Below are 288,358 nucleotides of genomic sequence, written 5' to 3' on the forward strand. Positions count from 1 at the left end.
GGATTATCTCACATAAAGGTGGCAAGAGGAAGCAGTTCTGTGGGAGGAGGGGAGAGGGCAGGTGAGGGGGGAATGAGTGAATCTTGCTCTCATCAAATTTGGCCTGAGGAGGGAATACCATACATACTCAATTGGGTATCTTACCCCACAGGAAAGAAGAGGGAAGAAGATAAAAAAAGGGGGGGATGATGGAAGGGAGGGCAGAAGGGGGTGGAGGTAATCAAAAACAAACACTTTGGAAAGGGGACAGGGTCAAGGGAGAAAATTCAATAAAGGGGGATGGGTTGGGAAGGAGCAAAATATAGTTAGTCTTTCACAACATGAGTATTGTGGAAGGGTTATACATAATGATACATATGTGGCCTATGTTGAATTGCTTGACTTCTCAGGGAGGGTGGGTGGGAAGGGAAGAGGGAAGAGAATTTGGAACTCAAAGTTTTAAAAACAGATGTTCAAAAACAAAAAAAAAGTTTTTGCATGCAACTAGAAAATAAGATACACAGGTAATGGGAAGTAGAAATTTATCTTGCGCTACAAGAAAGGAAGGGAAAAGGGGATGGGAGGAGAGTGGGGTGACAGAAGAGAGGGCTGAATGGGAAACAGGGCAACCAGAATATACGTCATCTTGGATTGGGAAGGAGGGTAGAAATGGGGAGAAAATTTGTAATTCAAACTCTTGTGAAAATCAATGCTGAAAACTAAATATGTTAAATAAATAAATTTAATTAAAAAAAACAAGTACATGGACCCTAGGTTAAGAACTTCTGCCCTTAGCATCTCCCTCCTACTGCCTAGGCAACATTCCCTCTAAGTCTTTTAGCTATGAGTAGATAAGCATGTTATATGAGCCTCAACATCTTTTCTAGCTTCAAAATTCCAAGATCTATGAATTATGAGCAGTTGGTCATGCTACATGGGCAACATCCAATATCATACTATAAATGGTTAGCATAAATGAAGAGAACTTATTGTTTCCATTACCTTATAACAAACACTCCCCCATACCCAGTTTAGCATCTGAGATTGCTAATTGGATTAGTTAATGCCAGCAGGAGCAAGGGATTATGGAGTTGCCAGTTTTTCCCAAGTCCTAAATCATGACTTTGTTTAAATTACTCCTATTCTTGTGTATGAATGTTGGAGGCCCTTGGCTGCATCCATATTTGGTTTTTGGTTTTTTTTCTACTTAATAGTAGTTTATTTTTCCAATTACATGTAAAGATAGTTTTCAACATTCACTTTTATAAGATTCTGAGTTCTAAATTTTTTTTCTCCCTTCCTCCCCTCACCCTTATACCCAAGACAACATACAACCTGATACAGGCTATACATTTACAATCCTGTTAGACATATTTCCATATTAGTCATATTGTGAAGGAAGAATCAGAACAAAAGGGAAAAACAATGAGAAAAAAAGAGAAGACAGTATGCTTCAATCTGCATTCAGACTCCATAGTTCTTTCTCTGGATGTGGATAGCATTTTCCATTATGAATCTTTTGGAATTGTATTTTGGATAATTGTATTGCTAAGGAGAGCTAAGTCTATCAAAGTTTTTCATCACACAGTGTTGCTATTACTGTGTAGAGTGTTCTCTTGGTTTTGCTTAATTCCCTCAGCATCAGTTCATGTAAGTGTTTGCAGGTTTTTCTGAAATCTGCCTGCTCATCATTTCTTATAGAACAACAGTATTCCATTACATTCATATGCCACAACTTGTTCAGCCATTCCTCAATTAATGGGCAAGCCCTCAATTTCCAATTCTTTGCCACCACAAAAAGAGCTGCTACAAATACTTTGTACATGGGGGTCTTTTTCCCTTTTTTATGTGCACCTTTATTTGATAAATTAGTCTGGATACTTATCCAGCAATGTCTACATGTTGTCAAGGCCTGCAAAATTTGTGGTGAACATTCTAGTACTTGCCTAAATTACCCACTGGTTGCTAGTTGCCTAATAGTAGGAGAAGTTGGATTTTTTTGGTGTACAACACCATCTCCTCACCATGCTGCCTATTACACCACAGCCATCATTGTCATCTCTCTCCCACTGCAACTTTTGGCTCTGTCTCTGGGTCTCCTGGCTCTGATAGGTGAACTTTCACCTTATCTTGCCCAGAACCATGACTCCATGTCTTCTCTGGCCATCTCCATACCATGCCTCCTCATGTTTATGTCCCTTTTTCAATTTCCTTTTATGTACTGTTTTCCCTCAGTAGGATGTAAACTCCTTGAGGGTGGGGAATATCTTGCTTGCTTGTATTTGCATCTCCAGAATATAGCACAGTGTTTGGTATATATTAAATGCTTACAAAATGCTCTATCTAATCTATTAATCTACCAGTGGTTCATGAGAAATATCGCCTGTAAATCCAGTGGTGAAACGTTATCAGGTACTTAATCTAAGTGTACAGTTGACATAGCACCAATTCCTACTTTTTTCTCTATGGGTTGGAGCTGACATGTCCACTCTAACATGTACTCATTGTGGCAGGTTGGGATGGCTCCCCAAAGGGCTAACCAAGGCATTTCAAATCTGGTGGGACTGAAAACTGATAGTGATTTTTCCCTTCCTCAAACTCGCCAAGTCTCAAACTTGTTTTTTAAACTTTGTTTACTATTCTGTTTAATTTGTACTTGAATGCTGATTTAGATCATTTAATCAATCATAGTTTTTTCCCAATCTACATGCTTCTTTGTTATGTAGGAGAAGCCAGAGAGAAAAGGATGGCAGTGAGATATGCACAGAAAAGGACAAGGGACATAGAATATGGGCTCTCTGAGTTGTCATGAATTTTTTGGTCATTGCTACGTACTCCTGAGATATATGAGTGAGTGAGAATCTTATGGATTGTTATATATTATAAACCTTCCAGCCAGGTGGCATAGTAGATAGAGCTCTAGGTCTGGAGTCAGGAAGACCTGAATTCAAATTCAGCCTTACCAGCTGTGTGACTCTGGTTGAGTCACTTAATGCTGTTTGCCTCAGTTTTCACATCTATAAAGTGAACTGGAGAAGGAAATGGCAAACCACTCTAGTGTCTTTGCCAAGAAAACCCCAAATGGGGTTCTGAAGAGTTGAACACAACTGAAACAACTGAACAGCAAAAATAAACCTTCCAAATCCAGGTGGAGAAAATAAGGATCTAGTTATCTACCCCCACCAAAACTAAAGTTAAAAATGCCTGTTGGCTGTTGTAATTTGGCTCCTTTTCCCTGTTCTCCATGGATTCATGGAGGAATCCTCACTAGGGGTGGAGATGAGAGTGGGAACTAGGGACTAGGTCATACCTGATTAGAGAAGGAGGGGACTGGTTTAGAAGACTGGTGATACCCAATCGCAAGACCAGAGGCCAAAAGGGAGGGAGGAGAATCCCTACTCTCCTGTGGTAGTTTTGCAGATGAATTTTTCCCTCTTAGACAACCGACCTGATACTTAAATTTAAAAACTTGCTAAGGATCACATGATTCATAAACTATTTATAAAAACATTAATTTAACTACTAGTACTCTCAGTATGACGTCCTCATCCAATCCTAACAGCTCCTGGGAACAGGGTTCTAACCACACCCTCAAATCAGACAGTTTCCTTTGAATCTTGTACCTTTGTACTTTGTATCTCTCTCTTATACACATATTCTAGCATATATTATGGTTTTAAGTATAGTATATTTATGTATGTCATGCCGCACCCCCTTTTCTAAAGTGTAAGATGCATGAATGTAAGGGCTTTGTCTTAATTTTTGTTATTGTATTATCCCTAGTGCCTAACACTGTTCTGCACATAGTAGATGTGGTTAAAATTGTAACTGAATAAAAGAATGAATGAATGACATCACAACCAAACCAACTCACCCATCTTTTCCCTGGAGAATAGAGAAGAGGAAGAGCAAGGGTCGAGCCTCTCCAACCCTGCTTCTCTAGATACCCTGAAATTACTAAAATAAGCTTACTTTCAGAACTAGGTTTGGGTGAAATATGATTTTAGGGAAACATGAAAGACTATCTGTTTTCCCATATATGTTCCCCATCTATTCAATGATATCTGAAATTCCTTTAAAAAGAGACATTTTATTCCAGTTATGAAAATTTCAATACTGAATATTGATTCAATATTTCAATATTGAAGTTGATGCGTCCTCATTGATGTTCTTATTCCCTAGTTCCTACTCTCATCTGCACCCCTACTGGAGGATTTTGCCATGAATTTATGGAGGGGAAAAAAGAGCCAAATGATCACAACTCTCTATTCTCCTACCAACCATCCAAGAGGGATTTTTAGACTTTGTTTTGCTAAGAGAAAATAACCAGATCATTATTTTCTTTACCTCATGTTGGAAGGTTTATAATATATAACAATCCATAAGATTCTGTCATATACTTCAGGACCATATAGTTCAATCACATAGTTCAAGACCAACTGACAACAAATATTTTCATTCCAGTTATGAATATTTCAATATTCAGATGGTTCTGTGTGTTCTCGCTGATATAGTCCTTCCTTTCAATGATGCAGACCACAATCCATCCATTCTGAGCTCTCGTGTGTTTTTGTCCATCCCCCTTCCCTGTGTGGGGGCATCCAATATGCTGGGGGCCATCATCATCCAGATCTTTTGACATTCCATGTTGTAGCCAAACACCAGATACCAATGGCGCACAAGTGCTTTGGCAATTTTCCCTTCTATCTACTACTTGATTGGTTCATCTTTTTTTCCCCTCAGTCATACATTTCTCTAATATCGTCCTTTCTTTATACCACTTCTCAATTCATAGGATCATAGATTTAGAGCTGGAAAGTACCAATGAAACTCCTTCATTTTACAGATGAGGAAACTGTAGTAGCTGAGTGTGACTGAGGCTGAAGTGACTTGCCTGAGTCACAACTGAGCCCAAATATTCCTGACTCCAAGTCCAGCACAATGCCACCTAGCTACTTCTACAAATTGGTCATCTCTCATGTCCTATGTCACTATGTGCCTCTCCTTTGTCCTTTGGGTGAAACTCAAATTCAGTTTTCAGAAACTCGTACTCCATGACCCACAGCCACACATCACTAAAAGAGTAATACAAAATATGAAGTTCCCAATACTACGAGAATTCCCACAAGAATGTGGATAAACTTCAGTCAAAATATGAATGTGAGATATGGGTGTGTGTAATTCTAATATAGAAGCAGTAGTCAAGTATATACCAAGAACTCAAGGCAGAGCTAATCTAACCTCCAGTATAAGACAAATTGGAACAGATGACCAATTGAGTAAAACTCTTAGAATTAGGAGATTAACGTTATAAATCGTTACTTTTTTTAGGAATTGCTCTAACTGTATTGGCACTTTTTTAGACCATAATCTATTATAAAATCATAGAATTTTAGAGGTGACTTTGAAAGGCAGTCATTTAGCCTCTGTTTAATACTTCCAGTGATGATAAACTTACTTCCTAACAACTTACTTCTGTTGTGTTTAGAGGTGATTGAACTGTCATCTATCATCGAAATTGTCCAACTTCATAGTGGATAATTACTACAGTATTTTCTTTCATTTTATTTTCCATACAGAAGAGATTAAAATTCAGGACTTCTTCAAAAAGAGTAATAATCAAGTATTTGAGTTATGCAGAAATTTAGACACTGGGGAAACCAGCTCTAATTACAAAGAAATTACTAATTGCCTATTTGCAGATGGTGCTTTACCATGTTCTGTAGCTGGGTTCTTGGCTTTTTTCATCATAGACCCTTTTGGCAATTTAGTGAAGCCTAATACTGGTGTAGTCTGACTCCTACATTCATAATTGAAGGAAATGCTACATTTCAATTAAAGGTTAGTAAAAATAAAGACTTTTTTTTCTATCCAGTTTCACAGATCATCAGAAATTTATCTATGGGCTCCTGATTAGCCTGGTTAAGAACCCTTCTTCTCTAACAAGAGACAAAGAATCCCTATCACCCAAATGGTTGCCAAATCTAATTTTGCAAAATCCCGGGAGTATCAAGAATTTTTTTTACACAAACTTGCTTTTAATTAACTTCAAATTTTTGGAAGCCTTCAGTCTTTATGTCTGCTGAGCTCTACATCTTTATCACTTCATGTGCAAAAATATAATTGGGTAGTGATGATGGAGAAGTAAAGTATCAATTTTAAAACTGAAAATAACAGAACAAGAATCTTTATTGAGAGGGGAAGGACAGAGGAAGAGAAAATTGGAGTAAAAAAAAACCTATGAATATCTTTAAAAATTTTTTTAATTTTATTTTAAACTTAAATACTAAAACTTAAATACATAATAAGAAAAGGAAACATATTATAGACTTAAATACTAGAACTTAAATACAAAATAAAAAAAAGAAAAAAGCATTGTCATATGCACAGCAGAATGTAAAAGAGGATTCAAAATATACAGCAATAAATTTCCATTTCAAGAGAGCCTATAAAATAAATGCTACACATTGTGTTCAGAGCTGTCCATCTTTTTTTTTTTTTGCTTCCTTGTAAATTTTCTTTTATTCTCTACTGCACACTTTTTACTTTGTTGTTCCTGCCCCCCCGCCCCAGAAGGCTACAATTAAGTGTGGACACACACACACACACTGTGTGTACTTATACACACATACATATGTACATACATAAACCTACACATATATACACACCTATACACAAAAACATATGTACACATACATACCCATACATATACTAAGATATCTATAATCATACTCATATAGACATATACATTCATATGCATCTATGTAAGACTGTACTATACTTGTTTGTCTTCTGTTTCTCTTAGGGTGGCCAAGTCTTTTGATATTTTTCTAAGTCCACCAACTCATCATTTCCTACACCACAGCCATATTCCAACCTTATACTTTCTAGTTATTTTAAATAGTCTAAAATCATATTAACATGGCTGATATATAGTGTATTTTTTCTCTTTCTCATCTATTTTAACTTTAACTTTGAGATCATGGTTACTACCTCTGCTTTTTTCCCCTAATAAATTCTACTCCTGATCTTTATTTTAGTTTGTATCTCTTATTTCCTATCCCTCCAAACTCTTCTATTTTACTTCTACCCACCACCATGCCCTCCTATTACTTAACTTATCCCTGACTCCAAAGGTCCCCACTTTATCCTCTCCCCCTCATCCTTTCCCCTTACCTTCTTGTTTCTGAATTTAGAAGCCTTTTGTAGCCTTCCAAATAGATATAGATATAGTTATTCCATCTTTGTCCCATTCCCATTAATCTAGACATCCTTCTATATCCCCCCCTTATCCTATTCCCTCATCCTCTTACTTCTTTATAAATTTAGAAGACTTTTATTCCCTTCTAAATCTATATATTGTTCTCTCTCTTTAACCTAGATCCAATACGAGGAGGGTTCTCTCTAGAAATCCCTCCATTGTTCTCTCTCCCCTCCCTATCCCTTTAGCCTCTTATTTCTTTCTGAATTTAGAAGACTTTTATACTCTTCTAGATATATATGTATTGTTCCTTCTTTAAACCATTCCTGATGAGAATAGGGTTCCAGAACTACCAGCTCTCCTCCCCCATTTAATTCCTCTGTGTCAGTTCTTCCTCTTTTATCTCATGTGTATAATTACTCTTTCTACCTTTTTCAAAATGGTTCTACTTCATCACATCATACTTAAGTCAACCCCAATCTTTCTTTTGAATTATGCAATTACTAATAGCAGTCTTAGATATATGTTTTACATCTCCTCATATAAAAAGTAAACAGTCCTTATTGAGTCCCTTGTAGTTAGTCTTTAATGTTTACCTTATATTTCTCTTGGATTTTGTATGTCATTTTTTTATATTAAGTCCAGCGGGTTTTTTTGCAACAAAATCCTGAAAGCCTGGCAATTCATTGAATGTCCATTTTTTTATTCAGGTTATGCTTAACTTTCCTGGGTGTGATATTTTCAGTCACGATCCCAGTTCTTTTGCTCTTCAAAATGTTGTATTCCAAGACCTTCAGTCTTTTAGTGTCATAGCTGCTAGGTCTTGTGAGATTCTAATTGTGGCTCTGCCATATTTGAATTGTTTTTTTTTTTTTCTTGTTGCTTGTAAACATTTTCTCCTTAAGCTGGAGGTTTCAGAATTTGACTATGATATTCCTGTATGGTTTTTTTGTAGGATCTCTTTCAGGTGGTGATTAGTGGATTTTTTCTGTTTCTACTTTCTTTCTTTTCTAATGCTTCAGGACAATTTTCTTTAATTATTTTTTGTATTATTGTATCAAGATTCTTTTTTTTTGATCATAGCTTTCAGGTAGTCTGCTTATTCTTATGTTTTCTCTTCTTGATCTGTTCTCCAGATAAGTGGTTTTTCTTATATTTCATATTCTCTTCTACTTTTCATTCTTTACATTTTGTTTTATTATTTCTTCATCTCTTAGAACTCCACTGACTTCCCTTGCCCAGTTCTAATTTTCAAGGAGTCATTTTCTTCCTTAAGATTCTGGATCTCCTTTTCCAGTTGGTTGACTTTCTTTTCATAATCTTCTCATTTTTCTTGGATTGTTGTTTTTTAAAATTTTTCCTCAATCTCTCTCATTTGATTTTTAAAGTCTTTTTAAAAGTTCTTCTGCAAATTCTTTTTAGGCAGGTGACCATTTGATGTTCTTTTTTGGGTAGGAGAGGCTTTTTTTTTTGCTTCAGTGTCCCCCTCTGAAGACCAACCCTGGTCTTTTCTATTCCCATAGTAACTTTCAATAGTTGGATTCTTTCTTCTTTGCCTAATAATTTTTTAAAAATTTGTAGCAGCTTATTATTGTAGTCACCTCTATCCCTGAGGTATGGGGGATGGTGCCTCTAGCCTCAGATCTTCCTTCAGTTCTCCCCGCTGGCCTGGAACCAAAATCAAGAACTCCACTCTTGTAAGTGCTGTAAGTGCCTACAGCCAGTGGCATCTTGCCCCACTGCTTCTGCACTCCCTGGACTTATGCTAGTTCCTTCTTGTTCAGGACCACATCTTAGCAGCACAGCTAAGCCTGGTATCCCTTGTCAGCAGAGGTTCCCTAAACCTTCCCTGGCTCACACACCAACTCCAACTCCCCTCACTGTCCAGGAGGTGACATTTCTTGTGGCTGGGGCTGAGGCTACCTCCCAACCCAGCTAGCCCCAGGGCTTGCTGCTTGCTGTTTCAGCAGAACTAACCTGAAGGTGTTTACTCTTCACAGGAACCAAACCTTAGTCCTGGGATTCTTCTTCAGATCTTCTCTAGCTATCCCAGGAGGACCACTGTTCTGCCCCAACTCTTGTTTATTTTTACCACTCTATATTTGCCCTGAGGCACTATTGTGTCTTGTCTGTGGGGGAAATCTGGAGAGCTTGGAATTTTCTGACCTACTCCACCATGTTCCCAGAATCCTCTCCCTAAATATTTTGATAATTTTGAGTGACCAGAAGAATTTTAATGCTATAGACTGAAGCATAAAATAAAAAAGAGAATGTTATATATTTAATGCCATAGCAATCTAACTACCATGGGGTTATTTTATAGATTTAGATAAAATAATTGCAAAATTCATTTGGAGGAACATAAAATCAAGAATCTCAATGGAAATAATGAAAAAAAAGTAGGAATGAAAGGAGTCAGAAAGTACTAGAACTCAAATTATATTATAAAGCTATAATCATCAAACCAAGTTAGAAAACAGAAAAATTGATCAGCAGTACAGATTAGATAAACAATAATAATAGTTATTAGCTAACATTTACATAGTACAGAGCAGTATAGTAAATATTTCATAATTATCTCATTTGATTTTCACAACCACCCTGGAAGGTAAGTGCTATTATTATACACATTTTACAAATGAGGAACTGAGGCAGAGGTTAAGCAACTTGCCCAGAGTCACACAGCTAGTAAATGTCTGAGGCCAGAGTTGAATGCAGGTCTTCCTAACTCCAGGTCCAGCGCTCTATCCACCATATCGCCTACCTGCCCATGAGAAGTCATAGAAGCAATCAAATGCAGTAGCATAACGCTCAATAAACCAAGTATTGGGATAAAAGATTCCCTATCTGATGAAAAACTGCTGAAGAAACCTGAAAGCAGAGTGGAAGAAATCAGGGTTAGCCCCAAATGTTATGCTATTTATCACAATAAACTCCAAATGGACATATAACCTAAATCTAAAAGTTCATATAAAAATTAAAGGACAAAAGAAGGAGATAGCCATAAGCTTTCCCAATTATGGCCAGACAGAGATTCTTACTTAAACCAGGGACAAAAATGATCATAAGAGAAAATGGACACTTTGGTGACATAAAATTGAAAAGCTTTTGCATAAACAAAATGAATAGTTAGTAGGGAAAGAGTTAATTTGAGAAAAAAATCTTTTCATAGACAATTTCTCTAATAAAGTCTAATATCCAAGATACATAAAGAATTATTACAAATACAAAAAAATAAAATTCATCCCCCAACGTTTAAGTGGTCAAAAGATATGAGCAAGTCTGAAGTGCAAAGATGTAAACTATCTGAAACCATATTACCAATGCTCCAACTCACCAATTATAAGAGAAATGCAAATGGAAATAATCCTGAGGTTCTGCCTTATTCCCACCATATTGGTAACGGTGACAATAAAGTATGCTGACAGCTGTTGGAGATTGTGAGGGAAAGGGCCCAGTAAAATACTGTTGGTAGAGGTGTGAAGTGGCTCAACCATTCTGAAAATGATTTGGAACTGTGCTCAAAAAGACAGACAGACAGATAGATACTCTCTCTCTCTCTCTCTCTCTCTCTCTCTCTCTCTCTCTCTCAACCCTATAAAGAGGAAGGAAACAAGCATTTATAAAGTGCCTCCTATGTGTCAGAAATTGTGCTAAGCATTCTACAAATATTATTTCATTTGATCCTCACAACGGCCCTGGGAGGTAAGTGCTTTTATTATCCCCACTTTAGAGTTGAAGAAACTGGGATTAAGTAACTTGCCCAGGGTCACACAGCTAGTGTCTGAAGTCAAATTTGTCTTCCTGACTCCAAGCCAGAACTCTATCTACTGCACCACCTAGCTGCCTATGATACTGCTATTAGATATGTATGACAAGGAGGTCAAGGGCAGGTAAAAGGACTAATATACGTAGGAATATTTGTGGCAGCATGGGCAGTAATGTTGTACCCAACCACTGGAAACCAAATAGGTGCCCAACATTTGGGAAATGACTCAACACATTGTGGTATATGAATGTAATGAAATTTTTGTGCCATAAGAAATTATTAATATGATGGATTCAAAGAAAAACTTTTGAACCGATACAGAGTAAAGTGAGTATTACTTTTTAAATTTAATACTTTACTTTTCCCTAATTACATGTAAAAACAATTTTAACATTCTTTTTAAAAATGTTGAGTTCCAAATTCTCTCTCCCCTTCCCCCCCCCCATTGAGAAAGCAAGCAATTTGATACAGGTTATGCATGTGTAGTCATGTAAAACACATTTCTATGTAAGTGATGCTGTGAAAGAAAACAGAAAAAAAACCAAGAAAAATAAAGAAAAAGTATCTTCAATCTGCATTCAAGTTCCGCCAGTTCTTTGGAGATAGATGGTGCTTTTCATCATATATCCTTCAGAATTGTCTTAGATCATTATATTGCTCAGAATAGCTATATCATACAATATTGCCATTACTGTGTACAATGTTCTCCCAGTTTTCCTCATTTCACTTTGTATCAGTTCATCTCATCTTCCCAGATTTTTCTGAGGCATCGTGCCCATCTTAAAATGAGCATTACTAGAACAATTTACATGATGACTGTAATGTGAGGGAAACCAATTTATAAGGACCCCACAATTCAGACCAATCATAACTTTAAAAGACTGATAATGAAATGTACCTTCCAATTTTTGGTAAAAGGGTAATTGGACAAGAGGTACAAAATCAGAAATGTGTTTTCTCAGATACAGCCAATGTGCTGATATGTTTTGTTCAACACATTTCTTGCAAGGGAGAGCTCCGACTGGGGATGGGGGAAGTCTACACGTACTCATAGAAAATAACAAATCTGAAACAGTGATGGTAAATTTTGCTGTGATTTGTGTGTGTTCAAAATACTATACGGGTTAGTTAAAGCCCATGTGAGGTTTTTTTTCAAAGTCCAGAAACATGAGCAAAAAAATTATATGGTTTTCCTGCACAGATTACATCAGAGGCTTTTCATAAAACACGATGAAAAGTACCTCCCCTTCATACTTTGTGAATCATTTTATGAAAAAGTTAACAGGAATTTTTAAATGAATACTATCATAAGGCATGCAGATAAAACCAGTTTTCCTATACGAAGAAGATTAAAGACAAAAAGATGACATTATAGAATGCTAGAATTGGGACATCACTGAACACTAGTTCAGCAGTTAAAGATGAAGGCCTCAGGGAGGTTGAATTATATAAAGTTACAGGGCTACTTAGAGAGTTAGAAGGATGAAACCCAAGACTCCTTAGTGCATGCCATATTACATTAACAAAAAATGAATTCCTAGTGCACATTTTATTATATTAAAAAAATTCTAAACTTAAATGCCCAAGAAAACTTCCATATACACAGCAAAACATAAAAAGAAGATTCTATGTGAAATTCCACATTTTTGTATCATATCATTTGCTTTTAATACATGTGTAATATTTATATGTACTCTATGTGTGTGTATATACATATGTAGATATATATAGATATATACACATATCGCTTTCAAAACTGTCCTGTTTGAAACTAGGAAAAATATTTTACAGCAATTTCTCTGATAAAGGCCTCATTTCTTAAGTATATAGAGAACTGAATCATATTTATAAGAATACAAGTCATTTCCCAATTAATAAGTCATCTAAGGATATAAACAGGCAGTTTTTAGAAGAAATGAAAGCTACCAGGAGTCCTATGAAAAAATGCTATAAATCACTATTGATTAGAGAAACGCAAGTTAAAACAACTCTGAAGTACCACCTTCCATCCATCAGATTGGCTAATATGACAGAAAAAGAAAATGATAAATGGTGGGGGGGATGTGGAAAAAATACAACACTGATGTACTCTTGATGGAGTTATGAATTAATCCAACCATTTTGAAGAGTAATCTGGAATTATCCCCAAAGTGCTATAAAACTGTGTATACCCTCTGACACAGCAATACCATTGCTAGGTCGGTATTCCAAAGAAATCAAAGAAAAAAGGAAATGGACTTATATTTACAAAAATATTTATAGCAGCTTCCAAAATTTCCAAAGAATTGGAAATTGAGGGGATATCCATCAACTGGGGAATGGCTGAATAAGTTGTATATGATTGTGATGGAGTACTGTAGGAAATGATGAGCAGGATTCTTTCAGAAAAACCTGGGAAGGCTTACATGAACTGATGCAAGGAAAAATGAACAGAACCAGAACACTGTGCACAATAATAACAATATTGTACGATGATCAACTGCGAATGACTTAGCTATTCTCAGCAATACAATAATCCAAGACAATTCCAAAGGACTTATGATGAAAAAATGCTACCCACCTCCAGAGAAAAAATTGATGGGGTCTGAAGGCAGATAGCAGCATACTTTTTAAAACTTTATTATTTTTGGTTTGTTTTTATGTTTGGGGGTTGTTTTTGGTTTTTTGGTCTATATTTTCTTTTGCAACATGACATGATGCACAGGTATAATCTATATCAAATTGCTTGCCTTTGTGGGGAGGGGAGGGAAGGAAGGAGAGAATTTGGCACTCAAAATTTTAAAAAATGAATATTAAAAATGTATGTTTCCATGTAAATGAGAAAAATAAAATAAAAAAAACTGTTCTGCTTATCTATGCTTCCATTTGAACTTATAATGGGCCTTTTTTTTTTTTGCATCTCTATTGATAACCGCCAATTAAAAACCAAGAAAAAAAACACCCTTGCAGCAAATAGTCAAGCAAAACAAATTCAATGACTGTGTCCAAAAATACATCCTTTCTGTACCTTGTGTCCATCTTCTCTTTATTGAGAGACAGGCAACATGTCTCAACATAGCTTTTTTGGAAACAAGGTTGTTCATTGCTTTCATCAACGTTCTTGAGTCTTTCTAATTTGCACCTACTGCTCTGCCTGGTTTCAACTCCACAGAATGAGGTGCCTCTGTGGCAGGTACTCCCTGGCCTCCCTCTAACCCCACTCCACTTTCCTACCTCCTTTTATATTTTGTCTCTACGCACACAGTTTTAAGATCATTGAGGTTAGGAACCGTCTTTCTTTGATTATTTGTATCCCCGTTGTTTAGCACACAGTAGGTGCTTAACAAATGTTTATTGCATTGGATTGTTTCTATAATTTGTTCTTTTACCCACTCATTTTAGAATTAGGTTAGTTTCCAGTTGATTTTTAATCTACACTTCAAAGGCCCTTTATTGAATGTAATTTTTATTGCATTATGGTCCAAAAAAGGTGCATTTGATATTTATTTTTCTGTATTTTTTGTGACTTTTTATGCCCTAAAACACGGCCAGTTGTTGTAAAGGTACTATACACAGCTGAGAATTGGTATCTCCTTTCTATTTTCATTCAATATTTTCCAAAGGTCTATCTACAGGGATGGGTAACCTACAGCCCTGAGGCCACAACTGGCCCTCTAGGTCCTTGGGCGCAGCCTTTTGACTGAGTCCAAGTTTTACAGAATAAATCCTTTTATTAAGGAGATTTGTTGGTGAAGTTTGGATTCAGTCAAAGGGCCACACTTGAGGACCTAGAGGGTCACATGTGCCACAGGTTCCCCACCCTGAACATATCTAACATTTCTAAAGTTCTGTTCATTTCCTTAAATTCTTTCTTGTTTATTTTATTTTTTTTTATTTATTCGTGTTTATTACATTCCAAGATCTCTGTTTTGTGTTCCTGACTCTAGTTTTTTGGTCGTTGAATGTTTCTTTCCGGATGCTTGCAGTATTTTTTCTTTGATATGGAATCTCTGGATTTTGGTTGTGGCATTCCCATGACTTTGTCTTTTGAAGTTTCTCTCAGGATATGATCCACAGATTCTTCCTGTCTTTAATTTGACCTCTGATTCTAACAGATAAGGGCAACTTTCATTTTTATTTAATGAAATATAATTTAGTCTTTTAAAAATTATGGTTTTCCTGCTGGAAAAATTGGAAAATAGTATGGCAGCAACTGGGCATAGACCAATATCTTACACCGTCTACAAAAATAAAGTCAAAATGGGTTCATAATTTTGGAATAAAGGCTGATACTATATGCAATTTGGGAGAACAAGAAACAGTTTACTTGTCAGATTTGTGGAAAAGAGAAGAATTCATGATCCAGCAAGAGATAGAGAGCATTACAAAATGCAAAATGGATAATTTTGACTATGTTAAATTGAAAAGGTTTTGTATAAACAAAGCCAATGCAACAAAGATTAGGAGGGAAGCAGAAAACTGGGAAAAAATCTTTACAACCAGTGTCTCTGATAAAGGCCTCATATCTAAAGTATACAGGGAACTGAACCAAATTTATAGGAATATAAGTCATTCCCCAACTGAGAAATGGTCAAAGGATATGAACAGGTAGTTTTCAGAAGAAGAAATTATATCTACAATCTTATGAAAAAAATGCTCTAATCACTATTGATTAGAGAAATGCAAATCAAAACAACTCTTAGGTACCACATCTCTCCTGTCAGATTGGCTAAAATGACAAAACAGGAAAATGATAAATGCTGGAGAGGATGTGGGACAATTGGAACATTGCTACATTGTTGGTGGAGTTGTGAACTGATCCAGCCATTCTGGAGAGCAATTTGGAACTATGGCCAAAGGGCTATAAAAATGTGCCTACCCTTTGACCCAGCAATACCACTTCTAGGGCTATATCCCAAAGAGATCATACAAGTGGGAAATGGACCCATATGTACAAAAAATATTTACAGCAGCTCTCTTTGTGGTAGCAAAGCATTGGAAATCAAGGGGATTCCCATCAACTGGGGAATGGCTAAACAAATTGTCATATATGAATGTAATGGAATACTATTGTGCTATAAGAAATGAGAAACAGATGGACTTCATTACAACCTGGAAAGTCTTATATGAATTGATGCTGAGTGAGGGAGCAGAGCCAGGAGAACATTACACACGATTATAGACACATGGTCTTTGTAAGGACTAACTTTGATAGACTTGACTCCTCTCATCAATACAAGGTTCAAAGACAGCTCTAAAAGACTCATGATGGAAAAAGCTATGCACATCCAGAGAAAAAATTATGGAGTCTGAATGCAGATTGAGGCAAACTATTTGCTCTTTTTTTTCCCTTCTTTTTTGGTTTCATTTCTCCTCTTTCATTCCACTGGTTGTGATTCTTCTTTACAACTGGATTATTATGTAAATAAGTTCAATGTGAAGGTAAATGTAGAACCTACATTAGATTACATGCCGTCTTGGGGAGAAGAGGGGAGGAGAGGGAGGGAGAGAAAATTTGGAACCTCAAAACCTGTGGAACTGAATGTTATAAACTAAAAATAAAAAAATAAATTTTTCAAAAGAGAGAAAAAAGAAATCAGAAAAAAATTTATGGTTTTTGGGGAGTCCAATGACTCTTAAATGATTTCTCATCGACCTATTTTTCAGGTCAGTCGTTTTTGATATCAGATGCCTTACGTTTGGACAGCTAGGTGGGGAAATAGATAGAATGCCAGGTCTGAAGTCAGGAAGACTCATCTTCCTGAGTTCAAATCTGGCCTCAGATGCTTACTAGCTGCATGACTCTGGGCAAGCCACTCAACGCTGTTTGCCTCAGTTTCATTTTCTGTAAAATGAGCTAGAGACAGAAATGGCAAACCAGTCTAGGATCAGTATGAGTTCTTCAAGAAAAAGTCATGCCAGGCTAAGCTCATTTCCTTTTCCTCATAGGCTTATTATGGTATTACTATATCCATTAGAGAAATGTCATAAATGGCAAGTATTTTACTTATCCCATATGTTTGACTGATAGCTGTCATTGCTGCTGAGGTAATGTCGTCATAGAGTTGTTTCAGTCTCTCTGTGATGTATTTTGGTGTTTTCTTGGCAGATATATTGGAGTAGTTTGCTATTTCCTTCTCCAGCTCATTTTACAGATAAGGAAACTGAGGTAAAAAGGATTAAATGACTTGCTCATGGTCACACAGCTAGTGTCTGAGGCCACATTTGAACTCAGGTCTTCCTGACTCCAGGGCTAGTGCTCTATCTACTGGGCCACCTAGTATCCAAGTATGGCAGGTAAATGTAATTGGGTTTAGCAAAATCAAGTTTGCTTAGATTGCTGGATAGTAGTTCATGTGAAAAAGTTCCATAACCTAAATATAAAGGGCTTTATCATTTAAAAAAAGAAGAAGAGAAAAGAAGTTTCTTTCCCAACTATGGTTAAGGGAAAAATTATTTTAAGTAAATTTTTATTGATATATTTTGTTTTTACATTGCTTAAATCTCCCCCATGTCATTCCTTTTCCCCCTCTCAGACAGCAATCTAAGAGAAGTGTTCTTAACCAAAAAAACAAGTCATATAGATAATCATAACAGATAAAATAGATAATTTCAGCTACCGAAATATAAAAAGCTTTCACACAGATTCAAAGCATCTAGATGAGAAATTGTTATGAAAAATTCCTTGCAACAAACATCTCTGTTAAAAGTCTGATATTCAAGATATAGGGAATTAATAGGCACATATAAGACCAAAAGTCACTTTTTAACAGATAAGTGGTCAAAGAATATAAAGTTTTTTCAAAAAAAAAAAAGAAATGAAATCTATTAATAACATATGAAAGAATGTTCCAAACCAGAGGTGTCAAACTCCCAGCCCATAAGTTGCTGCCTTCAAAATTCCCAAGTGCTGTCTGAACCATATTAAAAAGTAATTGGGAAATATTTAACAAAATAAATAAAATACAACACAATGTAATGTTAACTTGAGGTTTTCTAAGGCAATATGCTGCCAGCAGGGATCCATTTCTATTTGAATTTATTGCCACTGCTCTAAACCACCAAGATAAGAAAAGCAAATTAAAACAATTCTCATGTTTCCCCTCACACCAGCAAATTGGTAAAGATGATAAAAAAACAGAAATAGTCAATACTGGAGGAGCTATGGGATGAAAGGCAAACTAATTAATTATTGGTGGAAAATCATTTGGGATTATGGGAGAAAAAAAATCACTGAAATATTCTTATCTTTTGATCCATCAAGTAATACCCTTTAACCTAAGGAAGTCAAAGACAAAAGGAAAGGTTCCATATATACCAAACTATTCGTCCTCATACTTTTTGTGAAAAAAAAAAAAAATTGAAACAAAAACCAGCTCTCCCATTGATTGGGTAATAGGGAAATAAATGTGATATAGGAATGCCATGATATATGCCCTTGCACTGTAAGAAGCAATGAATTTGCTTCATAGGAATTTACAGGAACATGAAAGACTTGCATGAACCAATGCAGTGCACAATTCCAAGTGCCTTAGAACATTGTGTAGCTTTCTTAATTTTATATGTATATATAATTTTATATATATATATAATATATATATACATATATTATATATATGTATAAAAATGAGAAATTTTACCTCAATAAAAGTTGTGAAAATCCCCACTGAGTTTCAAAAAAAAAAAAAAGTGGAACCAGGAGAACCATATATCCTGTGACCACACTAATCTAAACAACAAAGTTAAAAGGCAGCTGAACTCAGATTAAATGCAAAGACCAAGTTTACTTTGTTTACAGAGAACAGATAATAAAATTTATCTCATCCCTTAGTGTGGGGGTGGGGTGGAGGAATAAGAGAAGTTGGGGTTACAGATGTGGAATGTTGCCTATGTCATTTTTGCTTTCCTTTTGTTTTAAGGAAAAGTTTAGTGGGAGGTGGAAAGAAGAAAAGTCGCCTTTTTAAAAAAAAAAACATTTTACCAAGATGGGACAAGTAAAACAAGAATGACCATTTAGTTTTAGAACATTTCAAACTCAACATGGGTCAGTAGATAAAAACCCTAATACTATCTTAGGCTGCATTAATGCTGGCATTGTTTCCAGAACAGGAAAGTATTCTGGCATGCATGTACAAACTTTGTATGTGTAGTAGATAGTGTTGGCCTTGGAGTTAGGAAGACTTGAATTAGAATTTAGTTTTAGACACTAGCTGTGTGACCCTGGGCAAGTCACACAACCTCCCTCAGCTACAGTAAAATGAAGATAATATCACTTACTTCACAGGATTTTTGTGAGGATAAAATGAGACTGTATTTGTCAAGCACTTTGCAAATCTTAAAAGTGCTGTACAAATGTTTGCTATTATAATTCTAATAATAATAATTTTTTAAACAATTATTATTATTCTGTTTTTGTGAGACTACATCATGAGTATTATGATTCCACATTTTAGGAAAGACATTGATGAAATGTGAATAATGAACTATCCACAAAAAGGCAATCAGGATGGCTACCATGTCATGAGGAAACTGGTGGAGATCAGCGGGTGGGGTAGGCAAAACAGCTGTCAAGTATTTGAGGAACAGGATTTAGACTTGTTGAAGCTTGGCTCCAAAAGGTTTAACTAGGGATAAGGGATAGAAGTTGCGGGAGGGGTCAGGGAGCAAATTTTGCCTTGATATAAAGAAAGACTTCCTAATGATTAGAGCTGCCCTAAGTGCAATAGCTGCCTTGTCTTCAAATGAAGGTTTGACTGACAATTTGTTAGGGATCTTTTGGTCGGGATTTCTGTCTAGGTGCAAGATGGATTAGATCGTCTCCCAGGCCCCTTCTAATTTGAAATTCTGTGTTTAAAAACTTCCTAACATATTTGCATGTGAAAAGGTGCAATGTTTTCATTTTATTCCATAGGAAACATTTTAACCCAATAAATGAACTGTTTTGGCGAGCTGTCCTATGGCCTATTCTACAAATTTAGCCCCATGAAAGCTCTTCTATTGTCAACTACTGCCCTATCCTACTTATTGGCCTCTTCCTCATCCCCCTGGTCACCTGCATCACCCGCTCAACTGCACCATTCCTCTCCTAGGAAGTTCTCTTCACTCTGAACCTCAGCTTCCTTGTCTTCAAAATCAGGGAAATCTACTCGATGCTCTCTAGCCCAACTGCTTTGGCTCTCCCCTCATGACTGTCTTCTCAGAGCTGTTATGTGGCTTTCCAGGCCAATTTTCTGCTGCAGTACAGCTTCCCCTCCCTCTTCCCAACCTGCTCTCGGAAGACAATATTTATGCTCCATATGCACAGAAACATTATGACTGTCAAGTGGAAAGAAAATAGTTAAGTGATAATAACTGAAATTATATATAGCGTGTTAAGGTTTACAAAGCACTTTATGACAACGATCTCATTTGATCAGCTCTTCCAGCCTAACAATTACCCTGACTCTCAGTTGTGGTTTGGCTTCCTATACTGATTCTGTGGTCTGCAATCCCTCTTCCAGCATACTCCAGGCACTTGGAAAACATTTTGAATTTTTCTTCAACAGAAAACCATAGTATCTGGAGAAAACTTACACAGCATATTTTTGGGGGGCGGGGCAGGTTTAGGGATAGTTGGTGTTAAAGAGAATCTAGTAACTAAAAAGCAACTCTTTTTTCAAGAAATTCTCAAATTTGGATCATTCCCTGAATTAAACTATTCTTATTAAGAATAAAAATTGAATCTAGTTAAAAGAACTTCTTTGTTATCCTTAACTCTAGCCCTAGATAGATTAAAATATTAAAAATAGACAGAAATACAAAATAACTCAATAAATGGGGCAGCAGCCTTGAAACTAAAGTAACAAATGAATTATGTTAAATGGATCTGTGTGTAAGGTTTATCTCTGGACTTTTTAAAAACAAATCTCTATCTGCACTTAGCACATTCCCTTCAGTTAGTTTTGTACACTGTATTGCTCTTGCACAAAAGAATAATAAAGGTTTAAAAAATTATCTTGAAAAATGTGTACGACTAACAAACCAGATAAAATACAAGGCTGCCAATCTAGAGAATGGAAAACATGAAATGTCCATTTAAGGAAGGTACTTAATGCTCTGAAATGATTTTAAATTAAAAAAAAATTTAGGACCAACTTGTCAGGGTAAGAAATCAAATGGTAATTAAGTTAGGGCTTCATATTTTTCCGACAAATGAGAAATAGCAGGGGAATGGCATTGTGCTAGTTACCAGAAAAACAAACAAAATAAAGATCCATCCTAATTCTGATCAAAAACACCCCTACTCAGAAAGGGTATTTTGAAATACATTAAAAACAGCTGTATTGTTTCCCAAGTGATTCAGAGCCATTCAAAAAGAGGCGGCTTGTGCAAGTGCTGGAATGAACATTTTTGTCTACGGATACAATTAAACTTCAATTAACAAGAGGGAAGATATGGGGGTAGATTTTTAATTAAACAAACTCAATAACAGCACAGTGGACTCAAACACAAGCACAACTGTAACCAGAAATCAAAAAACAGTCATACATAACACAGTGATTGTAGAGTCCTTTTTTTCTCCCCTCTTAGGCATATATACCACAGACCCCTTGTTGTTATTGTTCAGTCATTTCAGTCGCGTCCCACTGTTTTTGAACTGCATTTGGGGTTTTCTTGGCAAAGATACTGGAGTGGTTTGCCATTTCCTTCTCCAGCTCATTTTACAGATGAGGAAACGAAAGCAAATAGGGTTAAGTGATTTGCCCAAGGTCACACAGCTAGTAAGTGTCTGAGGCCACATTTGAACTCAAGAAGACGAGTTTTCCTGACTCCAGGCCAGGCACTCTATTCACTGTGCCACCTGGTTGCCCACATGTGAAATTCATTGTGTGAAATTAACTAGAACCACTTAACATAGATTGAACATTTCAGACCAAGGTGTGAATGTTCTTTCCTGCACTCGACTGGAGCATCAATGCCAAACAAACAAGGCACTTCAGTATCATTCCAGCTTGGCAAAACTTCAACATGAAAAAGAAAAATACCTTAGTTTTCTATGTGTAATGACAGCGTAAGCCCTCACTGTGGTTGACTGGGTGACTGAGAGCTCAATAAAGAAAAGGAAAGGCCCAGGTGTGCATGATGAGGGCATGGTGGGGGTAGAGTGGGCAGGATGGGTCCTTACTACAACATTTCTCTTGGAGGCCTGAAATTTAAACTTATACTACCACTTAACAACTATTTGGATGTCAAAACACAAACATACCTAAGAGCTGAATTTCATTCACAACTTGGAAAAAATTATATTGTCCTATTTCTAACCTGTTCTATTTTACTAGTTGAACAATGACCATGATTTTAATTGGCATTCTTTAGCTAAAATAAGCGGAATTTATTAGGTGGAGAACCCTTGGCTTCAGGCTTTTAAGTGTCTCTTTTGCTCTGTTGGAAGCCACGTACAAGAGTTTCTATTTAGACAGTTTTCTCAATTGCTTCATATCCTATACCTTCAGATCTATGGCAGTGTATCACACTGGTGATGAAGACTGAGGGCTAAAAAGAGGTTCTAGAATGTAGAATTTGCCATTCTACTCACTTCCATAGGAATTAAGACACTCTACACCTACATTTATTATTAATCTATTTAACCTATTTCTTCCGTATAATTTTATTTCAGTAGTAAGCCAACATATCCAGCCAACCTATCCCCTTAATGTGTTCATTCTACTTGTCTGGTGTGTGGTAGATGACTGTTATCTCATACATTTATCAGGTAAGTACTTCCTTGGGTACCTGTAGAATTCTCTGCACCTGTAGTACATCTGTCAGTAACATTTACTGAATGTCTAGTGCTAAGACACAAATCTTGGGGGATGTTGCAAGACCGTACTTTTTCAACTGGTCTTTCATTTGTCTTGAATGAAAGATATAGAGAATTCCTAGAGTGTTTTTTTAAAAGGAAGATATTCTCCTCTTCTCTTTCCTATTCTTTTATACTAAAATGGTACACCTGTCAAAACAACTAGGTATCATGATAGGAGGTAGAACATATGATAAGAGGTAGAGTATACAAGTATATAAGTAACTATTAGAAGGCATGTCATCAAACTCTTGCCTTCTCCAATCTGCCAAACAATTTCCCCCCAAGAATAACAATTTCAATTATGTAAGAAAAATAAAAGGTAGAAGTGATATGAGAAAATATTAATTCAAAAATATAAAGCTAAGCTCTCTGTGTAAAGTGAGCAGTATGTTGGTACAATACAGTTACAAATATACTGTGCCTTAAGAAAATCTAATAGATCATACACAAATTAGATTATAAAACAGATTAGGTAAAATTCATATTACAAAAGATTTCTTTGTTTATAAAATGATTTGCCATAAGATTTCTATAAATATTCAGTTCCCTCTGCATATTTAAAATGTAAAATAGTATGTATGATACACATTTTATGCCTAGAATTAAAATTCTTCAAAGTAGGGACCATTTAATGTAAATGTTTTATGTAAAAACTACAACACAATGGATAATTTAATATTAAATAATGAAAATTAGAACTACTGGCTACTGCTGTCTAAGACAGTGGTCCTCTCTGCCAGTCAGCCCTGAAGGACACACTGCTCACGGTTAGTCTGTTCTGACAAGGCAGTGTAGAAATGGTCTTCCAAAAAAACCTTCACTTCTATATCACATGTCCTGGAGTCAATGTGGTTCAAATAACAAATGTCTGTATTAAGTTCACTTTAGTAAAGGAATATTAATATGAAAAAGAAGATAATGGTAAAAATGTAGAAAAAATTAGGTGTGAACACCAAACCCTGTGATAGTTTTAGGATGACATCTCTCAGTGAAACAAATGAATTCTCATCGTCAGAGGGCCAAAGCATTTTCTTGCAACTTGACATTCATTTTTAGCTTCTTTTAGAAACAGTGACCCATGCTTCTTCCTTTGATGATGTTACCAGCTCATATTTGGTTTCAATAACTTGTCCTTCCACAGGATGCAAGTACAGTTTTCTCACCAGCACACTTAAAAGTACGGTGGCTACCATATATGCAAACCTAGTCAGAAACAAGGGCAAATAATTACATAAAAAGGTGATGTAAAGAAAAAAGAGATGATAATTTTTCTCTATAATGACTATAATGAATGACAAAATTAAAACCAAAGAAACAGGCACCTCTCCTCTTCCTAATTCGTCTTACCTCAACTCAGGGCACTCTTGTGTGCCTGAGAATCCAAGCAAGGAAAGATTTTTCATAGCAGATTCATCATCAAACCTGGCTGGATCAAACCTTGAAAGGAGAAAAACAGAACTGAGGAGAAATTATCATACATATTGTCAGGAAGACATAATACCACTCCTCACATTTTTAAAAAAAATTATCCTTCATTTTTTATTACTTTCATTTTTCAGATATCTCTTTCCCCTTCATCTCCCCAGAAAGTGACTCGTAACAAAAAATAAAAAAGGAAGAAAAAAATGATTCAGAAAAACTAACCAAAACATCAACCAAGACTGACAGCATATGCTATGTTCTACAGCCATAGTCCCGAACCTCTGTGAAAAAGAAAAGGAGGTACATTTTTTCAACTCTTCTTCAAGGACAAGCTTGGTCATTATAATATCACGTTCATTTTCCCTTTTTAATTCTTTCTATTTACACTGTTGCAAGGATTTGTGTGTACTTTTTTCCTGATTATGTTTACTTTGCATCCGTTCACATGCTTTCTATACTTCTCTGAATTCTCCATATTCGTTGTTTCTTATGGCATAGTAATATTCCCTTATATTCATATGTCATAGTTTGTTTAGCCATTCACTAAGGACAGGCATTTACTCTGTTTCCCATTCATTCCTACTACAAAAAGGGCTTATCACTGATCATGCTTTGCCAAACCACAAGCCTAGATTACTTCTCCCATCAGCCTCTTTCATTCCTATTCATGTGTTGCTGAATAAGAACTAGTGGAAATCAAGAGTAGTGTTTCTTAACCTTTCTTGTATCATCAAACTGGTGAAGCCCATGGACTCCTCAGAACATTTTTTAAAATAACTGAAGGAAATGCTATATTTCAGCTAGAGATTAGCAAAAATAAAGAACTATTTTTTTTTAATCCAAGTTCACAGACCCATCTGAAATCTATCCATGGACCTCAAGTTAATAACTGCTTTGACTTGAATCACAGAAAGTGGGTTCAAAGCCCAGTTCTACTGGTTACTACTTAAATGAGCTTGGGAAAGATATGTAGCCTCTCTGAGACTCAGTTTCCCCATCTGTAAAAAATAAAGAGGTTGTACTAGATAACCTTTTGCCGTCCTTTCTAGTTCTACATCCATGACCCTATGAACATCGTGCTATGGAAGCCAAAAAAGCTATTGTAATTTCAGGCTGCATTTATTTAAGACAGGAATGGGGTCTAGGCTCTAGTGTGCTCTGCCCCGTTCAGATCACACCTGGAATACTGTGTTCAATTTTACACACTACATTTAAGAAATATTGATAACCTTTAATGTCTAGAAGAGAATAACCATGGTAAAGAGCTTTCAGATAGTATTACATGCAGATCAGCTGAAAAAATGGGAATGCTTGCCCTGGAGAAGGCATTAGGTGAGAGACATCAAAGTTGTTTTCAAGTATGTGAAGGGCTGCTAGGTAAAAGAAGAAGACTGGTTTTGCATGGCACCAGAGGGCAGAACCAGGAGCAAGGGGTGGAAGTTGAAAAGAGGCAAATTTGTTCTTCATATAAAGGGAGAATTTACTAAGGGTTGAAAGCAATTCAGAAGTGGAATGAAATTCCTTGGAGAATGGTGGATTCCACCTAAATAGGGTTTTTTAAACAGTGGTTGAATGCCTTTTTACTGGGATTGTTGTAGAAGGGATTTTTGTTCAGGAATAGGTTGGACCATGTGGTCTCTGAGGTTCCTTCAAATTCTGAGATTCTATCATATTTGTATTCTGTGATGTACATGTTATCATATTTCTTGGCTGAGAGAGGTTTTAAGAAAATATAATGCATGCGGTTTCTTAATGAATACCCATTTTAAAACTATATTTACATCAGACAAATAACAAATAGCAAAATCCCAAGAAATTTAAAACTTAAATATCAGTTACATGAAACCAAATAACAATCAGCAAGTGAGGCATTTTATTTTGCATGACATTGGTTTCTTTAAGTTGTGGTCTCCTCTTCACCCATCTATGCTTTTTAAGTTATACTTATAAGTTATTTTCATTCCACATGTACTATAAAATACATAGGGAAAAATGGAAATGAAAGTAATTTAGGAGAAGCGGGAGAAAATAGGCTAAACAGATTTTTAAAAAAAATTCTCCACCCTGCCATCAAAGAATTCAAGCTTTCTATTTCTTTGGAAAATAGATTTTTTTCAGTCCCTTAAGATTTTTTTTTTCCTACAAGTAAGAAGAACGTTAAGAACGTCCAATTTTATTTTTAAAAAATCACTGGATTGTTCTGCCTTTTTGTAAAGTGATATATATGTATTACACTACAAAATAGTTTTGTATTTTGCACTACAAAAGATTAAACTTAAGATTAAATTAACTTTAGTCAGTTTTTCTTTTGAAACAACCTTGAAAAAGGAGAACACAGATGTCTGCCTGAGGGCATCTAAGTATTTTCAGATTGTATTATAATGAACCTGCTTTTTCGAGTTCAAAATTGGAATTACCCCAAATTTTCGTTATTATTTAAAAATAAACATGTAGGGACAAAAGACCCAGGAGGATTAAAGCTTTTTTTTTTTTTCAGGTACGGGGGAACGTTTCCTTCATTCAATTTTGTCTGCAAAGAATCTAATTTTTAGCTTCACTTTGAAGGCTGATATTTCAGTTCATTCACCTTCAAGTTACCTTAACGTTATTCTATATATAATGTTTGATAATTTTATCTAAGATTTTTTGCTCTTACAGTAAGCCAACAGCCAATAAGCATTATTGAATACTTACTTTGTGCCAGGAATGGTGTTAACTGACACTAATATACATAGAAAGAAATTAAATGACTCATCTGGAAGTAAACTCATTTCAAATGAAGGTAGAGAGCATCAAGTTCTTAAGCAGGATTATGTCTTAGTTTAATTCTCACCAACTCTATTTCAGAGAAATATCCTTGTGGGTATAATGGTGATTGTTATAATATGTGAAACTAAGACATTTATTAAGGACCCTCTGTGCTTAGGCACTGTGCTAAGCATCAGGAATACAAAATAGGCAAAAGACAGTCCTGGTCCTTGAGGAGCTCACAATTTAATGGAAACAACACACAATAGACTACGTACAAACTACTACTGAATTATGGATGCAGTAAAATATGGTTCTTTTTCTCTTTCCTTATCTTTACAGATCACTTTAGCATAAAAATTATGATTCCGGAGAGGACTGTGCCAATGGCAAATGAACTACATCAATCATTTGTTCAGCAATAGCACAGCATAGGCATTTCACTCATGTTTTCCCTGGATCTGTCTCTATTTATCTACAATCTAGAATAGGGACACATTGTCAAGGTTTTAGTGTTCGTTAAATACTGGTGAACATTTAATGGGCATGAAGATATTTGTGAAAACATTCTATTCTGTGCTAGGAAGAAAAGAATTATCATCAGCATTAGCTACACTACACCAATATTACAACAAAATGGACCTTAATGATGTGGGTGCTCTTAGGATCATCCGTGCTCGTAGGACCTCTGATAACACTGCATGGAGACCAATGGAGCACAGGTGTTATCTGTTGTTAGTTTTCCTTTACTCCTGCTATTTGAACGGTCTGTCATTTTTTTCCAATCATAACATTTTTCTGACTGTATCCCCTACCAGCTTTTTCTGTGTAATTCTTCAGTTGTAATATACATGGGCATGCTTATGCCCACAATGGGCCTTTTTTGTGGTTTTATTTTTGGGGTAAATTTCCATTTCAGTTCTTCAGAGACCAAGGTATTCCTCAATTTAGAGTTAAGACACATCTGGAAGAATTATTTTTGGTTCAGACCTGTGATGTCATCTGTGTGGGAAACCCCCACCACTGACACAAGTCAGCTGACTACCATGATAAAAAGATGGGCCTTTATTTCATGGAGATACTCGGGGTCATTACAAAAGCCTGACAGTTTCACAAGGGCAACCCACCTCCCTGCTTAGTATTTAGTTCTGGGCCCAGTTCACTGCTGGTGTACAGCATCTGTCCAAGGTAGTGTTGGACCAATTTGTATAAGCTAGCCATCCAATTGCATATCATAAACTAAACAAAAGGCATTCTTTACCCGTTTGTTTTTTCTCGTATAAAAAGATAGGCCAAACAGTTTTGAATGGTTATGGTTCTCATTTTGGAGAGTATGCAGTCCTTTGGAGCTTGATACAACCCTACGTCATCATCCACAGACAGGTGCATCTAAGGGGGTCCTTTTTCAATTTGAACTCTTCACTGGATCTCTTTCCTCCATAACACTGGAGGCAAGTATAGACAGTTCTCACTTTCCAAAAGTTTACAATATGCCTGGACTCTGCTAGGCAGTGCCTGGGGAAGTGGCAGCAGCAGCAGCACTAGTGCAGCCGTGAGCCAGGGGTCCTCTGCTCCTGACACTAAAGCTGCTCAAGCTGATTTTTTCTTAATTTAGCCCATGATCATGTTAGATTTTTTTGGTTGCCATATCATACTGCTGACTCATATAGAGCTTGCAGTTCATTAAAAACCCCAGATTTATTTCAGAGAACAGCTATACGACCACACCTCCTCCATCTTGTACTTGTGAATTTGCTTTGTTTTTAACACTACTGAATTTAATCTTCTTGGATTCATCCCTAAGTTCTCCTGTACAGATATTTTCATTCTTCTATTCGATATATTGCTATCTGGCCCCCATCCACAGCTTTGTGTCATCTGCAAACTTTATAAGCAAGCCATCAATACCTTTTATACAAGTCATTGATCAAACTGTTGAAAAGCACAAGGCCAAGTGCAAATCCCTAAGGCATCCAGAGTTGTATCCACCAAGTCTCAAGGTCTATGAGGTCAAATCTGTCGTCTTGTATTAGAATCTCTACTTCCTACTACTTTTTGCATAAATCTTGGGTTTATGCATCTGAAGCCATGGGTTTTATTAGTGTGCCTCTTTTCTTGGATTCTGCCTTCTGTATGCATAGGTCATTTTTTCCATCCCAAGTTCTTTAAAAAATAAAAATTTAGGCCCTTTTGATTACATTTGCAAGACACCAATTATATACGTTCTTATTAGCCTCTGGTAGGTATACTCTGGCCAGAAAAATAAAATTCTTATATGTCATGCTACAAAAATCCAAAACCCATTCTCAGATGCCATCTTTTTAGCTACCTTCTAAATCAGTTTTCCTCTTCTGTTTTCCTTATCTCCACGGTGCTGCAATGCAGAAAGCACAACCTGTTGAAAGACTCCCTAAGTTTTCTCTTCTATAGGCTAAATACCACCCCCACCCCCACCCCCCCAGTTCTTTCAACCATATTCATACAGTTTTCCTTTCCTCTGGTTTTAAGTTGTTTATAACCTTTTCTCACAGAAGACAAAAGTAGAATCTGGACTTGGAAATTTTTTCTTCAAATTTTAGCCCACTTCTCCCCAAAGTCAAACTGCAGCAGACTTCACATATCCAAACCTCTCCAAATAATCTTCTCAATTATCTTATTCAAGTCATCCTCTTCTTTCCTCTCACTCCTTCTTGCATAGAAGCCTGAATCAGAAAAATGTACACTCATGGTCGTCTCGTCTGGGTCAAACAGGTCCAGTTCCTTCAACTGATCCTCATGTGACATGATTTGCTGTCCTAGCTGTCTTCCTCTGAACACTTTCCAGTTAATTCAGTTAAGATCAATGATCTTCCTAACCCGTGGTGCCCAGAATTACACACAATTTCTTCAGATGTGGTTTGACCAGGGAAGAGGACAGTGGAACTGGCATCTCATTCCTGGAACTTATGCCCCTTGGTACAACCCAAGATTCCATTTGTTTTGGGGACAGCCAATCCACAGTACTGAAGAGTTTTTAGTTCACTCTAACCCCTAGATCTTTCTGAAATAACTTACCTTCTCCATTCTATAACTTGCGAAGCTGATTTTTAAAAATCCAAATGCAAAATTTTACAGCTCTCTTTTAAATTTCACCTTCTTAGATTAAGCCCAGCGTTATAACCTCTTACTGACTGTTATCTAGCATGTTAGCTGTGTCACTCATCTCTCTCTGAGGAGGATGAGCATGCCATCTATGCCTTTATTTAGGACTGATAAAAATGTCAGCACAGGACCAAGGCATGGGTCCTGCTGGCACTCCACTTGAAACCTCTTCTCAAGCTGACATGGAACTATCAACACTTACTCTTTTGAGTCTGGCCATTCGATGGATTCTGAATTCATCCAATTATACTAGCCTCTCATTTATATCTATCTTTTCCACAAAATTATCATGTCATATCAAATATTTTGCTAAAATTTAGGCAACCTACGTCTGTAGCAATTCCCCCATCTATTAATTTAGTAACTCAATTTAGCTATCAAAACAAAATAATGAAGTTGGTCTTCTGACCTGTCCTTTTTTTCTCCCACTTCTGAAAATTCTGAACTTAATAAATACCAAATAAAACAAACATTTCCATGAACATAGTAGAAGAGAGGATTATACATGAAACTCTGAATCTCTATTGTATACAGCTTGCTTTTTAAAAAAAATACGTAATAAATTCAACGTGTAACCTCAAAGCTATCCCGCTCATTTGTGATTCTTTCTGGCTTTCTTCTGTTCTTTTTTGTGAATTAAAAAAGAGAGCTTCAGTCACTATTTTCTTTCTTTCTTTTTCTGGGCAACCCTATCTCTAGCCCCCTCTCCTTTATACCTTGGCTTCTTCAAATTAAAAAAAAAAAAGGAAAATGAAAAACTTGTAACATATATGCAGTCAACATATCCAAAAATATAGGTCTTCTTGCATCCATTATCTCTGTTAAACACCTGGCCTATTTTTTGATGAATCTAAACAGGCCCTTTGTGATCACTTCCTTTTCAACATAGTCATGAACTACCCCTTTAATAACAGGGATAACAACTGGAACATGTTGAGTTTTGTCAGGAATTGAAGTCAAGTTCGTCGGTTGACATTTTGCATATACCATTCTCTCATATTTTTTGAAAGTTTGGACATTGACCTTTCATAGTGTTACTTCTAGCATGGGGATTCTCTGTTAAGCCATTTTTCATCTCTTCTTCAGTGTCATTACTATTTACTTTAGGACCGTGATATCAGAGTCGAAATGTGTTGACTCGATTGTCCTTAATGGTAAAAACAAGTTTGTTATAAAAGTCTCTACAAACAGTTTTGTCTGCTTACTGTCCTTCCAGTTCTATCCTTAAATTCCCTTGGCAGGACTTTGCTTAGTTGAGTGAATGTCTCATCACAGTTTCTTTACATTGTTCTGCCAATCATTGCTGCTTGCTGTTTACTGTTTACTGCTCCTAATTTTTTACAAATAAATTTGTATTCCAAACTGGTGTCTCTACTTGAGAAAAGTATTTGCTGTATAAGATAGTTTCTAGGCTTTTTTGGTCTAATTTGTGATGTTTAAACTTCCTTAGTTTAAACTTTCCTTAGGAAACTTTTATAATTAATGTCAATTTTTCTGACTGCCCACTTTTCAGCATCAACAACTTATTTAAATGGGTTGGATTAGAGATATTTTAATTGCATGTCATTTTCCCCCAGCATTTTTATTCTTTCTTCTAATTCTGTATTAATTTAGATCTTTAACAAGCTGGGGGTCTGAACATACATAGCTGATTTGGGAATGACTCACAGCAGGAATGATTCATTTCCTGTCTGTTAAAATATAATCAATATGATTCTTCAGGATATATGTCCAGCACCTCCTGAATCTTTTCTCAAAGAAAGTATTTACAATAATACAGGGTTAGGTTTTTGTAGTTTGCAAGCCTTTGCCCACTTCCATTCCTTACTCCTAAACAATGTTTTCCAATATATTTTCACCATCCTCTCCTTATCTTTGCAGTAAAATCACCAAGTATCAAAGCATATACTGATTTAATTTGGAAGACCTTATCAAAATCTTCTCTACCTTCTTATCCTTATGCAACCAATGCTGGTGGAGGATAAGCTGTGATTATTTTCGTGGTGGTCTTTTTTGCAAAAATTAACATAATCATGCAATATGATATAGTCAAATGGCCTATGAAATGTTTCTTATTGCCACTGAACACATAATGAGACCACTACCACCAAATTCTTTATTTACCTCTTCAAAGAGAGTCTAGTTTGCAAATCAGCCTTTCGTTTAACTCTCTTTTATCTTCTACTATAATATACAGTATGATATTATAGTGTGGTATTATAGTATACTTTAATATATTCATTTTAGTCTCATTCACCAACGTGAAGGACATGACACGTTCATTTCATCAACTTCATTCAACAAAATGACAGTTAAGTGCCGACTACATATAAGTATATGTATATCTGCATATGTATATGTTGGCATACTTTATGTATCTGCAAATTTTAATTAATATGCTGACAAAGAGTCAAATATTTTAGTTTTATAAGAAGAAAACTCAAAGCTTGAGGATTCATGACAATGGAAGACTGGCTCCCCTAACAAAATTTAGTTCCACTTTACTGATGTCATTTTATTTTTGTGGCATTAATAAGAAACATCAGGTTTGGCCTACCTTCAGCATCAGTAGTTAAAGAACTTTCTTTGCCCTTAATACAGTGGACACTGGCATTTTGTCTTTAAGCAGAAGAAAAGGCCTTTTAAAAGTTTGTGGATGGCTGTGAGATTGTAATGTTCTGCTAGACAGGAATTCTACAACTATTTGAACTTGTCACTTACAAAATGAGTCTTTATAAAGCACTGAAGAGAGACTGTGATTTAGTGGAAAGAACCCTGGATTGGGAGTTAGGAATTATGGGTTCCAGTTTCAATTTAATCTACTAACTAGCTGTGTAAACTTGTGCAAACCAGTCAACACTTCTGGATCTCAGATTCTAGATCTGTAAAATGAGTTGTGTTAGATCACAAGGTTTTTTCTGGTTCTAGAAATGTGTTGATTCATTATAACTGGTATTATTTGTTAGAAACTTAAAGTATCATTATAGACAATAAATAGAGTAACACATTTTATATTTTCAAAACTCCTAGTTCAACTTTGAAAAGCTTACACAGTAATATATTCTAGAGGAAGCAACTGAAATAAAAAAAAACTTTATTCATCAGGATATTTTTATTATAAACTGTATATATAAAATATTTGATATGATAAGTATCCAAATACCTTAAAAAGTATGCCATTTTTATATACAGTTAAAAGATGCTTGACTGAAATTCACTGAAAGGATGGTTACTTTATAGACTTAAGTCAATAATTTTTCTACAGATAAGCACTTCCCAAATTAACAGAATTTGGAAGATCTGTTCCTAGCTCATCTACTGTTGTTTACTACTGATAACCAACAACCATCAGTACCTTGACAGACTTAACAAACACCTACTTGGAAGAAATACATTTTGTTGGGGGCTGTTAGCATTTCCAATAGTTATTTTTTTAGTCTGGCAAACAAAACAAACAAAAAAGTCCATACTATTTTGTATTAATACATATTTTTGAACATTCCTCAATTTATTAATTTAATACTATATTTGATGTTCATCAGTAAATTCTATCAACCAAACAACAAACATTTATTAAGTAACTACTGTGTGCAAAATGTACCATTAGGGAAGATAAAAAGTTTAGATAAGATATGATATCTGCCATCATGTGATTTTAAAAGGTTTTGTTTATTTTCTAAGAGGAAGTTGATTATATCCACAAGCATCAATTTTTCTGAGAACTTACCTCTAATGTTATATGAATGTAGTTTTTGAAGTAAAATTTGTCTTAAAGCAAACTTTGCAGGAACATATCTGTTCCCTTAAAAGATACCTTTAGTTTCATACCAAATACAACAATATTCTAATTTTTAAAACTTGAAGGGATAGAAAGTTTATTTAATATAGCCATGCATACACGTATAGTATAACTACATCTATATGTTGATATGTTAACATATAGTGTATATTTAGACATCTCTCTCTCTCTCTCCCCCTGCCTCCCTCCCTCCCTCTCCTTTCTGTAGAGATGGGCTCTCTATTACTTTAACAAGGCTGTTGACACTGGCATCCTTCCCTTGCTCCGCAAATAGGCCCTCATTTGTGGCCTTATAAATTCTTAGGACCTCTGCAAGAAACCCAGTCTCAATGCAGTAAATCCTAATTCCAATTCTTTCAAGCATATTTTTAAAATGTCTATATGGATGGAAAGTGAAGCTTAGATTAAGTCAGGTGTATGGATAAACCCTGAGAAGTAAAAGGTGTTTATTTCCCAGTGAAATAGAGATTCTTGCGGGTAAGGGGCAAAGGCAAAGAAAAAACCAGAGGGGTAGAAGAGGAAACAAAGAAAGAAGTGAAAATAATGAGTTTCTTTTTTTCTTTCCTATATCCCATATTCCATTTTACTTTTCTCCTAGGAACTTAGAAAATAAAAATGCATATCATATGCTCCTCATCAGTGCATGAATAGGATAATCAGCCAGCAAAGAAATATGTTAAATATCTCATACTTGTACGGTGATGGCCAGGCACAACGATCCTGAAGAACCACACCAAGAGCATAAAGAACGAGTGTCTGGAAAGAAAAAGTCAATACAGGTGATCAAAGTTTAGCAAGAGCCACAGCTAAAGTCTCATAAATTTAACCCATTTTAGATACTTTTAAAATCCTTGTAGAGAAAAGAAGCTAGATTTCTTCTTACCTCTCTAGGAATGATATGTTGGTCAACTTTTCCCTCTAGGTCCTGAAGTCTGGCAGCAATTGGTGTTAATTTAGCTGTTCGAACTGTCTCACAAAGCACTTGCCGGCAATATCTGTTTAAATAAAAAGGATCGGCAAATATCTACTTTGAAACAGGTAAATTAGTATCAAAATATACTTAAAGAAACTCTAATTCACTAACCTCTGATGACCTTCTATGTTTGGAAACAGTTTTATCACCTGCTACATATGTTTCTCTGTAACTGAGAGGGAATAAACTACGTCTTTTAACACATCATAATTTGTGATTAATAATGTAAAATTAACGTAAAGTCACTTAACCCTGTTTGCCTCAGTTTCCTCATCTATAAAATGAGCTGGAGAAGGAAATGGCAAAGCGCTCCAGTATCTTTACCAAGAAAACCCCAAATGGGGTCACAAAGAGTTAGACGTGACCGAAGCGACTGAACAACAACAATGTAAAATTTAAGTTAGACATAGGAAGGGAAAATCTGCTCAATCCAAGAATGAATTCCCTGTCTTCCTCTAACTGTTTTTTAAATTTAAAAACAAAAATAAGCTTTATTGATGCTTTTTAATTTTACATTTTAGTAATTTTGGAATATAGCACCTCCCCATCCCCACGAATTAAACTTTCCCTTGTAACAAAGAAAAACTGCTAGGCAAAATCAACAAATAGTGTGCCTGACAATTCATACAGTTCACCTCTTAGTTCCATATCTATCTGCTAAAATCTTCCTTCCCCTTTATAATCATGTTTTTACCCTAACTTCCCATACACAGGCCAAAACAAACTATTTACTAGCTCAAGAACAAAATGTACTTAAAATTTTTATAGCCCTTCTCTAGGAGATGCCCAGGAGTAACCTGCTAGGCCTGTGGCTCCCAGGTCCTACTAATCTACGATTCATGATGCTTTTCCATAACTGTGACTTTCTAAAATTACAGTTAGGTCTGCCCATCCCAGTCCCATGGACATTTGTCCTGCCAATCAGCCACTAAAGTAGCAGGATCTCTATTTGTTACCTGTGGCAACCGGATAGCTGCTTATTTGTGTAATTCACTTCAACATTTTCCAGAGCAATGTATCACAGGTTATAAAATAGATTTAAATGATCCATTTAAGACAGAAAAAATAACCTCTACAGTAGTAGTTAATACTAACATAAAATATACCAATATGTGCATAATTAATCATCAGGCAATGAAATAAACCAAAATTTATTTTCCAATTATTTCTTCTACTTTTTCTGCATTTTTACCTGAGCTGATCAATTTTCTCTTGAGTAACTGGACCTTTCCCAAGAACTTGGTCTAGCTCTTTGTGCAATTTCTTCTGGACATCTTCTGATGTGGTAAGAAAATAGACTGCCCACATGCATACTAGGAAAGAAACAGTGGTAATGATACAATGGAAGAAGCAACTTCTTTTGGGGAAAGAGGGGGAAAAACAGGAAAAGGATCTACTTGCTTGCTTTATTTTTTTAACTGATAAAGAAGATGCAGAAAAGCCAGGCCAAAATAAAATCATGAGCTTTGACTATAACAGTTTAATAAGATATGCTGAAAAGTTGATTGAATGGAGAACATGATTATGAACAGAATGTTGCCAAAATGAGATTCTACAATCTGGAATCTTTCTTGAAATTGGCAAATTAAACTAAATCTGCTAATTAAAAAACTGTCCTGGGTAAAATAGTGATAATAATAAACGTCGTCAAATATGCAGGCTGGGGGAGGATTATCAGAGTCAATGGTTATTTCTGGTTCATCATGTGGAACATGAGCCCTGTTAAGACTACAGATTGAACTCATAGGAAGCTGATTTGTAAAGCTTAATTTTTAACAGGAGATAAAATTAGCACAAAATCTGTGATTGATTGTGCAATGAAAGAACTCTCATTTGTTTTTACTGGATATGTGAATTTATAAAATTATCGCTGGCATATAATGGAAACATCCTTGGGGGGGCAAAATGATTCATCTATTTGGAATGGGGAAATGGGTTGATTCAGAAATTGGCCTAGCACAGGTTTGACATAAAACTGGAAGTAGTTGGCATTCATCTTGCCAAACTTTACAAATAGTAGTTAATGTTTTCTGGAACCACCTTTAAATGGAGCTTGGTGTAAGTTCCCACCCAGAAAGAATGCCTGCTTTGAGGTGGAAAAGAAAGAGAGCTTAATTTTATTCATTAGAGGGAACAATCACATCCTACAATCTCTGCACAGGAATAGTGCAGTTCAAAGAAATGTGACCACCTGGTAGCAAAGCATACCTCTTCTTGGGCAAGGTCTAAACTGACACTGACCCATTTTTTTATTGAGCTCCCCTTTTTCTTTTGCCCTGGGGTCTTCATCTGGTAAAAATGTTTCCCAGTTTCTAGTGCTACATTCTAATTTCCTTTTGGCTGACTTGTGGGCTTTTATGCTAATTTAATTTAAATATAATGATAACTTCCTATACTGTCTCCTGGTTCACTTTCACCTAATTTCAATCAATCAACAAACATTTATTAAGTGCCCACTATGGTCCAGGCTCTGTGCCAGGTGTTGGGAATACTACAATAAGATTCTTAGTGGTTCTCAGATATGACTTGGTGCCTGTAGCTGTTACTGCCTGAAATAATTTCAACAGCATGGCAATTCTGGTTAAAAATTCATTATCCCTGATTCTTTTTTTTCTTTACCTGAAGCCAAAGATCACAAATATGAATATCAGTCATGTACTATATATTATTTACTATTTTTACCAAATGTGCCTCTTTACTGAAACTTTTCTTGAATAAATGACAGAATTTTGATTTTTATAATTTATATATCACACAGATTATACAACATGCTGAATTCAATATTCAGTAAAGATCTCTACATGTGGTAGACACTCAAAAAATATTCTGAATGGCCAAATAACATAAGGTCAAAAGCAAAGGGTGCCTTTCATAAGGAGAACAAGTAATCTTAAAATATTAGATCTTTTGTACAATTCTAGTCAACCAGTCGGTGTATGATTTACAAATGTTAACAATTATGACCTTCTAAATGGAATACAGTCCAACTTATTAAAAAAGCCTATTCAAAAATAACAGACCCAGCTACAGATATTATTTTGCAAAATTTGTTTCCCCATCTTGACTTTCTTCTTCAGTACTTGGATAAATTTCTCAGAGTCAAAACCCTTCTTTTTTAACTTAAGGGCAATATTCACAGGACTTAATGTGGTCATATTCTTCAGATGTAAGGAAAATCCCCTTTGAATAGCAAGAGATTGAATGCAATCCATCATTCTATAGTTACAAATATGATTTTAGGGGCATTTTCCTTACCTTCTTGGATATTCAGTATATGAACATTTATGGCATATGAATGAACAGTAGCCCTAAAAATGAAGAGGGAAAACTGAAACAAATCACATATTTTGGAGTGAAAGTATGTCTTAAAGTCCTTCAAGAAAGGTTCTATTTCAATTCATGATTTCTGTGTCCTACATCCTCTCTTTGGTAAACCTTAATAATAGCAGGCTGGGATAAGAGTCAAAGAGAAAAGTATCAGCAGCAAATTGAAAGGCTTGCTGCTCCAGTTGGAGAGGTGTCAAAAAGCTCATTTTAAAAAGCATGAACTAGAATTCACAATCTGTGAAGCTGGGTCAAGACATTTATAACATTTTGCAGTTGCAGAGGAATGCCTAATTTGGCTGTGGATGTAAAGGTACCTGTGTGCATCAATTTCTTTAAAAAAAAAAAAAGTAAAAAATAAAGAAGGATGAAGGAGGGCTGTACAAAAATTAAGGAGACTGTCACTGAATAGCTGACTAGCTTTTGGATAACTTTATCCATCCTTATTTGATTATCTAACCAAAAGAAAACTCTTTACTTACAGTTAGCAGTTATAACACATCCTGCTAGAGAAAATATCATGCTGTCTTCTAGGATCTAGAAAATATAACAGTTCAGAGAAGTGGAATTAAGACGTTTAAGGCTGACCCACATTAGGCCACGCTACATTAAATTAAACTGGAATGGCACAAAATAGGGATAAGAAAAGGAAAAATCATCATGCTTCTTCATTCCTTATTCTGGCTTCACTTACCTTAAATACTCAATTTTAACCCCAATCACTTTAATGATTTGCTATCCATTGTCCTATGCTATCCAATGCTCCTATGACATTCAGAAATTCTCAAACCACTAATCTGCAAGACTGGGTAACCTCTCACCATCTGATTGCCTTTCTCTTGGACTGCTGAGAACTGCTAAAGAAAATCATAAAACTGCACTGATATTACCAACGATAAATTTGCTAGATAATCTCAGATGGGCACTCATTGCTGTTTGACAAACTTTCTTATTGCCTGCCTATTTCATTTCCCATAATGACTGTTCCCACTCACTTCCAACTCCTATACTTACAGCAGATGACTTTCATTGAGATTAGAAGCTATCCTAAGGAAAATTCCCTGCTTCTTCTACTTCTCAGAAATTCTGAGTATCTTCATAGAAAGTAAGATCTAGAAGGGACTTTAAGAGGTCGTCTACTAGACCAGGAGTCATGGACCCCTTTGGCAGTCGGATGATGCCCACGGACCCCTTTTCAGAATAACTTTTAAAAATATATAGAATAAAGCTACCAAGAATTACAAAAGAAACTAATTATACTGAAATACAGTTATCAAAGTATCCAAAAAAGCAAGTTCATGGACCTCAGGTGAAGAACCCCTGATATAGGCCAACCCATGCCTAAACAAGAATCTTCCCCACAAAAATCACTAACAGAGTCATTCGGCCTCTGCTGGAAGGATCTTAGTGACATCCTGATGTAGCCTTTTGAAAAGATCAAATCATAAGTTCTTCCTTACATCAAGTCCAAATTTGCCTCTGCAGCTTTTTGCCATTTTATGTCTCTGTAGGGCCAAGCAGAACCAAGCTCTTCCACATGACAGCCTTCCTAGTATCTGAACACAGCCATCACGGTCCCCTCCAAGCCTTCTCTACTCCAAACATTCTCAGCTCCTTCAAGTTCATTGAACTGATCCTCTCCCACTTGTCTAGTTACTTCCTAAAATGTGGTGCCTCTCATGCAACACAGAACTCTAGATGAGCCCTAATGCCATCAGAATATAGAGTGAAATAATGACTTCCTTTGTTCTGGACATGAGGCTTCTCAATACAAGGTAGGATATCACTAGAATTTTGAGTGGTCATGTCGTGCCATATGCATCTTTCAGACTGAGTTTGAAATTCGCTGAAACCCCTATGTTTCTTCACAAAAATTGCCACCTATGACTCCTCTATCACATTTTCTGAAACTGGTATATTTTGAACCCAAGTATAAAACATTCATATTATTAGACTCAGTCCATAATTCTAGCCTTCTGAGATATTTTTGGATTCTTTCTTTTGAATCACCTACCTTCAACTACACTAATGATGAAGTCAATCAATTCACAAATATTTATTAAGCACTTGCTCTTTATTAAGAACCATCCTGGGCCCAGGAAATACAAAGACAAATTCAAAAAGTACCTGCCCTCAAACAGCTTCCATTTTAATGGAGGAAACAACATGTACATATATAGGAATATCCAAAACACATATAAAGCAGGTATAAAGTGGAAGGGAGGGAAAGGTGCAAGCAGCTGGCTGTAGGGGAAGGAGGACCAGGAAAAGCCTCATGTGGGAGGGTAGTATTTGTGTTAAGAACCAAAAGAATCCAGGGATTTCAAGAGGCTGAGGTAAAGAAATCAATCCAGAAATGAAAGATGAAATGTTGTACGTGAGGAGTGACAAAAATGCCGAGAGTATGTAGGACTGAATACAGAGCCCTGGAAGTTGTCTGAACTGAACCTATGAGTGGTGATGTCACCAAGCGAGAGAATAAATGAATGGATGATTAAAACGGCATTTATTAAGCGCCTACTACGTGCAAAGAGCTGCAGAGACAAAAAAAAAAAAGCAATAAAGTTGCTACTTTCAAGAAGCTCACATTCTAATGGGAGCAATGTTGAGAGCATATAGAGAAAAGAGAAGAGGTTCTAGGACTAAGTCCAGGGTATACCTACACCTATGAGACATGACAAGGATCATCACTGTGAAAGCAAAAGGGCACTGCACCAAACTGGGGAAAATCTGGTACTTTTGCTGCTTCAATGATTGCTGTGGACAAAGAATTCATCATTTATTGGCCCACGCCTCGTCACACTTTGGATACCAACAACAGTAGACCAGTGGTCATGTACTCAGAACCTTTGCAGTCCAGAAGAACACGGTGACATTATACTTTGCTACACGGCCTTTGAGAACCAAGGGTTAACCCCTGAGCAGTGCTGAAATTTTGGAATAGGATCTCATGGACGGACTGAGTTTATGTTTTTAATAAAATAAATACAGTTATAATGAAGCAAAAAAAAAAAAAAACACCTTGCCTAAATACTGTGTTGCCTTACTTGAAGCAGTAAGTACCTAGTTTATCATAGGTGTGACGCTGGGGCAGGTCACTTAACCCTGACTGCCTCAAGGTTAAAAAAAAAAAAAGTATATTATGAGCTGTACTGATACAGTCTTGCTGGCCTTAGAGTAATTTGGTTCTTTTCCTTATGTATAAAGTCTTTATACTTTTCTGACATGTCCACTCAGTCTGAGAAATGGCCCACAGGATGTAAATCATATTTGTGTTCCCTTATAGAAATAGCATCTGGAATAATCTGTCAATTCTCTGCTATGAAAGCAAATAGTGCAGAAACTAGGGCAGTACAGTCATTCACAGGGATCAGCAAGTGAAAAGACAGGTCGTCAGACTGAGCTGTGCACCTACAGTTCAGAACCAATGACTTTCCTTTTTCTCCGAGGACAGGCCCATTTCAGAGTCCTCAGACTCTCACAACATTGTCTCATGGCAAGAACTGAATCGTTTCAATTCTGTCCTGGATCATGAAAATGTAACAACAAAAGCTTGTGTGTCAGTTACAGGATAGAAAAGCACAGCTACATATGGCTATTTAGTTGCTGATAATCTGGTAAATACATAATAACTTCAATTATTAGTTCCTTTAATAAATACTTACTAAACACCTGAGCTAGGGACTGGGAGATAAATATAAATGAAATACGGTCTCTGCCTTCAAAGAGTTTGTAGTATAATGGGGAGATTAAGCTACACACACATAAGTATATAATAAAGAGAAATAGAATTACCTGCTTGTCATTCAGGTTCCCTTGTAACAAGGAGTCTATGAAGACATGTTGATTGAAGCTTCTTCCTCTTCGTTCCTTTATGACTTTTTTGAAAACTGATTCTATTTCCATTAATGCTTAAGAAGAGATACAAAGAAGTGATTTTCAATTAAATTTAATTCAACAAAGGTTTTAGGGATAAAATCTATTTATTTGCTGCTTGATTGATAAATTGTGTTTTGATACAAAAGATATTTCCCAACCATCACCCACAAAGTAAATTCCCCTGAAACATTTATGCAACACTGGTGAAACATGACACTTTCCACTTTCATAGTTTGCTAGTTGTTGACAGAAAAGAACAATGCATGATACAATTTTAATAATGCTGCAGCAACACTGTTTCCATGTATGACCTAACTTTTATTGCCTTTTAGTCATGTATCTATTCACTTACTGAAGTGATGTACAGTGCTCTTTTGACTTTACCTTCTTCATTCTGCATCAATTTAAGTTTTCCCATGTTTTTCTGAATTCTTCATATCCCTCTTGATGTAATGATATTCTATTACTTTCATATACCACAGAATATTCTACTACCCCCAACAGTTCAGCAACACGTTTTGTTTCTGACTTTCTGCAATAATAAACAGTGCTACTTTTGCTTTGATCATAAATTGCTATATCATCAATGTTATGGGAAGCAACCCTAGGTTCTTTAAGTTCATGATGCCACACCATAAGCTTGGGAAGGTTCTACCATGTTGAAAAACCTTCATGTCTAGCCCTAGCAACACAATGAGTCAGTTTTTTTAATTCCCTAAATTAGTTTATTTATTTAGTTTTCAGCATTGATTTTCACAAGAGTTTGAATTACAAATTTTCTCCCCATTTCTACCCTCCCCCCTACTCCAAGATGGCGTATATTCTGGTGGCCCTGTTTCCCAGTCAGTGCTCCCTTCTGTCACCCCACTCCCCTTCCATCCCTTTTCCCCTTCCTTTCTTGTAGGGCAAGATAAATTTCTACGCCCCATTGCCTGTGTATCTTATTTTTTAGTTGCATGCCAAAAACTTTTTTTTTTGAACATCTGATTTTAAAACTTTGAGTTCCAAATTCTCTCCCCTCTTCCCTTCCCACCCACCCTCCCCCTAACAAGTCAAGCAATTCAACATAGGCCACATGCGTATCATTATGTAAAACCCTTCCACAATACTCATGTTGTGAAAGACTAACTATATTTTGCTCCTTCCTAGCCTATCCCCCTTTATCCAATTTTCTCCCTTGACCCTGTCCCTTTTCGAAAGTGTTTGTTTTTGATTACCTCCTCCCCCATCTGCCTTCTCTTCTATCATCCCCCCTTTTTTAAATCTTCTTCCTCCTTCTTTCCTGTGGGGTAAGATACCCAATTGAGTGTGTATGGTATTCCCTCCTCAGGTCAAACCTGAAGAAAGCAAGATTCTCTCATTCCCCCTCACCTGCCTTCTCTTCCCTTCCTACAGAACTGCTTTTTCTTGCCACTTTTATGCGAGATAATTTACCCCATTCTATCTCTCCCTTTCTCCCTCTCTCAATATATTCCTCTCTCATCCCTTAATTTGATTTTATTTCTTTTAGATATCATCCCTTCATCTTCTACTCACCCTGTGCCCTCGCCGTCTCTCTCTCTCTCTATACACACACACACACACACACACATATACATACACATATATACATATATATATATATATGCATATTCCTTTCAGCTACCCTAATACTGAGGTCTCATGAATCATACATATCATCTTTCCATGTAGGAATGTAAACAAAACAGTTCAACTTCAGTTAAGTCCCTTGCAATTTCTTTTTCTTGATTACTTTTTCATGCTTCTCTTGATTCTTGTGTTTGAAAGTCAAATTTTCTACTCAGCCCTGGTCTTTTCACTGAGAAAGCTTGAAAGTCCTCTATTTTATTGAAAGTCCATATTTTGCCTTGGAGCATGATATTCAGTTTTGCTGGGTAGGTGATTCTTGGTTTTAATCCTAGCTCCACTGACCTCCAGAATATCATATTCTAAGCCCTTAGATTGCTTAATGTAGAAGCTGCTAGATCTTGGATTATTATGATTGTGTTTCCACAATAGTCAAATTGTTTCTTTCTGGCTGCTTGCAGTACTTTCTCCTTGATCTGGGAGCTCTGGAATTTGACGACAATATTCCTAGGAGATTTATTTTGGGGGTCTTTTTGAGGAGATGATCTGTGGATTCTTTCCATTTCTATTCTACCCTCTGGCTCTAGAGTATCAGGGCAGTTCTCCTTGATAATTTCTTGAAAGATGATATCTAGGCTCTTTTTTTGATCATGGCTTTCGGGTAGTCCAATAATTTTAAAATTATCTCTCCTGGATCTATTTTCCAGGTCAGTGGTTTTTCCAATGAGATATTTCACATTGTCTTCCATTTTTTCATTCCTTTGGTTCTGTTTTATAATATCTTGATTTCTCATAAAGTCACTAGCTTCCACTTGCTCCAATCTCATTTTTAAGGTAGTATTTTCTTCAGTGGTCTTTTGGACCTCCTTTTCCATTTAGCTAACTCTGCCTTTCAAGGCATTCTTCTCCTCGTTGGCTTTTTGGAGCTCTTTTATTTGAGTTAGTCTATTTTTAAGGTGTTTATTTTCTTCAGTATATTTTTCAGTATTTTTTGAGGTCTCCTTTAGCAAGTCATTGACTTGTTTTTCATGGTTTTCTCGCATCCTTCTCATTTCTCTTCCCAATTTTTCCTCTACTTCTCTAACTTGCTTTTCCAAATCCTTTTTGAGTTCTTCCATGGTCTGAGACGAGTTTATGTTTTTCTTGGAGGCTTTTGTTGTAGGCTCTTTGACTTTGTTAACTTCTTCTGGCTGTATGGTTTGGTCTTCTTTGTCAGCAAAGAAAGATTCCAAAGTCTGAGACTGAATCTGGTTGCGTTTTCGCTGCCTGGCCACATTCCCAGCCAACTTACTTGACCCTTGAGTTTTTCAGTGGGATATGACTGCTTGTAGAGTAAAGAGTACTTTGTTCCAAGCTTGAGGGGATGTGTTGTTGTTTTCAGAGCTATTACAGCCAGCTCTGCCACACCAGCACTCCTCCTTCCCCAAGAACCCCCAACCCAGACTGGACTCAGATCTTCAGCACTCCTGCTCTGATCCGCCACTTAATTCCTCCTACCAGGTGGGCCTGGGGCCAAAAGCAACTGCAGCTGTAGTTCTGTAGCTGTCCCACCTCCGCTGCCCCCCGGTCCATGGCTGAACTCTATCACCCTGTCCCCAGCAGCTTTTCCCACTAACCTTCTCTATTCTCTTTGGTGTTTGTGGGATGAGAAGTCTGTGGCTCACTGATTCAGGGCACTAGGGCCCGCTCTGCCCGGCTCTTGGTCTGGTTGGTCCGCATGGCTCACACTGGGCTCTGCTCTGCTCTGTTCCCAGCTCCGTACGCGATAGACCTCACCCAGCAACCATCCAGGCTGTCCTAGGCTGCAGCCCTGCTTCCCTCTGCTATTTTGTGGGTTCTGCGGTTCTAGAATTGGTTCAGAGCCATTTTTTATAGGTTTTTGGAGGGCCTTGGCGGGGAGCTCACGCTAGTCCCTGCTTTCCAACCGCCATCTTGGCTCCGCCCCTAATGAGTCTGTTTTTTGAGGACAAATTTAGTTAACTACAAAGAGGCACATGGTTTGGAAAATTGGGACCAACACTCAAAGTGAGAATTAGACCTATTTCTGTAAGGGAGTCATTGTTTTGAACACATCTTCTACCATTTTGGACTAGGCCTATGCAGGTATAAGTGTAAATACTGAAGAGCACATGAACAAAATCAGTGTGAAGAGAATAAGGAAAGCTGTCAGCTGGGGAGTGGGGGGAAAGAAAATCTTTTCATCAAATAACTTAGATACATTTCTGACATTCGATTAACCAAAAAACATAACACCAAAAGCAATTCCCTAATGGATAAGTGGTTAAAGGACAGGAACAAACAACTCCCAAAAGAATTACAAATTATTTACAAGTATGTAAAAGATTTTTCCAAATCACTAATAAGAAAAATGTGTATCAAAAAAACCCTTCATGTTTCATCTCATACGCAGCGAAATGACAAGGATATCAAAAGACAGAAATAGGGAAAAGTAGAAAGAGAAGCACACTCATATACCTGTGGACTGTTCCAATCATTCTGTAAATCGTTTTGGAGAAATGATTAAAAAAGAGTGACTGATATATCACTCTCTCTGTCCCAGATCTCAATGGTAGCCATATGCCCTATGGAGGTAAAAGACAGAGAGAAAGGTCCCACATACTCCAAAATACTTATAGCAACTGCTTTTGTGGTACCAAAGAATTGGAAATAAAGTAGATACCCACTGATTAGGGAATAACTTAAGTTTGGTACATGAATTAATGAAATATTACTGTGCCATAAGAAAAGATAAACAGAAAAAGTTCAGAAAGGCATGAGAGGACATAAGAACTGATGCAAAGAGAAGCAGAATCTAGAAAATAATACAATGACTTTAACAATATAAACAAACAAAAACCAAATTATATATTATGTATTTATAATGACCAACCTTTCCCAAGGGAAGAGATGACAAAATGCACCTCCTTCCCTTCTTTACAGAGGTGGAGGGGACTGATTTGGAATACTGCATATCTTGTCAGACACAGCTAACAAGTCTGTTGGTTTTGCTGAACTGTGTTATCCTCTTTTCTTTTTAACCTCTGTTACAGGGATGGATTTGGGGTAAGAGAGAGGGATATACTTGGAAGTGAAAGTGATTTAAAAACAAAAGTTTATCAATAAAAATTAGAAAAGAAATTTTTAAATACCCTTTTGATAAAATATTAAAGGGCAGTAACCAACAAGAACCAGATAGCTAAATTTGTTATGTCTAAATTCAGATCAAATTGGGATCACAAATAAGAGCTGGAAGGGATCCTAAGGGTCATCTTGCATTTTTTCCCCCATACCTATAAGTTCCTTTATAAATTTTAAAACTAACTGTTTTTTCCAATTAATAGAATTTTTTCTTTCCCTGCTACCTCCACTCTAATTGAAAAAAAAAAAGAAAAGCAAATATATATAAGTCAGCAAAATAAATTCCTTAATTGGCCATGTCAAAATATTGTGTCTCTTTTTGTATGTTGAATCTTAGGGGTCATCTTATTCAACGCCCCTCATTTTATAGTTGATCTTACAGATGAGGAAACTGAGATGTATAGTAGTTATGTGACTTACCCAAGAAAACAGAGACAGAACCAATTATTCAAGGGGAATTTGTCATTCCAGCCCTTGTCCCACCCACATATCAGTTATGTCTAGCATACAGATACCAATAGATATAAAATAATTACACATTTGATTTGTGAATCATAAAACAGACACTTCTCATGGAAAGAACACACAGGTCAGTGATGCATATGAAAGAGAAAAACTACCAATTTTTTTTTGACCTCTCAATGTGTAATTAAAGGAGGGAGTGCTCTGGCAATGTGAAGGTTCTTCTACATCTAAAGTAACATTATTTTGTGTAAAGGCTCTAATTTAATACTGTGCCTAATGTCACAGATGGAGTATAAACTACAATTGGTATTTGTTCAGTGTAATTTCATCTGGTCACTGGAAATGCATCTGAGAATCAAAGAAACAAACCTACCTTCTTCATACTGCTTTTTCCGGGTTGTACTTTTGTCAAGTGACCCATCCAGGAAACCCTTCCCAATCTCAGACCACACCTGACAAAGAGAAAACTAAGTTATAAACAAAGTCGGCTTAAGGCAAAACAGGATCAAGTTGCTTGTGAAAAAACTTGCAAATATATTTTAAATCTCAGTTAAGCTGCTCTTCAAATAGAATAAAATGAACTCTCAAATATTTATGATATTGGGGATGAGCTATGAAGGAAATCTATACATAATCACGAATTCTCTTTTCTATACATAATTTCAACTACTTTCAACATAAAGCCTTTTCCTCATAGATACTATCTTTTGAAGCCAAAGATCCAGCAAAAGCGGGAGCAGGAGTGGGGGGAAGAAGCAGCAGTGACAATAAAAGATTCGGATCATCACTAAAAACACTCACTACACTGTCAATGTATAAAACACCTGGGAGTATATGAAGCTGAGGCGTGGGATGGGCTGTGCTGAATGTAGTCAGTACACAGTAACTGGACTGCTAAGCCAGTGATTGAAGAAGACAAAGCGTGTCTTCTCAATGACAGAAAGTAAATAAGAAAAAGCACAACTAAAATTCAAAGCAAGTAACAGTTCACTTAATGATGAGACAGAATAAAAAAACAGTGAATGAACACTCCATGTATTCAAAGGAAACAGATTTCAATTAATTTCCTAGTTTCCAATTGGTTTAGTACCTGTCCTAATCACATGTATGTCTTTCAATTCAATAAATATTTATTAGGCATCTACTGTGTGCCAAGCACGGTACTACATCCTGGGGATATCAAGAGAAAAACAAAACAGTCCCTGCCTTCAAGGGTCTTTCTACTGGAAGAATACCAACTGTATCGAAGCAAGCATATACAAAGAATCACAATGTAATTTCAAGAGGGAGAGAGTGCTGGAGAAGGGCAAACAGGAAAGGCCTCTTGGAGGAGGTAGCACCAAAGATGTACTTCAAAGGAGATTAGAGATTTCATAACAAGTAGACAACAAATAAGGGGACTCCAGACTTGCAAAGGCAGGACGGCATAAGATGGAATGTCACAAAGGGGGAGAGCTAAAAGGCCAGTCATACTAGAATGCACAGTGAGTGAAGGCGAGCAACATGTGTCAAGGCCAGACTTTAAATGCCAGGCTGGGGATTAGGTATTTTGTCCTAAAGGCAACAGGAAACCACTGAAGACTTTCCGAGTATGGGATGACATAATCAGATCCTTGTTTTAAGACTAAGCATTTCTTAACATGACAAAACAGGAAAATTATAAATACTGGAGAAGTGGGAAAATTGGAACACTAATTCATTGTTGGTGGAGTTGTGAAATGAGCCAACCATTCTAGAGAGCAATTTGGAACTATGCCCAAAGGAGTATAAAACCATGCATACCCTTTGACCAAGCAATACCACTACTAGGTCTGCATCCCAAAGAGATAAAAAATAAAAAGGAAAAAGATCTATGTATACAAAAATATTTATAGAAGCTCTTTTAGGCAAAGAATAAGAAATTGAGGGAAAGCCCATCAATTGGGGAATGGCTGAACATGCTGTTATATATGATTGTGATGGAATATTATTGTGTTTTAAGAAATGATGAGCAGGATGCTCTCAGAAAAACATGGAAAGACTTACATGAACTAATGCAAAGTGAAATAAGCAGAACCAGGAGAAGACTGTATACAGTAACAGCAATATTGTATGAATAACGTAGCTATTCTCAACAACACAACGATCCAAGACAACTCTGAAGGACTTATGACGAAAGGTGCTGTCCATTTCCAGAGTGAGAACTGGTAGAGCCTGAATGTAGATCAAAGATACTTTTTCTTTGTTTTATTTTTCAAGGGCTTTTTTTTGTCTGTGTGTTTTCTTTCACAGCCTAACTTACATGGAAATGTGTTCTACACATGTATAACCTATGTAAAATTGCTTGCCTTCTCAACAAGGGGGGTAGTGGGGAGGGAGGGAGAGAATTTGGAACTCAAAATCTGAAAAAAAAAAGAATGTTAAAATTGTTTTTACATGTAATTGGGAACAAATAAAATATTAAATAAGCATTTCTTGGGGAATAGGACTGGGGAAAGGGCAGCTAGGTGGCACAGTGGATAGAGTGCTGGGCCTGGAGTCAGGAGGACTCATCTTTGTGAATTCAAATCTGGCCTCAGACACTTATTAGCTGTGTGACACTGGGCATGTCTCTTAACCCTCTTTGACTCAGTTTCATCATCTGTAAAATGAGTTGATGAAGGAAATGGCAAACTACTCTAGTATCTTTGACAAGAAAACCCCAAAAAGGGTCATGGACAGTTAAGACATGACTGAAAATGACTAAAAACAACAACAAAGAGTGGGGAGGGGCAAAGGTAGGGGAGTTCTGAAGACAACCGTAGTTTCCCTCCTCACCCTAGTCAAAAGCTACAGAGAAAAGAATTTCAATTCTCCTGCTTACAGTCTAGTAGGGAAGTCACAGGCTCTTAAGGAAGACCAGCCTTTATACTGGTTCCCAAATGCCTCTAGAATAAAAAACAAATTCATCTGTTTGGCATTTTAAAATGTCACAAACCAGGTTCCAGTCTTTTTCAGGCTACTTGCATGCTACTATCTTTCACACTCTCATGTTGCAACCAAAGTGGCCTATGCACTGCTCCCTTTCCCTTCTCTCTTCATAAGCTGTGCTAATGCCTAGATGGTTCTCCCTCCTCCCCTCTTAGAATCCCTATTTTGGAGGCCTATTCTGATCTCCTCAGTTGTGTGGGGAAATGCTTTATTATATTTGGAAAACTTACTGATTAGTAAGCTGTTTGAATCCAATTACCTGTGACTAGAGATTGTTTGTACCCAGAATATCTTCCTGACCTCAACAACTATCTAGGAATGCAGGAGAAAGCTACAAGGAATTTTGGTCCCCACGTTCTGGACCCACTCAGAGTATTTATGTTTTGTGTCATCACACCCACGTCTTGCTTTGGGTCCACCCAAATTTCACTGAATGGTTACATTTACTGATATCCATCTCATCAACCTCGTTTACAAGCTGACCTTTCCAACTGTGTGTACCCATGATCAGTGTAATGAATATCCAGTTGGCTCTCCTCTGCCAAATGACCAAATAAATTTATTTTTAAAGCTTTTTTAGGTTTTGGGGTCTGCTCTCATGACCCACAATTGCTAATGCTCTTTTTGAAATGAAATTAATTTGAGTTTCCTTTGTACATATTTCATATTTACTACTTTGGGTTCTCGATATATCTCTCCCCACAGAAAGGAAGTTCCTCGAAGGCAGGGTATGTTTTGTTCCTTTCTATCCCTATGTCTATCAGTGCTTAGTTCGTAGCAGGCATTTAAAAAATAACCTGGATGACTAGAAGGATGGCCCAGTTCAAGAGAAATGGACAATTCTGAAGGAGGAAATCTGCGATGAAAGACAAGTTCTATTTCAGATTAGATGAGTTTGAGTTGTCAACAGTACATCCAGGCATTGTGGGTTTAGAGTTTAGGAGAGTGATAGGACGAGCTATGTAGATTTGAGAACTTACCACACAGAGATGATAAATTAACCAATGGGATCTAATGAGATCACCAAAGGAAAGAGTACAAGGAGAAAAGAGAAGACTTAGGAAGACAAGACCTTCAAAAATGCACATATTTAGTAGGTGGGAAGAAGATGTTCCAGCAGAGAGTGAAAAGGAACCGGTAGAAAGATATGAGGGACACAAGAAAGAGTTGTGTCCAGAAGCCAAGGGAAGAAGGGGAGATGGCTGACAGGGTCAAAAACTACAGATGTCAAAAGAAGTCTGAGAAAAGACCTAAACTGTATTTGACCTGGACGCTATCTATTTAGACTAAATTCAGAACATCCAAGGTAATTCACTTTGTTCAGAAACAAAGTTAGGTACCTGCTAAGTTTTAAAAGTTACCCTCAATTTTGCATTTTAAAATATGAATGTAAAGAAGATTGGGGAGGGGGGTGGTTTGAATTGTTCTTTTCTGCACAAAAGGACAAAGCAATTTGGTTCGTTTCTCCCCACCTTCCCTGCCCCCCATTTCCCTTTAATGAACACAGTGATTTTCTGTACAACAGAACTTGAGAACATTCCTCTGTCTACACTGAGGTAAAATAAGAAACATTTCCTATCTACACAGACATAAAACAAGGCTGCATTTTACCGTATACTTACTGTGCTATGATTCTTCCGAAAGCGAACAACCTCTTGATCATCTTCAAAACTACTACCCAAAGCCATTTGTGTAACAGCCTTCATGGCATAGCCAAGCATGTGTTGGCAAAGAGGCACATGCTGAGATTCTGGGTATGAGAGCCACTTTCCTAATAATTCTTCTGAAAGCTGAAAACAGAAGAGAAAAACTATTAGGATCATCTCCTCCTGAAAATTTTTAAAATAAATTTTATTGGTACCTCTTGGTAATATTATCTTCTCTCCCCATCCCCGTTTGAATTAAATAAAAGTAACAATAACTGGTGATGCATTAGTTTGACAAGGTAGGCGAAATGACTCCAAAACCCTCCCCACTCTGCTGAAAGCTCTCTGGGCCATTACAGATTTTCAGTTACTTGGAGCTGGACTGCTTTCAGTGAGTGAACTTTTCATTAACATTATTATAGTTATGGGCCAACCATTCTTCTGGTTCTGCTTATCTGGCTCTGCAGTAGTTTATATCAACTTTCCATGTTTCTCTAAATTCCTCCTAGCTGCCATCTGCTACTATACAACGCTGTTCATGTAGCACCTTCTATGTAGGGAGCATCCTGTTTTATACTTGAAGACTGAGCTCCCTAAGGTTCAGCTCCCAGGGCCTCAAGGTACTCTGAGTCAGCATTCCTAAAATTACAGCTCCTGGGCTCTCAGGGTATTTACCTTTCACAGTCAGCCAGCAGAAACAATCAGCTCAAAGCAAAGGTATTTACTGAAATTGTAGTAATAAATCATTCTTCCTCTAAGTGTAGAGTACCCTCTACTACAAATACACCATATCAGTGGGAAGAGGGATTATATAGAGAAGACACCAGCACAAAGCGAACAGAGGCAGCTCGGTCCTTATACTTCTGACAGTGCAGGACCCCAGTGCTGCCTTTTCTTTCCTTGGAGTGTCTTTGAGCTGTGTCTCTGCAGGGCTCCCTGGAACTGTTCTCTGCAGCTCAACCATCAATGGCCTCTCCTGACTCACAAAGCTCCTCAAACTTCACGCCTTCATTGTCTTTCCTGGGCTTTCTGAATCTGAAGGGTGGCTGGGTGCAGTGTCTCCTACCAGGTGAGTAAAGACACCATGGCTGATGGGGTTGGGGGAGGAATTCCCTTCCCCCTGCCAGAGAAATGAAGAACGATTCCCTTTCCATGGCTGGATTCTTCTTCTGTACCTCACTTTCCTGTTGACAGTCACTTCCCAAAGCTGTCTCCTGTCTCAATTCATTTCCCAGAGAAGTGTGTTTTGGCTTATTTTAAGGGATTTGACCAATCCTTTCCTCTCTCTAATTTTGGCAAGCTTGAAGAACTTCTACATACTACATAAAGGGGTAACAGCATGTGGATGCTTCTTTTTACTTTGTTTAAGACCTTAATACCTTGCTGTCTCTATTATCTACTCAAAATCTGGACTGGGGGAAAAAAATTGTTCAAAAGTCCTAATCAAATCCCTGTCCACTACATTCAATTATTTGTATTTCATAATTTGTGATTCCAAATGGGCCTCCATCCAGTTTCCAGGTCTTTGTTACTACAAAAGTGCTACTATAAACTTTTTGATATATGATTATTGATTGATTGGGACCATTTTTCCATTTTTTCACTTCCTTGTGGTAGTCATGGGTAACTGTAACTGAAGTAGAATTTAGGGAACGCCCTGTGTTTTCCTAGTGGTTCAACAGAGTTACATGGTACAAATTTCATCCCCAGGCCCAACTTTGAAGATGCAGGCTCCATTTGGAAAAAAGGTCAGGCTTTTTCAGCTCTGTGGATCTTTGGGGTCCTGCTTTGCTGATGCTAAAAATATGGTATGCTTCATGGGTCACATCAAATGTGACCTTTCTGCCCCAGGAAAAAAATAGGCAGTGCACATGACTGTAAATCAATAGGCCCTGGAAAGAATGAAAAGAGAGCATATGGAAAGAACACATATAAGCACATACTGGTGATAGAAATAGTACTAAAGTCAGTAATACACTATTATTTTATGCAGCAAAGCTGAGTAGATGGGCAGAGCAGTTGGGGTATGGGTCAACTGCTAAAAATCAATGTAAGTAATGTAAATATAAAATCCAAAGCCAAGGGAAACCTAATGAAGTTAAAAAACTCAGAGCTATCAGGGTTCTTCAATGTCATCTAGTTCCACACCCCCGGGGAACTGAATCCAGAGAGTTAAACACATCTATCAAGTGAGAGAGCCAGGATTTCAACCCAAGTGTTCTGCCTCCAAATACAATGTTTTTTCTGAAGTTGTCAAGGTCAATTAGCTAAACTGAAAGTATCAAAAAGCACCCCAAATATATAAATGCTTGATGTACAGAAATTTTTAAGGGAATCAGCATACATACTTAATGAGGCAATTAACAGCTTTTACCATTTTCTTGTTTTATTCCTTGAGCAAACACCTAGCTCACAAAAATAAAGCATCCCTACACATCTTCAATATTAACCATTTATCACACTCACCCATGACAAATTCCCACAGTTACTAATTTTCTTTATATTTTTCATTTAGAATAGAGAAAAGGCCCTTGATCCTAGCTTGTGTACTTGAGTGTTAGATTTAAAAATTTTTTTTTCATAAATACAAAGATTAAGATAAGCAATGAAAGGGAATGATAATAATTAGAACAAAAAGTCATTTATACGGGTTAGAAATGCAGTTACTTTAAAATTTCAACTACTTGAGAGACAGCTATTTGTGGAGTTATGCAATTTATATCTACGTAAAACCTAAGCCCAAGTTATATGTCACCTTACCTTGACCATGATAGCAAAATTACTCTGTAGAGACTGGTTCACGCCATTTTCATAGAGTTTTTTCCTCATGTGATTCTCAACTGCATCCCCACCGAGACCAGACTGATACCTTAATAAAGGCTTTAGCATAGTTTCAAAAGGATGTGCTGAAACAGACAAACATAATACTTTTAAATAAGTAATCGAGACACTCACTTACAGTTCTGCACAGACCAAAAACTTAAAAGATAAAATACTGCAGGTTATAACATGACCATTTTTTCCGTCAGCTCTCTCAATTTTCTTTCCCAAGACTGAAGAGCTCAAAATGGAATGGAAATTGGCAAGGTTATTGGAACGTTGACTAGAAATCCATTTATGAAGGCTGTGTCAAATGTACTAAGTTTTCTTCATAAGTGATCGAGAAGTCACTGTAGCACAACAATAACAAAAAACAAAAATGCTTTACAAATTTTAAAAGGAATTGAACAATCTGAATGCAAATGCTCAATGGTTAAAAGGATTTGCCTCAATTCAAAAATGAATTAAGAATTTATCTTTTTTTTACTTCCAAATTTACCTACACTTAAAATTACAATTACGGATCTCACCCAACTAAAACCTAATCCAAAGTAAGAAGTTTGCTTTGTGTCTCCAAGTACACTGCTTTTGGTGGGTAGATGATCTTTACCCTCATTAATGTCAGTAATTATTACGTTGAAATAACCACTATAGGATCATTATAATATCATTCACTTTATATAAATTTGTTTCACCAAATTTTTAAATTAAGGATCAATAACATAGGACACTAATTTGTTCATACAACTAGATAACTTGATCTTAAGGAATTTTCAGATTGCAGTAGCAAAGTGCAGCTTTTCTCTATTAGACATTATAAATTCCCAGATAAAAATAGAAGGGCAGACAGAAGTTCTGAGAATTACAGATGTTAAATGAAACAGTTCCCAGACACAAGAAAAATTCCCATGATTTGAAAAAGGAAGGGGAAAGGAAAGGAAAGGAGAATGCAAAAGCAGATATCTGGGAATGCTGCAAAGTTATAAAAATGATGCAAAAAACATGGCCAGAAGTATCTCATACAGCATGCCACAGATTTGACAATTATCTTAACTCTTTCCTTTCCAAAAGTTTTCGATTCAACATATTGAAGAATTTTCCCCCAAAGGGAAAAGTTCTGATTTTATAAAAGAAATATAAATTCACTTCTTAGATAACTTTCCTAGGATACATCTATTCACATACTAAACTAGTATAATAAATACAAAGTATATTTGCAAAGTACCTAAAATAACGTTAATTTTTATAATACAACTATGAGTATGATTAATACTGTTGATTCTCATTTTCAGAAATGACCAAACTAATGTACAAAGTCATGCATCTTTGATTTTTAGTTTAGTGTACCAAACTCTCTCTTTTATGTAAAAATACACTCATTACTTAACTATGGGTTAAAAGTAAATAAGAAATAATAAAAAAGAAAATTAAACTTACATGTCCTATTGGGATTGATATGTTGCCTTAGTGCATCAATACTGCCCAAACTAACCACAAGGCGCCTGCCAAACCAGAAAGACACTACTGGTCCATATCTCTCATGGAGATTAACTAGAAATTCATGTAAACTTCCACTGTTTACAATATCTGGAAGATTTCCATCTCTGGTGGAAAAGCAAAATTTGGAAGAGAAAAACAGTTGATTTAACTTATTAGTCTTGGAAGAATTGCAAAAGTAATATAACCACTATTGTGCTATAAGAAATGATGAGTAGGCAGATTTCAGGAAAACTTGAAAAGACTTACATGAACTGATGCTGAATGGAGAGAGCAGAACCAGAACTCTGCACACAGTAACAGCAACATTGTACTATAATCAATCATGACTGACTTAGCTCTTCTCAGCAATACAATGATCCAAGACAATTCCAAAAGACTCATGACGGAAAATACTATCCACATACAGAGAAAGAACTATGGAGTCTGAAGGCATATCAAAGCACATTTCTCTTCACTTTTTTTGTGGTTTTTCCCTTTCATTCTGCTTCTTTTTTTCACAACACGACTAACATGGAAATATGTTTAACATGATTATACATTTATAACCTATATCAGATTGCTTGTTGTCTTGGGGAGGGAGGAAAGGAAAGAAGGACAAAGAAAAAGTTGGAACTCAAAATCTTATAAAAAATGAATGCTGAAAACTATCTTTACATGTAATTGGAAAAAAAATAAAATACTATTTACTTAAAATATTTTTTAATTAAAAAGTAATATAACCAATTCTGCACCTTCTATGCTCTCAAAAAATAAGAAAGGTCTAGACAATTCAACATCAATTGGCTTCAGGATATGATTTTGTATCCTGGGGCAGCTGGTTCCTCTACTATATTCTAATCTCTACCTGAAAGTAAAGGTGTAGGTTTTAGATTACTGGGCCTCAAACAATGGTTGTGAAATTGAAAATTGATTTGTAATTCTATTTTGCAAAGACTTAAAGATAGATTAATATTCCCCCTTGCTGTTCCTTACCCTTGCCAGGTCACTTAGGTCACAATTCTATTGGGTTTGTACTTCCACCCTTATCTTTTGACTTGTACCTCCCATCTTGTAACTTCACTCCTCTACCCACATTCAAGAGAGACTTGCTTAACCTAAAGGTCAACCTGATTCAATCAAAGCTGATGTAGCCACTCCCAAATTCCACAAATCAGATGTCTGTTTATGATTAAGGGGCTTTAGAAGGGGAGGTCCAAATGATGTAATGTCAAGCTGATCCAAAGAAGTTACACCTATATCACTTAAGGTTTTGCTCTGTCATCCTATATAGCCTTATAAAACACCTGGTAGCCCTCACTCTCACTCAGGATCTTTGACTATCGAGGAGTCACTGGCCCCATTTATTGATTACTGTTAGCCTAGTTAATAAACTGGTCCTGCTCTGATCTTAGCTACTTCAGTCTACCTTCATTTCCATCCAGACACGGTCTTTGTGCTTCAGATCATCAGAGACAACCAAACAGCTCTATTTAACATAATACCATCCCACCAAAGACTCCAGCCCCACAAAAGAGACACAGATCACAACAGGATCCTAGTGTACTAAGAACAGAATAGCATGTTAACCCTATTCTGAACCAGTTTCTGGCCTTAGAAAGGGCACATTAGTGATATCTGGAGGAGAGCAAAGGGTGAAACAACTGTAACTACAAGAGCAATCTCCTTGGGTGACATGGTCCTATGAAACACCCTAAGCCACATCAACACGTCAGGTAGAACAAATGGTAGGGTGGGAAAGAAGAACACTGGCCTGGACGTCAGTGGATCTGGGTCTAGTCTTAATTCTCACTTGATCTTTTGTTTCTTCACCTATAAAATGAGAAGGCCGATCCATGAAATTTGTGTAAAGGTGCTCTCCAGTCCTAAGATTCCGGGATTGTCACAGGAAGCAATTGATTCCACCTGCTAGTTCCTATGAAAGCTGCTTTCAGGAGGATGGGTGGGCAGGGCACCACTAGGCTTTCCTGATAGGCCATTTTGTGCCTGGGATGGCCTCTCCTCTGGGAGTACCACACACTCCCATGGTGGCTAGGAGCCAAGCAGAGTGCTACATATGTACTAAACAGCCCCATTTCTGCACGTGCTTATGTCCAAGGTACTGACATTTTAAATCTGTAATTAAATTGAAGCGGTTCTGATATTCTGGGAATTTCAACAGTTAAAACCAGATAACAAAGTTACCCCACAACTCTTAAGCTTCCCTATTCTATTCCAATATTTATTTATTGTGTATTCCATGCTGGGAAAGAAAAATGAAGAACATTAGCCTGAGCAGTTCTTTTTACTTCTTTTCCTTCTCATGTTTTCCCCTTTCTGCATAATCATTACCCTGAGTAAGAGGAAGAAGGATAGCATGAAGTACTATCCTTTGGGTATCAGACGGACCTCTTCAGGTCTTTCTAGGATGTATTTTGCTAACTGATAAAGGAGTAAAGAGAAAGACTGACAAAGGAATGGTGGCACCTACAGACCTAACAAGAATATGAAAGAAGATGATAGGCTTTGGAGCAATGTACTTCTCTTCCAGGTAATGACTACAAGTTGACTACATCTGATGCCAAAGGAAGAAGTACTTACTTTTCTTCGGTTGGAGCAATCCCAGGAATACCTGAAGCTTGTCTAGAAGCCTAAAAAAAAAAGTATTTGCTTAAGTACAACAAACTACTCTGCTTACATTGTATAATAATTGCTAGCACTTGATGATCAGCAAGCATTTTAATAAATGCTAAATAGCACTATGCTAAGCTCTGGGAATGCAAAGACAGGCAAAAATGGCCCCTGCCCTCAAGAAGGCCACATGCCAAAAGGGGAGACAACATGCAAATAACTATGTACATCTAAGATGGTTACAGAGTGGACAGCAATTAATATCAGAGTAACCATGCAAGGCCTTCTGCAGAAGGTAGATGTTGGGCTGAGAACTGAAGAAAACCAAGGAAGCAGGGAGGTGAAGATTAGGAAGGAGAGAAGTCTAGGCGTGAAGGACAGCCAGTGATAAGGCACAGAGCTGGAAAATGATGCCAGGTGCAAGAAGATCAGTGTTGCAGGATCAGAGGGTAAATGGAGGGGAATAAAGCATAAGAAGACCAGAAAGGAAAGGTTGTGATGGACTTTAAATCCAAAAAAAAAAAAATTTGTATTTGTTACTGAATGTAATAGGGAACCAGTAAGTTGGAGGAGTGGGTGTGACATGGTGAAGCCTATTCTTTAGGAAAATCACTGACAATTGAGTGAAGGATGGACTGGAGTCAAGTCAAATCAATAAGCATTTATTAAGCACCGACTATTTGCCAGGATGTCGTTGTTTGTCCTTTATTCTCAAAGAGGACCATGACATGAGGGAGGTGATGGCATGACATGCAAGTGAGTTGGATTTAAGTGAGGGAGGGCTGTGCAAAGTCACCAGCCTCACTTTCTCCTAGATCAGAATAACTGGAGATGACCCATTCTCCAAGTACTGTGCTAAGGGGCAGAGTAGAAAGAGACCTGAAGCACAGAGACCAACCTGGAAGTTACTGCAATAGTCCAGACATAGGGTAATGAGAGCCTGAAACAGGCTGGTGGCTGTTTGAGTGGAGAGGAGAGGCAAATTGGAGAGATGTCAAAAAAAAAAATAGAAATGACAAGACATAACAGACTGGAGAGGTGGAGTGAGTTCAAGAAAGGGTCTGAAGATGACACTGATTTTACTAACCTGCGTGATTTCCCTCAACAGGAATAGGGAAGTTCAGAAGGAGAGGATTGGGAGAGGAAGATGAGTTCTGTTTTGGTCATACAAATTTTGAGAGGTCTACAGGGAATTCAGGTGAAAATGTCAAAAGGTAGTTGGTGATGGGAACCTGGAGCTCAGGAGAGAGCTGGATATATCAAACTCTATTGATTAGGGATGGAACTGATGACATCACCAAGTGAGACAGTACAGGACAAGAGAAGAGGGCTCAGGACAGAAATCACAGTGGTCTCCTCTGATTGATGCAACATCTCAGATCTTTTACTAAGCTTAAAAATATAGCATATATACTGAATATACTGAATAGAAGATAGGATTTTTATTTCCCAAATTTGTTTTTTTCTTGTGTAGAAGAAAAAAGTTCATCTTGATGTCACTTGCTACTTTGACACAACATAATTAAACTAAAATTTAACTTTTAAGGGAAAGCTATTTTGGGTTGTCAGAAAGTAACTGATGTGTCAAAAAAAAAAGAAAGAGATAAAAAATCCAAGTGTCTTTTTTAAAAGTATACAATTCCTTTGACTTACATGATCCACAATCAGTCTCCCTCACTTTAGCAACAAAGAAAAGATTTAAATTTCTCTCTTTGCCCAAATTAAAAAATGTTTTCATCATTTGCTTGGCTTAAAAAAAAAAGTTCAAGTGTCTGATCTTTTTATTTCTCATATGGTTATTTTGATGTATATAATAAGATACCCATTTCTTGTCCACATGTTCACACAGTACTGACCACAGCAGCTTAACAGTCAGAATTCTTCAGTACAAGGATACTAATGAATGTAAGCTCCTTGAGGGTGGAGGCTCTTTTTCCTTTTACCTTTGTATCCCCAGTGCTTAGCACAGTACTTGTAAATTGTAAGAGCTAGAAAAATAATTACTGAATTGAAATGAATGAACAAATAATTCTAAAATAAACTGAATACATCATACTCTGGTTTAACATAATTCAGCAAATGTTAACTCCAAAGAGTAGATAGGTAAAAGCACTGCCACGTGGAAATTGATCAAATCAGTAACATACAATTTGATTTTATTGTGGAAGAAGAAAATTATTAAAAATGGAAAAAGCAAAACAAACAACCCTCCTTTCTTGCTACCTTCAACAAAAGGGATTTCCAAACATGTTATATTTAAGCATATCTTTGCTTCTCCTCCTAGGGCACTGATGCTTTCAAAAAAATTTCACTAGAACAAAAGGTCATTACAATTTAAAGACTATTTTGCAATAGGAACAAACCTTGACCAGGCCTCCTGTATTTGTAGATTTTGGGTGGTAAAAGTAAAGCTGCATATTCTTGTACCATTCATTTAGCTTGCTCTGAAATGAAAGTATGCCCCCCCCCCCACCTTTTACCTTCAAACAGCACAATTACTTGAAATGACTTATGAAACAATAATGCATTTTGAGCTTCTTAGATGGCACTTACTAACAAACATTTATTGAACATCTACACTACATGCAAGACCCAGTGTTGTGGATACACGACATACAGTTTTTGTTTTAAAAGGGCTTACCTAGGGAGTCAGGGCAATTGGGTTGCACAGTGTGACAGAGTACTAGGAAAACCTATTTTCCTGAATTCAAATCTGGTCTCAGACACTTACTAGCTGTTTGACTCTGGGCAAATCATTTAGCCTTCTTTGCCTCAGTTTCCTCATCTGTAAAATGAGCTGGAGGAGGAATGGCAAAACACTCCAGTATCTTTGCCAAGAAAACCCCAAATGGGGTCATGAAGGGCCTGACACAACTGAAAACAACTTAACTACAAAAGCTGGGGAGTCAGGATACCTACACCAAACATATAATAATACAATGTAGCATATGCTAAACTCAACATGAGTGCATTAATCTTGGCACGGAGACCTCTTTCATGCACCTTCCCAACTGCAGTAACTTACAATGACAGTGTTCTCTGTACTCTCTACTCCAATCCAGACACTCATTTTCTTTCCTCTGAACTATTGCCAATAGCCTTGAAAAGGTGTGCTGAAATGGATCCAGTCTCTTCCCCTTTCCAAATCATCCCCCAGAGAGAGTTGTCAAGTTGATATTCCGAAGGCAGCGGTTACAACCATTTCACTTCCCTGGGAGTCCTACTCAGGTTTATTTTTCCAAGTTGATCAAACTTTATACTCCTCTCCATGCTCCGTCATTATGGCTAAACTGACTGGTTGTCTCCACATTCCCTCTAGCTGGCCTTTGGGCTTTTGCACCGGCTGCCTCCACTGGATAGAAAGTTTGTAACGCTCCCCCTCCTCACCTCCGCCTCTGGCTATCAAGGCTCAACTCACGTGTCAAAAGGAGGACTTTCTGGATTTCCCCAATTATTGGCACCCTCTTCCCCCCCATCACTGTCCTTTGCTTTTCTCTGTATCTCCAGCACTTAGGATGCCTGGTACAAAGCAGGGGCTTAGTAGATATTAACTGATGGCAATGGCAAACTATTGCATTATCTTTGAAAAAAAAACACCCAAATGGGGTCAGGAAGAGCCGGACACAACCGAAACGGCTGAACAACCATCTATTACAATGAGATTGGTGGGAATGGGTGAGTGGAAAAAACTAATTAGTCTGGAAGTCAGGAAAGACCTGCGTTCATACCCACGGTTCTCCCTCACAGCGTGACGCGGGGGGTAGTGGCGCAAGTTGCTGGAGGAAATTGAAGTTCAGTTTCCTCATCTGTAAAATGGGGGATAACGATCCCCTCATAGGAGCTGCTATAATAATCATTAGCAGTATTATGACACCTTTCTCCTAAGGATCCAAAGGAATTTTCCAGCATTTTTTTTTCACTGCTCCTCTGAGACGGGATGAGAGCTACCCTTACCTGCCGAGGGGTAGGGAAAGGGGTGGGTTTGGGGCCACCTGCAGAGCTGAAGTGACTTTTCCCAAGGTGGGAGAAGCACACCTGGGGACAGGTGTATATGGCCCCACGTGCTCCCCTTCCACTTCCGCTAAGGGGCGTGGGGTGGGGAAGAGGGGGAAAGAGGCTACGCGCCTGCGTCTGTCAGAGGTAACTTACAATCAGCTGGGGGGGGTCCACCTCGCCTCTCCCGGGGCGGGGGGGGGGGGAAGGGAAGAGGGAGGGGCACGTGAGCCCCGCCGTATCCGCCCCTCCCCCCAGGCCCAGCGAGACTGGGAAACGAGCAACATGGCTGCCCTGCCCCGAGCATCCCGCTCCCCTTCCCTCCCTCCTCCAGCTGCCGCGCTGGCAGAGCGGGGCGTGGGCGAGGCCCCGGGGGCACGGCCGGTTACCGGGTAGAGGTAGAGTACGGCTCCAACCAGGACCAGCAGGAAGGTGACAGCGAAGATAGCGAAGTCCAGCATGGCTCAATGCCCCCCAGTCCCGGGACCCCAGCCCGTGATCGATAGTCCTTCTCGGCCGGCGGCTCTGCGCCCTGACCAGTCCGGTCCCGCGCCGGAGGGGTGGGGGTGGGGGGGCGGGGCTTCGAGGGGAGTCTGCCAGGGGGCGGGGCCGCTGCTCTGGGGCGGCGGGCGCGAGGGGAGGGCGAGCAGTCGATAGCCGAGCGGGCGAGCACCATGGCCTCACCCTTCCCGCGGCGCCTGCTCCTGGTGTCCAACTCGCGGCTGCACGGGGAGGGCTACCTGGCGCACTGCGAGGAGCAAGTGCGCAGCTTCTTCGGGGGGTGAGGCTCGGGGGGCGTCGGGGAGGGCTACAGGAGTCTCCGCCCCACCGCGGGGAGGGTCGGGCGAATGAGGGAGACGGGAGGGAGTTCGCGGGGGGCGGGAGAGATTGTGTTGAGAACACAGTCCTATCTCCCCCGGGGAGCGCGCGGCGGGCGACCCTCGACATGGGTGGTCTGTCCCTGCGCCTCTGCGGAGCCCCACGGACAACCCAGGGGGTTCTCGGCCTAGCCTAGAAGCTCCCCCCAGCCCGTCCCTAGAGGGGTCCCCAACCTGCCCCGGTATGGGTCCCCCAAGCGCTTTCCGGGAAGGACCCCCCCTGTTCTGGAAGGGTGTGAGTGAGTTGTCGCTATAAAATAGCCTCCTGACACGGCATAGAGTAGTTGCGCTCTTTTCTGATCCTTGCACTTTTTGCTACGTGACTGTTGCACGAGCGTAAATGTCCTTGTATTTTAGATGCCCGCTGATAGTGTGAATTCCTGATAAAGAGTATTTATATCTTCTTCCAGAAGTTGTACCTTCGTCTCCAATAGTTAAGGATTGGTCCCTGTCTCAGACCTGTTAAAATAGAAGAATCTTTGAATTTGGTTTGGAGATATTAGGGCCAGGTAAATAAATTATGAAGACAGTATTGGAAGTCTTCTTAGTTCTCTTTACTTTTCTCCTCTACTTCCCCTTTCCTCTTGAACACATACTGCCTTCTGTCTCTCCTCCTCCAACCCCCCCCATCCGTCCCCCCCCTCCCAAAATCCTGTACTTAATCTGAAACTCCTTTACACTGGAGTATAAATTACTAGTGTCAGGTTAAGGTATTACCTCTTCTTGGTAAATATGGATTTTTAATTAAAACAGGGGAACCCCCAAGTAGAATTTCAGACAATAATTCGAATATAGGAGAGAGATTATTTAGGAATGCAGGGAGGGTGTTACTAGATTCCTTGCTATCCAGGAACTTAAGGGGGTTGGGGGGTGCAACTTGGACATATAAAATCTTGTTAAAGTACGAGCAAGGTAGATAGATGCAAGGGAATCTTAGAGGGGAGAGTACTAATACCAGTGGGGAGGAGAAAGGAAAGGTCTCTTGCAGAATGTTGATGCTTGGACTGAGTCTTGAAGGAAACCAGGGTTTCCTGGAAGTGGAGGTGAGGAAGATGAGCATTTCAAGCATAGGTTAAACCCAGTGCAAAGGCAGAAAGATAGGAGATGGAGCATTGTGTAAGGAATAGCAAGTAAGGCATGTACTTTGAGTACATTGAGAAGAGTAAAGTGTAATACCAAAAAGATAGGGAGGGGCCATGTTCTGAAGAGTTTTGCTCAACAAACAGGAATTTCTATTGTTTCCAGAGGTACTAAGGAACCACTGGGGTTTATTGAATGGGGATGAGGGGAGGGGGAGGGATTGTCATAAATCTATGCTTTAGGAAAATCATTTTGGCAGCAATGGGGGGGGGATGAATTGGAGAAGAGAGAGATTTGGAGGCTGTGGCTTCATATTAGAAATGAAGACCTACAGTTGTGTTGTGACTGAGTGAAGAGGAGAGGTATAAGAGAAGTGTGCAGAGAGAGATGACAGGATTTAACGGCTGATTATAGTGTGGTTGCGTGGTGTGTTGCAGGGGTTGTCTCAAAGAATTCAGACTCAGACAACTTCCAGTCCAAGTGAAGGCATTTATTGAGGGTGATGTTCTCCAGCGGGCTGAAGTTCCAAGAGGAACCAGCAACTTCAGTAAGACAAGACAGGCAATTTTATAGTGTAATAGGGGTGATTGCACAACAGATATCATGAATATTAAAAAGGCTGGAGTAGTTTGTCAAGGGATAAATAGGGGAGGAACTTACAATGCGTGCAGGGTTGCATATATGATAACGGTACTATAAGTCTCTCTTTCTCATGAGTTCACCTAAAGGACAGCTTTTGCTATTACTGCACAGTTGCCTACTTAGGGAAAGTCCCTTCTATTGTTTTGGGGGTCCACATACTGCTCAGGCAGCCTGGTGGTACTGCTTTCTGATCGGCTGGCTATCGTAGTCCTGTCTGAGATGAGATGGATGTGGTTGTGGTTGAGTGCATGGAAACACCTGCTGTTTCTGTGGGAAATACGAGGAATGGGTCTGGGGGCAGTGGCTAGCTAGAGGCAGAGGCTAGCATTCCACCCGATGGACATACCTGCTGTCCTAGCAGGGCAGGATTTCATGGACACACCTGCTGTTCTAGTGAGGCAGTGAGGCATATATGAGGAAGTCAGGATATGGGGGGTGGGGATGAGGCCTGTGATTGAGTCTGGGGGCAGTGTTGTGGTTAAAGCCAGATTGTGTGGTTCAATCAGGACATGTGTGCTGTTCAGTGAGGCCCATAAGGAAGTTAGAATACTGGGGCTGGGGGCAGCTTTATTAGGATTCCATCAATTAGATATATGAGACGAGTGAGAGTGAGAAGCTGAGGATGACAACAGGGTTGCAATGTATACCAGGGTGATTGCAAAAGAGGGTAGTTACCTTGACATGTATGTTCTGAAGAGGGAGTGGGTTTGTGGGAAAAGCTGAGTTCTGTTTTAAACATGTTGAGAGTCATATGTCTATGGACATCCAGTTTGAAATGGAACATTAGGCAGTTAGTGATTTGGGACTGGAGCTCAGAGAGAGCCTAGGGCAGTAGATAGATCAAGATGATAATTCAACTGGTGAGAACTTGTGAGATCATCCAGTCAATAAATAAGAATAAAGAGAAAATAGAAGGTGGCTCAGGACTGACCTGAGGGGTACAACAACAAGTCCAGTGGGGGGGCGGGGGGGGGGGGGGCGGAGCGGAGCACAGAATACTGGACATGAAGATACAGCAAAGAAGTCCAAGAAAGAGCAGTCACAAAAGCCCAGAGAAAACAGAACATGCTATGGAGAAAGGATACCAGCAGCGTCAAGTGTATCAGTAGGCAGTCATGTCATGAGACTTATGTGAAAGCCAGGTTTATTACGAGAGAAATGAACATGCATGTGGAACCCCAAAGAGTTCACAGTCCTTAACTGAAGTTTGCCCATTTATGACAATATAACAAAAGAAGAAAACATATTTCCGCCTAAAGGGGCATGGCATGGGAGGGGAAAGGTGCAGTAAAGGTGGGAAAAGGACAAAACCCCTCCTGAAGGGGAGGAGCTAGGCAAGCAAAAGCCACATTCTTTTTCCTTTGGGAACTACCAGACTATGAAGATAGAAGGGTCCACTTATCTGCAAAGGACCCCAGCTGCACAAGCCAGCCTGCCACAGACTGGCTGCTACCTGTCCTGAATTCAAAGGACACACAAAGAGTCCAGCTCGGGATGCAAACAACAAATTATGTCAGCTTGGGGGATGGGGGGAGCTCATCCTTGACACATTCAGGGCCTACTGCACACTCTGGGTCCAGTGTTTCTGGAAAATATGGCAACTCAAAAAGACAAGTACAGGGGACCTCTTCAAAAAGACAAGTACAGGGACCTCTTAATAGCCCTTAATAAGTGCAAAGGTTGAGGATTGAGAAAAGACCTTTAGATATGGCAGGTAAGAGATTATTGGTAATTTTGTAGAGAGCAGTTTCAGTTGAGTGATCAGGTTTGAAGGTACATTGCAAAGCACTTTAACATAGAATATTTCGTATTACCCACAGAGCAACCGTGGGAGGTAGCTGGGGCAAGGTCACTATCACATCTCCCTAGATGGGTTGGGAAGAAGAAATCCTAAAATCAGTCTTTATAAAAAAGAAACAATAGTTCAGCCCAAAATTTTGATACATTCTTGTATTTAAGAATTATTTACATGTGATGACTATTTCATGTTGGTTTCAAGGTCAAGCTTGGAAGTAGAGGCTGGTTTTTAATTTGGTAAAGTAAATTCCCTGTAAAACAGACCCAAGATATATACCCTTAGGACAGAACCATAAATCAAATCCATTCACAGCAAGAACTAAGAAATATCATTGACTACTAAAGTCCTGTGAAACTTTCTTTTTTTTCCCCCAGAAAAGTGAAACGAGTTCTTTTTATACCATATGCCCTTCGTGATCGAGATGCCTATGCCAAAACTGCAAGAGAAAAATTTGAAAGCTTAGGTAAAAATCTACTTTCATTGTAGACTTACCAGAATGTTAGTAACTACTAAATTTTAGTAATTAACCTATCAGTTAATATACCCACTATGTATCATGCATCTAAAAGTGCAAAGCACTTTTAGAGTCCAAGTAGTTTGCAGAATTTTTTAAGAATTGAACTGGTCTAGTAACAGCTTTTTAGTTCCTTGTTTTTTTCCCTCTTCCGAAATAATAGGTGGAGGCTTTCCTAGGAAATTATTTTGGCCTCAGATCTCTGAATGGCTAGAAATAATACTGCCTTCAAGAGGCAACATGTATAGTGACTAGAGGTCACCTGGGAATCAGAAAGGGCTGAGTTCAGGGAGCCTGATGCTGACACATACTGGCTGATGTACAGGTACATCATTCAGAGCCCTTGGTAATTTTCTAAGACTATATAAGTTAAAGCTGAGTCATGAAGCATTAGGAAGATTTTGGAGTTCTCCCAGTAGTTGAAATTACAGGTCTAGTTAAAAAGGAAAAAACAACCCAAAAGAAGATAAAAACAGTTTTCAGGCACTTTGATATACATCATCTCATTGTTAATAAGTCATTTTATAGATGAACACACTAAGGCCTTATAGAGTTAACTTACCCACAGATGCCAAAAGGCCTGGTGCTGAGATCTAATACTTTAGCTATATCAGAAAGCTACCCCTCTGCTAGAGGGTAAGCTAAGAGCTTTCCTCTGCCAATTTCTAATGATTAAAAATGTTGCCTCTTTTTTAAAGCAGAAGTCATATCATATGTGAATAAATCAAATTCTGTTTTGAATTTAAGGATATGCGTTAGACAGCATTCATGAATCTTCTGACCCTGTGGAAGCTGTAAGAAAATCTGAAGCCATATTTGTAGGTAAGTCTGGTGAAATCATTTTAAATCTATACTTTCAAAGGCTTAAGCTTTCTTTTTAAATTTTATTTTCGAAAGTTCTAAATTATAATAGATATTTACTTAAGAAGACAGTTAGGTATCTAAGACAGGAGAACTAGAGCCATTGCTAAGGTATGACTAAAAAGACCATTGTATGTAATTTCAGGTTATACTTAGCCAGCAGCTTCTAGCCGGAAAGGTATTAGCTAGGCTGTTTTATTCTCCTGTAGGAGTAAAATGTAAAATTACTTGCTTATTAGAGAAATTTTATACCTTTAATTTAGAACTTGGAATATGATATTCCAAAAGTCAAAGGATATAGGCTTATAACTAAGAATAACTTATTCAGCAAAGCTGAGTATAATCCTTCAGGAGAAAAATGGATTTTTAATGAAATCGAGTACTTACATTCTCATATGGAGTGGTGATATGGATGGCCCCTTCTAAATGTGATTAGGGGAGCCTCGAGGGAGTCTAATTAGACAACTTCTGGGAGTGGTTCTGTTATGCCCTGCTGACCTTAAAAGAAGAATGGAAAGGGACAGAAAGAGAATTATACAGGGGCAGGAGAGGAAGGTTAGGGAAAATTGTCTCATGTGATCTGGGGTGCATAAGGAGAAGGCTGCACAAATAAAGGAGGAAAAGGGTGAGGGAAATGGCAGACACATGAACCTCACTTTTTAACTGAAACCAACATGAAAGTCATCACATGTAAATAATTCTTAAACACTTTTAACTGAGTGTTAAGTACAAGAGTATAAATCTTCCTTTATTTGTACAGTTTACTGATAGCAAGTTACCCGAAGACTCCATTAACTATCATGTTCAGCATTTCCTGAAGTTTAGACAGCTGTTCCTCTCTCCAAATTCTGTTTGAGTTCAACTGTATACTTTCCATAGAATCTCTCTGCTTTCTTGTTGAATTTGGCATTTCTTTCGTTAATGTAGTCAATATCAGAGTCATCATCATAAGGACGTCTCCGACTGTATTTTTCTCGTTTCTCAATTTGTTTTTCTAGATCTATAACCATCCTATCACTTTCCTGTGTAGAAGGTACATGTGTTCCATGAAGAAGACTATTGGATGTTGGGTAGAATTCTTCTCCATGTTTTTCTCTGAGTTTTTCGTACGTTTCTATATCAGGTTTGGTCTGCTTGGTCAACTGATGATACTGGCGTGATTGAGCAGCTGCAAAGTCTGAAAAGCCCAGATCTGGGTTCTTCCTCTTCTTCTTTCTCTCCCACCTTTCTGCATCTTAAGCACTGATCTCTAATAGCTTCACTCGTTCATAGTCTTCCCCTCTTGCGGCACATTCCTTCTTCTTTTCTTCGACTTGAAGTTTCCACTTCAAACGAGCCTTCTTAGCCTCCCAGTTTGCTGGCAGCTTGAACCTTTTATCTTCCTCCACCACCTCCTGATGATTTAGCTTTCGGGTCTCATTCCTTTTCACATGCAACTCCTGGAACTTCCTCAGTCTCTCCTCTCGCTTCTGGGCAGCCAGGGCCTTGGCCGCAGTCAGGGGCCACTCCTCTTCCTCCTCCTCTTCCTCGTCTTCCAGGGTCTCTGTGCAGGCCTCAGCCTCCACTCCAGACGCCATTGCCACAAATCTCTGTGAACCTCACTTTTATCTGAACTGATCAAAGGAGGGGAGAATACACATACACAGAGCTAGGTAAAAAATACATCTCATTCCACAGGAAAATAGGAGGGAAAGGGGAGAAGGGGGAATTAGAGAGTAGATTAAGAGAGGGATTAGTCCCAAGTAAAACAAACTCTAAGGATATACAAAAATATTTCAACTCTCTAGAAGTATAGGTAAAGAATTGGAAAGGGGGAGGGAGAGGTGTGTAAACATTAATCGGAGATTATCTGAACAAGTTGTATGTAAAACGTGATGGAATACTGTTGTACTATAAGAAATGATGAAGGGTTGGTTTCAGATAAACCTGGGAGGAGTTGAATGAACCAATGCAGAGTAGAATGAGCATACCAGGAGAACAATTTATACAAAGACAACTTTGAAAGACTTAGGAACTCTTAGGAACTGACCAACCACAACTCCAGAGAACTAATGATAAAATGTGCTACCCATTTCCCGATATAGAGATGAAAGACTCTGAGTGTAAAATGAGGCTTCTTAAAAAAAACATAGCCAATATGGAAATTTGTTTTGCTTGATTGTACACGTTTGTAGTAGGGGTTTTGTTTTTCTTTTTCAGTTAGAAGGGAGGGAAATGAGAATGTGGGGTAGAATAAATTTTTGCAGATTGAAAGAAAAAGAATTTTTTAAAAATGCATTCTGCCTTCTAGCAAAGAAGTGATGGACTTGGAGTACAGATTTTCTAGACGGGTATGTGGGAGGGAGAAAAGGCACATTTTTGTTGATTAAAAAATTTGTTTTTTAAAAAAGGAAGTTTAGTATAAGGGACCTTACAGTATAAGAAAGCATAAGGGGTCATCTTGTGCCACAGAAGAAGCACAAGGAATCACCTGACCTACAGCATAGAGCTGGCCCACATCCTGAGAAGAACCTTTTAAATAAACTATAATTCATGTTGAGTTAGAAAGATATATCCTAATCAAAGTCTAGAGATAATAGGAATGGTAAGCTATCTATGATAGATAGCAAGGATCACTGGGAATCTTGCCAGATTTTACCTGGGTGATTGTTTGATTAAATAGTTCTAGAGAATTTATTTTACTGTTCAGCATTTTAAAGTCAGATATTTTAGTAGGATTAAAAAAAATTTTCAGTTAAATGGAAAATTCATAGTGATAGTTTGGTTCTCTGGTGAAGCATCAGTCAATCTATCAGTAAGTATTAAGTGCTTACTATGTGCCAGGCAACCATACAAAGTACCAGGGATACAAGAGCAAAGAATGAACCAATACCTATTGCAGTGAGCTTACATTCTGAAGGGAGAGTCGACAAGAACACACAAAAGCATGTACAGCATAAATATAAAGCTAAATACAAGGTGATTAGAAGGGAAGGCTTCATGTATCAAATAGTGTTGGGGGGTGTTAAGAGGTTGAGACAAGGAAGTAGTGCACTTGAGGCATGGAGTGCAGCCAACACAAAAGCTCAGAGATGCAATATCATGTTTGAAGACCTGTGGGAAAGCCAGAATTGTCTATAATGTGACCTTTTGTGTTGAGGTCATCAGGAAACTCCATTTGGAGTGTCGTGTGCTGGTGTGAGAAGTTGGTCTCCATTGAATTTCTTCCAGGGGACTTTCTAGTTTTCTCACCAGTAGGGGGCAGCTATGTGATGCAGTGTGTAGAGCACTGGGCTTGGAGTCGGGGAGATCTCAGTTCAGCTATGACCTTACTAGCTGTGTGACCCTGGTAGGTCACTTAACTCCTGTTTACCTCAGTTCCTCATCTGTAAAATGGGGGCACATCGGAGAAGGAAATGGCAAACCGGTACAGTATCTTTGCCAAGAAAACCCCGCAGACTTCATGATAAATAGCTGAAGTTTTCGAATATCAAACACTGTGGTTATGAGACTCAGTAGCTTTTGGGTCTTGGGTCTGTTCCCATGTTCAGGTTAGCTCTTTGTTAACCATCGTTGTGCTTCAGTTGAGTCCGAGTCTTCGTGACCCCATTTGGGGTTTTTTTCGCAAAGATACTGGAGCAGTTTGCAAGTTACTTCTCTAGCTTATTTGATATATGGGGAAACTGAGGCAAACAGGGCTAAGTGACTTGCCCAGGGTCACCCAGCTAGTAAATGTCTTCCTGATTCCAAGCCCAGTGCTCAGTGCATGATGGCGCCACCTCCCTTCCCATTATTAACAATTGTCTGGTGGTTTTGATGGTTACTGCTCTGTTGTATACTTTGAGATCTGTACTACTAGGTCCCATTTATTCCTACTTTTTTCTCCCATTATTTCCCTTGAGTTTCTTGCCCTCTTGCTCTTCCAGATGAATTTTGTTCCTTTTTCTAGATCTATCAAATAGCCCTGTAGTAGTTTGGTATGGCACTCAATAAATTTGTTTATTGATTTGCCCAACTATGAGCAAGTAATATCCCTCCAATTATTTGTGTCTCTCTTTCTATAAAATGTTTTGTTTTCATATTGCTTAGTAAGTGATTAGTTTTTTATACGTTCTGTAGTTATTTCGGATGAAATTTTTTTTCTCGCTGGGTAGTTGTGAGGATTGATTGATCAAATGAAATAATATTTATAAAGCTCTTAGGACAATGCCTGGCACATGTAGGCACTTAATAAATGCTTAGTCCTTTCTCTTCTTCCTTCCTTGACTTGGTGTCTAGTGTTTCTAGGACTGGATATGAAAAAAAGAGTGGTGTCATTGGTTAGCCTCCTTTTACCTTGCTCTCAGAAACCTCATCTGAATCAGCTCTGGTAGCTCTGTCAGCCCTACCTCTTTCTCCTCAGGCCTAACTCCAGCTTTTTCTTGGCTTTCCTTCAGATTGGGCAAGGTTTGTGTGAAGTAGGCATTCAGATGTTTATTGCTGGTAACCACTTTGGTTTTCTCCACCACCCTTCAGAGTGTACCTCCTAAGGGCTAGAGGAGGATGGGAGGACACAGACCGACTCCACCCCCAAACTAATAACTAAGCTCTGTGCGTATGTTCCTAGTCTTTGTCATCTGTGTTTTTGGACCATTCTTGTTTGCTCGCAACTTCTACTTTGAGGGCTCATTGAGAGTATCACAATTTCAGTATTTTCATTTAGGCAAAGTAAAATGTACTTTGGTTCTTCCCCTACAGGTGGTGGTAATACCTTCAGACTTCTAAAGATATTATATGATTTAAATCTGCTTCCTGAGATCAGGAAAAGAGTCCTACATGTAAGTTGGCCTAAATTGATTTGCTGAGGTTACAATTAAGTGATTCTATGGATTGCGTGCTATTTATTTTCCTGCATCTTGCTTTTCCTTTAAAAATAAATTAGCTGCCACATTTTTAATCTCTTCCTATGGGCAGAATCAAATATCACCAGCCAAATCTATGGGAATGTATTCTAGCACTAATGTTTGACGTGGCATTATTTCTTATGTGCTTATGGAGGTAAGGCTGATCTAAGAGATGATAGAAGCTAATAATTTGAATACCCTTTTAGAAAGGCCCTCCAGAACTAACTGATATTGAGTACAACTTGTCAGTGAATTTCTTCAGAGGTGCTTTCAGAATTAAAGGAAATAAAGTGTTAGATGAATTGAAAAATAGTGTTGATAAAGTGTCCTGTTTGTTATATTTGAGATGGGAATTGACACAAATGAGAGTGTGAAGTATTCCAGGCACAGGATTGCACTACCTTGATTTCTACATTCTATAAAACAGAATATAATTCTCTCGGGGCAAGAAGGGCTGAAGAGAAAAGAATATGATTAGCTCAGGGATATTTGTAGTGTTATCAAAGACCTCCAAGACTCTGAAAAAGACTTTGCATGAATATAATAATCACTTCCACTGAGTTGAGGTCTATTATTAAGTTTGCTAAGGGTTAAATAGTTTCTGGTGTCTTAATAAGAATATCCAGAAAATAATGGAAAGGAGCAAGACAGCCAACTTTCCACTATCTCTTTTTCTCTCTCTCCCTTCATAGATAAAAGCTCCTGCCTTGCATTGTAGCCCAAGAGCTATATACTTTTGCAATTAAAAAAGAAAAAGGGAACTTCTTTTCTAGCTTTCTTGGGGCCCTTTAAGACCTCTTTTTCCTCTCCTGGAAGCCAGTATTTCAAATTTTGTGATAACCTAACCTAAATTTTTGCTGTATTTCCAGTCACACCTTGTTGAAACTAGGGAGAGCTGATGTTTATTCTTTCCTACCTTTCTGGATTGTTGTGGATAACTATGTGTCTGGTGTGCTTTTTTAAAATTCTAAGACAGATATCCCTTTTTAATTTGTGCCAACACACATAGCTGTGGCAAATGTGATAGATACAAGGTTCAGCTAGCTTTGTATTTGTTGCCTGAGGGTAATTGTAAACCCAGAGACCAGGCCCAAGAGACCTTCGCCCTTCTAGAGGCCCCAAAAGTCACAACTTTACCCTCTGGTTCTTGGTGGAGCCCAGACTGCCCACCAGGAGGTAGTATTTTCATGTTCACTCCATATCGCCTAAAAGCAAGCGTTCCACAAATGGGATATGCCATCATTTCAAATTTAGATGTAATTTTTACCGCACAGGCTCTGTGAAGTTGACTCAGAAGTGCAGCAGGCTATGACATCTCATGTGTCATGTTGCAAATGGTGTCATCAGACCCTGGTGGCAGAAGAGACAAGAATGCATAATGGGTATTTACCTTTCTGATGTCCAGTTCAGATCATTTGATGCAATGAAGTGCCTTACACGTTTGAAAAAAGGCGCTCTGGAAAGCAGTGACCAATGCCACCTCATAGTTACATGTGCCATGCCAGTGTTCAGGGCTGTCAGCTCCTCTCTCCCAAAGGGAGTCTTTCTTCCTTATTCCCAACTATTGTAGCATTGTTTTTGGCCGGGGATTTAGACGGATTTCTGCTTCCTCAGAAATATGTTTTTCTCTTTAGAATTGTAGATACTGTTAGAGACTAAACCTCTTGAGTACTAAACTTCTTGAGGAGTATGCACACTAAAGTCTGTGTTGATACTGGTTTGTTCTTGATGGTAGTTTTTGGCCCCTCATTCATGTCTCGATATATGACTTGTTTTCTTATATCAGAGTTATGTATATCTCTCAGGCAGGTATTCCATACATGGGATCTAGTGCTGGAACAAACGTAGCCACCATCAGCATCAATACAACCAATGATATGCCGATTGTATTCCCACCTTCGCTAGAGGCTTTGGGATTTGTTCCTTTTAATATCAATCCCCACTACCTGGATCCAGACGTTAACAGCACACATATGGGTGTAAGTATTTCATTACAGATTCTTATATTGACTAAAGCAACCATAATGTAGACCTTCACATACACAATTCACACTTGCTGATATTGCTGGAAGTGTAAGTGAAAAGAGATGGTATTTGAAATGTGGAGTTGGAAGGCTGTTCCACAGAAGCATTGTATGGAAAATGCTTTTGTGTTCTCCAGCTTCCAGTCTCTTCCCCCTGCCCCTTTAAGGATAAGCCAGCTTTTGAGGGAAATTTAAAGAAAAGTAGAATAACTGTCCTCAAAGAATTTCCAAGTGCTTTTGAGGAATTTGCAGTATTCTGGGCAGCTTGCACTGTTGTACATTTGTGTACAAGTTCTCAATAAAAACAGTTTCTTGGATATAGCTATAAGTTAAAGGTAACAAAGCATCATCAGAAATTGGGTGTTTATTCCTTGCCTTTAGGAATACTGTGCAAACAAACAAAAGTGGGTAATTGTCACAGAGATCATCAGTGACTGTCTCCTGAAGAGCAAAGTTCGTCAACTCTCAAACCTTAGTTAGCAGTCAGTAAATAACATATAGGTCAGGACTTCAGTAAAACACACTCACTAATCTCACAGAGTGAGATACACAGGTATGGAGGTTGGCACACCTCACAGTGGCATCTATTTCTCTCCTAGATTCTTTCCATAGATGGCAGACCAATAAGCATTTCCATCTGACAGAGAATTGGCATTTGGTGGAAACTGCTGACCTCTTGGGACATAACGCTTTTCCTTAAGATGTTTTCATTTGGTCGAGTTTAAGCAGAAAAACCTCCCTCAGTGCATCCTGAGAATATACATTAGCACAGGCAGTGGTCCATAAGAGGAATGTAGACAAGTGTCTAACACAAAGGGCCTTGTGTGATAGTAGATCTCATTTATTTATCTGACACTATCAGGCCTATCAAAACCAAAGTATTTACAAAGGAGAAAACAGACTCTGGTTCAATGACTTGCCCAAGGCTACATTGCAGATGCCTTCTATAGTAAGGAATCTCGGCCCCATGTTCCTTTCCGTTACCTCTACTTCTCCACAGGTGCTTTACTAATACACTTTAGTTTTCATTTATTTGATAGCAAGGCTTAAACTATTTGGCAAATGAAGAAAGCTCTGTAGCAAGGCACAAGGGACTTATTTTTCTTTGCATGTGATATTTTAGCCATTAAATTGTATGGGTGGGTTGACTTAGGCTAAAGCATATTATGAAACAAGCTTCATCTGAAGATGATAATGAGAAGAGAAGGGCTATGTTGAGGCTTTCACACAACCTTTCTCAGGTTCCAGGCATCCTTCAGTAAGTGGTATGACAGTCTCTCACCAGTGACCCCTGAGGCCTTTTGTTCCACTAAGCCAAAAGTTCTGCTGAGGAAACTCATAGGCCTCTGGGGGCAGGAAAAGTTAGGAGTGGAAGCACTCATTTGATCCACCAGTGATGACTTTGTCTTAGTTTTAAAAAATGTTTTCCTTTTATAGGAGACACGTGAAGAACGGATTCTTCAGTATCACGAGGAGCCAGACACCCCTCCAGTGCTGGTATTGTCCACATTTAACATCTATGGCTAATCACAACGGCTCTGCCGGAGCTTGTGTTGGTCTCTCCTGGCTTTTCTGCTTTTTCCCTTCCACTCTTTTCATTCTTGTACCACTGTACTTTTTCTCTGCCACTTGAAATTACACTCCAACAAGAAAATCAGTTTCCTGTACAAGTGATGAGATACAGAAAGGGAAACAGCAAGAAAACAGTGAGCAGAAGCTTCAGTAACAACCACATTCAGAAAAACCAGGAGTGACTACTGCATATGAAGGTACTTGAGAAATTAAACAGCCAGAATAAGTAGTGATAATACTGGCTTACTTAGATCATCCTCAGAACTTAATCTCAGATCATTCCTCATATAAAAGTTCCCTTTAAAAGAAAAAAAGGCTTACTTTCTATATCAGTCTTTTGAATCTCTTCCTTTTCTGTCTCTCTCTGTACCATATTGCATTACTTGTACTCGATAGCCAGATAAAATATCTTAGGTTAATATATATGTTAGTTCATATTTGCAGTTATTTTTTCACCTAAGAGGGCACACTGTAAAAAGTTAACTGTATCCCTAAAATATGTCCACTGAACAAAATTATAGCTTCTTTTCTGCCCTTCTGAAAGCCTATCCCTTTGATTCCTCATTGTAGCATAGAGGTGATCCTGGGCTGTCAGAAAAGGAGGCATTGACAGTATTGCAAAGAGCTCAGTAAGGATGAGGTTTGAAAAAAGGCAATTAAATTTAACAATTGAGGTGATCAGTAACTTTTGAGAAAGCAGTTTGAGTCCAAATAGGATCAGAAGCCAGATTATAAGGGACTGAGGAGTAGAAGTAAGGAAATGGAAGCAGCTAGCATAGCAAGCACTCTAGTAATTTAGACGTGAAAATGAGCTGACATATAAAATAACTTGGTGGAATGAATGGCAGAATCAAGTCAGTTTTTTAAAAAATTTATTTGTTTTTGAAGTTCATTTTTAAAAATCTTGTATTCCAAATTCTCTCCCTCAAGTCCCGTTGAGAAGGCAGGTAACTTGAAATCATGTGAAGTCATGCAAAACATATTTCCATCTCAATCATGATCAAGTGAGTTTTTTAAGGATAGAGGAGACCTATGTTTGTCAGCATTGAACAAGGACCAGTGGCTAAGGAGAGACTGAAGATCAAAAAAGAGGGAATGTTGGAAGCTCCCAGGGGACGGGATCAAGAACACAAGTGTTGAGTGGTTGGCCTTGACAAAGAGAAGGCCCTCTTCTAAAGTAGAGACAAAAACAAAGGAGAAGAAGAGAGCTCATGATAGATGGCCTCTGTTTTTTTCAGTAAAGTAAGAAATGAAAATTGCTATGCAGTAATGAGGGTCTATGAAATTAGATAAATTTGTAGTGAACCAAATCTGCTTGTTTTATGACTTTCTCTATGAACATTGCACAGTATGCGAGCAGGTATAGAAAAAGGGAAGATCGTAGGTATGATCCAGGGTTTGGCAAGATGTGACTGATGATAAGACTTACAAAGTTAGGATCAACTGGGATAGCAGATCCTTTTCAAGTTACAGCTACATATATGGATAAATAGTCTTTCAAGCAGACATGCAGGAATTCTCTGAATTAAGGTCATTCTTTCCTTAGGATTGTCCCTTTGTTGATCTTTCATGGTTGCAGTTATAGAGATGCAGCATTGTGTTCTAGAATTCGCTGCTATGTTAGAATTTAATGAAAAATTCACAGAACAAGGGCCATAATGATTACAAAGTAATTATCCACACAAATAGCCATAATTCAAAAACAAAATGCAACTTTGCTTTTACTTACTGTGAAGAACCATTCTTTCTATTGAGAACTTGGAGGTAAAGCTAAGACAGTAAGTTATAGCCACCATAGCTATATTCCCAACTGATATCCTTGGTGACAATGAAGTAGGTCCCAGAGCAGGGGCAGGGAACTTGCAGCCTCCAGGCCACATGTGACCTTCTAGGTCCTTGGATGCGGCCTTTTGTTCTGTGAGGTTTGGATTCAGTCAAAGGGCTGCCCTTGAGGACCTAGAGGGTCACATGCAGCCTTGAGGCTGCAGATTCCCCATCCCTGTTCTAGAGAGTCAACAGGTATGTCTTATCCAAGAAAAGCCACAACTTGGGTGGGGAAACTTTGGATCTATAGGGCTTCCTTGTTTCTGCCAAGAACCTTCCTTTAGCAGAACATCTCACAAGCTTGTAGCCATTAACTAACTAACTAACTAACTCTCTCTCTCTCTCTCCCTCTCCCTCCCTCCCTCTCCCTCCCTCTCCCTCTCCCTCTCCCTCTCCCTCTCCCTCCTTCTCCCTCTCCCTCTCCTCTCCCTCTCATTGTCAGGAGTATGGGGTTCCCATGGCTGGGTACATGATAATTTGGTGACATATCCTATCATCCCCGTAATAAAAATTATTAATCTTTTTGTATACAATAGCCACATTTTATTTCCCAACTTGAGACCATTGTCAGATTTACCATGCTAAAAATTTTTAATGAAGGGTTTACGTGAAGGATCGATGCTACTGGTGGAAGGAAACAAAGCCACACTTTTAGGAAGAAATAAAGCACGGCTTTTTCTGAGGTACAGTTAAAATTTAATTTTAAAAAATGCTTATTTTTAAGTACAAGGAGCAATTTTACATAGCTTCATTCAATAACTAGTCCAGGGATCAGCACCCTGTCACAGTGTCATAGTGGCACATGGCTCTAGGGATGGCAAAGCCCACTCATGAGATGCTGGCACTTTTTCAAATTTACTGCCCCATACTGCCTTTTCCATGGTACCTGGCAACTGACACCATTAGTCTAGGAAAAGCTACAACCAGCCAGCTTGATTCTGACGGAAATAATTGGATTGCTGGAAGAAATTGAAACCTTTTTTTCTGCAGGAGAAAGGGATGGGTGGGTACCAGAGGCCACATGGAGTAAAATCTAAAGTGATTGTGTGTCTGTCTGCTCTTTGAGATGTGGCTGTTGGCACCTCTGTGTCATCCCCTCCCCTTTTTTGCTGTAGACAGTTGGCCCCAAGGAAGGAACCCCAAAGGACTGGTCTTTGCTGTAGACCTTCTTCCTTGATGGGGTAGGCAAGTGTTCACTAAAGTCCTGAAAGCAGCTGGCTCGTTTGGCAGCATTTAGTTTTTTATATGTTTGTGTGTGTGTGTGCATGTATACACATACACACATACACTTAAAGGTATATGGTATATGTTAAAGTTAGATAATTAGTGAAGGCAAATTAATGTATCATTAGACCTTATCTATCAGTCGCTAGTTAGGGATGGAGCTGTCAGTAATCAGGTAGTAATTATTCATAACAAGAACCTACCTCTGTACATATTAAACTTTAAGGAGGTACGCAAAAACAGCTTAGGGAAGGGATTTTAATAAATCATTAGTAACGAATAGTTTTTACTTGAAAGCTTTTATTTTCTTGTCACTTGAAAATTAAATCTAAAAAGCAGAAACTTCAGTCCAAGGTTCTCTCCAATTGTGATATATAAATTAGTTTATTAGGATAAAAATAACCATAATGGGCTAGTTATTTCTACTATTTCAATTTTAGTTAATAAATTATTATTTATATTGCAGTAAGTTTCATTTAATTGAAAGTGTCTTTGGACTTGCTTGTACTCCTAGGGCATGGTTTTTCTTAGCTTCAATCCTAAGAACAAGGCCCAACCATTAATTTCTCAAATTTGGATTTTTATTAACATGGGTACTAATTTACTGCTCTTCATTGATTTAGATCCTAAGTCTTGCCAGATAAAGCAGTAAAACCATGGCAGTCCTAGGCTCCATAGAGCTTGTCTTCAGAGATATGTTACTGTTTTTCTTTTTGGAATCCAGGGGTCAAACACCAACAGAACATGAGCCCGGAGCTGACTTCAGTTTTCTCCTTACTGGTTCTTAGAAGCTGCCAGCTTTGCCAGAAAAGACACTCAGTGGTGTCAGTGGTGAAACAATCAAAAGAAGGAAACATAAAACATTAAACCAAATACTAATCACATGAAGCTTGTTTAACCTTAATTTAACCAAGATTGCTATTCCCCCTGCCAGTGTTCCCACGTGCTATTTGGCAATTGCAGTTTTGCAGCTATGACCACTTGGCTTTAAAGAATGCAACTTTTTAAAAATAAATTATATAATAAACTTTGTCTACATTTTTCAGTTGCTAAAAAGTGATTTAAAACCAAAGTTAACATACCTGTGGGCATTTGGGAAAAAGTATCACTTATGTTTTGTTCACTAGTAGGATGAGGGCACAAGAAACTTTGCCTAAACTTTGATCTCAAATGTACCAATAATTTTTCCATGGCAGATGTGCACTCAAACACCAGGAAAAGAACATCCAGTTATTTATTTGATCCAAACTCATTTTTATATTTCTATATATACATGTGTATGAATATGATATATACAAAGCTAATTTTATCATTTCACATATAAAATAAGTACATTCTTAGAAATTGATTACAAATTTTCAAGAGACTAAAAAAGTGCAAAAAGTTTTAGACCATCTTCAATCATGCTGTACAGAAATAAATCAAATATCAGCTCATATACAAACATTTAAAATAATTAAAATGCACTTAACAAAAAAAATACACCATGTACAACTTTAAAAGCACAAGGAAAGAATATATTGCACCTAATACCAACTTCATGACAATTGAAAGAATAATCAAAATTAAAAGATACTCATCTCGGTTAAGACTTGGTTGATTTTAAAGGCTTTTTTGTTATGTTTTTGGCATAGGAAAAAAATCCATTGTCACACCTGCACAATGAAAAATGTTCTAAGGCTTACTGGCCTATTTTCTAGTGTCAAGAAACTAAGCAAATTTTGAGGCACATTTTAAAATCACTTTATATGACTTTTAAATTCTTAAGTTGCCATTTTTAGCATATTAAGCAACAGCAGTTTCCAAGATCCTGGACAAAAAGTCACTGCTTTTCCCCTACATGGAGTTCTGTAATGAAGCTCAAACAACATGTGTGTGTATATATACATGCATGCAAGGTATCATGGCCTAGAAGATTAGAACCACTCTCTGAAAGTGTAATGGAAATTTCACAAAAACCCAAGAAATGAGATGAACCACCTTTGGGCTTTTCCCACCTCATTCCCACAGCAGACACTGACAGGAGGGTTGAAAGGAGTCAGAAAGATGAAAGGTGGTCACATCCTAATTACATTTTTGCTCATCTTTTATTGCCCCAAATCTGTGAAAGGAGATACCTTAGCAGGGAAAGGGAGAAGAGCAGATCTTCCTGCCTCTGGTTGGAGCTGCCCAGGAAATGCTGGTGAGAGGACTCAAGAATTGTTATTCTATCAAATAGTGAAGTGAAAAAAAATATGGAACAAGGAGAATTCAGGCAATAAAGCTTCTTAATGAGCCACGATTTTGGAGTTGAACTGTTGAGAAAGTGTATTACAGTCTTCAATCCCTATATAGGAAGGGACTAAGAAAAATCGATTTCCAGTTCTTATGAGACCTACTTAATTTCTAAGCATCTTAACCAAGGAAACACTTTTATTGCAAACTGACCTTTGGGAAGAACCTGATGATCATCACAACAAATTAGAAGATAAAAGTTCAAATACTGCCGTGTGGAAAATTGTAAGTTGTAAATGAAATCATTTCTAAGACAATGTCTTTGTGTGTGTGTGAGTAAAAATTTTTTGAGAAGTAGCCAGGTCACAGTGGATAAAAAGCTAATGTCAAAGTCAGAAGATCTGGATTAGGATCCCACCTCTAACACTTAACAGTTAACCTCTCCGGAATTCCTCAAACGAGACTCTCCATCTATCAGTTCTTTGCATTTCCATAATTGTTTGTACATAATTGTTTTCTCTCCCATTAGGTTTTGAGCACCTTTGCAGCAGGGGCTGTTTTTGCCTTTCGTTGTACCTTGGCCCTTAGCAGAGTGCTTGCTACATGCTAGTCATTGCTCAAATTTTTGTTGATTTGACTCTAAGATTATACATTGCAGAGAAGGTGCCAACATGCCCTGGTAGTATCTTCAGCTGAGTTCTTCAGACCAGTGAAATAACAGGTCCAATTCGTAACTCCATTTTTTTTAAGCTCAAATAAAATAAAAATGGTGTATGAGAACAAAAGGGGTACACTAGAATATTATTTTCTTTTCAAATGCATCAGAATTATATTTTCTATTTTCTAATAAAAAAAACACTACTTGAAACTAACAACTTTCAAGGTGGTTAACTGAATATGAAGTGGGAGGCCCTGCTACTTACTAACAATAATACCTTGTACATTAGTTTTCTTAGTCATAAAATGAGAGGTCTGAATTAGATTCCATTCAATTCAACAAGCATTTAATAAGTTCCTACACTCTGCTGGATACTGGAAGTACAAAGACTATAAGATCTAGGTGATCTCCAAGGCCAATACCAGTTTAAATATATATTTAAAAAACACGATTGTGAATTCTGTATGAAAATGTAAAATGAGAATTTATAAGGAAACATCTTTAAAAATCACAAAGCAAATGTTCAATAATGGGCTGGAAGCTTATTTTTTTTTCTTCTGAATTTGAGATTAGTTTTTGTTTTCAAAGACAAAAGATACATTGTATTCTATCTACTCATTTCTTTTTCATTGAACTTTCTCGTTTCCCCAAAATAATTTTCTAGGTTATTTAATATATCTTGGACAGTTAAGAATTCTAAGTACTCCAGTGCATAAGACAGCACATGCACACACACGTATACACAGAAAATGGCAAGAAAGTTCAGCTTAGGGCATGAGTAAGTTTTATTTCTGACCCAACTTAACCACTCAGAGTACCTGTTCATTTTTAAGTGAAGATTTTTTTGTACCTGTTTTAATTTTTTTATCTTGTTTCTATTGCTACACATTTGGTTTTGGTTCATTCACTTTCATCTTCCAATATTCTCTTCCTTCCTTCAAACCCTATTGAGGATGCCGTCCCTCTAGACAATCAACAGGCATTGCTTAAGCACCTTGTAAGAGCCAGGCACTGTTCTGGATGCTAGAAGTACAAATACCAAAAAGAAATATTCCCTAATCTCTTGGGAGTCATATTTCTTGTAACAAAATAATAAAGTGGGGGGGTGGGAGGAAACAATTCAGTAAAACTAACCATGAGTTTGTTTTTTCACTAAAGAAGCACTACATGAAATACCATTCCACTAATAGATGGCAGGTAGAACTAGTGAAATATTAAGTGTGTCCTTTAATTTTAAAAGTGAAATGAGGTTATAAGTGGAACTGTTATTTTCTGCTTTAGGTCTAAAGAGCTTACTACACATTAACATGTTCTTCAGGATGCCGTCATTTCCTATAATAAACGGACTATGCTGTGGTCATCAAAAGTATAATGAAACTGGGCTTGATCAATTTTTAGTTAAAAAGCAAGAAAAATCACCTGTGGTTTGAGTACAAACTGGTGAGGCATGTAGATGCCTTTATTTGAAATCTAGAAAATTATACTTTATGATGTTTTCTAAAATAAATGCAAAATCTTAACCATACCATTGATCTCGGAGTACAAGTAATTGCCAATAATACTTCACCTTCATTAATTTTTTGCTATTTGAAGTGTTATCTTCAAGCAGGAAAGACAAAAGATTTTAAATGGATTAATAAAGGTTCATAGTACATGAGTTGATAGTAGACAAAAGGAGATTTGCCTCTTTAGCTTACAAAGCAAATTTTAAAAAGATAAAACCTGCTCCAAGAAAATTTTACTCAAATTTTTACTAAGATTAACATAGTGTTTTCATTAGAAAAAATACATTTCAGGAGAAAAAAATTCTTCTTATAAAATATATAGACATCTTGGCACATGGTTTTAATTGGAAACAACCTCAGACTTAATATAAGCCCACCACACATCAGCTTATAGATGAAAAACTAGTGGGAGGGGATAAATGACTTGTCTAAAGTAACCCAGCCTGCACTTCTGACGCCTATATTCAGATTAACATATGGAAATGATATGTATTCTACACAATTGTGAAAAACAGTCCTGGACGTAGGTTCAATTTCAAAGAAAAGAAGGTAGTGACCAAGTAAGAATTTTGACTAAAAACTGGCCGGGGCAGCAGGGTCGTGAGGAATTTGGGAAGATTGAGTATGAAAATGCATCAACTCCCCTAGTAAGTGAGGGGAAAGTTAATGAAATATTATTTAACTAATAAAATTTTTGGTAGACTAACAAGCTGAAATCTACAAGGCTTTTGAAATAACGGGATAAGGTGGTTCAAAACAAAATATGTGAGTAGGAACTAGATATGGGATACTGCCTCAGTAATTAAAGAAAGGTCTCTATAATGAAATTTTTACAGTTACTCCTTCCTTTGATTAAAGCTAGTCTTAAGGAAGAATGGTTCTCTATCAAACTTAATGGCAAACTTCTTCCTTTGTGTAACATCTATGGTGAATTTTACAAAAGGGAAGGTTGGGGACAGATGATAGAAGAGGAGTAAAATGAGGGACTTTGAAGGATAATTTCAGCTGCTTTGGGTGGTATAAAGCAAACACTAAGTCTAGCTGATGAAGTTAAACAGGATAAAGATATAGGAATGAGAGATTCAATTTCTGTATCAATTATCAATAAATTATGTATCAATCATCTTCCTATCAATAAGCCCAAGAGACCTTAATCAATTCTTCCAATATTTTAGTGCATCTACTTGGAACTTATCATTGTATTGTTGGCATATATAGAAAGTTGAACTTATGAAGTTCATCTGAAAGGTTTTCAACAATAGCTTGTGGGGCAAAGGCAATACAAAATATAACATGACAAAGACAGTCTCTAATCATGAAACAAAAAGCTATGTTATTATAGTCTATTCTGTTCCTATTGGGACAAAATAGAAAATATGAAGTCAGAGCCCCAGTCAATCCTGGACTCTCAAATCTAACTATAAACATTTAATTTCTCAATCACTTTCAAAGATAATTTCTAAATAGAAAAAAAGCATTGTCTCACTAATATTCCGTGCTAAAGAAAGCTGGCATTGTCACAGAAAATGTACTTATGTGATCTCAAGGATAACATTTTATAACTTATAGTTCATTTCAGGCCATAAGTGACTTCATAAGATAGTTAAAAGTTATCTAGGATATATATGACATGAAGATTTAAAAAACATTTATAAATTGGACCCAGATTGCTATTAGAAGAAAAGATAGCAATATGAGCTTCACATGAAAATGAATGGTTTACACTCATTTTCTTTTCAGTTTTAAATGTGCTTCATATTTCACATGGTCTCTATTTCTCACTAAAACAGAATTTTGTTTTTTATCTATTTACCCACCTATCAGATACTCTTAATTCTCTTCCTATTCCAACTTTTCTTCTTGTGTCTGCCCTCCTTCCCTATTTTAGATAAAGAAATGACAGTAAAATAATCGGTTGAAGGGTTGAAAGTACTAAAACAAAAACCTTTTAGAAGGTTTCTATCCAGAAATAAGCCCAATAGCAAAATGTAATCACAGCTTTTGCATCATCCTGTATAAATAATTTCCCATCGCCAAAGGCCCAGAGAGCTGAAGATGTCCATGGCTGCAAAGGTGTTAAGTGTCAGAGGTGGAATTTGAACCTGGGTCATCCTTTCTATTCACCAATTCAGGCTGTTTCCATCAGAATTTATGACTCTAAAAGTCATATTTTAGGTTTTAGAGCCAGAAAAGATCTGGATTCTTGGTTTTACATGAAGAAATGGAAGCACAGTGAGGTGATCTGACTCATCCAATCACACAGCTCATAATGAGATGGGCTCCCTTTTTAGAATACAGAAGAGCTTTTACATAAAGTCCAAAATGTTTCTATTACTTCTCTTGGATTTTATCCATTATTTTTCTTTGTGTTTTACGTTGGTTAGCAGGTGTATGTATTACTTTGTTTCTATATTTACTAATGCATCAAGGGCAGAAAATTTACAATTCTGTTTTTCTGGATTATTCTAGAATTTCAAAATAGTTTGTAAAAAGAGATCTTATCTTAAACTTTTCTTTGTATCTTAGTGCATTTTGTACTTTTTAAAAATTCTGGTAGAAACAGGATTACAGAAAACTAGCATCCTATTGTTATGATTATCTAGTAATATAATTGGCCTTAGCTATTTAGTTCCTATTAAGACCAAACCCTGTAGCATTTGTACCATTAAAATATATATGCTCTCTAAACAATACAGACCCTGAGAAAGTTCACTGTTTCTCCATTTAGAAAATGAGCACAGTATGACAATTTTTAAAGTAAATCAAAACACATCAGTAAATTCCAATGATAGACTCAAATGGCATTTTGTGTAGGTGCTAGCTTCCAATTAAAATATCCGGTACTCAATTTTGCATATTTTTTAAATAACTAAAAAGTGACCCCATCTGAATCTCTCTGTACAAATCCTAAGAAAAATCTCAAACAAGAGTTCTAATTTCACTTGGGTTAAATAAACTCATAGTTTTTTTCAGTCCATTTAGAAACATAATCACATTGATCTCACTTGATAAAATCTCAAAAACAGAAAAACTAAAATACATATGCAGATATCCATACCTTTATCTGTCACCTGATTATTAATTCTAACAATAAAAATTCTATTAAAATTGAATGAAATTAACTAATAAAAGCAATAAAACAAAACAGTGATTATTGATTTCTGTTCTGAGACCTCTACATAATCTTTTGCCTGTCACATAATTTTACACTCACAGTTGTTCTATTGTACAGATGTGGAACATCATCCTTGTACATATTATACACATCCTTGGGACATCAATTTATTTCCATTGTAATACCCTTCTTAAGCATGTTTTACCTTATTTTGCTAGTGCATTTAATTTTTCAATTTTGAACTGAGATAAGTTATAGAAATACACCCTTCTTTTATAACATTCCTTAATATCAAATCCATCCTATTACATCTTATCATTTAAAAATTTCCACATAGAATCCTTTAAAATTTCTGACCAACCAATAAAGTTATAAAGAGGTCAATACTAGATGCTATCTGGATTAGTCAAGTTACTTGAGGATGAAAAGATTTAATCAAAAGAAAAATAAACTGTGATATAAAAACAGAAGGCATCAATGAAACTTTAAAAATAAATAAACACAATCACACATATAGACCTAATTAAATCAAGTAGGAAAAACTATGCCTTGTAGAATATCATGGAAAATCATTGTTTCAAAGAGTTATGAGTTCATTATATTAAGAGCGTGAAGATGGTCTTATAAGAACATTGTGCTTAACAGTCTCTTTTACTTTTAAAACTAAACCAATCTTTTCCTGTTAATCCTTTACAATAAATGCTTAGACTTTAAGCATTTAACAAGAATAAGCAAGAATTAAGTCCATCAACCTAAACCAACTAGTTTTGGAAGTACATGTATTCTTAAAAGAACTGTATCTCAACGACTGCTTTTTAAATGGTATACATTTTTCCAACTAACACATGAATTACACATCAAAGCAAGGTAAAAAGAGAACACAATTTCAACTTGGGACATCATTGCTGGCTTCTAGTAAATTCAGAAAAACAATTGGCTTAGTACATAAAAGTTCAGAAATAGTAAAACCTACACAACATAAAATCATGCAGATAAAGAACTGTGATGCTCCAAATGCATTCCAGAGACTCTTGGCTGTCAAAACTGGATACAGTATTTTAGTTTACTAAATTTTATTTAAATTATTCAACTACTAATAAATCAAAAGGATAAAAATGTACCTCTTGTCTCTCTCCTTTCTCCCAGTCTTCACTATTTTAAGATAAATATATATCTGAGGAACTTCTCAGAGATCTATGTGCTGAGTTTTATTGAAAGAGGGTTATGTAGCAATTTCTATACTTCTTTTTTGGTTTATTATACATCCTTGTACTTTAACTACAAATGACTTTGGAACATCCAGCAGCAGTGCAACAAAAACAGACTTGAAGAATTCTCAAATTCAGTAGGAACTCCAGAAAAGAAATCAATTCAGTTGCTTAAAGAGAAGAAGGGCCTAAAAAGTTCATGTAAAAGGCCATCTTTCTCCAAATATTCTATAATAAGCTTTTTTAAACTTAAATACCTTATCTTGTACTGTTTAGATTGATAAATACAACCAAAATAAATAAGTCTCATCTTCTTTGACTTTTAGTATTCTCAGAAGTATAATCTGGACTATACAATGGCTTACAGACTATAAACAATGGATTACAGAATGAGCACTAAGTCTAATCCCTTGTATTTTTCTCAACTTTGGTGCTGAATAAGAAAGAGCACTAATACCATTTAATTCATTGGAACTAGGTAAATGATGAAGGCTCTGTACCTTTGTAAATATAGTATACATTCAATAAATTTTATAATTTACCAATGATTTTCAGAATTAAAAACATTGAGTCGTTATAAAACTGAGAGTAAAGTGACAAAAATAAATCAAGTTTTGGTGATCAATGGTAGCAGCTGTAAGCAGTAATCATTTAGAATGTTGAGTGTTATATTCTGTCTCGCCAGCTGAAATCTGGCTGAGCCGTTTGCTGGATCCCCACAATTTTCGGGACAGCTGACCTGCACGCATCTGTTAAAAATAATTCAGAAACAGTGTGAAAAGCTATTTTAAAAAGTATAAATGAAATTGACATGTCAGGTGATAATTGTGGAAAATTTGGAAACAACAAATACTTCTGTTTTTAGTAGAGTTAACTCTCATAACTTTTGGTTGATATATCAATAAAGGTATGAATGACTATATTCACTATCTCTTTTTCACAAACTGTTAAAAGGTACCACACTAAGAAAACAAATTGAATAGTCTTGCTATGTAAAAATTATTAAATTTGACACTTTCTGGACAACTCTGTCAAGAAATCATGCATGAATCAATAATGAATTTCTTATCATCACACTTACTTTGGTGCCCACTCCTCTCTGCCCCCACATCTAAATTTTCCACATTTTGTGATTTTTTTTCCCTTTTGCTTATCTTTTATCTGGAATAGTATTTAAAATCATTCACAGTAGAAAGATGATAAAACACTGGTTTTGTCTAAAAAAAATCAACAGCATTTACATATGAGAATTTTTCCTAAGTAAAATTTCTAGGAAAATACAATTTAACAATAGGAAAAAAATTTAGAAATAAAAAAGTTGTGAATACGCTTTAGGAGTGTTTCGACTGAACAAAAGAAGGAGAATAAGACAGAAAATTTTAAATTATATCTATTTCCAGTGGCCAGCAGGAATTATTTTCAAAATATAATACTTATATAACCTATGATGATTAGTCTATTAGACAAGTTATTGATTTGCTTTGTTTTATATTTGTGGAATGAGATGTATTTTTTCTTTAAACGATTTCATAAGACTTAGCCAACTTAATGTGTCTTCTTGAGTTGCTGTACTAGACCTAGGACATGCTGGAGGCCCTATACAAGTCAAGGATGAACCCCTTCCTCCCTCCCCGAGCTAACATAATTTGTTATTTCCATGCTGAGCTGGGCTCCCTGTGTGTCCTTGAGGGTCGAACCAGCTACAAGACAGGCACCAGTCAGTCTGCACCAGACTGAGAAACTCTGCAGCTGGGACCCTTGTAGATAAGCAGACCATCATATCTTCATAGTCTAGCAGTTCCCAAGGGAAAAGAATGCTCCTCTTGCCATCCTATTTACTCATGTTCCCCCTCCCTTTCTTTTGTCTTTCTCTTCTCTTTAGGAGGAGATTAATTCCTTCTCCATCCCTGCCACTTCCTTCCTCCTCCCATGCCACTCCCATTTGGGAGGGGATTGCCCTCCACTCCTCCCCACCCTTGCTGCAACTCATAAATATGTAAGCTTCTGTCTGGAATGAGAACCCTTTGGTACTTGGCATAGGAGCTCCACATACATGGTCATTTCTCTTGTAATAAATTCAGTTGCAACACATGTCTCATGCACTTGTGAAATTTTTTATTTTTTTGGTTAACAATACTCATGTGAAGGTCTATGCCACTGGTATGTGGTTAGACTTAGGTAATATAAATATGTCTTAATATAAATATCCATTTAAGAAAAAAAATTTATACTACTATCATCACAGAATGTGCTACATTTAAAATAGTGCAATAATATTTCAAGATTCAGTCAGAATATTGGAAAGAGGGAGTTGACAAACACTAGGCAGCTACTTTGTTCTAATAGTAATGTCCTCTAGTAAAAAGAAATCCTTTTATTCAACACAGATTATGTTGTAAATTGAGTAAACCTCTAGACAGAGAAAGAGCTTAACATTTAACCATCAAACATGGACATTTTCAGAGGCCTAAATTAAAAATGTAATATAGGAGGGCTTTAAATGTGATTCAAGGGGATTTCTAGTTAAGATGGTGATGCAAACGATCACAGCTCCCCAACCCACACTCCAAATACATTAAGAAAGGTACTAAAAAGAGCAAAGATCAAGAATATCAAAGAGAAAAAGTACTAAGCATTTCCATTCAGACTAGGACTGGACAAGAAGATAGCCAGAAAACCTGTGGGAAAGAAGGTTTGTGTCAGGAAGGGGGAATGACTCCAAAATCTGCCAACATTCTGAGGTGGGAGAGTACCAGGGACAAAGGACTGGAAACCAGCACAACCTTGTTGGTTTCAAAGACTGCTGGAAGTTCTGAGCAGGTTCATGTCAGGAGGATGTGTATCTAGCACAGTCTCAAAGGACTGAGCAAGGAAGCACTCGGAGATGGAAGCTGGTGTGAACTCCAGTGATCAGAGAATGAAGCCAGAGGGATGTTATATTGACCCTGGCCTGTCAGAGTCCCCATCAGCCTCCACAGGTCATTATGCAGAAAGATGAGGCAAGGAGATGTATACCTAGGAACATTTACTATTAGAGCAAGAGAAGAAGACAGCTCTGTAACTGAACACAACCTTCAATATCCAACTGGGGCTAATTTGGGCAATATCAAAAGACAGAACCAACTCCTAGTTAGGGATTGTGCAGACAGAGGAGTCAGGAAAAAGCTGAGGCCAAGGTCTGCATCATGCCCCCAGAGGGCTGGGATTATGGCAGAGAGTGAGGCCTGGTCCCAGATATCCCACAAAACTACAAGAGCATCTGGGCTCCAGAGGAGAGGACCAAACAGAGTCTTCCCACCTCATCTAAGACTGTGGTGGGAATTTCAGACTGGCTCTAGCACAAAGTCCCAATGTAGAAATAGAGACTAAAGAGATGAGTAAAAAGAAGAAACTACTGAACTCAGTGAAGAATACTCTGGTTTAAAAGAATCCCAAGAGGTTAACCCAGAAGAAGAAAGCATCTACACAACAGTCTTTAACAGTCTCAGAGGGAGCTAAGAAAGATAAACAAGAATGTAGAAAAGAAGTGGAGAAGGAAGAGGAACTTTTTTTTTTTACTTACACAGAGTTTGGTGTAGAAAAACAAACAACAAGGAAAAAATCGAGGACATGTATAGGAGAAGCATGGTGGTTAGGAAGGAGGGAACATAAGCAAAACAAATGTGAACTCTGGAAGGTAGATTGTAGAGGAATTAAAAGGAAATAAAGAAATGTAAGAACCAGTAGTTAGGATGAGCTAGGTAAAGAAAAGAAGGGCAGGGGCAGCTAGGTGGTACAGTGGGTAGAGCACCAGCCCTGCAGTCAGGAGGACCTAAGTTCCAACCTGGCCTCTGACCCTTGACACACTAGGTGTGTGACCTTGGACAAGTCACTTAACCCCAATTGCCCTGCCTTCCCCATCCCCCCAAAAGAAGGGCAGAGAAGTGGGAGCAGATAATTTAAGTTACAGATTACTAGTACTGATCACACCCTTTCTCCTTCACAACCTTCTTCTTTGTAAAGATGAGCAGGAAAAAAAGAGAAGGAAAATAGGATCTAAAAGGGAGAAATAGTTTTCAACTATAACCATGAACATGACTGGGATGCCCCCATTCCTGGCTCCCTTCCTGCCCTTCTCTCTGGATTTTTCCACCTCTGCTCTAGTGGTGTTTTCACTGTGAAAATGCCTCTACTCCTGAGAGTCATCCTCTGATTGGTGAGTTCTAGCTTGTAACCCTACTTCATGAAGAGCCCAAGCCATCCATGGTTATTTCTCTACTCCTGACTCTCCAGATTTTTCTATATCACCCTTCTCTTCTGAAGCCTCTCAAGACCCTGGGGTACACCATTCCTCACTTTCCAGGACCTCTTACATACTGTTTTCCTTCATTAAAAAAGAAACCTCTTGAAGATAAGGACTGTATTTTTTTGCTTGTATTTGTATTTACCATGCTTGGTACTGTGCCTGGCACAGAGTAAGCACTTAATAAATTGTCTGGCTACAATGGATTAAAAAAGAATCGAACAATGTATTGTTTACAAGTGAACACTTGAGTTACAAAGAGTTAAAATGAAAGGTTAAAGTTTATTATGCCTTAGGCAAATTCAAAACAATAATGGCACACACACTCACTCCTCTCAAGCACGCGCGCGAGTATTCAATTGTGCATGGCACCTTCAGAGCATTAAAATGTCATAAAAAACCCAGAAAAGCAGAAACATTAAACACATCTGACTAAAACACAATAAAATTTTAATCAATAAAGGGCATGTGAAGAGCCAATCATTAAAAAAAAAACAATTTGGAACTACGCCACCAAAATCACTAAATAGGCCATTCTTGGACCCAGCAACCTTAAAGAAAGAGGGAAAGGATGTATATGTAGGAAAATATTCATTGAAGACATTTTGTTGTAGCAAAGAACTGGAAACACATTGGGTGGCCATCACCTGGAAAATGGCTAAAGAATTATGATAAATGAATATAATGAAATATCATCTTACCCTAAGAAATTATTAAAGGAGAGGGTTCAGAGAATCTTGGGAAGACTCATAGGAACTAATGCAGAAGGAGGTGAGCAGAAGCAGAAGAATAATTTATATAATAACTACAACATTGCAAGGGACTGCAACTTTGAAAGACTTAGAAACTCTGAGCAACACAATGACTGATCACATTTCTAAAATACTGACAGTGAATCATAACTCCCACTCTCTTGGCAGAGAGAGAACCAGAGATATAGAATAAGATGGACTTTTTCAGTCATGGCCAATACGTGTTTATCTCTTTGCTGGGCTATGTCTATCTGTTATAGGAGATGGCTTTTTGGGAAATGAGGGAGGTGGATTGATGGAGTAGAGTCGGAAAACAGTGATAGTTACGCCAAAAGGAAAAGTGCCAATGAAACATTGTTTAAAATACACAGAAGAAAAAATTCAGAAGGGGAAACAAGACAAGCAGCACGGTTCTGGTGTTACCGAGTTAAATTTATTATAAACTCAAATGAAACCAAGCTGTACATAATAGAGATTGATGGTTTCAGATGTAACCCTCTTTTTTCTTCTTTACATATGGAAATGTTTGTATTTGTTAAGTTTATACTTAAAAGGAAATTTAAAAATAAAATGAAAAATACAAGGATTCCCGATGCTCAATGTTAAAGATATCAGAAATTAGAGTTACTTAGTTCTAAGGATTCCTGTTGCCAAACCAAATTAGAGAGATGAAATATTCTAAATACAGTATACGGTATATACAGTAGTGAATAAATTAACCTAATAAAACTAAAAATTTATTTCCAGCCCTCTACCCCTCAAAACTGATTCCAATTTTCAGCCTTCCACCCCTAGAAACTGAGGCCAATTTATGCTATAAATGTTCAAATTATATAGTAAATCTAAAAGCACTCTACAAAATTAAAAGCACTATGTAAAATGTGAAATATTACCATACATATTACGGCACCTGAATCATCCCTTTCCATTTAATGCAGCTAGGTAGCATAGTAGATAGAGGGCTGGACTTGGAGACTGGAAAACTTGCATTCGAATCCAGTTTCAAATACTTACTATGTGACCCTGAGCAAGTCACGTAACCCCTTTCTGCCTCAGTTTCCTTAACTGTAAAATGGGGATAATAACAGCACTTACTTCACTTATTTCACTCACTTGTTGTGAGGATCAAATGACATAATATCTCTACAGTGCCTGCTTATTTCCTTGCCTGGCATACCGATCAATGTGACTGCAAATGCTGAGCTCAAAAAGTCAGGGAGTGTGGGTGACTTTCAGCTCTGGCTCCTGTGGTAGAACACATCCACCTATACCTGTACTTAGCAAACGGAGACAGGGAGTACTGCTGCTGACCATTTGCAAGGGAAGAAAGTTAGGGTTGGGGAAGGAGTTGTCAATGAAAAACAAAACCTGAACTTTTTTTTAAGTCAAGCATATATCCTGTAATATTGTGCCCCAAAATATAGAGTAGCACTGACCTATTATATTATACAAAGTAGATATGAATCCTATTTTTATAGAATTAGATCACATTTTTATCTAGATATCATATTTATATTTAGAATTCATCTAGAATATTTTAACTTACAAAATAGCTTGCTTTCATAATAGTAGGAGATCTACAGAAATAAGTAACTATAATTTCTTATGTCTCTTATATCAGATACCCCTGAATCATATTTATGGATCTCCTATATTACATATGAAATTACTGAGTGAAATTTCTAGGTGCTATAAATTAATAAACTCTTTTTGACCGTGAGACTTCTACTCAACATATAACAAAATCTACATTGTGCTTAGATAGATCTTGAATAAATGGGCATATTTTAACTACATATTTTAAGTCAGCAGCATAATGTCCAAATGAAGTTCTACCTTTCCAAATAACCTCTGGAATCTCTAGACTCTTGCTGATGCTGTACAATTTAAGTATAGTACATTTTGTGAAGATGGCAGCATAAAATAGTTTCTTAAACAGATGTGCAGAATTACTAAAAGATACACATATACCAGCGGCATATACCTTGTGGGCAGTGCAAAATACACACACATAAATCATATGGTCAAGCATTAAAAAGCTAGGAAAACAAATGCAAAACAAAGCTAATCTTATTTCCTTTGCGTTGGTTTATATTAATAACAATAATTAGCATAAATAATTTATACATCTAATATGTATATCTCTGTATTTTGAAAATGAAACTCAAAGATAGAGAATAAAGCAAACTCCAAAAGCAAATCTGAGCAGGCTACTTGATACAACTAAAAAGGACAAGGAGATTTGTAAGAGCCAGATATTTTTGAGAAAAATTTAAGGTTTCACAGAATTCTGTCATACGAGAGAAGGGCAAGAAGGCTATATTAAGCAGAAATTTTGCGTTAAACCAGCATTCAAGAAAAGCTTCTACACTGCAAACATGATATAAATATTTTGAGACATGCTAAGGCTTAGAAATGCTATCACCACTTGCATTTCATAAATCTAATACTTCTATTGATCTATATTTAAAAAATAAAATCAACCTGTCAACTAAAAGAGTCTTTGCACACAAAAAAGTTAATAGCTCTAATAGACAAATCCTTGCAAATGGAGTCTCTACCAAGGTTTTTTGTTGTGAAATAATTATGAGAGGGTGTCATACAGTAAGTTCTCTAGCACTGAAGGTTAAAAATGTCTTATTTGTTTCTATTTGTATTGAAACTCAAATTCTTGAGTATAGTTGCTATAACCCAGAAAGTACAATCTCTCTTTGTCCCAGAAGCAAGTAGTTATTTGAGATCTAAATATTCAGGAAATGTTGAAGCCTATGCCTGCAAATCTACATCAGCCACAGGGAACTAAATTGTCCGTAGGGTGACATGGGGGTATTCTTTGTGAAATTAAGTGACAAATGATGCTTTTAAAGAAAGGCAACTGACATACTGGGTATTTGTAAAAATTAAATCAAGAGAGTTTCCACTTTGTACTTATAAGCTACTTAGCAGACCCAAGTCTAGTTTTAGAAAGAGACAGGACAGCATTACCTTCTAATTCAGATGGAATTAATGAAAAAACAAGAGGATCCTTAACAGTTCAAGACAGAAAATTCCTAATGATAAACGTTACCTCAGCTGGCTTGCCAACACCAACGATAATCAATTTGCCATCTTCCAGTCCCACGAGAATGTGGCTATGTTCTTTGGTAACAGAAACACAGTAGATGGGCATCCTCATGGCTAATGGGGAGATACTCAAATTCAAGCTAGGAGAGAAATGAATTAAGAAAAACACATAAAATAATAGCTTCAAACTACACTAAGACTTTTGCATATAATGACAGAGGTGGAAGGAATTTCTTAGAAATCAAGTCATCTAACCTTAAAAATTCTACAATAAGGAAATCAACATCCAAGTTGTCACATGTTGAAGACAAAGTGTTGTGATAAAAGTTATTGCTTCTTTATTGCAAAGGGGCCACTTTTTTCTGATAATCATGTGCAATGGTAAAAAATGTGCTACAAATTCCTCCTTCCCTAGTCCTTACACCCTGTCACAGCACTATACAAACTGCCTGGTCTGCTCTAAGTGTCACTTTGACAGAGCTTTTCAAATCCTAAACATGGAACACACACGACATTAGCTTCCAACATTCCTGTCACACATGCCAAAGGAGGCATCCATGACAATTATTGAAAGACAATCAAAACTGCACTTGACATACATAGTTGATTATTTTAATCATACTACATTTTTCTTACATGATGAGCTGATGATTCTAGTTTTTTTACCTGTGGAGATCTCGTATGGATAGGAATCCTTGCAAGCTGCCCACTATGATGTGCTCTCCCGCTACACACATATCTGATATTTGTTCTGTAAGGGTCTCAGACCCTAGATACTTTCCATTTACAGAAAAAAGATGTAGTGCATTTTTATCCTGTGGAGATTAAAATATGGAAGATTTTAGAGTATGTATTAAAGAATAAGTTTTCCCTTTTTCTTGCTTCTTTTATTATTTAAGTCTGTGACTATGACAAGGAATAACTTCTGAGTCTCAAAAAATTTGAAATAAAAAATATGGTAAGAGAAGGAATTCAGGAGTTTAAGGATAATAATTTAAGGAGAATAACACTAGTAGCATACTGATACAGAGTTTTACAGTTTGCCAAGCATTAATATACACAATATCTCCTTTCATCCTCACAATAGTCCAAGAAATTAGGAACTAGTATCTTCTCCTTTTTACAAATAAAGATTCAATAATAATCACTTGACAGAGAAGCTATCAAAAACATTAAAATAATACCTCCAAGTAATTTTGGGAAACAAAAAGGAAATTTCAACAAAGGCTCATGTTACCAAAAATGTCATTTGTAATTTTCTTCATAAAATAAGAGTCTAAATTTTAAAATTACTGTATAAAGGACAGAGGAAAAACACTGCATGTAACTTCCACTTTAGGCTTAATTATTCCAGTACAATGAGAATCATTCTTTTTCACATGTATTTTAATAAAGTATATTACAGATCACTAATACACAGCACTGACATGAAGTTTTCTTGGTGTGGATGGTGGAAGAAATCTACCCTCCTGAAATAAAGACTTCCCTGCTCTCCTCAAAATGCCCACACAACACCAATACAATGTAAGATTAAATGAAGAGCTGCCACTATAGATAGTCCAGGGTGATTACATGAACATAGTAAGCGTTAAATACCTTGAAGGTGGTGTTTTCTTCAATGCTGGAATGGACAATGATATGTCCTTCCCATGATAGGGCCAAGTTGGGAATTGTTAATAGGAGAGAACTCTCACATGGTGGTCGCAAAGTCCTCATGTATTGGCCTTTCTGAATTGTATGAATAATCACAGTGCCATCCTGCAAAGAGGAGATAATAGAAGTTAGGAAAAGATCAAAAAGACAAGGAAAACAGAAGGACACTGTATAAAGGGGTAGAGGAAGTAAATCTGGGAGTGTGGACATAAGTAAGAATAGAAAGAGGACGACTCCAACAAAATCACATACCTTCCGGTACATTCCCTATCCTGAGACTCTATCCCGATCTTTCTCTCATTTCTTTCAGTTCCATGAGCATTTTTTGGGTGCCTACTATATACCAGGCACTATGACAGCCACTAGGGATACCAAAAACCTAAAAGGAAACAGTCCCTGCCCTTGAAGAGCTTACATCTTATGACCCCTCCAAACCACTGTTCAGCAGATCTGTAACTATAGGAATTAAATTTTTTTCAAGCAGCAACAAGTCACAACTGCTTTCATTTTTTTACTGTATGCATCTTTCTTTGAAGATTCCCACGTAAATATGGTACAGTTCTACCTATCCACTGGCTAAGAGCCCTAAAGATAAAAATTCATTTTAGACTTTTTTTTCCCACCACTTAGAATAAAGATAATTCTTTTTTTTTTTTAAAGGCAAAATCTTACCCTTGCTCCTGACACTGCTAGGTCTAGTTCAGTGCTGATGCCAACACTAGATATTTCATCAGTGTGTCCATAAAGAATCTGAAGGGGTTTGGGCACTAAGCCCACAGGAATACCGCCCTATTAGCAAAGCAAAAGAGAGAGGGTAAGGCCATCTTCCTACAGGCTATTTTTGTAATATTGCAGCTCATACTAAAATTAACTTTCAAATCATGAACAAATATGACAGAGCTGTCATAACGGAGGTGATTCACCACTGTCTAAAAGCTGCCCACACTGATTCAATTGCATCTAAGCAATTCAGTTTTTCACGGTATACTGGAAGGGCACTGGACTTCGTGTCCTAGGAGGGCAAACCTTGATTCTGCCCCTCACTTACCTGCTGTAATACTTGCCATATCATACATGTAGTATCTCTTGAACCAGAAATCAAATGTATTCCACAATAATCTGTAGATAAGCAGGTCACAATATCTGGAAGAAAAGAAAACTATAAAAGGGACTAAGTTAAGATAAAGTGACCAAAAACCTAAATTCGGCTGGTACTGGTGTCATTTATAACTCTAGTGGCGCCATAGTGCACAAAGAGCTGAGTCTGGAGTCAGGAAGACCTGAGTTCAAATCCAGCCTCATATACTTCCTAGCTATGGGACCTTGGGCAGTCACTTAACTCCTGTCTGCCTCCATTTCCTCAACTGTGAAATGGGTATGATAACACCACCTATACCCTAGGGTTGTAGTGAGGATCAAATGAGCTAATGTTTGTAAAATGCTAAGGACCCTGCCTGGCACGAACCCTTCCTTGTAACAAAGAAAATAACTAAAACCAATCGAAAGAATAAACACTTCTGACATTGTATGTAACAGTCCCCACCTGAAGTTCCCCATCTGTCCACCAAGAGGAGGGAAGTATGGTTCACCATTTCTTCTGTTAGACTAAGACTGCTCATAGTAAGTATAAAAGATGCTTTTATCCAAGAGATTAAAGTCAATCCTCACCCATATGCCTGATGTGCTGCGCAATCATTTTGCCTCTGGTGAGTGATGTTACTCGAATGCTATTGTCCCAGTGTCCTGCACTGAATAATAACTTCGCATCATGTGACACTACGAATAGCTTAGAACTAATATCCAGTCCTGGAGCAAAAGGACCACTTATGGCACGCTGAGCTCTGCAAACACATTAACAAAAAAGGATTTTCCTAATCAATTGGATAAACTGAAACATAAAGTTATTTTACTTGCTTTTTCAGAAATTCATTACTATTTCATATTCTTTAACCAAATGCAACTCATCTGTCCCTACCTGACAAAAAAGTTTTAAAGGCAATATATTCATTTTACCACATTGATATCATTTATGATAAGAAATTACTCATGAAGAATAGTTTTTTAAGAGATGACATCAAGAAGCTAAGCAACAGTCGATAATCAATTTTTTGCTAATACCAACAATGTCAGCATTAAGACCATGGATGGAATCAAATCACTGAGATGGAAAGACTGAGCATGGCTTCCAAAACCAAAAGAGTCAACAAGATTCTTAATTTAGAGGAAAAGGTGGACGAACAATTGGGCAAGAGGTTCGGTGTCTAAAGGCACATATGAAATGAAGGTCAGGGCGAAGCTGAACATCAAACCAGGCAGTGAAACGGAAATATAGGCACATTCAGCTAACAAAACTAATCAAGAAGATAATCTAAATTAGTCTGGTTATGGGGTAATAAGGTAAAGGGATGGAATGCTACGGTCTACCTACGGCTAGCCATACTACTCATTTACTTACTTAGGATTTGTTACAGTTTGATCTCTGATGAATGTAAAATAATTAGAAATGTTCCTGTCATAAGGTAGCCATCCATGGGTTCCAATTACACAGTTCATGCTTGCTGTTAACTGGAAAACAGCAGATAAATAATGAAATTACATGAATTAGCTTCCCCTTTCTAACATTTTAACATTTAGATAACTGATGAAGAAACTACATATGTAAAAAATATAAAGAAATTCTCAGCATATGGTCCAACAAGAACTCTGTCCTTTACTTTGACCCAAGACTAGCTGTCAAATATGACTTTCATTGGTTGCTAAATTTAATAAAATGTCATCTTCCTATAACTTCTCAATAATTATTAGTGATTGCACCCATAATAGGTAACCTGAGGGCTAGTGCTATCATCCTTAGGCTTATTGTTTATTACATAAGTTAGAACCAGAAATTGATCAACAGTAAAGTACTCTACTGTGGCTTTTATTTAGTACAGTATTTGTAAGCAACAAATACCTCTGACTAATCTATTTATGTTCTCTTTATGCATATCAAACTTGACTTTTTCTTTTAACTTGACAACATGGCAAACGATGAGTTTCTCTATAATGTTTAAAGTGGCTTTACTACATATTTTTGCATTTCACTAGTCCCATGAAGACAACATGGTTTGAAAAAGATAAAACCCAACTCACCAGTATCTCTGGGCTACCCTGAGTCATAAAAGAACGAGGCTGATTTCTGGGAACAATAGCTTTTACTAGTGGAACGCCATCACTGATACCCTAATAGGGAAACAGAAAAATATTAGAGTTTAAATCAGAAAAATCCGAAATCAAGGTGACAGACAGAAAGAGCAATGGACCTGGGGTCAGAAGTCTCAGATTTAACCTCTGGTTCTGCCATTAACCAGCTCTGTTTCTTTGGATAAGGCCTTTGATCTCTCTATGTTTCAGTTTCCCCCTCTCTCAAAAGGAGATACTACACCTTACTCAACTTAGATGTTAGGATTATTGTGAAGAAACTTTGCAAACTCATCTGTCACCTTTATCTCTTAGAATGCAAAGCATCCTTCAAAGACCACTGTAGAAAATAACTCCTATGCAAGATCTGTTTTGATCACCCAAGCTGCTGATGCTCCCCAATTCTGTCATTACCTTTTTTTATTTTTATGTTTTTTTAAAATATATATTTGCATATACATATGTTGTTTCCCCTGAAAGAACTGGAAGACCCTCACAGGCAGAAACTTCTCTTTTTGTCTTTGTATCTCTGATACCCAGCCAAAGTACTTGGTGCATATAGTGGGCGCTTAACAAATGATGGTTATATGATCTTGTGGAGGGATTAGGCTTGTACTGCTTGGATACCATAGAGCAAAACTAGGACCAACAATGTGGATACAGCAAAGAACTTTATTTTAGCTTGATGCAAAGAAAAAAAAAAACTAATGATTAGAGCTATCCTCAAAGAAAACGCACAATTAAGAATGATAATTATGAATGTGAACAGGATAAATTAATCCATAAAATGGAAGACAGCTGGATGAATTAGAAGACAGAATTCAACAACAACAAAAGTGAAAGAACAGATTAATAAATTAGGCATGCAACTAAAAATTCTAGAAAACTAAGAACTATAATTATCCCAAAATGAATGGGCATAAAACATCATAAACAAATTAGAGGGGCAAAGAAAAAAGTTACCTTTTGGATCTGCGGATAGGGAAAGGGTTCATGACTACACCAGCAACAGAGAAAATTACACAAGAGAAAATGGACAATTTTGACTATGTATAATTAAATAAATCTAATGTGTTAAAAATTAGAAGGGGAAAAAAAAATTAGAAGGGAAACTGGTAACTAGGGGAAAAAATCTTTGAAGCAAATTTAACTTAAGTTTTATATCTAAGAACTGATTCAAATTTATAAGACTAAGAGCCATTCTTAAAGGGATAAATGGTCAAAGGATATGAGCAGGAAGTTGGTTGTTTTAACAGTTGTGCAAAATAAACTTCTGTATTAGCCATGTTCCATCACACCTCTCCCCTGCCAAAAATAGTGCAAGATGGAGGGAAAGAAGGAAATTTTAATGTAAATTCTTGAGTCCATTAGTTGTCTAGCTGGAAGTAGACAGCATGTTTCATCATGAGTCCTTTGGAACTGTGGCTAGTCACTGTGTTGGTCTTTCAAAGTTCCTTATCCCTACATTGTTGCAGTTATTATGTAAACTGTTCTCCTGTCTTGGCTGACTTCATTTTTATCAGTTCATACATGTCTTCCCAGAATTTTCTGAAACTATGCCCTTCATTTCTCACACAACAATATTCCTTCATTATTCATGTACTATAACTTCTTCAAGTATTCCCCAATTGATGGGCATCATCCTGAGTTCAATTTGTCACTACAAAAATAACTGTTAAGAATACTTTTGTACATATGGGTCCTTTTCCTCTTTCTTTGATCTCTCTAGGATATAGATGTGGTAGTGATATTGCTGAGTCAAAGGGCAGGCAAAGTTTAATAGTGTTTTGGGCATAGTTCCAAATTGCTTTACAGAATAAACAGACCAGTTCACAGCTTCACCAACAATGTACGTACTTCCCTGCATTCCCTCAGTATTTGGCATTTTCCTTTTTTGTCTTCTTAGCCAATTTGATGGGTATGAGTTGGCATTTCAGGGTTGTCTTAGTGTGTATTTCTCTAGTTATTAGTGATTTAGAGGATCTTTTTCATTTGGTTATTGATAACTTTTATTTCGTTCTCTGAAAACTGCCTACTCAAATGCACTGACCATTTATCAATTAGGGAATAGCTCCTATTCTTGTAAATTTGATTCTGTTCTCTATATATCTTAGACATGAGACCTTTATCAAATGAGACCTCTAGGGGGGTGGAGCCAAGATGGCAGCTGGTAAGCAAGGACTAGTGTGAGCTCCGTACCGAGTCCCTCCAAAAACCTATAAAAATGGCTCTGAACCAATTCTAGAACGGCAGAACCCACAAAACAGCAGAGGGAAGCAGGGCTCCAGCCCAGGACAGCCTGGATGGTCTCTGGGTGAGGTCTATCCCACACGGAGCTGGGAGCTGGGAACGGAGTGGAGCAAAACCTAGCCTGAGCAGCGTGGACCATCCAGACCAGAAGCTGGGCGGAGGGGGCCCTAGCGCCCTGAATCAGTGAGCTGCGGCAGTTACGAGACTTCTCAACCCACAAACACCAAAGACTGCTGAGAAGGTTAGTGGGAAAAGCTGCGGGAATGGAAGGAGTTCGTGGTTCGGCTTCCAGCCCCGGGGGCAGTGGAGGTGGAGCAGCCAAGGCTGTTGTTGCTTTCGGTCCCCAGCCCACCTGGTGGGAGGAATTAAGTGGTGGATCAGAGCAGGAGTGCACAGCCTGCTGAAGATCTAAGCCCAGTCTGGGTTGGGGGTTGGGGGAGGAGCAGTGCTGGTGTGGCAGAGCCGGCACCTCCCCCCCAAACGTGGAACATAGAACTCTCTAGTCTACAAGCAGTCATACCCCACTGAAAAACTCAAGGGTCAAGTTAGTTGGCTGGGAATATGTCCAGGCAGCGAAAACACACCCAGATTCAGTCTCAGACTTTGGATTCCTTCTTTGGTGACAAAGAAGACCAAAACGTACAGCCTAAAGAAGTCAATAAAGTGCAAGAGCCTACATCAAAAGCCTCCAAGAAAAATATGAATTGGTCCCAGGCCATGGAAGAGCTCAAAAAGGATTTGGAAGAGCAAGTTAGAGAAGTAGAGGAAAAATTGGGAAGAGAAATGAGAAGGATGCGAGAAAACCATGAAAAACAAATCAATGACTTGCTAAAGGAGACCCAAAAAAATACTGAAAAATACACTGAAGAAAACAACACCTTAAAAAACAGACTAACTCAAATGCCAAAAGAGCTCCAAAAAGCCAATGAGGAGAAGAATGCCTTGAAAGGCAGAATTACCCAAATGGAAAAGGAGGTCCAAAAGACCACTGAAGAAAATACTACCTTAAAAATTAGACTGGAGCAAGTGGAAGCTAGTGGCTTGATGAGAAATCAAGATATTATAAAACAGAACCAAAGGAATGAAAAAATGGAAGACAATGTGAAATATCTCCTTGGAAAATCCACTGACCTGGAAAATAGATCCAGGAGAGATAATTTAAAAATTATTGGACTACCTGAAAGCCATGATCAAAAAAAGACCCTAGATATCATCTTTCAAGAAATTATCAAGGAGAACTGCCCTGATATTCTAGAGCCAGAGGGTAAAATAGAAATGGAAAGAATCCATCAATCGCCTCCTCAAATAGATCCCAAAAAGAAATCTCCCAGGAATATTGTCGCCAAATTCCAGAGCTCCCAGCTCAAGGAGAAAATACTGCAAGCAGCCAGAAAGAAACAATTTGAGTATTGTGGAAACGCAATCAGAATAACACAAGATCTGGCAGCCTCTACATTAAGAGATCAAAGGGCTTGGAATACGATATTCTGGAGGTCAATGGAGCTAGGATAAAAACCTAGAATCACCTACCCAGCAAAACTGAGTATCATGCTCCAAGGCAAAATATGGATTTTCAATAAAATAAAGGATTCTCAATAAAATAGAGAACTCTCAAGCTTTCTCAGTGAAAAGACCTGAGCTGCATAGAAAATGTGACTTTCAAACACAAGAATCAAGAGAAGCATGAAAAGGTAAACAAGAAAGAGAAATCATAAGGGACTTACTAAAGTTGAAATGTTTTGTTTACATTCCTACATGGAAAGATGATGTGTATAATTCATAAGACCTCAGTATTAGGGTAGCTGAAGGCAATATACATATATATAGACAGAGGGCATGGAGTGAGTTAATATGAAGGGATGATATCTAAAAAAATAAAATCAAATTAAGGGATGAGAGAGGAATATATTGAGAGAGGGAGAAAAGGAGAGATAGAATGAAGTAAATTACCTCGCATAAAAGTGGCAAGAAAAAGCAGTTCTGTTGGAAGGGAAGAGGGGGCAGGTGAGGGGGAATGAGTGAATCTTGCTCTCATCGGATTTGACCTGAGGAGGGAATACCATACACACTCAATTGGGTATCTTACCCCACAGAAAAGAAGGAGGAAGGAGATAAAAAAGGGGGGATGATAGAAGGGAGGGCAGATAGGGGGAGGAGGTAATCAAAAGCAAACACTTTAGAAAAGGGACAGGGTCAAGGGAGAAAATTGAGTAAAGGGGGATGGGATAGGATAGGAAGGAGAAAAATATAATCTTTCACAATATGAGTATTGTGGAACGGTTTTGCATAATGACACACATGTGGCCTATGTTGAATTGTTTGCCTTCTTAGGGAGGGAGAGTGAGGAGGGAAGAGGGGGGAGAATTTGGAACTCAAAGTTTTAAAAGATGATGTTCAAAAAAAAAAGTTTTTGCATGCAACTAGGAAATAAGATATACAGGCAATGGGGCATAGAAATCTATCTTGCCCTACAAGAAACTAAGGGAAAAGGGGATGGGGGGTGAATGGGGTGACAGAAGGGAGGGCTGACTGGGGAACGGGGCAATCAGAATATATGCCATCTTGGAGTGGGGGGAGGGTAGAAGTGGGGAGAAAATTTGTAATTCAAACTCTTGTGGAAATCAATGCTGAAAACTAAAAATATTAAATAAATAAATAATGATTTAAAAACAAACCAAAAAAAAAGAAGGATTTGTTCTGTAAAACTTGGATTCAGTCAAAAGGCCATACCCAAGGATCTAGAACAGTGCTGTCCAAAATGCGGCCCCACAGTGTGATTTATACGGCCAGCCTACAAGCACAGCAATTTACATAAACGCTTTAGTAAATGAAGCTGAGCTACTAGAGAGCTCTCACTACAATGGCAAATCAAAATATTGTCTATTGTTTCAATAAAAACCTAAGGTTGGACAGCCCTGACCTAGGAGGCCACATGCCACAGGTTCCCCATCCTTGGGCCAGATCTTTGGGTAGAGACAGGTTATAAAAAGTGTTAAATGCCAAACAAAGGAGTTTCTATTTGATCCTGAAGAATATTAGGGAGCCACTGGAGGTTGTAAACCAATTTAAAGTAATCTCAGGGAGAATAAAAAGGTCAGTTCAGACTTCTGCTTAGCATTAGATAACTTCAAAGTAAAAAGCAAGGAAAAGTGTTTCCAAAAGCCAATCGTAAATTATTGTAAAAAATATATTTGTATAATTTTTGATCTTTATGAAGTGCTTTACATAACTCATTTGGTCCCCCCAACATCGCTGAAGTAGGTATGGTAAATATCACCATTTTACAGATTGGGAAACTGAGACTCAGAGAGGTTAAGACCAAGGCCAAACAAGTAGGAAGAAGCATAGGTGGGATTTAAACTCAGGTCTTCTGACCAGATTCAGGGCTCTCTTCATTCTCTATGCTAGGTTTTCTATTATCTGTTCAACCACTCTCCCTCCATTATTAAATGTAATTGAATAAAAGTTGGTATGATTTCAAATTAGGCATGCTTTAGTGATGTTGTAAAGTGAAATTTTACCTCTATAAAAAATGAATTGAGTTCAGGGAGATGCTGGAAGAGGTTCAAGGTTGCAGTGTCTGTTTTGGTCTGTCTCTGTACTACTTCTTCTGCTGATAATCTTGGAGGGTGAGGTTCCTTTAGAATAATTTTAAGGGAAAAAATTAAATTCAGAGGACATGAACAACATACATTACAAAGTGTGTCACTTACAATTTAATCTTTAATCTTTAGCCAAACCTTCAATCACTGAGATCTACAAAATAGAATTTTTACTATCATCACAAAGGATAAAGTATCCACACATTGTTGCTTTCCCTTCTCCATAATGGAAACTTAAATGAAAGACTTACTGTACTTGCTATCTCTCATATGTTAATCTCTATTCACTCAGTCTCAGAAAGAAATTGAATGATACAGTTCAATCATTTGGATAAACAAATAAAATCACATAATTAGAGAAACCCCATTAATACTGCAATACCAAAGCTGAAACACAGGAAGACAAATCTGTCTGAAGAGTTTCTACCTCAATCCTACCCTGGATTTCTTGGGAAATTTATCAGAGAGAATAAGCAATTTAATTAGATTCAACTCCCAAATATCAATACATGGATTATCCATTTTATCTTAGAAGGTATATCTTCAGCTATTTGTCACCCTTTGGGACAACCTCTTCCATTGAAATAGATGAGTAGCGAAGAGAATGTGATCATCAGTATAAAAAAAAACAGTTACAAAGGTTAAGTATGATGCAAAATACGTTTAATTATGCATTTAATTATAAACAGAGTTGTTGTGGTTGTGTTTGTCCTTTGTTCTAGAAGAGGACCATGACATCAGGGAAATGATGACATGACTTGCAGTTGACTTTGATTTGAGAGGGCTGTGCAAGGTCACCAGCCTCACTCCCTCCTCCAGAGCCATCTGGGTCCAGTGGCCTGATATTCACCAGGATGACTGGAGAAGGCCCAGGATGCAATGGGGGACCTTGGCCCTTTCAGGCTAAGGTCTTTTCAGGTTCTCACTTTGAGTGAGGTAATGCCCATTCAATGAACAGGCCTCTTTAAGAAGTTAATCAACGGATGGCTCCTTTAATCAAAACTAAAAAAAAAAAAAATCAAACTGAGAGGAGAAGACTCTCAGGGTTCCTGGCCAAAAGAAAAACAGTTACTATTTACTATTCACATTCACACAAAGTAGGCCCTTAATAAATGCTTATAGACTTGTCTTTAAATTCCAATATAACTATTTTTGTATCAATAAAATTTATTAAGCACCTACTAAATGCAATGAACTGTGCTTGTAAGCACTAGGGATATAAAGGTGAAAAAGGACCAATTTCAGCTCTTAATGAGTTCATTCATTCAATTAATTTTACTAATTGAAGGAGAGCAAGAGAACAAGCAATTTTGGATATGGATGATACCTCCTAGGCACTGACTCCTCATCTCCGCCTCCCAGAACGTCACTTCTCCAATATTCCTGACTCCAGGCCCAGCATTCTACTCACTGTGCCACCTAGATGTAGATATTGTATAGTATTCTGGATGGTCTTGTGGAATAAGGGCTTAAAGATACAAGACTCTCAAAACATTTTAATGCCAATCTTTAACAATTCAACTTTTGATACTTCCTGATGTCAATAATTTGTTAATGATTTACCTTTAATAGCTGACAGGGTGTTTGCCCAAAATTATTAATCATTCCTTCTAAAGCTTTTCTTTCTTTTTCATCTGTCAAGGCATCAAGATCCACTGCTCCTAAAGCCATAATAAGTTAAAAAAAAATCAACAAGTCACTCATTAACATAGATTTCTAAACTCATACTATCTAAAATATTATGAACCCTTCAATTCACCACTTACAATACTGTCAATAGGTCATAATTTAAATGGTGAAGAATAATCTTGCCTGCTTCTACTATTTTCACCCTATGAACCCTTGGAAGTACTGGCCTAGACCACCTGGTTTCTGTTTTTCCTCTCTCCATCAAAAATTATCCTCAACAGGTGTCCCTTTTGAAGCTTCCTCTGTCCTTTCTCTGGACACCAACCCTGCCTGGCAATATGTGGGAGTAAAGGACATCATCAGGGAAATTTATGACTGGGAAAGGAAGTGGGCGGGCCATATGGTGAGAGCAAGAGATAACCAACGAATAGAGCATGTGTTCCCTTCATTAGTATATTCACATAATGTCAGGACCTCTAAAGAGGAAGTTCCCCAGTACATTGGGTGGATTTTCTGTGGATAATCTATGAAAGGAGATAAGAGTGCCTATATTTTTTGATCTCCAAAATTTGAAAGGGGGTCCTCACATTGATGCCATCATGATCCATTAAAGTAGATCCTAATGATTCTAATGTATTTCTTACATGACGTTCAGAAAAAGAAACTTCACCATGACAAAATCAGTAATGCTTAGTTAGGCAAGTTTTTAGTTTAGAGGACCATCCCAGCGTTATTTTGTATTATACTCCTGTACACATCCTCTATTCTTGTTAAGCTGGCCAAATAGCTGTTCATCATACACAGCACTCCGTCTTCCATTTGTGTGCCTTTCTTTGTCCAGGTGCTCCCTCCCTCTGTCTAGAACATATTCTCTTCTCCTCTCTACTTTTTAGAAATCCCAGCTTCCTTCAAAGCACAGTTCAGGGACCACCACCTGTAGATCTCTGGAGTCTACTGGCATTTTTCCCTTCTTGAAGTTACTTTGCATATGCTTTTGTACATTTTGTATCCCCACAGGAAAACGGAAGATTCATTATAATAGGGGCTGCTTTGTTTCTGTCTTTGTTCTGTCATCTAACAGAGGGGCTTGCATAGAGTAAATGCTTAATAAATAGGTGCTGAATTGAACTAAACAGAAAACACTAAAGCTTACTGATTTCCTAAAAAAAAAGCTGTTCTATATAAACTTATGACTTTAGGAAAAAATATATTCCTTAGCTCTCCATATTTAAGTGCATAGTAGGAAAAGGCCTGATCCTGAAGTCAGAGGATCTGGCTTGAAATCTCACCCTTGAAGCTCACTACTCAGGTGCCATTGGGTAAGACACTTAACCTCTCTTGGTCCCAGTTTCCTCATCTGTAAAATGAGTTTGGGGTAGTGGATCTCTGAAAATTAATTTTATTACCAAATGATACTATGGAAAAAATTCTACTAATCTGAGGTTTTCTTTTTTTTTCCCAGATAAATGGATATTTTTTGTTGAAAAAAATTTTAATTAATTAAAAAATCATGCTTTTTTGTGTTGTGAAAATATTAAGGATTTTGGATCATTCACTGTCTTTTCAAATTTAGTGAATTGATAAGAAAAGTTATTGGGAAGAACATTCAAAAGAAGAACCAACCCACTATATATATATTATAAGGGAACAAGTGCCTACGTATAAAGAATAGGAGGTGTAAGACATGTGAAGGAGAGATGTGCATGGTTAGAGACTGTAAGACGATGGTTCACCAGCAGAAGGTAAACTTCGTAAGAAACTGTCTTGTTTGTTTCTTGTATTCCTGGTATCTAGCACAGTGCCTGGCACATAGTAGGTACTTAATAAATGACTGTTATATATTATCAACTAAATTAAGTAGGATATGTCCAGGATTTCAAAGGGAGGCACATACTAGGGTTTAATTCCTGTTTTTGGAGCTCATATTCAATATGCCCCAGTGGGTGAATTACAGGTATTCTTGGAGGCTTTTTGAGAGTAACAGGGCTATCTGAGAGGGAGGAATTTAATTGGAAGAGAACAGCTTCCTCACAAAACATACAAATCCCTAGGGATGCTACATATTCTGGTACTTTTGGAAAAATAAAACAGAGCTAATTTACGTATTCCAATCTGTGTGGTTTCTGTAACACACATTCAGATACATGGTACTGATCTTTGTATATATATATATACACATGACTATACAAACACGTGAGATAAAAGAGAAACAGAGAGTTCAATAACAACTATGTTCTTATTCATCTCAATATTGATAAGCTATGGTCCCCATGAAAACTACTTGCTTATTTACAAATGCACAGACATGTCCTGCCCACATTTAAAAAGAACAAATGAATATCATTCAAAGCTTTTAGAACTACTGGCTTTAACGTGGGATAAAAAGATGGTGTCCAATAGGGTAAAGAATACTAGATTTGGAATCAGGAGAGTCCTGGATTCAAATTCCATTTCTGATACTAATTAACTGAGTAACTACGGACAAATCATTGAACCTTTCTGAACGTTAGTTTCTTCATCCATAAGATGGAGGTAGTAACACCTACAGTATTAGAACTTAGTAGAGTTACAAAGATTAAAGAGGGGGCGGGGGATGGCCTGGCAGGGAGAAGACCCATCACCACTAGGGACGCCTTACCGCCTTTTGCTCTCCTCTGTCGTCCATTCCGAGCTGGGACTGCTCAGAACGCACAGAGGTGGCCTGACTATTCACACAGCTTGGATGAGATCAGTCACCAACTATTCATTCTGGTGAGATGAAAGACTATCAGACTTTACTAGCTGCACTGCCTCTATGCCTGTGGATTCCCAGCACTGTCATCTGACCTACTGATGAAATCTAAGGACCCCTGAGTCTTGCCATTTACCCACAGCTGAAGACTTATGACATCCGGGCTTTTCCATCTTTCTTTTATGTGTTGTCTCTCAATTAGAATGTGAGCTCCTTAAGAGCAGGGGCTCTCTAGCTTTTTCTATTTGTATGCACAGCCTGGGCAAACTGTAAGCACTTAATTTTTTGATTCCTTCAAATGAAACAATATACAGAAAATGCTTTACAAAGCTTAAAATATTATACAAATGTTGAATATTATTAATGATTTTTGCCTGAGACCTAGATCGAGCTTCTTTCAAAGTCAGCAAAATTAAACCCAAACTTCACAGAACAAATCCGAGTCCAAATGGCTACACTTGAGGACCAAGGGTGCCACATGCAGCCTTGAGGCCACAGGTTCCCTATCCGTGGTCTAAATTGTACCTTAAAATTGGCTTATCCGGTCAGAAGTTTGAAGAAATTCAAATATAAATTATTTGTAACTTAACAATAAAAAAACCTTTAAGATATAATGCCAGTCTTAAGAACCTTGTTTTTTTTTTTTGGTTTCTTCCTTCAAGGTAATCAGGGTTAAGTGACTTGCCAAGGGTCACACAGCTAGTTAAGTATCAAATGTCCGAAGCCAGATTTGAACTCGGGTCCTCCTGACTCCAGGGTTGGTGGTCTATCCACTGCACCATCGAGCTGTCCCAAGAACCTCATTTGGAATGGTCCTAAATTATTCTGCAGCACTTAGGCAGAACTCTTTTGACTAGGGTTTACTTTGCTAGATTGAGCCCATCTGGCTAAAACTTCACCTTTTGGGCTTTAACATAATCAAGGAAAAAGAAACAAAGAAAACTAGAGATTCCTGGTGCTTGTAAGGGGAAAAAAAATTCTTGAGTCATTAGAATTACATTTTTGTGCATTAGGTTATATAGTTAATGTTATTATATATATAATATGTGTGTTATAATATATAATATAAATATAAAATAGAAACACATTCAGAACTTTTTCAAATGATGCTTCCAGGCACTATTATATCACAAAAGAGAAAGTATTGAAATTCATACCTTCATAACTACAATAATAGAAAACGTTGAGTGCTTCCACTGCATCCGGGCCCCTTTGTTTATAGCCAAAAATCAGATCTATCCATTCATGAAGATGAGCCGAAACATACTCAGACTCCTAGGATAATAATAATCTGCATTAAAAATAAATACTTCCCACCTTATAAATAAAACTATACATTGTGTCTGGAAATCAAGATGAAAATCCCCATTTGTAACTCCTAGTATGTTGTAACCACAAATTTTACATGATTTAAACAAATGCACATGATGCTTCTTAAAGGAATAAAGAAAATGCTCAGGAAATAAATACAAGGAAGTCTTGACTATCCAGAATAATTTGGGCAAGGTGAGAGAGGGAAGGAAAGCTCAAAAGCTGCAACACCATCAAGCTCCTGTCGTCTCCATCTTCAGCATCTCTCTCTAACACATCCTACCCTCTCTCTTTGGACACTGCCACCCCCTAGGGCAGGGCCCCCTCACTTCTCACCTGACTGCTGCGGCACCTTGCTGATGGGTTGGCTGGCACAGAGTCTCCCCCAATTCTGGCCCATTTTTCATTTTCTTAAAGCACAAGTCTTAACTGTGTCGCCCACTTCTTCTCCTCCCCCACTCCTATCCAATCAGCAATAGCCCCTATCGCCCTAGGATCAAATATATAACATCCTATATTTGATAGGCTCCAGCCTATCTCTTCAGGAGTCACCCCACCCTTGCTGTTTCTCATACTCCTCACCATCTCTCGATTACAGGCATCTTCTCTGGCTCTCCCCCATGCCTGGAATTCTCTCTCTCCTCCTCTCCACTGCTTGGTTCCCTGCCCCTTCCTTCAGGACTTAGTAAAGTCTCACCTTTTACAAGAAGCCTTTCCCAGTTTTTCCTCCTTAATCTCAGTGCCTTCCTCTTATACTACCTCCAGTTAATCCTATGTCTTGTTTGTACATAATTTGTACATAGTTATTTATATCTTGTCTTTCCTATTAGACTCCTTGAAAGTAAAAGATTGCTTTTTGCCTTTCCTTGTAGCTGCCTCTTGTAGCACACTTAGCACAGTGCCTAGCACATAGCAGGTACTTAATAAATGCTTGTTGGATGACTGCTCTGAATACGCATCTGTGTGATTTGGAGTATTTTTCCATGTGCCCTCCTCACACTTCATGATCCATGTTCATGCTGGCCTCCTATCCTCCATGTCTCCACTTCCACCTCTTGGAATCCTGGGCTTCCTGCAAGACTTAGCTCATGTGCTCCCTTTTATACAAGGCCTTTTCTCGTCCCTGCCGCTGCTTGTGCACCCCTCCCAAATTTACCTTTTATCCAATTTGTATATACTTATATGTACAGGTTTGTTTCCTCCGTTAGACTGTAAACTCATTGAGGGTAGGAATTATTAAACTTGTCCCTCTGTAGCTTACTTCAATCTCAATTAAAATTCCATCTTTTACAAGGAGACTTTCTCGGTCCTCCTTAACATTAGTGCTTTCCCTCTGAGATAAACTCTATTTTATCCTGTTATGTACCTTGTTTGAACATAGTTGTTTGCATGCTGACTCCGTCCATTAGACTCTGAACTCCTTGAGGGCACGGGTTCTTTTCGCCTTTATTTGTCTCCCCAGAGCTTAGCACAATGGCTGGCACGTCAGGCACTTGATAAATGCTCGCTGGCAGCTAGATGGAGCGCTGGATAGAGCACTGGGCCCATAGTCAGGAAGACTGAAGATTAAATCCAGCCTCAGACACTCACTAGCTGCATGACCCTGGACAAGCACTTAATTTCCTCAACTGTAAAATGGGAATAGTAACAGCAGCTACTTCACAAGGTAGTTGTGAGGATCAAGTGCAATAATGTGTGTAAAGTGGCTCAGCCCAATGCCTGGCAGGAGCAAGCCCTTAATAAATGCTTGTTCTCTTTCCCCTCCTCTCCCCTCCCCTGCCCTCTTTCAGACAAACCTAGGATCAAATACTTAAGAGCGAGAAAGGACCTGAGCGGTCATCTAGCTCAAACTTCTCCCTTCAGAACTGAGTAAACTGCTTCAGACAGGTTAAGAGATTTTCCAACCCTCAAAAGGGGCTGGCTCCAGCACAGACATCCTCATAGTATACTTGCTGAGTCCAATTACAGCTCCCATCTCTGCACTCCTTAGGACCTTTCTATCTGCTCAGACTGCATGTTAGGGACTGTGATTTTTAAAGTCCAAATGTGGTGACTCCAGTGTCACTCACTGTGAAAAGTGTTTGTTATAGTTATTTTTTATAAGTCACTTCCATTACTTAACTCTTTGTTATCCTGCTTCCACTTTCATCCTTATATGCTCTTGGGATGATGAGGTTTAATTGCATTCTCATTAAGCTTTCCATAAATTGTTTTATTTTTCTAGCTTTCCATGACTTTTAGCTATTTAATGAGATAGAGCTGCTCAAAATCACTCAACACCTTTCCCTCTCCCCGATAAGCCATAAACAAGTTTAAATTCTAAATCCCTGTTGTCTTTGACTGCCATGGCTCCCTACAGAGCAAAGAGTTGGCAGAGTGAAACAGAGCACTGGACTTGGAATCAGGAATATCTGAGTTCAAATTCTGCCTTATAAGCTGCTGTCATCTCGGGCACATCATTTAAATTCTTTTGGTCTCAGTTTCTTCATCTGTAAAATCAGGGTGATAATACCCCACTCACAGAACTTTTGGGAGATTAAATAAGTTAATATATGTCAAGCATTTTGCAAACTTTCAAGTACTATAAATCAATGTTAGTGTCAAGCAGAACAAGTAGTTATTGGCTAAGGTGGTCTCCAGGCTTTTGGGGAAGGAAGGAACTCATGAATCCAGATCTTCGTCATTCTGTGGCTAGCTCTCCATTCAGCACGCCACGCCACACCACCTCTTTCGGCTTCAACAGCTTATTTAGAAGTCAAATGGAAGTTGTTTTAATTAAAACATGCTGTAGCTTTTCATCTTTGTTCTTTCTTCTATAATTGGTATTAATTTTGATCTTTGCTCTGAAAAGTCACTTAACCACTGGCGAAAAGACCATGATTCCAAAATTGTTACTCAATCATTTCCTGCTCCTCCCCATAAACTGTACTTCTCAACTATCTTCTTTAAGAAAGAATTCATGATATATAAGATTCGGGCTTCTTTTGCAGCCTTTAATCGACTGCATTTCTTCCTCCTAAGCCTTATTTTGCAACACATTTTTTTCTATTCTCCCTTGGGCCAATTTTTAAGTCAGAGAGCATGTTTTTACAGATGTGTAAGAGAACCAAGTTCAAAGAATCCTTTCAAGGAATCATGTGAGATGCTGAGATAAGACCCCCAGCACATGAAGTGGGTGCCCTGGAGGGGAGAGGATTTACCAGAAGACATGGATGAGGGTCAGCCAGGAGCAGAGTGTTATGATCAGCATGAAGCACCCACGTTGATGACATCACATTTTCCATCCAAGTATGGTAGGTGTGCCCAAAACAGGGGAAATGATTTCAAACAACCAATGGATCACCACGACCTTATTACTCAAGAACAACTAGAAAGTTAACCAGCTTTTCTAACTAAACCCCTGCACTGTACTAAATACTGGAGCTGTCCTTAGAAAAAAAATACCCGAGGAAAAATGCCAACTTCTCAAAAGCTAAACAGCACCTTTTTGGATTTCAAGTTCCTTTCAGACAAAAGCAAGAGAGGAGACACTAAAGTAATTGTATAGAAGCTGTTTTCTGAAGGTTGACTTGTGTGGTTATACTCTAGTTTTATTGCCCTTTAAAGTTGTCCCCAAATGAGGCAATAAATGAGAATCTGATTCAATTCAGCAAGCCACCTGTGGGAACTTATTATATTGCAAGACAATTTACTAGGCACTACAGATACAAAGACAAGAATGAAAAAGTTTCTGCCCTCAAGGAGCATTAGCCTAATTCAAGCTGCCTTTTTTCACTAACTCATTTCACTATTTCATCCCCTTCATGGGAATAATGAATTGGGATATAATCATTGTTTGGGTTCAAATAGTAGAAAGGAGAGAACTGTGAATGCCTATAATGTCAATTCAGGGCGCTGCTGGAAGTCACAGTTGGAGTGCTGATTTCTAGCAATAACTAGCATAAGGACCATGAGCATCATGGGAAATTTCCAGACTCTCTACTATTTCTTTTCAGATAAGGAACTGGGTGGGCCAGCATGATGACTTTTACCAAGATGATGACATTAACATCAAGTCTGTCAACATCAAATGATAGGTTTACTCATTTTGCAACAAAAAAGACCTCAGTAAGGTAGTGAAGCATACTAACACAACTGCCCCATTTGGCTGAATTGTAATAAATACCTATAGTGGAAACAAAGTCCAGAAGAACAGAAGCAACTATGGAATATAAAGTAAACCAAATTATGGCATTAATGACTGAGGTGGTTTCACATAAAATGAACACCTTGTAGAACTTGACATTCATAATACTTTGTTATCAAATCTTAAAGTAAGATATACACAGAGATTTATCAATAAAAATAAATAACTCTTTTTTAAGCCTCTAAGAAAAATATGCTTCTCTTTTATTAATCTGTATGAGAGACCAAGAAGAGAAGTCTTACCAGAGCTTTCCTATGTTTATAGATGAAATCTTCCGCAGATTTAGCCCATCTGGGGAGAACCACATCATTAACTAGTTCTTTGGAGATTTGTAGGCGCCCCAAATTGAAATCTATGATACACAAAAGAAAAATAAAGTAATTAAAAATGAATGTCAGTAGGGAAAAATAAGCTTCATTCCTGAGATCAAAATATGATGATATTAGGTTCTTTTGCTTTTTTCTCATTGGTATAAAAGTGAAGTTAGAGAATCAACAGAAAATTAGTTTCTTTAGTACTAAACCAGAATGCATTTTGTTCTAATAACATATTCAACAAATAAAATTATTTTTCTTGAATGGATTCTATTTTAGAAGTTGACTAATATGAAAATTGTAGCTATTGTACAAATCAAGTTTTTAATTAGTTATTTCACTATTTTAAAGGATGAAATGATAGTTATTATGAAATAAATTAGAACTCTGTTGAGTTAGATTGATGAGAAAAATGAATGTAGAAATATCTGGAACCTCTTTCTAAGGATAAAACAATGCCTGCTGACAATTCGAATTAATATTACCACTAATATTTTCCCTCAAGTATTCTCACATTGAAAATAAGGGAAATGGATTTCTTCTGACGGTTAAGGCACATAACTCAATAAAGTGTTTTTGGTATTTTGTATCTTGCAGACTCAAAGACCTTCAGAAATCATTCTACCCAAACCATCATTTTACAGATGAAGAAACTTACCCTAAAGAAGGCAAGCAATTTGCCCAGGGCAGAGACGTGGAAAATATACTGGACAAATAGTGAAACGATCCAGATTAAAAAAAAAAATTTAAAAAATAAGTAAATAAAAATTAAAATTAAAAAAAAAAAAAGATCCAGGTTCAAGTGACCCTGGCTAAATCAATGAACAAATCTGAGCCTCAAAATCTTCTCTATAAAATGGGGATATTACAACAATTGCCTTACTCACTTTTAAGCACTCTTACGAGGATCAAACAAGCCAATGTTCGTCAAAACAGAGGATTATAAAGTGCTATACAAATAAGGTATGTAAAAATGTTATTAGAACCTAAGATTCCTTATGTCTCTTCTAACACTCTTTCTATAACACTATGCCTCAACCCCAAATCTACTGATAGCTGTATCTCATCTTACAGACTAATTGTGTTTTTATGCTACGCTTTAAAAACATACAGTAAATTTCTAAGAAGATTACAATCTTGAACGAGTCTTGTCCACAATCTTCGCTTTGTGTTAGTGTTCTATGTCTTTGTCCATTTCCCATGCCTATTCAAGACATGAGAAGAGTTGCAGGAGAAAAAAGCAGATCTCCCTACTCATATTCTCAGATGAATGCTACCTAAACAATGATCCCTCTCACCAAGTCCAATACATCTAACTTCTCTGTTACTTATACCATTGCCCTAAAACCCAAGCATGGATTTTATCACCTTGCCCAAAAATAAATCATACAAAGAATGACGTTTTGGTTGACAAAATATTCAGGAGAATGTTTTTCCCCATTGAAAATATCTCAAGCTCCATGCTACTATGAAGCGGTCAAATTCTTCACTTTATAACTTGTGAAATCTTACGATTTTGATTCTCCAAGAACTCTGGGAAGTAGAAGAACTCAGGAATAAGCTCTTTCACATCATATGGATTATCCATAAGGGCCTGCCAGGTAGCAGGTATAGAATGGAACTGTCGATCCGCACAATCGAACCTGTGTATAAGGATGGAGAGAACACCACCTGATTCAAAACATTAAAAAACGATGTTAAAAAAAAAAAGTCTGAAATCTTTCTTCTTTGCTTCTGTTCTCATCTCTAAGAAAGTGGTTTACTTTATGATTTGCCTACTGTCTCTTTCTTGTTTTCTTGGTCAATTCTCAATACTATGGTTTTCACTACTAAAGTCAATGTAATTAAAGTATTTCAAAACTAAATTGTATTAGACAAAAATCTGAACAAATAGCAATTATAAGAATATACTCTGAAGAGACTTGTTTCCAAAGAAAATAAGCTTAGGTAAGCTTACTAGAAAGGTTACTAGAAAAATGTTGAGAAATGTTAAAATTGAGAAATTTTTAGAAATCATACATTATTGACAAGAAACAGAGCACAATAGTAGAATCTCATTTGTTAATTATACCCATTAGAAGTGACCAGAATTCTTATATGCCTGATTTTCTGTGTTTCACTTTTATTTATATTTTGGAAAAACAGACTATCTCATCTTTCAAATACACATGCAAATAGCTTTGAAAAATGAGTGTGTAAATCAATAATGTTAATTTAATTTGGTTAAAAGATTTGATATGTATTCTGAATTAATCCTTCCTATTTGAAAATTTTATAAATCCTCATCCACAGAAGTGAAGGTAGAATCAAACAAGCAGCTCTGCGATTAGTTTCCTTTGCGGTTGGGCTGAGATATTAATTTCCTTCTTGGGCATCTCAGAGCCTATAGAAAGGTAGGGTCAACTAGAAATATAATCTAGCAGCTCCCCCAAACTTCTGCTCTTTTGTGGCTGGGATAAAGAAAGGGCAGACTAATTTTTTTCTCCTCATTTAAGCTTTCAGGGTTCTCTGAAGCCTAGAGAAGCAAGGCTATACTCTACAAAAGAAAGGGAATGTGCTGGTAGCTAGTTCCATTAAACATTTCCAGGCTTACTCATTTCACTGAAGTAGGACGAAAACCCTGACTATGGTATAAAAATTTCTGACACTATCCAAGACCGCAACGAGGCAACATGGAGGGAAACTGCTGTGGACGTAGAAAGGGTAAGTTCTAGGAAATGAATGAATACAGAGACTAAAGGAGACAAAAAGGCAGGGACACAATTAAGGTTGTGAATCTGGATGACTGGAGGGACAGATACTATCAACAGAAAAAGGGAGGAGAGGTAGAAAGATAATGGTTCCATTTGGGGCATGTTAAGCTGTAGATGCCTACAGGACATCCAGTTGGAGATGTCTAACAGGCAACTGATGATGCAGAAACGGGACTCAGGAAAGAAACTATGGCTATATATATTAATTTAGCAAGCACCTATACAACGATAAGAACTGATCTCATGGGAATTGACGAGATCACCCAGAAAGAGGGAACAGATCATAATAATTAATAATAATAATAATAAAAACACTTAAATAGTGCTTACAAGGTACCAGGCACTATGCTAAGCACATTACAAACATTATCTCATTTGATCTTTATAACAACTGGGCAAGGTAAATGCTATTATCTCCATTTTGTAGTTGATGAACCTGAGGCAAACAGAGGTTAAATGACAAGACAAGGAGATTACAAGAGTCCTTTTGCTGGCACTGGGCACAGAATTGTTGCATAACCCATACCTGGGTCTGAGTTTGAGTCCCTGGGTGAAGAGGAGCACTAGCACACCAAAGCTTGTAACAGCAGGGGAACAGAGACCCTGGTCACAATTCTAGGGCAGAAAAGAGTGCTTGTGGTCACTCATGGACCAGAGACACAGGCCAGAAGGATAGTAAACACACCTCTCTTTAGATCATACCACTTAGAAGAACTGAAAGCTTACAAATCCCCAGGCCTAGCTCTGACAACAGCTTCACAAAAAACTGAAGCTTGTGATAGTGTCGCCCCCAAAACCTGGGAACAGAACTGAACTTTAATACAAAGCTAAAAGTCAAGAAATAGGCTGGAAAATGAGAAAACAGCAGAAAACGATCCTGTTTATAGAAAGGTACTGTGGTGGCAGGGAAGATCAAAACATCAATTCAGAAGAAGACAACAAAGTCAAAACTGCTACATCCAAAGCCTCAAAGAAAAATGTGAATTGGTCTCAGGCCTCCAAAATAATTCCTGGAAGAACTCAAAAAGGATTTTAAAAATCAGAGAAGTTGAGGAAAAACTAGGAAAAGAAATGACAGCACATGAAAAAAGAGTCAACAGCTTGGTGAAGGAGGCACAAAAAAATACTGAAGAAAATAACACCTAAAAAATATAGGCCAAAGAATAAAAGAGGCACAAAAATCCAGTGAAGAGGAGAATGCCTAGAAAAGCAGAATTGGCCAAATGGAGAAAGACATACAAAAACTGACTGAAGAGACGAACTCCTATAAAAAGTAAAATTGGCCAAATGGAAAAAGTAGTACAAAAATTCACTGAAGAACTCCTTAAAATGTAGAATTAGGGGGGCGGAGCCAAGATGGCGGCTGGTAAGCACGGACTAGAGTGAGCTCCGTACCCGAGTTCCTCCAAAAACCTATAAAAAATGGCTCTGAACCAATTCTAGAACGGCAGAACCCACAGAACAGCAGAGGGAAGCAGGGCTCCAGCCCAGGACAGCCTGGATGGTCTCTGGGTGAGGTCTATTCCACACGGAGCTGGGAGCTGGGAACGGAGCGGAGCAGAGCCCAGCCTGAGCGGCATGGACGATCCAGACCAGAAGCCGGGCGCAGGGGGCCCTAGCGCCTGAATATGTGAGCTGCGGCAGTTACCAGACCCCTCGACCCACAAACACCAAAGACTGCGGAGAAGGTTAGTGGGAAAAACTGCAGGAGTGGAAGGAGTTCGCGGTTCGGCTTCCAGCCCCGGGGGCAGCGGAGGTGGGGCAGCTACAGCTGTTGTTACTTCCAGCTCCAGGCCCACCTAGTGGGAGGAATTAAGTGGCGCATCAGAGCAGGAGTGCACCAACCTGCTGAAGATCTAAGCCCAGTCTGGACTGGGGGTCCTTGGGGAAGGAGGAGTGTGGCTCTGACAGAGCTGGCACCTCCCCCCCAAACATAGAACATAGAACTCGTTAGTCTACAAGCAGTCATACCCCACTGAAAAACTCAAGGGTCAAGTTAGTTGGTTGGGAATATGGCCAGGCAGCGAAAACGTGCCCAGATTCAGTCTCAGACTTTGGATTCTTTCTTTGGTGACAAAGAAGACCAAAACATACAGCCTAAAGAAGACAACAAAGTCATAGAGCCTACAACAAAAGCCTCCAAGAAAAACATGAACTGGCCCCAGGCCATAGAAGAACTCAAAAAGGATTTGGAAAAGCAAGTTAGAGAAGTAGAGGAAAAATTGGGAAGAGAAATGAGAAGGATGTGAGAAAACCATGAAAAACAAGTCAATGACTTGCTAAAGGAGACCCAAAAAAATACTGAAAAATACACTGAAGAAAACAACACCTTAAAAAACAGACTAACTCAAATGGCAAAAGAGCTCCAAAAAGCCAATGAGGAGAAGAATGCCTTGAAAGGCGGAATTAGCCAAATGGAAAAGGAGATCCAAAAGACCACTGAAGAAAATACTACTTTAAAAATTAGATTGGAGCAAGTGGAAGCTAGTGACTTTATGAGAAATCAGGATATTATAAAACAGAAACAAAGGAATGAAAAAATGGAAGACAATGTGAAATATCTCCTTGGAAAAACCACTGACCTGGAAAATAGATCCAGGAGAGATAATTTAAAAATTATTGGACTACCTGAAAGCCATGATCAAAAAAAGAGCCTAGATACCATCTTTCAAGAAATTATCAAGGAGAATTGCCCTGATATTCTAGAGCCACAGGGCAAAGTAGAAATTGAAAGAATCCATTGATCGCCTCCTCAAATAGATCCCAAAAAGAAATCTCCTAGGAATATTGTTGCCAAATTCCAGAGCTCCCAGATCAAGGAGAAAATACTGCAAGCAGCCAGAAAGAAACAATTTGAGTATTGTGGAAACTCAATCAGAATAACCCAAGATCTGGCAGCTTCTACATTAAGAGATCGAAGGGCTTGGAATGCGATATTCCGGAGGTCAATGGAGCTAGGATTAAAACCTAGAATCACCTACCCAGCAAAACTGAGTATCATGTTCCAAGGCAAAATATGGATTTTCAATAAAATAGAGGACTTTCAAGCTTTCTCAGTGAAAAGACCAGAACTGAATAGAAAATTTGACTTTCAAACACAAGAATCAAGAGAAGCATGAAAAGGTAATCAAGAAACGGAAATTGCAAGGGACTTACTAAAGTTGAACTGTTTTGTTTACATTCCTACATGGAAAGAGGATGTGTATGATTCATGAGACCTCAGTATTAGGGTAGTTGAAGGGAATATGCATATATATATATATATATATATATATATATATACACACATATATATATATATAAGTGAATGTGTATGTATGTATATATCTATGTGTATATGTATGTATGTGTATATATATATGTGTTTATATATATATATGTAAAAGAGAGAGAGCAGACACAGGGTGAGTTGAAGATGAAGGGAAGATATCTAAAAAAAAATAAAATGAAATTAAGGGATGAGAGAGCAACATACTGAGAGAGGGAGATAGGGAGAGAGAGAATGGGGTGGATTATCTCGCATAAAGGTGGCAAGAGGAAGCAGTTCTATGGGAGGAGGGGAGAGGGCAGGTGAGGGGGGAATGAGTGAACCTTGTTCTCATCAGATTTGGCCTGAGGGGGAATACCATACATACTCAGTTGGGTATCTTACCCCACAGGAAAGAAGAGGGAGGAAGATAAATAAAAAAAAATAAAAGGCGGGGGTATGATGGAGGGGAGGGCAGATGGGGGTGGAGGTAATCAAAACAAACACTTTGGAAAGGGGACAGGGTCAAGGGAGAAAATTCAATAAAGCGGGATGGGTTGGGAAGGAGCAAAATGTAGTTAGCCTTTCACAACATGAGTATTGTGGAAGGGTTATACATAATAATACATATGTGGCCTAGGTTGAATTGCTCGGCTTCTTAGGGAGGGTGGGTGGGAAGGGAAGAGGGGAGAGAATTTGGAACTCAAAGTTTTAAAATCAGATGTTCAAAAACAAAAAAACTTTTTGTATGCAACTAAAAAATAAGATACACAGGCAATGGGGCGTAGAAATTTATCTTGCCCTACAAGAAAGGAAGGGAAAAGGGGATGAGACGGGAGGGGGGTGATAGAGGGTAGGGCTGACTGGGGAACAGGGCAACCAGAATATAAGCCATCTTGGAGTCGGGGGGAGGGTAGAAATGGGGAGAAAATTTGTAATTCAAACTGTTGTGAAAATCAATGCTGAAAACCAAATATGTTAAATAAATAAATTTAAGTTAAAAATAAATAAATAAATACACAAAAAAAATGTAGAATTAGCATAGTGGAAAAGGAGATACAAAAGCTCAATGAAGAAAATAATTCTTTAAAAATAAGAATTGGAGAAGTGGAACCTAATGATTCCATGAGACATCAAGAAGCAATAAAACAAAATCAAAAGAATGAAAAAAAATAGAAGAAAATGTGAAATATCTCATTGAAAAAACAACTGATCTGGACAACAGATCTAGGAGAGATAATTTGAGAATTATTTGGACTACCTGAAAGCCATGATCAAAAGAAGAGCCTAGACATCATCACCTGTAGAGAAATTATCAAGGAAAACTGCCCTGATATTCTAGAACTAGAGGGTAAAACAGAAATTGAAAGAATCCACCAATCAACTCCTGAAAGAGATCCCAAAATGAAAAGTCCCAGGAATATTATAGCCAAATTTCAGAGTTTCCAGGTCAAGGAGAAAATAATGTAGCAAGCAGCCAGAAAGAAACAATTCAAATATTGTGGAGTCACAGTCAGGATAATACAAGCAGTTTCTACATTAAAGGATCAGAGGGCTTGGCATATGATATTCCAGAGGGCAAAAGAGCTTAGATTACAACCAAGAATCACCTAACGAGCAAAACTGAGCATAATCCTTCAGGGGAAAAAATGGATATTCAATTAAACAGAGGACTTTCAAACCTTCCTGATAAAAAGACCAGAGCTGAATAGAAAATGTGACTTTCAAAAACAAGATTCAAGAGAAGCATAGAAAGGTAAACAGGAAAGAGAAATCAGAAGGGATTCAATAAAATTAAATTATTTACATTCCTACATGGGAAAATGATACTTTGTAACTCCTAAACATTTTCTCATTATTAGAGCAGTTAGAAAGAGTATACATAGACAAAAGGCACAGGTGTGAGTTGAATACAATGGGATGATTATCTAAAAAAATTAAAGGGTGAGAAAGAGAAATGCATTAGAAGAAGGAAGAGAGAGGTAGAATGGGGTAAATTATCTGACCTAAAAGAGGCCCAAAAGAGCTTGTACAGTGTAGAGGATCATAGGATTAGTGGACAGGAGTGCTTGAACCTTACTGTCATTGGAACTGACTCAGAGGAAATAACATACACACTAAGTGGGACGTAGAAATCTATCTTACCATACAGGAAAGAAGAAATGGGATATTAGAGGAAGTGGGGCAGCGGGGGGGGGGGGGGGGGGGGGGGGGGGAAGGGGGGAGGCTGACAGAAGGGAGGGTAAATTGAGGGAGGTAAAAGTCAGAAGCAAAATACTTTTGAAAATGGACAGAGTGAAAGGAAAGAGAGAGTAGGATAAACACAGGGAAATAGCATGAAGGGAAATACAGTTAGCAATCATAACTGTGAAAAAAATTTTCAGCAAGTATATCTGATAAAGGCCTCATTTCTCAAACATATAGAGAACCGAGTTAAATTTATAAAAATAAAGCATTCCTCAATTGATAAATGGTCAAAGGATATTAATAAGTAGTTTTTAGACAAAGTAACAAAAGCTATCTATAGTCATATGAAAAGTTGCTCCAAATCACTATTGGTTAGAGAAATGCAAATTAAAACAACTCTGAGTTACCAATCCTCACCTATCAGACTGGCTAATATGACAGAAAAGGAAAATGGTAGTAGAGGGGATGTGCGGAAATTGAAACACTAATGCACTGTTAGTGCAGTTGTGAACTGACTCAACCATTGTGGAGAGCAATTCTGAACTACGTCCAAAGGGTTATCAAACTGGGAATATCCTTCAACCTAGAAATGCCACTATTAGGTCTGTATCCCAAAGAGATAAAAAGTAAAAAGGAAAAGGACCTACACGTACAAAAATATTTATATCAGGTCTTTTAGTGGTCGCAAAGAATTGGAAATAGAAGGGATGTCCATCAATTGGGGAATGTTTGAACAAGTTATGGTATATAATTGTGATGGAATGCTACTATGCTAGTATAAGAAATGATGAGCAAAATGTTCTCAGAAAAATCTGAAGAGACTTATACGAATTGATGCAAAGTGAAGTGAGCAGAAGCAGAACAGTGTACACAGTAATAGCAATACTGTACAAGGATCAGCGTGAATGACTCAGGTATTCCTAACAATACAATGATCCAAGACAATTCTGAAGGACTTATGAGGAATAATGCTACTCACCCTCAAAGAAAAAACTGATGGGAGTCTGAATGCAGATCGAAACATACTTTTTTTCTTAAACTTTCTAGGGTTTCTTGGTCTGTTTTCTTTCACAACATGATTAATATGGAAATGTGTTTTGTATGACTACGCATGTGTAACTTACATCAAATTGCTTGCCCTCTCAATGAGGGGGGAGAGAATTTGGAACTAAAAACTTTAAAAACTAAATGTTAAAAATTATTTTTACATGTAAATGAAAAAAATATTGAATAAATTTTTAAAAAGAAAGAAAGTAGCTGAGGATATGGTTTCAATGTCACAGGAAAAGAAATGTGCTTGAGGTATTTCTACCTCTTAATGTGCTCAATATTTTTAATGAGACTAACAGAGGAACAGATTAGGCAAAACCCCAGGATCCAGCTCTAAACTACTCAGAGGTTGTTGGAATTTGCTCTTTATCAGAAAGATACAGCAAGGTAATAGGGGAAAAGAGCCTGCTTAAATATTATTTGCACAAACTAGGCTGCTTCTAGCACAAACTAAACTGGTTAGACCAATTTTAGGCTGAGCTGACACTTGACACTGGAATTCTATGTAAGACAAGAAAGTGAAAATGACCTTGCCCTGTTTTATATGCCATCTTTCTTCCAAAAAACAAAGACTGATAGTAAATATTTTCTCACAACATACCTGCCACTCTGAAGCTGAATATGGAGGGTGGTGAAGGGTTCCACACGAATGAGATAATGCATAACACCAGCAGGATTTGAATAGTGAGTACCGTAGTGAAACTTGTCAACAATCCCCAGTGGATCCTCAAAATTTTCATATCTGAGAAAGAAATGTCCTTAAAATACAAACTTTAAAACTAATAATGGATGACAGTTAAGCTAATTCAAAATTTCATATAATTCTAGAAATACTTTTAAAAGTAAATATTATCATGTTTAATTTTCATCACTGTGAAGTCATTCTTTAAAGTAAATTAATAAACACTGACATATCACCAACACTTGCCCAGGTCACACAGCTAGTTAAATGTCTGAGGCAAAATCTGAAATCAGGTTTTCCTGACTCCAGGCCCAGTGCTCTATCCACTGTGCCACCTTGCTGCCTATTAGGAAATGGGACTACTTTATGCAAATATCATTATGATCATAAATAGAAAACTCATGTAATAAAATGTGATTTAATAAAAGCAACATTAGGTGGAGTGTCCATATTGTTTTCTGACATTCAAAGGTTTATATCAAAATGTTCTATTAAAAATTGGGAAACTGGCCTCTGGATGAAGACATCACACACCTGTCAGTAAGTAGAAAGAAAACCACTCAAGAACCTAACAACCAAGGCTCAAATCTTGGCTCTGCCAATACAGAGCTGTGTAACCTTGAACAAGACCCATCACTTTTCTGAACCTCAGTTTCCTCATCTGCAATATGAAGGCTGAACTAGATGACCTCACAGATCCCTCCAACTCACTTCTGTCCTCTAGTAGAGTACATCACAACCTGGGAGCTGCAAAGCTCCTACAGTTATTGCGACAAAGGGTGTGTGAATCCATATGCGCATCAAGCCGCTCAGATTGACTGCACTGAGACTGGACAAGTCAATTTAACCTCCATACACCTGAGTTTCCTCATCAGTAAAGTGGAAATAATAGTCTCTGTAGGAATTATTTCAGAGGGTTGTTCTGAGGATCAAATAAAAAATGCACATAAAGTTCTTAAAACTCAACAAATTAGGGACTGGAGAGGAAATGAGACTAGACCTGTGATTTCACTGGCATAGGTTACTCCCAGATAAGGAAATTCCCTGCACCAGTGTAGATTGGCACCTTATACAGCCATATGTCAGTGGTGGAAGGTGAACTCGAATCTTTCCTTCAGAAAAAAAAATGTTTTTCCTGGCACTAAACTAAAGTGATTTAATAACTAAAATGATCAAAAAGGATAGAAGAAGGAAATCTTCAAGAATCCCCCACTTTTCATCTTGTAACTTTAAAGTACTGAATGGAAGTTCCCAGAAATACCAGTATTTGCTTATACATTACTAAACACTTAACCATGGTTAAGTAACCCAGAAGAAAAAACAGATACATGCCCTCCTGGTACAAATAAACCTTTATTTAAAAAAAAAAAAGAAAATACACTTACTTTCCTTGCACAGCTTTGGCATTCTTCTCATTTACTGCCCCAATGGGCTTAGAGAGGTCTCGGAATACAGCTGGGTTATTGAGATCTAAATCTTCTGAAGTATAATCCCGCAGAATCCAAGGAAACTAGAGAATCAAAATTCACAGCTATTTTTCTTTCCATAGTATACCACAGCAAATGTCTACAAAAAAGGTAACTTTATCTTCCAGAAATGTCTCATTTTTTAGTTTTATAAATAGAATAATGATTAACTCAACTCTCTAATACAGAAAACTTTATTTCCTGAAATATTCCTGGGGGAATTTTTAATAAAGGAAAAAGAAAAGAAGCTCTTCCAATATTAACATAACTATACATTTTTTTAAAGTGGTTGGGAGGGATGGTGCCCCCTCCATTACATAAGGAGAGCCCCACTTTATCATAGAGTTAAAAGTCAAGAAATAGGCTGGAAAATGAGCAAACAGCAGAAAAAGATCCTGATTAAAGAAAGTTACTATGATAACAGAGAAGAACAAAACAAACTCGAAGTCAACAACAAAGTCAAAACTGCTACAAGCAAAGCTTCAAAGAAAAACATAAATTGGCCCCAGGCCATGGAAAAGCTCAAAAGGGATCTTAAAAATCAAGTAGGAGAGGTAGAGGAAAAACTGGGAAGAGAAATAAGAGTGACGCAAGAAAACCATGAAAAAAGGGTCAACAATTTAATAAAGGAGACACATAAAAAATACTGAAGAAAATAACTTTAAAAAACAGAATAGGCCAAATGGTAAAAGAGGCATAAAAATCCAATGAAGAGAAGAATGCCTTAAAAAACAGAACTGGTCAAATGGAAAAACATACGAAAATTTACTGAAGAGAACTCCTTAAAAAGCAGAATTGGGATGAAAAGAAAGTAGAGCCAAGATGTCAGAGAAAAACCAGGAAGTTGCCTGAGTTCTCCCCAGTTTCCCTCAAAACAACTTAAATCAAGCCTTTAAACATATTCTGGAATGACAGAACCCACAGAAAGGTGGAGTGAAACAATTCTGCAGCACAAGATAACTTAAAAGGGCTTCAGGAAAGTTTTTTCTCACTTGGGTTATAAGGAGAGCCCAGCTGAATAGAAAATTTCACTTTCAAATATAAGACCCAAGAGAAGAATAAAACGATAAACAGGAGAGAGAAATCAGAAGGGATTCAATAAGGTTAAACTGTTTACATTCCTACTTAGGAAAATGATACTTGTAATTCCTAAATGTTTTTACATTATGAGGGCAGTTAGAAGAAGTATGCATAGACAAAGGGCACAGGTGAGTTGAATATGATGGGATGATTATCTAAAAAATAAAATCAGGGGGTGAGAAAGAGAAAAATACCGGGAGAAGAGGGAAGAGAGAAGTAGAATGGGGTAAATTATCTGACCTAAAAGAGACCCAAAAGAGATTTTACAAAGGAGGAGAATCTGGGTGGGGGGGTGGGGGGGAGTGTGTGAACCTCACTGTCACTGGAATTGACTCAGAGGGAATAACATACTTACTTAGTGGAGTGTAGAAATCTATCTTATCATATAGGAAAATAAGAGGGGAACAGGATAAGAGAAACGGATGAAGCTGATAAAAGGAAAGACAGATTGAGGGAGGTAAAAGTCAGAAGTAAAATACTTCTGAAAATGGACAAGGTGAAACGAGAGAGAGAATAGGATAAATAGGGGGAAACAGGATGGAGGGAAATACATAGTTGGTAATCAGCAGTGTGAAAAAAATTTTTCACAGTAAGTTTCTCTGATAAAGACCTCGTTTCTCAAATATATAGAAAACTGAGTCAAATTTGCAGAAGTAAGAGCCATTCCTCAGTTGATAAATAGTCAAAAGATATGAACAGGAAGTTTTCAAGGCAATAAAAGCTATCTATAGTCACATGAAAAGTTTCTCCAAATCATTTCTAATTAGAGAAATGTAAATTAAAACAACTCTGAGGTACCAATCTTCACTTACCAGATTGGCTAATACGACAGAAAAGGAAAATGACACGTGTTGGAGGGGATGTGGGGAAATTAAAACACTAATACACTGTTAGGGAAGTTGTATACTGATTCAACCATTCTGGAGAGCAATTTTTAACTAGGCCAAAAGGGCTATAAAACCATGCCTACCCTTTAACCAAGCAATACCACTATTAGGTCTGTATCCCAAAGAGATAAAAAGCAAAAAGAAAAAGGACCTACATGTACAAAAGTGCTATAAGAAATGATGAACAAGATGCTCTCAGAAAAACCTGGATACACTTGAATGAACTGATGCAAAGTGAAATGAGCAGAACTTAGCTCTATTCTAAGCAATACAATGATCTAAGACAATTCTGAAGGCCTTATGATTAAAAAAAAAAAAAGGTTATCCATCTCCAGAGCTGAATGCAGTTCAAAGATACTGAATGCAGATTGAAGATACTTTTTCTTTACTTTATTTTTCTTGCTTAGGTTTTGTGTGTTTTCTTTCACAGGATGACTTACATGGAAATGTGTTTTTCATGACTATATATGTATAACCTACATCAAATTGCTTGCCTTTTCAATGGGGGGTAGGAGAGGGAGGGAGAGAATATGGAATTAAATTTTTTTAATTTAGTATTTTATTTTTTCCCCCTTTTCAATGGGGGGGTAGGAGAGGGAGGGAGAGAATATGGAATTAAATTTTTTTAATTTAGTATTTTATTTTTTCCCCAATTACATGTAAAAACAATTTTCAACACTGGTTTTTAAAATTTCAAATTCCAAATTCTCTCTCTCCTTCCTTACTCCCGTCATTGAGAAGGCAAGCAATTTGATATAGATCACACATGTATAGTCATGCAAAACATATTTCCATATTATTCATATTATAAAAAAATAGACCAAAAAAACCCAAGAAAAATAAAGAACGTTTAAAAAAAAAGTATGCTTTAATATGCATTCAGACACTATCAATTCTTTCTCTGGGCATAGACGGCTTTTTTCATAAGTCCTTTAGAGTTGTCTTATACCACTGTATTGCTGAGAAGAGCTAAGTCATTCACAGCTGATCATCTTACAATATTGAGGTTACTATGTACAATGTTTTCCTTGTTCTATTCATTTTACTTTGCATTAAGTTTCCAGTTTTTACTGAAATTATCTTGTTCATCATTTCTTATACAACAATAGTATTCCATCCCAATCATATATCACAAATTGTTCAGCAATTTCCCAATTGATAGACATCCCCTCAATTTCCAATTCTTTGCCACCAGAAAAGAGCTGCTATAAATTTTTGTATATATAGGTCCTTTTCCTTTTTGTTTTTTATCTCTTTTGGGATACAGACTACTAGTGGTATTGCTGGGTCAAAGGTATGCATGGTTTTATAGCCCTTTAGGCATAGGAACTCAAAATTTGAAAAAAAGAATGTTAAAATTGTTTTTACATGTAATTGGGAAAAAAGTAAAATGTTAAATTTTAAAAAATAAAGTGTACCTCCCATTCATTCTAATTCTCCTATACAACAGGACTAATGTGAAAATATATTTAATAAGAATGTATATGTAGAGCCTATATCAGATTTCACAGTCTTGGGGAAGGGGGAGGGGATGGAGGTGGAGAAAATTTAAAACTTATGGAAGTGAATGTTGAAAACCAAAAATAATTTAGTTTATGAAAAAAAATTAAATTGTAAGCTCCTTGAGGATATGAATCACAAAAAATAATAATAATAAAGTGGCTGGGAGAAAATACTGTGAAAAGAAGGAAATGCATAAACTCGAAAACGAGAATCATAACTGCTAGATTTTTTTTCATCAAGAGTTCCACTGAAAAGTGATCATGTATAGGTATTTTTATCCATGTCAATTCCTCGAACACTGAAAAGGCATAAGAATTATAAGAAATATGTAACTTACCACAGGATACTGGGCAAGGTCATTATAGGTTCTTCCTGCCATTGTGTTTAATTGAATGAGGTAGTCGAAATTTGAAATCTCTCTGTTGACCCATTTCTATATTGTGTAAGAAAGTTTAATATTAAAATCAAATAAGCTAACATTTCCTGGGATAGTACAAAAAAATTCCCTAATATCTATGCATTTGGTTGACAGGCACTAACCAGATATTCTTTATATGTGTCCCAATATCATAATGTATTCATTATGATCAATTCAATCTATAAGCAACAGCATCTACAGAAGTATTAACAAACTTATACTAACATTTGCTTTATATAAAAATCGGTGATGTGTGTTACCAAAACAACTTTTACCTGTGTCAGTCCTGATGCTTTAAATAACTCCTGTGGTGATCTGGTTCCATGAATATTTGGAGAATGAAATGATATGAGTCGGCTGTACACTTTATTTCTGACCTACAATAAAGTACAATTATATAGTAAAGATTTGATTAAGAAAATTTTCAATTAAGTTCAAGCCCTGTCTCTCCAGCTGCCTGGCTCCACCATCTTGAGCAAATCTTTTAACCTTAATGATTCTCAGTTTTCTTATCTACAAATTGGAGATAAGGTACCTGCCCTTCAACCCCCAAGATTATTAGCAAAACGTAACAACAAAAACAACAACATATTATTAGGAGGCTCTAATAATAAATAATAAGACTTCCTCCTCAAAAAGGAAGGGATTAAGTAGACATTTTCTGAAAACATTACAGAGGTTAAATATTTTCAGAAATACTTTTGAAACATGGAGACATCACTTCCCCAAGCAATCATAAAATCTAATAGGGACACCACAGGATTTGCTGAATGTAACTGAAAGTAACTTTCCTTAATATGAAACCAACAAAATGGCTAAGATCCAAGAATGGAATCAAAAAGTCCATCATGGGCAATATTCACATCAACTTACCCAACAAAATATCAACAAAGAAACACTGACTCACTGGCTGGATCATGTGAATAAGTACAGAAATGAAAATATACTATCCTTAAGAAGCCTGAATTTACTTTGCTGATCTATACAGATTATACTGACCTCATCATTCAGTGAAACCACTCTCTCTCCAAGGTTACCAATGACCTCTTAATTGTCAAATCTAATGGCCTTTCCAATTCCTCATCCTTAAATTCTCTGCAACCTCTGACTACTCTCTTCACCTTGATACCTTTCTCTTTAGGATTTCATGACTCCTGCTACCCATATGACTGTGCTTTCTTAGTTTCCTTAGCTGGATCTTCATCCAGGTCATACCTACTAACCAAAGTGTCCCCCAAGGCTCTATCAGGAGCCTTCTCTTCTTTTTCAGGTATATTATTTAAGTTGGTGATCTCATCAGCTTCTATGGATTCAATTATCAACTCTATACTGATGATTCTCAGATCTACACATACAGCCCTAATCTTGTTCCTGACTCTGATCTTGTATCTCCAACTTCCCCTCTGACTGGAGGCCAACAGAGCAAAGACAAAACTCCTCCCACAGCCTTCTTTTATAGGGGGCTCAAAATCCAAGGCATATTTTCATTTTCTAACAGTTACTCTACTTGGTTTCAATTCTACCTTCATGCCCCTATGTACCTTCTGGCACTCCCCTACCCCGCTCCCATCCTCCCTCCTCTTTTCAGTTTCCTTGTGTGAACTGTCTTCCCTCATTTTATTGCAAGTTCTTTGAGGGAAGGAACTGTCTTTCTTTTTCTTATTTTCATGCCAGCACTTAGCATGATTGCTGACTCACTGAAAATGACTGCTCTATACCAGAAATCAGGAAGTGATCTACTCAACCTTGTTTGTGATAAAGAAATGAATTATATTACTGATAGTGAAAAGATACTATTAAATCTTATGGCTTTCTTATATGGATATTCAACTCTTATAAATTTATAAGTATTTTAAAATGCAATTATGATAAATTGTCAAAAAAAATGTACAAACCTCTGTCCCCATTTTCTCTTGCTTCCACCTAACAGTAGGTGGTCAGATCACCATGGGGTTGGAAGGTGGATGGTAAAGGGGGAATGGGAATTAACTACTATTAAGCTTGGTTTATCTTTCATCTATGGTCTTTAAAGTGTTTAATGTAAAGATAGTTTTATAAGATTTTAAAAAATATGGCATTTGGTTGTGTTTTGTTGCAATCAACAATCAACTGAGAGTTTATTTTGTGCCACAGAAATTGTGGGGAACCCTAGGCAACATTAACTTCAGACATTTGATCGCTTCCATACCTCTTTTTCTTCAATAAACAATATATCTAAAATCTGCACAATTAAAAGCCCCATTGCTTGGCTTTGGGAGTAGAGATTTTTGATCACCTGCTGTATTTTGATCTACTTAAAACAGTGAAATACAGAATCAAATAGAAGTGAACAGTTAAAGAAGGCACATTAATCTATGCACCCTGCTACCAGAGAGGCACCTCCTTACATACCTCCTTTTTGAAATTGAGAAAGTAGTTGGATTGATCAATGAGAAAAATCTCCAAGGCCGACCTTCTTAAGTTGTACCGTCGTAAATGGATCTCTCGAATTTGAGGGTGAGGCCACTTGAAATCATAACCTATTCCTTCAGAAAGAGGAACTATTATGATTAAAGTACCACATAAAGTTACTCTTGCTATTTAGAATGTTATTTGTGTAGATTCTGACAAAGGTAAGGAAAGTGAAGGAGAAATCATTCAGTTTTCATAGACTGCATAAGAACAATTTTGCTACTATTTGCACATATTTAAATCATTTCCTAGTAAGAAAATGGCAAAAAAAAAAAACAAACCCAAAACTATAGATATCCTACCGCTTCACAATAACCAACACTTCAAATATTAATTTTTGAAATGTTTTTGCTTTAAATTAATTTACCATGTTGAATTTTTCCTTCTAATACGGGATAGGGATTTAATTTAGAACTCAACATCATTGAGTATAGGCTGACCAACTGCACAGCAAGGAAATAATAAAAATTCTATCATAATATTTTGCTCGAGCATCCTGTCCCGATTCAAATATCTTAAAATAGTCATTGGTAAGAAAACATGAAATTACTTCTGCTGTTCATTTCAAAGAAAGCACTGCCCAAAGTTGTAAGGCTCACTGTGTCTGGTTTTTTGTTTTCTCTATTTCCATTTGAAATAAGCTGAATACTTTATCACTGAACTGGTATAAGAGGCTGAGGGAAGTGGGGAACCCAACTCCTAGAACTCCTCACCGTCTTCTTTTTCAATGCTACCATCGTGGAAGTAAATGTGTTGAGTGGTGACTTCAAATCTGCCAGGAATGACATCAATTACTGTAATGAGTTCACAGTCTTCAGATAGTACCAGTTTTTCCTTTTGACTCTGCTCTCCTTTCTCATCTCTGCAAAAGTAACACCAAATATCACACTGCTTAAATAAAAAAGAATGTCATTCAAGTTCAATCCTTAATTTTCTTCAAAGTAATATGCAAATAAGTTTGAATTTTCCATTACATATTAAATTTCTTAAGAAATTTTCAGATCTTTTTCATTAGACTTCAGCATAATGCCTTCCATGTAATAACTATTTGTTAGATTGAATTCCTCAGAGTTCACTGAATTGAAATGAATCAAATTCAATTGAACATCTATTCTTCTCTTCACCATGGTTACTTCTACTGTGAACAAAACATTTTATTTTTTTTCCAATACAAAGAGAAACATTTTAATATGCAAAAGACACAGAAACACTGAGAAAAGCAGAAAGTACAACTAACGATACTATTTAAGCATGTGAAACATGATTTGAAAGTAAGACCTTTTATTTCTGCATCATAAAGCATTTTGTATTTCAAAAACCTCTTTCCCATACTGGGCCTCATTTGTGCCTCAAAATCCCTAGCTTCTTTCAAGACTGGTTCAGGTGACTGAAAAACCAAAAGAAGCCCAATCTTCTAACTGTCTTTCTTGATTCCCCAAGTAACAAGTGCCCTCTGTATTCAATCACTTTTTGTCTATTTTGTATATAGTTATATATGTAAATTCTATTTCTTCAGAGGAAATGTAAGGTCCCTGATGACATGGGCAGAAACTATTTCAGTTTTGTCTGTGTACCTTCAGCACCTAGCACTGTACCCAGAGCAAGGAAATCTCTTAATAATTGCTTATTGGTTGATTTATCGAACAGTCCTGTGAGGCAGACATAGCGAATATTTTCTACAGTTATCCATCTTCAATATTCATTCAAGAACCATTTATCAAGTACATTGTTGTTCAAGACGTGTGCTAGGTACTATGGGGAATACAGATAAATAAGCAATGGTCCCTGCCCTTAGGAAGGTTGCAGCTGGACAGAGAAGGAAACCAAGGCCCAGACTTCAGGTTAAGAAGTGGCAGAGATAGGACTACAGCTGGGTCTTTTGATCGCTCATCCAACACTTTTTCTTCATAATGTTATTATACGAGTTGTTCTCATAATACTGTTCGTTTCACTCTGGATACAAGGCCTGTGATTTCACTGATATAGACAACTCCCAAGAAAAGAAATTCCATCTGACCCACTACAGAATGCCACCTGTTCTGCAACTCACAGTCTTAGTTGTCTGGATACCAAGAAGTCAAAATGGCTTCCTAGCATCACACAGTCAATATGTGTGAGAAGAGCTTGAACTCAATGTTTCTGACATTACCATTATCCCATGCCCCCTTCTCAAATTTCCTTTGCAAAAGTGAAAACAAAGAAAAATCCTTTTAATATAATCTAAGTAGGACACGTGATAATGTCAAAATCCATGCACAAATATGGGTCCTTCCTGCATGGTTCATCTTTTTTGCCTCCTTATCTTTGCTCATTCTGCTCTCACTGCCTATAATTGCTATCTTCACCTCTCAACCTTCTTAAATCCTCCCAATCCTTTAAGGACCAGCTGAGAGTCACACTTCCCACATAAAATCTGACTGGATCACTACCACCAAAAAAAGAGCTCCAGAGTTGCAAGCATCCTCAGGAGCCATCCAGGTCAACATATATCTAGCTGTCCACAAGAACAGTAACAAGAGGCCATCAAAACTTTAAATTCTCAAGTACGAACTTGGCATTTCCTTTACATTAAACTCAGCACCATTTATCTTCCCTGCTCCCATATACATGGTGCTGAACAAAACTGGAAAAAGCAGTGTGACCAGGTAGAATGGGTCCACTACAAATGTATGTCATCTAACCTCACTTGGGCCTCCACAGTGACAAGGCAATCCTTTTACTTTTCTCTACCCCATTCTCCATGGAGGCTCTTCTCTCAAGCCTCCCTCACTTTAATCATACCTATATATCCAGCATCTTATGGGCTCTCTTGCGAGCTGCAATTCCTCACCCCTTCTCTCTAATCACTTGGCCACTACTCTTGTGTGGCCCTTATCACATCTCAACTGGACTATTACAATAGCCTCTCCTTCAGTATCCCTACCTCATCTTCTCCTTCTGAAGTCTCTCCTACAGATAACTGCCCAAGTGATTTTCCTAAAAATGACCCCATCACACTCCTACTCAAACCCCAGTGGCTCTCTCTAACCTTGATAATTAATTATAAACTCCTGCTAGGCATGTGAAGCTCTTTACAATCCTTTTCCTTTTACAGGCATATTAGTCCTTACTCTCCTTCCTACCCTCTAAAGTCCAGCCCAGGCTTGTGATTCCCTACCTAATACTGTCCCTCCCCCCTGGGTCTTGCACTTGCTGTTCCCCATGCCTACATGGAGTCTTAGAAGAACAAGCTCAATTACCACCCTATGCAAGAATTCTATCTTGATTCCCCTCTTCAAAATTACCATTGATGTATTTTGTAAATATTCCACAAAAAAAAATTATCTGTGCACATTGTCACCCCCAAGAGAATTTAGGTTTCTTGGGAGTAGGAATTATTTTATTTTTGTCTTTGTCTCAGCATCTAGCATGTAGTAGGTGCTTAATAAACCACTTTTTACTGATTGATTGCATTTTTCTATAGCTATTTTGATTTGAGTAGGAGCTCTGTCTTACCTTTCTTTTCCATCTCAAACAGTACTAAGTAGAGCAGGTGCTCAACACTTAGGATTAAAGGCTCTGCAGTCAATTCCTGCCTTGGACACATACTAGCTCTGTGCCCCTGAGCAAGTTACTTATCCCATTTTGTGTAATATAGAGACAATATTATGCATAATATAGAGATAATAAGAGCACTTACATCATAGGATTCCTGTAAGAATTAGTTGATATTTATGAAACAACTTGAAGACATTAAAGCAGCATGTAAGTAATAAATATAAAGTCAGCCTTATTACCAATTCCAATATCGCGCAGTCTAATCCCTAATATAAGACGATTTTTAATATTCTTCTAAATGCTTACACATACACGTCTGCTCTGGCTGTTGTGTCTTCTTCAGGAAGGTCTAGTTTATCCTCTTCTCTATCATTGACCTTCACTTGTTTCACCACCTCTAGCAGCAAGGATTCACTAGAGAGCTGGGAGTGCTGGACACCTGTTTAAACATAAAATAGTTTGAAGTAAAAAACAATATTTCCTTACAGTACTGCCAGAAAGAGAATATGTGGCCATTAGCTAGAACCAAAATTAATGTATATTAGCATCACAAGTGAAAGAGTGCATTGAAATCATTATGGAAAGCAGAAATGCAGTAACTAATTAGGAAAAATACTTTTTTCCAAATGCTTCATAAACTTAAATTACAACAGACATGTAGTAACAAGCATGGATATTTAAATGGTGATATTGCTCTGATCCAAAAATAATCTAAGTACTCTCTTTAAATCAGCTGTATGCTTATCTTTTAGATTCCCTTTATTTGGTACCAAAGCATCTCAAAGATTAACATCTGGGGTGATTTCCTTTGACTGTGGTGACGAGAGAGCACTCTTCAGAAAGCTATACTACAAAGGGACATCATGTGAAAATAACAGCCCTGTAAGTTACTGTAAAGGTGTCAAACTCCTGAGTGCAGGCTAACCAGATATCACTGGGAAATATTTAACACATAAAAATATAATACAACATAGGTAATGTTTTCTAAGTCAACATATGGCCTACAAGGATCTGTTTCTATTTGAGGTTTTTACCATTGCTGTTTTTGTTGTTGGGTCATTTCAGTCAAGTCCAACTGTCCATGACCCTATGTGGGGTTTTCTTGGCAAAGTTACTAGGGTGGTTTGCCATTTCCTCCTCTGGCTCATTTTACAGATGAGGAAACTGAGGCAAACAGGGTTACACAAGGTCACAGCTAGTAAGTGTCTAAGGCCAAATTTGAACTCAGGACTACAGGCCTGGCACTCTGCTAAGCCACCTAGCTGCGCACTATTGCTGTATTTGAGGTCTCTATTTCTGGACATACAGTATATAGAAGACTAACATATATAATATATACAATACTAATACAAAACTAATATATAGGCAATAAATTACTACATCTCATAGACAAAGCATCATATGGTTAACCTACTTTGTTTAATAAATCTGTCATCAATCTGACTCATGCCTTCTCATCCTGTACAATTCTTGTCCCTATTTCTTCCCCAAATACTACACCAAGGACCTAATCCATTTACAGCAGGCCTTTCTTTGGTTTTTCTTTTTTTAAACATTTTGCAGGAATATTGCAGGCTATCTATTCTTCTTGTTTATAGTGAAAATACCAAAAGTAATGTGGTTTGGTTACTTCCACAGTACATTAAGTTGAATATCATTAGACAAAGATCTCAGTTAAGTACTAACAGTTCAAATGATGGTTATAGGTGTAAAAATTATGAATATTTGAACTCTCACCCTTTTCCTCAACTCTGGCAAATATTACTATGGAAATGAAGATTTTTTTGTTATTTTTGTTTCACGGGTCACCAGGGACAAACAATTCATTATCTCCTGGCCAAGAATCAGGTGATGAGCCACTCTATATTCATAATTAGCTAAGCTGGACCTTGGAAAGCAGGAATAACCTACTGCCAGAAGCCCATGCTGAGCTTTTCCAGCTTAGGAGAATGGCCTGGGTATGTGTTTTGCTAGCACAGACTTCAAAAGCCCAGCATCATTTGACACTAGCATAAAGAAGTAAAGTAAGACTATCATACAGCAACATTGTGCAATGACTAACTTTGACAGACTTAGCTCTTCTTAGCAAAACACTCATGATGGAAAATGCTATCCACAGACAGAAAAGAACTATGGAGTCTGAATGCAGATAGAAGCAACTATTTGCTCTCTTTTCTTTGTTGTTTGTTTTTTCTTTCTTGTGGTTCCTCCCATTGGTTCTAATTCTCCTTTATAACCTGACTACCATGAAAATATGTATAATAATATGCTTAGACCCTGTATCATATGGCATGCCATCTTGGGGAGAGGGGAGGGAAGTGAGGAGGAGAAAATTTAGAACTCAAAATCTTATGGAAGTGAATGTTGAAAACTAAAAAATAATTAATTAAAAAAAAGAACTATCATGGATTATCTGAACTAAATGAAAAGAATGTTAATATGGCTAATCCAAAATGGATGCTTTCACCTTGGGCAGTGAGAGGAATGTTTGTATTTACATTTGAATAAATGATCATGGTAAGTCAAGCTAAATAAAACAAAATAACACTGTATTTTTCTCTTCCTACTCTTTTTTCTTTGTCATATGACTTTCTGAGAAAGAAGACTAGAAGAATACTGTGAGAAATTCTAGTGATATAAAAATATCAATAAAAATCTATTTTAAACAACCCAACACCAAAGAAGTTTGAATGTCTAGCTGCTCTAGGCCATCACTCTGCTAAGTATCTTTTTGTTCACCATTCTATGCTAGAAATGTTCTAGACCATGACTCAGGCTGATGAAAAGCACCAATTTAATACAGTAGTGAGCTGTGTGTGTGTATATCTGTTCACACCTGCCCTGAGGATATACTTCAATGGATTTGTGATCTCATTGATGTGGGTACTTCTTCTAATGATAAAAGTTTACAATCCATTTGTGCCTTCTCATCCTGTGATTCTTGTCCATGTACTCCTATATCTTTTATGGAGTAACTACCCAACATGCAGAGGCCTTCCTTTAGTTCTGGTGATATTGTGGATACTAATAAAGCTCACTGAGCAAACAACATAGAGACAGACAAGATAGACAGGGACACCAAGAGGGACACAGAGATACAGAAACAGAAGACAGAGACATAGAGAGAGAGAGAGAGTGATATCCTTTAAACTGTGTTTTATTGTCCAATTTTGGTAGGTCATATATTGCCCATTATGTGTCTCTCCATCACCCTTTGGGTAACAAGCAACTTAATTTTTTGAAGACTAGTATTCCATGATTTCAGTCATATAGCATCACTAGGTGAATAGTGACATTCTTAGGGAGAAGTCTGGAATCATTAAATGCACTATACACTTTCTCCAAAGCAATCATCTTTTTTCTATAATTCTGGGTCCAGGTCATTGTCCACATGCAGTGCTCGGAAAATAAATGTATTGATGAACCAACTACACGGGTCATCCATCCAATCATACATCATAGTCTCTGGACAAACGGCATTCCTCATCCACATTTGGTTTTTCCAATGTTAAAGCCCTTTACAATCTGTTCCCTTCCTACCTTTCTGGTCTTTTTACTCCTGACTTCCTTGGATGTACTCTATACACCAGAAACACTGGCCTTCATGCTATTCCTCATACATGATATTCCATTTCTCAGCTCCGGGCCTTTTCAGTTGTTATCCCCCATGTCTGAAACACTATCTTTCCTCACCTCTGCCTCCTGGCTGTCTTTAAGACTCAGTTCAAATCCAACCTTCTGCAGGAGGCTTTTTCTGGTCCTTTCCTACTTGCAATACCTTCCCTTTGAGATTAATTTTCTATGTACTCTATGTATATCTCATAGGTACAATTTTTTTTTATACCTTGCCTCTTCCATCAGAATGCAATCTCCTTGAGGGCTGGAACTATATTTTTGTATTTCTTTGTATCCTCAGTACTAGCACAGTGTCTAGTTTAGTACACAGCAAGCCAGTGCTTAAAAACTTATTGGTGACTGGATAGCTATGCCAATTCTTTTTCAATGGCTATGGATTTCATTTAGGAGGTTCTCTAATATTCTGAGGCTTCATGAAATCAGCATAGTATCATCCATAAAGAAGAGCATCTGGAGGGCTTCATATTCTATAGTCATAATCATAATCTAATCTCTTTGATTTGGCTCCACACTGAACATCCTCCATGATAATAGCAAACATCTTAATCAAGCACATATCTGCATTTTATGTCTCAATGTATGCTAAAAAGAGCTACATCTTTCACAGAATCTTGTACAATATTCATGGAAGAGATTTTATTAAAAGAGAGCTTTTAAGGGAGGATTTTACTCTAATGAATCAATATTTTTTAAGTTAAAATTGAGCACAGTGATATCTTGCATTCTCTACACTTTTCAGTCAACAATAACTGAAAATGTGTCAGATAAAAAATATTTATTAAGCACATACTATGTATCAGACACTGTGCTAAGTAAGTGCTTGGTACACAAATATGAAAAAGACAGTCCTTGCCTTCATGGAGCTTACAACTAATGGGAAGAAAAGCTGAGAAAAGGTGGAAGAAAAGGGGGAAAGAACTTTTCTCTAGAAACAATACATGGAAATCACAGGATTTTAGAACTGAAATAGACCTTAGAGAGCGTTTAGTGTAATCTGTTCATTTTATCAAAGTAGTTAAAAAATTAGAGAACTTAAATTACTTTTCTCATAGAAAACTATTTACTGGCAGATACTTGCCTAATTTCACAGAAATAGTAATAGTGGTGATATTAGTCCATATGATCTAAGGGAAAGGAGGCTAGAAAGAGTAAAAAATGCTAGCTTTGAATTCTGGCTCTAACACTCACTGGTTGGGTAATACCGGAAGTCATTTAACCTAAGTGAGATCAATCATTTTGGTCTCTGTGGGTAACATCTGCACAGTCCACACGGTGGTGTAAACATTCAAGTCCATCTAATCCATTCTAATTCAATCCAAAAAGTATTTGTCATGCACCTAAGATGCATAAATGTGCTAAAGTGCTTAGGATACTAAGATAATGAATGCTATTGTTGCATCACTCAGTCCTAACTCTTTGTGACCCCATGGACCATATAGTCCTTGGGGTTCTCTAGGCAAAGATACTGGAGTGGTTTGCCATTTCCTTCTCCAGCGGAAAGTACATATTCTATTATTAAAATGGAAATTAAGCCTATATAATTTAAATGAAATATTATACATTAGGAATGAAAATGGCAGAAAGCAAAAATGTTGCAATGTTACTGACAATTAAGAACCAAAACTGAAAAAAGAAATTTTTTAATATTAAATACTGTAATCTGGTGAAAAGGTGGCTTAAGGATGAAAAAAGTAGAGACTTTTGTGGACAATTCTGGATTCTTTCAAAATCTCTGGAGGTTAATGAAGCTGCTTCTGTTTGAGAGTAATTTAAATCTCAAGGCATTACTTTTCTGTATGGGTATTTATCTAGAATTAATCTTCATCTTAGTCATCATAATTAGAATTCTCTTTTGATTTACAAATGAAAAGAAGAGAAGAAGTTGGAGAACAAGAGCAAGACACAATTTAAAAAAAAAAAGGAGGGGAAATTCACCTGGGATTACCAAGGTAAAAGATGGGAAAAGAAGGAAGAAGTGAGATCAAAAGAATGCATGCTGTACCTATGAGAAAAATTGCCTGAGACAGCACTGATTGAGCCGTCCAGGGACGCCATTCCCACACACTTGCCACCAGATGGCACCATCAGTCTAGGAAATCCTTTTGGGTGGGGGGGCAGGTTCCCAGGGATAGCTGCAAGTTGCCGTTCACTCTTAGAGGACATCTCCAAATGAAGGACCATATCTTGAAGATCATTTTAAGCTTTGTTTTCATCTATTCATTCCCCATACCTGGCACAGTGCCTTTTACAGAGATGGGAATTGGACCTATGATTTCGTGGGTAAAGGGAACTTTGGCAATGCAGATCCCCACCTTCCCTATACCTCAGAATGGTAGAGAGCTGCCTAGATGAGCACTGAAAGGGAAAGTGACCTAAGATCACACAGCAAGTATACATCAGAGGTGGAATGTGGCCCAGTGCCATGCAGTCTCTATGTAGGCATTTAATGAATGCTGCTACTGTTGGTCTATTTTAGAAAGAATGTTACCTTTAAAACCAGAAAAAAAAATACTTCCCAAGTGTCGTGATTATGTAAAACATAAGCTCCTATATAGCAGACACTGTCTCTCAAGTTTAATTTTATCTAGAATTCATATGAACTGAGCTCCCCCCCCACCCCCGCAATGGAAATCTTTTACAAAAAAATAACATTTCAAAAACAACCTGCCCTAAATTTGCAGACACAGAACCCAAGGACTTAGGAATTCTTCTGCAAGGCCATGTGGCTCAGCATGGATTCCTGCTGCAAGGATGACCATCTGACACCTTAGCGGTACAACAGCTGCAAGCTACATCCTATACAGCCATCATTCTGAGAAATCCACAGAAGCGTCTCCAGAAAGGGAAGGTTTAGAAAAAGAGAGTGAGGAGCAGAAGGGTCAGGAACATGCAAATTGAATAGACCCCAATTCCTTTTAGAAGACTGAGTTAAGCTGTAAAGAGTTCTATAACAGAAGACAGGCTTTAAAAGAAAAGTTTGAGATGTCTGCTAAGGGAACAGATGTTTTTAAATTGTTCAATATGAGTAACTCTTATTAGTTCCAGGTTCAGAAAACAAAAGTTAAGGGAGAAGAGAAGTTTAATTTCACAACTCTACTGTCACAGTAGATTAAGTCTAATGTTGGTTTTAAAAAAATTATTTTCTTACAATTAAATTCAACTCAATAAACATTTATTAAATATCTACTTAATGTTTAAGACATTATGACTTGGTGATAAAAAGTTTATCCTAAACTCTGCCTTCAAGAAGTTTACACTCTACTTAGGGTGGTAGAATACCCAAAGATCAACATGTACATACTATATAAGACAAAGATATGGGAATAAAGCAGAGATCTAGGAAAATTTGGGAAAGGAACTAAGAGAATCAGAGAAGGCTTCACGGAGAAGGTATATGAACTGAAGCTTGAAGGAAGATAAAGATTCTGTATGTCAGAGATAAGAAGGGAGCCAACTTAAGGATTTTTCATAGGCTAGGCTAGTAACTTAGATCTGTGGCTTTAGGAAGATTATCCAGGAAGAAGTGTAAAGAAGAATTAATTTAAAAAAGGTGAGAACGGCAGCTAGGAAATGCCAGTAAAAAGTTGGCAGAACATTATAAAATTCCTGAAGAGCAACAAAGAACCTGGTGATGGTAGTGTGAATGGAGGGAACCAAACATATGCAATACTGTGGTAGAAGAGGCAGGACCTGGAAACAGATTGAATGGTGGGGCTAAATATGGAGGTGGTAGTGAAGGGGATTGAGGAAAGGGAAGAGTCAAAGATGACAAAGAGTTAGAGCTTGAGGCTAGGAAAATGGAGGTGCCATAAACATAAATAGGAAAACTAAAAGGAAAGATAGATTTAGGAGGGAAGACAATAGATGACAATCATTCAATATGCCAAAAACATTGACTAGCTAAAATATTGTGCTGACTCAAATACAAAGGAATTTAACAGAAATAAATGTGAAGTCTTACACTTGGATTTTTTAAAAATCAGTTTTACCGGTACAAGTGCTAGTCATGCCTAGCATCTTATCTGGAAAAGATCTATGGACTTTATTGGATTACAAGCTCAGCAAGTCAACAATGTGATTATGACAGCCCAAAAAGCTAACATGATCATAAGGGGCATCATGAAAGGGTATTAACAACTAGGGAGGTCGTACTTCTGAATTATCCCCGGGATTAATATACATTTAGCATACTGTTTTCATGTCTGGGTACCACATTTTAAGAGAGCCATTGATAGTCTCAAAAGAAAAGCAACTAGCATGGCAAAAGCTCTAAAGATCAGGCCACATGAAGACTGGCTGAATGAATTTGGGAAGGTTTGCCTGGAGAAGAGAATACTTTGGGAAGACAATAATTTTTTTTTAAAGTAATTAAAAGGCTGAGAATTAGCCTTTTCCCTAAAGGACATAACTTGGGGAAATGGGTAAAAGTTTGAGAGAGGAGAATCTAGGTTCTATGTCAAGAAGAAACCAAAAATCTGCTAACAATTATAACTATTACAAAATAGAAGGGGACTTCAGGAGATAGTAGGTTGTTTTCTACTAGGTCCTCAGGCAAGGGCTAATAATAGTAATGATAATGATGATGATGATGATGAAAACTAACATTAATGTAGCACTTACTATGTGCCAGGCACCATGCTAAGTGCTGTACAATAATCTCGTTTGATTTTTACAACCTTGGGAGGTGGGTATTATTTTTATCTCTGTTTTACAAATGAAGAAACTGAGGCAAACAGAGGTTAAATGACTTGCCCAGAGTCACACAGCTAGCAAGTATCTCAGGTCAGATTAGAATTCATGTTTTCCTGATTCCAGGTCCAGTACTCTATCCAGTGTGTCACTTAAATGCCCTCCACTTCTCAAGAATGTTATTGGGGATTTTTGTTCACCTTCAAATGTGGGCATACATCTCCTCTGTAAATTCTAGAGGTTAGTGGTCAATCAGAGGGAAAGACGCAGAATGAGTTATTTTAAAACCAATTTAGAGAGAGTATGTCATTTCCTCATTATCCTAAGTAAGGCTGACTATTAAAGTCCTAAGTCAAAATTTGATGACTGAACTGGGGACTATGTCAAAGTCAAATGAACTGCTCTGGAAAGCAGTTAGTTTCTTCTTAGTAGAGGTCTTCAAGCAAAGGTTTGATCAACACAGAGTCAAATGGACCTAGAGAAGCTATGATTCTGTAATTATGGACGTACAATTTTGGTAATGAAAAGTATGAGGTGCCTGTGGAACATCCAGGTGGTGACGTCTAGCAGGCAATTAGAGATGAAGGATTAGAATTAAAGGTAAAGTTTATGGCTACATTTAAGTTTGAGAGTCATTTGAATAGAAAAGTAAACTCACTTTAAAAATGCATGTTACTGAAATAAAGTATTTAACTATCACTAAGAAAACCAGTTAATAGCTTATCAGTTCCTAAACAAAATGAATGATAACAACACAAAAGTTAAGAGAGACTTTGGAACTTACCTAAATTGTCCCTCAAAGCACTGGCTTCCTCATGAGAGTTGAAATTATAATTCTGTACCAATTTAAGCTTCATTCGAGAATAGTTTTCCACATTAGCAAGTTTCCAGTGAATAATATTCTGTTTCCTAAGAAAATCAAAAATTGGTATGACAATACAGAGGATTCTACCTGAAGAAAATTTAGTTGAAAACTGTAGAACTGTATTTGGTAATGATCAAGCACTGAAAAACTAAAACATTCATCTTTTAAGTATTACTAACAAGTAATAATGTAGCATCACTATCTGAAAATAGTACTTCCAGAAAGAAACTAGAATGTGCCAAGGACCAGGAGAACATCATGTCAAAATAGAGATCCAGTAAATCTAGCAATTTGTCAGCATATGTTGAAAATGGCTATACTGAGTCAAGGAACTGTGGAAAAAGAAAGAATTTAAGGATCCTAAACTAGAAGCATCCTCGAGTCGAGAAAACAGACTCTCTCTGAGCTTAGCTGTTTTAAATATGCAATTGGTGGTGGTGGTCAGTTGTTTTATGGTTGGGTCCAAGCCATATGGGGTTTTCCTGGCAAAGATACAGGAGTAGTTTCTCCATTTCTCCAGCTCATTTTACAGATGAGGAAACTGAAGCAAACAGGGTTCAGTGACTTCCCAAGGTCACACAGCTAGTAAGTGACTGAGGCTGAATTTGAACTCAGGTGTTCCTGACTCCAAGACTGGCACTGTAACCACTGCATCACCTAGCTGTCCCTTTAGGTATATAATACCATTAACAAATAACTATTTACTGGGAGACACTTTTTCAAACTACAACAATATTTCAATCACAATAATTAAAATTAGAACTTTGAATAGTTTTCTTACAAATATAAAATAACTAATCAATGAAATTTGAATGGAAGGAAATGGGTAATTAATAAGAATAGGCTGATCATTATAAGGTACAAAAGAATGTTAGGACAATGTTTCTGAAAATTTGGGATAAGACACCTAGTAGGGAGAATTGCTATTCTGGAGAGAAACAAGAGGGAGGATTCTCCTCTATATCTTACCATTTTAAACAGCTGTTTGTACTGAAGTTCACAGTCTCTGATCTGACCATTTCCTTGTCTCTCTCATCTAAGACATATATGATGCCTCTGACCCAAAGCCTATCCACAGAAGCACTAGGCTAAGTACTCTAGACTTCTTTCTTACTTCACACAGCAGATATAATTTTAAGGGTCCAAGGTCTATAAATCAGTCTGTATTATGGAAGATAGGAAGTCAGAATTAGGAAGGATCTTAGGGAATATTTTGGGCAGCTAGGTGGCACAGTAGATATAGTACCAGGCTTGGAGTTAGGAAGACTCATCTTCCTGAGCTCAAACTGGGCCTCGGACACTTACTAGCTATGGTAAACTGGTAAGCAAACTTTGTTTGCCTCAGTTTCCTCATTGGTAAAATGAACTGGAAAAGGAAACAGCAAACACCCCAAATGAGGTCACAAAGAATCAAACACAGAATAAAAACAACTGAACAACAAAAAAGGAACATTTTAGTTACACACACACACACACACACACACACACACACACATCCCCCTTACAATTTCAAGGTCTCTGGTTCACAAAGAGAAAACAAAGCAATGAAACAACTCATGATGGACTAGACCTAACCCTTCTTTCAGGCTCTAACTAGATAAATGTGTGGAGGAGCACTACTCTAAAATAAAAAAGGTAAATGATTTATGCCTACCTTTCAGCCCAAGGACCTCTTTCACATGTCAGATAAAGCTGGATTGCCTTCCACTGTCTCAAAGTAGCTAACTGTTGGCTGTTAAGTTGTTTAAGCATACTGTTATACCGTAAGTTCTCTTGACGTGCCTTTCTCTTAAATGGTTCCACAAAAGAATCCTGAAGTAAAAAACGCCATTTAAACATAATTTTGCAATTCACCTTTAGTGTTCAGTGTCACATTATAACACTGGCTTACTGCTCTCAAGGAGCTCACACTCTAATGTAGAAGATGACACATGTGAAAGGTTTCAGCTTCAAGTTAGATGGGAAGGCCCCACTGTCCTCTGCGTAGAGTGGCAAAGCAGATGGTAATGCCTCTTCTTTCATGTCATTTCTACTGATGAAATAATACCAATTTCTGAAGCAGAAAGATTTGACGGTGCCAAGGACTAGCCTGCCCTTTGTCATGGCATGACACAAGTCAGGATGCCCTAAACCACACGCAGCAGCTTCTCATTTTTACCAATTCTTGTAATTTGGAACTAATTTTCATCTTTGTTCTAATAAACAGGTGGTAGTCTGACTTACATAAGACAGGTGATACAGAAATGATTCACATTAATAAGTCATTTCCCATCTGCTAAAACAGTATCAATCACATTTTGGGGACTGTTATTTTGGTGCTCACTGTGGCTTGAACTTCCTACCTCTCTTCTATACTTCTTCTGTACAGTCTATATGCCTCTGGCCTCTAGGATCAAAGGAACACTGATTTAGAGCTTGAAGGAACCAAAGGGGCCACTTGCTCTCCCCCCTCATTTTACAGATGCAAAAACTAAGGCTGTACAGCTTTACTGAACATTACTTACTCTATGCACAGTGAAGATAGGGGTACTGGCTGCTCCTCAAACACGTTTCTTTTGTACATTGTTTGTACTCAGTATGGATATTTTCAGTATTTAAAAATATCTAGCAATTGTCACCTGAAATTTGAGTTTGCTTTCTCCTCCTTCTCTGTCTCGTTTATGCATGTTGACCATTAAGGCTTCATAACAGTCCTTCCAATAAAGTGCCATAGACTCACAGCCATCACCAAATGTCTGAACTTCATACTGCTTCATATATGGCATGATCTTGAGCAAAAGACAACAATAACCCCAACTTTGAAATACACTATTAACACAACAGTAATTTAATTTTTTAAATTTCCATGGAAAAGTTTAAAAACTTACATATTTCTCAATGTAAATTTTCCACTCATTTGAATTGCAGTATTCTTGAAAATCCTCAAAAAATGAGGGGCTGCCATTGGCAGTAGGTAATGAGGGAAGGTGCAAATTCATAAAGAGCAGCTCATAAATTTTAGACACCAAAGTACGAAAAAGGGGAATCAGAAATGAGTAGGTTTCTGTCTGTTCCTTGATAGACTGGCTCAGGATAGGTTCCAATTTCCCTAACAGGTAACATGCTTCAGCTTGGTTTTCAATCACTTTGGTCTGAAGAAGTGTATTCAGCTTGGCTGATGCCATGGCACAAACCTAATAGATAATGCAAAGAAAAATAGATAAGGCTATAAAACTTATACTTACTAAAAAGAAACACTCCATTGGTAAACACCTATGAATGTCTTCAATTGACTATTTCTAAGAGGACAAAACTATACTAGGATTTTACCTCTTGATCCATGAACATTTCAATTAATTTTATAACAAGTTTTTTATCATGGTAAGTTCCTTGACAGGCATCTAGGAATGATATCACAGAAAGATAAAAGCACTGAATCAAACAAGCCAATCAAACAGTTGTTCCAAGTCTGGAAGTGAAACAAAGTAGCCTCAAAGTATTTTTGGTCTAAAATATCTCAGAGTTTGTTTTGTGAAAAAGAAAAATCTAAATTAGGGATCATTTTCTAAAACTACTTATGGTGTTCCAGCAAAGAAATCTCTACTCTGTTAGGGAAAGCATATGTTTATATATATGTATATATGTATGTGTGTATGTAGATATCTATATATAAATATAACCACGATTAAATGTAGCCTGGGGGTGGGAGGGAGAAAGGAGAGAAAGGAAGAAAAAAGAACAAAGTAAAAATGATACAGCAGAGAACAACAGATAACCTACAAAAAAGCAAAGAAAAGATGGACAGCTCTCAACACAATGCATAGTATTTAATACATAGGCTTTCTTGAAATGGAAATTTATTGCTGTACATTTTGAATCTTCTTACATTCTGCTATATGCAACATACTTTTTCTTTCCTTTCTTATTTTATATTTGTTTTAATATTTAAATTTATAATGTGCTTCTTTTCTTATTATATATTTGTTGTAATAAAAAAAAAAAGAAAAAAGAAGAAGAAATCTCAACTCTAAGCCAAAAAGGGCTCCATAGGCTTTTAGAGTCCAGGATTTTTTAGTTTTTGTAAGATTAATCAGCAAATCTCTGAGGAGATCCATAAGCCAGAAGAGTACAAACATTAACCCATGGGGTTCCATATTGGATGGATTCAAATGCATGACAAATAAGCCAGATATTTTAGCTGTATTGTGTTATGGTTATCGACATTTTCAAATTTCCTAGCCAGACCCATATTACATATATATTACTAGCTTAATTTGTAAAACTTTCCATTTTGTATAGAGGCAAAAGAAAAGAACCTTTTCCAGAATATTATTAGAATATTTTAAAATTAAGTTTTGGGTTGCTTTCTTTTTTCAATTAACTTGAAACAATCAAGTAACTTCTTTCAATTAAATTTTTAATTAAGCTTTTATACCAAACCTTCCAAACAGAAAAAACAAAACCATTGTAACAAATATGCATAATCAAGTAAAACAAGTCCTCACATTGGCCTTGTCCAAAAATGTGTCACATTTTACATATATATTTAGTCTGTCACCCCGTACTAGAATCCTAGAAATAAAATATTCTAGTAGAGTGGGTTCTACTCTTTTAAAACACAAAGGTGAATTTTAGTCTTCTTGTACCAATCATATAAAAATAAAGAAATTTTAGAGGTAAAATGAGGGGGTTTCATAATCATTATTCACTGATGACTTTATAAAGACATTTAAGCTAAAAAAAAATAAGGATTTCCAGGAACTGGATACTGAAAATTAGTGGTTGAAAAGGAAAAATCAGAACGGAAAAAAAATTAGTCAAAAATTCCTTTCCCATAAGATGTAATGCCTAACTAAAAAGATGTGAACAGGATTAAATGCCCTATAAAACCTATAGAGCATCTTCTTCACATGCTATTTATAATCATTTGGTTGCAATAAACTGTGAAAACCAAGGTGTTAGTCCAAAGAGCTGAATTCTTACACTTGCCTTTGAATTTTCCAAGCTTTAATGCTTTAAGAATTACAAACCTGCAAGTTATCTGTCCCAATAAATCCCAGAAGTAAGTGGATTTGAATCTGAGAAAGTTTCACCCACTCTGGGCTATCGGAGTACCAGACAGCTAGGCTATCAAAGAGAGGCATCATGTCTTCTAAAAGCTAATATAAAAAATAGAAAAAGAAAAAGTTATCGTCATTTTCCTGAAAATAATTGCCCCCAAAAAACTAGTACTTAGTACAAATACCAGAAACCTAGTCAAAAGTTTAGAGTCAATGGGGAAGGAAATACAAAAAAATACAAAAAAAATACTTATAGCAGTTCATTTTGTGGTGGAAAATAATTGGAAATTGAGAAGATGCCCATCAGCAGGGGAATGGCTGAACAAATTGCGGGATATAATTGTAATGGAGTACTATTATGCTATAAGAAATGATGAAGGGTTGGCTTCAGAATAAATCGGGAAGACTTAAATGAATTGAGGATAAGGTGAAGTGAGCAGAACCAGGAGAATACTGTATACGGTAACAGCAATATTGGAAGAATGATCAACTTTGAAAGACTTGGCTCTACAATCAATACAATGATCCAAGACAATTCTAAAACATTCATAATGAAAAATGCTATCTACCTCTAGAGAGAAAAATTATTAACTCTGAAATTGAAGCATATTTTTTTACTTTATTTTCTTGTGTTTTGTTACTGTTTGTGCAGCATGGGCAATGAGGAAATGTGTTTTGTATGACTCCATATGTTTAAAGCGTACCATATCGCTTGCCTTCTCAATGGCTAGGGGAGAGGCTGGAGAGATTAGGAGAATTTGGAACTCAAAATTTTAAAAGTGAATGTTAAAAAATTTTTAAATTAAGTTAAATTAAAACAAAAACAGTTTATAATCAATGCCCAAAGGAAAAATCCCATTAGTAAAATAACGAAAATTAAGAGTCTGCTTTATATCACTTTCCCTGATGTATCTCTCATCTGTTTAAAAAATGATAACCTTTCCACATTATTAAAAAAGCTTGGCTAACGTCTCTAAGTAAATAATTTCAAGATATATTACTATACCTTTTCAGTCCACAGATTTGAGTTAAGTAGTCCCTCTGTCTGCAGAAAATCCTGTATAATGAGCAGAAGTCGGAAGGCATTTTCTGCAGTTGCTGGATTAGTTTTTGCTTCTCTGTTTTCAGCAACTGCCCGCTCTAACATCTTCTGTAGCAAACTAAGAAGAAAACAAAATCCTCTTAAAAACCATTACAAGGAGTTGTTAAAACCATTAACAACTTTAGCAAAGTTGCAGGATATAAAATCAACAGCACTTCCATATAGTATCAATAAAATGTGGCAGGAAGAGATAGAGAAATTCCATTTAAAATAACTGCAGAGGTGGCACAGTAGATAGAGTGCTAGGCCTGAAGTAGGAAAGACTACTCTTCTGAAGTTCAAATCTGTCCTCAGACACTGGCTGTGTGACCCCAGGCAAGTCACTTAACCCTGTTTACCTCAGTTTCCTCATCTGTAAAATGAGCTAGAGAAGGAAATGGTAAACCACTCTAGTATCTTTGCCAAGAAAACCCAAAATGGAGTCACAAAAATTTGGACACTATTCAAATGAATGAACAACAACAATAGACAATAAAATACTAAGACAAACCCAGAGATTATATGAACACAATTACAAAACACTTTTCTCAAAAATCAAGACATCTAAATAACTGGAGAAATATTAATTGCTCATGGGCAGACCAAGTCAATATAATAAAAATGTCAATTTTACCAAAATGTATTTATTTATTCAGTGCCATACCAATAAAACTACCAAAGAATTATTTTATGGGGCTAGAGAAAAATCACAACAAAATTCATCTGGAAGAACAAAAGGTCAAGGATATCAAGGGAATCAATGAAAAAAAATGTGAAGGAAGATGACCTAGCAGTAACCATATTTCAAACTATATTACAAAATGGTAATCATCAAAACAAACTGGTACTGGCTAAGAAATACAGTGGTGGATCATGAAATAATTAGGAATATAACACAAAGTAGTAAATGAACATAGTAATCTAGTGTTTGGTAAACCCAAAGATTCAAAGTTTTGGGGCAAGAACTAACTATATGAGAAAAACTGCAGGGAAAACTTGAAAGCAGTTAAGCAGAAGCTAGGTATAAACCAACATCTCACACATTATACCACAGTAAGGTCAAAATAGGTACACAATTTAGACATGAAGAGTGGCATCATAAGTAAATTAGTGAAACATAGAAAATTTCACCCGTCAGATCAGTGGATAAGGGAAGAATTTATGACTCAACAAGAGATAGAGAGGATCACAAAAGGTAAAATAGATAACTTTACATTAAATTAAAAAGGTTTTTTAATTAATTTATTTTGAACTTAAAAAGAAAAACTTAAATACACAATAAGAAAAATATTATAAACTTAAATATTAAAACTTAAATACAAAATAAGAAAAGACAAAAAAAGCATTGTGATGTGCACAGCAGAATTTAAGAAAGGATTCAAAATATACAGCAATAAATTTCAATTTCAAGAAAGCTTATATAATAAATACTGTTCAGAGCTGTTCATCTTGTCTTTGCTTCCCTATAACTTTTCCTTTATTTTCTGCTGCACTTTTTACTTTATTCTTTTCTTGCCCCTTCTTCCTCCACCCCCCTCCCCAAGGAAGTACAATAAAGCTTGGATAGACACACACACACACACACACATTTATATTTACTCAGACATCTATAATCATTCATATGCATCTATGCAAGACTGTACTATGCACTTCTTTGTCCTGTTTCTCTGAGGGTGGATAACCTCTTCCTTCATAAGTCCAAGTCTTTCCATATTTTTTAATTCTACCAACTCATTATTTCCTACACCATAGCAATATTCCATCATTATACTGTCTAGCTATTTTAAGTAGTCTAAAACGACATTGATTAATATGGCTGACATATGATGTAGTTTACCTATTTTTCTCTTATGGTTAAATCTATTTTAACTTTGTCTGAAATCATGATTACTACGGCTGCTTTTTTTCCTAATAAATTCTACTCCTGATCTTTACTTTATGTTTGTGTGTATCTCTTATTTTCTATCTCTTCTGACTCCTCTACTTTACTTCTATCTGCTACCTTGCCCTCCTATTACTTAACCTACCTACCCCTCACCAAGGACCCCTCCCTTGTCGTCCCATTCCCATTAATCCAAACACCCTTCTATTACCCCCTCTTAATCCCTCACTCTCCCCTCCAGAAATCCCTCCTTTATCTCCCCCCAACCCCTTAGCCTTTTATTTCTTTCTGAATTTAGAAGACTTTTATACCCTTCTACCCTCTTAAATCCATACCCAATGAAAGTAGGGTTTCAGAACTACCAGCCCTCCTTTTCCATCTAATTTCCCTGTGTCAATTCTTCCTCTTGGACCTTATTTGTACAAAATAACTACTCTTTTTACCTGTTCCTAAATGGCTTTACCTTTCAAAATCGTTTCAGACTCAGGTCTACCCCAATCTTTCTTACAAACCACCCAATTACTAATAAGAACCTTAGACATATGTTCTGCACTTCCTCATATAAAATAAAAAAGGGAAGCAATCTGTCCTCATTGAGTCCCCTGTACTTAGTCTTTGATGTGCATCTTATATTTCTCTTGGACCTTATATATCAAATCTATTAAATTCAGGTGAGTTTTTTTTTTTCTAACAAAATCCTGAAAGTCTGACAATTCATTAAATATCCATTTTTTTTTCACGGAAGATTATGCTTAACTTTACTGGGCATATTTTCTGCCACAACTCCACTTATTTTTCTCTTTGATATATAGTGTTCCAAGACCTGCAGTCTTTTAGTGTCACCACTAGTAGGTCTTGTATGGTTCTAATTGTGGTACCACCATATTTAAATTGTTTTTTTCTTGTTGTTCATAATGTTTTACCCTTCAGTTGGGGGTTCTGGAATTTGACTATTATATTCCTGTAGGTTTTCCTTGTAGAATCTCTTTTAGGTGATGATCAGTGGATTTGTTCTATTTCTACTTTCCCCTCTTGTTCTAACGCTTCAGGACAATTTTCTTTTAATTATTTCTTGTGTTATTCTATCAAGATTCTTTTTTTGATTGTAGCTTTCCGGTATTCTGATTCTTCTTGTGTTTTCTCTTCTTGATCTGTTTTCTAGATCAAATGTTTTTCTTATGAGATGTTTCACATTCTCTTCTATTTATTCATTTTTTATGTTTATTTTAATGTTTCTTGGTCTCTTATAACTTCACTGGCTTTCCCTTGTACAATTCTAATCTTCAAGGAGTCATTTTCTTTCTTATGATTCTAGATCTCCTTTTCCATTTGAGTTTCTTTTCATAATATTGTTTTCTTGGATTTTTTTAAAGTTTTTCCTCAGTCTCTCTCATTTGATTTTTAAAGTCTTTTTTAAGTTCTTCTATGAATTTTTTGGGACAGGTGACCATTTGACATTATTCTTTAGAGGAGAGGCTCTTTTTACTTCAGTATCCTCCTCCTCTGATGAACCCTGGTCTTCTCTATTCCATAATAACTTTATATGGTTGGATTCTTTCTCCTTTGCATGCTCATTTTTTATTCGTAGCAGCTTATTTTTTGTAATCACCTCTAATCCTGGGGAATGGATGATGGTGCTTCTGGCCTCAGATCCTCCTTCAGTTCTCCCCTCTAACTTGGAACTTAAACCAAGAATTCTGCCCTCCTGTAAGTGCCCACAGCCAGCAGTGTCTCTGATCCACTGCTTCTGCACTCACGGAGGCATTCCTTCTTGCACAGGACTGCGTCTCAGCAGCCCAGCTGGAGCTATTGTTCCTTATCAGCAGAGGTTCCCTCAAAATTTCCTCCACTCAGACACCTGGCTTCCCACACTGTCCAGGACGTGAAAGTTCCTGAGGCCACCTCCCAATCCAGCTAGCCCCAGGGCTTGCTGCTTGTTGCTTTATCAGAAGGCACCTGGGGGTATTTATTCTTCACAGGGACCAAACCTCTGTCCTGGGATTTTTCTTAGGATCTTCTCCAATTGTCCCAGAAGACCACTGTTTTGCCCCAACTGTTATTTTTAGTGCTCTATTTTTGCCCTGAGGAACTGTTTTATCTTGTTTGTGGGGGAAATCTGGAGAGCTTGGAATTTTCTGACCTACTCCACCATCTTCCCAGAATCCTCTCCCCAGTTAAAAAGGTTTTGGACAGACAAAACCAAAACAGTCAAAATTAGAAAGAAAGTGGGAAACTGGGGAAAAAATTTGCAGCAAGGTTCTCTGATAAAAGCCTCATTTTTGGAATGAAACAGAATCAAGTTTATAAAAATAAGAGCCATATGCCAATTGATAAATAGTCAAAGGATACGAAGAGGTAGTTTTCAGATAAAATAATCAAAGCTATTTTATGAAGGCGAGAGAGCAGTGACAGAGGATAATAACCTGCTTGGCAAGTTTGAGCTCACAGGAATCTCCCTCACCCCTAGGGGTGTTCCTCAGATTGAAGTAACATTTGACATTGACGCAAATGGCATCCTCAATGTTTCTGCTGTGGATAATAACAGCGGCAAGGAGAATAAGATCACCATCACCAACGGCAAAGGTCATCTGAGCACAGTTATTTGAAAAGTTGCTCCAAATCACTATTGATTAGAGAAATGCAAATTAAAACAACTCTGGGGTACCACCTCACACTTATCAGATTGGCTAAAGGAAAATGGGACACTTATGCACTGTTGGTGGAACTGTTAACTGGTCTAACCATTCTGCAGAAGAATTTGGAACTATGCCCAAAACCGCTATAAAAACTGTACATACCCTTTGGACTCAGCAATACCACCATTAGGTCTATATCCCAAAGAGATCAAAGAAAAAGGAAAAGGACTTATATATACAAAAATATTTATAGCAGTATTTTTTGTAGTAGCAAGGAACTGGAAATCAGTGGGATGCCCCCTAAATTGGGAAATAGATGAACAGATTGTAGTATATGACTGTGATGGAGTACTATGTACTATAAGACATGGTGAACAAGTTGCTTTCAGAAAATCCTGGGAAGACTGATGAAAAGTGAAACAAGCACAACCAGGAGAACACTGTACACTAACAGTAATACTGTAAGGATGATCAACTGTGAAAGATTTAGCTATTCCATGACATCAGTATATGAAGAGATAATCCAATAATTACAAGCCTTCCAGAAAAATATTACGAAAAAGAAAAAGGATTCTATTCCTCAAGAAATTATACAAATTGCTCAGAAATCCTAAAAACAGACAGCAAAGTGTAAGTTGACACAACACCCCAAGTTTAATTCACCAAGAAACACTGTAGTCAAATTTCAAAATTCTAACATCTAAGAACAATTATGTTAGGGAATAAGATAAAAATCCAAGGAGTAACAATCAGAATAGCAGAGGATTATTCAATGATTATATGAAAACTGATATAAAAATGCCTCTTTTTGTATCCTTTGTGCTTATCCCAGTACCTGGCAAAAAGTAAGCATTTAAGAAATGTTTATTAGCTGACTGACTGAAACAGGAATATATTATGAAGAGTGACTAATAATGTTCATATCTTTTGAACCAGAATTCCATTATCTACTAATGGGTTTATACCCCAAGGAAGCCATCAACAAGAATGTCCGTGTAATACTCCAAAATATTAATAGCAGCCTTTTTTGTGACAGCTAAAAACTGAAAACAAACTATCTGCGCATTAGCTGGGAAATGGCTAAATAAATTATGGTACACAAATATAATGGAAAATTACTGTGCTGTAAGAAATGATGTATGTCTACTCAGCATAGCAGCAGCTCTTCTTGCTCCACAGAGGTTACCTATGACCCCCCAATGCCCAAGCAACCATGTTGAAGGGACAAGCAGTTAATTCCTATATGGGAGCTTCCAATACAGGAAAAGTAGAGACTGTTGCTAATGACAAAGAAAAGAGAACCAAGCTATGTCACTTCACTTACACAGAAGGTTTAATCAGTGATACTGCAAAGAAAAAAGGTATAATGAACAGTCTGATGCCAAATATCTGATTGGTTGCAGATTTGATGATGTAGCTGTACAGTCAGGCATGAAGTACTGGGCTTTCACAGTGGTGAACGACACAGGAAGGCCTAAGGTCCAAGAAGAGTACAAAAGGGAGGCCAAAAGTTTCTATCCAGCAGAAGTATCTTCTACAGTTATGACTGAGATGAAAGAAATTGCTGAAGCTTACCTTGGGAAGACTCTCACAAATGCTGTTATCATAGAACCAGTCTACTTCAATGTTCCCAACATCGGGCCACCAAAAATCATCACTGGTCTCAATGTGCTTCTGAATCATTAATGAGCCAACTACTGCTTATGGCTCGGACAAAAAGATTGGTGCTGAGAGAAGTAAGATAATCTTTGACCTTGGAGGTGGTACTTACTACTGAAGGAAGCATCTTTGACTTTGATAACAGCATGGTCAACCATTTCATTGCTGGGTTCAATCAAAATCAGTGAGAACAATAAGGCTGTCCACCATCTGTGTGATGCTTGCATGTGTGCAAAGTGCAGCCTCTCTTCCAAGTCAATACTGATTGACGCCCTCTATGAAGGTATCGATTTTTATAATTCTATCACCTGTGACCATTTTGAAGTGCGGAATGCTGACTTCTTCCATAGCATACTAGACCCTGGGGAAAGGTCCTAAGAGATGCCCAGTTAGATAAATCACAGATTCATGAGACTGTCTTCGTCAGTAGTTCCACTCAGATCCCCAAAATCTGCAGGACTTCTTCAATGGCAAGGAGCTCAACGACAGTGTCAATCCTGATGAGACTGTTGCCTGTGGTACAGCTGTCCAGGCTGCCATCTTATCTGGAGATAAATCTGAGAACGTGCAGTCCTTGCCACTGTTGGACATCACTATTCTTTCCCTTAGAAATGAAACTGCTGGTGAAGTTATGACAGTTCTGATCAGATGCTATACCACCATACCCAACAAGCAGACACAAATTTACCACCTACTCTGACAACCAGTCTGGTGTGCTTATTCAGGTTTATGAAGGCGAGAGAGCAGTGACAGAGGATAATAACCTGCTTGGCAAGTTTGAGCTCACAGGAATCTCCCTCACCCCTAGGGGTGTTCCTCAGATTGAAGTAACACTTGACATTGACGCAAATGGCATCCTCAATGTTTCTGCTGTGGATAATAACACCAGCAAGGAGAATAAGATCACCATCACCAACGGCAAAGGTCATCTGAGCAAAGCCATTGAGCATATGGTCCAGGAGGCTGAGAAATACAAGGCTGAAGATAAGAAGCAGAGAGACAAGGCGTCTTCCAAGAATTCTTCTTTCAACATGAAGGCTACTGTAGAAGATGAGACTCCAAGGCAAAATTGGTGACAAAGACAAACAGAAGATCCTTGACAAAATGAAATAATGAAATAATCAACTAGCTGGATAAGAACCAAACTGCTGAGAAGGAAATATCTGAGCATCAGCAGAAAGAATTGGAGGATATCTAAAGCCCCATCATTACTAAGCTGTACCAGAGTGCAGGCTGGTGGGGAGTGGGGGTGAAGCAGCCCCCATGTGGAGGTGCTTCTTGTGGACCCACCATCGCAGAGGTCGACTACATACACCAGAATAGCATTCCACAATTTCCCCAAAAGTGTAGTAAAGGTTAAAATATTGCAATAGTCCAGATGGGAGGAGATGAAGACCTACATCAGAATAATAGCAGTGTCAGAGGAGAGAAGAGACGTGAGAATATCAAGAGGAGGGTGACTGAAAATGTCAAAAACAACAGAAGGTTCAAGAATGATGAGGTTTGAGAAAAGCCCACCATGTTTGGCAACTGAGAGACCAATGGTAACTTTGGAGAGAGTACTTTTGGTTGAATGATGACACTAGACAGGGGTGGGGAACCTGTGGCCTCCAGGCTACATGTGGCCCTCTAGGTCCTCAAGTTCAGCCCTTTGACTGAATCCAAACTTCACAGAACAAATCCCCAGGCAGGCCATTCTATTTTTGAACATCAATTGTCTGAAAGTTCTTCTCCACACAGAACTGAAATATGTCTCCCAGCAGTTTCTACTCACTAGTCCTAAATTCTATTCTCTGAGGCCAAACAGAACAAAATCGAATCTCTTTTCTACAGAACACTTTTTTGAGAAATAACAATCACGTTGCCTGATTTTTTTTCATTTGCCTGAAGATTCCCAGTTCATTTGACTGATCCTCAGGTATCATAGTTTGAGTACTCTCTTGGCTGCAATTTCTCCTCTGGAAAAGATCCTACTCTGAGTCCTACAGAATGACAGAGGAAAGAGTCAAGGAACCAAGTCCCTCTAGGAACTAAATCTCTTTATGGTTTTTCCCTCCTGTATAGATAGTAAAGATAAATAAATGCCTTCATACATTAGATACAACTGTGAAATATGGTATGGAGAGATGGAAATCATTTTTTGATTGCTTACCACAGTTTTATTTCCTCTGGAGGCCTAAGCAGCTCACTGGAGATTCCTGGTTTAGTCAGAGCAGAAAGCACTTGGCCCCTTTCAATCCAAGCAGTGTCGTCTGACCTTTCTAGTCCCCTGCACATCACACAACTCAGAATGCTTGTCATTAATCCTAGGAGCTCTTCCTCACATCTCTGGGAAAAAAAGACAAAGCTAAAAATTGTTCTGGGGTAGAATAACTCATAAAAAAAAGACATGTTTTAACATAAAAATTTTAGTTTTTTGCATTCTTATTTAATAGGCTGATTTTACATTATAATTTCAACAAAATACTAGAGCAGTCAGGTTTGATAAGATACTAAAGCTGTCTCTTTTAGGAGTCAGTAAACATTTATTCAGTGCATTCTATGTGTCAGGCATTGTGCTAAGTGCTAGAGATACAAAGAAAGCCAAAAAAATAGGCTTGCTCCAAGGGACTCACTGTCTAATGGGGGTAGACAACATGCAAACAACTATGTACAAACAAGATAAAGTGGAGATAATCAACAGAGGGAAGGCACCAGAAATAAGGGTGGGTGGGAAAGTCTTCCTGTAGAAGATGGGATTTTAGTTGTAACTTGAAGGAAGCCAGGAAAGAAAGGAAGCAGAGATGAGAAAGGAAGAATTTGAAGCATGGAGGGAAAATGCTGCAAGTCTGGACTATCTTGTTCTTGGAACAGAAGGGAGACCATTGTCACTGGATCAGAGAATAAGTAGAGGGAGAGGGTATGTAAGGTATAAGAAGACTGGAAAGGTGGAGGGGGTGGGGCAGGTGATGAAGGGCTTTGATCAACTAGGGATTTTTTTTATTTGATCCTGAAGGTGATAACAAAAAGGGGGCTGTTCTCTGGACCTTCTCTACCAAGTACTAGGAGCCTCTTCATACTGGAAGCTCACTCCAGCCCTGGAATTCACATATTAGAAGTATCCTCCACCACTGTGGTTTATCCCTCTGATTGGAGGGCTCCAACCAGAAACTCCTAAAATAGAAAGGTACCACACCAGTCATGTCTCATTCTTTTCCAGGATATATTGTTGATTTTCTCTACCATGGCCCCATTCTGGGTACCTTCTTTACTACTACCCTCACACCCCCCTTTTTGCTTACTTTTATGCATTGTCTTTCTGCTTGAATCTGTGCTCTCAGCACTTAGCACGGGGCCTGGCACATGGTAAACAATGAGTCAATCGACAAACATTTATTAATCACCTACTATGTGTCAGGCACTGTGCTAAGGGCTAGTGAGACAAAAACAAAAAAGAGAGCTTTCCCTGACCTCAAGGACCTTATACCCTAATAAAAGACAAGGGTGAGGGAAAGCCCAAATGAGTGAAGCTGAGTGGGAAATGAATATGTGGAGGTTTTTGGAGACCCACTCCACCCTACCCCCTAATCAGAGGAGTCCCAGGGAAAAGAGCACTGACGATGTGTGAATACTAAGGCTGACATGATCTTTCAGAATGACAAGGTTACTGAGGTCATGATGGAGATGTCCAATATGAAGAGATGACTTGCTGGAGTATCATCTAAGCCCATAACGCTTACTGACTGACTAAATAAGGAGCCACTGGAGTTAACTGCATAAGACATATGATGTGGAGGATGGCCTGTGGCTGGGGAAAGATTTGAGGCAGGGAGACCAATCAGCAAACTAATTCAATAGTCTAGGTATGAGGTGCATCAGAGTAGTAGTAGTGTCAGAAGAGAGAGAGAGGAGTGTATTTGAGAAATGTTAAAGGTAAAATCGACAGGCCTTGGTAACTGAATAAATATGGGGTAGGATGAGAGACAGTGAGGAGTAGAGGATGACAACTAGGTTGTGAGCCTGGGGAATGGGAGGGATGGTGGTATCCTCAAGAGTAACAGGGAAGGTAAGGAAGAGGGGAGGGTTTGAGGGGAAAGATAATGAGTTCCATTTTGGACACGCTGGATTTTAGATATCTACTAAACATCCAGTTCAATATTAATAACTAGATATTAAGAAATGCCTGTTTATGGATTATGCATAAGGTACTCAAAAGGCAACAGAGATCTATATATATCTGCACAAATATATACACTGACATGTCTGTACTCTTCCTAATAAATTATTGTGTTTCTTTGGTGGCTTGCAGATTCACAGCACAGGATTTTCTAAGCAAGATTATTAACCTAAGAATACAACATACAACAGGAAAAGAGTTAAAGAGTAACAGAAATCTCATTCCAAGTATGTTTAAAACAAGACCAGACTTTCCAAAGAGGAGAGAAGTGTAGGATCTACTTCAAATTTTTTCTTGCTTAGATTTAAAAAGGTAGATGGCCAGAAGCAGATGGACCATGTTCTATGGTAGTTTAGCTGGAGCAGAAGAGAGACGGCACTTGTTCATTCATTCAACATTAACCATATATTGTGTGCTTGCTGGCTGGGAGGTGAGAATTAACAAGCCACAGACAGCATGCTCAAGGGGTTTAAATCAAGGAAGGAAGATCAAAAATACACACATATAACTATGATACTATCATAATTTGGATAGCTATTCAGGACTAAGTCCTTTTAGGTTTTACATGGAGAGGGCTAAGAGTTTTTTGGGTATGTAAAAAGATACGGGGATCTCCAAAAAGTGACAAATGCCTCTATCTCAATTGCCTCTGACCACTTTGTATCTCAAACGTTTTGTTCAAGTTCATTCTGCGTTTAACCTTGATATGTTTTCCACATTTCCCCACTGCTGGACCATAGCTGCAGAAAGTCTCTTCCAGCTCTAAAGTTCCATGACTACTTATTCTGCCTCACGCTACATAACCAATCAATTGTTAAAATCTTGTCATTTACAGAGGCAGCTGGTGGCCCAGTGGATAGAGTGCTGGACCTGGAATCAGGAAGACCTGGGTTCAACTCCAGCCTCAGATACTTACTAGACCCACCAGAGCGAACCACCCACCAGAAGCTGTACCCAAGAGGTACGAGAACTCTTTGAAGAGAGAACATACTTTCAGGTCTATAGTCTAGAAGTTGTGAGCTATTTTTTCCATATATATACCTACACACAACCATTATACTCTAAAAGTTTCAGCCCACTGTTTCATTCGTAGGATAGTTTGACCGAGGTTTATGGGAGACTAAGGCCCAAAACAGACCACTAGAACACCCAGAATTGGTGGGTGTGGCTTAAGTAAGGATTCAACAAAGGAGATTAAGAAGGAGCAGTCAGAAAGGGAAGAGCAGAAACAGGAGGCAGCGGGGTCAAAACAACCCAAAGGAGAGTATCCAAAGAAAAGTCAAGAAGCATTAGAACTAAGAAAAGTCTATTTGATTTGGCAACTAAGAAATCTCTGGTAACTTCAGAGGGGACAATGTCAGCTGAATAAGGTCAGAAGCCAAAATGCAGAAGGTTTGGGAATAAGAGGAGAGGAAGTAGAGGCACATAGTTTAAGATAGCTCAAGGGATAAAGGACAAAAGCTAGCAGGGATGGCTAAAAAGAATGGACTTTTCAGTCAACAAGCATATGTTAATTACCTGTGTGCCAGGTATGATGCCATTATTAATGAAACAAGTAAACTAAGATTTCAATTTCTGGGCTTATGAAAATTAGAACATGTATACAATGTACTAACATTATATGAAATTATAGCTTATATTTACTTATCTATAGCATTTTAAGTTTTACAAAGCACTTTACACACATTATCTCATTTGGTCTTCACAAAAAAAATGAATGCAACTTGCCACACTTTATTTCAAAGCCAGGTATAATTAAGAAAGATGTTATAAAACACAAGTAATATTCAAAAATTATTTCTGTCCACAAATCTCAGTATCTGAATGGAAAAAAATTATTCTTACCTCTTGACTTTCAAATAATGAAAGGTCATCAATGAATCCCATGTCATTTGTAAGGCTGCACTCCTTGTCAAGTTGCACAGAAAATGCTTTAGAAGAACACTCTATGGGAGATGGCGTGCTGGGCAAACTGTCTACCATTTGACTCCCACTATCACTTAGTTCCAATGAGTCAATCCCAGTGAGATCCAAACTCAAATGGGAAGAATTATTGAGCCACAGTTCTTGGTTCTCTGCCACTGAGCTATCGTCTAATGGTAGGTGTGTGTTAGAGTCTAGAAATTGTCTCTCCTCCAAGCACCATGGGTCAAAAGCTGAAGTAGCTAAAACAAAGGAGTTTACTTTCTCCCCTTCTCCTTTTTCATCACAGTACTTCTTTGGATCTTCAGGGCCATTTTTTTTGTCTTCTTCCTTCACAAAATCAGCCCTGCTGTGTTTAAGTCCATTTTCATTTACAAAATTTAATTTTAGAAAAAGTCTAACCAAGGTCTCTTGCCATCCTACTTGCTGAGAAATCTGTTGGGCTGCATCTGGTTGGTCCTGCAACATTTGTAAAACCTAGGAAAGGATTAGGAGGAAACAACATGATGAATATTATATTACCATAATAATCTAACAACTCTATTTTCAGTTATAAAAATTAAAACAAAAATTAATCCTGATATTCAACATGCTAAGAAACTCACTTTATTAATTTAATGTGAATTTTTTTGGGGGGGGAGGGGGCTGGGTAATTTGGGTTAAGTGACTTGCCCAAGGTCACACAGATAGTACATGTGTCAAGTGTCTGAGGCCAAATTTGAACTCAGGTCCTCCTGCCTCCAGGGCCAGTGCTCTACTCACTGCACCACGTAGCTGCACCTTAATGTGAAATTTTAAATTATATTGTGATGAACAAAGTTACATATTATAAATAATATCAATTTATTTATATTGCTATAAAGTAAGGTTTACTTACACAAATTTACATTTATTGACAAATTTAAATAATCTCTGTCAGGTACCATCAAGTAAACACAGATGAACTAAACTTGGTGTACATATAACCAAGATAATCATATTCATCAACCTATACCCCCAAATTCCCATATGAATAAATGATACCTACTAATCTTACCAGTCACCTAGAACTGCTTCCCTATCCTTCATCCACTATGCCCAATCTTTTAAGCAAAATAGTATCTTTCACATATAATCTTCCTTGCTATTCTTGACAACAACTTATTATCTAAATGCTAATCAGTCCTAATGCAACAATTCAAACAGCATTTATTAAGCATTTCCTATCTAGAATCTTGGGTTCAATCAAGGCGAAGAGGAGAAGAGAATGGATAAAGATAAGTAAATACAAGACAAATAAAAAATAATTTTGAGGGAAGGACTTAGCATAGTGTTTGGAACATAGTACACATTTAATAAATACTTTTTCATTTACTCATCTTTGTTGAGATGAAAATAAAATTAAGATTAAGAAATATATTTACTCCTGCAACTCCAAGATTTAAAGTATATGAACTATATAAATAAACTCTGGGGAAAAAAAATTTTAACCTATGTGGTATAAAAACAAGAGCATCCCTTATAAATTCACAATATATTCAATCTATAGTAATCTAAACCCTGGTAATAAACTTCACAAAAGGGTGAGGTAAACGAATATTTCCCATGAAATTTTCAATGGGCTGGAAAATGAAGCATAAAAAATGAGGTCCTAGTACCTGAAAAGTTCATTCCCTGGAAAGGTTGACAGTAAAACAATCAACACATTCCTTAGAAAACTCAAGGTATTAGAGTTCATACCTGAATGCCAAGAGACACAAATATCCTAACTATAAGTAACCTAAGAGCATAAAACCTAGTGGCTCCCACAGCATACCACTGCTATGTCTAAAAATGCTTTAAAACTTACTAACCTTTCTGCACATGGGCACTCTGACATGTATATCCGCTTTATGAGACATGTACATTATAGCTAACAGATCTTTGAAATTTACAACCGTATCTGGGGGTGAGAAAAAATTAAATATAAAATCAAGCAATGGCCAAAAACATGTGAATAGCAGTTTTACAAAACACAGATTATGATGCTTTTATAAAATAAAAAATACAGAAAATTCTAATTAAAATGCAGAAATATCCCAGATATTCCCTCCTCTGAACTTCCGTAGCAGCCATGGTCTATGGCCCCTAAAATAGTATTCTATAAACAACAGACATTCAATAAATGTAAAAATAAATATCTTTAAAAAGAATGAATTTAGGATTAGCATAAGAGAGAATAAATCACCAAAAGGGGATATTTTAATTTTATCCCTAAGAATTTAGGGCTTCTTCAAGGACAGTGTAGTACTCCTCAAGTTTTCCTTAATGATTTTTAATCATGGACATTCATTCATTGGCAATCAGGAAGGGGTGATATTACTGAATGAACTAATATGTTTGGAGTATATGTAACTTAAAAGGTAGTCCAGGAGGAAGACTAAACATTTCAGCTATATCAATTATACTTCTAATCTTATTACTAACAATTCAACTTCAAGAATTTAATTTTGGTGGCAGTAGGAAACTCCTTCTACTAACAGATATTATCCTCTATAATTTAGAAAACTGTCTTGAAGAGCTGCTGGCACCCAATATTATTCATCCTTCAGCCAGCCAGACGATGGATTTCTTTAAATTTAATGAGGCTAGGATGTCTTTTGAGAGCAGAACATGAAGTCCATCGTTAGGTCTACACTTAAACGTTATTATTAAGAGAACTTAAATGTATTATCAGCTTCATCCATACCTGTATTTAGGACTTGGTTAAAAAGGCTTTTAATAAGAGAAACATTAATTGGTACTTCACTCAGAAGGAGCCCCAGCCCTGAGTAACCAACATCTCTAAGTCGAATACGCTGTTTACTCCGTTCATAGACTTTAGTGCATTTCAGCATCTGTTCTATAATCTGTAAGAAACAAAAATAATGCTATTATAAGTTCTCTTGTGGAAAACTTAAGTTCAACAACCACACTAACATGAAGGAAATGAAGACTAAAAGAAACAGAATTCAGATAAATACAATCACCAGTTTTATATCCTTTACCTCCTGGAATATTCTATTTCAAACTCTCAGCTCCTTTTTAGTAGTACTCACTAAATCTATGATCCTATGAATGTATCACATGCTATCAGAAATGAGCAACATGTCAATTTGTTTTATTTAACTATACTTTGTTACAAGTTATAGGACTTGTGGCTGGGACTTGTTAATGGGAAATGGCAGCAAAGCAGTACTTTTTTTAAAAATGTTAAGAAAAGAATTAAATTTTAAAATGAACTAAAACACAGGATTTGTCAAAGGGTTTCAAACCGTTACACGAAGAACGAATCCCTTTTTAAAAATACCCAAGGCAGCCTGTTACACTGGCTGCATATAAAGTCCTACATATTCTTAGTATAAATCCATAGCTCCTGCTGCATGCAAATTCCTAGATATTTTGGCTACAATTTTTCATGTTCCCAAGTACACAGTATGTGGTATGTAAAAATAGTACCTTAAATATCAGTTCTCTTAATCTGTCGGAGTATCTCTGATTTAACAGCAAGACATAGAGTATATCAGCATTTCCTGGCTCAAAGAGTAGTAAGAAAAGTTGATCCCGTGCTGGACTGGTATGAAGCAGACTAAAGAGTACATCCAAAATTCCAAACAGCTTTAATTAAAAAAAAAAAAAAAACAGGTAAAACATCTGAATAAATCCAAATCTATAATAGAGTTCTTCAAATGAGTTTGGCCAAAAAAAAAAAAACTTTCACAACACACAATATCACACCACTGTAGTCTGGAAAAAGGATACTTCTCCATCATTCCTTGAACATGAGCTTACTTTTTGGCAGTAGAGGCAGAAAGAGGTGCAATGGTTTGTACCCCTCCCAAAAAATAATTAAGAAAAATTAATGAAGCAAAACAGAGTAAGAGAGCTGTTCTTTCTCATTCCTTCACATCATAATCACTGATCAGAGGTGTAAGACAACCTTAAACAAAAGCCTCAGTGTGGCTTATCAGTAATTGCCCTCTCTGAACCTTGGCTACTCTGTGGAAGAACACACATTCTGTAGTTGACCTTCCAGTTTCAAAAGCATTCTGGACCGTATTTTTCACTAACTTCTCATGAGATCATTAGGACAGAGAAGGAAAAACAAGTGGCAGCAAATATGCCATTTCTTAGGGCGATGCTGTCCTTGATCAATCAACAATATTTATTAAATGTTTACTATGTGCCAGGCACTGTGAGACGTACGGGGGATACAGAGACAAAACTGAAACAGCTCATGCTCTCAAGGGGTGAGCATTTTACTGTAGGAGAAAACATGTAATGATAATAATAGCTGTGAATAGCCAAAATTCACAGAGCACTCTGAGGTGTGTAAAGCGCTTTAGGAAGAAAGGAAATGAGATTTCTATAGCACCTGGACATACCAGACACTGCACTAAGCACTTTACCAATGTTACCTCATTATAGCTTTACAGCAGCCCTTGGAGGGAGATGTTATCATCATCCCCATTTTAGAGATAAGGAAACTGAGGCAAACAGTTTAAGTGACTTGCCCAAGGTCACAGAGTAAGTGCTTGAAGTTAGGTGATTAATAAAAATGTGCTAAATTCCAGTCAGATCTGTCTTCCATTCTTTTTTCTACCATTTACTACATATAGGACTTGAATCAAATCACTAAAATGCAGTTTCAAAACTTGTAAAACTAAGGGGTTTTAGACCAAATAAGTTCTAAAGCAGGAGTTCTTAACCAGAGGCACAGGAACTTGCTTTTTAAATATTCTAATGACTGTATTCCCAGTATAACAGGTTTCCTTTGTAATCCTGTGTATTTTGTTTTATTTATTTAAAAACATTATTCTGAGAAGGGGTCCATAGGTTTCACCAGACTGCCAGATAGGTCCATAACACACAAAATAGTTTATAACCCCTGCTCTATGGCCATGTCCTACCCAAAAATGCTGTGAACCTCATTTTCCTTATCTGTAAATCAGGGATAATGTTTTCCCTCTACAATTCTGTCATAAGGATTAAATGGGTAACTTATTAAGAAAAAACTCTGAAGTACTATGTAAATGAGTTTATAAGGCATAGGGTTTGAAGTGTAAGATAAAGCTAAAACTCAAATGTAAACGTACAGCTTTCCTTCTGAATGAATACTTGTAAATAATAAGTATCATGTTAATATAAAATTTGGTTTTGGCATCTCCTAATTATTCGTAATATATAAACAGTTCATATTAATTGATTAGCAGAATAATCAAAATGTATTTCACATGAGGAATTGCTGAAGACAAAGACCTAATCATTGCTGCCAATCAACTTCTATTGTTAAGACAATATTTTCTATCAACCAGCTAATATACTCAAGCATAATGTCTTCTGTTTTGGTAAATTCATATTATGTAGTCACCAGTTAAAAATTATTCATTGGAGGCGGAGCCAAGATCCCCTTTGAAAACAGCATCTCGCCATGGAAAAATAAGCTAAAAATTAATTGGAAACTAATAACCTAATTCTAAAGAATGAGTGGACCAAAGAACAAATCAGAGAAACAATTAATAACTTCATTCAAGAGAATGACAATAATGAGACAACATACCAAAACTTATGGGATGCAGCAAAAGTAGTTCTTAGGGGAAGTTTTGTATCCCTAAATGCTTACATGAATAAAATAGAGAAAAAGAAGATCAATGAATTGGGCATGCAACTAAAAAACTAGAAAAAGAAAAAACTGAAAATCCCCAATTAAATCACAAATTAGAAATACTGAAAATCAAAGGAGAGATTAATAAAATTGAAACCAAGAAAACTATTGAATTAATAAATAAAACCAAGAGCTAGTTGTATGAAAAAAACAATAAAATTGATAAACCTTTGGCCAATTTAAAAAAAGAAAATCAAATTACCACTATCAAAAATGAAAAGGGTGAATTCACCTCTAATGAAGAGGAAATCAAAACAACAATTGGGAATTATTTTGCCCAATTGTATGCCCATAAATTTGACAACCTTAGGGATATGGATGAATATCTACAAAAACATAAATTGCCCAGGATAACAGAAGAGGAAGGACAATTTCTAAATAACCCCATCTTAGAAAAAGAAATTGAGCAAGCCATCAATGACCTCCCCAGGAAAAAATCTCCAGGGCCAGATGGTTTTACCTGTGAATTTTATCAAACATTTAAAGAAAAATTAATTCCTATACTTATTCCAATTAATTCCTATAGACTATTTGGAAAAATAGGTGAAGAAGGAGTCCTACCAAATTCTTTTTATGACACAAATATGGTACTAATACCTAAACCAGGAAGGGTCAAAACAGAGAAAGAAAATTATAGACCAATTTTCCTAATGAATATTGATGCAAAAATTTTAAATAGAATATTAGCAAAAAGATTGCAGCAACTTATCATGAGAATGATACACAATGACCAGGTAGGATTTATTCCAAGAATGCGAGGCTGGATCAATATTAAGAAAACTATTAGTATAATTGACCATATCAATAACAAAACTAGCGGAAACTATATGATCATCTCAATAGATGCAGAAAAAGCCTTTAACAAAATACAACACCCATTCCTATTAAAAACACTAGAAAGCATAGGAATAAATGGAGCCTTCCTTAAAATTATAAATAGCATCTACCTAAAACCATCAACAAGCATTATTTGTAACGGGCAGAAGTGAGATGCATTCCCAATAAGATCAGGGGTAAAACAAGGATATCCATTATCACCCCTACTATTCAATTTGGTTCCAGAAACATTAGCTGTAGCAATAAGAGAAGAAAAAGAAATTGGAGGAATTAGAATAGGCAAAGAAGAAACTAAATTATCACTTTTTGCAGATGGTATGATGATTTACTTAGAGAATCCTAGAGAATCAAGTAAAAAAAACTACTTGAAATAATAAACAACTTTAGCAAAGTTGCAGGATATAAAATAAACCCACATAAATTCTCAGCATTCCTATACATTACTAACAAAGCCCAACAGCAAGAGATAGAAAGAGAAATTCCATTCGAAGTTACTGTAGACACTATAAAATATTTGTCAATCTATCTGCCAAGACAAACCCAGGGACTATATGAACATAATTATGAAACAGTTTTCATGCGAATAAAGTCAGATCTGAATAAATGGAAAAACATCAGCTGGCCATGGCTAGGCTGAGCTAATATAATAAAAATGAAAATTTTACCTAAATTAATCTATTTATTCAGTGACATGCCCATCAAACTACCAAAAAATTATTTTACTCAGCTGGATAAAATAATAACAAAATTCATCTGGAAGAACAAGAAGTCTAGAATATCTAGGGTATTGATGAAAAGAAATGCTAGGGAAGGTGGCCTAGCCATACCAGATATTAAACTGTACTATGAAGCAGCAGTCATCAAAACTACTTGGTACTGGCTAAGAAACAGAAATCAGTGGAATAGGACAGGTACACAAGATGGAGAAGTCAACGACTACAGCAATCTACTCTTTGATAAACCCAAAGAATCCAGCTTCTGGGCTAAGAATTCACTATTTCACAAAAACTGCTGGGAAAATTGAAAAATGGTAGGGCAGAAACTGCACATAGATCAATATCTTACATGATATACCAAAATAAAGTCAAAATGGGTTCATGATTTAGGAATAAAGACTGATACTATAAGCAATTTGGGAGAGCAAGGAATAGTTTACCTAAAATATTTATGGAAAAGAAAAGAATTCATGACACAACAAGAGATAGAGAGCATTAAAAAACGCAAAATGGTTAATTTTTATTATGTTAAATTGAAATGTTTTTGTATAAAAAAAGCCAATGCGACAAAGATTAGGAGGGAAGCAGAAAATTGGGAGAAAATCTTTACAACCAGTGTCTCTAAAAAGGCCTCATCTCTAAAATGTACAGGGAATTGTGCCAAATATATAGGAATACAAGCCATTCCCCAATTGAGAAATGGTCAAAGGATATGAACAGGGAGTTTTCAGAGGAAGAAATTAAAGATATCTATAGGCATATGAAAAAATGCTCAAAATCACTACTGATTAGAGAAATGCCAATCAAAACAACTCTTAGGTACCACATCTCTCCTGTCAGATTGGCTAAAATGACAAAACAGGAAAATGATAAATGCTGGAGAGGATGTGGGAAAATTGGTACATTGTTACATTGCTGGTAGAGTTGTGAACTGATCCAGTCATTCTGGAGAGCAATTTGGAACTATGCCCAAAGGGCTATAAAAATGTTCATACCCTTTGACCCAGCAATACCACTTCTAGGGTTGTATCCCAAAGAGATCACACAAGTGGGAAAAGGACCCATATGTACAAAAATATTTATAGCGGCTCTCCTTGTAGTAGCTAAGAATTGGAAATCAAGCCGATGCCCATCAATTGGGGAATGGCTAAACAAGTTGTGGTATATGAAGGTAATGGAATACTATTATGCTGTAAGAAATGGGGATGATATGGACTTCGTAACAACCTGGAAAAACCTACATGACATAATGCTGAGTGAGTGGAGCAGAACCAGGAGAACACTATACACAACCACAGATACATGGATTCTGTGATGACTAACCCTAATAGACTTTGCTCCTTTCAGCAACACAAGGTGCAAAGTCAACTCCAAAAGACTCACAATGGAGAATGCTATCTACATCCAGAGAAAGAACTATGAAGTCTGAATGCAGATTGAGGCACACTTTATGCTTGCCTTTTTTCCATTTTTTTTTCTCTTTTTTTGTTTTTGGGGTTTTTTTTGGTTCTGCTTCTTTTTTCTCATGACTCATTCCATCAATCGTAATTCTTCTTCACAACCTGACTAGTGTGTAAATAAATTCAATGCGAAGTTATATGTAGAAGATATATCTGATTCCATGCCGTCTTGGGGAGGGAGTGGGGCAGGGGGGGAAGAAAATCTGGAACTCAAAATTATGTATAACTGAGTGTGGTAAACTAAAAATAAAAAATCTCAAACAAAAAAATAAAAATAAAAGTTATTCATTCAACTAAGGAATAGTAAATAAGACAATAAATAGAATTTATTCTTGCAACCTGAGTGCACAAACTCTTAAATACATCTGTCTCAAAATACCTGCTCTTCTTCATTGATAACAGCTATGTATCCCATGATGCTTTGTATTTCTTCCAAGGTAGCACCTTTGCTCAAAAAGTATTTGATCAACCCATACAATGATGTCCGTATTGTTTGGATATCTTCTGGAGACAATTCACTGCTCTCTTTGCAACCAGTCCTAGGAGAGAAAGTAAAAAAAGTAAAAATGAAATGTTATTTTTTCAATGAGACCCAAAACTATAGCTTTCTATGGACCCTAAATGCCAGGATCAAAAGTCTATATTACATATGATAATAAGACAATGAGAAGCCACAGCTTTTCAGTTCTAATCATCCTCACTAGAAAAATCCATCTAAACTTTAACCACTTAGGAAAATAAAACTACATGATAAATAGATGCAGGAAACAGAGTGAAAAGCAATACATCACCTTTTTTTCCATTACTATATTCATTTTAACCTTAAAAAGTTTAGCTCTTAATTTCAGCATTTTAAATTCTGTAAACGAACTTGGTATAACTTTAGCTTCTTTATATATCTTCTAGTGAGAGTTGATTATATAAGAAATAATCATGGAAAATTAAAGAACTGTTAGAAAATAAATAATCTGGTAATTTAGGTAGCGAAGGAGGAATATTATACAAACTAAGAAATAAGTATATCATACCCATAATGAATCCGAAGTGTATCCAATAGAAACTGCACACCAAACTTCTTTCGGAAGACCCTTCTGCTATCTTTGATAATAGTAGAAAGATATTGTATGTGACCTAAAATAAAAATTTATTGCTAAAAGATCCATCCAAGAGGAAAGTAATACATAAACTGGTAGATTTTTTTTCAAATAGAACTATAAATTTTATTTAATCTCACCAATCCGAAAGGGAAAATCTCCACGATTCCAGATACGAAAATCAAAAAGTAAAAATTTATACATCTGCTGCAGAAGTTGAACATTTTTCTCCACTGACACTTGTTCAATTAGTAGCTGTATGGCAACTAATACATTCACATCCATTAAGTTACTTGGAACCTAAAACCCAAACAATAACAGGGTTCAAAGAAAAGTTAAAAGATGCAGAGTAAATAAATTTGACTACAGCATTCAATAAACTACTGTTTAGACATGTGATTTTACTGATAGAGGGAACTCCCCTTACCACTGCAGGTCCCTACCCCTGAAACTTGTAGTCTTAGGAATATTGCCTAAGGCACTGAGAGAGAATTTAACTTGTCAGAGTCACAGAATAAATGCATGTCAGCAGATTGAACCCAGGTCATTCTGGCTCCTTTCTAGCCATTACATCAGTGCCTTTCTGTATATAGCAATATAAAAACAACTTAGAGCAATACTTCAGACAGATGTACAAAATATTATTTAAGACTAAAGCAATTCTTAAGGTTTAATTAGAAAATTCTAATGCCTTATTTTCAAAAGCAAGATATTTTCTTTCACTTTAAATAGTGAAAATCAAGAATGTCAAATCTGTATTCAATACTAGGAGCTGAAATAAAAGGTGTGATATTTTGCAGACTGTCCATTACAGAGAGTGCCCCAGAATCTTAGTGCTATTTTAAGCTATTAAAGTTATTAAGGCTGATAATCTCAAAATCTAAGCTACTAAATCTTAAAATGGCACAAAGATTTTTGTGATACCCTGTATAATGTAAAATAAGAAGAGTTCCTACACAGATTCACTAAAATTATTTTTTTTTATACTGGAAAACTTTTTATTGTAGGTGAAGTGGGATAGCTGGACACAGTTTAGATGATTCCAATTTTGTTAGCAACAGCTAAAGCATCATAGTCTAGAGCAAGTCAGACATAGGCCTTCTTCTTTCCATCAGGTTGGATCAATGTGTTAACCTTGGCCACGTCAATGTCACACAGGTTCTTTACCGCCTGCTTGATCTGATGCTAGTTGACCATGACATCCACAATGAAGACTAGGGCGGTGTCGTCCTCAATCTTCTTCATAGCAGACTCAGTGGTCAAAGGGAACTTAACGATGGCATAGTGATCAAGCTTGTTTCTCCAAGGGGCACTTTTTCGAGGTTATCTGGGCTGCCTTGGAAGTCTTAGTGTCTTTGGTTGCCAAAAGGTGGGGGATGTTCGGATCTTCTTTTTGTGGCTATGGACACCCTTCAACACCACCTTCTTGTCCTTCAAGACCTTGGACTTGGCTTCTGTCTTGGGGGAGACAATGGCTTCCTTCTTTGCCTTCGGCGCCATTTTGGGGGAAAGCTTCACTAAAAATTTTACCAAATTCTATTGGATTGATGCAAAAGCAAGCAGAACTGTTTTCAGGGCAAGCATCTACATTTATGTAATATCATACTTGCTTACCTTCTGTAGTAAAGCTCCGAGGATCGCAACTCCATGGGAGTGAATGAAATTTTCTTGATTGATAGGGTGCCTCTGAATAAAGTGTTTTACCATCAAGATAAACATTGCAATTAAATTCTTCTCTAGTCTAGATTCTGTAAAATTGTGGGCAGAATAAGCACATTATAATAATTATTTTATCATCTCTTTCTTATTTTATAACATACTTCATACTGCATACTAAGAACCAATTTGCTTCAGTTAATTTTATTCATGTATCTGCATAATATGAGAGACAGCAATGAGTGTATTGTGTTTGTGTGTGTGTGTGTGTGTGTGTGTGTGTGTGTGTTTTTGTATGTGTGTGTGAAAGTATTCTTTCCAGGGCCAATTTGTTCCTCCAAAAAATCAGAACGTTTTCTTACTTCCAAAATGAGATGATATTGGGGTAACTGATCATGAGTAGAAGTCTCTGTTGCCTCATAGCAAGGATAACACATTAAATTTCTAAAGGAAGCTTCATAAATTTTAATTTTCTTTAATACTTAAACTTTCTGAACTACCTCAGTAAAAAGGAGGGTGGACTCCCACTGTAAGTATATTACCTGTTTTTGTATTTGTATTAATAAATTAAATTAATCACCTATTTAATTCCCACTTTCCCAAAACACTAGTTCGGGTCCATCTTGTTTCAGTACCTGAAGCTTTTGTGGAAGATAATATTACCCAGTCTCCTTCTACAGGTGTCATCATCTCAGGAAACACACTTTCCTTATTTTTTTCAGGTATCTGTCCATCAAAAAAGCTGACTTGTTCCAACAGTGGAAAGAGGACATTCAAGCCACCTATACAATTTACAACATCCTGAAAAACAAAAAGTAAATTTTATCTAGAAAATTAAAAATAAAGAAATTGTACACCTACATATTTATGAAAAAGCTAGTTTTCTAATGTTTAGAAATGAATTAGTTTTGCATTGAAAATAAATATTAGAAGACAGATCTGTATTGATTTAAACGTCAATAAAACTAGAAATTTTATTTTTTCCAATTCCATGTAAAAAATAATTTTTAACATTTATTTTTTAAAATTTTGAGTTCCAGATTCTCTTCCTCCTTTCCATTCCTCTTCCCTCCCTAAGATGGCAAGCAATTTAATACAGATTATATATATGCAGTCATGCAAAAAATATTTCCACATTAGTCATGCTGTGAATCTGATGGGCATCCCCTCAATTTTCAATTCTTTGCCACCACAAAAAGAGCTGCTATAAATATTTGGGGGGGGGGGGACACGCGCAGAGCCAAGATGGCAGCTGGAAAGCAGGAACTTGCTTAAGTTCTCCCCCAGGTCCCTCCAAACACCTATAAAAAATGGCTCTGAACAAATTCTAGAACTGCAAAACCCATGAAATAGCAGAGGGAAGCAGGGTTCCAGCCCAGGACAACCTGGAAGGTCGCTGGAAAGGGTCTATCACACGGAATTGGGAGCAGCGCAGAGCAGAGCCCAGCATGGGCTATGCCAGGACCAACCAAACCCAGGAGCCGGGTGGAACAGGCCCTAGTGGCCTGAATCAGTGAGCTGTGGCAGTTACCAGACTTTTCAACCCACAAACGCCAAAGACAACAGAGAAAGTTAGTGGGAAAAGCTGCTGGGGACCGAGTAAAAGGAGTTCGCAGTAGGCCACCCTCCTGGGGGTGGTGGAGGTAGTACAGCTCTGACTGTGCTTACACAGCTACAGCTGCAGTTGCTTCTGGCCCCAGGCCCACCTGGTGGAAGCAATTAAATGGCAGATTAGAGCGGCAGGGCAAAGCTTTGCCCTGCCTGGATCTGGGCCACAATCCTGGTTAGCAGTTCTTGGGGGAGAAGGAGCGCTGGTGTGGCAGAGCTTGCTGTGTATAAGTAGCTCTGAAAACAGCAGCACAGCACCTAAACCTTGGAACAAAGTACTCTCTACTCTACAAGCAGTCATACCCCCGACGAAAAACTCAAGGGTCAAGTAGTTGGCTGGAAACATGAACAGGCAGTGAAAACAGTCTCAGACTCAGACACTGGTATCTTTTTTTGGTGACAAAGATCAAAACATACAGCCAGAAGAAGTAAACAAAGTCAAAGAGCCTACATCAAAAGCCTCCAAGAAAAAAAGGAATTGGTCTCAGGCCATGGAAGAGCTCAAAAAGGATTTGGAAAAGCAAGTTTGAGAAGTAGAGGAAAAATTGGGAAGAGAAATGAGAATGATGCAAGAAAACCATGAAAAACAAGTCAATGACTTGCTAAAGGAGACCCAAAAAAATACTGAAGAAAACAACACCTTAAAAAACAGACTAACTCAAATGACAAAAGAGCTCCAAAAACCCAATAAGGAGAAGAATGCCTTGAAAGGCAGAATTAGTCAAATGGAAAAAGAGGTCCAAAAGACCACTGAAGAAAATAATACCTTAAAAATTAGATTGGAGCAAGGGGAAGCTAGTGACTTTATGAGAAATCAAAATAATATAAAACAGAACCAAAGGAATGAAAAAAATGGAAGACAATGTGAACTATCTCATTGGAAAAACCACTGACCTGGAAAATAGATCCAGGAGAGATAATTTAAAAATCATTGGACTACCTGAAAGCCATGATCAAAAAAGAGCCTAGATATCATCTTTCAAGAAATTATCAAGGAGAACTGCCCTGATATTCTAGAGCCAGATAGAAATTGAAAGAATCCACCGATTGCCTCTTGAAACAGATCCCAAAAAGAAAATTCCTAGGAATATTGTCACCAAATTTCCAGAGCTCCTAGATCAAGGAGAAAATACTGCAAGCAGCCAGAAAGAAATAATTTTAGTATTGTGGAAACACAAGATCTAGCAGCTTCTACATTAAGGGATCAAAGGGCTTAGAATATGATATTCTGGAGGTCAATGGAGCTAGGATTAAAACCAAGAATCACCTACCCGGCAAAACTGAGTATCATACTCCAAGGCAAAATATGGGCTTTCAATAAAATAGAGGACTTTCAAGCTTTCTTAGTGAAAAGACCAGAGCTGAATAGAAAATGTGACTTTCAAACACAAGAATCAAGAGAAGCATGAAAAGGTAAACAAGAAAGAGAAACCACAAGGGACTTACTAAAGTGGAACTGTTTTGTTTACATTCCTACACGGAAAGATGATGTGTGTAATTCATGAGACCTCAGTATTAGGGCAGATGAAGGGAATATACATATAGACAGAGGGCACGGAGTGAGTTGAATATGAAGGGATGATATCTAAAAAAATAAAATCAAATTAAGGGATGAGAAAGGAATATATTGAGAGAGAGAGAAAGGGAGGGATAGAATGGGGTAAATTATCTCACATAAAAGTGGCAAGAAAAAGCAGTTCTGTTAGAATGGGAGGGTGAGTGGGGAGGGAAGAGGGGAGAGAATTTGGAACTCAAAGTTTTAAAAGATGATGTTCATAAAAAAAGTTGTTTTTGCATGCAACTGGGAAATAAGATATACAGGCAATGGGGCATAGAAATCTATCTTGCCATACAAGAAAGTAAGGGAAAAGGGGATGGGGGGAGTGGGGTGACAGAAGGGAGGGCTGACTGGGGAACAGGACAATCAGAATATATGCCATCTTGGAGTGGGGGGGAGGGAGGGTAGAACTGGGGAGAAAATTTGTAATTCAAAATCTTGTGGAAATCAATGCTGTAAACTAAAAATATTAAATAAATAAAATATAAATTAAAAAATATATTTCTGTGCATATAGATCCATTTCCTTTTTTAAAAAATCTCTTTGGGATACACACCTAGTATTTGGTATTGCTAGGTCAAAGGGTTTGAGCATAAGAACTAGAAATTTTAAACTTATGAATATAGACTTTGAGAAAAATACCATGCAAAATAAATATTGGCAAAAGGATTTGATTTTGTTCAAATATCTTGTCTAGTACAGTCAGTCACGATGGTGCATTCCTACACTGAAAGGGCTTTTTTTTTACCTTGAATGGAGTGAACAATTTGACATTAATTTATTTGGTATCTACTGTGGAAATATGCAGTGCCAGACAACATGGGAAATGTAAAAACGAAAACTTTAAGATTCCTTACTTTAAAAAATCCTTAATTTACACTGATTTTTATAAACTATGTTTAAGATAAGTTTTTGTAAGAAAAAAATGGCTAGATGATATGCTATTTGTGGCTTTATCTGGGGAAAGCCTAGTCAACATTTTTTTTAACCTAGTGATACTTCAACAATCTGACAACCACTAGAAATGCAGACATAGGAGGAAACAATCAGCTTGTTTAAGTAAAGCTAGTTTTGTGAACTTAGTTGCCTTAAGTAATGTCAAATATCAAACCATTAATACTCCAGGAGAAATAGAATTTTATTGTGATAACTACAAAAGCATTGTATCCTTCTTTAAGGTGGAAATTTCTCCTCAAACAAAAAAAAAATTCATTGTTTTTCAGTGTGACCTTCCTGTACTCTAAGATTCTCTCTCAACTATTTCAAACACCCTTGATAAAAATTAAGAAAATTGGATGACTCAAAAAATCATCATACAAAGAGATAGTATTTTGTGGAATTGTCCAAATTATATTGAGACCACCAACTGAGGGATTTAACTGGATGAAGCCTGACAGTCTTAAATTAACTTGAATAACCACTACTTCTTATTAATGAGAAGATAAGCATTCCTTCTCTATGAAGAAAGAGAGTGTAATTTCTGTTTCACATTAATGTAGTTACTATCTTTTATTCATACCTAAAAAGATTTTAAAAGCAAAATCCCAGGCAGGGCAATATACTTCTGTTATATGGACTATTATTAGTTAAATCAAAGTATTATGGATGTTATGACTCAACCATGGAGGATCACTGACTTTCAATGAATCAGAATTGCATGTTTCCACAAATATTCTATTCAAATTCAATAGATGCCGCCATGAATATGAATTCAAAATATCTGATTGTGACTGGTACCTAAAATTCAGATAATATTGGCAGTACTATGTTGACAAGTTCTTTAACAGATGACTACCAAATTAATATAAACTGTTATAATTTCTCATAAATTTACCTTGATGTCCCAGTTCACTACTTTGTTTCCTGTTAATCTTCCATGAAAACAATTGACTGACAAATCAAGGCAGATAGAATTTCTGCAAGCCTAAGATTCCAAGAAAAACAGAATACAGCACTTTAATACAATCTGTAACAGCAGATACTTAATAAATGCTTTCTAATAAAGGAACAATTATCTAAGTAGTTAGGGCATGTATAAGCTTAATTTTAAATGGTATCACTGATAAGATTGCCACGTTACATATTCTAGTACTGCAATTCTCTGTTTACCTTTTAAATATATAAATCAGGAACCAAACCCCAGAGATTCTTTTATAGCAACATCATTTTATACAATGACCACCCACAAAATAATTATGAAAAACAATAAAAGGAGCCAATTTAGTAGAAAGTAAATCAGTCAGTAAATCAAGAGACTTAAATCACTTCACCCCTCTGATTCTACAGTGTTTCAACTAAAAAATGAGAGGTTTGGATTAGATGATCTCTAAGGCTTTTTCAAATACTAACATTTTGAGGTTTAAAATATTAAACAGTAAAAGACCAATTATAGGCATAAGAATTTTTTCCCTCAAGGTACTAACAGCTATTCCTGACCATTCTGCACACCAAAGTTACCCATATGAGGACTTTCAGAAATCACTTTGAAAGGATTTAGGTATGTTCATTATACTCCTCAGTGGACTTATAATAAATGTAACTTCATATTTATTCAGGGAATCTGCAAGTTATCTATGAAACTGGGTTCTATTCCAACAGAAAGGCAAGAAATCAATTTCTCGTAACTCAAAACACAAACATCTTCTCCAGCTCACTGAAGGCAGCTCTACTTTTCCATATATTGCCCGTAGCACCTCACACAAAAAAGTGATCTCTCCTACTTCAGATTTCTTTTAGCACTTTGTCCTGAACTCCCTACCCCACTCTCATTATGTTGCAATAAATTTTCCTTCAGAGCAAGATTTTTGATATATCTCTAGTACCTAGCCTAGTGCTTTGCACATGGTAGATACTTAAATATTTGAGTTGAGTAACAAGAGCAAAGGAGCTTGTCAGGAACAAACTAAGCATAAAATCAAGGGCTTTCATTACTGACACCAACCACTGGAGACCCATGCAATGAATTTGTTGTACAGGATTATTTGTGGTAGTGAAATAGTTCTTTTAACAGTTTAGCAGAATAGTATGATTATTTTAACAATATTACGTACCTACTGTGCAAGGTACTTTACTAAGTACTATAGACACAAAGACAAAAATGACAGTTTTTGACCTTAAAGAGCCTACATTCTTGGAGTGAGGAAAGGTGAGATAAGACTGCATGTACAGATAAGTAAATAAAGAGTGCAATATTTAAATATTTTAAAAGGTGCAACACTAACAACTAAGTGTATGTGGAAGGTTCAGGGAGAGAGGTATTCAGGAATGGACTCCTTTGGGAGGTGATGCCTGAACTGCGCTTTGAAGGAAGATCAAGATTCTAGGAGACAGAGAAGAGTTCTGCTTGGGGATCCACCTGTACAAAGTCACACTGGCAGGAGAGAAAATTTCATATATGGAGGAATAGATAAGCCAGTTAGATTGCAGTAGAGGGTATGTTACAATAAAGGCAGAGGCAGAGGGAAAGCTGAAGGAGTACTATGGATTATCAACTGAAAAATAAAAATGTGAATAGTTTTGTTATACACCTACTGGTTCCCCCCGACTGTTAAATCCTCCCTATATTACCTTGAATGTACTTTGTATATTCAACATCTCTGTATTTTGTTTCTTATGACAGAATGTAATCCCCTTAAAGGCAAGGAATTACTTTATATTTGTCTCTGCAAACTCCAGGTCATAGAAGTACTTAGTAAATGTTTGTTGATTTCCTTTTCTATTCTGGTATTTTCCGGAATGAACTTTTATCTTCAAGGTTCATGCTTGTTTCCTCAGTTAGATTTTAAGCTCTTATATACTTATATACTTAGTAGGACCATGCAATGTTAACAGAATATGAAGATCTTCCCCATCTATTAATAGGCCTATGTGACCACACATATACTCTTTTTTCCTGGAACTGGGGCCATGTTCCCAGGCCTAAAGGTACACAGGTATTTCAACTACAGATGTCTTGCCGCTTTGAGGTCTGGTCTAGCTCACAGCTGTGATATATCCTGAGTTACAAAGAGCCGATTGGGGGAAGAACTTGCCTAAGGATGAGCTTGCTTAGGAGGAGGTTTGCTTACAGGGAGGCTTGCTTGTAGGAAGGCTTTCACACCTTTTGGTACTAAGCTAATTAGGCACTGAGTCATGAGGGTTGTGATGCCTTCTGGCTCTGAGCCTATCAGCCAAAAATGTATAGGTATTCTGAGGTGAGATTTTGCTTTGGGGGTTTGCTCATGAGAAGGACCTTTCGATTCCCTGGATGGGACTTTGAGTAGCTGTTTGTTAAGAGCCCCCAAACTACTCAGATGTTAGTGCTCCCCCGATCTAGTGGGGTATGTAGGTACTTTGTTCAGAGTGTTGGAGCCCTGTCTGTTGAATCTCTGTGCTAATTTTTCGGCTTGTATTTTCTACTTATCTGTAGTTAAGATTGTTGACCCCCCCCTTAAAGTTGCCTTTCCTTTAGGAAAGTAGATGTAAGAACCTGTGCTAGCAGGCCATCCTGAGTGTGCCAGGGTGCTTGCTGTTACAGACTAGTAAATATATTCATTCCATACCTTGCAGCTTTTGTGAACATGCATATTTTTCAACATTCAGCAAACATTTATTGATCACCAACATCTGTAAAGCTCTATCTTGTACAACAAATTCATTTCTCAGGCAGCAAGGCACCATTCTTTCTAATTCATTCCCACTAAAAAAATCTACCTCAACTACAACCACTCAGCACAATAAACTGACATGAAAGAAGAGGAAGGAATATGAAAGAAAAATAATGGGAAGCAAAATGTCATCTTTTTTTCCACCAGTGTTCTCCTTTAACAACAGTGGTGATGATAATGATAGCAGCCAGCATTTATACAGTACTTACTATCTGCCAGGCACTGTGGGAAGAGCTTTACGAATCTTGTCTCATTTGATCCTCACAAAAACCTTGGGAGGCAGGTGCTGTTATTGTCCCCATTTTACAGTAGAAGAAACTGAGGCAAATAGAGGCTACATGACTTGCCCAAGATCACCCAGTCATTTTATTGGACAAAGCATGACTAAACCTCAATGACTTTAGCTATTATGGCTCAATTCTATTTTATCTTTCATTTCTGAAAAGTGAAGGTATGATCTTGAGTAGTACATTTCAGACATATCCTTCCTGATATCATTAACTTATGCAATGAAAACACATGATGCCAGATGCTAGGAAAAAAGTTACAAGGGCCAGTTTGCTCTGTGGAATGAAACCTAATTCCCATGGAATTAGCTAGCATTAGATTTAACCTTTACGGCATTAAATCCACTTAAAAGTTTCCCAGCTTCCTTTGGAAACTAGCTAGCCAATATATATAGACAAAATAAAATTTATTCTAACCTTTGGTGTGTAGTAAAGAAGAATCTTACTTGGCAGATCTGGCATTTCAAATTCTGGGCATTTCCAAGGACTTAAGCAGTTTGGACCTGGAAAAAAAAATCACCGCAGATTAATATTTTGCTAAGTAGAGTCTCTGTAACATAACACATAAACATGTTCCTCACACAACACACCATTTTCCCAGCTCCATCCCTCTTCAGGGGCCTTCCCCTAGGATAGGAATACTTTCTCTCCTCACTTGCATCACCTGGCTCACTTCAAGACTCAGATCCAATCCCACCTGCTTTCTGTAATAGGCCTTTCCTGGGTCTACTTTCCTCCCTGCCCCGCACGTCCAGCTACTAGTGTCTTCCCTGTGGGATGACCTCCCATTTATGCAGGATATATCTTGTCCGCATGTCACGTTCCCATAGAAGAACATCTTAAGGGCAGAGACCATGTCTTTCCCTTTCTTTGCATTTCCAGTACTTAGCAGCACACTGCCCTTTGTAATACGCATCTAATATATGCTTGCTGATCTACTTGTGTTCTCCACAAAAGATGAAATGAAAGAAAAGAGCTTCTAGCGGCTCAGATGGCTCTAAGACTACTGTTAAGCAGGGGAGCTATGAAGGGGTCTAGTATGGAATTGCTTTCTTTATTCAAACCCAAGAAAAGCTCACTCCAACAATGTCAACAGACTCTTTGCTCTCTAAACCTACTGTCTGTTCTAAGTGCCGAGTGCCATGAAAATCTCTCTAAATTTCAGTTTAACTTGATGTTCTTTTGAGTTCCCCCTTTTTTTAGTCCAGATATGCAATTTCATCAGTCCATGGACCTCTCTCCCCTACACAGACAGACCAGTAGCTCCTGGACCTTACTGTCATAGTGAAGTGCCTTGGACCCTGAAGGGCTAAGGGGTCCAGAATACAAGGCACTGGGAGGTGACATCACTCGTCCATGGACATACAGCTCACATATATTAGAAGCAGGACTTGAACCCAGATCTTACTGCCTTCTCTTGAAATTATAAATGTCCTTTAAATATTCCAATATTTCAGTTAATGGTAGAATTTTAATACCAATTTTGAGAATTCTCATCTGCCTCAAAAGTCATATGCTATTTAAATATCTCAGAATTTGACACAGAATATTCTGAATATAATCCTTTCACTGATGATATTATATATTATAAACTATTGGATAAAAGACTAAATTCTAGGTAAATTTTTCAAGTAGACAAGGTCCAAAAGTAAGAATAACTGTCTTCAAAACAAGACCCAAATATTACCAATGCAGGAATTTGTTTTGCCTGACTATGCATAGTTTTAATAGGGATTTCAATTTTGTTTTCTCGATGTATATATGGAAAGAAGGGAGCAGAGAGAAGCTGAGGAAAAGAGAAAGTGTATATCTTTTTGAAAATAAAATAAAAATTTTAAAAATATAACTTAAAAAATGAGACCCAAAAGAGAATAGAAAGATTACCCCCTTTATTTTAAACATGGAATTTCAAATTCTAATACCCCATCATGAATTCTTCAGCTATATGAATTTATATGGAGTAGAATGTCTTCTTACACAGAATTATGCATGTTTTGTTTAATCCATTCAAATACTGTTAAATACAGTATGACAGAATATTTTTCTTAAAGACATAGTTTTTTACTTTTGTATACCTATAATATCAAAGTATATATCATCATCCATTAAGTCTCTGATGCCAGGTGATGACCATGGGTTCTTGAAGATAATGCCAGAAAACTGCAAACTCTAGAAAGAACTCACAAGGTGAAAAAGCTTGAGTACAGGACAAGCAAGAGGTTACGTGTTCCAAGGTAGAAGAATAACAAAGTTCTAAGTTCCTCTACAAAGGATTGGTCACCAGGTGATTAGGATTTAGGGATTTTGGGCCATAGCAGCTCATTAAACTGTCTCCTAAAACATGGAGAGGTTGCAAGCTACATTGGATGAGGGAGTTACCCATATAGATGAAATTATGGCTTCCTGAAGAATTGCTGAATGTAGCTACTTTTCCTTCTAGCTCTGATTACGTATGCTATTGAAGATGTGGGAGGTTAAGTACTACAAAACTGTGTACCTTTCTGTACTCACCTGCCAAATATAACAATTTCACCTGAGGAGGATGCAGTGCTTCATGGAAGATGATTACTGACCCAAGCTGACCCTCAAGAGATGTTGGACATCCCCATTCACTATCCTGAGTTCCAGCTGAAATTAACTTGGTTAACAACTCTGATTTTTCAGGTGTTCCTCCCCACGAGGCTGAAGCCAGAATCCCACCAAATGATGTTCGGTGGGGAGTAATTGGAGAGGAAAAAGGTGGGTCTGGGATTTGGGATGGAGGGGGTGTGGTTGTCCTCTGTCCAGCTGAGCCAATACAACATGAAGTAAAAGGCTAAGAAAAAAATAAGAATATATGTTTACTATAAAACTTTCAAAGTTATTTAAATAATTAAAATTAAATGTAGCCAAAATATCCAAATAATATCCAATAACCATATTTACAATTAAAAATTTTGAAGGGCTTTAATTTTATGGTATTCTAAAATAGAAGTAGAAATACCATTTTTCTAACCTTTGTAATTAGGAAAATGAAGGTAAATAAAAAAGATAAACAAACTCATAGGAAAAACTTGAGAAGTCCTCTAATATCCAAACTCCTTGCCTTCAACAAGGAATATACTTTACTACCTGACAGAAGGGTGAGAAACTCAAAGTGCATACTGATATGTTCGTTTTCAGAAATGGCCAATGTATGGATTTGTTTTGTGATGTGGAGACAGAGGACTAGGAATAGATGCCCGAAAAAAAGAAGAAAAAGTCATTGTAACATTTCTTGAAAAATGCACAAAAGAAAACAGAAGGAGGTTCAGAAGGAGACACCAACAAGCAGGGCAATTTTGACACTAACATGTTGAATTGTTTTTTAAATTAAAGATTTATTCACATACACACACATATACATACACATATACGTATGTACACACATACATATATATACACACATACACATATATAATAGAAAATCATGGTTTCCTATACAGTCCATTTTTTTCTGTTCTGTATATAGAAAAAGGCATTTTTGGTAATGTCTGTCAAGTTCAGAATCACAAAAAAAAACACCAATGCATTTTTGAAAATGAGAATACACTTAACTCAGACAAATAAAAACTTCCAAGAAGATGGTTCCACAATGCTTCTAGACTCTGTTTATCACCACTGCTTAGCAAATTTTAAGTATAATATAATGATTTAAGTTGAACTAGTCTGGAGAACAGTTGGTTACCGCCCTCTAAGAGCCCTCTGTAAACATCAATAAATAAGCATTCGTTAAGCACCAGTGCTGGTGATGCAAGGCAAAACTGTAAGGGCCTCTGCCCTCAGGGAATTTAATGAGGAGAAAACACACTCATCTATATTATCAGTATATACAAAACAGACACAAAGCAATCCTGGGAGGAATCCAGAAAAGCTTTGTACATCAGGTGGCATTTTACTTGAATGCTGAAGAAAACCAGAGACTCCAAGTGAAGGTGAAGGGGAGAAGAAGCATTTCAGCTATGGGAGATAGCCAGTACAAGGGCCCAGAGAGGGTAGTAATGTATAATAAGGCTGGAACAGTGGTAAAGAGCCAGGTTTGGTGAAGTTCTGTGAGTGCCACTGGAGTTTACGTTCTAGGATCAAACATAAACTGGCATTTCAGAATCCACTGGAGTTCACTAAGTAGAGAGCAATAAGAATAGACCTACATTTTAAGAAAGTCACTCTGGCACCTGGAGGGAAAAGATATTTGAGCAGGGAGATCAATTAGGAGACTACTGAGCAAGTACGGGCAAGAGGTGATGAGGGTCTGGAATAGAATCGATGACTGTGTCAGTGGAGGGAAGGGAACCTATGCGGCTGGGGGTGGGAGGAGGAATAAGCATTTATTAAGCATCTATTATGTTTCAGGCACAATGCTAAGGGTTTTATATCATCTCATTTGACCTTCACAACAACCCTGGGAAGTAGGTGCCATTATTAGTCCCATTTCGAAGTTGAAGAAATGGAGGCAAACAGCTTAAGCGCCATAGTTACTTTCTATGATTAGTTATGCCAGAATAGTGGAATCTAACAGTATCTCACTGTATGCACATAATAAAATAGTACTCAAGTCACTGAGTATATAACTACAGAATAAACAAAAGAAATGACATTCCCAATAAACTGAAACTACTCAGGAAATACTTTAGAACTCCATCCATGAACTGGTGCTGAAGGCCTTTGATAGAGTAGATCTGCTGTATGTACTTACTTCATTCATTGCAGGAAACCTGAGAGGGGCAGAAACCTTCTGCTGTCCATTGACATAGATATAGACAAGGCTCTGGCCAAAGGGTCTTTTTCCAGGCATGTGAACAATGGTTATGTTGTGCTAATTAAGCAAAAATAGTCAATTAGGATACTTTTTATGTTTTATGCATTAAAAACTTCCAAATATTTTTAAAATATTCTAAAAAGCAAAAAGTTTGTGCCATCTCTAAAAATTTAAATTTATATATATGGCTAACAATGATTATAAAAGTTACTCAGATCAGGAAAAAATATCTTCCTATATGATTCCAAGAGAATATTTGTGTATTTCCTGGAAATAGAAAGGAAAAAAGTATTTCTGTTATGCTCTCAACATCTCCAAACATGATTTGCAAAAATTCAATAAAAAGCAAAAGACCATCATCTTTAATGATTTTTGCTCTTTTATTCCTTATGCTTCAACATAAGAACTATAATCCTCCTGCAGATATCTTCATTATCATTTCCTTTTAGAAATTATTATGGTCCTTTGAACAGGATGGCAACATAACTTTCATTCAAAAAAGTCACACTAGGCACAAGCACTCAATAGAACTTTTGCATAGTAGTGTTAATAAAAAAAATCTAACCTAATATATTAAGAGTTAAAAACAAAGAATTCCAACTAAAGGAATACTTTCAAGATAGCCTGGTCTTATCTTGTACAAGGTTAAGCATTTTGATTGTTTTGTTTTGTTTTTTAACTAAATTTCTTTTGCAAGCAAAGAAATATATTTTAGTAAAGTTACATTTTGGGGGGTGAAAAAACTTTGGAAACAGACTAGTGCTGTTTGTTAAAAGTGAAACACAAGAGTACACTGCACAATGGAGTTCTGGAACACAGAATAAAATTGCAGTCACAATGTATTTTTCTAAACCTTGTTAATGGTCAAATGAAAAGAGTTAATTTTCACTCAATAATTCTTTCCAAGGAATTAATAAAGGGCTGTCTGATGCCGATGCCTAATAAAGCCAAATTAGGATAAAAATTACACTGCCTCAGCATAGACAGTGCTAATTATGTACGTAAAAAATCAAAGAGCATACAAATCTGTTTACAAATGCAGATGGTGTATATGAAGCCTGAAAAAAAGGCACCTGAGAGCTGAGCTCATGGAGCCTTACCCAGAGGGAGTCACAGAAACTGTGGTCAGGAAGCACGACAGTTGCGTACTCTCTCTTGGTACATACAGCCACCACCAATACTCCAGAAGAAGTCAAAAAGGCTTCAAAGCCCATGCCACCTGTTGTAAAAAAGCTATTGAAAAAGAAAACCAAGAGAATTATTCCAGTTTAAATTACATTTCATTGTCATCAACCCCTATTAGTCCTCACATGACAAAAAGAATTCTGACATACTAATCCCAATTTTATTTTATTTTTTGGTGAGAGAGGACTGGACCTGTGATTTCACTGCAATAGGGGACACCAAAAAGGGAATTCCTTCTACCAATGCAAGTCAGCACCTGCTTTGTAAGTTATAGTCCTAGAAAATCACCTGCCTCATTGGCCCACGGGTGGTCACATGGCCAGTAGCGGTCAGAGGCAGGACTTAAACCCATGTCTTCCTGACCTTGATGTCAGGGGATAATATTAAGGTCAGCAGTCTATATATTATGCCATGTTGCTGCTTTTTAATATTACACAGTGAAAAGGCATTTTAATAAGTGAACAGCTTATTAACTAGAAGCTCTCAAACTGATGTATTTAAAAATTCAAATGCCTAGGAAAGCATGCCAAAACATAATATTAATATATGTACAATTAGTAAATATATTCAATAACTTTTATGAGTGAGTACCTGTATAGTTGTTTTCTCTTCCCTCCCTTGTTAGAGATTCCGGTATTCAGCTGATCCTGGTCTACGCAAATCCAAGCACTGAAGGAAAAGGCAGACCCTGGCCATTTCTGAATGGATGGTACAGAAATACCTGCCATACTATGAGATAAATTAAAATACTGCAGCGCACTCTCTAAAGTTTGCTTGCGAGCCATTGCCAGGATTGCACGCAATACAGGAATGGTGTAAGAATGGATCTTCTTGGATTCATCTGTTCTCAGAAGTCTTATTAATCTATGGAGCTCTTCAGAGCTCATTGACTGACTCCCCAGAGAACCAAGGAGAGCAATCAAGTTCTCAGCACAAGTACAATGAAGTGAAGAATGGGAAGCAAGGGTATCGATGATCCTGAGACCCATGTTATTATTGACACAAGTAATTCGACTCTGTCTATTAAGAGAACAAATGCGTTTCAGCCAGTCAGAGATGAATATCTGTAAGTCATGTGATTCTAGTTCTGCAAGCCACTGGATAAGCAGCAATAAAGGCTGGACATTGCTAATGCCCAAAATCCCAACAGATGTGTGGTCCCCTTCTACAGCCTAGGAAGAAAAATAGTAAGTTACAAATTCTGATAAGGCAGTAGTTTAACATCTACTAGAAAACAGAAAATTTAAAATAACTCACCATATTCATCAGTTCTTTTAGCAATTCCAATGAAGGTTGACCAAGGGATTTTAATACCTCATACATATGTGCGTAACCAATTCGTTCTTTAAACACCTCCTGAAAAATAAAAACACAATAGTTTAAGCACATTAATGGAAAAAGGCAGGATAGCAGCAGGTAGAAGCTGGACGTAGAATCAGGAAAACCTGGGTTCAAATTCTGCTTCCAATATTAACTTGCTCTATGACTGTGGACATGTCGCTAAGCCTCAGTTTCCTAATCTGTAAAATATGAATTATATCAAGAACACCTACATCACAAACTGTAGCAGGAATAAGATGAGATAATGTCTATAAAGTGCTGCGCAAACCCTCAAGTGCTATTGCCAGTTAGTCATTAATGTGAAAGGAAAGTATATTCTTCCTGAATAAGTTAATTTTTTATACTCCAAAATATATAGTATTTCCTATAAAAATATTTCTGAATTTCCAAATACTATAACCTACAAAAAAATCAAATTCCAAAATATATGGTAAAATAAAATTCATAATGTAGATAATAAAAATTCAATCAATAAGTTCAAAGTATAAATTGTAGACTACTTCGGATTCTTTCCTCTCTAACCCAGTCTTTACATAGCTGTCAAAATAATCTTCCTTAAGCACAAGTCTAACATCATATGATTTTCCTACTCAAAAATCTAAGTTCAAATAGCTCTCGATTGTCTATAGAATCAAGTACAAACTCTCTGTTTGATATTTACCTCCTTCCATATTCTGACTCTTGCCTACCCTTCCCAACCTATTCTGTATTACCTGTCTTCACACAAACTACTCTCCTATCAAACAGGCCTACCTGCTTTTCCCTCTCAGACTTCTGTGCCTTGAGGGACAAGCTGTCCATTATGCCAAGAACAGCTTCTTCCTCACCTCCACCTCTTAGATTTCTTGGCCTCACCTCAGTGGCTACCTTCTCAGAGCAGCCTTTCTAAAATGCTCCTCCACTGTCTGTACTTTTTCCTCAAATTATCTTGTTTGTTTACATGTTGTACATCCCAGCAGAATGTAAGTTCCTTAAGGGTTGATCACAATGCTTTGCACAGAGTTGGCACTTAATAAATGCCTGTTGAACTGAGTCCTTTTTTTCTCCTCAATCTGACTTTCTCCTCACTAGAGTTTTCCCACAAGGCAAAACTGCTGGAGACTCTCCCAGAAAATTGTCTCAGATTCAAGATGGTGAATGAGGCAGTTTAAATCAGCTCTAACAATAGAAGCAAGAGGTCCTGTCCCAACAACTTAAGAAGGTTCAGCAAGTAACTAGTCTTGTGGTCTTGAATAAATCATTTAACCTCATTGAGTCTGTTCTTTAAAAAGTAGACACGTCTCAATTGCCTTGAAGGTTCTTTGTAGTACTAAGATTCCATGATCTTCAGACCTGTTCTAGATCCAGCCACATATCTTGTACTTAGGGAGATAAAGAATACACTAGAACCTGACTACAATGCTATCTGTGGAGGGCTATGCTGCAAAACTAACTTTACGACAACTTCTGGGGTGTTGGATGGAGCCCATGAGTCATCTACTTTATACCAAACACCATTTTACAGTACAGTCGTGGCAAAGTTCCTATAAATCAAAATGCTAAATATAACATGGAAATACAACTACAGGAAATATAAAGTAAAGGAAGTATGAGGGTGAGATGAGGTTTTCGGATAAGGTAAGTATTGATCCACATGCCAAATCAGTTCGGACAGATGTTTGTCTCAGAAGCTATCGTAAAACACTGTTTGGCATTCAGAAGTCTTTCTTCACAACTAGCTCCTTCTTACCTTTCCACTCTGCTTACATTTCACACCTCTGAACATACATAATGATCCAGCTATACTGCCTACTTCTTGTTTCTCCTCATACATATCTGACTCCAAACATTTTCACGGGTTGTCCTCCATGCCTGGAAAGCATTTCTTCCTCACCTCTACAACCTAACTACCCTGGTCTCCTTCAAGACTCAGCTCAAACCCCACCTTCTCCAGAAGACCTTTCCCATTCCCCACTCCTCGGGCACCTTTACACTTCATATATCTAATACATACAGAGTTATTTGCATGATAGCTCCCCCATTGGAATGTAAGCTTCTTAGGGGAAAGAACCAGGTTTTTGCCCTTTTATGTATCCCTAGAGGTAGCACAGTTCCTGGTAGTAAGAGCTTAATAAATGTTTGTTGAATAACTACCATCTAACTTTCTGCTGTCCCTAAATTATTTCATGATGTTCTGTGAACTGTGACTGTTGGCTTTTACTACAGAGTTGATTCACCTCAGTATACTGTGTTTCTAGCATGGCACTTTGAGATACAGAGGGATAAGAAATGTTACATGGAAGGCCGAAAAGAACATTAGATTTGAAGTCTGAAGATGGAGATTTATTTCCTGGGTTTGTCTCCTAGCTAGCAGTATGACCTTCCCTAAATCTTATAATTATAAAAAGGGGATGTAGTTTGCCCTACCTCGTTCATGGGATTGTTGTACAGACTAAATAAGACTAAGCCAAAGTGCTTAGCAACCATGAATGAATAAATATTAATTACTATAATTAAATATAAATTATATGTGCTATTCATAGAAATATTATTATAATTTTACAAATGAACTTAAAATACCTTAGCAGCCGGAGATTTGTTCATCACTGCTGTCAGGGCTTGAATGGTAGATATAGCCAAACAATCCAACTGTTCCTGAAATACCTAGAATGAAAGAAAACAAGCTATGTCCAACACAAACAAGCTAAAAGTTTAGCTCAACTGAAGCTAGGAAGAACTGTGTTCTTCAAACAGGGTGGAGGAAAAAACGATTATTGAACATGCATCACATTCTTCCCCCAGTGACATGGACTTAAGGACATCATAACCTGAAAGAAAATTCACTTAATAAGCAAAAAAAAACCCAAAACCATAGTAAAGCTTAATTCAGGAAGAAGTCTACATTCATATATTAAAGTGCTTGAAGGACAAAATCTAAGATTCACTCATGCTTTTATGGGCAATCTCAATAGGGAGAGGAACATACAATTTAAAAATCTATTATGCTATTATTTCCACTTAAAATTATACTTTGATGAGTTTAATTTTACAAAAAAATGTAGCTAAGAACATAACTGCTAAGTTTATAGACCCTATATTTTTAATTAATGATACAGTATTTCTGCATAAAAATTAACTAATCTTAACATGAAAGTAAATAATCATGTATTTGCAAATAAAATGCAGAATATCAGACATCTGAGAAGCATGCAGGCTTTTTGATGGCATACAAATGTTGTTCATAGCTTTGATATTAAAATGGTTCACACTAAAAGTTCAATGTTGTTAATGATAATAAAGTGTCATAAATTTCCATCAATCATTAGGCCATTTTAAAGATGTGGATATGTTCATTTCAGTGTAGTGTACTTTATCAACAAATACTGGGAAGGAGAAACTGTGTCAATCTTAATGACAATTCTCAATTCTGAAAGCATAGCATGGGGTTAATATAGTTTAAAGAATTTTCACACCTAAAAATTGCTTTCAGGGATCAGGCAAGTAACTGACTTGGGCCTAAAACAGTTATACTACTAGCAGGTTCTTTTATTCCTCCTGCCCCCAAAAACAGTTTTGACATGGAGTGGATACTCTAAAATCCTGCTGTTTTAGAGGAAGCTGTACACTTAAACAAGAGTTCCAATCAGCCCAGGCCTCCATAAAATGACATCATTTGCATTTAAAGCACAATATCACTGAATCTCCAAATTGGAAGGTAACAGAGAAGTGATAATATAAGGTAGGTCTTGAACTCTCTTCTAAAAGGGTTGGCTAATGAGGTGTACAAAGGACCTCATGATAAGGTGACTTGAGGAATGAGAAATTCCTATAATATGTTTTAGGAATTAACAACTGCAAATTCATTTCAAAATTTTCCCTATGAAAAATATTACTCCAACTCTGAAATTCCATTTTTCCAATCAATATTTTATAAAAGGAAAATTATTTATCACATACCAGTAAATATGCACATTAGCACAAGATCAATTTTAAAGCATCAAATACTATGTCTATTAATCTAACACTTTAGAGACAAAAATTATGATAGACAAGTACATTCTTACATGTAGGTCTTTCTTACTGAACTGTAAAATATTATAAAAGCAAAAAAAAGTTATGGATTTGCCATTTTATTCATTCAGAATTAAATTTTTATAAATAAAACTTTACGTTCTATGTTGTATTAATAAAAAGATTCTAGAAATCAAGTTCTTCTTCCCTTCCTCCCAGATTCAGTATGTCCACTGAATTATGCTCATCACTTAACAAGAAGCAAAGAATCAACATATAAAATAACCACACAGATTCACAAAGCCCTAAGACCCCAAAACACCACAATACTTAGAAAAGAAAGCCAAAACCAAAAAAAAGAAAAAGAAAGAAAAAGAAAAAGAAATTAAATCACCACCAGGTGGATAGCATTGGTATTGGGATCCTATTCCTGTACTTATCTCTTCAAAACTGAAAAAAAATGAAAGATGCAGACTATAACAATATTAAAGATACTTCAAATTTTAAATATTTTTGTACCTTTTTAAATTAAAAAAAGGCTTTAAAAATATTACTCAAAATCGATAATGTTTAACATAGCAAACTCCTTTAGCTTAAGACAATAGAGTCAAAGTACAGGAATAGGTATTCCCATTGACTATTTCTGAATTTGAGCTTAAGCAAGATGCAGACTTTGTAGATACCTGGTCCTCATTCATTTCTGTCAGTAATTTGTTGGCAAGATCTTTCTCGTTCTTGTCTGCCACCTTACTGTTAGCATTTAAAAATAGCTGTTAAAAACAGAGACAAGAATAATGGAGAAAAGAGCATTAAATATATGAGCTACAAGCTGAAGTGTGAAGACTTGGATTAGATAGGTTTCAAATTCTGCTAAATTAAATCCAAGAGTGCACACTATTAAATTCTTTCACTTTTAGAAATTACTTAAAAACTTTTTTTAAATTTCAGATTAAAAATTCTAATATTAATTTATATTTAAAATTTCCATGATAAATACAATTAATTTCTGTCTCAGAATTCAAAACAGCTGAAAAAAAAAACCTTCCATAATATAAGGAGAGTCAATAGGGTGAATGAAGGCTTCAGAAAAAAAAAAATCAATATATTAATGACATAAAAAGTTTAGATTGGATAAAGAAGCAATATTTTTAAAAAAGCCCTTAAAAGAAATAATCCTTGAGATGCAGGCACTCAAAGAAGGTTTAAAACAGTCTGGAACCTAAATATTAATCTACCAAGAAGATTCAGATGGTCACTGCTTCTTGCCACCTGGTATTTAATTGCTCTAGTAATTAGATACCATCTAAAATAAATGCCTACAAATTTGCTTCGCAGGGTCCACATTGCTACTGTTGGCCATATTTTGGGGTGATAGATGAGAGAAAAGGAATTAGCTATGCTATTCCAGTAGCCAACTTAAAGGGGGGGAAAAAACCTAGAGATTTTTACCCAAGCATTCATCCATTACTAAGACAAAGAAAGCATGCCCCTCCACACCCTTCAAACACACATCCCTCAGGTAACTTCTCATCTCCTCCACCACTGTGCTTGGGGTCCGGTTGGAAAGCAGTTTGTGGAGAAAGTATAAAGAGGAAAAATAAAAAGGAGAATAAAAAGATTACAATTAAGAGGCCCTCCCGTATTCAAAGCTCTACTACAGTCTCTCTCTCTCTCTCACCTGCACACACACACGTATATCTTTATACATACACACAAATACTATTTTTTAAAGATGTGATCTCAACTTTCAGTGCCATTTTAAAATTAGTAATGGAGATCTTGTAATTGGCAAGATGGAAGAGTATCTTCCCCAAATCTATCCAACCCAAAAACTTTGGAAAAAAAGAATTATGTACTAAATAGAGTAATAAAAGCCAAATTCACAAGTTAAAAGACAAAAACATTTCAAAAGGTAAAAAAAAAAAACCCTCCATGAAACAATTTAAAGGCTTAGCACTCCCACTTTGAGTCCCCACCTCCAATCACTGATACATGCTGGCATAAGCCATCTTCTAAGTTTGTACTTCAGGGCCCAGCCACATGGGGTCCCTGGCCAGTTTCCCCCACAGTAGTGACTCAATCTAAAGTTTCCAGGGGTGGGCAACCTGAGACCTCGAGGCCACATGTGGCCCTCTAGGTCCTCAAGTGTAGCCCTTTGATCAGTCCAAACTTCACAGAACAGATCCCTTTAATAAAAAGGTTTTGTTCTATAAAACTTGGACTCAGTCAAAAAGCCACACCCAAAGACCTAGAAGTTAAGTTGGCCACAGGTTCCCCACCCCTGGAACTATACTCCTCCCTCCCCACCCTTTTTCCACTCAAAGGGAAGGGAAAGCTAGTGGGGGAAGAAGCAAAGGATAGGGGGCACTGCAGAGCTATCTAGAGAAAAAGTTTCTGTGCACAAGGAAAAGAAGACTGGAAATTCAGCTAAGGTCAATCTTCTTTCCCCATCCCCAGTTTATTCTGGGTAGAGACCCAGTCTGGGCCCCCACTACAGACACATGAGGATATCTCAGGCAAGAAGAAGGAAGGATCTCTGAAAGAATGGACCAAAAAAAGGAGGAAAACAAGAGATAAGAACCTATAAGAAAAAGGCTTTAAGACAAAAGGTTCAGGGGACAACAATCAATGCCAGACTTAAAAGCAAATAAGCCAAAAGAGAAATTCATAAACGCAGAAGAGGAAAAAAGAGTAAAAAAATCAAAGCAAGGCCAGACACAATGACCAAATCTTATGCTACATAAAGGAAAATGAACCAAAATTTCATCAAAAAGAGAATTCTGTAGACACCCCAGAAATCACTAAACAATAGAAAGTAATTGTAGATTGTTTCAACAAAAACACTGGCTTTGTGTCAAGTACTGTGTTAAGTGCTGGAGATAGAGAGAAATAAACACTGCTCTTAAGCTCAGAGTCTAATGGAGGAAGCAACATATTTGTACTTAAATGTTTGTAAGATGCATACAGGATAAGGTGGAAATTATAAACATAGAGCAGGCAATAGCATTAAAGGGGATTGGGAAAGGCTTCTCACAGAAGGTCAGATTTGAGTTGAAATTGGAAGGAAGGCAGGGAAGCCTGGAGAAGGAAATAAGGAATTCTAGACATGGTAGACAGCAAGTGAAACTGCATTAAGGGAATCAGAATGTCTTGTGCAAGGAACAGCAAGGACAGTGGCACTGGATCTAAGTATAAGGAGTGCAGTGTGGCCTGGGAAAAAGCAGAGGGGTGGAGATATCATAATGAGAACGAAAAATAGAGTTAAGGGTTGTAAGGCAAAGAGGAAAAGTGGAATGATAAAAGATTACAATAAGGTAAAGGAGTTTCAGAGAATTCACATGTAAGTAGAACACACCTGTGTGAATTTACTTGTCATTCAAAAACAAAACGGGCACTTCCACCCAAGGTTATGATCATTTCCAATCCTACAACCAGTTCCTCCTTGTTGGTGAGAAACAGACACAAAATAGAATGTCTCCTTTTTAATTAATTACACTACCTTTTGAAGGATTAAATTAATACTTAAGCATGCCTAGAAAATTATTAGTTGTTCTGTTGTTGATAGAAGAGAGTTCCAGGATTTGTCAAGATAACTAACATACCACAACAATTAATATATTTTGTCATTGAACCAGGCTTTTGCTCTGTTTCTGAACTCATCTATTTTTCCTCTCTTTCCAGGTAGCACATTACTATGACAGCATCCTGATACCTATTTCTGCCTCAATTGATCTTGGCCCAAATACTATCCATTATGCTTTCCTACTTCCCCTCCCCTCACCTCTAAGCTCCTGCAGCTTGTAACATGATTATAACTTCTCAAATACAATGTTCTTCCATCTCCCTCCCTCTCATTCATTACATTCCTTATGAATTAAGCATAACCTTACAGAGTTATATTCCACTCATGGGTCTCATCCCAAGGCTCAGTTTTGACTATGAAGTCAAATTTTACTCCTTGTATTAGGATGAGTAGTTCATGTTGCTTATCAGTTATATGCTGTGCATTTGTACAGACAATTGAAAGCATGAATTTTATTACCAACTTTGTTCTTGGATTTTTTTACTCCACAAATTTCTGAGCATCTCAACTACTATTTTCTCTTATTCTTAAAAGGTTCCTGCTGTCTATGGTAGTGATTTCCCAAGTGGAAATGGGCACTCCTGGGGGATCATGGCAAGACTCCAAAGAATATGTGATGAACCAAAGGATGAGAAGATGGACTGTATCCTACCCTTCCTAGAATATCCAGTTATGAGGCTTGTTTCCAACACAACCACACTTCTCCTTATCTCCTTATCCCTCAATACTCAATCACTCTGTTTCTTCCCTGTGCAAACTACAAACCCCCATACTTCTGAGCCAAAGATCAGCTCCTAAGTTACAACCTTATCGTCAGCTGTGGTCACAATAGCAGGGACCATTTGTAAAATTTTACCCCCTCACCCTAAGTTCACCTCAAGGCTATGGCAGACACCATTGGAGAATGGACTCTAACGTTCAGAGCAATGACCAGTAAGAGCCTGCAGGCATCCCTTTTTCTTTTGGGAGGGACAGGATGAGTCATGTAGGAAGCATGGAAGGGTTGCAAAGGTTCACAGATCTCATTGTATTATCTTTTCCAAAAACCTACTCCTCTTTAAAATTTCCCTATTGCTATTGTGGGTACCACCGTCCTTCTAGGCATCCAAGGTCACAACAGTGTCACCTTTTGACTCTTCATTTTCTTTCACCCCACACATCCAGCCTGTTGCCAAATCCTGCCATTTCTACTTCTACATCTCTCTCATCTATCCTCTTCTCTCCAGCTCTTTATTCACAGACACTTCCCACCCCTACCCCCATTTAGACCCTCACATCTCACACTGGCTACTACAATAGCCTCCTAAATGGTCTCTCTGACTTATTTCTCTCCTTTCCAAATCCATCGGTTTGGTTAGTTTCTCTGCCTCAAGTCTCTCCCCATTTCAGTCCATTTTCTACTAGCTGTCACACTGAACTTCTGAAAGCACGGGTCTGAACATGTCACCTCCCCTATTCAATAAACTTCAGTGGCTCACTATTACCTCCCAGATCAAACATAAAATCCTTTATGTAGCTTTTAAAGCCCTTTATAACCTGGTCCCTTCCGACCTTTTCTCCTCCACCTCACATATCCAGGCTATTGCCAAATCCTACCAAACCCTAAGCAGACCATCTCCAGTTGTCCTGATCTATATCTTGCCCCTGGACCCAGATGCTCCAGAGGAGAAAGTGAGGCTGGTGACTTTACACAGCCCTCCCTCACTTGAATCTGATTCACCTACAAGTCACGGCATCACCCTCCTGATGTTATGGTCCTCTTCAAGAAGGAAGGACAAACAACAGTCTCTGAATAGTCTGAGCTGCTCCACTGGGGACCCAACTGGTCAGTTCCAGTTGGGCAATGCAGTTCCTTCCTTCCCTCTTTAATTCCCCTCCCCTTCCCTTTGCTCCTCTCCTCTCCTTCCTCTCCCTCTGTCCACATAGGGTATCAAACCCTTACCTTCAAGTGCTCTGCCCAAAGGAATGTAAATTCTGATGGCTGAAACCTAGCAAGTATCTTGGAGTTTACGGGCTAGATTTCTTTCTTAAAGATCATGCCTTAGGGGCAGCTAGGTAGCACAGTGAGTAGAGCAGCAGACCTGGAGTCAGGAGGACCTGAGTTCAAATTCAGCCACAGACACTTAAGACACTTACTGTGTGACCTTGGGCGAGTCACTTAACTGCAATTGCCCTGCCTTCCTCCCACCCAAAAAAAAAAAAAGACCATGCCTTAAACCCAGTCCATTCTGGCTCTCATTGATTGGCCAACAACAGGTTCCAGCCCAAGCACCACTCAGTGGTTATTATTTGGGTGCCCTGATGGCTCACAGTGAATATAAATAGTAATTATTTCGGTTTTGGCCAAAAATCCTGAGGGTCTTCCCCTCCCAGATTAAATTTTTTTTTCATCAGGTAAAAGGGGCCATTCCTTGGCTCATTTCTTACCTAGCCTTAATCACTAAATGGTTTTTACCTCAAACTGAGACCTGGGAAATACCTTAGCTTGGGGCCAAGGTCTCCCGTTGCATCCAGGGCCATCTCCAATCATCCTGATCTCTATCTTGCCACTGGAAGCAGATGGCTCTGGAGAAGAAAGTAAGGCTGGTGACTTTGCACAGCCCTCCCTCACGTAAAACCAATTCACTTGCTAGTCACAGCATCACTTTCCTGATATCATGGTCCTCTTAGAGAAGGAAGGACAAACAACCACCAAACCCTATCCATACTCTATAATCCAGTGACGCTGGCCCTCTTGTTGTTCCTTACACAAGATACTCCATTTCCCAACTCTGAGTGTTCCGTCTGCCTGGAATGTTCTGCCACCTCATCTCTCTCTCCTGGTTTCCCTTGTCTTCCTTCAAATCTCAGTTAAAATTCCTCCTTCTGCAAGAAACCATCCTGGTCCCCCTGAATACTAGCACCTGACCACTGTGATTATCTTCAACCTATCCTATGTATTTCTTGTCCAGACACTGCATATTATCTCCCTGTTAGATTGTGAGTTCCTTGAGGGCAGGGACTGTTTTTGCCTTTCTCTGTAAACCCCAGCACCTTGTCACCTGGCACAGTAGGCACTTAACAAATGCTTGTTAACTTCACTTGATATCCTCTACACTTGGTTATGTCTAGGATACATGCTATGGAAAGACCTTAGCAGGTCAAAAATTAACTGCCTTAGTAATCCTCAGAAGCGAGGACAACCATTCAACAAAAACAAGTCCAATTTGTTCCTCCATGTGAAAATTTATCAGCTACCTGAAAACAGCTATCAGGTCCTCCCTAAATCTTCTCACCTTTAGGCTAAATACTCCAGTTACTTCAACCAATGAAGCGTGAACTAAAGACCCTTCAGGATCCTGGAGAGCAGTCAGACTCTGAAATTTATCAATATCCGTCCTAAACTTTCCAGTCCCCCTTAAAACTGGTGCCTTCCCTCTCCAATTGTCTTCCATCTACATTAAATATATATTGTATGTGAATCATTTTTAGATTGTGAGCTTCTTTCAGGTGGGGACTGTTTTTTGCTTTTCTTTGTATCCCCAGTGTTTAGCACAATGGCACAGAAAAAGCTAACTAAATGTGTATGAATTTCTATGCATAGAAAGGAGAATGAGATTATGTTAGGCAAAACCATAGTATTATTATAATTATGTTAATTACGGCTTATTGTCTAACTTCAAGCAAAAAGCTCTACTTTGAGAAATTCCTAAATAAAAGAAACTTTTGTATTAAGTATGGTTTATTGTAATCCTTTTTGCTTACATGTTGTGATTTAAGTTTTTTTTTTTTTTTTTGGAAGTATGGTTGCTTAAAAAAGTCTTGTAAATTTTCTTGTGAAGAATGCAACAGGTTTTTTCTTCTTTTCTTCAAATTGCTATAAAGGTTTTGCCCTTTCCACTCAAAGACGGCAGCAGCTTCTATTAAGAGTTATTCTCCAGATTCTTAGTTTCCAAGTTGATGATTACCACCTCCCAAATGCCCTACCAAATATCATCTTTAGGTTAATTATGAGAACCAGTTCATAATAAGATTTACTACCCCCACCCACTCACGCCCTAAAAAAAGGTCCCTTACATTTCAGCATTATTAGTATAGAAAGGATTGTTCACGAGCTAGATTGCTCATGTGCTCTGGCCAATTAGAACTCAGAAAAGACTGCCCACAAACTCAGGCACACATCACTTAGACAACGAATACTTGTAAATCTTCAAGAATCAACAAAACTGTTAGAGTAAGAAGCCTCACTGATAAGGATTATGATTGGAAGCAGAGTTTTTTTATAGTATAATCAAGAGCAATCCAGCCTCAATCCCAATGTTTCTAAAGACAACCCATGATCCTCATGCAGAAATGGGTACTGATCTTGGCATGGAGAAGGACTGCATAGGAAAAGAAGAAATTTTAGGGGCTCAAAGGAGTGTGCATTTCAGATGAAGCCCCCCAAGGAGGCCATGAGAAATAGTTGCACTGTAAGAATTCATTATTCTTCTGAGATCCTACTGGTTATTTTCCATGTCGGCAAATATTTTGCATCTCCTATAAACCTCTCCAAAATATAGATTTTGTTTTCATTTTTAGTAGTACAGGAGGTAATGTTTATCACACAATTATTCATTTTGAGAGCTGCTAAAAATTGGGCAATGGAGAGCAGAGGCCTCTCCAACCCTTGGCAATAGCCCAACAAACCTCAAACAAGGTTCAATGATCACTTATAAGGTAAGTCCCCTGACTTAAGCAACTATCTTCAAAACTTTTTGCTAAATTATGGCATTAGACAGTCAAGCATTTTAGTTTAGCCTAATAAAGTAGAATTTGTTTTCACCCCTAGTTTTTCTTTACACTTAAGACTTTAGGTTTCCAAAAGCTGTCCCTCCTCTACACCAAGAGTATTTTCCACTTTGCATCAGTACCTTCAATCCCATGCCCTCCTACATCCTTCATGACCTTTGTTACATCAATCAACCCCTCCATCTTAATCCAGTCTCCTCTAGGCCTTCGTTTCATCCATCATCTCCTCTCCAAAGTTTCCCTGAATTCTTCATGTTCATTATTTCACATAAATCAATAAGCATTTGTCAAGTGCCTTCTATGTGCTAAGCACTAGTCACCATAAAAAAAGGTGGAAAACATGCTTGTCTTCAAGGAGTTTATGTTCTACTAGGAGGAACAACATGTAGACAGATAAACACAAAAAATATAACAAGTGAAAACAAAGTAATTTGGAGGTTAAAAGGAAACATCATAAACTTTAAAAGCTCTTCCAGGAGGCAGCAACTGAGTTAATCACTAAAACTAGGAATTCTAGGAGGAGGAAGTATACATTCCAGGCATGAGAGAATGTTTTAATGAGACATGATGGTAAACAGAATAACATATTTGAGGAAGAGCAAATATATTATTCTGGCTGGACTCAAGAGAGCATCATTGTAGAAAATAAATTTTAATATTGTTAAGTTAAATATAGTTTCTGGCATTTATAATAGTATTACAATAAGAAGTACTAGAAAGAAAATTATTACCTTAAAAAGTATGCTCAAATTATTAAACCATTTATTACATAAAGTATCTGGAAAACACTACTATCATGTCATCAACATTTAAACGCACACTACTTGGGCAAGTACAAATTATGATGAAACTGACTTGTATGGCAACTGAAACGATTTTGGCCTTGGTCTTCTATCGTAAGAAATACAGTTATAACTCCAGAAAGCAGAGACCAACAAGTGACTTCAGGAGCACTTAAAATTTGTCTTAAAAGCAAATATATTCCCAGGAAGTGAACATTCACCACAAAACTAAAAATTCTGCTCCTGTACCAAAAAGGAAGCTGTACTTGTAAAATTCAAATAATTGTGAGTTTAATACATTTAACCACTAATGTTCATAACACTACAGTTAATCACAACTAAATTCTAACAAAAATTCATTATGCAGAATTTGCTGTGACAAACTTTGAAGAGCACTGTGAAAGAAATGACAGATCCTTCAAAATAGAAAAAAAAATATTTTTTAAAACTACCTTGCAATTCTGTAGCAGTCGAATAAGATGCTCAAAACAATTACTGTTAAGGAAAATGGCCTGTAGAACAGGCCTGTCTGTGCAATCTAGCATGGCTGTGATGGTATCTGTTGAAAGAAAAACAAAATCAATTATGTAACGAAGAGTTTAAGATCTTTTGGGCACTTACTAAATTAACTCATGTGATAGTCACAGAAACTTACCAAGTAAAAGGGAACCATATAATCATAAAGGCTAGAAGGAACCATGAGGTTCTGAGTCTAAAACCCTCATTTTACAAATTAGGAAACTGAGGTCCCAACAAACTAAGTGACTTGACAAAGGTTCCCAGAGGTAGTGGGCTTCAGAGGCAGAATTTGAACCTTGGTCCTCTAAATCCTAAGTCAATGTTCTTTTTCTCTGTACTAAGCTAGTTAAAGGTCTTCCAGTCCCAAAGCTACCTAAAGCATTAATCCCCTCTACAACATTCTTGACTGGTGGTCATCCACTTGATTGAACTCTATGGTGACTAACAAGTCACTATTATCAAGGTACCCTATTCCATTTTTACAGCTAAAATGTTTTTTTTTTAATTCCTCCTTATGAAGCCAGTCATCTACATGCCTGCCCTTCCCTCACCCCAAAATTCCAGAAATCGGTTCTAATTCTGTTTCCATCAGTCAGCCAAGCAAGGTGAATCTAATCCTCTTTCCACACATCCAAATAAACAGTATGTGGAGACAGTGATTATGAATTAATAAATGAGCATTCATTAAGTATGGAAGGGATATTAAGTCATAAATCAAACAGTCCCTACTCTTAAAGAGCTTATATTGTATAGAAAGAGACAATACAGACCCAAAAATATCTATAAAATATATACAAAATAATTGGGAAGAGGAGCTAGGAGCAGGGAAGACTAGTACAGGCCTTGTGCAGGAGGTAATATCTGAATTGAGCTTTGAAGGAAACTAGTGATTTTATGTACATTCCAAATCTTCTCTCTCAGATGCAACAGGCACAGCTCTTTCAACTTGTCCTTGTATGGGACTGATTTACAGTCCCCTCATCATCCTGGTCAACCTCCTCTAAATACAACAGCTCAAGCTTTTTAATGTTCTTCCTAAGTGAGTTATCAGAAATAAACACAATACTCCAAATGAGGTCTGACCAGGGAAGAACAGTATGACTAACAATTGTTTCTCTCTGTACGCTGTATTTCATGGACCACATTAACTTTTCTGACGAACACACTATTGATTCATGAGTTTCAGTGCACTACAAACCCCTAGAGTTCTTTTTCCCCATACACATTTCTCTCTAGCCATAATGCCATCACATTGTACGAGTACAGACAAGCTTTGGAATCCACACTCAGGACTTTCCATTTAATCCCTATTAAATTCTATCTTATTAGATGTAGTCCACTATGCAAACTTGTCAAGATCATTTTTTTAATTTATTATTTATTTTTAGCATTCTTTTCTTTTTACATATTGAGTTACAAATTCTCTCCCTCCCTTCCACTCCTCCTTGACTCATTGAGAAGGCAAGCAAATGATATCAAATATACATGTGAAATCACATAAAACATTTTTCCATATTAGCCATACAGGAAAGAGAGACAGAGACAGAGAGAAAATCATACTTCAGTTCATCAGTTCTCTTTGGAGGTACATAGCATTTTTTCATCATGAGTCCTTTGGAATTCTCTTGGATCACTGCATTGATCAGAGTACCAAGTTCTTTCAACTGTTGATCATCATTACAACACTTTTTTGCTGTGCACAATGGTCTCCTGTTTTTCTCACTTCACTCTGCATCAGTTCATATAAGTTTGCCATTTTTTTTCTGAAACCACCCTCTTCATCATTTCTTATAGCACAATAGTACTCCATCACAATCACATGTTACAACTTGTTCAGCCATTCCCCAATTGATGGGCACCTCCTCAATTTCCAATTCTTTATTATATTGTTGTACATATAGGTCCTTTTCCTTTTTCTTTGATCTCTTTGGGGTACAGAGCTAGTAATGTCATTGCAGAATCAATATGCATAGTTCGGCAAAATTTCAAATTATTCACCAGAATGTTTGGGCCAGTTCACAACTCTACCACCAATTTATTAATGTACCAATTTTCCCTCACCCTCTCCAGCATTTCTCATTTCTGACAGGTGTGAGAAGTTTTGTTTTTATTTGCATTATGCATTTTGCATTTATTTGCATAAGCAGTTATTTTAATTTGCATTTCTCTAATCGGTGATTCAGAGTATTTTTTCATATTAGTATAGTTTTGATTTATTCTTCTGAAAACTGCCTGTTTATGTCCTTTGACCATTTACTAATTGCGGAATGGCTCTTATTTTTGTAAATTTGATCCAGTTCCTTATATATTTGAGAAATCAAGCCTTTATCAGAGAAACACTGTGAAATTGTTGATATTGCTTCATTGTCTATGGCACCTTTTAGAATAATATAGTTTACCTGATTATCTTTTTTACTCAGATCTAGTCTTGCTTTGCTTTGTCTAAGAACATATAGAGAAATGACTCAAATTTATAAAAATAAGAGCCATTATCCAATTGATAAATGATCAAAAGATAAGATCAATTTTCAGATAAAGTAATCAAAGCTATCTATAGCCATATAAAAAAATACCCTAACTCACTACTGATTAGAGAAATTAAAACAATTCTGAGGTACTACCTCATACTTATTAAATTGGCTAATAGGACAGAAAAGGTAAATGACAAATGTTGGAGGCAATGTAAAAATAATGAAATTTTAATACATTGTTGGTGGAGTTGTGAACTGATTCGACCACTCTGCAGAGTGATTTGGAACTATGCCCAAAGGGTTATAAAACCATGCATACCCTTTGACCTAGCAATGCCACTACTACATCAACATCCTGAAAGAGATAAAAAACAAAAAGGAAAAGAATATATATATATATATATATATATATATATATATATATCTTATATAAAATATTTATAGCAGCTCTTTTCTGGGAGCAAAGAATGAGAAATTGAGGGGATGCCCGTCAATTAGGGAGTGGCTGAACAAATTATAGTATGTGGTTATGATGGAATACTACTGTGCTATAAGAAATGACAAATAGGATGCTCTCAGAAAAACCTGAAAAGACTCATATGAACCAATACTTTTATACACAGTACATTTCACTTTGTAACAGCAATACTGTAAGATGATCAACCATAAATGACTTAGCTATTCTCAGCAATACAACAATCCAAGACAACTCTGAAGGACTTGTAATGAAAAATGCTATCCATCCCCAGAGAAAAAAATTGAGGGTGTCTGAATACAGATTGAAGCATACTTTGTTTTACTTTCTTTATTTTTCTTGAGGCTTTTTTTTGTTTATGTTTTCTTTCACAACATGACTGTTATGGAAATGTTTTGCATGATTACACATATATAACCTATATTGAATTCCTTGCCTTCTGAGTAAGGGTCGGGGGGAGGGACAAAGGAAGAGAATTTGGAACTCAAAGTTTCAAAAAATAAATGTTAAAAATTGTTTTTACGTGTAACTGGGGATAAATAAAACTTTGAAAAAACCTAAAAAAACCAAATTATGACTATGAGCTCTCTTTAAAAAAATAAATGTACAGAAGTACCTCATATATTATCACTTCAAAAAGAGTCAGGGACCTATGGAATTAACCCATAAAATTATTTTATATACTTTTTCATAACATCAAAATTATTTCCTTCTTTCCCATTTTATTTTTTTTCTATGTGTAATTTATTTATGTATGAAGAGACCAGTTTTTACTTCATGAAGATAGTTGTGTTTTTACGGTACTGCCCAAATTCAGGGAAAAATTTCTATTTTAATTCGTATTTCTTAAGCATGAAGAAACCACAAAATGAATTTTCATTTACTTTCGGTTATTCAATTCAAATTCCTAATACACCCAAGTTGCTTATAGTACCTATAATGTCTTTGTATTTAGAAGAAAAGTAGAAGTATACTATGAAAGATATAACAAAAAAAAAGAAACACTCTTTCTAACACTCACTCAACATTTGGATCTGTAGTGTGATGAACCGGCTCTCCCACTGTCTTGACCTCCTGTGAGGAGGTAATGCAGAGTGGTCTGAGTTCAACAACTTGAAGTAGTTCTCCAAAATAGTGCTGGTGTCTACTTGCCGCTGGTCTGAGCTGCTAATCAAGAGGATGTGTACCACTTCTGTCAGGCACTTAAGAGTTAATTCTGCCTTCCTACTCACTTCCTCAGGATCCCGATCATCCCAGGAATCACAATCAGCCAAAACTCGAAGAAGGACTTCCATAGTAGCTGGTGAAATTGCTTGTAGAGCATTCCTCTGAAACCCACAAGATAATGATCAAATTTTAATATAAAATTATTTGGCCCTTTATAATTGAAGTACTATCTTTGTTCATTTATGAGCTCTACCTATTTATTGATCACTTAAGGTCAGGAATAGTTTGTATTTGTCCACTGAATACTGGGGTTTTAATAAAGTCTCCTCAGGAGACAATTCCTCACAGGAACCAAGGATTCTCATTTGTTTCCTCCTCCTAAGTTAGGTGAGCTTAATTCTCATTTGTTTCCGCTTACTAACATTCAGGTGAGCTTAATTCTGTAAATGGCTTCTGTATGAAAAAGAAGGCTATCATATTTTCTGAGGCTAGGGTAGAAAGTTGCTAATTTATCAACATCGTTTAGTTCTAATGCTATTCCCTTTTTCCTATTTGTTTCTATCTGGCTCCTATAGTCTTCCTAGTTTCTGATCATTAATCTGCTGCAATGGCAAGCAAGGTGGGATTTTTGCTAGATTGAATGTGTGTGAGTTTTAGCCAATCAGAGACTTGTGAGTTGAGTTCAAGCGAATCAGATGTGCATGAATTCAGCCCATCAGAGACTTGAGTTCTAGCCAATCAGATGCCGGCCAGAACTGTATATAAGCAGAGCCCAGCCTGTGAGAGAGGCAGACATCTCGAGTGTGTTAAAGAGAAGACATTGAGAGATGGCTGCCAGATGAAGAAGAATAAGCTGTGAGTGTTGAGCTGAAAGGAAACCTAAAAGAGCACAGAGGAGACCTTTGATGGCAGAGACTTGCTGAAGGAGCCTCTGAATTTTGAAGGCAAGTGGAGCTATGGGCAGAGACCTGCCCATGGGAGAAAGGCTTAGTTAAAGCCCCTTTTGAGAGCTGTTGAAGTGAACTGCGTTGTTATTACAGAGCATCCGGACTTTGGAGGTGAATTGAGAGAGTGATGTTGGTGTGTGTGTTGCTGCCCTGTTAAGCTTTGTTTTCCCAGAAACAAAAGCTGTGGGCAAGAACCCCTGGAGCCTGCTGTAGGGCAGGAGCTTGGAGTGGAGCAATCCCCATGAGTTGACACCTCGTGCAGGAGTCAAGAGCTACCTAAAAGTGAATCCAGGTGAGAGTTGGAGTTGTAAGCCTACAGAGGAAGAGCCGTGGGACTTCAAAGTCAACCTCGAGTCAAGATGAAAAGAGGACGTTACTTGGATACTTGGTAATGATTAAGGAGATTGTTCTCACTATGACCTGAGGTGGATGGTGTGGTATTTTCTGCTACCCCTTAAAAGATGTGTTATGCTAAGGAAGACCTTAGCCTGGAACCCCCTGCTGTGTAAACAAGTATTTTAGGGAATGCTACTAAATGCAATGATATATGCTATGTTCCATATGACACGCTGAGTGATATGAGATATATGAATGTTAAATGACATATGTTGCTTAAGGATATTATGGTATGAAATACATGAATAAATAGAGTTAATTATACTGTGTGATTAGACCCCCTGAAATTGATCACAGCAGCAGTCCTCAGATGTGCTTATAACTGGCATTACAATTTGCACACTGAATTGTTATCTTCCTGACTTACAAAATGTTCAGCAACTTTTCCTACCCAAATGGCTCTGACCCACTACTCCTAACCTTGCTATGTGTGCATTAACAATTGTGAACCAATTATCTCCTAGCACCTACTTGCCCCTCCAGCCTGTGCCAAAGCACCTCATACCCAAAGCTACCAACTTCCTTACAGAAATATAAGCAATATGATTATCACTGAAATCACATGAACCAAGTGCTCAAAAGTTAGAAGTATCCCTTCCTGGTACCATTACAGGTCAACTTCCTGGGCAGACGACAAAGCAGAATCAGTTATCAACTTTGACACAAGGAATAAGAGACTATGGTCAATTTAAAAAAAAAATTTATTAAGCACCTACTTCATACAGACAATGATAGCCTTTAAACATGTAACATAAACTCTTGCTTTTAATATCTTCCTCACCTGTCCACCAGTTACAATGGCTCCAAAGAGATGTAACAGGCAACATTTAAGGCTTTCTTTGAGATGTTCACTTTCCTGGAAACACTCTACAAATAGAGAAATCAGTTTATAATTAATAGTGTTCTTCTGTTAATTATCTCAATTTTTAAAAGATTACAACAAGGTTGAAATAAACTTTTGCTGGATCCTACTTCAATATATCTTGCTTTCTAACAGCATCAGTAAGGTATTTCTATTGTTTAGCAATATTGATAAAATGACACCCATGGAATTAATTATAAATTATGAATTTTAATCAAGTCTTCAAGTAGGTTCCAATATAGAAATCAAATGTGCACATAGTTGAGACTCTAAAATCAAAAGATCATTGTTATCTCTTTTCTTTATGATATCTATATAAATTAAGTGTAACTAGTCTCTGAAGTTTTTAGGGGAAACAAACATTAAACTGACAGTTGTTGCTATAAGAATAATCTTAAATTTGCTGGTACAGCACAAAAACAAAACAACCTTGCCAGAAGTGTCTGAAATTTTAAAAACTTTTAAAAATGCTTAGTAATGGTTAAATAAATGTATTTCTATACCACCAACACCTAAGAAAAAAATTAAGTGAATAACAGAAATGAAATTCAGTGTAATTCATTGTTCTGAAGAAAAAAGCTTTTGCTAAGCTGTATTTATACAGATTCAAAAAACTCAACAGCCATAACAGAGAATTCTTGTACCCAGGGCAAATTCAATTGGTGTTGGGGTGAAAATGTCAATCTGTTACAGTACTCAGCAACTCTCAGGAGAGCGCAAATGGAGGCAAGACAATCAAAACTGTGAAGGAACTGATACCTATCAATCAGCTCTAACTATATGCTAGTCACTATATTTGGCATTTAGCATACAAATATTTATATGACTAAATACTTCCAAATGGCATAATAATAAAAGGACATGAAAAGAGAATTCCCAAAGAAGGAAACACAAAATATTTTTAAACCTTATAAAGAGTGCTTAAATTCCTTAATAATCAAATAAATATAAATCAAGGAATTGTTATATCACCCCCTACACTTGCTAAAATGGCAAAAAATAGCCAAGAAAATATTAAAGTAAATATTGGTAGGGCTGCAGATAAAACACAAATTCTGTTACAAATATTTAAGAGAGGAATCCAGAACATGGGAAAAGGACAGCATACTAGGAGCCCCCTTCCTCTCCCCTTTAAGCAGCCCAATTAGTTTTTAAAATGCACCAGAAAGAACAATGATAAAGAAAATAAAAGAGAAATGGTGGTAGGTTTCCCACTGAAACCAAAACTATGCCCAAAAAGTGGAATTCTGCAGAATTCCTGATCAGAGACTAGACTGGGGGAAAACAAGAGCAGGCATAGAACAGAAAATAGGGCCCAACTGTTGCCCAAGTGCCACAGCATGAAGCACCCAAACAGCTCAATGCTGGATTCCCAAAAAGCCCTACTGGAGGCACAGTAAGAGCCCAGGCATGCTACATTAGCTGCTACAGTCCCACCCAGGACACAGTCAAGAATTCACCCAGCACCCAGGGAGCCCACGCCCAAACCACAGCAAGAAAAAGGGCCAGGGCAGTGCCTGAGACCAATCAGTCTCACAGCAAAGGATACTGCCAATTCCATGTTTTAAATCGTGAAAAGAAAAGACAGAAGATGCCAACGACAAAGCTTAAGTTAAGCCACCAGGAGTCTGAGTCAAGCCCCAAAAATTCAATAAGAAGGCAGGGCACAGGCTTAGTTAGTTACCACATTCAAGACCAAGCAGGGGCCTGCCCACACCATCCAAAAGTAGGCAAGAGAGCAAAATCTAAGCCAAGTATGAAGTCCAAATCCAGTAACTGAGGCAAGAAGAGTGAACAAAAGAAAACTCCAAACACAATGAAGAAATTCCTTGAACTGAGAGAAGCCCAAGTAATAAACCAAAAATAACAAAGCAAATCCCCATGTAGACCCTTGTCCACAAGGGTGAAAGTACCTGGAAGAAATGAAACAAGGTATACAAAATGTAAGGATAAAGCAAATGAAGGGTAGGGAGGAAAGGAAGACAAGCAGAATGAAGAATTTAGGACAAAGAGCAGAAAACCTTATACAAGAATTGAACTATCTGAAAATTAGAATGAACAAAACAGATAACAGTATTTCCATGAAGCAGCAAAAATATTAAAAGAAAATCTAAAGATTAAAAAAACAAGAAGAAATAAGGTATATATACTATCAAAAACAAATCACCTGAATAAAAGGTCAAGGAGAGATAAACTGAGAATCCTCAGACTAACTGATAAGTATGACCAAAAAAACCATGAATATCATATTTCAAGAAATCACAAATGAAAAGTATCTGAACCTATTTGAACGAAGAGGCAATGAAAGAATTTTGGGGAATTTGCTCCAAAGTTCCTAGAAAACTCCCAGGAATGTAACAGCCAAACCGCAGAGGTTAGGAAGGAGGGAAGGAAAGAAGGAAGGAATGAGGGAGAATCCAACAACATTTTTGTTTTAGTTTTAACAAGAATCATATTTGAAACAAAAAAATCCACACCAAATTAAAAATTAGGGATTGGAGTAAAATGGACTGACTATACTTCAAAAAAGTTTACTTTTTCAAACTCAAAAAAGGAGGGGTAACAACCGTGATTTCAGATGACGTTAAAAATAAAAATAGTCATGATAAAAGATAGATAAGCAGGAAAACTATGTTATACTTAAAGATACCATAGGTAATGAAGCAAAATTAATGATGTATATGCACTGAACACTATAGCACTGAAAAACTTAGAAGTTAATTGAATCCCAGAGAAAATAATAAAAATATCATGGTAGGGGGAACTCAATGTACCCCTTTCAAACCCAGACAAATATAAGAGATAAACAATGAAGGAATTAAGGACTTCAAAATAACTTTCACAAAATTAGAAGTGACAGATCTCTGGTGGTTACTAAATTTGAACAGAAAAGAGTTTATATATTTCTCAGTGAGGCATAGTACCTTTGCAATAACTGATCATGGTTAAGGCATTAAAAACCTCACCAAAAAATTCCCCAAAACAGGAATACTAAATTTATCTTTTACTAACCCCAATGTAATAAAAAAATTATATCTGATAAATAGCCTTTGAAGAAAGGACTAAAAATTAGTCAGAGATTAAATAATTTAAAACTAAAGAATTGAGAGGTTACAGAACAAACATCAAAGAGTAACTAGCATCAGATGCTTGAAAACATTTAGAAAAAGAAGTGGTGTTTATGAAGAGCCTGCAAGTATCAGTAATGCCAGATTAATCTCATTTCCTTTTTTTGAAAGAATTAACAACCAGTAAATGAGGGAAATGCTGTGGATGTAATTTACCTAGATTTTGGCAAAGCAATTATTGATAAAGTATGTCTGATACCACTTTGTAGACAGGATGGAGAAACGTGGATGAGATGACAATATAATCAGAGAGATTCAAAACTGGTTAGGTGCCAGACTCAAAGAATAGTTGTTAATAGCTCAATGTCAACATAGAAGAAAGTCTCCAGTGGAGTATACCAGGGATTTATGCTGAATTCTGTGCAATTTAATATTTTTATCAATGACTTGGATAAAGGTATCAATGCTACGTTCACCAAATTTGAAAATGACATGAAACTAGGAGTGACAGTTAATACTGGATGCAAGAGCGAGAATATAAAAGGATTATTACAGCGGGTATTCCCTTCTGTGTATCGACTGATGGACACCAAGTTTCCTTCGAAAACTCAAATTGAGTGATTCTGTGAAAATGAATAGCTAGCTAAACTGATCACCTTTAATCTGGCAACTCCATTGCTAAAACCATAGGCTAAATATATAAAGTTTTAAAAGGGCCTATCTAAACAAACACCAACAGCTGCATTATATACAATGGCAAAAAGCTAGAAACTGCCTTGGTTAGAAAACTGGAAAATGACAGAATTATTTTATATAATAGTTGGGCAGCTTGCAATACTACTGCTGCAAACATAATGCCAAGAAATTGAATGGCAGGTAACAAGAATATTAGAATGAATCCTTATAGAAGATTTATGGGAAGTCATGAAAAAGAGTTGTAAAGAATAAGAAGGTACAGATGGGTTACACGGGTGTAGAGAGGACTCAATCCACTTAAGTTCTTAAGTAAATATTGATATAATAGCATCTTGTAACAACAAGAAAATGGCCTTCCCAAGTTGGCCAACTGCTTCATAACAGCTCTGAGCAAATCTCACCAGCTAAAATAAAAAAGTGGTTTTTATTTCATTCTTTTACACTCTGCACTTAAGTATAAAATGTATATTATGTTCTTACAATAGATTTATTTACATATTACTTTGCAATTGTTCTTGTAGTTTACTATCTGTGTTTTGGGTCCCTATCTGAATCATTATTTCCTGACTAGCAAGGGAATGAATACAGAATCTCAATGCTTGTCTGAGCTTGTTCCCATGTTGGGAAATTCACTTTTTACTGGCCTCAGAGGCTGAGGACAGGGGTGGTGGGTAGGGAGAGAGAGAAAAAGAATTTAATCTCCTCTCCCTTCTTCCTGTATCCACCAGATTCCCTGTTAAGTTTAATGTGCTTAACAAACCAAATTTTGTGTATTTGACCTTCCTTTGTCTGATTCAGATGAAAATGAGGTTTACAAATGTAGCCTACTCCCTCCTCCCCTACCTCCATGTTTGCATAGTCTGTACTTCACACACATACCCAACGTGTGTGTATGTTATGTAAATACCACCACCACCACCCTCCTCTTTCTTCCTTGGTGTTCCTTTTTCCTTCCCTTTTTATTTTCTTCCATAAGACCATCTAAATATAACAAAGCTGTTCCTCGGTCTTATTTACTCCCTCTATGACCCTAGAAGTCTTCCAAGAAGGCATTAGGTTCTTAAAATGGAAACACTTCGTGATAATAGTCTCTTCCCATTGCTCAGATGTGCCTACCTTAACATTTCAAAGCATCTACTTGGCTTTGGTCTCTTCATCATGAGAGAATTATTGGATTTTTTCTATTTTTACTTTGCCCTCTCGTTCTATTAGTAGTTTTCTTGGTAGTTTTCATCAAAATGTTGTATGTTTTATGAGTAAGATTTCCAGGTAGCTCAATAATTCTCAGATTATCTGGCTGTAACCTTTTTTTTGCTGGTCCATTGTTTTTATTAGGAAATATCTTTTGTTTTCTAATTTTTTTTAATCTTTTGATTCATTATTGTTTTTCATGTTGTTTCATGGAGTCACTGATTTAATTTTCAAGGAGTCTGTTACTTGAGTAAGGTTTTATCCCTCTTGCACTAAGTTGTTTATTCTTTTTCTTTCCTTTAGAGATCTCATTTCATTTATATCTTTTTTAAATCAATGCTTTATTTCCTCCAGGAAGTTCAGTGCCAAGTGCCTGTAGCTCTTCTCAGACTTTCTTTGGCTGGCACTTTATTTGTGAATCATGTGGTATTATTTCTTTGGTTTTTATGTTGAGTCTCTGACTCCATAAAATTGATCTTGATGTTTTCTCTTCACTGTTTTCTCTTTACTTTGATGTTTACTCTTTTTTCTAGCCATAACTTCTAGATCAAGGCCTTTTTTTGAGGCTAGGTTCTGTGTATTTCTGGAAGGAACAGCAGGGTCTTCTTTGGAATTGATCTTTATCTGGAGTCTAGGTAATAAGGGCTGTGTTCAAAGACCTCTAAAGCAGTTGGCTGGTGTGGTGTGATCCAAGGCATACTCAGATCATTTCCCTCTGGTTCATGGCCAGAACACCACAGCTGTAGGCTTCAGCTATACTTAGCTAGATCTCCCTTCCCACACAGACACACCTTCAGGCTCTATGTTTCCCTAGATTACCCTGGTCCCAAAAGTAGAAGGCTTCCATGAGCTGTACTCATGGCAGGGCTTTTCTGTCTGGGGTGTGTGTGTGTGTGTGTGTGTGTGTGTGTGTGTGTGTGTGGACATATACATATATGCACATATATCCACATACAGCCACACGTACATATGTGTATGTGTGTATATGTGTTGTGTATATATGTATATAGACATATACATATATGTACATATATCCACATACATCCACATGTGCACATGTATGTGTGTATATATGTATACGTGTTGTGTCTGTGTGTGTGTATATTAAAAACTTGCATGCTTCTGGCTATTTTGTGCTGACCTGAGCGGGCAAAATGTACTTACTATAGTTTCTCCTTGACTTGATCATTTCTCAGTCCAGTGCCTTTTTTTAACTCCTTGCTGGACTAGTTAGAAAGTTAGGCTGTTCTGCTTCCACTCATTCCACCATCTTGAAGAGTCCTTGAACCCAACTACATCTTACTAGCTTTGAGGTCAATACTCTATCCACTATAAGATACTATCTCTCAAAGCAGTGCAAATTAAAACAACTTCACATTACATAGCTCTTATACTAGCAAAAAAAAAATCAATGTGCTGTGGACCCAGCATTAAAGAAGTAAGTAGAAAAAGGCAAAATTATTCACTGCTGATGACGCTGTATATGGATTCAATATTTCCTGAGATCAATACAACATCATTATGTACTAAGAGTTACATAGCTGTTCATACCTTTTGGTCAGTTATTATACTTACGGGAATATTATGGGAATATGCACCAAGAAAGAAATCAAGAAATCTAAAGTACACAAGCCACAATCACTTACTGTTTGAAGAATAAAACAAATATAACTCTACAAAGAATAACAGAATTTAAGATTTGGAATGACTCTTAAGAAATCAACTAGAAGAATCGTCTTATTTCATAGGTGAGGAATCTAGAGCTAAGAGGTGAAATGAATCATTCAAAGTCACAAAGCTACTAAATGGCAAAACTGAGAATAACCTGGCTCCTTATCCTTTTCCTGCATCACACTATATTTCACAAGATATATCATGGTTTTCAACAGTCCCTCAAAATACATGGTATCATAAGTCTCTAAAGTTTAATTCCATGATTAAAAATATATAAAACTAAAATATACTGGACTGTCTAAGTTTTATTTAACTTTCTACTTAGTATGAAAATTGCATGTACTTTAAGAATAGTTTATAAAACTGACATCATTGGATACAAAGAATGAATTAAGTATTCTACCATGGGAGCATTACACACAGTACACATTTAATAAATGTTTGTTTGCTGTGTCACACAATCTTCACCTTGTAAATTTAACAACTTTAGCAAAAGTGCACCAGCAGAAAAGTGTTACTTACGGTAAAAGAAAGGAATGAACTCCACTGTGAGAGAGGCTGGTTTGTATTTCTGTCTGCTCTTTTCCACAGTACTAAGGCTCTTTCTGTATTTGAACATAAGTTTTTTAAAAATATCACATGAAGAACAACTAGAGGATGCACAAACATACACCAAGATATTTCTGAATAAATCAAAAGGACAATGAAAGTCTAAAATATATACCGAGGGGCTTTTTTTAGATTTTAAACAATAAATCAATATGATAAGCTTTGCCTAGAATAGGATCAACACCAATATGTATTTTACTGCTTTGAAATAATTTAACAATTGCAAAGCATCTTTTATTCACAAAAGCAAGCTTCTGTTCATTTACAAAAATAAGACATCCAAGTTTCTTTCCAATTTAATATTGAGAATGAATTCTACTATGAAATTCTCACTCATAAAGAAAATTAATGTTACTGTTCTAACAATTTGACTGAAAAGATTAGAAGTCCACATTACAACAATAATTTATCAATATCCTTAGGTCATTTGTCACCCCCACCCCTCATCCCCCTGGGCCTGGTCCAGCATGTTCCTGAAGTCTCAAGAATATGCAGTCTCAAGAATCTGAAACTAGAATAGATTAGGCTTGAAAATGATGCCCAATAATCACATATCTTCTTGACCTCCAATCCTGGACTCCTGTCTAGTATCTAAAGGTTCAAATATCTAAAGATTCCTAAGCCTCTATGCTTCTCCATAGAATAGGCCCAATGAGAAGGGCAGAGCTCCTGTCAACTGGAAGGAAGTCTTGCCAGAATAGCCAGGCTTGCCAGAGATGATATCAGACACCAGTCCCCCACCTCCCACATTTCTAAGACTATGCTTAGCAATGGAATATTAAAAGCAGATAAAGAAGAACCTAGAAATATCACTTAGAACAGTAGTGTGAAACTCAAATAGAAAGGGATCCTGCAACAAAATGACTTAAAAAAAACACAATTAATGTTATCTTTGTCGCACTACATTTTAATTTATTTTGTTAAATATTTCTCAATTGCACTTTAATCTGGTTTGGGCTGAAATTTTTGGGGAGTCTGCCCAAGGACTTTGACAGGTCTGACTTGGAACATATATATAAAACAGAAAACAGAGGATTATCTACACTCTCCTATGTATTTTAAGTCCAATTAGAGAATTGTAGAATAATTCTGTATAACCATTTGTGAAGTCCTATCCTGGTATCATGAAATGAATGTAGCTTCACAGAAATACAAGATTTCCTTTTGGTCTATCATTTCAAACTCTGTCAACTGAGGAAAAAAGATCATTTTAAACTAAATTCCTTTTAAATTACCAGGTAACAAAGACAGTGAAAATTAAAATCAATTTAGATGATCTACAAGTAGGTACAGAATTGTATTAGAACCTCTGCATAAGTCTATTTACATTTTATAAACTTACATAAAGACCATCAACAAATTTAATCTTTTAATTTCTTCATAAAATATGTGCTACCAGAAGCAATAATGAGCATCCTCAGTGGATAAGCAGCCAGAAAATGTACTTCTACAGTTTGTGACACGTAATTCATTCTAAACTACCTGCATTAGATACAACAGACAGACACAAATGAGAATTCCTTTAGTTACAGTACTTAACGGACAATCTAGCAACATAAATCAAAAAGGGGTAGGAAAACAATTTCAAATGTATCCTCAGAAGTAATAAAGCAATATGAAAGAAAAAATTTGAACTGAAAACAATTTCAAACCCAAGCTCTAACATTTAGTACTGTGGGACCACAAACAAATTACTTATCCTCTGGGCATGTTTCCTTATCTGAAAATGAGGATAACAACATTTGCTCTACCAATGACGCAGAGCTTTTGTGAGGAAAGTACTTTTGTAAACCTCCAAGTGCTATATAAGTAAATATTTATTAAATTCTTTGAAAGCTGGTACTGAACCTATTTAAGTCAAATTTTTTTTTTTACCATCACCACAACATTTGTTTAATAAACACTATTTTATGACTATCCCAGTGCTAGGTAAATAGCAAGTACTTAATAAATTGATAACATATTGTGAATTAATTGACTGATATTAGAAAAGGTCGTATACCTTTTAAGTTTCTCTAAGCTTCCCAAAATTTCACGGAGTGGGAGGGAGGTTATTATTATATTATTAACCTTAACTTAATGTCATCCTACATCCAAGATCCACTGAGGAAACAGGCAAACGGGAAGAATTCCTAAAATTATTTAGGATTCTGAAAGTAAAGACAAAACTGCTACTAAATTGAATGTTGCCTAAGTTTCACTTTAGCATAAGTAATACAATTGTAAAAGGCTCAAAATCTTATATTATTTCTTAAAGTTAAATGGGCATCATTGTCTTGTTCTTCTGGCAAGCGGCTAACGCCTAAATTACTAGTAAAAAAGTAAAGAAATGTTTTTATCCTTTCACTAAACCAAACTCTTGTCACTCTGCCCAGTTAACTTCAAAATCTGATTAAGAAATAAGGCTGAAAAGTACCATAATTCTTTGAGTTACTCTCACCTAAACCACAAAGTTCTCAGCCCATGCTCTCATTCCATGACACTCAATTGTCTTGATTTCTACATTTCATTTCCTTCCCATCTCCAATCCTCCTTCACCCCTCTGTTTCAGAGAAATAGGAGCACCCTCTCTTTCTACATAGTGTTTTAATCTTCCTTACTATTCATGGATTTACCTTTAATTACCCTTGGATTTCAGTTTTTTTTCTGTCCATCATTGCTAATCTGTCATCATATTCCTATTTACCTGTTTTCTTTACCCTGTGAGAAAATGTCCTCTTTCCTTCCAGTCTCTCAGTTTCTCTGTCTCTTGGGCTATTATATTAAACTGTCTCTCTCTAACTTTCTGTGAGGAAACTTTCCTATGATGATCTATTTGAAAACTCTAAGCATTCTGTTTGGTTTAATGGTGTTAAAATGTTCAGGAAAAAAAAAAGTTTGACACCATTAAGAAACCTCTCGTATAAATTGAAGTGGGAAAGAAATACCCACCAGCTCAGACAGACAGTGACCAACTGAATGAATTAAAGGAAGGGTGAAAATTAAAAGTGCATTTTTGTCTCCATTTTAAGAGACTCTATTAAGGGTTTGTTGGGAAACATGAGGCAGAATGTGTGAAAGGGCTAAGCACACTGAGCAGCTGACCAAGTATGGCTTTGGTAGAGGAAAGAGACTAGAGAAGGAAGAAAATGCAAAGAGGTAGATATCACTTTCTCATTGAGAGGTAACCAAAAGAAGTGCCAAGAGCCATGGAAAAACCCTGGAACAATCTCCCAGAAATATAAAAGAAAGCAAACATGTAAGGTGAGACAGATAAGCACTAAGCTTAACAATGGGAGCACTTAAGTGGTAACTAGGAGTTTATTTTTCATAACTCTTACTCTAACTAAAAAAGGGACAATAGAGTTCAGGACTTGGAATCAGGAAGATGGGTTAAAGTCACCCCTCCAATACTTCCTAGTTGTGTGACCATGGACAAGTCATGTATCTTCTCTTAGTCTGTCTTAGACTCTCTAAGACTCTAAAGTGGAGACAGATGAGAAGCTACAATGTTCCATATTTAATCACCTTATAATAGCTTCTACCAACCATTTATTGTCTCCAACTTACACTGTGGCCTAAAATTTAAGTCTGTGGAACTTGTATCTATAGCTTTCAAACTGTTTTCCCAGAGAATAGAAGGTATTACTACCATATTCTCAAGTTAAGGTTAATAACACATTAGAATTTATGATACCATGTGACATACCCTGCAATTCTATGCCTCCAGTTTCGATATGGGTCATACAAACTCTCACAAAAAGCCAATGCATGTCTTACAAATTCTTCAATAGAAGTCTGATCTGCCACGTCTTTCTCTTTTGTTTTGCTTTTTAGCTAAGAAAAAACAATTAGATACCAAAACTTTAATTTGATAAATATTATAAATTAAACATAGTTACATGGGCTTATCTACAGAACATTCACAAAATGTTCATTTATTAATTCAAATAAGTCTAATTTTCTAATATAAACAGAATATATTCTTATTAAGATAAATTAGGATCATTTAATATTTATCTAGAGTGAATAAACTCCTAAAAACTGTGGATTTTTCATATATAGCATTTAAAATAAACAGTCAAAATCTTTTAAATAAATAACTCCCTTATTAGGATACATAAAAAATGAATAATTGGTCAAGAATCCTCTGGCGTGTATTAATATGACAATTTTTCTAACAGTATTGCTTTTTAAAAATTAAAATTGGTCCTTTCATTCTAATAAATTATGTTGTTAATAAATGCTTGTTTTAAATGTATACATATGAAAATAATGGAGCTATATATACTCTTGTAATTCTCTTCAAAATTACTAAGCCTCTGAAAACATTTTACTCTATATACTATACTACAAAAGCAATCTATTTTCTCCTATTACATTTTTAAGGGAATGTTAGTTTATACCTACTTGCTGAATATAGAGTGTTGTCATGGTGATAACATGATTAATGTAGGAACAAGTCCCAATTTCTTCCACATTAGACAGGTTTCTGTAAGAAAATAAGAATTATATTAATTTATATGGAAATATAAGAATAAAATACGAAAGCTGTATTATAAGCATTAGACAAAAAGTTAACTGTCCAGCTTAATTTTTTTTTAATTTAAGCAATGTAAAAAAAAGGTGAAACATGAGATCAACCAAGAAACTTAAAATGGATAATGAATAAAAATGGACCTTAAACAATATTTGAGCCACAGGAATGATATAGAATGACATACAACAGGAAAACTTGGACTCCAAGTGCTAAAGAGAGGAGGCATTGGCTTAGGAACCAAGAGACTGGAGTGTCATCCTGGCTTTCTTCTCACTAAGTGGTGTAACTGTAACTAACTTGCTATACCTTTTTATGCCTCAGTTTCCTCACGTGTAAAATAAGGGGATAGGTTGTACAAGAAAACAAATTTGGAATTATATAAGAAAAGCCATTAAAACACTGATATGACTCAATCCCACAATAGCAGTACCAAGCATATGCTCCAAAGAAATTAGAATAAAGAAAAGGACTCATGTACATAAAAATATAACAAAAAAACTGGAAACAAAGTTTACTGGGGAATGGCTGAACAAATTGTAGTATATGAATGTAATGGAATATTTTTATATCCACAAGAAATGATAAATTCAGAGAAACATAGGAAAATATATGCACTGATACAGCATGAAGGGAAAGAAACCAAGAGAACTATATCTAAAGTGATTACAATAATATAAATTTAAAAAAATTAAAAGTCAGCTGAACTCAGACTGAATGCAATGACCAAATCTGGCTCCAGAGGACAGATGATGAAATGTAGTTTATTCACCTGGTAGATTGGGAACTATGGGAGTGGAATGCTGCATACATTGTCAGAAACATTCTCTTTGTTCAACTATTTTATTAATATCAGGAAATGGTGTAAAAATGATGTAAAAATGTAAAGGTATTAACAAAACTTTTTTAAAAATAAAGTAAAATAATTGAACTAGAGCATCTTGAATGTTACTGTCAATTCCAATATTCCATTATTCTATAATTCAATTCTCCTGTGTTCCTTAACAAAACAGATTTTTAAGTTTCCTGAGAGGAGGTATTTCTATTCTTCTATTTCACATATTCTCTGTAGGCACCTAGCAAAACACCTTATTATAACTTGAATTTTTCTATTTTCAGCAAGACTAATTCAGAAACAATGCAAAAGAAAATTAGAAGAAATTACCTTAAAGTATAGGAGAAAAGTTTTAAGTTAAATATTATGAAAAACAATTCTATATCTCTAGAATTTCTATTTTACTTTACCATGTATCTGGCATTTATTAATTAACTTTTTAAGTTATATAGTTTATTTCAATTCATTTATTCACTCATTCATTTATTCAACATGCTTTTATTAAACACCTAACAGATACCAGACACTGCTAGGCACTGGAGATAGAGACATTAAAAAAAAACAGGAAGCAATATATACACATAGAAACAAAAACAAAATATACTCTAAGTAAATTCAAATTAATTAGAGGGAGCACTGGCAACTGGAAGAAGGGAAGAGATCAAAAAAAGCTTTAAATAAAAGTGGTGGCACTTGAGGTGAAATGGTGGAGGTGAGGAAGGGAGAGCATTCCAGGCATGGATGGGAAACAGCTTCTGCACATGGCCTGAAGGGAAGAAATGGACTGTCAGTCTCCAAAAAGGAGTAAGAAACTAGTTTGGTCAGAACAAAACTGTAAAGGTGAGCTGGAGTCAAATTGAGCACTTTAAACTCTTGAGTAAAAAGACTGTATTTTACCCTAGAAGCAACAGAGAATCACATAAGCAAAGAGGTGACATAGTTGGATCTATGTTTCAAAAATATCAGTGTGGCAGACAAGTGGAAGATATATTAAATAGAGGAGAAACTCATGGCAAAGGGACCAATTAGGAGCTTAGGATTCCAGGGGAAAGAAGGGAAGGGACTAAATTAGGATGGGAGCTCAACTAGACTGTAAGGTCTTTGAAGGGAGAGTTTACTATATCTTTTATCACTTTATGTCAACTAAAGCAGACATATGAAAGAATGCTCCAAATCACAATAGGAAAAATGCAGATAAAAACAAACAACCCTAAGGCTGTCAACAAACTGAAAAAGATGACAAAGATGACATGCTAATATATTGTTACTGAAGGTATGAATTTGTCCAACCATTATAGAAAGCAGTTTGGAATTATTCAAATGTGACTCGACCAAGGTTATACAATTAAGTGTCTAAAGCGACATTAGAACTCAGGTCTTCCTGACTCCAAGTCCAACATTCTATCCACTGTACCTCAAGCTTGGTTTCAAAGAAGAAATATAAAAAGACTTCCCTGGCTTTTTTAAAGAGGTGGGAGACCACAGATGTGGAACCCTACATCCAGCATCAGAATTTTTCCCATACATTGGTTAGTTATGCTGACCTATTTTTTCTTTCTTATTACAAGGGATGGCATTCTGGAAGAAGCTAGTTGAGATACAGTGGGAGATGTAAATGATGTTTAAAAAAAAAGATACCAATAAAATTTATTTTTAAAAATTGAAGTCTAACATGATACAATGAAATTGTAATGTAGACACACATTACCACCCATCTGCATTATTTATAATGACCTTTTTACAGGCCTGGTCACCTCCACATTCTCCCCCAACCCAGTCCAACTCTATATGGTGATCAGAATCACCTATTTTCTTCTTGGTTTTAATTTCTCCTGTAGGAACATGCATCTCAACTCTCCTATTCTCTAAACTCTTTTCCCTTTCAGTCTTTCTCACTTTCATTTTCTAGCCATCTGGTCTTTTATGTAAAGCTGTCTGTCAGTGAGGAAATTTCGATAATGTTTGTTTAAGCCCATCAATGTCGATTTATCATATCATTACTCTGCTAAAAGAAATGTCCAATGGCTTTCTATTCATGTCTTCGGTTAGTTTTCAAGGCCCTCCACAACATATCCTACCTTTCCCAGTCTAATTTCTCATTTTCCCTTCTCTACATTACATCTTGCAGCTAAAATGGACAACTCTCTGTCTCTCAGAAATGCAATGAGCTCTCAAATTAAAATCTAAATGCAGTTAGCTGCCTCACCCAAGATCTAAGCAGTAAATAAAAACTCCTGGATTCAACCCAAGGTCTTCTGACTCCAAATCCAGCACCTTTTCTACCAGACGATACTGCTGTCCTCCAAATCTAACTTGGCAAAAATCCCTCAGAAAATACAGGGTTTGGCTTGAAGGAAAATATGCAGGGCATGGCTGTGCATGGTGAAACTCAACTGGAAACAGATTGCTACCAGTTGCACATGGACTTAGAAAACCACAAGTTATCATTATCTCTGTTGTATTGTATTCTTATATATTTTGTTAAACATTTCCCAGTCATATTTTAATGTGGTTCCAGTTTTATGCATGAGTTTGACATGGGTAGTCTAAACAATATAGAGAAGAGTCAGATCATTAATTCCTTTTCCCTTGTTCTGTATACAATATTTTTAATATTACAATATTTCTAAGATAGCATTAGTGATTTTGGCAGTCACATTAGGTTGTTAACTCATACTAAGCATTCAACTACAGCAGGTAGGCAATCACTGGGTGGCTTTCAAAAATTAACATTGCTAACTAGATTATAAAACTACTACAAAAGTACTACTGCTTAGTTTATTTTTTAGATTCAAATCAACGGAAAATACACGATCATCTAGACAGCATTATCATGATAAATAGGCATCTAAGTGGATGACCACTGACCCTAGAGTCAGAAGACCTGAGTTCAAATCTGCCCTCAGGCACTTATTAGTTATGTAACCCTAGGCAAGTCACTTAACCCTGTTTGTCTCAGTTTCCTCAACTCAAAAAAATGAGCTGGAAAAGGACATAGCAAAACACTCCAGTATCTTTGCCAAGAAAACCCCAATTGGGTCATGAAAAGTTGGACATGACTGAAATGACTAAACAACAAATCACGAGAAGAAGAGGTGATTGACTCATGCCTAAATGTCAGATACCTGCAAAGGATTATGAAGAACTTGACAAGGAGAAGTGACAAAGCCTGTTGTTGCTCCTCTAGTCCATCTGCCATTTTTTGAACACACTGTAGTAGCTGGCTTCTTAGAACCTGAAGAATATTATCAGGAAGAAGAGATATTCCAGGAGGCACATCATCCACTCTATAATGCAAGGTGGGGGGGAAAAAAAAAGAAAAGGCCTTTAAGGGTTAATGTACAATCCATGAGGTTTTGGGTCAAGTCATAGGAAAGCTTTTTGATTCTTCCCAGGCATTTTATCTTCATAAACGGTAGCTGCCACAAGACAATCCTGCATTAGAATAGCATGGAGACTGAGAGTAGACTTCCTTCCCAAAAAGGGTAACTAAAAACAGGGAAATGTTGAATATACTAATTCAAGCTGAGTTGGTTTGTTTGTTTAAATACCTTAATCAAGACAACAAATTAGATAGGCACACTTTATGCTTCTAAACAATAAAATAGGCCATACACAAATGTAGAATTTTTTTTAAAAACCACTTTAACTGTGACCAAATCTTTTAAGATTTTCTAATCTTCAAACTGCCCCATTTTCCCTGTTTCAGTATGTACTGTTTTTCAGCTCAGCTGCACATTTTAGAGTAAAGATGTTAAAGCCCTCACTATCACCCTTCTTCTGCTTCTCCTCCTTACAAACCTGAAAAGGTCCTCAAATGCTTCTTAGTTTTAGACCTTTATATCTGTTCTTAGTCATCTTCCTCTAAGGGCTCTAAATACCCTTTTCAGAGCAGACATGAAGCAACTGTGCCTGTCCAAGATATTACAGGTTCTCTCATTCAGAACTTCTCTTTTCATTCTGACAGAAAAATTGGATATTTTAAAAAGCAGATGTGATAGCTGAGTAGCCAGCTATTGCCAGAAAAAACCCTGCCCTCAGCCCCTAACTACAAACCCCAGTCTTGCATACTAAAGAGTGGACTCAGACCTTTTGAATTCTAGCAAATGTCCCTGGGCTCCGTGACTTTTCCAAGGAATGTAAGCTAATTACCAGGAAAAGCCTGATGCAAAACGGTCTTCCTTTATCTAATTGAATGGGTTCAGAGATGTCTCTATTCTGTGTCAACAGACTAAGCTGGAGCATCCCTTGGTCTGTCTATGGCCATAAAGGATGAAAGCCTCGGCCTTAGATATTATCTTGAATTATATGACCTCTGCCTTATCTTGATCTTTTCCTGTGGGAGTTATGGCAAGTTGGAGACAGGGATCCTGGGTTGTACTTTCGGTTGACAGCTATCTACAATCTATTGAGGAGGTTCTTTTGATCATGGTCATAAAAGGTACAGGCGTGCTGAATCTGTAAAATAATGTTTCAAGAGATAATTAACCACTGTACCCTGTATTCTCTATATAAACTACACTTTCACTTCAATACGAGGCCATTGATTTGGGATGATTCCCCAATGGCCGCCGGCTAATAAATTCTCCATTTAAAACTTATACTCTGTGGAGTGTCTCACTTGCTTCTGGTATAACAAATAAGCTTTTATTTTTGTTTTATTTAAAACAAAACATAGGTTTAAAACCATAAAACATATTTAAATTGCTATTTTACTTGGAATATAGTAGCACTTCAGAATATAGACCAAGTGCAGGTTACTATTAATTATGGTAGATTACCTACCACTAACTCATAATGACCTCTGGAATGTCTGAATTAAGGATACACTATGAAAGGCAATGTGATGTAATGGATAGAAAGCTGTGTTCAGTCAAGAAAACCTGGGTTCAAGTCCTGCCTGTGACAGGTAATGGCTGCGTGGTCCCAGGAAGGTCACTGAGCTTCTGAGTACTCCAGGACAGCACCTAAGCCCATCAGTTGCAGAGCCGGTGCAGATGCGCATTGAAGGAATTCCCTAAATCGATAAAATCACAGGTCTAATTTTTAAAAATATATGAAAGCCTTACAATATCCTAGTGCCAAATCATTAAACCTCACAAAATAAACAAAGTTGGGCATCTAAATTTCCCCACTATGAAATGATTTCTGGATTGCTCCATATACAAAACAGCTGTTTTCAAAAACACACCAAATGTATGTTACCACTGCCTCCTACTTCATTGATGACATAGAGGCTCCCTCAACTTCTCTCCTCTGCATCTCAAAAACCCCTAAGATCTTTCAGTCTCATCTCCAATGCTTTTGCCCCAGAACAAAAGTGCTTCTTGCTGGAATTCATTCTTCTATTTCTGTCCTTACTCTCATTACCCCCTTCTAGGATTCTGCCTCATCAGTCTTCCCCTCTTTTTTTCCTCTTCAGCCTCTACCTTTCTATTTGTTCCTCCACAATCACACCCCACCATTTAAAAATGTGTTAAGGTTTCCCCAGTGTTAAACAAAACCCAGCCTTCCCCTCAAGCTATTTTCCATCACTTCTCCTCCCCTTTATTGATCCTCTTCTAGGAAGCACAGTCTACATTCAATTTCTTGCTCCTTGTTATCCCATCCCTCTAATGAAATTGCTTTCACCAATGTTACCAACAATCTCTTAACTGGTAACAGAAGACCTTTTCTCAGTCCTCATCCTTTTTGACTGCTCTGCAGCTTGAAACTTCTGAGTAATTCCAACCCCTGGACAATCTTTGTTCCTTGGCTGTCACATCATCAGTTCTGAGAAAGAGCTTAACAGCTACCCTCAGAGTAAGTGTGAGTGTGTGAGTGTGTGTGAGTGTGTGTGTGTGTATCCTTTTTAGAGCCTGAGGGTTTCACAACCCTCTAGACCTAATTAACAAAAGATATGGGCCTTCCTATGAACAAGCCTCTCCTAATCAAGCTTCCCTTAACTAGCTCCACCTGAGACCTGTTAATGAGATTAATGGGCAGGGAGGATCTTTGATCACATTAACACCAGAGATATTAAGTATTATTTTTCTTACATCTAAATGGGTGATTATTAACTATCTCCATAAAAATTTGAGGCACTGGATTTCAGAAAAACCTGGGCTTATGTGAACTGATGCTAAGTGAAGTGAAAAGAACGAAAAGAACTTTGAACACAGTAACAGCAAAATTGTTCAAAGACCAACTTTGATAGACTTAGCTCTTCTCAGCAATACAATGATCTAAGACAATTCCAAAAGACTCATGATGGAAAATGCTTTCCACATCCAGAGAAAGAGCTATGGAATCTAAGGCAGATTGAGGCATACTATTTTCTCTTTTTTTGCTGTTTATTCTTTCTCATGGTTTTTCTCTTTTATTCTGATTCTTCTTTCACAACATGACTAATGTGGAAATATGTTTAATATGATTGTACATGTATAGGCTACATCAGACTGCATGCCATCTTGGGGAGGAGGAAGGGGAGGGAGAAAAAAATTTGAAACTCAAAATCTTATAAAAGTGACTGTTAAAAAACTATCTTTACATGTAATTGGAAAAAATAAAAATACTATTGAGTGGGAAAAAACATTAAAAAAAATCTGAGGAACTATACCATTACTCTCATAATGTATGTGTGTGTAAATATGATATAATTAATTTCTATCAAGGATCTTCCACTGTAAGTAACAAGACATTTGTTTCCAAGAGGAGGAAGAACATGTAAAATCTAAATCCAACTATGTAATGTAAGGACTCTATCAAATCAGACTATCCAAAAAGTTTTATGAATACTATAAAAAAAGTTAAAAGTACATATGTGTATAATAACGATATTTTTTCTAGTTTGGCACTATTTTGCATTGCTGCTTGGTATTCTTTAATTTCTATCCCACTTTTTATGTGGTAAGACTTCTCATTTTTATGAATCTACTATAAAGCTAATGAGATATGATAGAAAAATTCAACTAACATCAAAATTATGAGTATTTTCAATCTAATATATAAAAAGAGTAAACACAGACAAAATAAAATATAAAAACATGTACAACTTCTCAAGTGGTATTTTCCTAAATATTACCAAAAGCAGTCATTAAGTAACAACATCCCAAATATTCTATTCTTATTAATAAAGCATGAGTAATTCCCTTTATTTATACCTACTTAAGCCCTTTTCTATTTGCAGATAATCTTCATTTTACCCAAAAGATACATTCTAGCAAAGCTGGCTATAAAAGAATGCTACATGCTATTATTTCAATTATGAAATGGCAGCGGTGGGGGGGGTTGGGAATCTCCCAACAGACTTCAGTTGACCATTACTAGGTATAATGGAAAACATCTTGCATCATCATTTCAGAATTTTGTAGCATTTTTTCATCAAATTCCAAGTATGCTCAATCCTCTGCTCCTTGAACTAAAGTGCCAGAGTTTCTGTCATGTCTTGAGATTACCTGACTCCCATTCAGAGTTTATAGAGTTTTGCTCCTCTCCTTTTGGTTGTGGTATTTGCAATGTTTAATTTAACAAGATTATACAACATCTGCTGTTATATATTTATCAACTGTTGACATATTGCTACTAACTAAAATAATCTTTAATTAAGCAGAGTTGAAAACATTATTTTTAAAATAAGGGAGTTATTTCTAAAGATAGGATTCTGATACCCAGTTAGATTCCTCATGAAGACCAGTATGTTTCTACATACCGAGTAGGCAGTTTTTCAAAGTCCACATCTAAGAATTGCTCATAACTAGAAACAAAACTCTCCAACCATAGCTTCAGGTAGTCTGGATCTTTCTGAAAAAGGAAAATTATCATATTAAGGATGTTTTTTAAAGAAATAACATAATTAAACTCTAATTTATGCTACCATCTCTAATATCCTTTCTAGCTCTATCTCCTTCATTTTACAGTTAAGCTAACTGATATCCAAAGTATGTTCCAAATTTAAAAAGCGGGATGTGCAATCCATTACTAAGATTTAGACAAATACATGACTTTTGAACTTTTATTTTTCAATTATCAAGTATTTTCTCTCCCTCCCACATCCTTCCCAGCCAAGTGAGTAGGAGAAAGAGAAAAGAAGGGTGGGGTGAAGAGAATCCTTGCAATACGTATAACCAAGCAAAACAAATCCCCATAATGGCCATGTCTAAAAACAGATGACTCTTTCTGCATCTTAAGTATATCACCTCTCAGTCAGGAGGTGTTTAGTAAGCTTCACTGGTACTCTGGAATCATAATCAGTCATTGTATTATCAGTATCAAATCTTTCAAAGTTGTTTTTCATTACAATGTTGTTTTACTGCATAAATTGTTCTCCCGATTCTATTCACACCACTACGCATGACAAATACTGTCAAAGTTCTCTGAAACCATCCCTTGCAACATTTCTTATGACACAAGAGTACTCCATTACATTCATATACTAGAATTTGTTCAGCCACTGCCCAACTGATGGGTACCCCAATAGTTTCCAATTCTATAATATACAAAGTACTAAGATAACTACTGTAAATATTTTTGTACATAAAAGTCGTTTTCCACTTTATAGAATTTTTTGAATGATTTATAATTATAATGTTAAGTAATATTACTATCCCTCTCCATGCAGAGTTTGAATAAGTTAAAAATTCTTACAACTATGAGTGATGGTGCCAATTCAATCTTATACATGAGTTATTAAACTCATGCCTGTGTAAAACAACTCTAAAGTTTGTTCTATTAAATTATAGATGAGTTATAGTCTGTGATGGTGAAGAAAATTCCCACAATGACAAAAATCAAAGATCCCTAACAAACTGATATATTGACATTAAAAAACTATAACCAACTGAATTGCTGGGTGACAAGCATTCATATACCCAATCGCTTCATAGTCTATGTTATCTAAGGAAAGTAATAAGCTAGAATCAACCAGTTTACATTCTGCTTTCTTTTAGAGATAGGAGCTACTAGTTCTTGAACTCTGCTACCTGAATAACTCAAAACTAAAGTGCCAATTAAGAAAGGCCAGCAGTCAAGCAGCAATGTAATACAAAATTCTAAACCATATTAAAATCCATAGTGCCAAGCAGCAAGACTCAGAATCTCATATATTTGACCAATTTATTTATTATTTGACAATATCACTAACAACTTGGTCTAATTTCAATTCCCAAAAGTTATGAGAATTTTCATACAGTTGTTCTATCATACAGTCAGGATGAAAGTATGGGGGATGGAGAAAGGGTGATGGAAAAAAGGTATTTAATATTGATTTATTTGGTATATTTATAATTAAGTAGTCAAAGACTCATCCAAATTCAAGAGCCAGAGAACACCAGTTTTCAGCTTTATAATTATTTTATGCTGCACTAAAGAGTATATGATGTTAAATAATAGTGTTTTGGAGAATCTCATAAGGGTCTAAAAACCTTGAAAACAGGACCGATGGCTTTCTATTGGCTCTAAAATGAGATATAAGCTCTTCTGTTTCATTTCTGAAGCCTTTCACAATTTGCCTCCAGACTCTGAGTTCAAATTCCACTTTAGCAGCTTAGTTGTCATATGACTCTGGGCAAGTCATTTACCCTTTTGTCAATTTTCTCAACTGTAAAATGGGGTTAGTAGCACATACTTCCCAAGGTTGATTCAAGGATCATAAAAAATAATATTTCTAAAGCACTTAGCATAGTGCCTGGCATTTAATAGGTACTTAATAAATGTTAATTGGTTTACTATGAAAAGGATAGGACAAAAATGTACCTAGAAATCTTTCAGCTCAAGAAATCTCAAAGCACAAAAATGCCACTAACTACATTCAATATAAATAATAACAAAAAGATTAAAAAATTTAACAATTTGCATAAAGACTTTGATATGTCCAAAAAATACCCATTAAAATGACGGGATATGCAAAGCAAAAAATTAGAATCAAAGAATATCAGTTCATCCAAAGCCTCATTTTAAGACCTGAGAGATTATGTGACATCGTTCCACAATGTCTGTACATGTCCCACAAATACAAATAGTACAGGAAAGCAATTTGGAATTATGCCCCAAAAGCTATTAAATTATGCATATCCTTTAATCCAGTAATACTAGATCTATACCCAAAGAGATCAAAAAAAGAGGAAAAATATACAAAAATATTTATAGCAATTTTTCATAGTGGCAAAGAATTGGAAACTGAGGGGGTGCCTGTCGATCGGGGAATGACTGAACAAGTTACAGTAAATGAAGATGATGGAATTCTACTGTCTTCTAAGATAAGATAAAGGAGATAGTTGCAGAAAAATCTAGGAAAACTTGTATGAATTGATGCAAAGTGAAGTGAGTTAAAATCAGGAGAATAATTTATACAACAACAACATTGTAAAGATTAAAAAAAAAAACTTTTAAGGATTTAGGAACTCTGATCAACATAATGACCTTTCACAGATTCAAAGAAATCATGATGAAACATGCTACTCATTTCTAAATAGAGAAGTGAGGGACTCAGAGTGCAGATTGAAGTATATTTTCTTTTCTTTTATTTCCTCCCCCACCCACCCTTTTTGAGGGAGGGAAGGGCCATGGCTAAGTCAGGAATTTGTTTTGCTTGACTATACATATTTATAATGAGTTTTCTTTCCTTGCCTTTTCAAAGAGTGGAAGGGGTGGTGGGGAAGAGAATTCAGAAAATGAAGTAAAACTGAATTTAAAAAAAAACCCAAGTAGTAGCGGTACTATGGAATAAAAGGAAAATGTATTCCTTGCTGTCCAACTGTTATTAAGAATGTCAAATTTAAACTCGAGAGCAAAGAATATTTCATTGATCTCTGTCTTAATAAATGCTTGATGAATTTAACTGAATTTTTCTCCAATTGCTTTTCTACTCAAACCAATCACACATAAAAATATTTCAGGACTCAGATTAGCCATTCCAGAAATTATGTTTAGCTAGGAAAAAAGCATCTACCAGATAATATAAAAATTATAATTAAAATATCAACTTCTCTCATATTTCTTTATATAAACTACAATATAGGTCATTTACTAAATAAAAGCTTATGTTTCATCATTTAAGCCTCTTCAGTGTTTTAAGCTCTTTTTCATGCATTAGGTATACTAAAGAAAAGTAAATAAGTAAATGGCAGTGATAAGTGGGTCACAGTGGAATTAGAAAAGGAATGCAGAATTCCCCAGTGGATAAAAGGTCAAAGAGTAAGAACAAATGGTTCTCAAAAACATTTCACACTGTTAGCAACTCTATGAAATCACTAATATTAAAAGAGAGACAAATCAAAACAACTCAGATTGCACCTCACAAAGAAAACTAGCAAAGATGACAAGAGATGGAAATAGTCAATGTTGGGCTTGCAGCGAGACAGACACACTAATAGACTGTTGGTATAACTGTGAATTTTTAGGTCCAACCAATTTGGAAAGGAATTTGGATGACGTTTAAAAAGTGACTCAAATGACCATACTCTGATGCAGAGATTCCACTGCTAAGCATATGCCAGAAAGAAGTCAAAGATAAAACTAAAGGCCCATTACATGCCAATACACAATCGTAGAAGCACTTTTTGTGGCAATAAAGAACTAGAAATAAAGTCGTTTCCCATTGTTCTGAGGAATGTGAAACAAACTGTGGTACATAAATATAACAGAATAAATGAAGGGGGACTATAAGAACTAATGAATATTTAAAACTCAGAAATATTGGAACTGATACAAAGTCAAGTAAGCAGAACCAGAAAACTACTCTACACAATGACTACAACGATGTAAATGGAAAGAACAACAATAAAAAAGAAACAAAAGCTGTATAATTATGATGACAAAGTCTTGGCTGAGAGTTGAGAAAAATGTACTTTCCTCCATAGTAGAAGTGAGGAATTTTGGAGGTCAAATAGTATACAGGTGTGGTAAATACGTTGGTTGATTTTGCTGAACTGCATTTTTTCCTCTTTCTTTTTTAAACTATGGCAGAGGGAAAGAGAGATACTCATAAATACAGGGTTAAAACAGGAAAACATTAAAAAAGAAAAAGTAGTGCAGAGCCAAGTGTTATGGAGGCAAAGATTCAACAAATTTAATTCAATCAATGCTAGCTAGATATGAAGATACCAAATGAATTGACAATCACCTGCCCTCAATAGAAGTAAGAGATGTAACTAAAAATAAAGAATTTGAGTAAGTGAATTAATACCTAGAAGAAGTATCTATAAAATGCTATGATGTGAGAAAGGAATAATGAGTAGACACAGTGAGAGTGAAGATTCACTTCAACGAACATTTATTAAGCACCAACTATTTATAAGTTACCATGCTAGGTGATCAGGATATAAAGACAAAATGATAAATAGTCCCTACTCTCAAGCAGCTTAGAGTCTAATAAATGGATATGATACACAAAAACACATATGCCCGCACACACACTCAAATATTGCAGTAGTATATAGGGAACTTCCAGATAAGGATCTACCAACACAGGTCCACACCTCTGTGGAATACAGCTTTACAGTTGCCTAGAGCTTTGACAGTGACATGCCCAGCACCACAAAGCAAGCATTTGTCATAGGTAGTTCTTAAATCTAGGTCTATCCAGCTCCACAGCCAGTTCTCTATCCTCTATAACAATCTGCCTTTTGTCTATAAAGTAATTAAAAAGTAACAAATACAAGGAGGGAAAGAGGACTAACCCCCCAGAAGAGAAAGAAAAGGCCTGGTTTTGGAGGTGAGCTTGGGTTTTCAAGGAAGTTGAGGATTCTAAAACAGTAGTTTCCATACATTTTTGATCATGCATTCCTATTAGTAAAAAAATACTTCCTGAGCATATACTCTCTATATATCTGTGTATATATACATATATGTAAATACACAAATATATACACATATTTATAAATTATATATGTACTACTGTATATTATAAAACATAAATAAAAATAAAAATGAAAGATAAAATCAATATTTTTAAATATCTTAATTTTAACAGTATAGAGTTTTTACTCTCACCAAAAAATAATAAAAATATTTTTAGTGAGAGCAATATAATTGAATAGGTTTCTTTTTTTTTTAATCGAATCATTAGTTGAAGGTTTGGTCCTAAGTTTAGTTATTTTGATATTTAATGTTAATGGGCATCATAGCTAAAGAAGATCTATCATAAAGGCACATTCATCCAAACAGAAAAAGCTCATCACTGGCTGTGCTTACTAAATCATGATACTCATTTTTCAATCTCATGCACCAATTATGCAAAAGTTATTATTGAAATTCTGTCAATAAATGGTCATCTTTCCTGATGAAAGAGCAAAAGTACAGTCTCTGGAGGTGAAGTCCCAGGCCTGAAGAGCCATTATTCCAGGAAAGAAGAATGAAGCAGCCAGACCAAAGTCAAGATGCCTGGGCAGGTCCCAATCTCCTACTGATGGATGACTACTTTCATATGCTTCCAAGGTGAGTGATAGGTGGGTGGTTTTGCTGCCTTTGGACTGTGTCTAGTTGGTAAAGCTGCTCACCCAAGCTCCCACGCTCTTAGATGCAGTTTCTCCTAAGCCCTAAATGAGCTAGCCCCTCTTGTTTCTTCAGACGGTGGGGGGATGGAAACTCAGGCTCAATAACTACTCTGCCAGATATGGCGCCTCAAGGGCCAGGATATAGATCTACAATGCAGGGAGTGAAGAGAGAAGAGTGTAGAGTGGAGTGCTAGGACTAGGCACGCCCGCCTGCCTGCCCATCTGCTAGCCTAGTAAGAAGCACACACAGCTGACCATCCAGCCCAGCCTACAATGAGGAGGCAGCAGGAGACAGGTGGTAACTGCAAGCATGATAAACAACTGTGCTGCTATCTTCAGTTCTACTAACTTTTCCCCCACACTCCCATGGATTCTCTTACACACATCTCTCTTTGCTCTGTTCTAGGAAACCAACGTGAAAATAATAATAGCTAACATTTCTATAACAAAGGCATTGCTGACAAGGGGGAATCTCTTGTGCAAAAGTATAGTGGTTGGGAATTAGATCCTGTCATATACAGGGACCTGCAAGGATGCCTGTAAATGAAACAGAATGTATGTAAAGTGAATGATATGAAAGAAGACCAGAAAAGTAAATGGAAGTGTGGTGGGGGTAATGGGTAGGCAAAAATGGTTACTAGATTGAAGATTAAGATAGTTGAGAGAATTGAAGGGATTAGGATAGCAAGTGGTTAATTGTCGGAATAGAGTAAACCATACTGACTCCATCTTGTTAGTCAATTCTGGAGCTAGTTCAGTTCCCTTTCTATTCAATTATGAATTTAGTCTAATTTCTGTCTTGTAAGCAAACTATTCAATTGTGGGAATTAGGAGAAAACCTTATTGTTTTGTTTGAAGCTACACAAAACCCCGACAAGTACAGAGCAGCCCAACAGTATTATGGCAGTTTTAAACTTTAATACTGGATGGAGAAGACCGGTTTAAAAAGTAAGAAGGACAGAATTCAGCAGAAGCTGGTAGAGGACATTGGAGTATATTTTTTAAAAAATTAAATCTCCTTTAAGTATTTTTCCAGAAATACCAATAAATACTATTTCTCTAACATAAAACTCTTTCTAGACTTTTCCCTTTAGGAAATGGGAAGAACAAAAGCTAAGATCTTCCTCTGAAACAGAATAAGGGTGAAAACGAAACTCATGTCTAAATAAGAGTACTGTTTTCCCACAAGAAATGACTGGGTCATGATCCATCACAGTCTTCTCTTTTAAAATTCAAGGTTAAGATAATGATCACAAGAAGGAACTCTTTTTTAATCAAGGGGAATGGTCCAGGAAGAAACTGAGTAGTTCTGGAAAATTAATCCAAAATTATATTCAACATCTCTTGATCATCTCTTGGTTCAACATTCCTATAAATGTTACATAAAATCATCTTTCAGGTATAGTCATGTCAGAGGATACGATAAATTATACTAGTTTGGACATCTTTCTCTCTAAGCTAGAAAAGGCTTGAATATAGAACAGTGTTAAATTCACTAAAACTGTTTCTGGCACACTTGATTGTGCAGTACATTATTAGTTTGGGTTTTTTTTTCACAATGAGTAGCACCAGGGGAGCCACTGCAAACTGTGGAAAATTATCTTGATCGGTTAAACAAAGACGATCAAAGAAATGGATAAGTATTTTAAAAACTAAAAAGTATCTAAATTAACAGGAAATATAAAATTTTAATAATACAATATCAGAAAAAGAAATTTTAAAAAGCATAAAAGAACTAAAAAAAACAACCTCAGTACCACAGAGATTTGCAAGTGTCTTCTATCAAACATTAAAAGAGTAAAGAATCACAATATTACACAATTTGCAAAAATGGGAAAAAAAGAGATCCTACTAAACACCTGCAATAAGAAAAATGGTCCTGACAGCTAAACCAGAGATGGAGAAAACAGAGAAAGAATACTACATACCAATATTTCTAATGAGGATCAACCCAAAAAGTTTAAATAAAATATTAGCAAAAAGGGCAATTACAAAATATTAAAAAATATGCATTATGGCCTAGATGTATTTATGCCAGGAATGTAATGTTGGTTTAATATCAGAAAAATTGTAAATGCAATAGAATAAGTTAATAGCAATAATAATAAAAATCACATGATTACATTAAAAAGTAGAAAAATGTGACAAAACACAACACTCAAATCTGTCAAAATCACCACTAAGAATAATAATCACTACTAAGAAAGAAATCCAATTTTCCTTAATATGGTAAGTAATATCTACCTAAAACCAAGAGCTACTATTACATGTAATGGAGAAAATTTAGAGTCCTTTCCAATGAGGTCAGGAGTAAAGAAAGGAGGTCCATGTCATCACAATTATTTGATATACTACAAAAAATGCTAATCATAGCAAGAAACTGAAGAAATAAGCATAAGCAAAGATGGAACAAAATGCTCTTTTTTAAAAAACATAATCTCTCCATTTACATCTAGTCTCACACCTCCACATCTTGAACTGGATATCCTATAGACATACTAAATGCAACATATATAAAATTGCTTACATCCTAATATAGGAAAGTGAAACACTGTATCCTTTCTGAAACCTATAATCATCCCGGGTTACAGAGGGAGTCTAATTAGACAGGCCTGGGAATCATTCTATGGTATCTTGATAATCTTAAAAGAAGAATGGAAAGGGAGAGGAAGAGGATTATACTGGGAGAAGGAGACAGAGAAAGGGGGGGAGGGCTAGGTAAAATTAATCTCACAAAATCAGGGTACACAAACAGAAGTCTATACAAAGAAAGGAAAGGATTCTGTAAAGGGAATGGCTGATACTTGAACTGGTGAAAGGAGGAAAGAATATATACACACACAAAGCTTGGTAAGGAAATACATTTCACTCAACACAGAAATTAGGAAAGAAGAGAAGGGAAAAGGGAGAATTAGAGGAAGGGTAGGCAAAGGAAGGAATTAGCCTGAAGCAAAAATGAATTCTAAGGATGTACAAAAATATTTAGAACTATTTTGAGATTGGGAAAGGATAGGAATTTGAGGGGTGATTATCAATTGGGAAATGACCGAACCAGTTATAGTATGTGAATGTGATCAAATACTACTGTGCCATAAGAAATGATGAAAAGACTGGTATCAGAGAAATCTGGAAAGATTTCTATAAACTGATGCAGAGTAAAGTAAACAGAACCAGGAGAATAATTTATATGAAAACAACATTGTAAACACAAACAACTTTAAAAGACTTTGGAACTCTGATCAGCATAATAACTAACCATGATTCTAGAGGACTCACGATGAAACATGCTACCCACTTCCTGAAAGAGATGAAGCACTCAGAGTACAGAATGGGATTTTTGGGAGGATATGGCCAATACAGAAGGTTTTTTTTTTTACTTTGGCTAATCACGTTCTAACAGGAGTTCCATTTTTCTTTCTTTTTCAGTTTGGGGCTGGAGTAGGAGGGAAAGAAGGTAAATTTTTGCTAATTCAAAAAAATTATAAAAAGAGGCACATACAAACAAATATTTGAGTAAAAAGAAAACAAAACCAGCATCCTATTTCATAATCTATTTTATAGAATATATTTATATGCCCCAGCAGCTCCCACATACATATATATATCTATATATATATATATATATATAGATATATATATATATATATATATATATATATCACAGAATAATGATTTAATGAGTTGCTATAGTCAAAAAAAAATTTTTTTTCAAGTAACACATGGTGACCAACCTCTGATGAAGAGGCTAGAATATACAAATGTAAACTAGTCTGGTCCAAAGGCAACAGGATTGTCCTCAGTTTGTTAGGACTTGCTAAAACTTTAGCTTTAGCCCAAAGGATTTAGCAGCCTTTGAAAGCCCATGTTCACTTCCACACCAGGAAGAGGAAGCCACAAAATTTCATGGAGGTAGAGATATGAATGCAGCTGAAAAAAAAAAAGTCCAACTGGACAAAGCAATCCTGAATGAATGTAAGAAATTCCTAAAAGAATCAAAGGACAATTTCAAAAGAGCTTAAAAAATTATTTAAAATAACATACAATTTGCTCATGGTTAGGCCAAGCTAATATAAAAAAAATGTCAATTTTACCTAAATTAATCTATCTATTCAGTGCCATACCAATCGAACTACCAAAAAATTATTTTACTGAGCTGGACAAAATTATAACAAAATTCATCTGGAAAAACAAGAGGTCTAGAATATCTAGGGTATTAATGAAAAGAAATGCTAGAGAAGGTGGCCTAGCCATACCAGATATTAAACTGTACTACAGAGCAGCAGTCATCAAAACTACCTGGTACTGGCTAAAAAACAGAGGTATAGATCAGTGGAATAGGATAGGAATACAAGATGGAGAAGTCAACAACTATAGCAATCTACTCTTTGATAAACCCAAAGAGGCCAGCTTCTGGGCTAATAATTCACTATTTCACAAAAACTGTTGGGAAAATTGGAAAATGGTAGGACAGAAACCAGGCATAGACCAATATCTTACACCATATACCAAAATAAAGTCAAAATGGGTTCATGATTTAGGAGTAAAGGCTGATACTATGAGTAATTTGGGAAAGCAAGGAATAGTTTACTTATCAGATTTATGGAAAAGAAAAGAATTCATGACCCAACAAGAGATAGAGAGCATTACAAAATGCAAAGTGGATAATTTTGATTATGTTAAATTGAAATGTTTTTGTACAAAAAAAGCCAATGCAACAAAAATTAGGAGGGAAGCAGAAAATTGGGAGAAAATCTTTACAACCAGTATCTCTGATAAAGGCCTCATTTCTAAAATATACAGGGAACTGAGCCAAATATGTAGGAATACAAGCCATTCCCCAATTGAGAAATGGTCAAAGGATATGAACAGGCAGTTTTCAGAGGAAGAAATTAAAGCTATCTATAGGCACATGAAAAAATGCTTGAAATCACTACTGATTAGAGAAATGCAAATCAAAACAACTCTTAGATACCACATCTCTCCTGTCAGATTGGCTAAAATAACAAAACAGGAAAATGATAAATGCTGGAAAGGATGTGGGAAAATTGGAACATTGTTACATTGCTGGTGGAGTTGTGAGCTGATCCAGCCATTTTGGAGAGCAATTTGGAACTATGCCCAAAGGGCTATAAAAATGTTCATACCCTTTGACCCAGCAATATCACTTCTAGGGTTGTATCCCAAAGAAATCACACAAGTGGGAAAAGGACCCATTTGTACAAAAATATTTATAGTGGCTCTTTTTGTGGTAGCCAAGAATTGGAAATCAAAGGGATGCCCATCAACTGGGGAATGGCTGAACAAGCTGTGCTATATGAAGGTAATGGAATACTATTGTGCCATAAGAAATGGGGATGATACGGACTTCATAACAACCTGGAAAAACCTACACGACATAATGCTGAGTGAGCGGAGCAGAGCCAGGAGAACACTGTACACAACCACAGATATATGGACTCCGTGAGGACCAACCCTGACAGACTTCGCACCTCTCAGTTACACAAGGTGCAGGCACAACTCCAAAGGACTCGCGATGGAGAATGCTATCTACATCCAGAGAAAAGAACTATGAAGTTTGAATGCAGACTGAGGCACACTTCATGCTCGCCTTTTTCTCTTCTCTTTTGTTTTTGTTTTTGGGTTGTTTTTTTTTTGGGGGGGGGGGTTCTGTTTCTTCTTTCTCATGATTCATTCCATTGGTCCTAATTCTTCTCCGCAACTTGACTAGTGTATAAATTAATTCAATGCGAAGTCATTTGTGGTAGTTACATGAGATTCCATGCCATCTTGGGGAGGGAGAGGGGAGGGAGGGGAGAAAATCTGGAACTCAAAATTATGTAGAACCATCTGTTGTAAACTAAAAATAAAAATAAATTTAAAAAAATAAAATAAAATAACATACAAGATATAAAAACTTCATTGAAGAAGCAAAGAGCAGAAAATGTAATTGAAATGTGGTGAGAAGAGAGCTTAGAAAATAACTGGGAAAATATCTGGAATCTATGCAGGGGAAAAAAATTATATAGTTGGAACACAGATCTAGGAAGATGAACCTCAAAATTACTGGTGTCTTAGAACACATAAAAAAGGAAAAGAATCTGCTCGTTATATTTTAAGAAGTTATTCAAGACAACTTCCCAGAAGGACACATGTGAAACCCTACAAATGAAAAGAATCCACAGAACTTCACCAAGGAGAAACTTAAAATTCACTGTAATTGATCCACACATACCATCAAACATCAAGACTACAGCAATAAAAACAAAATCCTTCAAGCTTCCAGAAAAAGGATTTTATGTGTGTATGTATGTGTGGTATCTCACTGCACTGTTCCACAAATGCCAGAAAACACTGAAAAGGTTAAACTATTACACAAATGTTTAAAAAATGGGCTTTAAGCCTAGAATCAACCTAACACCAAACTAAACATTCACTTTAAAGACAAAAGATGGATCTTTTAAAGCCAAAAAAGATTCTAAGAGTACATGAAGGAAAAAAAAATATAACTGACAGGTAGCACTTGAAAGTTTGCAAAGTATTTTGTGTACATTCTTTCTTCTCTTTCTGAATCCTGATAATAAAATCTATTTCTACAATTATTTTCTTAAAGGTAGACTCGACTCATTTAGTTTTTTCTTCTCTCTTGTAACATAGGCATCTAGTGCTACCAAACTGCATCTGCAAAACACTAACTACATAACAAAAATTACGACAGACAAATCAATCGACAAGCATTTATTAAGCAGCTACTATGTACCAAGCATTGTTCTAGGCACTCTGGTACAAAAATTGAAACAGTTCCCATTCTCAAGGAGCCTACATTCTAATACGGGAGACAACAAATACAAAAAAGGATATGTATATACAAAATATAGAGAGAATAAAATACATAATATTTACACACAAGGTTGTTTGGGAGGAAAAGAACTAGTTGTTGGGGGAGATTAGGAAAGGCTTCAGTAGAAAGAATATGGTCCTTGGGTTGTGTTTTAAAGACATTATATGAAGAAGAGGCGAAGAGGATGCACATTCCAGGCATGGGTTTGTTTGCTTTGTTTCCTGTGGTTCCTCCTTTTTCAAAGAGGCCCAATGATATCACAGAGTGATATCTTGACTTGCATGTGAATTAGATTCAAATGCAGCAGAATTGTACAAAGTCCAGTGACAAGACAAAAGTCAAGATAAGCAGCAATGGCCCAACGTAGTGGATAGCATTGTAGTCTTGGATGTCTGACCAAGCTCTAAACACTCTATAGCACCAGCTTCACCTCCTTCACAAAGGCTGTTGGAACAAATTATTCTCATCCGCTCATTCCACCAGGGGAAGTCTTCACATGCTTGGGGTAGATATGACCCTAAAACTTAAGGATGTCTTTCAGGCCTGTTGGTTGCCTTCAACCTGGTTTAGCCTGTCTGCTGAGACAGTTTTACCTGGGTGTAGCCACTGCACATGCTATAGCTTCTTGGAGCCACAGCTGAGAGCTGGATGGCAGAGAACACCAAAGGTGAATGAGCAGCACTAAAAAGGACTCAGCAAGCCGTCACACCAGAACTGCTAGCAGTCCTCCATGAATACCCCACATATCCAGGCATCAGTACAGCCAGATCAAAGTCATGGGGACACTAAATGGAGTATCATATGTGAGTAACAGAGATCATGACAATTTGGCTAGATCAAAGAATGTTGGAGGAATAATGTCCAATAAAGCTAGAAAGGCCTTAAAGGCTAAACAGATGAGTGTATATTTTATGCTAGTAGGAATATGGAACTACCAGAGTTGACTGAGGAGAGATACGGTCAAATCTGGATTTAAGGAAGCCCAGTTGGGAACACTGTGTAGGATGGATACAAGTGGTCAAAAAAACCGAAGCAAGGAGACTCATTTGGAGGCTGTTGCAATAATCCAGGTGAAAGATGATGGAGGCTTGAACTAATATAGTAGCTGTGTGAGTACAGAAAAGGGGTAAAATGTTATGCAGGCAAACAATTAGATATATGGAATGAGGGACAATGAGGAGTCCTAGAGAGCTGAGGTTATGAACATCTGAAAGTGAATGAACGGTAGGGTATTCAGCATAAATAGGGAAATTTAATACATGGGTGGGAAAAGATGAGTTAGCACCTAACCAAGTAAATCGAGCAATGGACATGGAGTATGGAAGACACGAGTTTGAATCCTGTCTTAGACACTCACTAGCTGTGGAACCCTCGACAAGTCATTTAACCTCACTCAGCCTCAGTTCCTCATCAGTAAAATGATAACAGCACCTTCCTCACAGTTGTTTTGTTTTAAATAAGGCTGTTGCACAGATCTGACTTTATTTGCAGATCAATGAAATGAGTATGTAAAGTGCTTTTAGCACTGGAGTACACCTACAATACGGATGGTGACCCAGCAAAGGTGATGAGAAAGGAGCAGACAGGTAGGAGAACTAAGAAAAAGTAGTGTCATGAAAAGCTAGGGAGGAGAGAATATCCACAAGGAGAAAGTAGCCAACAGTGTCAACCGCAGCAGAGGTCGAGAAGGAAGAGTACTGAAAAAAACAAAAGATTTGGCAACTGAGAGATCTTTGGTAACTTTGAAAGGAGCAGATTCAGTCCAATGATGAAGTTGGAAGTTAGACTGCAAAGAACTGAGGAGTGGGAAGAGAGAAAATGGTGATAAGGAATATGGAAGCCTTTTTTTTCTTGGAGTCTGGTTGAGACAAAGAGGAGACAGAGAGACCCTTAAGATGACAGTCTAAGGAGCTGTCAGAGACATCTACTTTTCTAGTCATCTACTTCCTGGTGGCATCCATACTGCCACTGCTTGCCCAGAGGTCTTCCCTGCTCTTTTCCACTGACATCTGGATCACCTGTAACTCTGAGTGTCTGCAGACTGTGTTTGCAGACTGCAGTGATCATAACCATACAACATCCTCAGTGGAATATTTGCGCTAAAATGGATTGTTTCTTGCTCCTGTTTCTTCACTGACTGAGGGCGTGATACTGCCGACTCTTTGGATCCATAGGGGGGCCCTATTTTCTGGCCACCTCTGATCTAGTGCCTATGCAACACAAGGATCTGTTTACAAATTTGTATGCCCATAAAGAAACTGTCCTGTAGCTTCTACGAAAGGTAAAAGAAAACAGCCAGAAAATTACGTTAAAGCAACTTCATCATCTAGTGTAAGTGGCTGATGCTCTTCTCAGAAAGACTCCTCTAAGAAGACAGCCTCCCTTGAAGGTGCCCAGGCCCAGAAAGAAGTCTCCCCTAAATATCTGGCAAGTGCCAGGCATAAGCCAGTTTACTGTTCACTAAACCACAGGAGAAAAGAGTCAGGACCCTAAGAACCAGAAGCCCCAGAACCAAGGCTGGCCCACGGTGAGACAGGGTTGACATTTTCCCCCTACCTTTTTTTCTTTTTTTGTCCCAAGGGTCAACAGAGAACAATTAAGGGGAATGAGAACCACTTCAGAAATTCTGACTGAGCCTCAGCTTCAGGGTAAGGAGTTATAGTGTAAATGATGGTTGAGGAGCTGGGACAGACACAGAACCAGAGTGGTTTTCATCCCCCGTCAGTATCCTTATTCATCTGGATGTATGTGCCTTGTTGGTGAGTCAGCGGACTGGCAGTGTTTATGCTTCTAGCACTCAGGGATGATGATGATTTACAATTGTGCAGTGTGGAATCCCAGATTTTGGTTTGAAACTTCAACAGCAACCTTAAAGTAATATAAGCTCCTTGAAGGCAGGTCTTTAACTGCTTGGTTCAAAGAGGGAATGTAATAAATGTTTTGGGGTTTGTTTTTTCAGCTTGCTCCACCACTTTATTTCATCCTCCCACCTCACCACCACAATAATGACTTCTTAATTTAAACTAAAAACCTTTAGGAGTCCTGAAAACGTGTGTCACAGTCTGAGGTGCCGGGGGAAGAGGAGACATGCCTCCTCACTATTGTGCACTCCTTGCCCATTTTGTATCCCCAGTGTTAGCACAATGGTTGGCATACAGTAGACACTTAATAAATGTTTACGATTGATTCTTGACAAGTTTCTGGCTGCCTGAAGCTGCAGTTGATAAATGATAGGGTGGATCTTGAGCCATACAGTCTGGGCACAAATTGGTTGGCAAGCTGAACTTTGATGCTCCATGAAGACTATGTAGAGAAAGTCAGTACCAAAGTTAGTACCATCTGTGCCTAGACAACTTGAGCGTGTCAACACCCATGCACATGGGGCAATACAGACAGCTTCACCATGTTCTCATCTGGTATGTCTGAAAGTCCAGTGGGTCACATGGGTGGGTTTTCACAATATACATAGAGAAATCAACCAAAGTCTCCCAGCTGGTATGTTTCCAACATCTGGGCCATACCAGTTTGGGGGTACGTAGCATTTTGGTTGCCGGCTTGATCAGGTGACTCTGGTTGGGGTTATCCTCCAACTCCTCATCAGAGTTCAAGTAAGTTCATGTCTAGTGCCTCCCTATAGTAGGGCACCAGTTCACTGAGACCTGTGAGGCTGAACTTATCCTGGACATAGTCTACATCAGGGCTTCTTAAACTTTTTCCATTCATGACCCCATTTTTTCATTTCAGAGGGGATTGGTGGTGTTGTCTGGACTGAGGGCATGTGCAATGTAAAGCGTACATGCTTTGTGTTCAGAACCAAGGCTGCAGTGAAGTTGCAGCTGGGCAAGCCCTGCCAGAAACACCTCAGTTTCATTATGTGTTTGACTTTTAACAATTTTTGATCTTTGCTCATTCAGAAACCTTTTACTGTTGCCAAATTTTTTGTGACCCGACATGGGGTCGTTACCCACAATTGAAGAAGTGTTGGTCTACATTCACCTCAGAAAAGAATTCATTGTTACAAACCCACAGAACCATAAGATTCAAGACACTTCCTTTGAGCTTCTCATCTTTACCCCAGCTACTAGGCCAGGGAGAGGGAAGAAGAAGGTGAAGATGCTTCCTGTGGTAGCAGCAATGGCAGTGATAGAAAAAGCACCTGCCAAGCCACACAATGAAGGCCACAGACCCAACCATAGCAGGTGAATAAACGTTATCTGAATTAACTGAATCAAAATCACCACAACAATATTAAGGCACTACAAGGTTTTTTGAAGGCATGATTTGCTTCATTTTTGTCTCTAAATCCCCAGTGCCTAGCACAAAAGTAGATGCTTGTTAAATAGGATTGTAGAATAAAATAGCATTGCCTCAAAAAATTAAAATAAAAAAGATAGGCTCTTGTGCTGGGGAGAACACTGAAAGTGTTGAAATCACTAAGTGACTTCCTAAACGCAATACAACTTACTTTCTTCCTCCTATTCATTTATGGATCCAATAACAGTTCTTCAGCCATGCCCACTCCAGAAGGAGACAATGATGTATTTAACGGACTGGCCTTGCAACTATATTTTCCCAACATCACTTGTATATGACCACTTCTCTTCACTCACATAGCCACTACCTAGTTCAGACCCTCATCACCTCTTGTCTGACCTATTGCAATAGCCTCCTACTTGGTCTCCCTGCCTCAAATTTCTTGCCTCTCTAATTCATCTTCCACAAAGCCACCAAAGTAATTATCCTAAAGAGTAGGCTTGATCATGCCAACACCCAACTCAGACTCCAGGGGCTCCCCATTACTTCTAGAATAAAAGATAAACCCCTCTGTTTGCCATCTGAAGCCCTTCACAACCCTGCCCAACCTACCTTTCCAGCCTTATTACACATTACTCCCCATCACATATTCTATAGTCCAATCAAACTGTTTTCTTATTTTTCCTCACACACACCATTCTCTGTCCCTCTGTCCATGACTAGAATGTACTTCATCCTTACCTCTACTTTTTAAGACTCCTTAGTCCCCCCCACCATCAAGACTGAGTTCAAGTACAGTGTTCTACATTAAGCCTTTCCTTATCCCTGCCTTTGCTATAGTCCACCAAATTACCTCGCATCTATTTTGTACATATCCATATATTTTCATGTCCTCTCCAAATGAGACATGAGTTTCTTGAGGACATGAACTGTTTCACTTTTGTCTTTGTACCTTTAGGGCCTAGCGCAGTGTCTAGCACATAGTAAACATTTAAGAAAAGCTTTCTGATTGTGATGGTCAAGACAAAGATTAGTTTCCCCTTTATGGACTGTAAGATCTCTCTTATATCAAAGATATGAAGAACAACACATTATCTGATGCTCTCAGAATAATTTCTGAATTATTTGACATTTTCTCACTCAAAAGAACGAATATCAATAAAAAGTAATTAGAAGACCTGGAAACTTAAAAATTCAACATCACCCAGATAACAAGCTACATATCTGAAAATGAGGGTCTGATAGAAAATCTCTTCATTATACGAACAGTTAACAGAGCAGCTAAAACTTTAAGTAGCAAACTGACAGCATCAAAGCTTGGAAAATACTGATGTACCTCTTCAATAAAAGATTGTTTAAAGTAGCTTAACAGTTCCAATTGGAATGGACAACATATTATGAATATCTACTTCTACAAACAGGAATTACGAGGTTTAAAACTTGTCAATATTTTAAAGCTTTGTAAAATACTGCGAGGCCAAAGAGAGATACGAGTAATAAAAAGCTGGCACATAAGAAACACAAGAATCTTTTAATTCTACTCTTGCCAATTTTACTGCACACAGACTGAACCAAAAAGAACAGCTCTAAGCTATAACTTTAAAAAGTAATTACAGATGAAAGGCTATAAAAATTGGCTCAAGCAGTTAATGCTACAAGTTTTGTCATGTACAGTACAAAAAACTCTATAACATAAAATCCTTTCTTCCTCTCTTCCCAAGCTCTAAGGCTGCCTCTCTAACCCGTCTCTTATCTATTTAATTGTCCTACTGACACATCAAATTAATAGTTCATCAGTCAACAATCATTAATAGAGCACTTACTGGGGCCAGACACTGTGCTGAGCACTGGAGATACCAAAAATACATACAGAGTAGACAGATGGTAACTCACAAAGAAGGGATGGGCTGGAGGTGCAGAATGAGACATACACCTTCAGACACAACCAATGTGTGGATTTGTTTTGTTGCACTAACAGCTGGGGAGGGAGAGGCAGGGAAGATCTCCCAGCCAAAGGTGAGATTTAAGTTGAGTCTTGAAGGAAACTAGGAGATAAAGGTGAAGAGGGGAGACCGTTCCAGGGATAGGGGACAGCCAATAAAAAGGCAGAGATGAGAGATGGGAGTGTTGTATCTGACACTACTGCAAATAGGCCAATGCAGCTAGAGTGCATGGAGGTGAATGAAGTATAAGAAGACTAGAAAGGCAAAACTCAGGTTATAAAAATCTTTAAATACTAAACAGAAATGTTTATATTTGACCCTGGAGATAATAGGGAGCTACTGGAGTTCATGGGATGAGGTGAAGAAATATTATCAGACCTATGCTTTTGAAAAATCATGTCGGCAACTGAGTGGAGGATGGAGACGAGAAAGATCTGAGGCAGGTAACCACTTAGAAGGCTATTACAATAGTCCAGAAGAGAGATAATGATGGCCTAAATTATGGTGATGGCTGTATAAGTGGAGAGAAAGAGACATATGTCAGAGATATTGTATAGGTAGAAATGACAAGATTTGGCAACAGAACGGATATATGCAGTAAAAGTGAGGGGTTAAGAATGACACAGCTTTTGAGCCTGGGTGATTAGGAGTTTGGCTGATGTTTATACCAACATACTTTTCAACAGAAACAGGGAAACATGCAAGAGGAGCAGCTTGGGGAGTGGGAAAGAAGATAAAGTTTTGTTTTAGAAATGTTGAATTTGAAGTACAAATGCCCAATAGGAAGCTCCTGGTGTGGGAGTGAGGTTCAGGAGAGAAATTAAAAGTGTAGATTTAGATCTAGAAATCATCTTCATAGAGATGATATTTGAATCCATGGGATATGACGGGATCATTAAGTAAGAATATAGAGGGAAAACAGAAGAGTGGTCAGGATAGAGCTTTAGAGGATACTGGCAGTTAGATCCATCAGAGACCAAGAAAGAGTGATTGCTAGGCTGAAGAAGAGACAAAAATTCCATGAAAACCTACAGGACAGAATATCTAGCAGGAAAGGGGAATGGTTGAGTTGGTTCACCAAGAGGTCAAGATAGGAAAGAGAAGAGGATGTAAACAGAGCAGAGGCAATGGCCTGGGAAAGAACTGAGGGCAGAAGAAATGGAGGTCACAGTGAGGATGAAAAATAGAGTTTAGGGTTGGAAGGCTTAAGAAAGATGAAAGGATAAAATATGATCAAAGAAAGGAATTTCAGTGTTTGTAAACAAGGAAGTGGAACACTAGTGGGTGATGACAAGATTAAGGGTATAACTAATCATTTTTGAGTGTAGTTAAGGTAAAGTATTCCACAGTGTTAATAATAATAATTTCACATTTATATAGCCCTTTAAGGTTCACTGGCACAGGTGTCATGGACAGAGACAATAAAGACCTGTGAAGAGGAAAGAAGGTGATTCATAAAGGTTCCAGAATATAATTTTATTGCTAGAGAACATGTCACGTTTTAAGAAGGTAAATAAAGAGGCAAAATAAAGTAACAGAATTAAGATAGAACTTTGATGATGGATGGAGGTGAAGAAAACCACAGGTCCATAGAATAAAAGAAACAGAGCTGTAAGAATCAACTCTATCCTTTTACAGATGAAGAAACAGGTCTAGAAAGGATAAATGACTTGCCCAAGGTCACAGTTAATAAGCAACAAAACTACGATTTGAACCCATGTCCTCTTACTCTAAACCCAGTGCTCTTTTGATTTGTACCATGCTTTTTCTACACAGGTCTCACAGCTAGGTTTGCATTCCTAATATCTGACACAGTACTTTACAAAAGTTTGTTGAATTTAATGAAGGAAGCAAAATGCGGGAGAACAAGTAGAAGATAAAAACCTTCTAAGGATAATACAGGATGTTAGGGGAGCAGGTTAAAAATTACCTGTCAGACCTATGGATGAGGAAGAGTTCATGGCCACACAAGAGATGGAGAAGATCACAGGAAGTAAAATGGATAATTTTTATTAAATAAAATTAAAAAGGTTTATGTGCATGTGCTCAAGCATGCACGCGTACACACACACACACACACACACACACACACACACACACACAGAGGCATACACAAAACCCCAACGTAGCCTAAATTAGAAGAAAAGTAGGAAACTAGGAAAACCTTTACAACAAGTTTCTCTGATAACGATGGTTGTGATGACATACTATTGTGCTGTAAGAAATGAAGGGAGTTTATTCAGGAAAATTTAATTGAGCTGAGGCAAAGTGAACAGAACAAGGAAAACACTGTACACAGTAACAGTAATACAGTAATCAACTATGAAAGACTTAGCTACTTTAATCAATACAATGATAGATGACAATTCCAAAGGACTCAGGATGAAAAATGCTATCTACCTCCAGATCTAAATATAGATCGAGGGATATTCTTTTTTCGCTTTATTTTTCTTGTTTCTTTCTTTTTCTCTTTCTTTTCCACAACCTGGCTAATATGAGAATATATTTTGCACAACTTTATGTGGATAATGGGTATCATATTTCTTGCCTTCTCAATGGGTGGGGAGAGGGTATAGAGAGGGTGGGAATTTGGAACTGAAAATCAAAATTTAAAAAAAAAGAAATGATGAAGATAATTTCAGAAAAAGACATATAAAATGATACAAAATGAAGTGAGCAGAACTAAAACAAAAACATTGTACACAGTAATAGCAATATGTGAACTGTGAAACACTTAGTAACTAAAGGATTCATGATGAAAAATGATGAAAAATGCCACCTACCTACAGACAGAGAACTGCTGACCTCAAACTAAAGACTGAAGCATATTTTTCCTTTTTTTTTGCTTTCCCCCCTGAAACAGGGCTAATGCAGCAGTTTTGCATTACTTCATATATAATATGTATATATTATATTTCTTGCTTCTCAACAGGTAGAAATAGCTTTTGTGATATGTATGTGAATGAATGAAAAAGCTTTTAGTAAGCTTTCATAATATTATTATATTACAACGTACAGAGCAATGTGTATTTGTATCAATTTCCTATATATCATGCATATCAGATAAATTTTCGGTAAAATCCCAATTCACTATTTCCCTTCTAATTCTAACTATACTGGTTTCAGACAAACCTGGGAAGATTTATATGCATTGACACAAAGTGAGCAGAACCAGGAGAACACTGTACACAGTAACAGCAATATTGTAATGATGATCAACTGTAAAAGACTTAGCTACAGATCAAGACAATGATCCAAGATGATCCCAAAGCACCCAAGATGATAAATGCTATCCACCTCCAGAAAGAGAACTGTTGCAGACGGAAGTATACATTTTTTACTTTCCTTATTGTTCTTGGTTTTTTGTGTATGTTTTCTTTTGCAACATGGCTAATATGGAAATAGGTTTTGCATGTATGATCAATATTATGTTGCTTGCCTTCTCAGGGTGTGGGGAAAAGGGGCAGGAGGGAAAGAATTTGGAATTTAAAAATGAAAAAAAGAATGTTAAAAATTTCTTTACATGTAATTAGGAAATATTTCACAAAATAAATAAAATTCTATTAATTCTAACTGCATTGATTTTGATTACAAAAATTTTCAATTTTATATAATTATATAATTGTCTGGGTTTTTTTTTCTCCTTTTTTTTTCTTTCTTTAGTCCTTCTTTGGTTAACAACTCTCCTCCTATCCATAGTTGTGGAAATATATTGCTGCTGCCCCATCCCACCCCCCCCCCACCCCGGCCCCTTCTCTGATTTATTATATAATCTTTTGTATTTATGCCATGTACCCATATTGAGCTTACTGTGGTTTATGGAATGAGATGGGGAGGCCTGAGCCTAATTTCTTCCCAACTGCTCTCCACACAATTTGCCCAGTGTAAGAGGAGCATTATGGTATCTTGTTTCGCTCCCACAGAAGTTATTGGGAGATAATCATTGGGAGATAATCAATAGCTGTGGGGAAGCTCACTTATCTTATTTCACTAAGACAATGGCCATCCTGGCAGAAGGGTTGGGATGGGACAACTGGTTCAAACCTGAGGGGTCATGTCCTGTCACAAGTATCCTCACTACCATGCCTACATAATCTGCATAAAGAGGGAATGTAGGGTAATGAGGAATGTAACCCTGAGGAGTCTGGACCAACCATAACTCGAACAGGAAGGGTAGAACTGTTTAACTTCACTCCTGCATTTGCATCAGTTGTGAGTGTTCTTAGTGAGCAACACAACTGCTTTCTTTGGAGAAGTATAATAAATGCCTTCTTCTGCCCACTCTGTTTCTGAGTTCTTTCTGTGAGAATGGGTCTATGACATGGATCTTCCTAAGAGCTTACAACCAGGAAAGCAATGAGTTGCAGCGGCATGCTCGGGATTACTTTCTGACCCTGTCTGGGGGAGTACTGTGATACCCACAACCATGTTTCTCACATTCAGCATATTTTTTTGGTCAAATATTGAGTTTTCATCTCAGTAGATGGCATTCTTGGGTTTAGTAATCATTTTCTATAGCTTCTGGGTCTTATGTACCTAATTCCCGAATTACATTTATAAATATATCTTATTAACTGAGCAAGACTTGTGAGCCCATTCGCAAATAATACATGCCTTTTACAGAACACTGGTAGTACCATATATTTGATGTTCTGAATCAAAGACTATATTTGTTAAAAGTTCTTATTCCTTCTTACTCTGAATTTCCACAGTTCTTATGTACAGTGTGTATCATACTACCAACATATGTTTGCATATTAGCCAATGATTTTCCCCTAACGTATGGGAGGTGCTTAATAAATGTTTCACTCAATTAAATTACTGAGCACCTATAATTTGATAGCACTGTGAGAAATACTTTTGTGTATACATGAAGGATTTAAAGAACTAATATACATATGAAATACCCTAAAAACAATATAAAACATCATAAGAAGACAGCACAGTATATAAGAAAAAATACTGTAATGGGAGCCAGGAGACCCGAGTTCCAGGACTGGTGCTCCCCTTAACCACCTGGGACACCCAGGACAAACTATCTCACCTTTGCAGGTTTCTGTTCCCATATCTACAAACTGATGGCATTGACTAGGATAACCAGGTCTCATTCTAATTCAAAATTCCATAATTTTATGAATAGTACAAAAACAAGAGTACAAAATGGGACCAGACGAATGTAATCAGCCTCAAAGAAGGTTAAGTGCACACTTTTTTCATCTTTCACAATGCCCAGCAGATTATGATGAAGCTACTTAAAACCTTATTTAATTTGTTTTTCAAGCCTTTTAAGTGACTGAAAACTTTAAGAAAATGGTTTCTGAAGACTTCTTTATGAATCTTTAGGACCACTATTTCAAGTCACTGTTAATAGCCAGGCTATTATAGGAATACCATATACAACTTATGGTAGGAGCTTCTTTAGGAAAAATCTGGCAGAAGGGAAAACCAAAGAGTAAATAAAGCAAAAGATCACCTAGGAGTGTTTACGGTCTGAAGAAATAAAAAAAAAAAAACAATTGGGGGAGGGGAGTGCAGTTCTGACCTTTTTCCTCTTTTATAAGTAAAAGAGGATATATCTGCTAGCCAAGAAGAGGTGAAGCAAGTAATTCTGAAAAAAACTTCAAAAGTAGGAGAACAATCATAGAAAAGATTTGCCAAGCAGAGAAGTCTAAGCCAACAGCAAGGTGAGAACCCTGGGGACTCTGAATCTGGGCTAGCCTGAGGCTCCAGAGCCTTTAGTTTTAACATGAGAGTAACCTACCAATCAATAAATGAATTATTCTAATTTAATCTAAGTACAAGGTTCAGTCTGCAATAAACTGATTTTAAAAAATGGTAAAGGTGAGTTTAAAAAGTGCCAAACTTTGCCTAGGTATTTATTGCTTTTAAAATTGCAATATTAGGTTATATTACTTGAAATAAAAGTGATACCATATAATTTTTAAGTTGCAATAAAATATTCATTTTAATAAAGAGTTCCTATTTTAAATGGTAATGTGTGAGGTAAATGTGAAGACTTCACAGGGAAGATATGTATAAATATATATCTATATCTATACTAAGAAATGTTTAAAAAATCAAGAAATAGGGAAATAGGGAAGTGGAAAATTCTGAGGCTGTGAGAGTCTGATGGCTCAGCCTCTGGGAAAGTTTTCCCTGAAACTTTTTGTTCTTTCTTCTGGTTCTGGTTTAAAGATTTGCTCAGTAAGAATAGGGTCACTGTGACCTGCTTTCCTTTACTGTAAAAGTACTATAGAAGAATGGAGAGGGTCTCCCCCTCCCCTTATCCTATTCTCCTTCTTCAGATTTATAGATGTCACCTCAGTTGTAAACATTAACTAAGGGAATGGGAATTTGAGTTTCTGTGCCTTGATTTCTTTATCTTGCTTTCGTGCTCAGATTGTAAGCCCGCCTCCCAGCCAATGGTGAGAAGGTCAGAGGTGGGTGGGAATTCTCTTGTGTTAGGTATAATTATTGGTGCTTTGCCCCTTGTAAAGCACCTCCCTTGCTAGGTCTGTTCTGGTGGGGGATGCCCTATTCTTGAGAATTGAATAAAATTTATTTCTGTTCCCACCCTGAGATGACTCCTTATTAACTTTTTAATTGGTGAGAGTCTTTCATCCCACACAATAAGAAATGGAAAATCAAGTTAAATCAGGAGGCCTCAAAGACAGGATTACATCCTTGTATATCAAGTAAAATGCCTAGACTGCCTGGGATGCTTTGCTATCTGGTAGCCACGTATATAAATGGACAGTATGTGTGGAAACATACATGTTTTATGACAAATGAATAAGCTCCTTTTAAAAATAAGTTTAAGGTAAAGATTTAGCAAATGCCACATCAGCACACAGCTGCACTCGAATATTTGCTGAATCGAAATAAATTCTCTATAGGACATAGGTTAACCTTTATTTGTGTCATGGCAAGCCCCGACAGCCTAGTGAAGGCTATGGACTCCTCAAAATGATGTTTTTAAATGTACAAAATAAGGTACATAGGATCCAAAGGAAACCAATTTCACTGAAATGTAGCTATCAAAATAATTGTTTAAATAAACATATTCTTGGACTTCGGAATCTTTCCAGACCTCATAAATCCCAAATTTAGAAACCCTGACATAAAAGAAAAATAAATTCCACATGAATTTGTTAATAGATATTAAACACCAGAATTGGAATCATATATTGATACTTTGTAAAATATGTATCTTTATAATATAGCCCAATACTTCAAGAACCTATAATTGTCACTGATAACACTCTTTCCATTGAAACATATCACATCTCCTTTTATAACTTAGCAAAAAAATTTATTATACTCCAGGCTATTTGATCATGAACTTCTTAAAACTTAATTAGGCCAGTCTTGACACAAACTGTACACCAAGCCATCACTACATGTATACTCAAAGCTCTTCCTTCCAGCACTGTATTTTTTGGCAAAGCTTACATTTTGCTGACTTGGCCCTCAAGAACCCAGGGTCACCTCCAAACCATGATGAGGCACTGCAGTAGGTCTTTGGTGGCCACATTTGTGAAATACTATTAAACAGGTCTAAGAAGCAATAAATAGCATGGAGGACAAGGAAGTGGCCTGGAAGAGACAACCCAGGTTTTAGAGCTACTACTTCTGGCACACACTAGTTGTGTGATGATGAGCAGGTCACTTAACCTCTCAGTGTTCCAGGTAGTTTCACCACTAAGACTTCCCTATACTGATGAAATCCTAAACAAACAATAAATAGGTCTAAAGTTTTAAGACTGCTCATGCTTAGTATCAAACAAAAACTGTATTTAAAATGAAAAAAAAAAACACATTTACAACCAGAAATCATTTTCTAAAGCATCAAGATTGAGAAATTTAAACTCATCCTTTAAATTACCATAATTGGAGAATGAAAGCTTAATGACTTTTCTTTTTTTTCTGAAGTTGCTATTAATTTTATTAGCTAACGCTTATTCTTGCCAGGAAAATGTGTAAATTTCACACACTGGAAATGTTGTATATTTTAATTTTTGAATGACCACTCTATCAACAAATTAAAGCTGTACAAGATACCCTACAAATTCACTATATGCTATTAGAAAGAAAATGTTAATATGTGCCTCTTCTAGTTTAATTCAAACGTTTAATGTTAGGGAAAAATTATATACTGGCTAAATTACATGCTTGTCTACAAACCCAGAAACATGATCTTATCAGGGGCAGATTGTGTTTGCTTTGAAAACCTTACATTCAGTTTGGTTCAAATACACAAATTTAGATAGAACAGTTTAGTTAGGCCTGAGTCCAGAGCACTCTTCCCATTTTATTCTTTCTTAAGTCAAATCTCCTCTGAGAAATAATTTTAGTGTCTTTTAGTAATATACAATAGTATTTCTCAACTTTAAAAAAATAACATAAGCATCTGATTATCTCTGAGCTTCCCACCCACTTTATGGTGGAATACTCTTCCCCAGGGAAAGTTTCCTTCCCTTAAACTATTTTAACATAAAATTATTATATCCAAAAATACATCTGAAGGATCTTTCTTCTGACTGATATTTGTTCACTCCAAAATTGCACATTATTTTGCACTGAAGTTAATAATAAGATTTGGACCAAAAATTAATACAACAGTGGGCCAGCCCAGTGGTCTCTCCATCCCAGCATTCCATCTTTGATAACAACAGCAAAGGACTTGTCAGACTCTTTCAACCTTAACACACTAAGTGCCACCGAAAACATTCTTAATTTGCTCATGTTGTCTGAACCAGATTTGGATTTATTTCTCCCCTAAAATTAATTGTGTTGTTACCAAAAGGATTAAGTTAGCCTTTGGAAAAGTCAAAATCCACTGGTTAGTCAGGGTACAGATTTAAGTACAGGTGAACCAATTTAACTGCTTCAACATTATGGGAAGTTGATCTTCATTCTAAAAGCAAAAGCAATGAATTTCGTAACATCTTTAACAATTAAGGACAATGGAAAACCAAATGCAAACATCTAATTCAGAATCTAAGTCCCTAGAACCCCAGCAATAGTGTACTAATTAAATAACATTAATTTGGCTGGCACTATATAGCACTGCAAAGGGTTCAAAGCATTTTCATATGCATTATATCATTTGTTCCTTTTAACCACTCTAAAGACAGGTATTATTATCTCCATATTACAAATGAGGAGCTAGTCTGACTTATGCAAAGTCACACAGCTATTTAGGACATGAGGCCAAATTTAAAGACAAGCCTTGAGATCCCCAGTCAAGTACATCCCTGCCTCCCCACCCCCATTCCAGCCCAGGCCACCTATACACACCATCCTGCTGGACAGCTAGGTGGCAGAATAGGTAGAACACCAGGCCTGAAGTCAGGAAGACTCATCTTTCTGAGTTCAAAACTGGCCTCAGACACTTACTAGTTGGGTGTTCCTGGGCAAGTTACTACACCCTTTTTGCCTCAGTTTTCTCATTTGTAAAATAAGCTGAAGGAAACGGAAAATCACTCCAGTATCTTTGCCAAGGAAAACCCCCAAATGGGTCATGAAGAATTGGACATGACTTAAAAATGAGTGATATTGTGAAGGTAAAATTAACAAAACTTGACAATTTATTAGTCACGAAGATTGAAGGGCAGGGAGGAATCAATTAAGACTCCAATATTGCAAATACGGGCAACAGAGACCTGAGAGTACCCCTAACAGAAATAGAGAAGTTTGTATAAGGATGGGTTTAAGGAGAAATATAATGAGTTCTATTTTGGACATATTGGATTTGAAACATCTATGGGAAGTCCAAATGGAAATGGCTAACGAGTAGTTGGAAATATATAGGACTGGAGTTCAAAAGAAATTAGAGTTTCTTATTCAGAGCCTTGGAAGATGCTCACATTTATGAGCAAAAAAATGGGTGATGATGCAGCAAAAGGAGACTAAGAAGGAGAAAGACAAGCAGAGAATCTAAAAACAGTGTAACAAAAGACAAGGGAGGAGAAAATCTCTGGGAGAATGGGGAAGCAAAGGGAGAAAAGAGTGTACACTCACACTGCATAAGCTTAATAAATATCAACAAGAGTTGGTTAAATGAGTATCAACCATACAACTATCCTCCCTTTCAGTGATTGCACTTCAGTAGCTCTGTGATCTTATTATGTCAGAACTCCTTCCAATGAAATAGATTCTAATCCATCCAAGTCTTATCTATAACTGTGTGATCCTGGTCCATGTACTCCCATAAAATCATCTTAATGATGAAGTATATTAAAATGCTACTGTTCTCAAAATAAAGAGGTCTTTCAGGAGCACCAGATGATGATGTTTGGATATACTGTGCCAAATACAGTCAGCAAGGGTCATCCTAGCCAAAATTGTGAAGTAGGTAAAATTTATTTTGTGACCTCCAGCCTTCCCTTTCAGTCCCTCTCTTCCTCCTGGTACTCCCTACTCTAGTCCCAGGAACTTTTTCTTTTTCATACTCATAAAAGAAAGAGTTTCCAAGAACTCCTAAACAAGTAAGTGAAGAGATTTTAAACAGAGCACTGTCCAAGACTTAAAAACCTTTTAAGACCTAAATTTTCTCTCATAATGAAATTGTAGGCAATATTAAAAAAAATCAGTGGCAAATTTGAGATCTCTTTATTATATAACATTATTTAGCAGTTGCCTAATTGTAAATCTGGCCTAATTGTAAATCCAGAATCCAGGCTTATAAAACATTCATTTCTCATGTCATCTCATGTATTTTCTAGAAATGACCATGAAGTTAGTTGCCACTGTTATAACGTTATTTATTTTCCTTCTCCTGGTTATAAAAAAATATTATTAGTCACACTGAGTTTAATTCAAAACTACCTAGAACAGCACATCACACACTAGATATTCAATAAGTATTTGTTCAATAAAGTATCATCATTCAGTATTCATTCTTACTGGGCTACATACCTCAAGTAGGAGACCACCAATCTTACTCTAGCTGACACAAAACAATCTTTCTGTTCTAGCAGGAATTGTTTCTTTTCTGTTTACAGGAAGAAGGTACTGGACTTTTTCGTCTAAACAGAATATCTCCCAATTATATTTTCTACTTAAAGCAAAGCTATTAGATTTTTTCAAATTTTGAGACCTAAGTCTACTCTCAGCTCTCAGCAAAAGCATCTATTTTCAGTCTTACTCCAGAGTAAACAGAACAAAGGGCAATAGCAGGAAATGGATCATCACTCAGCTCCAAAAAAGAAAGAAAAAACTTTGTTAGGAATTTAAAACCAGTGGTTCACTAGCCTCAAGTGAAAACTATGTCACTAGATTTGAAAAAAGACATAAAACTTTCACTGCTGTTGGTGAACATTCAATTAACATTCCCATTCACCTCATTTTTATCTATAAAATAGTGCATAGACAACTGTGTATGTAATACACTGTTGTATTTGTATAAAAGTGTAACATACTTTTGTACAAATATATAGCAAAAATAGTTTATAATGTTAATGTAAGTATTTCTGATGGTATATGTTACTTATATCTTTACAACTTTTTGATGTAAAATAGGTTTTATTACCATTTGACAAGTGAGGCAACTTAGATATATAGAGATAAACTGATTTGAGTTAGTCAAATAGCTCACTAGCAGTAGATGTGGTTTTAAAATTCAACTTATTTCAAGCATAAAAACTAAGCTGATTTTAAAAACCCATGAATTTCAAGCTACATTTTCAACATCAGGTATTTTGATCCTACATACAGCCTACATACAGAACAGAGACATTTTGTTTAAAAGATAATTTTTAAAATATAAAAAATCTTTTTTTATTTGACCAATGTACTTCCTTATGACTTTAACCCAATCAGTAAGCTAGGAACTCCACTTTCTTTTATGGACCTTAATGACTTAACTGTAAAACTTAACAAGAGGCTGAATACATAATACCAACACTCCTCTGCACTTACAGGCAACAGTCAAAGGAGAAAGAAAAAGCAATTACTGTATAGATGTATCCTACTTTATACAATAAACTCTGGCCTCCTGGAATTATTTGGTATGTAAATGAAATCATATTTTATATGGATTGGGAGGTCATGATTTGGAAAAACTCCTTACTGATCTTGTAAAGGAAACAATATAATCATAACAAAAGGCCAAATCCCCTAAACAAAGTGCCAGATTAGTATAGTGATTCTCTATTCCAAATTTATGCTCATATATTTCCCATCAAGTGGACTACCTAAATTAAAACAGATAAAACTTTAATTCACACATTCTCTTAAACAGCTACAATAGCACTAGAAAAAAATCTTTTAAAAATATTACGTAATACATCTGTTATCTATTAAGAAACCTATTTTTTAAATTTGCCCTTAGATACTGAGTCACTCTACATTCTGCTGCAAAAACTCAGATAAGATGTAATTAAAATTGAAATTTTAAAAAAATACATAATTAAACCTTTTCTATAAATGTTTAACTTTTTAGACATGTAAGAATGTTTTGGTAACTGTATCTCTGAATATGGCCTAAGATGAAAAAAACATTGCAACAGTTAAAAAAAATTCGGCCTATATTACTTCAATTGACATTCTTCAAATTGTGGCACAAGACAATAGAGAGCAGGGTCCTTCTTCTGATGGTATTTGTCATCCTCTTTCACTTTTCTCTTGGCTTTTACTCCCTCTTTTTAACTATGCTTCACATACAGATATATATTCACACATACATACACATGTACATACACACACACATATATACATACATGTATAGCTGTAGATAAATGAGTGGAAAAGTGCAAAGTAATCTTAAGTAAACAGGTACCTAAAGTGGCAAACTTAATGATAGCAATAAAATATAATTTGAACATATACTGGAAACAATATAGAATTTACAAAATCACAGTAGTCTAGTAAGAAAAACAGGCTCAAAGTTGTTGAGACCCCGAATTCTATTTCCAGTTCTATCATTAACTTACTCTGTGACCTTGGCCAAGGCCATTACTTTCTCTGGGTCTTACTTTTCTTATTTATAAAATTTAGACAATATTTTATCCACTTAAAGGTGGTATGGTAGCATTAGATAATACAAATGAAATCGCTTTGAGAAGTGCTAGAGAAATTAAAGATATTCCTGGATGAAGTGGGAAAAAGATTAAAAGGTACAGACACACCATTAATAATTAAGCTATCAATGAACCCAAGACCTATAGACCTAAGACTTACAGTAGAATCCATTATTATTCCTATAATGAGGCAGAGTTCCTCAAAAGACATTCCCACAGTAGCTACTAGTCTTTTCCAACTTTTTCCCATAAGAGTATACACTTATTCAAAGCTATAATATGGGATGTATAATAAGGTAAAAGCAATTTTCTTGAGGCATGTTGAGGTTAAGAAACGGGTTTTTTGGGTTTTTTTTGGTGAGGCAATCGGGATTAAGTAACTTGCCGTAGGTCACACAGCTAGGCTGGATTTGAACTTGGGACCTCCCTGACTCCAGAGCCAGGGCTCTATCCACTTCACCACCTAGATGCCCCAAGAAACTTTCATAGAAGCTATCAGAGGAAAGATGTGAAAACAGGTTTTCAGGACTCCAAAGCCTAATACTTTCCCCTTCACCCATAGTGTCTCCATTTCCATAATTTACTTCATTAAAAATGTATACTGAGAATTTTTAAAACTCAAGTTGTATAGAAAAACCTTTATTAAATATTGTTAAACCACAGATTATATAAGGCTAATGTTACTTAGGGTTTAAGTGATCACCACACATTTTATTTTAAACCTAAGGGCTTTTAAATATAGTCATTTAATAGACCCTCTCTAATGTTCTTAAATTTGAAGGTTCTTCCTCTGGGAAGTTCTGATGCTAAAATTGTTTAAAATCTGGCATAAGGAACACAGCAGTACAGGGTAAAACAGCTCAGTCCAAAGGATTATGAACAAAAAAATCTATTTTTTTAATGGTCCACTGAAAAGTTATGAGGGAAAAAAAAATCTTAAAGGAGAAAAGAAATTTAATGGCAAACCTGGAGGGGGCAAACCTGGAGGGAGGCCTTGTTGCTGTTGTTCAGTCGTGTCCAATTCTTCATGACCCCATTTGGGGTTTTCTTGGCAAAGATAATGGAGTGGTTTGCCATTTCCTTCTCCAGCTCATTTTACAGATGGGGAAACTGAGGCAAACAGGGTTAAATGACTTACCCAGGGTCACACAACTAGTTAGTGTCTGAGGCCAGTTTTGACCTCAGGAAGATGAGTCTCCCTGGCTCTTGGCCCAGCTCTCTATTCACTGCACCACCTACCTGCCCCTGGAGGGAGGCCTAGGAAAACCTTTTAGGACCTTGGGATGAGACAATTTGTCGAAAATTATTTGCAGCATTCGTACTGTGATCTAAAAGATTCTTCAAGGGAAAAAAGGGTCAGGTAAAAAGTAATGCTAGAATAAGAAAAGCAATGCACAGTAGGATGTCAAATGAATCATCAAAAAGCTCTTCCAAAAATGGGAAAGTTGAAGATCTGCCTTAAAGCTGGCTCTGGGAAAAAAGTGAAACAAACGCCACAAGTTTACTGACTGATTTATGTTATTTCTAGAAAAAATATGTTGTCTAGTTCATATGTATATAAATGGAATTTGAAATAATGATTCTTTGCCAAAAAAATAAATACCACTGATTTTTAAACTACATAGAAAGGGTAATCTTTTTTGAAGAGACTTTGCTTAGAAGACTAGAATGTTGCTTTAAAAGCATAAAGGTTAACCCTAAACTTCCTATAAATTTAATCTTCTTGTGCAAATAAACACATTGAGAATACTGCTTCAACAGGTTTTACATCTGGATACCACTGTATTTTCGTTTATTTTATCTTCACTACCTAAAATAAACATTTTAAAAATAAAGAATTAAAATTTATACATATACATATGTACATATATGTATATGTGTATATACATATCATATATATAAAATAGTCACTAGGAAGGATTAAATTCAGAATACAGCTTACAAACAATACTTCCTTTTCAATAAGCATGGTGTCACTATTAAATAAAACATGAACTTGACCTGGAAAAGGCACAACCAATTAACAAGAAAACACAACGAAGTTTCCTGTATTCATTGTGCAAACAATAAGTTTACTCTATTTTAGAAAGTGCCTGTTTTCTAAGAAGAGTTAAAAAGATATTAATTTCTGGTCAGTATGTATTTAGCAGATAAAAGAGGTTGCTCAGCTCCTGGTTTCTAAAGTAGATCATGTATTGAATTACCTGTTTTTAAGATCCCTGTCTTCTCCAGCTATTGCACAAAATTATTTGTAAAATACATGGTAAATAAGCAAAAATGTATTTTTCTAACCCACATAACTGAACCAGTAGGTAAAAGAAGATTTCAAGAATCACTAAAATTTACTATTAAATATGTTAACAATGAGCAGAATTAATATAATAAGAATAATTTGTTCTTTAATAATAGAAAAGAGTTCAGTAATCTGAAGAGGTTCAGATTTAATTTGTGTTCTCTGCCACAAGACTGGTAAGGTCACAGAAGTCCTGAACTTGGACCTGAGTTTGAACCTAAGCTCACCCACTTATAATCTGTGTGGCCTTGGGCAGGTCACTTAACCTCTATGGAACTCAGTTACCTCATATGTAACATAAGGAAGTTGGACAGATAGCCTCTAAGGTCTCTTCCAGCTCCACATCTAGAACCAATGAACTTATCATCAGACTAACCTTTCCTCAAGAACAGTAAACTCAGTTTCCAGGGATATTTGCTTTGTGCCCCTTGCCAATATCATAACATTCATGTTTCAACTGTTTGTACAATAGGCTTTTTTTTTTTAAAAGAAAATGCCACTATAGAAACTCAAAAACATACAAGGAAAGAAAAAAAAAGCTGACGTGATTTTAAATAGACAGAATAAAGTATCCCATTTCTTATAGTAATCTATCACCATCTATCTATACATACATACATACATATATTTATCCATTACTCCCACTGATGGAAAAAGGAAAAACACAAAAATGAAATGACTTTATTTTTTTAAGTCTACGGGTTTGCTTAAATGTTTAGGGTCACTAATGACATGGCAAATTTTTTTTAAATCATAGCTTTTTTGTAATATTGGAGGAAGATAGCAAAAATTGTACAAACCAGAAAAATCGAAAACAAATTTAGAATGCACTCAATTTTTTTAAAAGAACTGATTATCACTATGAATAAATACTAATATCCATGAACCATAGCAGTGAGCAAGTCAATCACAAAATTCTGCCACAAAATATTTTTACATTTATAAATAAAATGAAGAGTAGTTACCTTGTTACAATAAAGCATCCAAAGTTCAAAAAGCCTTTCTCTGGATGCCATTCCTGCTTTAACTTGGCCACTTTACTTTTTTCCTCTAAAGATATATTCAAGATTCTAACATGTTCCTTTTATTTTCCAAGTTTTTCCAGCTTTAACACTGAGAACAATCAGAAGAGCAGGGGAAAAAAATAACAAATCCAAACGGATAGGCTGGCTTCTGGTAAATCAACAGGCTCAATATTCACACCTACTCCAACATCTCTTCATCAGGGTCACTCAGACAACTGAATATATCTATAAAAGAAAAAATTTCCAAAGGTTACCTTTAGAGGAAAAGGCTGTACTTTTTTTTTTAACCTTGATCTACTGAAAATCTGGGATAGGATTTTGATGGTTCACCTATGAACACTAAACTTAAATGATTTTAAAACCCCACAGAACCTAAATGTTGCACAAAAAGACCAGAAAATGTCACAGCAGACACAAAATTTTAAGTCGCCACAAAACCCAAAACAGAAGTCGACCAGACCATATTCTACTACAAGAAACCTTCAAGGATACTTGTTACTGATAGTGCATTCCCTCTAAGATTATCTCCAATTTATTCTGCACAGATCTAGTTTGTACATAGTTTGCAAAAAGTCTCTCCCGTTAGTCTGTGAAGTCCTTGAGGGCAGAGACTGGTTTGGGAAGGTTTTTTTCCCCTCATTTCTTTTTATCCAGTGCATAGCACATAATTGGCGCTGAATAAATTGGCACCAAAGACATAGTTGAAGAAGTCACAGCAAAATTCCATTTTCACACCCTTGACAGCTCGACTATTAGAAAACATTAATGTTTATATGAAAATCACCTAAGGACATAAAACCCTGGAGTTTCCTAACCCACTTTTTTGATTTATAGATGGGGGGGGAGGGGGCAGTGTTTGTGGTTGGGTTGGGTGGGGACAACTTACTGGGTGGAACAATCCACCCCAGGGAACGAAAGTGACTTTCTCTACCTGGTGCCTCCCGGGCCTCGGCGCCCGGCCAAGGGGGCCGCCAGGTAGCGCACACCTGGCCCGGCGCAGGTAAGTCTCCACTGAAAACGTGCGGCGTCTTTTGGGGGGATGCGAGGGGTGTCCTTAAATTTCGTCCTCGCCCCCAGACCACTGCAAAAGTAGGACGAACTTCAGGGCGATCACCAAAGGATCGCAGCTGTCCCCAGCAGGCCCGGATACGGAACCCCCAAACCTGGGAGGGTCCCCCTCCCCCATGGCCCCGGGGTCCTCCCCCCTCCCCCACGGCCCAGAGGTTCTCCCCCCTCCCCTCTCCCAGTCCTCCACAACACCCAGGGACCCGCCCCTGCTCCTCCCCCGCCCGGGCTCCCCACCTCCGCACTCACACTGGGGTCCGAGGGGGCCGCCCCCCAGTCTGCGAGGCGTACTCCCACCTGCTCCCACAGCCGCCGGCCGGCCGGCGGCCTGAAACCCCGAGTGTCAGCCCTCAGCAGCAGCTCGGCAGGAGGGTGGGGGAGGTGGCAGAGGCGGAGGGAGAGGGGGCGTGGCCTAGGGGCGGGGCCACGGGGCGGGGCGGGGCCCGGCGCGCAGCAGCCCCAGCTGGGCTGGCCCCCGCGGACGCGCTTCCCAGGGAAAGGTCTCCCGCCACACAGAAGGACGTTTCCCGAGGCCGAGACCGCTCATAGGCTGCGTCTGCCGAGAGGGGGCGGGACCGAGAGGGGGCGGGGCTGTGCATTCCAACACAGCCGCATTCCTCGCCTCCTCGCGCTTCGGGAACCTCTTCGGCTTTCCCCAGCGGAACTGGGGGGAGGAGGAAAGGGAAGAGACCCGACGCGCTGATGTCATCGGCCACCTCGGGGAAGACGGAAAAGGAGCGAGAGGTAGCGCCAGTGACATCATTTCCGGGGCCTGGCTTAGCCGAGGACAGAACTATCCCTTTCATTCCCCATAAGTTGGTTCCCTTTTAGGAGTTTCTTCCCTCCCCTCAGGACGTGAAGTCTGAATCGTGGGAAGAGAGGGACGACCTGGAGAACTCAACTTGGCGCCCCGCCCCCTCGGGGGCGTGTCTCTGATCCCTTCCCATTACCCCGCCCCACCCGGCCCGAAGCCTCGCCTTAGCTCGCCCTGCCGCGTAGAGCTCTCCTCACGTGACTCTGGGAACATTCCCGCTTTGGGACTTTGCTGTGCTGAGGCTGGGAGTTACTGCCAGACCTGAATAGTGGCACCGCCTGGGGGCTGGAAAATGCCCCCTCTTCCCACCTTCTGCCTGCTTCCGTAGGTCACTTTTCACTAAGGAAGACAGTGAATCAGTACTCGCTAAGCGCAAGCAGCGTACAATCTTTTTTTTTTCACTTAGTTATTTTAACATTTTTAAAAGACTGAGTTCCAAATTCTCTCACTCCCTATGGCCACTCCCCTCTCCACTGAGAAGGCAAGCAATATGTTATCAAATTATACGTATGAAGTCGTGCAAAACATTTCCATGTTAGCCACGTTGCAAAAATAAGGTGGAAAAAAAACGCTTCAATGCACTCAGAGATCATCAATTCTCTCTCTCAAGAGGCGGGTGCATTTTTCATCATAGGTACTTTGTAATTGTCTCGGGTGATTGCGTTGATTAGAATAAGACTTTCACAGTTGATCTTCATAACAACATGTCTGTGCTGTGTATAATGGTCTCTGGGTTCTGCTCACTTCACTTTGCATCAGTTCATATATGTCTTCCCAGATTTTTCCAAAAGTATCTTGCTTCTCACTCCCCAAATGATGGTCCTCCTCCCGATTTCTAATTTTTGCTACCCCAAAAAAGAGTAAGCAGCACACAGTCTTTGTAAGGGTACTTAGTTACACTCGGAGGGGTGTGGAGTTTGACCATGGGGTTTCTTCACTGGACTGGCTTCCCTTTTCTCAGTGTAACAGCTTTATACGTGGAAAGAGCATGGAGGAGTCAAAGCCTACCCCTTGGTGTCTTTGGGTAACTCATTTCACTTCCTTGAGCCCTAGTATGCTAGTCCTTATCTGTGGGGTATACCACATATACACATATGCATCTGTATATGCAAAATAAATACAAGGTATATGGTAAGGAAGGCATTGAGTTGGGAAGGGATCAAGAAAGACCATCCAGAGATGTCAAACAGGCTACAGTACTCAATTGGGAAATATTTAACAAAGTAAATAAAAATACAGTAAAACATGAATAATGTTACATTTTAAAACTAAATCAACATACCAAATGGATTAGTGACCCTGTGTCTAATTTTTAGTTTGACACCACCAATGTAAAAGACGGGGCTTAACTTATTTTATTTTATTTTGGTAGGGCAATTGAGGTTAAGTGACTTGCCCACGGTCACACAGCTAGTACATGTGTCAAGTGTCTGAGGCTGAAATTGCACTCAGGTCCTTCTGAGGTCGAAATTGAACTCAGGTCCGCCTGACTCCAGGGCCGGTGCTGTATTCACTGCACCACCTACCTGCCACCCAGGTGTTAACTTTTTTGTGTGTCATAGAATGCTTTGAAGTCTACTGAAGCCCATGGAAGCCTATCTCAGAATCATGCTTCTAAATTTGTAGAATAAACTACATTGGATTACAAAGGAAGCAGATAATATTGAAATAGATATCAAAATATTAAAAAAAAAGTTTACAGATGCCAGGTTAAGAACCTCTGATAGAAGATGTCTCTTTATCAGGGAACTGAAGATAGCTTGGGGCCAGATTGTTAAGGGTCTTATAAGAGGAACAAAACCTATTCTATCCCAGAGACAATTAAGAACCACTGGAATCCGCCTTGTCTGAAAGGAAAATCTCTGGCAGCTGTGTGGACAATGCATTGGAAAAGGAAAAGACCTGAAGTAGAGAGACCAACCCAGAAGCCACTTCAGCAGTTTAGCTGAGAGGTGGTGAGAGCCTGAGGAAGGGTGGGAGTACAGCAAAGGTACTGTTAAGGTAGAACTGACAAGATTTGGCAAATGTATATGCAATATAGGGTGAGGAAAAGCCAAGAGCCAAGGATAATGCAAAAGGTGGAAACCTAAGTTACTGGAAATAACTGCCCTCCACGGAAATAGGAGAATTCAGGAGGAGAGTATGCTGAACGCAAAAGACATCAATTTTGGACTTGCAGAATTTGAGATAACTGTGGAGCATCCAGTTTGGAATTACCAATAGGCATTTAAGATGTACAACTGAAGCTTAAAAGAATAGTCAGGGCTGGCTACCAAGATTTGGGAGTCATGTACACACAAATGAATATCAAACCTCATGGAGTCTGATGAGGTCACCAAGTCAGAGAGTATGGAAAGGGAATAAAAGTGAACCTAGGACTGACCCCCAGGGTATACTTACAATTAAGTGGATATTGTTAGGATTTAAGCTCTTTGAGACAAAAACCTTTAATTTATTTTTTAGTTTGAACAATGTCTATCACCTAGTAGGTGCTTAATAAATGTTGACTGACTTTTAAAAATAATATTTAATTTTTCTCTAGTTATATGTAAAGACAATTTTTAACATTAATTTTTTTAAAAATTTTGAGTTCCAGATTTTTTCTCCACCCCTTCCCTATGACAGTAAACATTTTGATATAGATTATATGTGTTCAGTTTCATGTTGGAAAGGAAAAATATTCTCCTGGTTCTGCTCACTTCACTCAGCATCAGTTCATATAAGTCTTCCCAAGTTTTTTCTGAAATCTCCCTGCTCATCATTTTTTATAGCATAAAATATATTCCATTACATTCATATACCACAACTTCTTCAGCCATTCCCTAACTGATGGGTATCCTCTCAATTTCCATTTCTTTGCCACCACAAAAAGAGCTGCTATAAATATTTTTGGCCAAATAGAACTTTTTCCCTTTTTTTTTAATGTCAGGGAAAGAATCGTGTCTATATGAAGAGACATGGAATGTTAAGAGTCAGAAATGTAATGGAAGTACTACAGCATTGGTAAATGTTTAAAATGGAATAAAAAGATAGTGTGCTAGAAAGTCTTGAAGGCACAGCTTTTGGAATTGTTCAGTCTAGGACTCCAAGACCTAAAGTTATATGGTAAGGATGCTTGCAGAGACCAGAAAGGCCTTTGGAGTTTGTAGCTCAGGTAGACAGACAATTACCAAGAACAAACAGAAGAGTACAAAACCTGAAGAAGCAAATGTAGTTAAGACTGGAGTTGTGTTGGGATATAAGTATACCCTCAACAGCTACAGGCATACCTAATTCGTCTTAAAGAGATTAAAAGCTGACAAAGTAAATCAATTCATGAAACATTTTCCATCCAAAAGAATAATCTAACTTAGGAAAACTCAGATTGGTCTAGTTCCAGGCCGTTTTCCAATGTATGAACCACAGAAAACAGGCAAGAGACCACCACTTATCACCCAAACTCAAGGACCTCCAGAGAGCATGCTGAGATATAGAATAGTAGATAATACCAGTATACTGGGAGAGGTTAGGCATCAAGGGAACAATGATTAAGACCAAATATCTAATGCAAAGACATCACCAACAAAGAATGGGCAAAAGAACAAAGCTACCCTCAGTCGTGACTGTGACCTGGATGGCCACTGGAGTAATGCTTGAATCCAAGAGGAAAATGCACATTGGTATAGGAGAAGTTAAATTCCAGAGAACCAGAGAAAGGGGAAATGGAGGTGAGGCCAGGGATGGAGGCAGGAGGGAAACCTAAGCTTGACCTTAACACCACATTGCTCCTTGGGGCATCAAAGCTTGGCTAGCTATAAAACCTGACTCTCAGGTTCCTGGACCTCAAGTGGCTCACTCTCCATACTTTTCAGAAAGCCCACGGATATAGCCTCCAATTTCTTTCATCTAACATGAAAGAATTAGTTTGAAAGCAAAGAACCATGTGTTGGCTTTACAGTATTGTCTTTTAGCAGACGGATGCTGCCAGCCATACAAAGAGAAAGGTCAAGCTAAGAAAAAAAAATAGCTGATGCCAACCAAGAACTTTTGAATGTCTCCACACCCCAATTCCAGCTCTGCAGCCACAGCCAATCAAGAGGCTCTAATTCAACACAAGGTTAGCAAATCAGAGCCAGTTACAAAATGTCCACATGTGCTTCAAAGTCTCTCCAAAACTCATCTATCATATATCACTGCATCTCTCCTAGATCAGTCCACTCAAACACTTCCACATGAGGAATCTGCACATGCTAATAGGAACTGGGTTCACTGGCCAGTCTCCAGGTACACAAGAAAACATTACAATATACATTATAAAAAGGCATATGTTTTAATGCTAAATGTACGTATAACCTAGGGCTCAATGCTCAACATTTGTATAAGACTTTCCTCACTGGTGGAGAGAATGAATCCCCAATTACAAATGTTCTTAGCAATAAATACTGTAAGAGTTCTAAGAAAGCACTGATTATTGTAGTTTAGACTAAGCCCAGAAGACTTTATGGAGAAGTCAGAATTTGAGCTAGATGTTAAAAAAATAGGTAGAATTCAGATAGATATGCAAGAAATAGAAGGACACTACAGACTAAAGGACTGAATGGAGCAAAGTTTCAGAGAAAAATATAAATAAATTCTACAGGCAACAATAAGTAGACAAGACTGCCTAAAAATTCATGTAAAGTGGTAATAATAGGAGATAAGGTTAAAAGGTACATTGGAGGTAAATTATAAATGGCTTTAAATGCCAGGTTAAGAAGTTTGGGTTGTAACTTAAGGATAGTAGAGTACCAATGAGGGTTTTTAACTGGGGAATGATATGATGAAAGTGGTTTATGAGCTAAGATTATGTGAGATCCTGACTGATTTAAGCCCTAAATTACAGATGGTAGATAACCACATAGAAAAAAAAAAAAGAATTCAACTAAAACATGAAAGGAAATCACTTCTATTTCATCATTGAAGAAACTCCCAAATGGTTGGGAAGTTAATTTAAAACCAAAGTAGTCTATTTTCACTGTAGGGAACACTTCATCAAAGAGAAACAGAAAATTACAGAAGAGATTGTAAAAACTAGTATTTTATATACTTACTTATTTTTGCCCTTTTTTGTATTTATATGCAGTATCAAAGGAAAATTTTCCCCAAATATGGAAGTTAAATTTTGTGAACAAACATGAAGTATTTTTGTTATTGTTGTTGAAGAGATACAGCTTTTTGGAGAAGTATTTGATCAAATTTAAATGCTGTCAATTTTTCCATGTTCATATTAACAGTATTGTGCATATAGTGCAAAGAAAGGAACCTGATATTCTGATGAGAGAAACGAAGAAACCCAAGGAATTATCACCTCAGAAATTGGTTAACTTTAGGCTAGGATTTCTGAAGTCTCTTCATTTCTGCTAACAGAATGGTAGCTATCTTTCTTTGTATTAGAGTATAGTAGTGCCAATGTGAATACTAAAGCTGATAGCATTTTGTGAAGTATTTACTCCCTGCTGCACATTATCCTCCAAACCACCCCCATCATATATTTGTACCACACTGTTTTTTCATGTGAAGAAAACAAAGACATCATGCTTAAGAATTTATAGAGTTTAACTAGCAAGAATTTACCTTGATTTTCTACAAGAAGAAGGAATTTGGGACGTTAATCTTAAGTGAAATGTATGATTAATCATGAGGTTCTCTACTTGGCCTTTTGGGTTTTTACTTCTTCACATAATTGTGAAAACATTTCTAGAAAAAAAAATATATGTATACTATGTCTTACATATTTCCTGTTTCCTGCTTTAATACAATGGTTTTCACATAGGGAAAAAAAAAGATCACTGCTCCTTGAGTTCCATCTGCTTCTCATATTTATTTCCCATCTCAAGAGTCATCAGCCTTTGTCACATGCTTAGTTATGGTGCCACCATGTCACAACAGATTATGATTTCAAGCCGTGAATAAATAACAGTGAGAAGGAAGGAAATAAGGAGTTTCATAGTGCCTGCTATGTGCCAGGCACAGTGCTAAGTGCTTTACAAATATAATCTCATTTGATTTTCACAACAGCCCTGAGGTAGGTGCTATTATCCCCATTTCACAGTTGAAGAAACTGAGGCAAACAGAGGTCAAATAACCTGCCCAAAGTCACACAGCTAGTAAATGTTTGAGGTTGGATCTAAACTGTTGTCTTCCAGATTTTAAGCCCAGTACTCTAAACACTGTGCTATATAAAAAGCTTTACATGCCAGGCTAAACTAAAAAATTAGATGACTATGAATAAGACAAAGGCTTTTCTTTCTGTATTAGATTAAGGAGAACTAGGTAAGGAAATATTAAAATATTGTTAATATTTGTTTCAAAAGTTTCTTAGAGAAATCAAGTCTGATGTTTAGAAATACTAAAACATGAACTGTAAGGAACACAGACTAAACTGAATCATTTATATGAACAAAAATTAAAAGACACAAAAGTCCCAAATTACTAATTATGTTGGTGTTCTTGCATGTGTACGTATACATCTATTTTGTCACAATAAAATCCTCCTGACTTGTAGTGGAGGTAGACAGATCAATTCTCTACTAAATAGAGAATCCAATGCTCTGCCTTTATATTAGGCTAGATTTTATATGGATAATTATAAGGATTATATAAAGTTATCTCACATATTATATGCATATCAACATTTTTATTTACCTTGGAATGATCATCAATCAGGACCTCACCACTGCTTGTCTAGATTACTGTAATAAACACTAAGTGGTCTCCTTGATCCAGTCTTTTCACTTAACCCCTCTCCATTCCACCTTCTTAATATATGAGTCTTATTGTCATTCTCCTACTCAAAAAACCTTCAGTGACTCCCTTTGCCAAAAAGATAAAATATGAACTCTTTAGCTTAGAATTTTAAGGCCCTCCATAATGTGGCTTCAAACCACCCTTCCAGTTTTATTTCGCATTACTCTCTAGCATAGATCTTATTTTCCAACCAACCTGGACTACTAGATGTTCTCCACATTCACCATGCCATCCATTCCCTCCCTGGATTCATACATGTCTAGAATATACTCGCTCCCTAACCATCTCTGGCTTTCAAAATTCATACTTTCTTTTAAAGCTCAGCTCAGGGGCCACCTCCTCTGTGAAGCCTCTTCTAGTTACTCTAGCTAAGAATGTTCTCTCCTTCCTCAGACTTTTCTAAAATACTTTGGATGACACTCTACTTTTTATTACACTTATTTTTGTACATGACATATTTTGCCCCTCACCCCCATCCTTGAAAACAGGGACACTTTTAAAATTCTTGTATCTCCAGGACTCAGAATAATACCTTGTAAATAGTTGGTGCTTAATAAGTGTTTGCTATTGATTCAAATTTAAAATTGGCAAAACCACGGGGTTGTTCATAAATTCTAACCAAATAAGTGAGCAAAGGCCGGTTGTTGTTTTTTTTCCTTTTAGGGCCTCAGGTATTTGTCCTCCTTAAAATTGGTATCTCTGTAGCTATTCCCACCAAAGTGGTTGTGGTCCTGGCCTCTTTGTTTCTAGGTATCTTGTTGTCCCACTACCTCTTAGGGAGCTCTGTGGTCCCTGCTATTTGGGGATTCTGTATCAGCTGGATTCTTGCAGGTCAGTGTTTCCTACCTCTGGTATGATTTGGAGAGTTGGGGAGGAAGGAGGCAGAGAAAGACATTATAAATGACTAAAGTTTTGGGCCTTGGTTTTGTTTTGTGGAGTTGGTCAAAAGAAGAGATCTTGCAACCTGGTGTTGAATCTGATGCTTTTCACCCTTTGGAAAGAAAGAAGGCTAGTACCACAAGATAAACAAAATAGGAAACCTACTTCCAACTCATGTTACCTATAGATTCTGGGCTGTGTCAATAACTTTCACTTCTTTATGGATTAATTACCCTATTCTTAGTATTGGTTTTAAATGAAAAGGACCAAGAAAGTGTCAGGTAAGCATGACAATACAGTAGTGATAGTTATTTTCTATAGATGGTCCCACAAAGGGCAAATGTTAGACCCTAAGCAAGGTTGCAATTAATTTGACTGGTCCACCTCAGCACCCCATAGCACCTCAGCCCAGTACAGATCTCTGCGTTATCTCTATAGCTTTTGTTATGTTAACTGGAATACACAAAGGAAGCTAAGGCTACAGTACTTAACCCCCTAGAACTGCATAGGTGCTTGTAAAGTTTCATTTTCTCCCTGGAAGGGAAAAGGTTTGAGACATGGAAGCATCAAAATTATTATAATCAGTAAATGAGTCAACTGCTAATTGAGCCCCTATTGTTACTACCTTTTATTTGTTTCCCTCTTCATAGCTTTTTCATGCATTAGCTCATTTTATTCTCACAATAACCCTGTAAGATAGGTGGTATCATCATTTCACACATAAGAAAACTAGAAAACTCAGGCTTAGATGAAATAAATTGACCGAAGGCACCAAATTTAGTTAAGGGTAGAGCTAAGAATTTAAGGTTTTAAAGGTTTTCTGACTTCAGTGGCTTTTTCCTTCACATCGACTATACTATTGTAAGGGGTGGGGGTGAGGGAGGGAGCAGTTTTGTTTCTGCAGAGTTGAAAGCATTCCTCTTACTTCCCACCCCTCCAGCTTTAGCGGAATGTAAGTCAGGTGACTGGTTAGAACTAGTTCTAATCAAAGCTCTGGGGTGAAAGGTTAGAGGCTTGTAAGCATGCTTAAACGAGCCATTTGAGGATGGCATAAAGTAGGCAGCCAGGGCGTTGTATCTGGCCAATGAAGAACCTGGTGGGAGATTCGAAGGGAAAGTCCATAAAAGGACTGGCATCCATCTGAGTCCTTTGTACTCTCCTGTACTCTGTTCAGGGGACGTGCCCACTTATTCAGACCGAATAAATGTAAAACATAATTAAAAGCGCCCCCGCTTAGGTGGCATCCTTTCTCACGAGAAAGCAATAAAATTCCTTTTTGCCTTCTCTCAAGAACAGTCTCTGTCTATTTTTAATGTGAGTAGTGGTCTCTGACCCACACACTATTCAGTCTTCCTATTGAAGGATAAAGTAACATTTTCTCACCGGGTGGATCTTCAATAACTCTCCTTCTATAATTCAAAAAACATTTATTATGTATCTGTTATGTACTAGACACCCCACCCCCCACCCCCACCCCATGCCTGAACTGCTAGCATTTGTATGGTGCTTTAAGATTTACAAACAATATTTGTTAATTCATTTGATCCAAACAACAACCCTGTGAGGTAATAGCTATTTTTACAGAGGAAGAGACTACGGATGCAGTTAAATGGCTCCCCAGGGTCATACTAGTAAGTATGCTAGTCAGAGTCTAAGGCAAAATTTAATTTCAGATCTTCTTGATTTCAAGGCCAGAGCTCCACCTTTTATGCCATCTAGCTTACCTGTGTACATAGGTAAGTATGATACACGAAAATCTGTTGAGAGAGAAAGCATAATTTGGCTGACAAACTATCAGGGATTTAAAAGAAAGATTTCATAAGTTTATTCATCGGCAAATGAGTATTCTATATCTTGATTTCCCAAATCTTAAATGTTACATTAAAAAGGTTTAAGTTCAACTTTAGAAAATACTTGAATAATTACTTGTATTTAAAACACTCTTCTTCTTACTTGACCTCAGTGGTAACAGGTTGCTTTTGAAATTAAAGTTAGCTCATTGGGTTTTGTTATTATTAGGGATATAGATAACAACCAGCTAGGAATTCCATCAGTTACTAACTAGATTTATCTTGTTCTTTTCTCCGGACACCTCAAGAGACAGATTAGAGAGCTAAAAAACAATAAGCACATGCTTTCTCCAAAATATTTTAAGATGAAATCAAGTAGGTATGGTTATGTTGGCGGAATTGGGAAAGTCCTTAAATTGGTGGACAAGTTAGAGATGTCCCAGAATAGTGCAGCCAGGTGAGAAATGAATAAGCTGTAAAACAGTTTACCCCTATTCCTTCCCCTTCTTCCCCCCACCCCCACACCTTTCTTTCCTTTGGACTTCAGTCAGGCAGTCAGTAAGCACTTATTAGATGCCTACTCTGTATATGGCACTGTGCTAAGTGCTAGAGATGCAAAGAGATGCCCTGGAATAGCTCATAATCTAATGAGGAAACAACAAGCAAACAACTAAGTACCAACAAGATATATATAGAGAAGCAGGAAATAAACAACTAGAATTCAGAGGCATTGGGAATGGCTTCCCATAGAAGATGGGATTTTAACTCGAACTTGAAAGAAGCCACAAAAACTAGAAGGCAGGGATGAGAAGGGAGAACAGAGAGAATGCCCAGAGTCAAGAGATGGAGTGTCTTGTGAGACGAACAGCCAGGACTCCCAGCAATAAGTGAGGAGAATGAGGAAATGAAGGGAGAAAGTGTACAGCAAGGACTCCCAGCAATGGGTGAGGAGAATGAAGGGGGAGAGTGTATTTCCAGGAGCAATCAGATGTTTGAGATAATAATGTTCTGAGCAGGAGGGGCTGGTGCTGCAGCTTTATCTAAAGGTTGGGAATCCAGGAAATTGACTTCATGCAGAAAAAGGTGTTATCCCAGAGCTGGAGCCAAGAGGCATCTAGTTCTTAGGGGCTATAGTTGGTCTTAATTCTGTCTACTAAGAGCACATTGAGAAATGATGGTGGAATAATTCTTTGGTTTTTTTTTCTACATTGTCCTCACACACAGCAGTTTCTACACCTCCTTATAAGTTTTCCTTGGGAGATTTGCATCCAGTCTACCGTCTTCAAAGAGGTAGAAGGCTGTACGCCTTCACGCATTTGAGTATGGCAACAGAGAAGCATTAGACTGCTTGGTTGCTTCTTATTTAGTGCTGCTTCCTGTTTAGACAGTTTCACTTAAATGGTTTTGCTATTGAACTGGTGACTTCTATGTTGTCTGGTAATACAGGAATTTGAACTGATGAAAGGGCCTGGGCCAGGCTTTACATAACTGATTCCCTAAAATTGCCAGACTTAATGTGGGAAAAATAGCAAAGGGCTCCAGTCAGAGTTTAGATGTCTCAGAGTTTTCAGGAGCCTTATACATGTGTGGCTCATGAGATTCTGATGTTTTGGGACCTTACTCAATGAAAAGTAGCTCCCTTCTATCTTCATTGTGAGTACTAAATTTCTAAATGGAAATCTCCCACTAAGGGTATTTAGTAACCACAAGAGTCCCTAAAATGTACTTTTATTTGAAGCAAAGAAGATTCTATATGTCACAAAAAACTATTAATTTCCTAATTCACTCAAAATCTAATACCAAAAGTGATTTTTAAAAAATGAAGCAACTTCGCAGAACAAATTATTTAGATAGAGAAATAGATAAAAATTAAAGAATTAGTTTTATTCCATTTTAGCCTTATAGATGATATTTTAAATTGTTTAAATATAAAGCTATCACTAGCAATTTGGATGGCAGGAGCAGGAAATACCGAATTTGCTCCCAAGTCAACATTATAATTCATGATGTAAATATAATACTGTAAATAATTGAGATAAATTGAGAAAATGGTTGAGGGGTAGAGGTAAAATTAGCTATCACAGAGCTTCATGGATGGTTGTCATTAATAGTGCAGATACCTGGTAGCTTCCTATTTTAACCAATTACTCCAATTATCTAGGTGCCAAGTCCAGTTGTTTCTTTCTGCTGAAGGAGTGCATGTGTTGACAACATGTAAATGTAATAAATTTAAAAATTGTATGGTACCTCAAATTATTTTTCTAAATGTTTGAAACCGCAAAATTTTGGTGCCTATGGTGAAAGTTCTTTTTACCTAACCCTACTTATGGTTCTGTCTAAATTGACTCTTGTAAGAACTTAAATATAGTCATTGATAAAAAAATTAAAATATAAAATCAGATGCTTTGGGTCCAACTTAAGATGACATATTGTGGAAAATTCTATATAATGCTAGTTTCTATTTGAAGTTAAATTAAAATTTTGAATGCCAAGGCTATTATGTCAGTCATGGAAAGCCACATTTTTCCCCCATGCACATCTAGGCTGTACTCTTATTTAACCCAAGTATAGATGGGTTATTAGATAGGCATTAAAATACTTAAAAGCAAAAAATGAAATTTGTGAAGAAAGAATCACTCTCTTCTGGAAAGCAATTTGTAGCCCAGATGCCCCCAAATTACCAAATTCTGCATATCCTTTGAACCACTTATACTGTACTACTTAAAGAGATCAAAGAGGAAAAGGACCCATATATATATATGTATGTATATATATATATATATATATATATATATATATATATATAAATACTTATAGAAGCTCTTTTTGAAATGACAAAGAAAAGGAAACTAAGGAGATGACCATCATTTGTGGAATGGTAGAACAAATTACAGAATTTGAATGAAATGGAATACTATTGTGTTGTAAGAAATGATGAAAAGGACAGTTTCAGAGAAACCTGGGAAGACTTTCATGAACTGATGAGGAGTGAAGTGAGCAGAACCAGAACAATTGATGCAACAACAGCTAGGAGGAGCAGTGGATAGAGGACTGGAATTGGAGTCAGTGGGACCTGAGTTCAAATTTGAGTTCAAATATCAACAACATCGTAAAGAAAAACAACTTTGAAAGACCTAAGAACTATGATAAAGTCAATGACCAAAAATGATATTCCAGAGTACCCATGATGAAGCATACTACCTACCTCTTGAGAGAGAGGTAATAGATTTAGGGTATATAATGAGAAATATATTTTTGTAATTTGGCCATTGTAGAAATTTGTTCTGCTTGACTGTATATTTGTTCCCTGGGTTGGAGGTTTTTGGAGCGATGTGAGAGAGAAAATTTTTTTTTTTGCTAACTGAAAAGAACATTAAGTTAAAAAAAAAACCCCATAGATTCATTTTCTGCTGAGAATTTTGCCAGTCAAATGGAAATAGTTAAAACTCATAAATGAGGAGGCTGAATTACTTGAGAACTGAAGAGGAGATAAAAGAGTCTTTTACAAACCACCACAAGGCAACAGGGGACAATTCAATCCATTTCATGAATTGTTCAGTGGACAACACTGAATGAACTATTGATCTAAGTCCATTTCCCTGAGGATTGTTGACCACGTCAAGGGAAGTATCATTGCTTGAACTGAAGTTGGCTGACTCACCAGGGAGCAACGGACTGTCTGGGGGTCTGGAAATATCACCAATTTCTCATCCTAAAAGTTGTTTCTAGTAAGATTGAAATATATCACTGTTATTTCCTGCTGTTGTTTTTTCTATTGCAAAAAATAGTTGTAGCAATGTGAAACAAAGAAAAGATGAGGAATTGATTGCATATAAAGCCATAAGACACATTTTAAACCTAGCTTAAAATGATACTGATGCTTTTGTAACACCTTTTACAGAAAAATCTTCAGTGCAGAGTATGAGATTGTAACTAAAATTATATAATTTTAATAATAATAACTCTTTTCAGAAAAAAATAAGAGATAAAGCCGTTGTGTGGATGCTATCACAGCACTTGAAGTATAGGAAATAAACCCTTGTAATTAAAAATTAAAAGAGACCCAGTGTTTCCATGGAAATGAAAGCAGCTCATGCATGAAGAATGTGGTAACTGATATGAGAATCTGCTGATCTAAAAGCCACTCCTGGTTTTTCAGGTAACTTATAAATTACCTGTTGCACTAGTCCAGTAAGGCTAAATTCCCAAAGTGTCTGAATAAGGTGTCTCCTTTTTGTTGTTTTGTATCCCAGGCTTATTATACTGCCTTTAAAATGAAATTTATCTAAGGAGAAATTCAATTGAACACATATTAAGTACTTATTATGTGCAAGGAATCTTGAGAAGTCCTGGGGATACAAAGATGGAATAAGACATAGTCCCTGCCCTGCAAGGAGTTTATAATCCAATGGGAAGAAAAACGAATAAGACTTAAAGAAATAGCTATAATAAAAGGCAAACTGTAAAGAGTGCAAAAAGAGAGGTGCAAAGTGTTATAAGAAATTTGTGGAGGCAGAAATTCCTTTTAGCCGGTGTATAGAGAGCTTCATTGAGTAAATGAAATGAACCAGAAATGAACCTCGAATGAAGGGGAGAAATTTCAGCAGGCAGAGTTGAGAAAGGTAGATTCTATTCCAGGCCTGAGGAGTAAGATGGACAAAGGTAAGAAGAGATAACTGGCAAGATAAGAATCAGAGAAGAGAGAATAGTCTTGTTTGGCTAGAAAGTAGAATACATGAAGGAGAATGGTACGTGATGGGGCTATAAGGATATAAAGGGTAATTTGAAAGGCTTGGGGAAAGTCTTAAATGTCAGACTAAGGAGTTTATTTAAAAGAAAAAATACCGTTATGGTATAGGCAATATTTATTTATAAATATAATTTTATGCATATGCAAAAATCATACTTCTGTGTAAGGTTAATTAAGTCTCCTAGTTATTTCTATATTTCCCATTACTATCTTGTACTTTACTTTGCACATAACAAGCCCTTAATTATTATTTATCCAGTGAACAAAAATACTTAAATATACTTTTTAAAAAAGAACTCTCATGTACCAGAGTAAATACCCAATCCCAAAGGACAGGGCTTGCACAAAAAGGTAGAAAAAAAGAGCATATTAAAAGCAATGAAATCACTATCCTATTGAAAGCAAGCAGTGGTTCTGGAGAGAAAAGCAGGAAATGAGGGGAAAAATATTTGCTGATCTTCCACCCATTTATATCTTCATTTAGAAGTAAACTCTAGGAATATGCACAGCAAACACAAATAATTCCCTCTCTACATATAGGAAAATTTTCTCCAAAAAACAAATGTGTCAAAACTTGAGATATTCTTCCTTACAAGATATAAGCAAGCCACCATCAAATCCCACAAAAGGCTGTTTATTTTATAAACATCCTTCACTTTAGAGGCACCATAGAGTACTGGACTATAATCAGGAACACCTGGGCTCAAAACCCACCTTGGATACTTACTAGCTGTATGAAACGGGACAATTAACTTAATTTCTCAGGACCCTCAGTTTGCTTATCTGTAAAATGAGGAGGTTGGACTACATAGCTTCAATGATGCTTTCTGGCTATGATCTGTGATCTTCTAACCTATCTTACCCTGTACATCTACTCCTCATACTCTCTTATTCCAGAATACTTCCTCCTTCAAGAACAACTGCTTGCTCCAAAATAACCAATACAAGCACCAAGAATTTGTGAAGTGTTTTTCAAAACACTTATATACAAACGCTCATCCATCCCTGTTTAGGATGAACATCTCCCTTGACCATGACTCAGTATCATTGAGTTACTATCCTCATATACTCCTATCTGAAATAAATTTCTTCTCCTGGGGTATTCCTCACCTCCCAAGACATTCCTTTAAGAACTCCTATCCTAGAATACCTTTTTCAAACTAGGTATTTCCTGAAAACATTTTTCCCCAGAATTTTTTTTTAAAGTCTCCTTTCCATTTTGAGTGAGACTAACTTCCATGAAACAATCCCTAATATACTCCCACTTTCAAATGCTACCATCTCACCTTTTGGCCTTACATTAAATTTCAATGATTTATTACTATTTATTGACATATCAGAGGATACTAACAACTGTCCTTACAAGTCAAACTCTGCCCTGAATACACTGTAAGTTGCTCTTTTAAAATATAATTTTTCAATTAACATGCATCCATTTTTTCTCACGTTCCTCAATTTAAAAGAAAAAAAGAACTTTCATAATAAACATGCAGTCAAGTAAAACAAATTCTCACATTGTCCATGTTCAAAAATGTATGTCTCATTCTGCATTTTAAATCCATCATCTCTCTATCAGAGATGGGTAGTACAGTTCATCATCAGTCCTTTGGAATTATGGTTGTCATTGTATTGATCAGAGTTCTTGAGCCTTTCAAAATTGTTTGGTTTTATAATGTTCTTATACCAATTGTTCTCCTGGTTCTATTCATTTCAGTCTGCATTAGTTCATCGAAGTCTCCCCATGTTTCTCTGAACCCACCCCTTTTCTCATTTCTTACTACATAATATTATTCCATTACATTGGTTCAGACATTCACCACTTGAGGAGACCCCCGTAGTTTCTAATTTTCCTTTACAAAAAGAGTTGCAATAAATAATTTTTGTAGACATGGGTCCTTTTCTTTCTCCTTTGTTCTCTTTTGTGCATAGACCTAGAAGAGGTATTGTTAGGTCAAAGGGTATGTGGGGTATAATTTCAAATTGCTTTCCCCAATGGCTCTATTAATGCACAGCTCCATCAAAACAGTGCACTACTGTATACATTTTCCCACAGCTCCATCAACATCTTGTCATTTTCCTTTTTTGTCAGTTTTACCAAACTAAGAGGTGTGAAGTAGAACCTCAAAATTGCTTTAATCTGCATTTTTCTAATTATTAGTGATTTGGAACTCTTTTTCATATGGCTGTTGTTAGCTTGAATGTATTCCTTTGAGAACAACCTGTTCATATCCTTTGACCATTTTTTAGTTGGGGGAATGGTTCTTACAAATTTGAATCAATTCATTAAAGATTTTGGAAATGAGACCCTTGTCGGGGAAACTTGCTGCAAAGATTTTTTCCCCAGTTACTTGTTTCCCTTCTAATTTTAGCTGCATTGATTTTAAGAGCTTTTCAATTTTATATAATCAAAATTGTCCCGTATGTTTTCTACAATATGTTACTGATGCAAAAACTGGATTCATAGTTACCTAAAATTCCCTTTGGAAATTGGCCATTATTTATCTCAGACATAGTTACTCTGACAATTTAAAAATTCTTTACACAGCAGTTGTCTTTTTGTTTTCACTAGTGGCATTTTTTGTTGTCATTTTTTCAAAAGAAAATCATAAAATTGAAACCATGAAAGACAAATAATCAAATAAATGTACATAAGGAATGAAACCTTATATAAATCTCTTATCATTGAATAAAAAGTGAATAAATCAACAGAAAAAAGTCAAAAAGCACATTTACTTTGTGTTCCTGATTTGGAAATATTTGGTAGTACTAATGATTTTGGTATCAAAAACTCTCATTTCTGGGTCTTCAGTAGTTCTGGTTGCAGAAGAAGTGGGAGGTGCACCTGCAGAAACATTTGCCAAGTCACATCTCTATCCCAGTTGCTTCCCAAGATGACGATGGCTGTGGGAAGTCCCTAGCCTGGAAGCTAGACTGATAGGTCTGGGGAACACTATCCTTCATGGGGCTCTTGGGCTTAACTGTCAGTGGCAGTTGGTCAGATATTGGTGTTTGTGGTGGTGAGGAGGGTGAGATCTTTCTCAAATCTACAAACATGTATTAAGTGGTATGTGCCAGGAACTATGTTAAGTATTGGAAATACAAGTACAAGCAAAGAGAAGCTCCCATTCTCATGGTGGAAGAAAATATATAAAAGGAAACTGAAAAGGGGAGTGGGAAGAAGGTACCAATATGAAAGGATGGAAAAGAAAGAATTCTGGAGAGAAATGAAAACATGGCTTTTTCTTAAAATGGAGGTTCTGAGAGGAGCTTGCTTAGTTCAGAGGAAGGGAGCTAAGGGGTGGAATGAACTTCCAGGGTGACAAAGCCATGGATGCAATGAAGCCCTCAGAAAGGCGAGGGGACCACGGGGACAAAGGAACTTCCTAGGTGAGAAGTCTGCTATGGCATGGTGGAGAAAAAAGTCCAGAGTCAAGAGTAGAACCTGGGAGGAATGAAGGAGTAAATAATGGTAGACACAATCATCTACTTTAACATGTACGTTCTGGGAAGAACCAGTCAGAGGAAGGGGCCACAGAGGCATAGTGAGAAA

The 288,358-nt window shown here is 37.0% G+C and overlaps 3 protein-coding genes and 2 pseudogenes across 4 annotated transcripts; 1 reads left to right on the forward strand and 4 right to left on the reverse strand.

Moving 5' to 3' along the window:
* Positions 1–21,362: 21,362 nt before the first annotated feature.
* Positions 21,363–63,282, reverse strand: LOC118846132 (cytochrome P450 20A1). The gene is made up of 13 exons (XM_036754369.1): positions 63,151–63,282; positions 58,739–58,788; positions 56,099–56,265; positions 54,602–54,747; positions 51,818–51,985; positions 47,620–47,698; positions 41,973–42,088; positions 38,660–38,714; positions 36,046–36,166; positions 34,764–34,875; positions 34,572–34,636; positions 24,118–24,207; positions 21,363–23,973 (listed from the first exon to the last, which is right to left on the reverse strand). The coding sequence occupies exons 1-13, from the start codon at positions 63,220–63,222 to the stop codon at positions 23,823–23,825; spliced, it is 1,392 nt and encodes a 463-aa protein (XP_036610264.1). The 5' UTR covers positions 63,223–63,282; the 3' UTR covers positions 21,363–23,822.
* Positions 63,283–63,402: 120 nt separating this feature from the next.
* On the forward strand, positions 63,403–81,085 carry LOC118846134 (alpha-aspartyl dipeptidase-like). Its single transcript, XM_036754370.1, has 8 exons — positions 63,403–63,542; positions 67,534–67,622; positions 68,421–68,495; positions 73,251–73,330; positions 75,202–75,375; positions 76,858–76,917; positions 79,417–79,499; positions 80,765–81,085. The coding sequence occupies exons 1-8, from the start codon at positions 63,436–63,438 to the stop codon at positions 80,826–80,828; spliced, it is 732 nt and encodes a 243-aa protein (XP_036610265.1). The 5' UTR covers positions 63,403–63,435; the 3' UTR covers positions 80,829–81,085.
* On the reverse strand, positions 69,356–70,111 carry LOC118846133 (annotated as a pseudogene).
* Positions 81,086–88,283: 7,198 nt separating the features above from the next.
* Positions 88,284–233,665, reverse strand: NBEAL1 (neurobeachin like 1). Of its 2 annotated transcripts, XM_036754371.1 has the most exons (54): positions 233,589–233,665; positions 229,024–229,185; positions 224,937–225,018; positions 224,236–224,363; positions 220,461–220,543; positions 213,229–213,314; positions 210,959–211,265; positions 206,925–207,031; positions 198,021–198,107; positions 195,907–195,990; positions 193,264–193,362; positions 192,598–193,178; positions 191,922–192,054; positions 190,759–190,878; positions 188,556–188,859; positions 186,462–186,547; positions 182,946–183,035; positions 178,581–178,746; positions 177,904–178,037; positions 176,430–176,589; positions 176,224–176,326; positions 175,575–175,734; positions 169,977–170,135; positions 169,228–169,387; positions 168,353–168,441; positions 166,443–166,997; positions 162,594–162,769; positions 154,190–154,343; positions 153,154–153,282; positions 151,012–151,317; positions 150,763–150,912; positions 149,799–149,956; positions 148,064–148,188; positions 139,267–139,393; positions 136,131–136,279; positions 135,358–135,491; positions 133,242–133,343; positions 132,886–132,981; positions 128,998–129,122; positions 127,532–127,672; positions 119,206–119,336; positions 117,622–117,731; positions 113,040–113,157; positions 109,086–109,183; positions 107,442–107,558; positions 101,623–101,712; positions 100,946–101,055; positions 100,159–100,331; positions 99,539–99,633; positions 99,163–99,279; positions 98,434–98,595; positions 97,504–97,652; positions 96,842–96,977; positions 88,284–89,489 (listed from the first exon to the last, which is right to left on the reverse strand). In XM_036754371.1, the coding sequence occupies exons 2-54, from the start codon at positions 229,095–229,097 to the stop codon at positions 89,388–89,390; spliced, it is 7,917 nt and encodes a 2,638-aa protein (XP_036610266.1). In that variant the 5' UTR covers positions 229,098–229,185; positions 233,589–233,665; the 3' UTR covers positions 88,284–89,387. The 2 variants fall into 2 exon arrangements, with proteins under 2 accessions (XP_036610266.1, XP_036610267.1); XM_036754372.1 differs by lacking the exon at positions 198,021–198,107.
* A 15,598-nt stretch (positions 233,666–249,263) lies between these two features.
* LOC118847141 lies at positions 249,264–249,931 on the reverse strand (annotated as a pseudogene).
* Between the last annotated feature and the right edge of the window lie 38,427 nt (positions 249,932–288,358).

The sequence above is a fragment of the Trichosurus vulpecula genome, chromosome 4 (assembly GCF_011100635.1).
Source record: "Trichosurus vulpecula isolate mTriVul1 chromosome 4, mTriVul1.pri, whole genome shotgun sequence".
Lineage (NCBI taxonomy): Eukaryota > Metazoa > Chordata > Mammalia > Diprotodontia > Phalangeridae > Trichosurus > Trichosurus vulpecula.

Coding starts and splice junctions, on each gene's coding strand:
- LOC118846132 (XM_036754369.1), bottom strand. CDS start 63,222: ATGCTGGACTTCGCTATCTTCGCTGTCACCTTCCTGCTGGTCCTGGTT. Junction 51,986..54,601: donor ATTTTGCTATCATGGTCAAG/GTAAGGTGACAT, acceptor TTCTGTTTTCAG/CTTTCAGAAGAATTATTAGG. Junction 24,208..34,571: donor GCCTGGCCATCACCGTACAA/GTATGAGATATT, acceptor TCTCCTTTCAAG/GTTTGATCCAGCCAGGTTTG.
- NBEAL1 (XM_036754371.1), bottom strand. CDS start 229,097: ATGGCAGATGGACTAGAGGAGCAACAACAGGCTTTGTCACTTCTCCTT. Junction 207,032..210,958: donor ACTACAGATCCAAATGTTGA/GTGAGTGTTAGA, acceptor TTCTTTCAACAG/ATACCATCACAGCCATGCTA. Junction 136,280..139,266: donor ACAACAGCCAGAGCAGACGT/GTATGTGTAAGC, acceptor TTACTTTTGCAG/AGATGAGAAAGGAGAGCAGA.
- LOC118846134 (XM_036754370.1), top strand. CDS start 63,436: ATGGCCTCACCCTTCCCGCGGCGCCTGCTCCTGGTGTCCAACTCGCGG. Junction 68,496..73,250: donor ATCTGAAGCCATATTTGTAG/GTAAGTCTGGTG, acceptor CTTCCCCTACAG/GTGGTGGTAATACCTTCAGA. Junction 73,331..75,201: donor TCAGGAAAAGAGTCCTACAT/GTAAGTTGGCCT, acceptor TATATCTCTCAG/GCAGGTATTCCATACATGGG.